The 288,358-nt window shown below is 42.1% G+C and overlaps 2 protein-coding genes and 3 long non-coding RNA genes across 8 annotated transcripts; 3 read left to right on the forward strand and 2 right to left on the reverse strand.

The window, feature by feature from the left end:
• Positions 1–21,274: 21,274 nt before the first annotated feature.
• LOC135981767 (uncharacterized) lies at positions 21,275–79,336 on the forward strand. Its single transcript, XR_010598926.1, has 5 exons — positions 21,275–21,524; positions 40,401–40,856; positions 59,784–59,912; positions 64,592–64,734; positions 79,176–79,336. It is a non-coding gene; the product is annotated as an uncharacterized LOC135981767 (long non-coding RNA).
• A 4,288-nt stretch (positions 79,337–83,624) lies between these two features.
• TRIQK (triple QxxK/R motif containing) lies at positions 83,625–164,985 on the reverse strand. 4 transcript variants are annotated; one of them, XM_065585903.1, is made up of 7 exons: positions 164,747–164,985; positions 163,872–163,924; positions 151,993–152,100; positions 142,368–142,448; positions 126,221–126,370; positions 110,393–110,478; positions 83,625–86,404 (listed from the first exon to the last, which is right to left on the reverse strand). In XM_065585903.1, the coding sequence occupies exons 1-7, from the start codon at positions 164,983–164,985 to the stop codon at positions 86,291–86,293; spliced, it is 831 nt and encodes a 276-aa protein (XP_065441975.1). In that variant the 3' UTR covers positions 83,625–86,290. The 4 variants fall into 4 exon arrangements, with proteins under 4 accessions (XP_065441975.1, XP_065441976.1, XP_065441977.1 ...); XM_065585904.1 differs by lacking the exon at positions 164,747–164,985 and adding an exon at positions 164,506–164,589; XM_065585905.1 differs by lacking the exon at positions 164,747–164,985 and adding an exon at positions 164,213–164,278.
• LOC135981766 (uncharacterized) lies at positions 89,683–110,385 on the reverse strand. Its single transcript, XR_010598925.1, has 2 exons — positions 95,859–110,385; positions 89,683–92,287 (listed from the first exon to the last, which is right to left on the reverse strand). It is a non-coding gene; the product is annotated as an uncharacterized LOC135981766 (long non-coding RNA).
• A 26-nt stretch (positions 164,986–165,011) lies between the features above and the next one.
• On the forward strand, positions 165,012–177,572 carry LOC112059517 (uncharacterized). Its single transcript, XR_002888837.2, has 2 exons — positions 165,012–165,147; positions 177,238–177,572. It is a non-coding gene; the product is annotated as an uncharacterized LOC112059517 (long non-coding RNA).
• An 80,668-nt stretch (positions 177,573–258,240) lies between these two features.
• On the forward strand, positions 258,241–260,824 carry LOC135981768 (uncharacterized). The gene is made up of 2 exons (XM_065585906.1): positions 258,241–259,260; positions 260,255–260,824. Exons 1-2 carry the CDS (start codon positions 258,684–258,686, stop codon positions 260,728–260,730), a joined length of 1,053 nt encoding a protein of 350 aa, XP_065441978.1. The 5' UTR covers positions 258,241–258,683; the 3' UTR covers positions 260,731–260,824.
• Positions 260,825–288,358: the final 27,534 nt, after the last annotated feature.

Genomic DNA, 288,358 nt, shown 5'->3' on the forward strand with positions numbered 1-288,358 from the left:
ATGGAAGGATCTATATACACATAGGCAGACAACACTGGGGGCAAGGTAGGGTTGGTTCAGAGGTGGGGTCATGAATCAATGTTTATAGGGCTTCAGGCACCTAAGTGCCCTGCACAACAAGCACAGAAGGGCTGTATCTTCAATAGCAGATCTATGGAGGCTATGCAGCAGCCCAATAGCCGGGCACCATGTAGGGGTGTATTTCACTTCCTCAACTGTCCTGCACTTTGCCAGTACACAGCCTGACTTACTCAGGCTTTATGGAGGTGAAGTCAATTCACCCTTAATATACAGCAATCAACTGGCTGCTTTTCCATACATATGCAACAGATATCACCTACCTATCATCAGCTCATTAAAACACTGACAGCTAAACTAAGCACCAATTTTGTGAAAGGATTATATTCACATATTCTTATCCTGTTACCTTACATGATGCACATGGTGCTCTGTACGCTATAACTTCATGGCAGAACTGCACAGCAGAAAATCTTTGCAAAATATATCTCTCAATTATGAATCTTATTTAAAAACTCATCAGCAATGACCATGTTGGAAAGATGGATTAAGTGACTCAGTTCTGACTATACCAACTGACTCATTAAATTAAAGGTGAGTTGTTAATAGAGTTCAGTACTTTGATACCCTAGGACGAGTAGGAAGATGTGTAGCAGAATGTTGGGAATGCTTCCAGCTCTTCAGTATTTGACTTTTTTTAAAAGCCAATATGTATATCATTGGATCCCCTATTGTCAATGTACAAGAGCTCTTTTAGAAGCAGATTCTGAGGTGATGAGTCACCCCTTAACTAGAGCCTAATTAAGCCACATGCGCTGATGAGTCATTCCTGTGCTAGGCTCCAGCCAATCCCCAAGCCAGGGGCTGATCTTGTTACTCTCAGGGTAGATATATGAGACTCATGGCTTGAAAATCTCCCCTGCTTGTTAGTAGTGGCAGACTCCCCAGGCCTCTGCCTGCTCCATCCTTGCTCTGACTCCAACCTTGTTCCCAGTCCGGCTCTAGCCTTGCTCCTCATCCAGCCCTGCCCTGCCCTTGATCCAGTCTAGCTCCCAGTCCTAGTATTGCTTTATTCCCAATCTGCTCTTGATTTCTGTCACCTTTAGCTCCAGTTCCTGGCCTGGCTGCCACTGCACTGACCACTATGCCTAACTTCCCCTTCTCTGACGACTAGGCCTGACCCTCCACCTCAGTTTCTGACAAAGGTAGAAAATGTGGAAGATGTGGACAACAGCATGCTAAATCACCTTTCTGCTTTCCCTTCTGTATAAAATATTCCACTGTTTTGATGACCAATATATATTTCTCTTTCGAAAGCTAGGCATTAGGGCTGGGTGCAAATTATCCATGAAGACTGTTTGGAGTTTTTTTGTTGGAACATTGGTCTAACCAAAATTTTTCCCAAACAGTGTCTGATTTCCAGGTAGAACTTCAATTTTTCATTGCAAAACTGAATACCCAAAACCAAAAATCTTTCATATTTTAATCAAAAACATTTTGATTCAGAAATGCTTCATGGGAATTACAGTTTTCTCCTCAGTTGGCTGGATTCCCCAGCCCTATATCAGCATCTCTGATCATGTTTCATGGTGAGGGACTCCCATGATGCACTGCTCCCATTACACCCAGGGAACCCAACCTAAAGAGGCGAATGGGTGCATGAGGCACCATGGCAGCATTTCAAAATCAAACATTTTCAGTATTCAGCCAAAATATTTCCAATTTTAGTTTTTTTGCTGACAGTTAAAATTGTCCTCAGGGGGGAAAAAAAAACTTTCTGATTAGTATTATGTTTATTAGAGCTTCCCAATAAGTAAAATGATCATTCATTATCACAAATTGGCACACAGTATTCTCAGGACAGGAAAATAAGAGTCCTCTCCATTCTAACTGGTAAAATAAATAACCAAACACAGCATTGATGGAAAAGCTGACATTATGTCAAAGACATAGGGAAAGTATAAAATATTTGGTGTCATGTAAAACTATTGCAATAATATTTTGTACATTCAGAGCTTTATCCAAAGGCCATTGGGAAGACCCCAATGAGGTTTGATCAGATCCTTTGATCTGAAAGACTTTATCGTAAGTTGCAGAATATTACAATATAAATATTGCAGAATAAATATCATATTTGTCAAAGACAAAGGCTTTATAATTATATTTCTTAAGATACTAAATTCCAGTCTTAAAATAGATCTTCTGTCTTGGTAGATAAATATTTTTTCATAAAAAATAACAAAATATCAGTATATTTATGCCTTTATTTAATAACTGGTCACTGGTTCTTAGGCAGGTGCTGTTGCAAAGAACATTAAAATTTTAAGTTAACCTACTCTATTGCTCACAAAACTAGTAAAACGGAGAAATTTTCAAACAATTAGAAGTGACAATGTTTAGTTATATTGAACTCTTTAAAAATGTGGACTACAGCAAAGCTAGAAAGTTCAATAAAATAAAACATCACAGTCACCTACCCTAATTAAAAGAAGTGAACCAAATGATTTACTGGTTAGCTGTATAAAACCCCCTGGATGAGGATATATCTGATCTGTAGCCAACACTACTATAACATTAGTACCTCTTTGGAGCATGAAATAAATGTGTGTGTTGATCTTTTGGGGCTAAATTCTCCTGTAGGCCAGTGGGTCACTGCCCTATTCAGTGTGATGCTAAACAGAGAGGGTGAAATCCTCTCCCTATTGAAAGCAATGGGAGTTTTGCCATTGATTTCAATTGCCAGGATGTCATCCAATGCATTTTACCCACTCTTAAATTTTAGTAACACCATCCTATCTTATCTTTCTTAAGCAATCGCAATAGCAAAAAGCATTGACAGGCATGAACTGTAAATCTTAAAAGTTGGAATTCTGGGTGGTGGGAGAGGGACTCTGGAAAATTGTTTCCATATTTTCTAGCTGTTCAGAAAGAAATTTTCAGCATACTTTTATACATTAGGGCCTGATCCAGATTCCAATGAAGTCAACTGGAAGGTTGGTGCTGATTCCAGCAGCAGCAGGATTAAAACCTAGTAACATACCCACTAAAATGAGTGAACCACAACTTTCCACATAATTTCATTGTAAATAATTTTTGTTTGTATAGTGCCTGATCCAACGCTCACTGAAATCAACAGAAGTGTCTCCACTGAAGCCAGTAGGCTTTGGATCTGGCCCACCATGTTAGTTCTTCCTTTTTTCCCCCCCACCCCTTTTCTTTTTTTCCTTTAAATAGTTAAAAAGTCACATCTCACTTAGGCATTGCAGGGGTGGTCAACTCAAGTAAAGGATAGAGCCAGCAAAAAAAAAGTGTTTTGAAAATATATGAATGATATTGATATTCATTATAAAAGATCCTTTTTTAAAAACAGAAAAAAGGAGGTTATAGGTGATGCTAGCTGCAAGGCACCAGTTGCTCTAACACGCTGATAATTTATACATTTTACACATTATTACTTTGCTGTTCTTCAGCAAATGTATAGTTACTATAGCAACTTCCATGTCATATGATCTGAATGCTATTTTTAAGATATAAATATCTCAGAGAAACATACTATATGCACAATAGGGCTGAGAATATATATGTTGTTAGAAAGTGACATTTTTATGTCTACAAGGGTTCATTGTTCCTAATTTCTTTTACTCTATGCATCCTACTTTTTTAAAGGATTTTGCTTTTAGTTTTTTTAAAAGGCAGCACCTCGCTAAACACTGACAAACAGTGAAGGATTAAAATCTGTGTTTACAGCTACCAGAGGACTGGCAGATTACCTCTTTTTATGGTTCCACCTCAGTGGTGAATGGAACCCAGTAGATTTCAGAACTCTTTAAAGGAGAATACTGTTCAGCTGATGGATTGTACTGTTCAAGGTCTTGCTGGACATTGATTATCTTTTATTCTCGACTGTCAGAGTGGTGGCTTTTAAATGTCTCCTTCTCTTCGAACTGGCATTTAGATGACTTGTGGAGGATGAATCAGGTGGGTAGAGAGCTGAAAACATGAATTTAATTCCAGTCTGACAGATATAAAGTGTTTCTGAAAACAAATATTCTAGCTGCAATGGAGACAAATGTGTTCTTACCCACCATCACAGGACCTGCAAATTCCCAACCAGTCGAGACCTGGTCTTGGTGCTTAAAGAGCCAGGTGCCTAAACTCAGATACAGAGCATGTTTTTCTGGGTCTGGTGAGTTTTCCCACTTACTTCGCAGATAACATTAATCTGATTCAGACCAGACTGGCCATCTCTGAGAAATATTTGTATTGGGCAGGTGGGGGAAGGGAGGATGAAGGTGGACAAGTGGGAGGTCATAGCTACTCAGATTTCAACACTTTCTGTGTGTTTTTGATCTACTGTAAATGGGACTATGAGAGGTGCACTGTATAATTTAAAAACAAAATTGAGGAAAGATCTGACATTACCATCCTTCTGTTGATGACTGCTATAACTGTGTCCTCACCTTCAGTGAGAATATGGCTAAATTATGTCATGAAATTCACCTTAAATTTCATGTTGACTGTGTGACCTATTCAGTCTGAACTCATGATCAGCTTTCTATGAATGAAAACAGGATACAACTAATTCAATATCCATAGCTAATATGTCCTATGTGAAATTGGCACTACTGATCTCCAATTTTATTTTATGTAGTTTGTTTAGAAACCATACAGTGCAATCATTGGAGCTATGTGCTCTCCAAGGATTAAGAGTATAAGAAAACCAAAGCTTACAAGAGGGGTATCCAGCACTCACCAAAATCAGCTTTCTTAGTATCTAGCCAAGTTAGAGGTTTGAATGAGAGTTTGACCAGATGTGATTTAGTCCAGAGAGACTCAAGTTATGTTGGTATCACAGCTTAGGAAAACAACTGGAAGAAGTGATGACGATAGCATCAGCTCCCTCAGTTGATGGAGTTACCCCCTATTTTGCATCTGTTCTGGATGGGAACATCTTTGTGGGGGATGCTGACTTCACGTCAGTTATCCAAGCCTGTGTTATCTCCAGACTAGTTTGCATAGGACTATATCTGAAGACTTCATGAAATTATGAGTTAGGACTGATCCAAAACCCATTGAACTCAATGAGAACCTTACACTGACATCAGTGTTTGCCGGATCAGGCTTTTAGAGCAGAATACAACTGCCTGTTGACTTAGTGTAGCAGTGATCATTGCAGGGAACATATTACAACTAAATTACATGATCTTCACTGGCTTCCAACCTGTTACCGAGAGCAACACAAGTGCCTCCTCCTGCTCTGGACCACCCTCCACCTGCCTCCACTCCACTTCCCACTGCAGTTCTGCTTCTCCCAACCCCGCACTCCTCCCCAATCCACCCTGCCTGCAACCCACATTCCCCTGCTCCCCTAAATCTGCATCCTGTTCCCCTTCAGTCTCCCCATCCACCTCTCACAGTCTGTGTCCTGTCTTGCCCCTGGGCCCATAGAATGGCAGCAATGTTACCCATGTGCATGGCTTCACCCTGACTGAAAAAAAGCCGATAGTGGCAGCCAACTTTATTAAGGGCTGCCCTCCTAGTGCAGATAATGGCCATTTCTCTACACAGTCTATCTTGTTGGCTACAATAATAATAATAATAAGAGACAGTGGCCATTTTGAAAAAAGGAAAATTTGCAAGTTGGCAGCCTTTCATCATGTTTTCATGACACTGGTTAAAAACAAAACCCAACCCCCAAATTACTAGAGTTGCAATAAAATCATGAGATTTGGCCATAGTATAAAGAAAGTTCTCTTTTAGAAGTAGAGCCTTATGACTTAAGGGTGTAGCAATACTCTCTATCAGGATTAGGACTGCCAACTTTAGTTGGATGAATTCCTGGAGATTTTGTCACATGATATCATCTTTAATTAAAGATTAATCATTACTTCCTGGAGACTCCAGGGCAACCCGGGAGGGCTAGCAACCCTAATTAGGATACAGTACACAGCAGGGTAGTTTGTTGTACAATTCATACTCAATGTTGATATGATCTTTTATGCTAAACCAGTATGGCTATGTTAGAAGTGGATCAGAGGACAACCATGTTGTAATCTGACCCGTTGACTTAACTGTTAATGTAGTGAAGCTAGGCTATTAGTCTGAGTATCCACCCAGGTTAAAACATGGCTTTCTACGGTGACTATAACATAGGCCTTTCTTGTCTATAGACAGGGAAAAAACATGTGGCTGAGCCACAACATTGTTTCACAACCATGTTTCAAAATGGTTGTTTTTATAGTATAGCTGAAGCCAGAGTTAATTAACAGTTATCACCTGGGACAGCCACAAGTAACCCACTAGAGTTCTGTCTGTGCTAAATGAATTCCAATTATTCCCCCAGTAATATTATGATAACACTTAATACATAGCAAAGTATTAATAGGATCAACAGTGCATCACTTGCTAGCTATTTCATGAGCAAAATTAATGCATTGCTGGATACATTATTAGGAAAAATCTTTGTTCTAACCAGAGAAATGTATTTTTGGCATTTTTTTTAATACCATAAAGACTGGAAGGTTTCAAACCCAGAAATCTTAAATAAGCCTTAAATACTTCTATAATTACATACATCTGCACTGTTTTATACAGATGTTTGTGATTATTAATGTATTCTTAGAACAAGGGGAGAAGGACTTTCCACCATGTAACCAGGCAGTGCTGCAGTTCAGAAGGAACCACGTCACCTATTGGCCGGCCCTGTGTTTTTACACTGCTGCTTTGTCTTAACACAATCTTCCACCAGGACTCAAAAATAACCCAGTTTCATCTGCTCAAGTTTTAATAATATTGTTAAGGAATTAGTTATAGAAGATTGCTGAGAACACTCATGGGAATTGCTAAATCATTCCACAACAGCACAGTATGGACACCTTAAGTGCAAAGCTGTACAGAGCCGAGGATTTTCATTATTGTCCCCAGGAAACTGTGCATAATGCCACTACTGTCCTCCAGATCAAGCTGGAAAATGAAACTAGATTCTCAATGCTTTCATCTTGGTAAATTAAATTTTAATATGTTACAAATAGATAGCGGTAGGTTGCACTATTCAATTCAATGTGCAGTATGAGTCACTTAAAAATTCCACCGGAGGTAAAAACGAAAGTCTACAGGCTACAAAATGCTTTATATTTGAAACTATTATATATTGCTATAATATGGCATTTTGTTTTCTAGAAGGCAATATTATGAGAGGCATGCTGTAAAATTCCAGAGTTGCTGCCAGAAATTAGGCAGCTGGGTGGCCTAGAAATCTTCTCCATTACACTTTTGTTTCCTTGCCAGTTCTCCATGTTCTCTCTTGAAAGAATGCTTTGTTTTTGTTTACACATCCTTCGCAAGCAGAGCGAATAAACCCTTTCCCCCTACATTTGCCAGGCCTTCACTGATAGGATGTTAACTTCCACATTTATAGACTTTGGGCATATCAGGATGTTTGGTTTGACTAGAAATTAATTTTCACATAATTGTAAGAAAACATCTTTGTAGCACTCAGAATAATTGGAATTATCAGATAATGCTGAAGGAGATTACACATGTTGTGTAAAGATGAAGATCTAGAGTTAGAGCTTAGTGATGCTGATACTGCCACCCAGGCACCTGCTAAGCGGAGATTCCCCAGGGAGAACCACTGCCCCCCCCCCCCAATTCCTCTTGTTCCTGATTTTAAAAGTTGTTTTGCTGTTGATTCTGCTGTGCATGTTTTGGTATGATATTTATAATCTCCCCCCATTCAAATTGTCTCTTTGGGCCTATCAGGCTGAGCAAGGAGAGTGGGTAATGTGAGGTCACAAAGCAGGAGCGATTTACATTAGGCTGTACTAAAATATCTGAGAAAGTACCCACTGAGTATCCTTGAAAATGATTATACAGTTGCTTAAAACTTTATTATTGTTAATTTCCCCCCAAAGGATCAAAGCACATGCTGTTCTGCAGTGAGGACTATGATCATTCCAGCTTCAAAATTCAGCAATTTTTCTTGCTATTTGCAAAGTAGGGGGGTAGAATTTCAGGTGATAACAAAGGTGTATTTTTTTCCACTCCCCCCTAATCCAAAAATAAAAAATGGTTTAAAGGATTGTGCTCTAATTTCAAAATAATTATTCTCTGTCCGGCAGAACCCAATCTCAAAAAGTTTCAGCCCAAAAGGTGCACGTTCCACAAAATTGTGAATTATGAAAAGAGGTGGGTTGCAAATTTAGCTATTGTTTTCACAACCCGTTGCTATAAAACCTGTATAGGAAAATAAAATGATAAGGAAATGAAATGCAAACCTTTTTTTTTAAATGCAATACTAGGATTGCAAATTTTAACCCACACACCAAAATATTTCAAAAAATGAAAAGCTTAAGTTTTCAATCACAACTTTAACTTTCTTATATTGAACATAGGTAGCACTTTTAATTACTATTTAAAGTTGATAAATATGCAGGCTAGTATATACAGTATTTGCAATAAGAGTTATTGTTGCTAAAGAAAAACGAACTTGATTACTTCCTGACCTTTTCGGTGCAATATGTTTTGCATTTAATTATAGTGGTTACAATAGCTGCCAGTATAGTTTACATTACACCACTGCCTCCATTACAAATCCCTGTTTCTATGCACTTATCATAGTCACAGACTTTCACCTCTTGGCCTGAAATTTTCCAGGCTTGGTCTCTTCCCTGGGGGGAATCTAGAATTTTTAGAGTGGAATTACTAATATCCTGCAAGGGGTAAAAAGAATCAAATACTTTGTAAATATTCCTGGTTCTTCCACAGGCTTCCAAAACAACCTTGGGCAAGTCATTTAGTCCACCTGTGCTTCACTTTCCTCATTCATTACCAAAAAAAAGAGAGCGAGAGATAAAACACCTATTAATTGCAATATCTGAATATTTAAGTGCTGTGAGCAAAGTGTTTTGAAATCCGCAGAGGGAAACTGATATGGAAATGCAAACTATTAAAATAACATTAGTGGCAGTTCTTAAAATATCTCTACTCCCTATTCTCTCCCCACACCACCCCCCTCCCAAAAATTAGCTTTATCTAAGTGATGCACTATGCTTTAACATTTTAGAGGCCAACTTACATTTTGGACAAAGAAAGGTACAGTATACACTAAAGAGAAGTCTAAAGGTATCTGTACTTATGTAGTTTAATAAGGTCAAAATGCTTTTTTCATTTCCAAACATAATCATTCATGTGGGTTTGTTTATCTAGAGAAGACACATTCTATATAGCAGCCATTGTATTTGGCAAACTGAATGCTTTTAGCACACCACACCATACAGACTGTGACACCTACTGGTAGTGGGTAAATTACACCTGGAGCCTTCCTATAAGTAGTGCCATGCAGTGGATGTACTTCAGTTCAAAGCACAGACATGCTGGGCTTACAGACAATGCTGCTGTTTGTTTCCACAGCTTAAAAAAAATAATCTACATATCACTGACATACCATTGAATGTGTCAGGAGGAAGACCATTTCACTCCACTGAAGTGCTTTTCCTTTTATTGCCAGTCCTATAACAAGATTATTGAAATGATTCAACTATAGTCAAGCTGCAACTAAAGATACTTGTTGAAAGTAAATAATGAAAGCATTTTATCAGAATTGCTGTCATTTTCCTGTTGAGGGATACATCTGTTTCATAAGTACATTTTTATGTGTGTCTGCCTTATGTGAACCTGCTCTAATTTAGTTACACTGATAGGTGCAGTTGTAGCTTTCTTTCTAACAATATTAACAGATGAATAGGGCAGTCATTTTCAGACAGCAATTTGCCATAGCTACAGTCAAAGTGGATTGGTTTGAGATTGCAACCTAGTAAGAATGGATTTTTAAGGAGACCACTGGAAAACATGTTAGTTATGCAGTAATTTGAGATATAAATGCACCTTAAGCAAAACTAATTTGGAGCAGAAAACAAATCTGCTATATTCATATAAGAAAGCTATGTTAAAGCATAACCTACAGATATAGTTAGAGGATTAGTCACCTCTGCAATCAACTGACAATACACCATGCCTGAAAATGACTAACTGTATGAAAACTGAAATGTTTAGAAGTTTATGAACATGCATGTGCTAATGTTTTATAGCTTTATTTAATATTTTATGCATTATTAAACAGATGGTTCAGATCTCATAAATAGTCCAGCTATCTACTTCTGCCTCTTTTGAATTTGTAATAATCTCACTATGAAAGGGTGAACTTTTACTATGCAGACCAAAGTTTAAATTCTTTAGATTGTCAAGGGTATGGACTCATTGAAGAAGCATCGCAAAATATCATATACAAAAAACCATTTATTGTTTTGGTGGGCTAACCGCAGTTCTAACCCATGGTATTGGCATTCAAGGCATGCATCTGTAATATTGCAAATAGAGATGGGTGGAAGGACATGCTATTCACTAGCTGGAGACCTATTTAAAATTTGTGCTCCATTTAGAGATGCAGTCACATTGCATAGCTTTCATCTATAAGGAAATGAAAGTTGGGACACAGCGGCAGGCTCTGGGAGAGCATGGGCTCTTTGGGAAAGCCTAGGATCAGCGATCTTCTTTGATATCACGTCCTAAACCTAAATTAGCACATTAGATGATTTTTCAAGTCATATTGTGATACGTGCTCACATATCTAGCAGGGTCATCAAGCCTCAAATGAGAGCTTTGAACAGTGTATAAGGAATGTTCTGGCTCTCTTGACTATCTCCAGCTCTGCATGGATCCAAAAGGTCAGGTGTAATCAGACCCTGAATTTGAGAGGCAACTGGGGAGAATGCAGTTTTCCTTGTTAAAGCATGAGCCAAGAAAGATGAATGTGTGCACTAAATGCAGAGAGAGGACAGAAAGTAAGTTATTAGATATTAATTATTCAAGCACTGGTTATAAGGAAGAACTAAAAACTAAGAGTCAAAACCCACCTTGAATGTGCATTTGTGGTTCTTATTGACTTCACCAGAGGCCGTGCATGCATCTGTGACAGAACTCATACCCATCCCTTTTAGAATGTATCCACACCTTTCCTTTTCCAACAAGAACTGAAGTCAGGGCGGTTGCAAAGATGTACCCCACACAGCCTATGTGTACAAGGTTTTTAAAGTCATAATTAAGGAGAAATCTTTTACAAAATAAACTGGTGCAGTCTCATGTTCCAGAGCTGAACAGAGGAAGAAGATATCTATGGCATAGGACTGTAGAATGCAAAAGGAAATGGGACAGTGGGTAAAATTTTGAAAAGCACCTAAGTGGTTTAGGACCCTAAGTCCTATTTTCAAGAGTGGCTTACACACTTAGGAGCCAAAGGGCTTAAGTGACTTTTGAAAAAATAGCATTTAGGCTAATAAATCACACAGGCACTTTTGAAATTTACCCACTGACTGTGTGTCAGGCTCTTCTCCCCATCCTGGTAGGCTACAGAATTCTGCAAGGATGCAGCTCCATGGGTTTGAAATTTGTGCTGGGCAACTCAAGGCAGAGACAAAGTTTAGTCATTCTCTGCTGTATGAAGAGATCCTCAGAACCGGATGGATTACCAACCTGAAATCCTTGTGGGAATTAGTCATTGTTATGTAAAGCCTCCGCTCAAATGCAATTGTAAGATCTGTAACTTGTATCATTAAGTTCTGCAACCTTTTTGCAGACTTTGTAACTTCAGTTATTGGTAGCAGAGCCTTTTAAGTTTTAAGCAACAGAGGGTCCTGTGGCACCTTTGAGACTAACAGAAGTACTGGGAGCATAAGCTTTCGTGGGTAAGAACCTCACTTCTTCAGATGCAAAAGTCTTGCATCTGAAGAAGTGAGGTTCTTACCCACGAAAGCTTATGCTCCCAATACTTCTGTTAGTCTCAAAGGTGCCACAGGACCCTCTGTTGCTTTTTACAGATTCAGACTAACACGGCTACCCCTCTGATACTTTTAAGTTTTGTAACCTTTGCAAGCTCTGTAACCTTTTCAAGTTACCACTTGTATGAACTTCCAAGCTTTGTAATATCCCATCCCTCAGAGAGAGTGTGAACGAGGGAGTGTGAACAAGGGAGTGTATGTGGGACTGGGCGGAGAGAAGCTGCAAGGAGAAAGGAGCCCAGAGACAGGAGCCAGGTGTGTCTGATATAATCTGCCCTGAGAAGACCATCACGAAGTGCTGTAAAGAGAAGAAGAACCTAGTGTGCATGAAAGGAACTGGTCTGGCAATGCTGCTCGGTGACGGACACAGAAGGAAAACTCAGTGAACGTGACAGGAGCTGCCAGTTCCAGAAAAAGGAAGCAGCCATGCACACAAGCAGCTGCTGCTCCTTGACCTGCTCAGCAGCCTGGATTCGTGACACACCAGATCTCCCTCGCTTCGGCCTCTCGGTCTCCATGCTGTCTCCGGTAACTCTCCGCCTGGGTAAGTGTGTGGGTGCATGAGGGTATGAATGCGTGTCTGAATAAGCGCCATCTCTTTTCTATCTGACCTAACAGCGGCATTGTAATAAAACTAATACAAGTGAGACCCTGGGTTGGTTTTTAGGGGAACAGAGGTAACATTAGTGGTGGAGATGCCGGGGAACCACCGATAGGGTACACTAGTGGAAAGGGGTGACGCGGAGTAGAGAGCATGTGCGGCGCCTGCTCCCCCTTCCTGATTTTGGGCACGATGCCGTTGTTTAGAAAGGGAAAGAGCCCCCCCAAATCCACAATGGAGGGGAAGGTGGCAAAATTTCTCCTCCTCCTCCTCTGGGCACACTCCAAGGGTTTTGACCCATGGCTCCCAGGGGCGGTTTCATCAGGAGACACCATGGTAGATGTAGAAGATACGTTCCAGAAATATTGTGAGCTTTATCATCCAGATTCTAAGACTAAGGATCGGGCAGCAGCATGGTGGTTGTGACAAACTTGTTGTGCTTGGCAAACTGCTAAAGCTGACTATAATTCTGAGACTATGCAAGTGAAGCAGGAGTTGGAGCGAGTAAGGGCGGAAAGGGATATGTGAAAGGGACAAGCACAAGTGGCAGGGGCAAGTTGTCAGCAGCTAGCAATCTCCGCCGTCAAGGCTACAGAGAGAGCTGAACAGGCCAAGGAAGAGAGGGAACAATCTAAGGAGCTGGAGGTCCAGGTGGAGTGTTTGCGGGGATTGGTGTTAGAGCAGGGGACCCGTCCGGGCGGGAGCGCAGCAGGACTCCTGGGATTGGGGACAAAGGCGCCACTCTGATATGACCCTGGAGACTGGGACGGGGACATATGATATGATCCCAACCTGGGATGGCCGCCAGATGGGCCGGGAGCCTGGCCCGCCCCGGTGACAGCTGTGCAATGGTTAACTTTCCAGCTCGGCCCCCCGGCCCCGGGAGGGAGCCCTGGACCCGTAACTGAGGTAACCATGCAGGAAATAGCCTTGACCTCTGCAGAGATAACTTCTCTAGCTCAGGGGTTAGGCCCAGCCAAGGCAAGCACATTCTCGGAATGGGCATATCAGTTTCTGATGACAACAAAGGATCAGGGGTTAAACCCAGAGGAGGTTAGGAAGCTGTTGAAGGTGGCATCCACAGTACCAGAATGTGATATGGGAATTGCACTACGGACACAGGCAGCCGGACGGTGGCAGTCCCTGTTTGCACTGGTTTGTAATTTGGCTCAAGGAGTGGTACTGCAGGAGGTTAGCCGCCAGTATGCAGCGGGCTCTCCCACTCCAGGGGAGGCCCCTGACATTTTTGTGGAAAGAATGGTATTAGCGGGATTGTTAACTGGGAGGTATCCAGCTCGTGCCCAGGGGGAGTGATCCCCAGGACCCTGTCCGAGATTGTGATCCCAACGACCGAATTAAGGCTTATTGCAGCAATGTTGCCCAAAGATGTTCAGATGGCTATGGAAGTGTGGAGGCAGGGAGAGCACCTAGACATAATCACACCTTAAGGAAGCGGCACGCCAGGCCACCAGAGTGGTTGGTCAGCCCGGAACTGGGGCTCCCGCTCCTGTCGCTGTCGTCACAGCCCCAGCACCTAGATACAGGTGCCCCCAACCAGACACCAATCGGCTCCACATGCAGTTGTGGATGGCCTTGAAGGGCCAGGGGGAACCAATGGGCCGGGAAGCCTACCGAGTCCCTAACATTCCGCTATATTCAGCTGGGGTTGACGCTCCCGGAGCCAGGGGGCGATATCGGGAACAGAAAAGCAACCTCAGATTAGGGGGGGCCCCCGACACCCCGAGTCCACTGGGAGAGGGAAGAACCCAGGAATGGACCTGGGTGGGACCTCTCCAGATGGATTCGGGAGAAAGGTTGTGGATGCGCCTTCGGGGGGAGGGAGGGTACATGAGCACCCTGAGACATCTGAACTAGATTTTGTGGGCCTGGAGGACACCGGCACGGCTGTCTCACTGCTTCCCTGCCTCGTGCCGGGAGTACCAATCCAGGCAACCATTGAGATCCAGGGATTTGATGGTACTTTGGCACAGGGACAAGAGTTGGGACGACTGGTCACCTGGGTGGGGAATCTTACCCGAAGATGGCCCTGGATTTATAGTCCCATGACTACAGAACCAATTTTGGGCATAGATTGCTTGCGGGAGGGAGGAATTGTGGTTGATTGTGCTAACAAAGATTTATGGAGGACCCCAAGGAAAGACTGGACCCCTGAAGTAAGGCAGGGAGATACCGGATTGCTGACGCATAGTATGCTGGGGGTGGCTGTAGTGACTGGGGATAGCAGGGAGGAAGCGCTCCCTCTGCCACTTCTACTGCTCTCAGAAAAGTAGAGTACTGAAGGATCTTGTCATTACCAAACTGCAACACAGGGCTTCAAAGAGAAACAGCAGAACTAAAATTCATTTGCAAATTTAACACCATTAATCTGGGCTTGAATAGCGACTGGGAGTGGCTGGCTCATTACAGAAGCAGCTTTTCCTCTCCTGGACTTGACACCTCCTCATCTATTATTGGGAGTGAGCTATATCCACCCTGATTGAATTGGCCCTGGCAACACTGGTTCTCCACTTGTGAATAACTCCCTGCTCTCCATGTGTCAGTATATAATGCCTGCATCTGTAACTTTCACTCTATGCATCTGAAGAAGTCAGGTTTTTACCCACGAAAGTTTATGCCCAAATAAATCTGTTAGTCTTTAGGGTGCCACCAGACTCCTTGTTGTTGTTTTTGTTAACACAGGGCTCTTGGGAGTCATGTGACCATGTGAGTTTATGACCAGGAGGACAGAGCAGCTGGTAAGAAAGGTTACTTTGAGGATGGCTCAGTATCCATAGGATCAAGTGCTATTTCCCTTGTGATCCATGAAACTAAGTTTTGTAGGCATGATGCTTTCCCTTTTGTGAACCCACATGAAAGAAAGACCCCTCTTTCTTTATGGTTTGAACACCACAAGATAAGACTTTGGCCTAGTGTTTTCCCCGGGTTTTTATTCAGAAGGGAGCATCAGGCTGAATGGGAGGCAAAAATCATACATAAATCAACAGTTTACATGCACAGCACAAACAGTGTAAACTTCCATTCTCATGTAGTGATAAAAAACAACAAACAGAATGAGTATTATTCCACTAACACTGTTAGAAATACAAACATCCACCTTGCAACTACTTTCTGTAGAAAATGAGACAAGGTCACTAAATGAAACCATAACGGATACCTCTTAATGAAGAGAAAACGCCATCTGACCAGGAGGCTGTCCTGCACGTCCTTCTTAGTGGAGCAGTGGTTATAGTGACTCTCACATTAGGATTGTGTGATAAGAGTTACAGAGAAGGAATTGCTATACAAATAACCAGCTTTCTTTGTTAGGTAAAAAATGTCCGTCTCTTAATGGGTCAGAACTCAGGGGGCCAAATATATTTGAATGGACTGGAAATAAACTGATCAACATTAAGATAAGGCAATTAACAGCCATGCTTCCATGTTAATTCCTTGCTAACAGCTCATACAAATCAGCCTATTTACCCAACTTTACCAGCATTTTTATTTCTCTTTCAAATCCCCATGTTCAGCTCGCACCTTGCTATAGCTAATGAAGGTGTTCCGATGGCAGGTACTCCACAATCCTTTAGTCCCTCACTTTGATGATGTTGGAACCCAGGTTTTTCTTTGAAGAAATATTGGACTACCACCATCAATTAATAAATAACCTTCAGCCTATTTAGCATTTACTTAAGACAGTGGAATTCAGAAAGTTCCCACATCTGACATTCCTGACAACAGCAAACACTGTAATGTTGATTAGATAGAGAAAGGAAGAATGAGAATGCTCACTTCAAAAGAAACATAGGGGAAAATCCTGCTCTTCTTCCCCAGCTGAAGGGCTTTACTGGGTAGTGGAATTGGTGTGGTTTCCCTTTGCAAATGAGGTAGCAAGTAGCTCAGCTCTGCCAGATTCACCTACGCTGCAACTAGAACTTGTTGAAGTTTTTGCAATGCAAAATGACGTTTTTGACCAAACCAAAAAAAAAAAAAAAAAAAAAGTGGGGAAAGTTTGTTGAGTTCAAAATTTCTCATATTTCAAAACAATATTTTAAAAATATTTTATTTTGGTTTGGTGAGAAAAATCCCACATTTTTACTTCACTCCTCCGACACGTACTGAAGAAGGGAAGAAGATGGGGTGGGAGGAGGGGAAATAACACTAAAGTCAGAGGAAGTGGGGAGGGGGGTTTGAACTGCACCAAAACAAAATGTTTAAAGAAAATCATTTCAAATAATTGTCAAAGAACTAAGTTTCATTAAGAATTGTGCATTTAAAAAAAAAAAGGTATTCTCCCCTCCCCCACACAAAATATGATTACTAGTTTTTGACCAGCCTTCCCTCCCCAAAGAACAAAAAGGAAGGGAAGACACAAGGAGGATCTGCCAATGTGAGTGCTGGGTAGATGATTTCTCCTTACTTGATACAATAGCCTTTACACAGGGAAAAATGATAAAAATCACCCACTGACCTCTGTGGGAATTTTGCCTTTACTTGCGGTGAAATCCTGGTTCTATTGTAGCCAATGGGAGTTTTGTCATTAACTTCAATGGAGCCAGGATTTCCCCATAGAGCAGTAGGAGCCAACCAGGCGCATATTTTAACTACACAGGAGTGTACTAAACTTATTCTGAAAACAGACCACTTCTCATGAAGGCAGAGATAGCTTAAGATATTTTTCCCTCACCGGGGAGGAAAGCTCTTAGCGCTGTTTGTAATATATCCAAATAATTCTCTTCAAACAAATATTTTCCTCATGAAGCATCACAGCCGAAGACCTGGGGAGAATCTTGGTACAACTTTCCATCTGACGCTATTGGCCTTAGAGGAAAACAAGAATGTGCATGTTCACGGTTAGGATAGGACTGGGTATCAGTGGTGTGGGACTCTGGAGCAAGGAAAGGGAATATTTAATTGAATTTTGTTCTTGCTGGGATAATTCATGGTTTACTTATCAGTGTATTTTTGAATGACTGTCAAGAGCAATCAGGGATTTGGATATACATTCTTTTATAGGATAAAACTCCAAATAAATATAGAAGATATTCTATCCCCTCTAATTAGAAAGATTAGACTTTTGAACATAAGCTCTTAGGTGCTGGAACACAACAAATAATAAATAATGTATATTCCATTGCAGTTTTTCTTTCGTTCAGTGCTGCAAAGGCCATTCAGTCTGTTTCTTTCTGGATTGCTTGAAATCGATGGGCTGCCACTCTCTTATTTAACTCAAACATCTAATTAGAATCACGAAAACGATCCGACATTTTAGAACCCCAACTCCACTAGCCTTTCCAATTAACAGACATCTGTTTGCTGTCTTTTTTTAAAAGCGATGGTCAAACCAAAGAGGAAACAGACACAGACATCTGCAGCTTCTCATTCTTCAAAAAGCATATATATTTATTTAAACCTATCATAAAAAATAGCAATTTTAATACTTTATCAACTAAATTTTCCTTTATGCAATAACATTCAATACCTTAAGGAGCAAAAACTTGGAAAAAGACATTTTCAGACTACTTTTCTCAGTTCCAACCTCTATTTTTTTCATTTCCATATTAAACAAAAGAGCTAGTCATATGTAAGTTAATAAAGTGAACACAAGGGAGATGTACCTCCAAATTAGAGCCAGACGCTGAATAACGTAGTAGGAATGTACTTAAACCTTGGTACCAGCTCGTGACAAGGTCTGCACTCTGTCTTAGCCCTGAGTTTTTGGAAAAGCTTCAGCAGCTACGAGAAAAACTTTCAACCTGACAAACACTCCCCGGCTGGAAAAGGCTCCTGTTTTAATTCAGTCCAGATGTGATTTTTAATGAAAGCATTATGGCTCTGCAGCTGCAGGGATGGTACAAACACTTTAAAAGGAATAAATTATTCAAAATGCTTTATTTGCACTGTACAATTATGCTTGACCTTTCCTGGGTAAAATCTTAAGACTAGCTACAATGCCGTTTATGGTTACTTCTCTTGCCAGATCTAATCCTGGGTGGTGCAGGGCACACTCTGCTCCCATGGACTTCAATGGGAATCAAGACTGCTCCACCCCTCACAGAAGGGACTCAGCACTTTGCAGGATTAGCTGCATGGTGAATATGCAGTAGAAAGGTAAACAGAAAAGGAACATGATGTATAAATAAGACAAATACATCTTTAAAGAGGCAAACAAATACTTGGAACACATTAGCATAAAGTCACCAGCTAATTCTGAAAACAAGATATGTTGGTAATAATTTATATTGTATTAATTATAAAGTCACTCCCCACAAGTTACCTTGATCTAAATACTTTCTATTTAAATAATGTTTAGCGTAACAACACAGGTATCTTTGTAATTTTTGAATGTCACACCATGAAAGGCAGAAATAATGACCCAACAATACAGTCCGAAGTTTAGTCCTTGTGTAGTGCATATTTGCTAAACATATTCCCATATGGGAATGAGGACGTAAATAGTTGAAAGAAATGTTAGACTAACAAATAATCAAATGCAACTTTTTCTGTATATTAAGGCATTATTCTAAATATTACTCAAAATGAATAAAACTGTACCTTCCCAGGGGATACGAAAATTATAGGTCAATTTCTTTTGGTTAGACTACTTTTTGACATATGTAATTCTCTTGACTTCAGTGCATTACCTCGGATTTGCAACAGTTTAAGCAAGACAGGAATTGAACCTTTATGAATTCAGCACTTTCACCTAAATTGATCAGAAATAGAAAATCCCTTTACCATCATGTGCTATATGCACCTTTCACCCCATTGGCCTCCGTTCAGCAAAGCACATCAGCACATGATTAAGTGATTCACTGAATCAAGGGCATAGACATCACACCACTTATTGTATGTTCTGTTTTCATCCATGGATCATTAGGGCTTATATCACAGGTATTCTATATTGATGTCCCATACAAATCTATCCCTTTCAGTGGGGTTGTAAGGAGTCTAAGTTATTGAAAAGCTTGGGCTATAGAGGATAATTTAGCCCTGTGATTCCAGGCATGCCCCTGCTGGAGGTCTGGAATGCTATCTATTCTGAAGCATTCGGTGGGGTTAAGAGTCTTTAATATTTATTGAAACACTTAGAATTCATGTACAAGCCTGGCAAATAAAGTCTCCATTAAATGACCCATAAAATATAAAATTCAAAATAAATGCAGACCTAAGACATGCTGTTAGAGAAGAAGTTCATTTCCAAGAGTAACAGGGAAGGGGAAATAAGAGAACCATTGACAACTGATTGGAGAGTACTAAATGATCCTGTTTGAGGGGAGGAAATTTAAAGTTATTATTCTCCAGCAAATCGCTCTGAATGAATTTCATCATTCTTGTTATAAATGTGTTTTCTGACACTTTAATTATGAAGAAACTATTCCTGAAACACACAATGAGAGTAGAAGATGCCATAAGTTTAAGTAAAATGCTATTATATTCCCATTTTGCAAAATTCACAATCACATTCAAATTAAACAGCATTTCTCTCTGGTAGGATGAAATGAATATTGCAAAAATGAAATTGTACACACAGATTCAGGAGCATTTTAATCATTTTATTTTACACTTTAAAAAAAAGAAATAGTGGAAATGGAATACTGGAAGCATTACAATTTGATGAGTATATCTTTCTCCATAGAACATATACAAAATCTCTTATCTGTTTGCAAATGGGAAACATTCACTACAGCAGTATAATGAAACGATCTTCATTAAAAAGTGGAGGATAGGTAACTGATTTCTATTAGCTAAGTACACCACATGCTTAACTAAAACAAACTGTGCTCTCTGGCATTCAGCTCCTTTTATTGCTTGTTCCCTCCTGCTCCCCATTTAATACTGAGCTACCACATTTGTAATGTATCTGGACAAGTTTGCTCCAAAATAAAACCCGACGGATCTGCTCAGTACCTCGTTGGTTTTTGGTTTTTTTAATAATCCATAAATAATTTTTACAAGCTGTGGCAGATTAGTTGTCAGTTTGTTCCTCTTTATGAATTTAACACAAAAACTTTACAGCAATATGTTTTTGTTAAATAAATGCGTGTTTCTGAATAATGCAGGGTGAATGGTTACATCAGATATTGCACAGCACTAGTTCAACTGATAACTTTTTAGATTATACATCAAGGTTGAAATTTGCATGACAAGCACTAGATGTACTATTTAAACTAAAGGTTCACTGTACCTATTGATGGACCCATTACACTCCTATAATGCGAGAAAAACCCGGAAACTTCTGCATTGATAATATTTATAGTCCAAAACGTTGCAAATTTCACATTTTAAAGTTCACATTTAAAGAATCTCTACCTTCATATATTGAGCAGCATGTCCTCATGTAGTAAAAGGGTATTGCAGAGGGGTGGAGGTCACAAAAAAAGAGACAGACCAAAGCAAGCCCTTTTTTGCACTCACGACAGCTGAATTAAGGTACTTTGCCCCACTGTTTACAAACTAAAAACACTTCTGAAAGCTATTACTTATTGGCACTTGCAGCACTTCCTTTCCTATCTTATCTTCTACTTTATTTTGATCATGGGACAGAAACAGAACAATCTGACAGGGGCAGAACAAGAGTGAGAACAGAGTATCAAACCAGATTACCCATAATACTAGCACAATTTCTCTTTTATTATTTTTAACAGGAGGGGTGAATGTGGAAAAAAAAAATCAGACAATTTTTAGCTTTCTGTTACATTCCTTTTCTTTAAAAAAGTAACAGGCAGGTACTTTGACCTAGTGGCCTAAATGGAGGTAGATTATTCACAGAGTCAGTCAATTCTCTACTGGACCTGCTTACTCCAGCAGCATACAAAAATTATAACCTAACAATCATGTGAAAAATTATATAGTCACTCATGTTACAGGACTTAGGTAGATAGATATGGACTTGATTTTTTTTTAAATATTCTTCGGAAAGTGCTTAGCACTTCAAGTCCTATGCTCAACTACTCTCCAGAGACTCACACTGGACCCAGTTCTCACCTCAGCTTCTTAAAGGCAAAATTCCATATTGTTCAGCAGGCTGAACACTAACCAAATGCCAACCAATTGAAGAAAGATAAAAGGTAAGATACCAGACACACTTGAACCACCAGCCAGTACTATGGGAAACAAAAAGTTAAATAAAAGGCCCTTTTTATTATAATTTTAGAACTCTATTATAAATTCAGAATTAAAGTAGGAAGGCTGGGCTTGTGGATAAGGCAGTGGAGTGGGACTCAGATCTGGCTTCATTTCTTGGCTCTGCCACAGACTTCCAGTATGATCTCGGGCAAGCCGATTAATTTCTGTTTCAGTTTCCCATCTATGAAATACTTGCTTCCCCCCATCCTTTATCTTTCTTGTCTATTTAGATAAAGCACTGGTCAGGGCAGGGATTACCCACGACTACAACATGAGGACTCTGATCTTACTTGGGGCTCCCTGACTCTACTGTAATACAAATAAAAAACAGGAATAAAATGATTCTATATTGCAGGTTTTCCTGGTTTATTTTATGATACCACTAATAACATAAATGCTCTGAAAAAGGAGGGAATACTTTTCAGCTGCAATGCTTCTTCAGAATCCCTCCCTACCTCTAACTTCTTCTATTTTTTATTTATTTGTACGACAGACAGGTATGGTGAAGTGGTCTGAGCGTTGGCGTGGTAGCCAGGAACTGCCAAGTTCTAATCCTGGCTCTGATCTTCATGCTTTCTGTGGGCATGTAACTTAACTTCTTTGCCTGAAGAAAGAACAGGAGTACTTGTGGTGCCACAAGTACTCCTGTTCTTTTTGCGGATACAGACTAACACGGCTGCTACTCTGAAACCGTTCTTTGCCTGAGTTTCCGAGTCTGTACCCATAGGGGTGAATAAGATCCTCCTCACGGGGGTATTGCAGGCATAACTAGTCAGCCTTTTGTGACCACCCTGCCCAATATTAATATTATGCACTGCTTTTATATTTTGAATTAAGTTATAACCCAGAACTTTGCAATTCGACTACGCTGTGTATAAAGGACATCCCTTTAGGCACAATTCCTCTGCATTCCAATTAAGTTTCAGGAATGATGTGAAAGGCAAGTCTTTAGTCTGACAAAGAGAGGGTTAATTAGAAATATGCTAAGGATTTGTTTTACTGTCACTCAGGGTTGGAAGTGCTTAGCGTTCTATTTAAATAGGTGGACAAAGGATGAGCTCCTTTGCAAGTTAATGATGATGTAGAGTGGAAGAATCATGAACTCATCTAAGTGGATGCAAAGGTATCAATATAATTTTGGAAAGGGGATTAATCAAGTGGAGATGAGATGTTTAACAAAAGCTAATAAGTAATCGCTGTGTTTTGGTCAGGACTTTGACAAGACAGAATGACAAACAAAAGTTAATATGTATTTCTGACATCACATTAGGGAACAAACATCTACTGCTACTGCGCCTATTAGTCTATCTCCTGCTATTAGTTCTTTAATAAGGGTACAGGGTATTCCACACTGCAGCTGAGAGTGTGCCTCCCAGCCCGGGTAGACAAACACAGGTTAGCTCTGCTCCAGCTAGCTCACTAAAAGTAGCAGCAGCATGGGTGAGCTGCCTGAGTGCAAGCCCACTCGACCCCCTTTGAAAAGAGCTGAACCTGAGAGAGACTGAGGACAAAAGACTACAAGACATTGTCTACACTAGAATGTTTTTGCTGAAAATTCCCATCAGTGCTACCACCAATGCAGCTCTTGGTAGCAACGGAGGGAGCACGAGTATATAAGGCACTAGTAGCTGCCAACATTTTAACCACATATCATATCGACATAGTAGGTATAAACTATCTGGTCCCTAAAATATTGGCAGCTGCTTGGAATACTGTCTGCCCTAGAGCTCCCAACATTGTTACCAGTGGGAATGGGAAATTTTAACTTACAAACAAATCTTAGTGCAGACACCGCTCAGAAAACACTGTAGCTGAATAGGTGCGATCGGTTGGCTTGGGTTTTCCTACCTCTCTTTGATCCTATGAAAGGAAATTTAGGCCTAGTCTGAAGTGTCTTTCCTAGTATATTTCTGGAAAGACTCAGCAGCATATTCCAGTTCTTTTGGTTCACTTCTTCTTTCATTTGGAGTTTGGTCCTGGCAATTATAACTAGGGAAAAGGTATATGCATGTGATGAAGGAAATGAAGCTCTAACCTCAAAAAGAGAACAGGTGAAAACGACTGCCTTTATAAAAGGTACAGGACTCAGAGAAGGTTTGGCCTTCCATTCAGAGGCATAAATGGTGACGGTGGCATTAGGGAGGTAGGTGGGTCAAATGACCTCAGGGTCGGAGATTATCACAATTTCAAAAGTAATGTGCAGATTAAACGTGCTAAGAATTACAAGTATAAAAATGCTCAACTCTTTCAATCATTTCAGATTTAAATTCAACCAATCGAGATCACTAATACAGTATGGAGAGGCTATCACATCTCCATAGTTAAGGCTGGGCATAACCTCCATCATGAAGCTCCAATTTTGTTCTCCTATAGCTTTGGTTTGGAAAATCTGTTTGGCCTCAAAATTGCCAGATTTGGTTGGAAACCAAAGCAAAACATATCTGCAAAGCTTGAAGAAAGTTTGTCAAGTGGTTGTTAAATTACAGCACACTAAAAAGTTCACCCTGTTTTGAAATTGATTCTGTACAATATTTCTTTGTCTCCATCCAACTGAAAAATACTGTTTTCAAAAATTCCATACAGTTAAATCTTTGACATCACATACAGCGACTATAGCTAAAGAAAATGGGTTGTAATAAATCAAAGTTTACTAACAATTTTTGTTGTTGATAGGTTTTGGCTTATTGATTTCAATGGGATGTATGGACCCAACCCTGTCTCCATTAATGTCCATGGCAGTTTTTGCCACTGACCTCCTCCATGGGAGCAAAATCAGGCCACAGTAAGTGCTCTAGTGAAAAAGCTGCCACAAACCCAGTTTAAAGAGCCTCTGGAGGCTTTCCCTGGTTTAAGATAATCCTCTGGTTGCATACAGCCACTCTAGCAGCTTCTATACTACCTTCTATCAGCCCCCAACACAGGGAACACATGGCATACGCGGGGCAGGTCTGATCCTAATCTCTAGCTTTTGGAATGCCCCCACAAGACTGCTGGCAGTCAGCACAGATTACATTACAGAATCATAGAACTGGAAGGACCTTGAGAGATCTTTAGTTCAGTCCCCTGTGCTCAAGGCAGGATTAAGTATTAGCTAGACCATCCCTGACAGGTGATTGTCTAGGATAGTGGATAGGACAAGAAAATAGGATTGCCAGGCATCTGGTTTTTGACTGGAATGCCCGGTTGAAAGGGGACCCTGGTGGCTCCGGTTGGCACCACTGACTGGGCCATTAAAAGTCCGGTTGGCGGCACAACGGGGGTTCAGGGCTAAGGCAGGCTCCCTGCCTGCCCTAGCTCCACCTGGCTCCTGGAAGCAGCCGCCAGGCCCCTGCAGCCCCTAAGCGCTGGGGCAGCCAGGGACTGGGAGGCTCTACACGCTGCCCCACCCTGAATACCAGCTCTGCAGCTCCCATTGGCCAGGAACTGCAACCAATGGGAGATGTGGGGGGCAGTGCCTGCAGGCACAAAGGCAGCATGCACCACACAGAGCCACCTGGCTGCCCATGTGCCTAGAGGTTGCAGGGACCTGGCAGCCGCTTCCTCAGAGCTGTGGTAAGTGCCGCTGGGACCCTAAACTCCCTCCTTCACCCCAACCCGCTAGCCCATCCTGGAGCCCCCTTCTGTACCCCAAACCCCTCATCCCTGGCCCCAGCAGGAGCCCTGACTCCCCCCCCACACACACACACACCCCAACCCCCTGGCCAAGCCCAGAGTCCCCTCCTGCACCCCAACCTCCTCATCCCTGCCCACCCCCCACAGCCAGAGCCCTCACCCCCCACATCCCAATCCCCTGGCCCAGCCCAGAGCCTGCTCCTGCATCCCAAACCCCTCATCCCTGGCCCCAGCCCAGAGCCTGCACCCCCATCCCAGAGACCATACCCCCTCCTGCACTCCAACCCCCTGCCCCAGCCCAGTGAAAGTGGGTGAGGGTGGGGAAGAGTTAGGGGTGGAGGGGGGATGGAGTGAGTGGGGATGGGGCCTCAGAGAATGGGCAGGGGGAGGGGGAGGGCAGAGGTGTTCGGTTTTGTGTGATTAGGAAGTTGGCAATCCTACCAGCAACCCTGTTGCATCAACAATTGGGAAGAGCAAAATGACTTATGGTCACCTTTGCACTTCATACCCTCAATCTGCAATAGCTGAAAGGTTGGACTCCATGATTTGTCCCTTTATGTGTGTGTGAACATATTTCCTTCTATTGGTAGGCTAAGGCTTTGAAAGAACAAAAGGATATTTCTACAGGTATCATCTGACAGAAATCTTTCTTTACAACAAGTAGTAGAGAACTGTGTTTTTGCCTTTGGAGCTAGAGGATCAAGGGAATTGAGAGGGAATAGTATCTCTATAGTTAAGACTGAAACCATAGCAGGATTATTTCAATCCCTTTTATAATTCAAACAAAAACAAACAAAAAGAAATTCCCTGGGCTTTCAAATTTTTCAGGTTAAGACTCAATAGAATGTTTTCAGAACTTTCTATCTGAGTAAGTACTTTTAAAATGTTTGCAAAAAATCTAATGTCTCCCACTAGATACTCATGATAGTCACTTTCTGGCACTATTTTGTATGTGTCCACCAGTCTGCCCAATAAAATCATATTACATATTTGAAACAGGGATATACTTTGTGGCTTGTATAACAGGCAGATTTCAAGGTCAGGAATAGTAAAATGATGGAGGAAAAACCATGGTGACATAGAATAGGCCAGGGATATTTTTCAAAAGTAAAAGAAAACTTCAGGTTATGGCAGAGCTGCATCTTCTGCTATATTCTCCAGCAAAATGCCTCCTTGACTATGGGAAAATAAGTCCATTTTCTAGATGAGGTAACTGAAGAACAGGAAGTTTAAGTGATTTGCCAAAAGAAGTTTGTAGCAGAACCAAGGATCAATAATCAATATCTTATCCAGTAATCCACACCACTCCATACACATCGGTTCAAATCTCTTAGTCATGCCAACTCTAAAATGGGGATAACAATGAGATCTACAGATGAAAAAGCATAGCATAGCTGTGAAGTATTATTGCTAATCACATTTTTTTTAGATGGGATAAATCATTTCTTGACTTTAATAAGCTGAAGACCCACTGCACATATTTTTTTCACAACTGTCTTCATTAATCTCCATAAAGAAAAGTAAAAGTAAAAATCTGTAGTGGAAAATTCTATAAAACAACAAAAAATTGTTTAAAAAACCCTTTTAAAGTTGCTAAACAATATAGTTAGTGAAGAAGTTAATAGTTAATGACATAGATCTTACACTGTTCATGTGATAAGAATAATATGTTTGCTGAAGTATTAAAATGCATTTCATCACAACATAGCAACCTTAACTCTGACCCAAAATAAACTATTATTTCACCAATAATCTCAAAATATAAACACTTCAGAAAACCTTTTTGCGAAATAAATACAATACATTACTTACAGATATTGGTTAGCCTAAAAGGAAAATCTGTGGACATATTTTTACTATCAATTAATAATGTTTTATACTTTTGTATTAAGCTTCACAGTCAACCTCATTCTGTAAATGATACTGCACTTGGTGAAATTAGATGTCCCATGTCATGCATGAGGTCAGACTAGATGCTCTAGGTCCCTTCTAACCCTAAAAGCCATGAATCTATGAATAAATCACCATTGCCCCGACCTCCCAGCAAAACATTTGACTGTGAATTGAAACATGTGTTAACTGGTAACATTTCATATTTAATGCTATTATTGAAAAGAAAATATTGAAATGTAAGACATTAAACAATCCAGGAGTCAGTTTTTGAAATAGGTTTGGGATATACACAGCATATATTACCTCAGCACATAAAAATACATGTGTGTGTGTGTTGATAGGTTGATACAGAGTGCGTGAGAGCATAATGCATTATGGGCTGTTCTGGTCTGATTATTTACACACTGCTGTGAAATGTTAGAACGTTTACTGCTTTGATGGTACTTTGAGTTACTGTTTTGATTACTCTGAATAACTTTGAAGCACTTCAAGGTGAAGTTGCATTCTGCTCACAAGTGCTCCCTTGTTCTCATATGTGTATTTAGCATATCAATTGGAGGATTTCTTCTTGTGGATCAGGAATTAAAGGAATATTATTCTGTGTCAGGCAGTATGAAGAATTCACTAACTCATGTCTCTTGCTTTTTGTTTATATATTTACTAATTGATTCAGTGATTCAAAATCTAAGGGAAAGTTATTTTGACTTCAATATGTATGTTGCTCACATTTATATGCTTATAAATAATTCTCTCAAATTAGTTGTGGAAAAAGCTCCACAAAAATATCTATGTCTTGTTTTACTGTTCATGGCTCAGGAATGATTTGCTAAAATGTTAGTGAAACTATCATCCTTGCTAATTTTTTAAAATAAAACGTAATAGTCCAGAATCTGATTTTAAGTGTATGCATAGCATTAAAGGAAACTCCGGTGGGAAAATATTATACCATTAAATAATTGAAGCTCTGCTATTCATAAAACTAGGGAGTGATCCCTATGTTGGTCAACAATATTAACAGTTATGGTGATTTTACTATTAGGAGTCATCAGCCAAGCACAGACATGTTGCATAGTAAATTATGATCTCTATAATCTAACTTGATCAGTTTCTATCTCTTTCAGAAAGAGAGAACGGTATAAATTAAGAATCCTAGAGCCCTTGGGAAGTGGGGCAGGAGAACCTTTGTAGATTAAAATCTTGAGGACGACCTCTGTGAAAACTCTTCAAACTTGCTTTGTTCCTTTAAAGTCCATTTAATCCTTTGGAGAGGATTCTTCTGGTTTGACCCCCTTGAACCTCCATGACCAACTCAATAAACTACTGAAAGACCAAAAGTACCCAAAGGAGAGCCTTTAAACTAAAGAAACTTCCTCAAGGCTATAAGTTACATCAGAGTGAGAATGAGCCCAATGAGGAGGGAAGATCCTGTATCTTTAACACCATTAATTATCCACTTAGTAATCTACTTCCATTATAAGTGCAGTACTCTTCTAACAGGACTCTTCTTTCCCATGCCTGGAGCAATACACATTGTTCTTCAAATGACAACAAACCCCTTCTTTGTTGTTCAGGAATATCAGCCTAGGTGAACTATGTAACAAAGTTTGAAAAAATAATTAGATCTTTGTTGTGTTTATAGCACACAGTCTCCTTGGGGATATATATAATGTTTTGCCTGTAGCCACTGCATGGGAATTCGAGTAACATGGCAAACATGTAGAATAGTATTTCTTGAGTGGTGTTTTATGCAGTGGTCTTTATGCAGTTATATTTGATGCACATGATTTTATGTGTTATACCATGTTTGTTCTTCATCATTTAAAAAAGAAAAAATAATCTTAGATCCCAAAGAGCAAATTTTCACCCTTTTCGCTTTTTCTCCACAAAATGGGCACAGAGGAATTCTGGCTTGCCTAAGGGGTGCCCACGCAACAACTGCCCATACAGCTAACTTATACCAGAAGCACAATCATTTTACCACAGTAAGCTATGAAGGGGCCATTTTACCACAGTAAGCTATGAAGGGTAGATGAGATAGGTGTAGGGGAGAAATGTGTTCAAACCTGCAGACTGTAGCTTTAGCCTCTAACCCAACACTGGCATGCTCATCCTCAGCTCAGTACAGATTGTGAACTCTGCAGAAGCCCAGTTTGGGATGTAACAGTAACAACCTATGATTCATCTCCTGACCATAATTTGTGAGCATACAACTTGGGACCCCTACACAATACTCCTCCCATCAGCCCTGGGCATGCGCCTATCCATCTCCTGGAGACAGAAGTTGGGCTCACGTTGTAGTTCTATAATGCAGTTTGTACGTATGAAATCTTCTTTATTTGTTGAAGATCTTATTAAGTACCGAATCTAGGACATAATTCACCACTGAACTATTCCAGCTTTATACCAGTGTAGACTGGTTGATAAGAATTGAGTTACACCTGTGCAAAACCAGTGTCTGAGTCAAAGCCCTACTTCAAAACAAAACACGCCAAGATAGATTTTGTAGAGGGAAGTAGGCCAGAGGGGAAAAAAATACATTTCTGTAGCTTGGCAACATAATCCACCATTGTTTTCCACCCATCTGCCCTCATCCAACCTGATCTTCACCCCCTATTTCTCCCCTCAGCATACAGTAAATATATACAATGTTTGATTTTACACTTGTAATGGGGTCACACTCACCTCTCACGAGCACCCCTTGATCAAGTGCATGTGCCTGCACACTCTCTCTCTGTGTTTGTGGTGGGTCTTCAGTGATGCAGCCCCCCAGCCAAGTAACACACACAGTCTGTCTGAGTGATAAAAGCAAGGCAAACCCCTTCTGTGGTACAAGTCCAACAGGGGCCTCATTCAGTGCCCTCTATAATGTCTCTTTCAAGTTGTCTCTGCTCCAGTATCCTATCCTAGCTCCTAGAACTGGAAGGGACCTTGAAAGGTCATCAAGTCCAACCCCCTACCTTCAGTAGCAGGACCAAGTACTGATTTTGCTCCAGATTTTTAAGTGGCCCCCTCAAACATTGAACTCACAACCATGGGTTTAGTAGGCCAATGCTCAAACCACTGAGCTATCCCTAGAGCAATGCCCTAGGACTTCCTCCCTGGAGGCAATGTCTTTGCCCTCTCGGGGCCTTTCTAGCCCCAGCTCTCCAGCTGGACCACTACAGTTCAGTTCCCCTTCTGGGGTGACTCAAAGTCTAGGCCACTTTCCCAGTGGCAGATGGGGGTGGGACCCAACCCCACCCACTCCTACAGGTCGCAGCCCAGGGACCCTGTAGATAAAGACCATCCAGTGTGTCCCTGTATCTAAGCTGCACCACTGCTCTAATTCCCTGGATCACTTCCCCATGGCCCCGCATCATCTTCACCTTTACCTCAGGACCTTGTCCTGATGGAGTCCCAGCAACTAGCCCAGACCTTCTTCTCGTTCTCCCCAGCTTCTAGCAGCACTGCCCTGTCCAAGGTCCTGCAGCTCCCTCAGCCAGCCACACACCATCCACATTTCTCCAGCACCAACAAGGAACTGAACTTACTTTAGCCCTGCAGCACTTCTTATACTGGCCTTCTGGGCCTTGATTGGCTGCTCCCTGCAGCCCCTTCCTGATTGGAGGATTCTCTCCTCTACCCTTTTTTTGTGGCAGGATGTGAGGCAGGGCTGTATGGCCTCCAGCAGGGAGTGTCTGGACCTAGTTCACCCCTTCACAACACTACTCTGATTTAATAATAACTCCACTGAAATCACTGGAGTTACTCTAGTGTAAAAGAGTTGTAAAAGGAGAATCAGGCTTCTGTTTTGCAGAAAATCTGTGGGAAATGGGGAACAACTGCATTAAGAACATAAGAACAGCCATACTGGGTCAGACCAAAGGTCCATCCAGCCCAGTATCCTGTCTACCGACAGTGGCCAATGCCAGGTGCCCCAGATGGAGTGACCCTAACTGGTAATGATCAAGTGGGCTCTCTCCTGCCATCCATCTCCACCCTCTGACAAACAGAGGCTAGGGACACCATTCCATACCCATCCTGGCTAATAGCTATTAATGGACTTAACCTCCATGAATTTATGTAGTTCTCTTTTAAACCCTGTTATAATCCTAGCCTTCACAACCTCCTCAGGCAAGGAGTTCCACAGGTTGACTTTGCGCTGTGTGAAGAAGAACTTCCTTTTATTTGTTTTAAACCTGCTGCCCATTAATTTCATTTGGTGGCCCCTGGTTCTTATATTATGGGAACAAGTAAATAACTTTTTCTTATTCACTTTCTCCACCCCACTCATGATTTTATATTATTGCCATCAGTCCTTCACTTTCCCTACTCTACCTGTCACAACTATGCATATTCCACCATCTTTATAAGTGTACCCCTCTCTTCCTTCCCGGATCCCGTAGGAACTGGTAAGTGCTCACCTTATATCTGGACACCTGATGTCTTGAGGATAATAGAAATCTAGGGAGGTCCCAGCAGTGGTGTTGGGTAGGTGGGAAACTTCTGTCCACCCATCTGCAGCAGCTGTCTACTCATCAGAAGAATGATAGATGGCAGTGCCTCCATATGGATATGCACAATATACCTCCATTAGGGTACCTTGATAGCTTCCAGGAACAACTGCACCCTAAACCATGCAATAGGCCCAGCAGATAAGGGCAACTTATACTTATTGCTCTATGGAAAGCATTAAATACACAAACATGAGCCAGGAACAGCTTTACTTAGAAGTCATGTAGCAAAATACAATGACGATGCAATAGAATAAATTAGAATACCTATTGTAATGTGACAAGTCAATAGGTGGCATAGCAACAGTCCAGCTAATGGTGAAGACTTACAAACATTAAAGTAAATTTAACCACTACTCATTATAGCCAAGGCTTAGCTTTAAAAACAACATACACAAGCACATTCGTCATTAACATTGTACAAACTCAAGCCCTCCCAGAGTGTGCATTCCCCTATGTTTTTAAAATACCAGACTCTTTCTTGAGGCCTCGCCTCCCTTCCCATGAAACTCCTCACACTCCTTTTGAGGTGCTTGATTTTTTTTCTCAGCCTCCTCTCTCCTCCAGCTTCCCTTAGCCAGTGCCCCATCCTTCAGTCTCCCAGCCTGTCACTGCAGTCCCTGTAGTGTTAACCAGGAACTCAGATCTTGCCTATGGTTAACTGGATGTGCTCTAGATTCCACACCTCAGAGTCCCTACCCAGCAGACTCGTTCCCCCAAACCACATCTATCAACGGAGAGAAAACTAAGGACAGGATTAACTATAAAGCAAACTGGTTTATTAAACAGTGACTCAAACAGGAAACAGTAACTTATAGGACCCCCAGCAAAACAATACACAAAGGACATACAGGTACAGATTGACACAACAAACTGACATTAAGTCAAGGTCCCAAACCCATAAGGATAAAGGGGAATTTACTACAGGTAAGGTACAGAGGTACACAGCATACTACACCAGGTTCAGAGGGATGGACCCACAACAGAGGACATCACAAATGGAATACATCAGGACAGCAAGGTGAGGACACAGGAGTTCAGGATACAGGTAAGATAGGAATCAATCAGGAACTGACAACTGGAACTATGGAGTTTAGATCTTCTTCTGTGGTCTTCTGTAGATCCCTCGAAGTCTTGGCTAGGACATGTACTGCACCGTCACCAGGAAGTACAGCCTCTCCTCTTGGGTGCAGTAGTCTTTTATGCTCTCCTGTTAGTAGGCAGAACACAGGCCATGTGACCCTTGCTCTTTCCTGCCTTACCGAGAAAAAGGTGCCAATTGTCTCAAGAAGAAAGTTACCAACATGGTGGACAAACAACAACTCCTTACAAACAAAATGGTATAATGCCTAAACAAAATGGAACTTGTAGTTTTCCCCTACAGTAGGATCCCTGACTTTCCACTTCTGCCCTGAGACAGGATCACAAAGCCAAGACCAAAGTGTCCCAGAGGGTGCCAAACACTACATCATGGGATCTGTAGTCCTTACAGTCTCTAGTCCCTAGAATTCAACTGAAAGTTGTGGTCCTTTGGAGTCAATACATAGTACTAGAGGCCTAATCAAAGCACCAGTGTCAAAAGTTTGGAGGCCCCCATAGTGGGAAAGCCCTACATAAGTCTCACTTGTAACGCACCGCTGGAGATTTAATATAATGCCAGTATACTTGGTCTCTTCACTACAAAACTATAGTAATCAATAGCCAGCCATTTACTATCATGAATTTTTTATTCACGTGGCTTTACATCAAGAATGGTGCTACATTAAAAAGTTTCAATATATCTTTTGTCTACTTCGCTTTGAAAGACATTTTCTTCACAGTGAAAAGATTTGGAGCAGATTTCTAGTCTTTAAGGTCTGCTGCTTAATCGTATAATACATTATAAACTACAGAAAAGTAGTAATAGTTGAATCATTTTTGTTAAGTGACAGCTGAAGAGTAATAAGGTGGAATAACAATGTTCAAGCCCAGCATTTATAAAGCAAACTTTCATCCAAAACACCTTTGTGTTCCCCAGACTGAGGAAGCATTTTAACTTAAAACTAGGGCTGTCAAGAGATTTAAAAAAATCAATCGTGATTAATTGCAAGATTAAAAAACTTAATCATAATTAATTGCACTGTTAATAATAGAATACCATTTCTTTAAATATTTTTGGATGTTTTCTACATTTTCAAATATATTGATTTCAATTACAACACTGAGTACAAAGTGTACAGTGCTCACTTTATATTTATTTTTGATAAAAAGTATTTGCACTGCAAAAAAACAAAAGAAATAATATTTTTCAGTTAGCCTAATACAAGTACTGTAGTGCAATCTCTTTATCATGAAAGTTGAACCTACAAATGTAGAATCAGGTTAAAAAAGAACTGCATTCAAAAATAAAACAATGTAAAATTGAAGTGCCTGCAAGTCCACTCAGTCCTACTTTTTGTTCAACCAAGTGCTCAGACAAACAAGTTTGTTTACATTTGCAGGAGATAATGCTGCCCACTTCTTGTTTACAATGTGAACTGAAAGTGAGAACAGGTGTTCTCATGGCACTGTTGTAGCCGGCGTCGCAAGATATTTATGTGCCAGATGCACTGAAGATGCATATGTTCCTTCATGCTTCAACCATCATTCCAGGGGACATGCGTCCATGCTGATAATGGGTTCTGCTCGTTAACAACCCAAAGCAGTGTGGACCGATGCATGTTGCTTTTCATTATCTGAGTCAGATGCCACCAGTAGAAGGTTGATTTTCTTTTTTGGTGGTTCGGGGTCTGTAGTTTCCGCATTGGAGTGTTGCTCTTTTAAGACATCTGAAAGCATGCTCCACACCTCATCCCTCTCAGATTTTGAAAGGCACTTCAGAGTCTTAAAATCTTGGGTCAAGTGCTGTAGCTATCTTTAGAAATCTCACATTGGTAGCTTCTTTGCGTTTTGTCAAATCTGCAGTGAAAGTGTTCTTAAAATGAACAACATGTGCTGGGTCATCATCCGAGACTGCTATAACATGAAATATATGGCAGAATGTGGGTAAAACAGAGCAGGGGACATACAATCCTCCCCCAAGGAGTTCAGTCACAAATTTAATTAACACATATTTTTTTTAACGAGTGTCATCATCATGGAAGTATGTCCTCTGGAATGGTGGCCGAAGCATGAAGGGGCATACGAATGTTTAGCATATCTGGCATGTAAATATCTTGCAATGCCAGCTACAAAAGTGCCATGCAAATTCCTGTTCTCACTTTCTGGTAACATTGTAAATAAGAAGAGGGCAGCATTATCTCCTGTAAATGTAAACAAACTTGTTTGTCTTAGCGATTGGCTGAACAAGTAGGACTGCGTGGACTTGTAGGCTCTGAAGTTTTACATTGTTTTGTTTTTTAGTGCAGTTATGTAATAAAAAAAATCTACATTTGTACGTTGCACTTTCATAATAAAGAGATTTCACTACAGTACTGGTACGAGGTGAATTGAAAAATACTATTTCTTTTGTTTATCATTTTTACAGTTCAAATATTTGTAATAAAAATAATATACAAATAATAATAATATAAAAACATAGAAAAATATCCAAAATATTTAATACATTTCAATTGGTATTTATTGTTCAAAAGTGCGATTAAAACTGTGATTAATCGCGATTAATTTTTTTGAGTTCATTGCATGAGTTAACTGCGATTAATCGACAACCCTACTTAAAACAGAATTTTAGCAGTCCAAACACATTAGAGTTAACTGTATTCTGAGTAGCAATTAATGTTATTCCCGCCTAACCAAATGTTATTTAATGCAGGATGTAAGCTATGTCCTTAGCTTTGTATATGGTATGTGGTTTGTATAGAAGAAGGGAAGTATTCTGCAGAAGACAATTCACATAAGCACAGGATCTTGGATTAGTTAGAAAAACAAACATAAAACTATGGAAACTGCATACAAGTCTGGAGCAGGGAAGAGGACAGTATGCGACATTAGAACAGAAAAAGAAAACGTGGATTTATTGTAATATTATTTCTTTGGATTTTATTATAATCAGAGTTGGTGGTACCACCTATAGTTAAGGTTTCATAGATTTTAATGCCAGAAGGCACCATTCAATCATCTTGTCTGACCTCCTATATAACACAGGCCATAGAATTTCACCCAGTTATCCCTGAATTGAAACGAGTAGCTTGTATTGGACTAAAGTGTATCTTCCATAGAGGCATCCAGTCTTGATCTGAAAACATCAAGTGATGGAGAATCTATCACTTCCTTGGTAGTTTGTTCCAATGATTAATCACCCTCACTGTTACAAATGTATGCCCTATTTCTAATGTGCCTGTCAGTTTCCATTATAAGACCTTGTTTTCAGTTGCTTAAAACTTTACCAAATTAAGAGTTTGGGCTAAAACTTTCCATGCTGGGTGTCTGCCTCATGCTGAATTTTTTTGGGGAAGTTTCAGCTAAGCAGGTTCATTGCTCCTTAGAATGAGGTTCGGAAAAATGCGTTGTTTGCCCATGTTAAAAAAATTCTTACAACTGTTTTGTTGAGAAGCTCTAGCACCTCCATGATTTGGGACAGAGACTTGAAATTTGGCAGGAAGGTCACCCTGCTGTCAGGGATGTGCCTTTTACCATGCCTGTGAAAATCTGCCTAAATTTAACCAAGTTATAAGCCACCCAAAAAACTCAGTTTGTGCATGCTTAGTAGACTCTTGTTAGAGTTTGGCAGCTAAATTCTCTGAGGCTTCCATCTCCACTGAACATGCTTCATCCCATAGCAGCTCCTCCATGATGCCTAGACTGCGCATGAGCCATCCCTGCAGAATGACTGAGCATGTTCCATTCTGGGGCTGCAGGGTGTGAGCAGGACTTTCCTTGCACGTGCTGCTACCAGCAGGGTTGCCACCTCGGAGATTAAAAAATAAAGGGGACTTCTGGGATGATCCTGAGCCTACAAAACTGGACAATTGGCAGAGTGTACTGAGCACCCTTGCAGCTTTCCAGGGACAGCTACCTCAAAAAGAGGATGATCCTGGGGAAACTTGCCAGCTGGCAACCTTAGCTCCCAACTGCTGGGGGTCACTGCGCCACCAGATCTGAGAGCAGGGAGACCATCTATCCTGTGCTCCCCCTGCTGACACCCAAGCAACAGGGGGGGGGGAAATTCAGAAGCATGAGAAAAGCAGATGAGGGTTGCAGGAGCCAGGGGATGTTGAATTGGATAAGAGCAGAGGGAGGGGGGAACAGGAGGCAAGATAGGAGCAGAGGAGGAGGGAGGGCAGAGCAAAAACAGGAGTAGAGGGGAAGGAGCTGGGGTGTGGGGATAGAGGGAGCAGAGTGAGAAAGAGAGGATGCAGGCACAGAGGCAGCAGCACCTCTAACCACTAGAGAATACTGAACATGGAGTCCTCAGTCTCTACATTCTTCTTCTGTCACCAAATAAACTGTGAAACCCACTGGCAAAATGTGTGTCCCATCCCATATAACAGCCTACTACTGCTATCCATTACTCTATTAGCTCAATTGGTAGAAATCTGTGTTGTGGTTCTAATGGTCCAAACCTTGGTGATGACCCAAACTGGGGATCAATATGATTCAGGATTAAATTTCTGTTACATCCAAAAACGATGTTAAAAGAATGTTAAGACTGCAAAGTCAAGCACTCAAAAGATAGGAATGTCTCAATATAGGTTGCTTGTGCAACCTGAATTGCCTTTCCACCCATACATATGTATTATGCTACAGTCTTGAATTGTATGATCACATGCTATTTTTTCTATAGGACCTTAAAATTGTGGATTTTTTTCCGTCTCCTCATCTTTCTAACTGCTTCTGCTCAGACACACGCACCTCCACCAAGCAGTTCCCAAGACCCTGTGAAACCCCCCCGCCTGTGTTATGGGCGGCAGCCCCCTACTGTTTCAGCTATCTTACTCCTAAAAGGAGCTTACCTGCTTCTGACATTGATCCTGAATGAAGGATGTGTATCACTCCCATCAGCTTCACCCAGGTTTCACTCAACCCCCATTATAACATTATGGACCTCCAAGTTATCATGGATATTGGTTACTTCTAAAATGGAATGGATTGTGCCCTAATAGTTGAACGCGTATCATTTCTTCCAACAGACACTCTGTGCTTCTCTTGCTTTACTGTAAATTTCAATGGTCTGCAGTACTAGGCCCATATAATTTATAATGTATTGGGCTAGTTATAATCCTGATACACAAGATTCGATCTTTATCTAATATATTATTTGAAATCTTGCCAGAATGCACTTGATCAATAAGTTATTTTACAGCTGATTTCCGAAGAATTTCTTTTCTGTTGTAATTAAAAAAACATTTTACATACAGTAGGTATCTTATTTCCTTCCTTATTTTCAATAAGTTACTGAACGGTTTATGCATTTATCCCCATACACTGCTATTCCCTGCTGGAATGCAACATATGCTGAAAGTGAAATATTTGAATATCTAAATGACAAATATTCATTTCTACTGTCTATTTACTGCCCAACTAAGTTTCACCTCTGAATTAATTTAACGAGTCATTGTTGAGGATATTGTTGGGTATAGGAAAAATAAATCAACTAGACAACATCACATGTTGTACCATAGGCAAAGACTATTACAGGGTATGCCATAGTCAGAAGGATTCATCAGATTGCCATACCCATGATACACGTGTTTCCTCCTAACTTTGGGTGTACAAGCCCTGTAGCACCTGTAAGTCTATACTTACACCCCACTTTCACTTGAGACATAACTCTGCAGCTGAAAAGACAGTATCTGTAATATGAGTCTCAAAGATGCGTAGGTTAAGGGGATTTCTCTTTCTCCACGAGGGTCCCAGACCCCAAAAGATCCTATTTTAAGGATAGTTTGGGAGACCCTATTGTGGTACTGGGGCCTGTGCTGTAAGGGCTGAGCTTCCCAGACAAAGAGTTGATGTTGTTATGCATAGCATGCAGAGCTCTTGCAAGCACTTTTAGCACTGTGTGATCAGTGAACACTGCACCTATCATCCTTGGTTCCGTATAGCTATAACCCTCATGGTCACCAAGCTTTCTCTGTGCCCCTTGCCAACCTCATTTAGGCATCATAACATCATCTATTGGGGAAGGGCAGCATTGTTTCTGATGCTTACTGCCTCTATTCCTTCACTTAGGATCCCCTGCCCAACAGATTTCTCTATCAAATACTTTTCTTTGGATGCTCACAGAGCCTGAGCATCAAATCCCTTCCCACTTGTTCAGGTGAATTTGAATCCACCACTCATACTGAGAAGTCTTCCCTCCTCTACCAACCCAACTTATGTATGTGTTTACTTCTGACTCCTTGGAGAATCACTCCACTCATTCCTTTCCATTCTCAGGCTATTCAGATGACTGTTTTATCACAGGCAGATCAATTTAAATACAAAGAAGTACATTCAAATAGCACCGTGACTATTCTCTTGTGGATTAATGCCAAAAGATTAAGAATTAATAACGTTGCTCAGTGCCTGAATAACACCTTTGTGAAAAATCGGAGGGTGGAAAGGGAGCAATGGCTTGAGCCATCAGCTCGAAGTATTTGGCTTTTGTTGGTGCACGTGTGTTGTAAGTGATCCAGCCTTAATGAAATTGCAAAGTAGCTTTCTAGTAGCCAATATCTTTTTTGTTTAACAAACAAATCAAATATTACAAATGAACAAATGAGAGTAGCTTAAGTATTACAGAAAAACTGGAATTTTAACTTTGATAACCAGAAATGAGATATGAAACCCAAGGAGACATTACTTTGTGCTCCCAAATGCTTCTAGTACCAAGTTAAGGTCTTGAATCTAACATTCAAAGACATCCACAGGTCAGGTCCCACTACATCAGTGACTGCAGCTCGACCCATAACCCATCAACATAGCTGAATTCCCCTGGGATAATGCAGCTCGAACCCTTTATGGACGTGTATGATAGCTACAGAGCAAGTGTTCTGTGTTAAGGGGATGAGGGCCATGGAGCAAATTTCCAGAAGAGGTCAGACTAATCTAGAGTCCTGCAGGTCATGTTGCAAGACCTGCTTTGATTTGAAAAAGTTTTCCACCATAGCCTATTCTAAGGACATAAGTGGTGTAAAAGCCTCATGCTGGGCCCTCTATGTAAGGCTGAGTTTCACCCGGGAGACTGAATGAGCAAAAAAGGTGAAAAGCAGGTCTCTTATATAACAAATATTTTAAACCAGGACAAAGTTCTATGCCAAAATTCAAGTACCCCAAAGACTGGTGTATTTCCGAGACAGGGGTTTGGTTTGGTCCACTATAGAGATATGGACCTGCTGAAATTCCATGTGAAATTCTAATAGTTACGCAAATTAGAAATGCAACAAGAGTTTATAAAAAGTGATATAAAAGAGGGTTAAATAATAGGCTTTCATTCATTCTGATACAATTGAATAGGTTTCTAGGGTGCAAAGCTCTTAAAATAGTGCTCACAAGCAAATAAAATCTCTCTGAAGTTTTTAATGAGCTTCAGTAAACTTATGACATATCTAGCTTACCTTAGTGACCACAAATTGATATCCAAGCTGTGTAATGCCCAACCATTCGTGAATAAAACAGGATATAGAGAGGAAACAGAAGAGACAAAAGCAAAAGGAAAGGATTAATGTCAGAGTGCACCTAGTGAACGCCTGCACTTCGCAGACCTGTGTAAAAATTTACCACCTTCTTCCCTCCAGATAAATATCTACTAACAAATTACTCCTATCTCCTGTCTCTGCACCACTGACAAATTAAATGAAACTGATGCAGAGTGCCAGGACGCAAACAATACACAAGCTAATTTTGATTTTTGTCTGCCAGGAAAATAATATTCATGGGAAGACCTAATTAAAAAGGATTCAACTTTTGGAGAGCGATCATGCTGCCTGCTTCATAACAGAATAAGTTTTGATCTGGATACAGACACATTGAGACATGGACACAGAAGAATGGGCTGCACACAGAGACTGCGACTTTATTCAGTTTAGCCATTAATTTGAGGTAACAGCATCCCAACAGCAACCTGGCAGAAAAGCTCCAGTGAATTTCAAATTGGCCACAGTGACTAAAGATATATTAGCAACCAGAAAGAAGAAGGGTCTTCCCCACCACCTCCTCCTTTGACTTCCACTTGGCCTGCATAGCTAGAGTCCTCCTTCCTTTCTTCACCTGAGGTAAGGCGTTAGATACGGAGAGCCTGAAGCTGTGCAAGACATTGAAAGTTCACTGTGTCAAACCAACTCACAGGACCAATGACTGAATAGCATCCAAATGGGGGTAAGTGCCCATGACTGATACTTGCAATCCACATTTGAATCCAGTGACAAGGTCCAAGAATCAACAAAATACTCCCAAATCCTTCAATGCCAAGAGGAAATAACACAAAGTGTTTGTCATTTCTGCCAGCCTTTCTTTAAAACATCTTGGGAAAGTCAGATTTTTTTTTCACTTAGTCTTCTCTGCTAGTATTGCTTCCTCATCTATTCCATCTACTCTTGCTTCTGCCTTCTTTTCACTAAACTGAAGCTGCTCTTCTACCTTTTCCTCATGATCTTCTCTCTATCCTGGTTTGATTGTATCTAATGACTCCTTTTATAAGTGGCCACAGACACTCCTCTGCTGCTAGAGCTCTTCCTTCTGGGGTCTGAAGTAAAATGACCATGGATTCCTTAAACAGGACAGCTAAAAAGCTAAATTGACAGAAAATGATCCGATTCAGGTGAAAGATGAAAAATATTGTAGTGCTAGATTTCTCAGTTACTATGATGGGAGAGCCTGTATTCTAACCTACTGCACACATATTACTTGTGCTTGCCAAGAGTGGCTGCAAATGGCTGTGAATTCATGTGCAATACTTATGAATAAGCTTGGTAGAATTCAGTATCTATTTTTTTATAATATCAGACAATGGGTGGGTCAGACAATAATTATTTAATGCGAGTCGATGTTGAGATTCAAAAAGTTAAATCTTTATAACTGTTCAAACTCAAATTGTCAACATCGTATGTCAAAATATACAAAATAAACAGCCTTCCAAACACTAATAAGTTCTCAGGTAACATTTTTCTTACTTTCCTATTTGTAAATTTCGATGATCATTGATGGACATATTTTTTCAGGGGGTTGTGTGTCTTCAAAGAAACAGATTTTTATTGACATTTGCCGATAAAAATCTAATTTTTCTAAGCTTACTTATAAGATGCAAACAATACTAATTGTATTAATTAATGTCAAAACAGAATTGTTCTGTGTCTAATTGGAAGACAGTCAGTCTATCACTAAGGATTAATCAATTTTGCAAAAGCTGCTTTAATTAACATATTAATATATTATTGTGTTGAAGTCTCTAACACAAGGTATGTATTTCTCAATGTCTGTCAAGTACCTAGCAAGATGTGTATCTCACTATATATTGATACAGATAGCTACACATCATGCTATGTTCTTCATAAATAAACAATATATTGCCTTGAATTGAAAATAAGGCAGTAATTCAACAGAGAAATTTATAGACAACATGAAATCCTTAAATTGAATTCATTTTAAATACAGCACTTACAGTACCCTTGGGTGAAAGCTTTTTTAAAGCATTAGAGGAATCAAACAAACAAAGTCTATATTTTTGCATAGAGTGTTTTATGTTCAATGCCTCAATATTTATGTGCAGCATTATTTACTCTATGTGAAAATATAGGCTTTGTGTCTTTCATTCACTCAGCATTTCAGAAGTGTGGATACCCATGGGTGTATTACACCCACAGGTTTTATGCTGACAGTACTTATATAATGAAAATGAATTTTTTACAATTTAAATTAAAGCTAACTTTAATTTGCAATTGTAATATACTGTAAGAGATCATTATACAGTATGGGTGCCAAAGGAGATTTATTATGCCAGTGAGATACATTACATGAAGGTTTGCTATGAATGAATGTGACACAGGAGAAGGAAAATAAAAAAATCAAATGAATCAAGTTACTAGTATATAATCATTTTATACAACTAAAATCCTTCCAACTGTAGGCTCAATAGCCTCTCTATTAGTAGCTGAATTGCACTCACCTACCACAGACTCTCATAACTAGCAAACCAACTTCGCCAGCAGGCTGTTCAACTACAATATAAACAGTTCTCTGGTAATTATTCAAAAAATGATGGCTCAAAGATTTTCCTGGATAAACTGTCAACAACTGCACTCTAGTTGTGTGTGTGTGTGTGTGTGTGTGTGTGTGTGTGTGTGTGTGTGTGTGTGTGTGTGTGTGTGTGTGTGTGTAAAATGCACAAGTCTTATTTTTGCATAATACAAGTAAAAAACACACTTTTACTACTATACCAGGATCCACTCCAGGCAAGCTTTCACCCTTTCCATTCCCTAGGGGCCATTCTCAAGCAAAGCTGCTAATGACATCTTCCTGGTTAAATCTGAAGGTTTATCCTGCTCCTTTGCTATCTTCCTTTAATATCACTGATCATTTTCTCCTCCTTGTCATCTCTTCCATGTGCTTCCATGACTCTGTCCTCCTCTTGGTCTCCTGGCATGATTATGTAGCCCTCTTCCCTGTCTGTATAGTGCACTCCCAATGTGTTTCCCCACAGATTTCCTGTAATTTTCACTCTTAAACCTCACACAGGGGAGGGAGCCATAAATCCCTATGGGCCAAACTGGCATTGGCTGGAGCAGGCGGTAGCATGGAGAATCTTAGGGATGGATTGTTCCTCAGGAAAGCATAGAGTGGCCTGTTGTGCAGGGAGACTGTGCAAGCTGCACCATCAATTAGGAGAGTGCAGCCCCTTCCCCTCAGTGCAGAGAGAGCAAGTGAGCTATTGCCACTCCTTTTGCTCTCTTGAGTGCATGGTGTGTAATTGTGATAACCTTTGCACAGACCATGCAAAGGGACATGGGGATGCATTTTGGCCCTTGTTCACTCACATAAGAACCTATCACAATTTGGCCCAAAACAAAGAGAGGGTGTCACAAAGGCGCAATATGTAAAGATGGAACTGGAAGAGTCAAATCTCTGCTAACAAACTATTTCGCAGATAGTGACTACAGACTGAGAGTTACTATCCCTGATGTGTAGTGACCAAGTATTTCCTGAATAAGGTCTGGTCTACACTACAGACTTTTATCTGTCTAACTATTGACATAGTTATACCAACTGAACCCCCTGGAGAGAGCACTATGTCAGCAGGAGAGCTTCTTCCATTGACATAGCTACTGCCTCTCGGGGAGGTGGATTAACTACGCCGATGGGAGAGCTCCCTCCTTTGGTGTAGAGCGTCTTCATTAAAGATGATGCCAGCTCTGCCGATACCGCCTTTTAAGTGTAGATATGCCCTCAAACTGATCAGCTACCAGAGTGTTTTTTGTTATTTTCCTTTTTTAATTTTCACTGCAAACACTGTTTATTTACACTCTGTCTGTTTTAAAATTCAGGTGTCAACCAAGTGCTAATCTGCTGCTATTTGCTGGTGCTTCAATTAACACATTATTAGCTACCAACAGCTGAAGGTGACTGGACCGTCACCTCTGTTTATTTCTTCAAAGTAACAGCTATCTGAAGCATCTGTATAGATGCATTCACATAAATATAACTTTGAACATAAACATATGCAGCATACATAACCATACACAGTTTCAACCAGATCTGTTAACAGAACCACGTCATGTTAATTTTAGCCACAGTCACAGCCTGTGCAGTTCTGAGTATGGAGTCAATTTAATGATGCTAGAACTGACCTGTGCTAATTCTCTCTCTTGTATGCTTCAGAGACCAGTATATGGAAATTATTTAGGAAATATGAGCTGGGGAAAAAGGGTATGTTCATACTAATCCTTCTCGAATGGGAATCTTTTAAATGCACAGGCTCAACTTCTTGGCTGCACAAATCGGCATAGCTCCACTTCTTAACGTCTGAGCAACGTGCCCCAGGTGGCATGAGACCAGGATGCATCACTGAATTTGATCCGCTGGTGGGATCATTAGCTTCCCCAGCCATGGCCGGGAACTGACAGGGAGTGCGACATGAATGCTGATCCATTCCCCCCATAGCTCCACTGACTTGCACCAGCTGAAGATCTGGCTCCTTGTAGATATCTTTCTATACCTACTGCCGGTCTGTCTAGATGTGACAATAAACAGAAACAATCAGTAGCAGTTTTCTAACAAAGTTTGGACTCGAAAGGTCCTACCCTCCCTAGAGCAGGGAGACCTCAAATGCCCTACTTCCCAGAGAACTTTAGGGAGTAAAGTCTTGTGACGGGTTGGATCACAGAAACCCTCTTGGGAGCTGCCACCTGATGTGCCAAGACTACTTCTTCCCCCGCTTTCCCTGCCAGCTCAGGACTCCAGCACCCTGTCTTGCTGAGCCAGACACTCCCGTCTGCTCTAACACAGACCCAGGGTCTGAATTATTTCCCCAAAGCTGCAGGTTTACCTGAAAGCAGCTAACAGAAGTGTGCTTGTCTTTAACACTCAGATGCCCAACTCCCATGGGGTTTAAACCCAAATAAATCCGTTTTACCCTGTATAAAGCTTATACTGGGTAAACGCATATATTGTTTGCCCTCTATAACACTGATAGAGAGGTATGCACAGTTGTTTGCTCCCCCAGGTATTAATACATACTCTGAGTTAACTAATACGGAAAAAGTGATTTTATTAAATACAGAAAGTAGGATTTAAGTGGTTCCAAGTAGTAAAGACAGAACAAAGTAAGTCACCAAGCAAAATAAAATAAAATGCGCAAATCTATGTCTAATCAAACTGAATACAGATAAGATCCTCACCAGTTCCAGAATGCTCCCTTTTACAGGCTAATCTCCTTTTAGCCTGGGTCCAGCAATCACTCACACCCCTTGCAGTCACTGTTCTTTGTTCCAATTTCTTTCAGGTATCCTGGGTGGGTGGAAAGGCTCTTTCTTTAGCCAGCTGAAGACAAAATGGAGGGGTCTCCCAGGGGTTTAAATAGACTTTCTCTTGTGGGTGGAGACCCCCTCCTCACGGGCTCCACCTAACGAAGGAGGGAAGAACATCTTCGCAAGCAGGCTGGCTAACCTAGTGAGGAGGGCTTTAAACTAGGTTCACCAGGGGAAGGAGACCAAAGCCCTGAGGTAAGTGGGGAAATGAGATACCGGGAGGAAGCACGAGCAGGAGAGTGCAAGACGGGAGGACTCCTGTCTCAGACTGAGAAAGCGGGACAATCAGCGAGTTATCTTAAGTGCCTATACACAAATGCAAGAAGCCTGGGAAACAAGCAGGGAGAACTGGCACAGTCAAGGAACTATGATGTCATTGGAATAACAGATACTTGGTGGGATGACTCACATGACTGGAGTACTGTCATGGATGGATATAAACTGTTCAGAAAGGACAGGCAGGGCAGAAAAGGTGGGGGAGTTGCATTGTATGTAAGAGAGGAGTATGACTGCTCAGAGCTCCGGTATGAAACTGCAGAAAAACCTGAGAGTCTCTGGATTAAGTTGAGAAGTGTGAGCAACAAGGGTGATGTCGTGGTGGGAGTCTGCTATAGACCACCAGACCAGGGGGATGAGGTGGATGAGGCTTTCTTCCGGCAACTAGCACAAGTTACTAGATCGCAGACCCTGGTTCTCATGGGAGACTTTAATCACCCTGATATCTGCTGGGAGAGCAATACAGCGGTGCACAGACAATCCAGGAAGTTTTTGGGAAGTGTAGGGGACAATTTCCTGGTGCAAGTGCTGGAGGAACCAACTAGGGGCAGAGCTCTTCTAGACCTGCTGCTCACAAACCGGGAAGAATTAGTAGGGGAAGCAAAAGTGGATGGAAACCTGGGAGGCAGTGACCATGAGATGGTCGAGTTCAGGATCCTGACACAAGGAAGAAAGGAGAGCAGCAGAATTATGGACCCTGGACTTCAGAAAAGCAGACTTGACTCCCTCAGGGAACTGATGGGCAGGATCCCCTAGGAGAATAACATGAGGGGGAAAGAGTCCAAGAGAGCTGGCTGTATTTTAAAGAATCCTTATTGAAGTTGCAGGAAAAAACCATCCCGATGTGTAGAAAGAATAGTAAATATGGCAGGCGACCAGCTTGGCTAAACAGTGAAATCCTTGCTGATCTTAAACGCAAAAAAGAAGCTTACAAGAAGTGGAAGATTGGACAAATGACCAGGGAGGAATATAAAAATATTGCTCAGGCATGCAGGAGTGAAATCAGGAAGGCCAAATCACACTTGGAGTTGCAGCTAGCAAGAGATGTTAAGAGTAACAAGAAGGGTTTCTTCAGGTATGTTAGCAACAAGAAGAAAGTCAAGGAAAGAGTGGGCCCCTTACTGAATGAGGGAGGCAACCTAGTGACCGAGGATGTGGAAAAACCTAATGTACTCAATGCTTTTTTTGCCTCTGTCTTCACGAACAAGGTCAGCTCCCAGACTGCTGCACTGGGCAGCACAGTATGGGGAGAAGGTGACCAGCCCTCTGTGGAGAAAGAAGTGGTTCAGGACTATTTAGAAAAACTGGACGAGCACAAGTCCATGGGGCCGGATGCGCTGCATCCGAGGGTGCTAAAGGAGTTGGCGGATGTGATTGCAGAGCCATTGGCCATTATCTTTGAAAACTCATGGCGATTGGGGGAGGTCCAGAATGACTGGAAAAAGGCTAATGTAGTGCCCATCTTTAAAAAAGGGAAGAAGGAGGATCCGGGGAACTACAGGCCAGTCAGCCTCACCTCAGTCCCTGGAAAAATCATGGAGCAGGTCCTCAAGGAATCAATTCTGAAGCACTTAGAGGAGAAGAAAGTGATCAGGAACAGTCAGCATGGATTCACCAAGGGCAAGTCATGCCTGACTAACCTAATTGCCTTCTATGAGGAGATAACTGGGTCTGTGGATGAGGGGAAAGCAGTGGATGTGTTATTCCTTGACTTTAGCAAAGCTTTTGATATGATCTCCCACAGTATTCTTGCCAGCAAGTTAAAGAAGTATAGGCTGGATGAATGGACTATAAGGTGGATAGAAAGCTGGCTAGATCGTCGGGCTCAACGGGTAGTGATCAACGGCTCCATGTCTAGTTGGCAGCCGGTTTCAAGTGGAGTGCCCCAAGGGTCGGTCCTGGGGCCGGTTTTGTTCAATATCTTCATTAATGATCTGGAGGATGGCATGGACTGCACTCTCAGCAAGTTTGCAGATGACACTAAACTGGGAGGAGTGGGAGACACGCTGGAGGGTAGGGATAGGGACGAGAAGCTGGATATGAGTCAACAGTGTGCCCTTGTTGCCAAGAAGGCTAACGGCATTTTGGGCTGTATAAGTAGGGGCATTGCCAGCAGATCGAGGGACGTGCTCGTTCCCCTGTATTCGACATTGGTGAGGCCTCACCTGGAGTACTGTGTCCAGTTTTGGGCCCCACACTACAAGAAGGATGTGGAAAAATTGGAAAGAGTCCAGCGGAGGGCAACAAAAATGATTGTTTTTGTTGGGGCATTGCCAGCAGATCGAGGGACGTGATCGTTCCCCTGTATTCGACATTGGTGAGGCCTCACCTGGAGTACTGTGTCCAGTTTTGGGCCCCACACTACAAGAAGGATGTGGAAAAATTGGAAAGAGTCCAGCGGAGGGCAACAAAAATGATTGTTTTTGTTGGGGCATTGCCAGCAGATCGAGGGACGTGCTCGTTCCCCTGTATTCGACATTGGTGAGGCCTCACCTGGAGTACTGTGTCCAGTTTTGGGCCCCACACTACAAGAAGGATGTGGAAAAATTGGAAAGAGTACAGCGGAGGGCAACAAAAATGATTGTTTTTGTTGGGGCATTGCCAGCAGATCGAGGGACGTGATCGTTCCCCTGTATTCGACATTGGTGAGGCCTCACCTGGAGTACTGTGTCCAGTTTTGGGCCCCACACTACAAGAAGGATGTGGAAAAATTGGAAAGAGTCCAGCGGAGGGCAACAAAAATGATTAGGGGGCTAGAGCACATGAGTTATGAGGAGGGGCTGAGGGAACTGGGATTATTTAGTCTGCAGAAGAGAAGACTGAGGGGGGATTTGATAGCTGCTTTCAACTACCTGAAACGGGTTCCAAAGAGGATGGATCTAGACTGTTCTCAGTGGTACCAGATGGCAGAACAAGGAGTAATGGTCTCAAGTTGCAGTGGGGGAGGTTTAGATTGGATATTAGGAAAAACTTTTTCACTAGGAAGGTGGTGAAACACTGGAATGAGTTACCTAGGGAGGTGGTGGAATCTCCTTCCTTAGAGGTTTTTAAGGTCAGGCTTGACAAAGCCCTAGCTGGGATGATTTAGTTGGGATTAGGTCCTGCTTTGAGCAGGGGGCTGGACTAGATGACCTCCTGAGGTCCCTTCCAACCCTGATATTCTATGATTCAAATTAATGGAGATATCCTATCTCCTAGAACTGAAAGGGATCTTGCAAGGTCATTGAGTCCAGCCCCCTGCCTTCACTAGCAGGACCAAGTACTGATTTTGCCCCAGATCCCTAAATGGCCCCCTCAAGCATTGAACTCACAACCCTGGGTCTAGCAGACCAATGCTCAAACCACTGAGCTATCCCTCCCCCCCATATGATGCCTATGCAAAGTCCAGCTCTAAGATGGAGTTCTGGAGTCACCTGGGCAAGTCACATGTCCATGCATGACTCACAGTCTTTACAGGCAGAAGCCCTTGTCCACATGGTATCTTGTATGTCTCCAGGAAGACTTCTTATGTGGATTGGAGCATTCCAAGATGCATTGTTCCCCAAGTGCTTCCTGATTGGGTACTTAACCTTGCAAATTCCTTCCTAAAGAAGCTGACCAAATGCCTTACAAAGCTTACTTAGAAATCAAGCAAGTATACAGCCAATATTCTTAACCTCAAGTACAAAATGTTATATGTGTACAAATAGGATGAATAGATATAGTAGACCATAACCTTTACAAAGATATGTTACATGGCACAAGCAGCACAAAACATATTCCAGTTATGTCATATTCCCATAAAGCATTATGGGGTACAGCGTCACAAGGCTATTTTACTTTGTCCCAGTTCCTTCCCCTACTTGCCTTTCTAATTTGAGAGAGAAAAGAAAAGACAGAGGGTGTATGCACTATACTAGCATTTCCCATCTCTCTCGCCCTCCTTTATTTTGCTCAAAATCTTACCTGCTTCTAACTGTTTTCTCTTCATTACGGGCTGTTTTTGTTTGAAGAGGGCATCCAAGATGGAGGAAAGGCAATTTATAGAATTATATATATACCCCACCCTTGGAAAGGACCTATTGGCCTTGGACCCCATATATACAGTTCTGGCTCAGAATGCAGTCATTTTTGGAGAAGCTAGAGAAACTCTGTTTCCTTGATCAAAGCCATTTTTCTTTTTGTATATATAAAGTCTGGCTTATTATCCCATTTGTTATTTTCATTCTTTCTCACTTGTTCTCTATAGCCACTTTAGTAATAAAAATCGCACATGTACTGTGCATTGTACCCAAAGCTTGGTTATAGCTAACAGCTACCACTCTTCATCACCCAAGGCAGTCTGACAGGTTTTAAGTACCAAGAAAAAGTGAGGTCCTTCCATTGAACTGACAGGGCTATTCTATAGCACTTTACTACCGTCACTACCTTCACAGGACCACATTTAATAGGAAATCTGGGATACCTGGCACTGGAACTAGCTTTTTCTCATCGCTGTGATGCCATGTACAAAAATGATCTTCATGTTTCTATGCCCTATTTATGGAGAATAGCAAACCAAAATGTAAGGAAAATCTTCCTTGCCTTCCCAGACATTTGCTGATAAAAGCAGCAAACCAAAGAAATGAGGATGGATACAGTACAGATGGTTAAAGGAACTACTATGCATATGAGAGTGGGAGCAGAGAGAGTAATAGGAGTGATGAACACAATGTGAATAAAGTAGTTTTTGAGGAGAGATTGACCAACAGGACTACTAATATGCATAACATTGAACATGTTCATTAGTCTTTGCAAGACTAGGGCTGTAATTATCTTTCTCATCCAAAAATATTCTGTAACAGACTATGTTTGTTGAATCAGGTCATAATATATGGTATTCACTTTGCTTATCACAAATTGTTGCATATAGATTTTGTGCATATGGATGTCTGATGGCCCACTCCTGCAGATGAAGAAACAACAGATCTGGATGAAGAATCCTGCCTTGTTGTGATAAATATCTGGAGACAGAGGAAGATGCATGTACCATCAGTATGACAGCTGAAGCTGGTGTGTGTACCACTGCTGTCTCAGCGAAGCAGGAGCAATCAATATGATTGTTGCCCTTTCCAGATGAATCTTCTTGACCACTTTCTGAGTCAATGGACAGTTGCGGAAAGCATACAGAAGGCCCTTTCCCCAATGTAGAAGAAAGGCATTCAAAAGGGATTGAAGGTGCTTCCTGCTCTTGAACTGAGGAGGGGACACTTTTTGTTAATTTCTGTCACAGACAGTTCTACCTCAGGCTAACCCCAGTTAGAAAAGATGTTATGAACTACTCAATCCTTCAGAGACCCCTCATGAATCTGAGAACAGTCCCTGCTAACAATCGGCTAGCCCATTTCTTTCCCGTGCTAGATGCTGGGCCACCAAATAGATATCATGAAGAATGCACCAGTCCCATAACCTGACCTTTTCAGTACACAATTGGAATAAGTGAACTCCTCCTTGTTTGTTCTCATAATACATAGCAGTTGTATGGTCTGTGGCCACCTAAACCACCTTCCCTTGAATACTAAGGAGGAATGAGCTGAGAGCAGGGCTGGCTCTAGGCACCAGCTAAGGAAGCAGGTGCCTGGGGCAGCAAATCTGAAGGGGCGGCACTCCGTCTGTTCTTGGGGGCAGCACTCCTCCTTCCCCCTCCCCTTCTTCAGTGGCACTTTGGCAGTAGCTTTTTTTTTTTGTTCTTCTTCGGCGGCAGTTTGGTGGCAGCTTTTTCATTTTTTCTTCTTCAGCGGCACTGCTGCGGCCGCTTTTTTTTTTTTCCCTTTGCTTTGCCGCTTGGGGTGGCAAAAAAGGTAGAGCTGGTCCTGGCTGAGAGACAAATGAATGGCCCTTAATTCCAACACACTGATGTGCAAGCTCTTTTCTTGAAAAGCCCAGTGACATTGGATATTTCACTAAGCTAAATGGGCTTCCCATTCAAGTTTGGAAACATCTGACATTGTCATCACCAACGGTGAAGGGGGACTGATGAAAACACCCCTGAGAACACTGGTCCTGTTCATCTACCATGTCAATAAATGGAGACCGTCCTGAGGCATGGTGCCAAACATATGAAAATTGTCTCAACTTGGTGTGTAAATGTGAGACATCCATGTTACATTGGCCATGTTCTGAGCTGAGCAAAAGGGGAATGTAAGTGGTAGCTGCTATCAATCCCATGAGATCCAGGAAGAAGATCACTTCAGAGTATTGATAGGCTCAGATCTGTGAAATTACTTGTGTTTGTGTTCTAGAAGAAAAGCTTTCCCTGCTAGTGAGTCCAGGATTGAACTGATTAAGGGAACTCTCTGAGTTTGGGCAGAGATTTGATTTCCTGGCATTGAGAGCAGATTCAGATCCAAAAAGATGATGATTGTAACCTAAGTGTGGAATACCAGAACCTCGCATGTAGCAGCTTACAGCAGCCAATTGTCCAAATATGGGTAAACACAAATACTCTGCTTTCTTCTATGTGCCACTGGCAGAGGAAAGTACTTTGAAAAATCCCATGATGTTGTGGACAGGCCAAACTAGAGCACCTTGTATTGGAAATGGCGCCCCACCACCACCATGAACCACAGTGTCGGATAGCAATATGAAAATGTGTGTCTTTTAAATAAAGAGTGACAAACCAATCCATAAATGTAAGTGTGGAAATTATAGAGGCCAGGGTTAACATCCAAAACTAGAAGTTTTGAATGTATTGGTTCAAATTTCTAAAGTTTAAAATCAAACATAACCCCCTATCTTTTTTCTGTATCTGAAAATGTCTCAAATAGAACTCCTGACCCTAAAGATATGTGGATACCTCTTCAACAGCTCCCATTTGGAGCAGCTTGTGAATATCCATAAGCAAAATCACCTTGTGAGTTGGTCCCTGAGAAGGGAATGGTAGGAGGAATTGAAAGAAGACAGTTTTTCTAATTGAATGGCATAGTCCTTTTCTATACCTTTTAGTATCTAGTCTATAATATCTAGTCCAGTGGTTCTCAACCTGCGGCCCAATAAGCACATAGCTGTGGCTCATGTGACATCCTCAGGGCCATAACCAGGGCGGGGTGGTAGGGGAACCTCCCCTGGGCACAGAGCCATCAGGGGGTGCAAAATGGGGTGGCACAGGATCAGGGCCAGCATAAACCCCCCAACAGTCCCTGGATGTAGGGCTAGATAGTGGGGCATAGTCCCTAGATGGGGGGCATTGAGTTCTGGGGGGCAGTCCTTAGGGTGGCTGGGTGCCGAGGTTAGTTGTTGGGGCTTGCAGGGGGATAGTCCCTGGGTGGGGCGTTCTGCCCTGGCCAGGACACCGTGTCTCTGCAGGGCAGGCAAATGTGCCAGCCCAGTGTTGGGGGTGGGTCTGGATGCTTGGGGGACAGTCCCAGGGTGGGGCTGGGTGATGAGAAGCAGTCCCTGGCTGGGGGAACAGTCTGGGGAGGGGCTAGGGCAGTCCCGGAATGGGGGGGCTGGGTACATGGGAGACAGTCCCTGCATGAAGGGCTTAGCATATGTGGTGCAGTCCCTGGCTGGGGCCACACCCCGCACCAGGCAGGGCTCCCCATCTTTGCAGGCAGGGTCCTCAACCGTGCTCTCTGGGCACTCAGCCCAGCCATTCTGCCAGCAGCAGTACACAAGTGAGGGTGGCAATACACCATGCCACCCTTACGGTAAATTTATTTTAACAATTAATGTTTTGATGTATTTTGCTAATTTATAATGCTCTTGGTAGACATTTGCCAGTGTTGAAATGAAAGGTACTATACCGATCTGAATCATATTGCTGTCATACAACAAATACGAAACCTTATTTTTTTTGTAGATGTACAGGTAGTATATAGTGTGTGGATGCGACCCACATAACACACAGAGAGCTGCATATGCAGCCCACAATGATAAATAGGTTGAGAATAGGGTGACCAGAGGTCCCGATTTTATAGGGACAGTTCTGATATCCGGGACTTTGTCTTATATAGGTACCTATTACCCCCACTCCCTGTCCCGATTTTTCACACTTGCTATCTGGTCACCCTAGTTGAGAACCACTGATCTAGCCTAATGTAATCAGACTCCATTCATTGATAAATTAGGATAGTCTGTCTCTGACTAACAGAGGTGATTGGTCCACAACTCTTGAACCTCACATCAGATCGGAGGTCTGGTGTTCACTGAAGATAATATCGTTTCTGGTATCTAAAGGATGGAGTAGAAGGTCTCTTCCTGATCCTGGCCCAAGAGAGCAAGCACTAAATCTAGTCTCCTTCAATTTTTCTGAGTGTTTGTCAGTACTGGTCTTGGTACTGAAAATATCAGCCCCTTCAAAGGGGTGGCGCTCTACCTTAAATTTAGTGTCTACAGCCAAGGAAGATGATTCTAGCCAAGCATGATTCCTCAAGGAGTCTGCAAACAAGATCATAAGAATGGCCACACTGGATCAAACCAATGGCCCATTTAGCCTGTGTCCTGTCTTCTGACAGTGGCCAATGCCAGATGCTTCAGAGGGAATTAACACAGAACAGGTCACTTATCAAGTGATCCATCCTCAGTTGTCCAGACCCGGCTTTTGGCAGTGACAGGCTTAGGACACCCAGAGCATGTGCCTGCAGCTCTGACATCTTGGCTAATAGCCATTGATGAACCTATCCTCCAGGAATTTATCTAATTATTTTTAACCTATTTATACTTTTAACCTTCACAACATCCCCTGTCACTGAGTTCCAGAGGTTGACTACTCATTGTGTGAAGAAGTACTTCCTTTTGTTGCCTATTAATTGGGTGACTCCTGGTACTTGTGTTAGGAGAAAGGGTAAATAACACTTCCTTATTCACTTTCTCCACACCATTCATAACTTTATAGACCCTATCATCTTCCCCCTTTAGTTGTCTATTTTTCAAGCTGAAAAGTCCCAGTCTTTTTATCTCTTGGAAGCCGTCTTTATCTTTTTATCATATGGAAGCCGTTCCGTACCCCTAATCATTTTTGTTGCTCTTCTCTGCAGTTTTTCCAATTCTAATATTTCTTTTTTGAGATGGGGCAACCAGGACTGCAAGCAGTATTCTAGGTGAATACCATGGATTCATACAGAGGCATTATAATATTTTCTGTCTTATTATTTATCCTCTTCCTAATGGTTCCTAACATTCTGTTAGATTTTTTTGACTGCTGCTGCACACTGAGCAGATGTTTTCAAAGAACTATCCATGGTGACTCCAAGATCTTTTCCTTGAGCAGTAAAAGCAATTTTGTATCATTTTGTATGTATACTTGAGATTATGTTTTCCAATGTGCAATACTTTGGATTTATCAACACTGAATTTCATCTGCCATTTTGTTGCCAACTCACCCAGTTTTGTGAGATTCCTTTGTAACTCTTTGCAGTCTGCTTTGGACTTAAACATCTTGAGTAGTTTTGTATCATGTGCAAATTTTGCCACCTCACTGTTTACCCCTTTCCCCAGATCATTTATGAATATGTTGACTAATACTGGTCCCAGTACGGCCCCTGGGGGATACCACTATTCACCTCTCTCCATTCTGAAAACTGAGCATTTATTCCTACTCTTTGTTTCCTATCTTTTAACCAGTTACTGATCCACAAAATGACCTTCCCTCTTATGCTGTGATTGCTTACTTTGCTTAACAGTCTTTGCTGAGGGACTTTGTCAAAGGCTTTCTAAAAGTCCAAGTACATGATAACCCACTTGTCCACATTTTTATTGACCCGCCCTGAAGGAATTCTAATAGATTGGCGAGACATGATTTTGCTTTTCACAAGCTGTGTTGATTCTTCCCCAACAAATCATGCTCATCTACATATCTGAGAATTCTGTTCTTTCCTATAGGTTCAACCAATTTGCTTGATACTGAAGTTAGGCTTACTGGCCTGTAGTTGCCAGGATTTCCCTAGCCGTCTTTTTTAAATGCTAGAGCTCTGGCTGAAGAGTTTGAAGCACTGAATGATGCTTGGAGGGCATGCTTTGCCACATTCTGTCCTTCTGTGAGGAGATCATTAGCCAGTCTCCATTTGTCCTCTGGCATCTCTTGCACAAATAAAACAATATAATGCGCATAGGTGGAAGAAGCATGCCATTACTGCCTGCCACTCTAATTCCCAGAGAAGAGGAACAAAACACCTGTCTCACAAGTGCATCAATCTTCTTCCTCTCTCTAGTCACTGGCATAGAGTGACCTTGGCCAGATGTAAACCTATTACTGGCAGCAGCCACCACTAGTGAATTTGGTACACGAAATGATGGGTGTGGAAATAAGAGAAACCTTCTTGCAGCTCCTTATACAGTCTGTCTACTTTCTTAGAAGGAGGATGACAGGAAGCAGGAGTTGACCAGATAGCTTTAGAAGCCTGCAAAAGGTCATCCACAAAAGGAAGCCACCTCCTATTCATGGAGTTAATGCCCCAAACATTAACTACAGGATGGGAAGTCTCCTCCACAGCCACAGGAGGTAAGTTCAATGTGGCTACCAACCCATAAGGTCATGGAACTGTAAAGCATCCTTAGAAGGGGAGGATGCTGAAGCCACACCCATGTGCTCATCATGTGACAAATCCAGACTAAGGTCTGAATCCAGATGCTCTTGTTTAAAAAGAGGAGCCATTTCCTCCTCCTCTTTTTCTGAAAGCATATCCAGCACCACTCTTTGCACTGATTGATCCAAAGGAACCAGATCTGAGGACTGATTGGCCACCAGATGCTTACAAGAGGCAATTTCATCTCTCCATCCATGAGAAGGATAATACAAAAACTATTCTGGGGGAACCCAATAGGGCCACAAAAAAACATGTCTCTCCAGAAGCGGGATCTGGGAACATACCCATGGGAGGAGGAGCAAAAGGATAAGATGGCATAATGGAGAATGAAGCAGGGCTCCTGACTCTTCCTCTATCCTCCTCTAGGGATTGATCAGACCTCAGATACCATATGGACCTCACTGGAAAGCTCAGAGGAACCAGAGGATGAAGATAAGTGAAGGGTGAGAAATATCTGCCCGGAGATCCTATAGGAGTCTTGGGAGGAGGCACAGACGGCACCAGAGAAAGACTAACAATCTTCTCATCTCCTATTTTCAGGTGATGAAGCAGATCGTGGAACTGATGAAGATTGTCTCTTCTCCATTGCCAAGTTCCTGTCAGTCGACTCCAAGGGATGCTCAGGCAGAGGAAGATGAACATCAGCCACTGCTGTTTTCTTCTTCAGATCTGATTATTTGAAATTGTTTTTACTCAAGGAAGCTACCAGAATAGAATCCAGGCTCTTAGCTTTTTGTTCCAATGAACTCCCAGAATGGCACGGTTTAACAACCAGAGCGTCTTTCCCCAACAGTACCTGAAGACTGGTATGCCTATCCCTATGTGCTATAGGACTGAATGTTCAACAAATGGAGCACCCACAGGGAGAATGTCCTTCGCCCTGACACTTGTAATTATCCAATGCTGGGAAAACAGTGGGGCATGAAGCATACCTTTTAAAACTCAGATTCTTTTCCTTCTGCAGTTCTGCCACAGCACATCTAATGTTATGAACCAGCCTTAACAATTATATGTTCTATCTGTACTAAACATTAGCCTATACTGACTACTCTAAGAAGAAACAACTATAAGCTGTAATTTAACAAGGAACTTATAATGGAGAAAACCCCAGATCTGAAGGACACAAGTGGTTCATTTCCTTCTGCCACGGCAGTTGGGAGGAACAGAGGTGATAGAGGGCATAGCGCCCCCTTATACAGCCTCACCCTTGGAATGTTTGGAGACGCTGAGGGGAGGAGTCAGAGGGGGCATGTGAACTCTAGAAGGCTCTGCTTGGAGAAGGGTTTACCGGTGGGTGCCACCAGGTTGCGAAGTGCCCATAAATGGGAACATGCAGAGCCATTTGAAGAACTAAATATCTTTAATTATGACTGTAGAACTGCTGGCCCAAACAGTGAGGCAATTTTTCATATGGGCCCAAAATATACTTATTACCACGGACTTCTGAGAATCATTCTGAGGCCCGGGAGCAGCCAGAGTTCTTAACGGCGATACGAAGATGTAGAAACCTGTTCCACAAGTAAGGATGTACTGTTTTTGTTCTGTTTCCCCAATCAGGTGTTTACTCATTGCCATGTCTCATTCAAATGAGTCTGAACTGTGTTGTTTCTAATCCTTTTCCTCGTGGATAAATTTTCTTGTTCTGAAAGCATCCGTTAGTTTTCCAGCAACAATCAAATATTGCTGTGTTTCATGAACAAAGAAGAATGGTAAAAAGCAACAGAGGGTCCTGTGGCACCTTTGAGACTAACAGAAGTACTGGGAGCATAAGCTTTCGTGGGTAAGAACCTCACTTCTTCAGATGCAAGTGAAAGAAGAATGGGTTCCTTCGTAACCAGTGGAAAAGCTTCACTGCTTATGTTCATTTACACTGCTTGTTTCACACAATGTCAGTAAATTACATAAACAGTTTTTAATAGCTGCTGTCAATTAAAAATTGTAATATACAAATGTGCACAGCCCTTCCCTGTCGTATTCAGGCTTCTCTTAGAAGGTACATGTGAATAGATGCAGTTTCATTTTAGCTACCCGCCTTACTCCATGTCATAGGGTGTACAGTACTGTGTCAAGCAGTTCAATGTGTGCATTAAAAAGCATCTGGACTGTTCACAACAGTTACTCTTAATCCCTTTCTCCAGCCACTTTATTTGTTCACCTCATGCTAGGAGGAAAAACAGGGGGCAGCTGCACTGGATAAACATGCACAATCGTGGGAGATCCCCTCAGGAGAAGTTCTGTCACCAAGGACTTTTACCTCATTGACAGTACTGTGCAGCCTGTCTTCTTGGCTGCTGCTCTCTGGAAAAGAAATGGCAGCATTTCAGGTTGTTAAAGGTGTGATTGATGGGTGCTGTCGTTCTCTACCTGTCAGCTCATTACATTGACAGGAATGAGTTCCCCTCTTGGGAGACAGACTTATACAACACAGCCCACCCATCCCTTTCAATGAGAATATAATATCCCATTGCAGCTCTCCCAGCAAGTGGTAATCTACTTCACAGGCTGGGGAAGAGCTATTTGAAGAGCTGGAAATTCTATTTTTCCTGGCAAGGCCAATGACGGCTTTTACACATTTTAGCAGAGAGGAGATTACAGCCCACAGAGACTTGCTTATGTGAATGGCTAGTTCAGCCCAGGTTTAAGGTGGCTTCTGCTGTCATAACCCCAGCTGCAGGGCTTCCAGTTGTGGAAAATCCATTTGGGGGATGTTGGGCTGACTGCAAGCACCCCCAGCCTCCCCTCTTTGGAGGAGGATGATGTAGTCAGCAGAGCCCAAAACGTGCGTACACTGGTCAGTGAGGGAGTGGGGCTAGAAAACGGGTGCTGGGCTGGGCTGGCTGATTCACAGCTGCTACCAGCAGGGCTGTTGTGTAGCTTTGTGGAAGCTAAGGCCCCAATCCTGCAAACACGTATGCACCTGTTTACATATCACATGCTTAGCTTTACATACATGTGTAAAGTTAAGCATGTGGAGAAGGCTGTGCGGGATCAGCTCCCAACCCCAAGGGAGGACGTGAGGTGATACAATCACTTACCCTCACTTGCGTGAATCTCCTGTAAATGCAGCGGGTCCTGTTGGTGCAGGTGGGTGTCAGTTACAGTTCATGGAGAGTCAATCTACCACTTAGCCCAATTCTTTTTCTGGTTTTGCATAAGCACAAATAAAGTAACTGGTCAGAATAACAAAGTCCCCTAGGATCCATATTTGCTCATTTTGTGTTTGCTGGTGTGTGAGTTAAGCCCACTTTTCAACAGCATAATGTAAAGACGATCTTTTAACCCATGAAAGCACTCAAATTAGCTCTCTGACTCTTCAACCAGTGTTGACACAAGAGAGTAGCCGTAACAAAATTCAGTTCCCATGATTCCAGTGGCCTCCTTTCCTGCTGTATTTATTCTTTTTCTGGCTGGACAATGGTTAACCTTTGTGCTGCTTGACCTCTCTTTCATCTGGTTTATCACAGGACTGGAGCAGTCAGACAAGGAGATCCAAAACTCACTGGCATCAATGGAAAGACTCCCAGAATCAGACCCAGTTTGAATCAGCACCATGTCCCCTTCAACAATCCTACTTGCCAGACTGTTATTCACAGGTAGGCATGGGCCTTGCATTAGGATATTGGGGGTACACTATGAGCCCCGGTATCATTCCTATACTGCCTGCAACGAGAAGGCTGACTCCACCACTGGGAGGAGGGCAGGTATAGACTTCTATGCAATGCCTAAGATGACACTCTGTGGTGGCTGGTGAAGGGATCCTTTCCCTTTCCTTCAAAATCAGAAGCAAGGACTGCTGCTGCATAGCCCAGAGCATCTGTGTAGATTCTGTGGGCCACCAGCTAAGGATGCTGCTGTGCTTTTCTGCTGGATGGGGGATTCCAAGGGATGATGGGTACAAACATGTCTCATATAAAAACTGCTCCATATCATCTTCAGTTAATTAAATGCTAATTTTCTAATGAGGTGACAATGGCAGTGACCTGTTATCAGTATTTTAGCTACTACCAGCAGCAAGCACAGAACCCTTATGCTATTGTTAAACCCCATTCCTATATTAATTAAATACTTTCACAGCGGTATTAGCCTGACACTGGACAGCAATGTGGATTGTAATTAAAAGGGGAAAATACCCATTTGGCGATTGCAGAGTGGCTTAGCGATGTTTATGATTTTGCAGAATTGTTATAGAAACCTCTTCCATTTCTGCACTGCTACGTTAGCAAAAACTGGAAAGGTAAAACTCAGGAACACAGCCCTCCCCTTGCTAACATGAAGGCTACAGTCATTTTAAAATGGTGCACATGACAGATGGAAATTAAGGACAAAGTACAACCCTGAGATTATGTATTGGGGAGGTGGGAGGTAGAGTAGATATTTGAAAAAGGCCCAGAGTAAGATGTACACGTAGGGCAAGATACTCAAAGATATTTAGGCACCTAACTTCCATGGCTTTCAATGGGAGTTAGGCACCTAAATACCTTTAAGGAGCTGGGACCTGGTATTCCCTTGAATGCTAAACTGAGGTGCTGGCTAAATATGTCCAAAGACATTTCATGTCCCAAAGGGAGTAAATCAGTGGATAAAGCAAACGGTTTCTCCATTCTGGAACAGCAGCAGAAGGGCAGCTCTGCACATTCCTCCCAGCCCCTTTTGCCCTTGATAGAGAGAGTGGCTGAGAAACTCTCCATTTGGCTTCACTCTCCTTAGCCCAGGTGCCTCAGAGGGGCAAAGGCAACATTTTCCCCTATTCCTGGAACTCCTATTAGTAAATGAAGAGCCGTCCTGCTTACATTAGGAATCTGTTGTTCACTGTCATGTTTAGTTAAACTAGTAGTGGATTTCCAGCTAGGGCATTTTACAACCATTATCTTCATGATAAGAATCTAATAATAAAGAGCACAAGGTGAGACATACCTGTAACTTTTCCTCTCAGTGTTTCATGTAGTCGATATTATGCTGTCCTACATATGAATGCTAAAACCTGCCAGGATAATAAAGCTGTAATGTGAAATTCATGCTCTAAACAGTTTTAAAATCACTTGTTTATTGAATTCACGTAAATATCTTCAAAACACTTTTATTATCTTTAGCACAATTTAAGCCAATGTAACAAACACAGCAGTGATGGTAAAGTGTAAATCCATTCACAAAAAGCAGCAGGTAGACAAACACCCCTCAGATACACCTTTGTGTGCTTGTTTCTGCTGCCACAATGGAATGATAAATCCTTATTTTCTAATGCTACTCTTAGATAATAATACAGTAATTTACATTTAAATAGCACCTGTCATCCCAAAAGGACAAACTTAGCAAAATAATATTGAGGGAATCAATTTACCCAGATACTGAAATGCAGCCACCTCTGTGATGCAACATGGCAGCTGATTAGCAGCACATCACAGAAGCACTGCATGACAGAGTAGGATCAGAAATAGAAAAAGGTATTGTAACTAAAAGACACTGAAGGGGAATTACTTGAGATGCACTTTGGTAGAACATCAGGGTTAAAACACTTCGCTTTGAAATAAGTGTCATAGGTTGTTTAATGACCACACTTAGGTCATTCCATTCCGTTTCATCCTAAATACAGAACACCCAGCTGCACCGTGTTCCCCATACCATTCGGGAGCACTGCTTCAGTGCAGATTCATATAGAAGAGCAGAGCTCAGTCCTACACACTCGCTGACATTAATGAGAGCTGAAGATTCCAGGCACCTGACAGGATTGGGCCACATGTGTTCTTTGCAGTTCTCCTATCCAAGGTCTGATCCAGTCCAGCCATGCTTAGCTTTTGAGAGCTAATGGCTGGTTGCTCAGGATCATATGGGGATAGGCAGATGGCCCTTTACACATAGTTACCATACAACAGCAAAATATTGGGTCTTTGACATTTTTTATTTTCAATATTTTTAGTTTTCCATTCAAACACTGCACTTCTCTTATATTCACATGATGCAAAATATAAGTTAATGGAAACCACCTTGCTTAGTGGAGAGAGAGAGAGAGAGAGAGAGAGAGAGAATGTGTGAGAGAGAAATAATTGTTCTGCTGAGATCTCCCTGGTGCTTGGAGGTAGAACTCCCCTTCCCCCAAAGTTATTTTACAAAACTTCCTTTGTTTCGTTTCCTTTAGTCCTGCCTCATTTATTCAGATTTCACATATAAGTCATGTCCTGGTTTCTCAGAAGTTTCTGCACCAACACAGACAGCTCTGCCATTCTTCCCCTGCGGATAAGGGTCTCTCCTCTCTCACTTCAGGTTCTGTACTCTTGCCTAGAGTTCTACCTGAAGTCCTTGTCGGCCTGGGAAGGCATTTTGTCAGCAGCAAGGTCTACCTGCTAGTGCCACTCTATTTGGAGCTTCCAGAGAATGATGTAAGAACTCTTGCTGAGCCTTCCATTCCCCTCAGAGCTCCCTGACTTCTCTCCCTCAGCCTTTCTGAGTACGTCCACACAGTTGCTGGGAGCAAGTCTCGCAGCCAGGGTTGATAGACTCACACTAGCAGGACTTGGGCTAGCACACTAAAAATAGCAGGTAGACACTGTTTTAATGTTCATATTTGGGCTGGTGCTTGGCTCTGAAGCCAGGCGGATGTGTAGGGAGGGGGACTTTCAAGCCTGAGCTCCAGCCAGAGCTTGAATGGCCACATTGTTATTTTTAGCACAGTAGCATGAGCCCTGCTAATCAGGCCACAAGACTCGTTCCCAGCAGCTGTGTAGACATAGCCTTATTCTCCTTTCTTTTGGGTAAAAGTCCCTGGCTTCTGATTGGTTCAGGAAGTCTCTGGTCACCTTTCCCAGCCTTCACTGGCTACTTTCTGATGAGCTGGGCTCTTGTTACTGTAGCCATTGAAGCCAAAAACAGTGCTCCAATCAGAAGGCTTGAATCCTAGAGTCTCTGTTAAAAAGGGGGCTGTAGTTACATCTGAACCTTGTCAGCTCTGCAGGGAAAGCCTGTCAGGACTCACAAACACAGGGTAAATCTCACAAGGGTTTCACTCTGGAGAAAAGTATTGTGACACCGGCTTGAGCACAAACAAATTGTCTTCCTTTGTAAATTACTAATGTGGTGTATGTTCTTATGTTGTCCTCAAAACAAACAGAAGAAAGTTAAAGTTGTTTCAAAACTACTCTCAAAACTTTTGAAATTCCATTTGAACCAAGAAGCTGAAGAACTAAGAACAAACCCGTCCTGCTCTATAATGGTTTATGATCTGGACAACTACGCACCACACAACAGTCCAGAATTATAATGAGGCTGCCAAATTGCCTTCACTGCTGACCTGAGCCAAATTTAAAAACCAGTTTAGCACATTGTAATACTTAGCCTTGCCTGAGTGCAGGGGATTGGACCAGATGACATTGACATCCTTCCAGTCCTACATTTCTATGATTAGCTCAGTATGTCACCTGCATCCTTGTCCTCCCACATGCATTCTTTTTTTGGTTCTGCCTCAAGTGTTGCTTACTCACTAATTCTTAAATAAATCCTGTGAATAGTAAATCTCTTGGAGGGCTGATGCAACATTAGCTCTTGTTCTGTCAGGGACACCCCCACCTAGTGTATCCCAAAAAGAAGGCAACGCTGCCTAGGAAGCGAGTTTCACAAGGGCACCTGGAGGGTGCTGTATATTAAAGAAACAGTACCTGCTTTCTCCCAGCATAAATGCCCCAGCTGGAGGTGCTACCTTTTCTGATGAAGACAGGTGCAAGTTGCACTATCCCTGTGCCAGCAGGAGTGATTCTAGCCCAAAATCTGTATGACTTTTTAAATTACAGCTCTCCCACATCCAAAAATGGTTATTGTAACATTATAGTATTAGTCATACCATCTTTTGTTGCTCAGAGAGATGGGCGCCCGAGCTATTCACAAAGGATTGCACAGCAGGCATCACCAGGCGGTGATGTTATGCACAGTCTTCCAAGTTCTCTTTCTTAGTATTACCCCAAATCTCTGTGTAGAATAATAAGGAGGTGACAGATATACAACAGGTTCGACTCCTACCAGCATCTATCAACTGGGAGAATTAGAAAGCTGTGTGTCTTCCACCCGTGTTGCATTGAAATAAAGGATAGAAAGAATATAACCTTAAACAGAAAGAAGATTTATTAAGGGATAGATACAACTGGGGGAAGATTCACTATGGGGAACACTACAAATACAACTACCCATGAATAGATCCCAGTAAGGGGGCATAAAGCCCAGGCCTTAAACTCTCCCTTGGCTGAACTAATAAATGCCCAAAAATAATTAGTCTCTCTTCTAATTGCAGATGGAGGACACCAGCAACGGATGGTCCGTCTTAGGATCTCTGGAACATCAGAAGATCTGGCTCTAACTGCCGAAGCAGGAGATCAACAGATCTGAGCTGATGGCAAGCCTTCACTGGATCCTTTGGTGGATTACAGGAATCAGGTAAGTATCAGAGTCCTTGACAGATGTTAGTAGCCAAAGTCTTGATCCGATGCCACGCAAAGAACCTGGACATGGCTGTCTCGATGGTGGACAGCCCCTGCGTCACTGCTGACAGTTCCTTATATGCTCTCTGTGGTGCGCCTTTCTAAGGCACACTCTGACAGGCATACTCTGACTGGCCCTGCCCCCAACCGGTTCCAGCCAGTTCTCAGTCCCTCAAGTTCTGCCTGGAAACAGAGTTTTGGAGGGAAAATGCCATGAAGAAGGGCACCAAGATGGAGTTCAAACCCTCCCTAACATATGCTCCATTTTGACTTTCTAATCTCCATTTTGAATTGCAGCAACATTCCTAACAGAATATAATCATGTACCAAAAACACCTTACATTAGCATGTGACCAAGTTCTGACTCTTAGAAAGACATGCTAGGTTACTGTTTGGTTTTGGTTATGCACGGCTTTGTACAGATGCAGCAACAGGAGAGAAAGTGTGGTGTGAGCAGCAAGAGAGTTTGCTCTCTGCCTCGGCCTCTGATTAGAGTAAATTCTTGAAGCAGAGTTACTCCCTGGTAACTAGGTATTGGCATTGGGCAGGGCTGAGAAAAGGGATTATCCAGCATGCCGTTTGACCAGCTCATTTCAGGGCTGGTGTTAATAAATCAAATTAATACCCAGACTTCACATTATTGATTTCTCCTCCACTGGGAAGCTGATGTTCAAGACCCCAACTTCTCTTACCACTTGACAGAGAAGCAATAATGGTGTCAGAACGGGACACAGGCCTGGGAAGAAGGCAGAAGAGTATCTTTTTCAAACAGCCTACATAGTAGCCTTGGATGTTTTACTCTGTATCCAAGGGAAGATGTGGTGTCTGCCATTGGTAGGTGGCAGATAAAAAATGGGAGTAAAAGTAGTAATATTTAAACCAATCAAACAATCAAACATGAAAGTTGTCAAATTCCTTGCTACAGAAGTGTGGAGTATTATGAAGTGCGACACATGCAATGAGTGTGTTAATCTTGAAAATTCTGCCTGGATGTGGCTCTTTAGGGCAATCTGGCTCCATCTGCCTCATCTGCTCCTGTTTAATTTGAATCAGGGGCGGCCCTAGACTACCTGCCAGCAACTAGGTGAACCATGCAATTGGTGCCCCCATCCCCAAACCCCAAGGGCAGATCTAGGCTGAGGTTTTTGGTAAACTGGGAAACATTTTGCCCCTTTTTTCCTTTTAATGTTTTTTTAAGCGTTTTTTTTTTTAAACAGAAGCTTAATTATTCGGTTTGTCCGTCCATCCGTCTGTCCAACCAATGTTTCTGTGATCAGATAAAATAGAGACACGACAGTTTCAGCTTTGTACATGACAGCTAGATGATATTTCAGTCTGCTTTCAAATAAAAATGAATTAAAAATGTTAATTATAATTTTTATTACAAATCCAAAATCATTCATTATGCTATCCTGCTTTAACTGCCATTACCAGGGCCGCCGAGAGTGGGTTCAGGCCCCGGTGAAATTTTTTTTTCGGGCCCCCCAGCAAGGGCGGACCGGCTAAACAGGGCCGATAAGAGGGGAGGGAAGCCGGGTCCCAAACCCTCTTCCGGAATTTTTTCGGGCCCCCCAGCAAGAGCAGACTGGTTAAACAGGGCCAACGAGGGGGGGGAAGCCGGGCCCCGGTAATTTGTACTGGCTTCCCCTGCCTCTCGTCGGCCCTGGCCTTTACCACCACATCCAATATAGAAAGAAATAAGAAAACTCTTCAATGAACTTTAACCTGTATTTACAAAACACTCTGTGCTCTTAAAACATGACTTTTCTTGCTTTAAGTTTTGAAAATTCAGTCACTAGTTCTTTTAGATCCAGTTTTCAAGCTATTTCATGCTCTATTGACATTGTGGCAAGTCCAACAAGTCTCTCTTGCACCATTATTGAATGCAGATATGTTTTTATCAATTTTAACTTTAAGAAGCTACGTTCCCCACTAGTTACGGAAACTGGCAAAGTTAAAAGAATGCGTAGAGCTATAAAAATTTTTGCAAAACTGTCTGAGTTTATTTTCACAAACAAACTTCAATACTTCTTCAGGAGTGGAATGTTTCTTAAGTCATCTTGAAAAAGCCTGAAGCTCACTACACAAATCTGTAGCATCAATGTCTTTTGAATTTTCATGAGTCAATGCCGACTCCAGTTTTATACAAAATTCTCTTATCTGTTTTGCTGTTTTCTTTTGCAAGCTGTGGATATCATATAGAAAGCCAAATACTGACTCTAGCTGCTGCATCTGTTGAAATCTTTCGTCAACCGAGTGAATAGCAGTACAGACGCTCCCCGGGTTACACAAACCTGACTTATGCAAACCCAACACCGGTTGTTTGGAAAGTACTCCCCTTCCTCATGGTTACCTGCTTGGAGTGTGACGTCATCACTTTTGTAGTCTATTAAGCATTAACGCTGTTACTTTTCTTTTATGGACCTTATTTATTACATGTGAACCAGTTATAACAAAGAAAAGTTCATAATTATACAGCCCGATAATAACACTAAGGTTTAATAATGCTTAAAGATACTCACATTTTGGATTTATAATACTGAAAGATGTTATTCTTTATTCTTTGCAACCAAGAAACACAATTTTACACAGTATTCGCTCGATTCTTAACCATCTACCTGCGACCTGTGTGTTAAAATGACCGTTTGACATGTATCAATTTGCGATATCTCCGCTCTACATCAATTTCCGGCTATGTGACCTTGATGTATATTCAAGTTAGGTGTCACTAGCATTGCAGCTCTTGCCACTGGCGGATGTGTTTCATTGTGGCTGAGTTATTGCTTATCAAAATTGCGGAGTGGGTCTTCTTGACCCTACGTCACAAATGGAAAAAAAAATTGCTAAAATATTATTTTTTTTGCAGCAAATAAAATATTTGACATATTAATAAATTCTCAGAAATGTAGAGAAATTAATTCTAATTCATATTCCCTCCATACATGCACAGTAATTGAAATAATGACATCTTTGTTATTTTATTTGTATTTTTTCATCTTTTTCTTTTTTTTTTTTTCATTTTTTTTTTTTTACATTTTATTTTTTTCCTCTAATTTGGCGCCCCATTTAACTTGGCAACCTAGGCGACCGCCTAGTTTGCCTATATGGACGGGCCGCTCCTGATTTGAATATCTCCATTCTCATTAGCCTTCTGACTTCGGTGTCAACCAACAGTAAGCTCAAATTTTACCTTGCAAGAGAAGAGATGTAAGACAAAAGGTCCCATGCATGTGAGATTCCTTGTATTCCTTGAGAGTTCTGATATGCAGGAGATCTTGGCAGGGCATGAAAGTGCTGCTTATAGATCTGGGTTTAATATTTGGCTGGGAGGGAACATAATAGTGGGGTACCTCTGCAAGCTATAATTTAATGAACATAACTCCTTGTTTCTACAGCCCTAAACACCGGGATAGTAGGGAATCCTAGAGTTTTGCAATACTGTTTTGTTTCATTAAAATGTTCATGTTAGCTGTGTGGAACAATGTGTTGTTCTACCACTGACAGACAATGAAAGGAAGAAGACATCATTAGTACACATTACAGTATCCCCAGCCCCCCATCAGAGTTGGTTCCTCCACTACTTCTTGAACAGAATTAAATTGTTTCTAGTTGAAATGTTGTTTTACTTCTCATGTTCTGATAGATAGGTGTAGCTAACTGGGGTTTCCTGTTATATGTTCTAAGCCTTTTGGCTATATACCATATGCATTATATTTTGCAAAGATGTAATAACATTAACAAACGAACTCTCAGTGTTATATCATGGTAGGTGTAGCTCAGCATACACAGTTCCCATACCAGAGACTGGTCACCTTTTCATGTAAAAACTGTGACAAAGTTTCTCCTCCATCTTGGTGGGTCCTGCGCTTATTGGCGGATTTTCTTGCCTCAGAGATTCACCATGTGGGTTGGGGAACAGCCCAGAGACCTTCCCCTCTGGGAGAACCCACAGTCCAGGTCAATTGGGAGGTTTGGGTGGAACTCGGGCCCGCCCTCTACTCCGGGTTCCAGCCCAGGGCCCTGTGGACTACAGCTGTCTATAGTGCCTCCTATAACAGCTGCATGACAGCTACAACTCCCTGGGCTACTTCCCCATGGCCTCCTCCAAATACCTTCCTTATTCTCACCACAGGACCTTCCTCCTGGTGTCTGATAATGCTTGTGCTCCTCAGTCCTCCAGCAGCACACCCTCTCACTCTCAGCTCCTTGCAACTCTTGCTCCCAGCTCCTCACACTCGCACCACAAACTGAAGTGAGCTCCTTTTAAAACCCAGGTGCCCTGATTAGCCTGCCTTAATTGATTCTAGCAGCTGCTTCTTAGTTGGCTCCAGGTGTCCTAATTAGCCTGCCTGCCTTAACTGGTTCTAGCAGGTTCCTGATTACTCTAGTGCAGCCCCTGTTCTGGTCACTCAGGGAATAGAAAACTACTCATCCAGTGACCAGTATATTTGCCCTCTACCAGACTCCTGTACCCCACTGGTCTGGGTCTGTCACAAAACATTTCTAAGGAGTAGCCATAGAGAGGAAAAATGTCATGAGGATTCCCTCACAGAATAGTCCTGGCATCACTCCATTGTAGGGAGGATGCATACAGGGTGGTATCCAGCAGTTATTGGAGTCTCCTGACATGGTCAATGTATGAAAATCAGTTTGTTTCAGTACATCTTTTTGTGCAAATGTAAACCAATGAGGGACCAGCAGATATGTCCTCATGTCAGGCAGATGTGGCCGCATGTTTTTGCCACTGCCTGCTTTCTTCACTCACACTTTTCTTTGGCTTTTTGTGCTCTTCTAGTCTCAATGTCTTTACGTGCAAACCAACAGATCTGCCATCATCATGATCTATCAGCAGCAGCTTCCCATGTGTTTGCGTTGATTTGACCTGTTTTTAGGTGAGCTTTGAGAGTTTCCTTTTATTGTTTGTATTGGCCTCCCAATCTATATGCTCCCATCTTCAACTGTCCATGAAATACGGCTTTGGGGAGTCATGCATTATCCATATGTACAAGGTGACCAGCATGGTGAAGATGCGTTTGTATGATCATTGATTCAACACTAGTCATGCAACACCAGTCTAGGAATTCAATGTTTGGTATCCTGTCCGACCACTTGATGTTACAGAGGAGATGCAGACAGCACAGGTAAAAATACTCTAGCTGCTTAAAGTGCCTACAGAGTGTCTATGTTTCACAGCCATAGAGAAGAATGCTTAACATGATTGCAAGACAGAGACTAATCTTGGTGTGAAGCCAAATACGTCTCATACTCCACAGGCAGTGACAAAGTTGACCATAGAAAGAATTGGCTTTAGAAATGGGCTATGTGATTTCATCATCAATCATGGCATTATTAGACAGAGTGCTACAAAGACTGCAATTTTTTTCTACTGCATTAAGCAGTGTATCATCAATTGCAATTTTGGAGGGAGAATACATTTTTCCTGGAGCAGGCTGGTAAAGCACTTCGGTTTTCTAGAGACTGAGAGTCCAAATTGCTTTGGCTGATCTAGAAAAGCTGTCAATTAGATGCTGCACGTCTTTGATGCTTATATGCTACAAGTGCATTATAGCTTGCTGAGATACCCCCAATGAAGAGGAACTGACTGACAAACAAGTTGATCACTGTAGTGCGAGCATGAAGATGCTGCCATCTGTGTGGAATTGCATGTAAACACCCCAGTCAGTCTTTTGAAATAATCTAGCAGCATAGCACCAAAGAGAATGGTAAACAGTGTAGGTGCGAGCACATAGCCCTGCTTAATGCCATTCATGACAAAGAAAAGCTCTGATGAAGCTCCATTTTCCAGCATGGAATGAGCATACAACGGTGATGAATTTGTGCAGGCACCCAACTTTGTGCAAGATCTAGCCTCGCGACTACCAGTGTCAAAGGTCTTTGTCAAGTCTACTAACACCAAACAGAGGTCGTGGTTATGTTCCCAGCACTTTTTCTGTATTTCGTGAGCAGCAAAAATTATATTCACTGTTCCACATCCAACATGAAAGCCACACTAAGGCCTGGTCTACACTAGCAGGTTATGTCGAATTTAGCAGCGCTAAATCGAATTAACTCTGCACCCGTCCACACAACAAAGCTATTTAGTTCGACATAGAGGTCTCCTAAATTCGACTTCTGTACTCCTCCCCAATGAGGGGAGTAGCGCTAAATTCGACATGGCCATGTCGAATTAGGGTAGGTGTGGATGGAAATCGACGCTAATAGCTCCTGGAGCTATCCCACAGTGCACCACTCTGTTGACGCTCTGGACAGCAGTCCGAGCTCGGATGCTCTGACCAGACACACAGGAAAAGCCCCGGGAAAATTTGAATTCCTTTTCCTGTCTGGGCAGTTTGAATCTCATTTCCTGTTTGGACTTCGTGGCGAGCTCAGCAGCACTGGCAACGACGCAGAGCTCTCCAGCAGAGATGGCCATGCAATCTCAGAATAGAAAGAGGGCCCCGGCATGGACTGATCGGGAAGTCTTGGATCTGATCGCTGTGTGGGGCGATGAGTCCGTGCTTTCGGAGCTGCGATTGAAAAGACAGAATGCAAAGATCTACGAGAAGATCTCCAAAGCCATGACAGAGAGAGGATACAGCCGGGATGCAACGCAGTGCCGCATGAAAATCAAGGAGCTGAGACAAGGCTACCAGAAGACCAAAGAGGCAAACGGGTGCTCCGGATCCCAGCCGCAGACATGCCGTTTCTACGAGGCACTGCATTCCATCCTAGGTGCGGCCGCCACCACTACCCCACCACTGACCGTGGACTCTGAGGATGGGATATTGTCCACGCCCGCTTACTCTGAGATGGTAGTGGACGGGGAAGATGAGGAAGGAGATGAGGAGGACGAGGCAGTCGACAGAGCTTACAACGCTGATTTCCCAGACAGCCAGGATCTCTTCATCACCCTCACAGAGATCCCGTACCAACCGTCCCCAGGCGTTAACCCGGACCCAGAATCAGGGGAAGGATCAGCCGGTAAGTGGATTAAACATGTAAACATTTATTTTGAAAAGAATATTAATATTAACTGTGGCTTTTTCATGATTAGATTGTCCTAGGCATTTAAAGTTCTAGTCTTTGGTAGTGCAACTGCTGCAAAAAAATCTAACAATGTACGGTATATCTTGATTGGTTTGCCCTAGGCACTCTACTGTTTAGCCCTTGCCAGTGCAGCTACAGTAAAATTTGGTCAATATGTCCGGGGATAGAGCAGAAATCCTCAGGGGACATCTCCATGAAGCTCTCCTGGGGGTAATTGGAAAGCCTTTGCATGAGGTTCCTTGGCAGAGCGGCCATGTTGTGTCCTCCGTAGTATGAAATGTTTCCGCGCCAGGCTACCATCAAGTACTCCGGTATCATTGCCTTGCACAGCATGGCGGCATACGGCCCTGGTCTTTGCAGGCTTTCCCGAAGCATGCGTTCTTTGTCGCTGTCTGAAATACGCATCAGAGTGATATCGCTCATGGTGACCTGCTTTGAATTAGGGGAATGTTAGTATTGGGACTGCTTCCCTGTTCCTTTACAGAACTGTAACCGCCGGTTTACAGCCATGCGGTGGAGGCGGGAGAGGGGCAGCATAGAGGGATCTTTCCCGGGGACAGCCGCGAGGGGGTGGGACAGGGATAGAGTTCATGCTTGCCGGATTGCTGGCAGCAGGAACTGGCCAACGCTAGGAGCATTGCTTTGAACGTGAAAGTAGGGCAGTGCTATTATTAAAGTTTTAAGCTGCCACAAGTCTACGGCTTACCATGTCAGCCCGCTACCCAAATTCCGCTGTGCTGTTCCGATTCTGTGATCTGCACTGCAAGACCCCAGGGTCTGAATGCGAAGGTCGAAAATTCGACCTTGTCCTGAGTGTGCATGTGATAGGTGCTGTGAATAGTCTTTTTTACAGAGAAAGACTATTTTCTTTGTTCACCCAAAAATTTATCTTTCTGAGGAATTCACTCCCTTTTCCCCATCCCACAGCTGTGGCTGTCTCCTGACCTACCCTGTCATCAGACTCCCAGAGGCTGTCGCAGATTAGGCGTAGAAAGAAAAGGACACGGGACGACATGTTCTCAGAACTTATGGGCTGCTCCCGAGCCGAGGCAACCCTGCAGAGTCAGTGGAGGGAGAACATATCCCAATACCAGCGAGCACACAGCGAACGGGAGGAGAGGTGGTGGCAGGAAGACCAGCAGGCGACTCAAACACATGTTCAACTTTGTAATATCGATTCCACATATTCGATTTAAGTGACATCGAAGTACTCTCGTAGTGTAGACATACCCTAACTCTCTGAGATGATGTTATCAGTGATGGTGGAGAATCTATTGAGCAAGACATGCAGCAGGGAATCTGTAACCGTCCTCCCCCTGCCACAAAGTCACATAGCCCCCACACACAGAGTCCCGAACAGGAGGGGTGGCAGGCTCCGTTCAAACAATCAGTCCGCCAAGGGGGACCCTACCAGGAGTATGAAAGCTCCGCACAATGTAGCTCTGAGGGTCTTTAGCCCATGCAAGTCTCTTCATCATAACAAGATTGCAGAGACCAAGCCAGCTGCGAGACATTCCACCAGCCAGCACTTGTCTGATAAACTCTCTAACTTGCCTGATAACATCATTGACATTCATGAGTACTGGGATCAACTTAAAAATACCATTCACAGTATATGTGCTGAAACCGTAGGATATTCCACTCATTGGTACCAAGACTGGTTTGACGAAAACAACGAGGAAATCCTAGCATTAATTCAACAGAAAAAATGCATTCTGTAAGTGGCAAAATGATTCCCCTAACCAACAAAAACATGAGGCTTATCACCGGCTCAAAGCCGAAGTCCAAAGGAGGCTATGTGCCATCAAAAACAAGTGGTGGCAAGAGAAGGCCTCTGAGAGCCAGGGTTTCATAGACCAGGATGACATGAGAAGCTTCTTTCAAGAAATAAATCTACATATGGACCAAGCTCCAAAGGCTGAACCCCTTTATGTTTCCAGGATGGCTCCACCCTCCTCAAGAACAATGCAGCCATTAAACAATGATCGAAGGAGCTGAGAGCCTACTAAACAGCGAATCCACCGTCTCTGAAGACACCATTGAGTCTATTCCACAACGCTCAGCAATGGAACACCTTGCTGATCCCCCATCTTCTGAGGAAGTCCGGCATGCCATAACCCAGACAAAAAAATCAAAAGGCACGAGGCCCAGATGGCATCCTAGCTGAGGTTTTTAAAGCTGGTGGAACAATGCTCCAGCACAAACTTTGCCAACTCCTCAACACTATCTGAACCTGCGAAGAAATTCCACCTAACTTCAAGAACACCAACATGGTTACAATATTAAAGAAAGGGGACAAATCTTTGTGCGGGAACTACAGAGGTATTGCCCTCCTCTCCATCGCAGGGAAGATCCTTGCCTGGATCCTACTAACCCACCTCCTCCCCCTTGCTGAGGAACGCCTCCCCGAATCCCAGTGTGGTTTCAGGCCATCCCGAGGCACAACTGACATGATCTCCATGGCATGACGGATTCAGGAGAAATGCAGAGAGCAACACCTGGGACTGTTCATGGCATTCATCGACCTAACCAAGTCCTTTGACTCTATCAGTCATGCTGCCCTATGGAAGGTGCTGTATAGGTTTGGCTGTCCACAGAAATTCATTTCTATCATCAGACTACTCGATGATGGGCTGACTGCCACCATACTGTGCAACAGCTCAGAGACCGAACCATTTATCATTCACACTGGTGTCAAGCAGGGCTGTGTCATTGCTCCAACACTCTTCTCCATTTACCTTGCCGTGATCCTGCTTCTCATCTGTGACTACGTGATCCTGCTTCTCATCTGTGACTACCTTCCTGATGGAATCTGGATTGAGTATCGTATGGATGGCCAATTCCTCAATCTCCATAGTCTCAAAACAAAATCTAAGATCAAGAGAACTGGCATCACTGACTTTCAGTATGCAGATGATTGCATCATTCTTGCACACACAGAAGCCGACCTGCAAAACACCCTAAATCTTTTTGCAGATGCCTATCACAGCCTGGATCTCTCTCTCAACATTGGGAAAACCAAGGTACTCTACCAGCCCTCACCTGCACAAACTACTCTTCATACTCCACAAATAACTATCAGTGGAGAACCCCTTGAAAATGTGGACCATTTTCCATACTTTGGCAGCCACCTCTCCCAAACAGCCAGCATTAACACAGAAATTGAATACAGGATCCGCTGTGCCAGCACATCCTTAGGAAGACTACTCAAACGAGTCTTTACCAAGATCTTGGTTTACAAGGCAGTTGTCATCCCCATTCTTCTCTATGGGTGAGAGACCTGGATAACCCATAGACGACAACTCAAGCAGCTGGAATAGTTCCAGCAGTGCTGCCTCAGGAGGATTCTCAGGATCAGCTGGGAAAAATGATGCACTAACATCAGTGTTCTCTCTGCAGCCAACATCAGCAGTATTGAAGCGCAGGTCATGAAACACCAATTCTACTGGGCTGGCCACTGTGTACGTGTATCTGAAACTCACCTCCCGAAGCAAGTACTCTTCTCTCAGTTAAGTCAGGGAAGAAGGGCTCGCGGAAGAGCAGCAGAAGTGCTTCAAATATATACTGAAAGTACACCTTAAAAAAGGGAGGCATCAACCCAACAAACTGGGAGAAATGGCACGGAACAGAACACAGTCAGCCACAGATCACTTTGAGAAGAACAGACGTGCTTATGAGACAGAGAAGCGACAAAGGAGGAAAGAAAGGGCACAACAGTCCAGCCAAAAACTATGTTTCCTCCAAGATTACACCTGTCACTTCTGTGGGAAAATCCGCAGGGCACGAATTGGGCTCCTCCAACACTTAAAAACCCACCAATGAACTCCCTTGGCAGACATCATCCTCGCATCGAGGGATAGCTGAAGAAGAGATATGCCACATGCAGCGAGTCAAGTACGTGCATTATTTCTGAGGCCTTTTCATCAAACCAATCTTGATGTTTCCTTGTGCTAAACCCTAGCATGTAACTGGCAGAACTGAGGGTTATATCATGAAGCTGGCTCCATTCAGTCTCAACATCCATTACAGGATTGTCTGAGGATGGAAAAGCCTCTGAAATCATTTGCGCAGTTCTTTATGTTTATCTAAGAGCTGGAGCTTCTGGATGTTAAGTTTATTTATGGTTTTGGCTCCCTACTGATGCATCTTGGAACAGATAGCTAGCTACATTTTGCTCCGCACCAGTCTTTGGTCAGACCAACAGTCAGTACCTCTCATCAGCATGGTCAGGTTCACATCCCGCAGATCACAATCGGATATTATGACAAAATCTATCAAATGCTGGTGGCGGGAATGAGGCTGTATCTATGTTGTTTTAAATCTGTTTTCTTGCTGGAATACAGTATTAGTAATGACCAATCCATTGGCAGCACAGGTAGAAAGAAAAAGAGTACCATTGGAATTTTCACTGCCAGCGCCATGGTGGCCAATGACATTCTTCCAGACTGTATAATTACAGCTGACTCTGGCATTAAAATCTCCCAGGATTATGTTTGTCATTGAGTGGAATTGATCTAATGATGCTTTTTAGGTCATCATAGAATCTTTCCTTTGTTTCTATGGGGTTTGGCACAGTGAGAGCATATGCACTAATGAGCATAACACATCTTCCACTGGACAGACTAATATGCAGAACCATAAGTCAGTGATGCCTTTTGGTAGAGAATCCAGCTCCTGTGAAATGGATGTTCAAATGGCAAAAGTAACACCTGACTGGTGCCTTTTGGCAGCAGTCAAACCATCCAACAGCAGATATATCCGGCACCAACCTCTTCAAGCTGAGACTCATCGGCGAAGTGAGTTTCACTGAGAGCAGTGATGTCAATCTCATATTTGTTCAGTTCTCAGCCAATAATGGCAATCATCCTCCATGCTCAGGTATCAGTGTCCAGAAGCGTCTGGACATTCCACGAGGCAGTATTGATGGTGTGTTTTATATACTTCACATTCGTTGTATTTTGACTGCAGAGTTGGATGATCAACTAGCCACGGTAAGCTGTCAGGTCAGGAAATGGAGCAGGCATTGGTTAGGGATCCTTTTCTCCCCTTTCCTCAGATTGGGGAGAGCAGGGCTGTCCCTAAAAAGGGCTGCTGTGATGCATGGGCAGGATACAAATGATGCAGCTTCTCTAGTGTCTATGATAAGCGACCATCATGTCCACACCACCATGCGTGCAGGTTTGCGACCAGGCATTCCCAACAGTATCCTCTGGCTGCCCCCATTGCCACTCCCCCATTACTTCAGGACTTGAGACTTGCTATACAAACTGAATACTTGCATATTAAGTGGAATTAAGTATGAGGGGTTGTGCATCAGCCAATCCCACTCTCTCATCCTGGCCAGACAAATGCCCAATTGGTACAGAAAACTGCAAAAAGCAACCAGTTAGGATGCAGCTATTTAACCCTTAGGTAGGGGCTAATATGCCACTTTAAGAAGTTGTACATCTTCGCACTGAAGGATAGCCACCTTCACCATTTAACCCATGGTTGGGACTATTTACCCTTATCTGGGGCATAGTAGGTGAGTGCCAGGGCATATTCACAGGCCCGTGAGCCTGCACACTCTACCTCTGGGGCCCATGGTGCTCTGAGATCTCTTGCACATTTAGCCTGAAGCTGCAGTCAATTTCCAGCTGGTGCCATGGGAAGCAAGAGTTTTGACCATTGAGAGGCTATGTACTAGCAAGAAGGATTCACATAATCTGCCTTCCTTTTGCCAAAGCTACCTGGTGGCCTGGAACAAAGCAACAAGCAGAAGGCAATCACACAACACGACACACTGTACGAGATACGTCACACAGTCCTGTATCAAAGCACCACCATCCATCTAGCAGTACATCTGTCTCCAACCCCTGTGGATCCATCAAGATCTGTCAACACAAAAGCCTTGGGCTTCTGCTCGGACACTGGAAACCCCTTGCCACAGAATCTGAGCCAGTTCTTCTGTCTCTTGTTAAACAGGGCTCACGTACAGCAATCTTACTTTAAACGGTTTGTTTTCCATCTTGGAAGCGTTTATCACTCTCCACACTACTCCTCGTTTTAAGTGTATGAGATCTCTCTCCAACTGGTAGAAACTGTCAGAAAATAGAAGAAACTTTTAAAGTGCCACTTTCTAGGAAAACTGTGAAGCCCAGATTATATGCAGAGTAAAATGAAGCCTTGGAGACCATTCTCCCCTAGGCAGATGTTACTGTACTTGTAATCCTTGTACATCACCTAATGCTATGGTGATATATGCTATATAAATGCTGATAGATAGTCTAGATAGAACTGTTCTTTCAGGCTTTTTAGAGTGGTGAGAGGGAAGGGCACAACGGGACCTACAGGTTTGGTCTATAGTTCAGCGGAGTGTTGATAGCTTCATTGGGTGGAGTGACTGAGCAATTGAAGGGCAGCCTAATTTTTTCTATTAGTCTGAATTGATTTGTACCATTTGTATTTACATTATTGCACGTGTGCTTTGAGTTTTGACAGGCAAACTTTAAATATCTAAATAAATAAGAACGCAATAGTGATTTTTTATTTTTTTTCAATTTCTGGGAAATACTGAATCATTTATTAGTATGATTTATGAATCTGCTGAGTGAGGGACAGAGCTTCTGCGCTGGTGCCAGGGCAGCCCAGGACATGAAGCATAGTTCTGAAGGTCACAATTAATATCCTGGTTCCTCCCTAACTCCAGAGGAAAGTAATCTTCTACTGGGCTATGCCAGTAGCAGATTAGTTCCCATTCCATGCTGGTTCAGGTGCACTGGTCTATTCACAAGGTTCCACACTCCATCCCAAACCCTGGTCACATACTCTCCACTGAGCTGTGCAGGAAGGGAATGGAAGCTACTCTCTCCCTCTTTGCAGTGTAAGCAGTAGCGCACATATACAATATAGGGGAAGGAGGGACATCTATGCCTCTTTACATCCCTTAGCAGGCATGTAACAACATGGAAGATCTTGCCCTTAATATTCATATTGTTTTCTTAATTGTACATGTTACACACTGTCCAAATCCCCTCTTCCTTGGAGAATTACTCTTTCATCCCAACACCCTTGGTCAGGACAATATCTTCTGCTTCAGATTTAGCACCTTTGGTTATTTATATAAAGTGACAGCTGTGTCTCATGGGTGTACATAAATACTAATATTAATGACATGGTATGGTAAAGAACGTTTTTATTAGCATGAGTCTTAGATGGCCACAGCCATGAATGACTAATACAAACTCTCTCAAATGTGTAGACATGGCCTTTATAATCACATACCATCCACCATGTATTCTGAATATGCCACCAATGTGGTAAAGTAGAGAGAGCATCTACATTCAAATTCTATTTTGTGTGGTATTTCAGACTTTCCAGTCTCGCATGCTATCTGGTTGAAAATCTCTGAAGGCAGAAGGTAAACTTTGCTCATGAGGAGTTTAGATACTTAACTCAAAGTATTAAAAAGGGTTCTAAAAAGAGAACAAAACTTCTCTTTTGGTAGTGCCATATCTCTTCTAAGACCAACCTTGAATTTGAGCATCATATTCCCCTCTGGCAGAGATCATAAATGCCAAATTTCCGATGCAATGGATTTTTTTTGAGGAATTTGAGGGAAGGGTTCCCTCAGTTTCCAGCTGGTGACCAAGTTATATCATCTAAGAACAAAGCAAATTTCCTACGAATTAAAAGCAGACAATGGTTATTTTGTGAAGTGTTCTCATGAAGAATACAACCAAATTTTGAAGTCAATGAGGTTACTCGTGTTTAAAGTTAAGATCGTACTCAAAGTCTTTAAGAATAAAGCAAGATTGTCAGATGTTCACAAGTGTAGATCAGGTTGTAAATTGCTGTGCCTTCTAAAATAAACATAAATCATTTTGAAAATTTAGTAATCTGCCCTAAGAAAGTTGCCTGTGTTTGAATTAATTCTTGAATTTAGTAAAGATTTGGAGGAACCCCCATGTTCTTTTGTTTGTATATCACAAACTGCTAGCATTTGAAGGACAGATACAGTGGCACAAAGGTAAAGAATTGCTGGAGCAGAGCAGCTTGAGAATACCAATGATTAATGAACAGATAAAGACACATATGATTGCCTGCCGTTTTAAAATGAGCTGCTACCAGCTCATTAAGCTGGTGAGAACTCTTGAGACAACTGTTACAAACAGCCTTGCTTCAAGTCGAAAACGGTACCATCTTAGTTCAAATTCGAGACCTTTAAGATTACAACCTGAGAGGAATCTTAATAAATTGCATTTCTCACAACAGTGGGCTGATGTGCAGACTCACCAGCCAGGGAAGGAAATATAAAGTCCCAGCTACAGAACTCTTCACCTTCCTTTCTTCAGGAATCTCTTTAGCTCCAAAACACAAACAAAAAATCTCAAACTAATGGGTATAGCCAGCTGAGGCCTTTCCAGCTTCAACTGGCAGGGCGGGGAGAAGACAGGATACTTTCCTCCCCAGGATAGCATCCATTGCTCCAGCTTTCCCTTCCTTTCCATAACCCTCACCAGAGGAGGCTGGTGATAGGCATGAACCTATCCTTACAAGATGGAGGGCTTTTACAACTTGTCACACATGGGTAGTAAAGAAGAAAAATACCTGTGTAGACACAAGCGCTGGTCATGATTGCTGAAATTTGAATAGGAAAAACCTTTTTCTAGCATCTTGCCCATCTGAACACACATCCCAAATATCAGAGCATCCAACTATTTGTGATAACAAATCACAAATGAAGGGTGGTAGAAGATTCTCCCCATGTAGGATGAACTGTGTTTTGCTCTTCTTTACCTTCCAGAAAACCTCAGATGAATCAGTGGAATTTGGCTCTAAAGCCAGCACAACAGGTGCAGGGAGGGTCAACTCTGTGCACAGGTGATCATCTGATGGTGTAAACCAGCATAGGGGCTCTTATGCCACTCCCCCTCTCTACGGTTAGTGTAACAGAGGGAAAGGGTGTATCCAGAGAAAAGGAACATGACTAGGATGCCCCCGTGCCATGTCAATGCTCAGCTGTCGTTTCAGGCCCTGTTTGCAGCTGGTATACACGAGAGAAACCCCGTGGCTGCTGTAATTCAGGACAGGGGGATAAGCTCTGTAGAGATGAGGCATCAAAGTCAGGAGAGTGACACACACGCGCGCGCGCACACACACACACACACACTCTCTCTTTCATCCAAACCCCCAAGATCCTCCCAAAAAGATTTCTGACATCAGACTTAAAGTGATAATCAGTTCTCCTTTCTTCTTCTCTCTGTCACAGTGGGATTGTGACACCAGGGTTACATCAGCCAATCATCACATTTTCTATTGTCCTCGCTCCTCATGCCTCTATGCTCTAAAATCCCTATATTCTATCAGAGATCATCAAACCTCGTCCAGATCCAAGCTCCCCTCTAAAATTATCCCAAACTTCAGCAGATCCAAAGTCCATGCTTGGCCGATCTCTATAATGGTTCTGAACAAACATTCCTTTGTGAGTGTTTGGAGTAAAATATGGATTTTGTCACTTGGGCCCATCTATGAACTGTAATTCATATTTTGGGTGATTTAATAAAAAGACATAGAAACAAATCTATTGCTCGAATGATTTTTTGCGGAGGGCTTATCATGCAAAACCGATATAACATGATTATATTTCCAGAAGTTAGAAAAAATACATCCATGAAACAAGTGTCCATTAAAAAGGAGCCTTTCACATGAACTATCGTTCACTATCACCAGTTATTTGATTGGTCCCAACATCTATAGTTCATTGTTACAACTGTCAAAATTGGCAACCACCAAGATTGTTGTCTCAATTAGGGACAGTAAACAGATTGTCCTTATTTTTAATGAAAAAATCTAAAATGTAATACTTCACAGTTTAACATGTTTATTCATCTAAACGAGCTAAAAAATAATGGCGTGACATCTGTTTGAGAGACACTGGTACCTAACATTTTGGCTGTCTCTTCACCAATTTGGTTGTCATTAAAAAAAAAAAAAAAAAAAGAAGAGGATGCTGTCAATTAAATGCATTGACATACTGTATAAAAATCCTTTTCTGTTCTTGGAAATATGTACTAAACATATAGCCTGGTGTGCTAAGGCAAAGTAAGCAGTAAGTAGGATGAAGGGAAGAAGCACAGTGCTGCAAAAAATGCAAGTCTGTTCCCCTCTCCCAGGGTGTCAACAAACTCCATGTTGTACACACAATCTTTGCCAGTTTATTCATTTTATGGATTCATTTCTACAAATGCAAGCATAATCTAGTATGCTCAGAAGCAGTCCAAACACCATATTTCTGCAGACTTATTGCAATCCCATATTGTTATTTGCTTAGTCATAGGAATCACTGGTTATTATGCTAGTTTATATAAAACTCTAAATGCCATAAAATCTTTATTATTCTGTTTGTTGGGATTCTAAATTGATTTTAAGCACATTCCACTTGACCTTGAAAAATAAGGACTCAATTGTGCCTTATAGGCACAAGCCCATGTTGGAACAGTATGGAGTACTTCCCCATTGGGAGTTGCTAGAGGCTTCTTGCTCATTTGCAAACGGACCGTACATAATCTAGCCCTAAATTAAGTGATGAACCCCTTCAGTAGTAGTAAATTTCACTGAACCAGTTTCTGCCCTATCCCATTAGAAAGGGTCATTTAAATTATTTATTTTTAAATATAATCTATGATCAAGTGGGCAAGTCAATTATTATCCAGAGTCAAGGACTACCCTGAAAACCTAAGCAAACAAAAGAACTATCTCATATGTTCTCAGTTAGATGTAAATGCATAACCTTATATATGTCATCATTGCTACAGCTAATTGGGTAAGTTGATAGGGCTATGATATACACAGGATCACATGGTGCCTAGTTAACAAGCTTCAGTGATCTTTAAATAAAGAACCCTTCAATGAAATTTTAAATACATCTCTGAGGCCCTTGTTAGAGAGATAATTACAGTGCATCCCTCATTTCCAATAAAAACACATTCATGGATTACTACAAATATAGGTAGTAACTAAGTGGCAATGCATACATCCTGTACTATTTGTACCATTGTAACCACCATTATGGAGTTCTTAGGCTTCTGTTGTACTCCTGACATTGTTCCAAATTCTGCTTTTACTTGCCAAAGAAAAAAGAGGTACTGAACCAAGCTGTATTACTCAGGATCATTGCTAGCAGCTACAATCCCTCCAAAGGCAAAACATCTACCTAAGTGGAGAGGTGAAACAGAGCAGCAACCCTCATTCTTCTGCAGGACCTAGAGCCATTCATCACTGCCCAAAAAGAGGGCATGGACAGACAAGCCTAAACCAGCTGGAGCTGCTCTGAGTCAGTGCATCTCCTAAGCAGCTTCTGCTGGCTAGGAGCCTGGGCCGGAGTTTAAAGATGCACTCCATAAGCAGCGAGCTGCAGCAATACTGGAGCCTGCTCTATCCCCAGAGTTGAACTTCCTCATTTTGTAGCTGCCCCATGGAGTTGAGTCAAGTTCAAGGTGGTAGCAAGCCATATAGAATTACTATTACAGTATTTTCTATCCGTTTAATATGATCAGGACCAAAACAGAGCATTTCCATTTGTAAAATGTACTGTATTTGAAGAGACTAGAACAGAAGTGAAGCTCTCTGTTACATTTTCAACATTTAAACCAGGGATAGGAATCAGTTGCTTTGCTCCAAAATTTATAAACTGTGCATTCTTTGGTAGTACTGCTCAAACTTGTATATTGTGTTATCTAAGCTAATTTAATGTTCTTTCAAATGTACGTTTCATAGCAGTGCAACAGATCCAACATTAATAAGCGCTTTCAAAAAGTACAAAGTTTAAAAATTCATTTTATTATTAAAATAGTCCATGAGCTACAGTTACAAAGACAAATGACCTAAAAAATTATGGGATTGGTTCTGATCTCAGATATATACATAGGTATCGTCATTAGAGAAAGAGAGAGAGAGAGAGAGAGAGAGACAGTGAGTGCACACCTAGCATGCATTTGAGGTGCTAAAAGCAACTTCACTTAAAGATATCAGGAATGGATACCTGCTGTGCTCCAAAAGGTATACTGGGAGACATAATCACAGGCCAGATTTTGCTCTCACAGTAGTGTGAGTAATTAGGAGTAAGCAGGAGTAATTTCACTGAAGTCAAAGGAGTTTGTGAAAAGAGGTGTAAGCAAGACCCAACTCAGGCCCTACGTTTAATGCATTTGTTTTTATAAATTAAAAAATAAAACATGCGGGTAGTTTGACTAAAGCTGGGACATCTGCTATTAACAACCCCCTGTCTGTAACTAATGGACTGAAAGCACAAGTGCAATATTTTCCATGTATTTGCTGCAATATTCTCCATATATTCCCATGTGCACTGGGCATGATTCTCCTCAGATGTTCTAAGCAATAGGCAACTCTCTAGTTACATGTGACTTAGTTATGTCTGTCACCTGAATGAAAAATAGCCAAATGCAAAATGCAGCACTTGAGAACATAATGGAGATTTGTGATACTTTCTAGTCTAGGGGTCTTGTGGTCCATAAACCAATATATAAATTTCATTCATCCACAGATGTAGTTTGGTTTTTACTTGTGACTCACACAATATGGGAAATGTTCTTGTTCTAATAACTTCAAGTTACTATTTTAAGTTAGAAATATTCTTCTTTTCATTTAACTGTTTCAGAACACAATATATATGGCAATATAAAATACTTAGCACTTCTATTGCATGTCTCATACAAAGCGTTGTACAAACATTAGCTACATAATCCTTACAGCATCCTGTGAGTTAGTGGAAAATGGAAATTGCTCGTGCAAAATGAAAGAGGACTGCAGCATTTTGAGACATGTGGTATGGCACTCAGTGAAGTGAAAGGCATGTCACATCCAAAATGCCAGCTTGTGATTGCCTTTCACTACACTGAAAGGAATGCCACATGTCATAAAAGGCTTCACTCCGAGTGCTATATGTTGCTACACATTGGTGGCATATATAATATTACTGGACTACAAGTACTAAGAATGTATGATTTGGGGGATTTGGTGACTTGAAAAGTCACAATTTAGAGAACGAGAAATAAGTATAATATTTGCTTTTCATACATATGTTGGAGATGCTGGTGTATTCTGCATTTCTAGATGAAATGTGTCCTGTATTACACAAACCGAATAAAAAGTGTATCCTTAGAGACTCATAGGGTATATAGGCATCAATACTGTATGGTCTAAAAATTAGCCATATTGATCTAAATTCCTGAACCAGGTTTTAAGTGGTGATAATGGGGCTGTGGGCCAATTTAAAATAAACATAGTCTTATATACTACACTATTAGTTATGTTTTGGTTTCTCTTTGCCTCCAAAATCCTCATGTCAAATCTAAGTCTAACTTGGACACTTCCAAAAATAGTTACTAAACAAAGGGAACTCAGTGGTTTATCCCTTAGTTATAAGACTGTTATATAAGAGAAATTAGGGTTAATTTGCCAACAGAGTTTCTAACAGTTCTCGGGGAGTCAAGACTCTTCCAGTTTTGGGGAGTATGCATGAAAAAGATTTGTTAGCTGGTACAACCCCTTACATTAGTTTGATGGGAAAAAGATAGTATAACTGGAACACAATTTTTTACCACATCCTCCTAATGAGAGAAGCAAGTTGCTATTGCAATTAGCAGGAACAGTATAATTAAAATAGAATTTCATCTTTATATCAATAATAGAGCAGTATACTAATTAAAATCAACATCAACTGAACTTTCTACATATATCAGTTCACTCAGCCCAAAAGGCAAGGAACTCTGTTTCAGAGGCATATGTTAATAATGTTCGAGCTTCTGTCATCCAGGTGCCATTTCTGACAGAGCACATGTGCACTGAGCAGTTGGCAAGGAATGAAAAAAGATTACTGTAGATACATGTGCATATAGAATCTAGGATATAAAATAGGCCCTACAGGAAGTGGGAGACTGTTTCTAAAAAGAGAAATTACCTATGACTTCCTCCATGTGTGAAGAGTGAGAGAGTGCAAGACTGAGGGTGGTGCAGATGTCCTGGAAATACAAATCAGTAAAGCAACGTTTATTTGGGGACTTGTTTTTTCTTTTGTATTTTAAAAAAGGAAACCTAATTTCACTATTGGGAAGTTTGGATTCATGGATTTACATTAGGACAGACTACCCAGAAGTCAGTATCTACCCTTTTCAATACCAGCACCAATATGCAAAAAACTGTCTTTTGGCATCAGAGTTCTCAGCCTGAGAAACAAATAATGTAAACAATTCATTTAATTCATAATAGTACAGCTTTTGTTTTAACTTAAGCAGCTTGCGTTGCATGAGTCTTCTTTGCCTGTTCTGCAGATATGAATTTTAAGAGCGATTGAGATATTGCATAGTATTATTATGCATTAGAACTGTGTGTTCCCAAGCAGTGTTGTTCAAGGTAGTTGCTTTTCCTGAAGAGAATCTGATGATAGGATAGATACATTGCATCTGCTAGTTTTCATTTGGATCCAGATCAAGGTCAACTTCACTTGATAGATTAAGATAAAAGAAAGCGTAGAAAGCCAACAGCAATACCAGTATAGCTGCAAGGACAAGGGCAACTTCCTGTACAAACGAGAGAAAAATTTTCAAAACGATAAAATGTTACACACGGTATCATCATTTCAGATAGATCAGGAACAAATGTTACCTTCCATCTGTATCAAGCCTGCAGAAGTTAAGTTTTCATCAGACTATATAGTTCACACAACCAAGTGTCTTTTTAGTTAACACTTCTTTCTGCCACCATTTCAGCATGTTATGGAAAAATTGTACTTAATGAGATGATCCATTTTTGGTGGCCAGACATATCCTTTTTGGCAATCAACACAGACAACGTTCATAAAAGAATTTGTAGGTTTCAATGCAAATTTGAGCAATGAATTTGGATTGTGTTTGGCTATTTTTGCATTTTCTAGAAATATGATCACTTTTTTCATAGAGATGTAGATTCCTAGGCCAGAAGGCACCATTGTGATTATCTAATCAGACATCCTGTATAACACACACTGCTAGGGTGACCAGATGAGGGGAAGAAAATATCGGGACACATGGTGGGGAGGGGCCCGCCGGCAGAGCAAAAAAAAAGGCTGAGTCCTGACGGCTGAGCAAAAAAACCCACAGTGACGGCGGATATCGGGACAGACACCGAAATATCGGGACGTCTGGTCACCCTACACACCACAGAACTTCCCCAAAATAATTCACAGAACATATCTTTTAGAAAAGCATCCAATTTTAAAAATTGTCAGTGGTGGAGAATCCACCATGACCCTGGTAAGTTGTCCCAAAGGTTAGTTACCCTCAATGTTAAAAAAAAGTTACACTTAATATTGCCAGTCTGAATTTCTCTAGCTTCAGTTTCCAGCCATTAGATTGTGTTATACCTTTCTCTGATAGACCGAAGAGCCCATTATTAAATATTTATTCCCCATGTAGATATCAACAGACCGTAATCAAGTCATCCCTTAACCTTCTCCTCCGTAAGCTAAACAGATTGAGCTCCTTAAGTCTATCACTAGAAGTATGTTTTCTAATCCTTTAATCGTTCTCCTGGCTCTTCTCTGAATCTTCTCCAATTTATCAACACCCTTCTTGAATTGTGTGCATCTAAACTGGACACAGTATTCCAGTAGGGGTCGCACCACTGCCAAATACAGAGGTAAAATAACCTCTCTGGTTCTAGTTGAGATTCCCGTTTATGCATTCAAGGGACCTCGTTAGCTCTTTTGTCCACAGCATCACACCACAGTTAATATCAATGAAAAATGCTACTCCTACCTCCCAACCTAGCAGAAAACAATCTGCCATGGTACCAATCTGCAAAATCCCTCAGTGCAGGACAAAACCGTTCCATGATCTTCACTTCAATAATGCACCAGAGTTTGCATTTGCATTTAACTCCCTCTCTCCTTCTGTAGCTGCCTTAATTATAATAAATGAATCCTCTACAGTGTACTTGATTTATAGTAGGCTTCAGAATTCAAGAAATGCTTTTGTAGTAAATGCCACAGGGCTGTCTGTTATCATATCCTCTTTTTCTTAGGGCTACTTAACTTAGGCTCCCAAATGTATTAAACTGTAGTATAACTATCCTCCTTATAACAATACTTCTTTACAACACAAAATGCTTGACTTCCAAAGACAATGTTCTATTAAAAAACAATATTTTCAGTTCACTGGAGAGGCATACTCTTCTATGTTATACAGTGTTTACTACCATTTTCATAGGCAGTGAAATATGGAGTATGACTTCGAATACTGCACTGTTATACGGCCACAATAAATGGAAATTGTCACTTCCACTGGTGACCAGGGTGATTACACGTTACCTCACTGCCTATTGTCGTGATTTATTTTTAAATCATGTACAGGGGGCCCTCAATAAAAACAGCTGAACTCTGTTAAAACAAATACTCACCACTCCCACCAAAAATAAACCAAAAACGTGGTCCAATGGTCCATCTATAAATCATTTGCATCAAACCACCCATCCAGATACATAAACAGATAGGAGGAGAAAAGAGGAGCTAAGTAGGTGTGTAGTAATATGAAAAGGAAAGACTGATGGCAGGGTTTGAAAACAGCCAGAGAGGGGGTCAGATAGACATTGTCAGCAAGAAAGATCCATAGATAGGGCCACAGTGGGAAGGAAACTATAGTAGGAGCTATCAAACCTGAGTACTGACCTCAGCCTTCTTATTAGGGCATGGTCTACTAAAAAATTAGGTTGGTATAACTATGTCACTCAGAAAAAACACACTCTCTGAGCAGTTTAGTTCATCTGACTTAAGTCCCCGAGTAGACACTACTTCTTCTGTTGACATAGCTACTACCTCTCAGGAAAATGGATTACCTCCCACGGGTGTAGTGTCTACACTGCACTGCTGTAGCATTTTAAGTGTAGAATAGCCATACCTCATTGTGTCCCCAAACCTGAAGGAGTTAAAATTTTTACTAGCTCCAACGTTTTAAAATCAGGCCCATGATCTGGCATTCTTCTCCATTTGCATTTGCACTTTCATTTGCATTTACATGAATGCATTTTATATTTGATCAGAATGTTGGATCAATAATTCAAACAAATGTCACCTAATAAACTTTGAAATATTACTGCTTATTTGGCTTATGCTCTGTATGAATCTTTGTTCTATGAGAACCCTTTGGTTTATGTTCTACAGGGATGGCGATTTAATTTTTAGGTTGTTTGCAGTATTGTTGTAGCGGTATTGGTCTCAGGATATTAAAGGGACAAGGTGGGTGAGGTAATATCTTTTATAGGACCAACTTCTGTTGGTGAAAGAGACAAGCCTTTGAACTTACACAGAGCTCTCCTTCACCAACAGAAGTTGGTCCAATAAAAGACATTACCTCACTTACCTTGTTGCTCTAATTTATAAGTGATTTTTATTCTTCTAAACAAATGTTTAAATTGTTTGTATAAATTTGCTTAGGGCATTTGTTATAGGCTGTAACTAGAATTTCCTATTAGAATTATACAATAATTTGAACCTTATCTCATTTTATATGATTTGATTAAAAAAAGAATTACATCTAATTTACTAACATATTAAACGAACGTGATTTTTGCTTTGTTGCAGTTGCAACACTTTCAGTATCTCAAAAGGGCATGGCAGCATCAGACAGGTTTCATTTATTTTCTTGTATCCACAGCTGTGCTCCCAGACCCATCTGGCCACACAGCTACTAATTTTAAGAGGATGTAATGAACAAGTGACACACAACTGCAAATTCCATCTGCTCAGAAGAGTGGACAACAATACCATACAATGCAGCCACCATTTACACTGACACAGAGAGCAGTATTAATTTTTTCCCTCTCATTTGGATGTTAGGCTTTCCACTTTATCACAAGCGAACCTTTCTTCTTCTCCACCTCCTCTCTCCACAATCGCCCTTAGAAAATTGTGTGCTGTACGTAAAAAACTTGTTGGCAATGTTTTATAATGAGGAAGCATTTCCTAGTGATTATAAGAAGAAACTGGGAGTTAGAAGATCTCAATTCTATTTCCAAATTATCTAATGATTTGTATTACTTTAGGAATTTATGTTTCTCTACACCTTAGTTTTGCCATCTGTAAATTGGGGATAATACTGATACTTTCCTCAATCACCGGAGTATTAGGAAGGAGGTGGGAGACCTAATGTTTGTTAAGCATTAAGAGATCTTAGTACTGAACAGACTTAGAGAAATGACACTAATGTATTAAAATTCTAGGCTTAAGAATTATACAAGAACCTCAACTTTGAGTTATTGAGAAACGCAGTGGAACAAAAAAAACTCATGCTATGGTTGCAAATATTTGAGTAACAAATTTTGTCAGGTAACAAACTGATCTAACAGAATGAATGATACAGTGTTCACAATTAGGCATGCAGTCTAGTATGTCTATGGTTGCAGGGATTCGATTTTTAAAAATAATTTTAACAGATAAAATTGATGTTTTTTTAGCATTTTTCCAATTTTTATTTACTTAAATTTTCACAGTTGTGCAAAAATTATAGGTTTAAACATTTTTTCCTATTTTTATCAATTTAAATTTTCTCAGTTGTGGCAATTAATGGGGGTGTCAGACAACTGCGGATCAGCCAATAATTATTTAATGAGATTCAAAAAGTTAAAGCTTTATAACCATTAAAACACAAAATTATCAACATCACACATCAAAATATACAAAGTAAATATCCTTAAATCAATCTCTAAGTTCTCAAGCAACATTTTTCTTTCTTTGCCTGTGTGTAAATTATGATTATCATCAAAGGTAATATTTTTGTTGGTTTGTGTGCACATGGTGAAATTGACATTTACCAATAAAAATTGAATCCTTCCAAGCCTAAATATGTTTTAGAACCGTGTCTAATTTATAAACTTTCAAATAGAAACCCTGCAATGAAAATCATACCAAAAACACTACAAAACTGCTATATTTTCTTTGCAACACGAGTAAATGTTGTCATTTTAATTTTTATATATATCATATCCGCCTTTACAATTTGTGAGCCATATATAAAGGCAACGCCTTAAAACAAATCTAGCTCCCTACTACTGGTAACTTTGGATCGCTCTTCTGTAAAAGTTATTTTACTCAGAGTATTTCACTCTGAATAATTAATTCTTATGGAAAAAGAGGTACAGATATTAACTAAAAATGATCAGCAGTTTTTTCTCACCATAGTACAGAATTTAAGAGACTAATATCCCTGCTATAGAATTCTGAAGTATGGTTAAACAAGTCTTTAGAAGGAATATAAATCTCTATAGAGTTTTGAGAATTGTTTCTGTAGAATCCTACTGATTTCATCTCTATTAAGTTCTGTAGGACTTTTCCATAAAGGAAACATACTTAGTTATGGTATATAATAAATCTGACTCTCCTCTCATTTATGCCAATTTTACATCATTGTAACTCACTACAACTGACTACAATGATTTACACCAGCCTAAGTCTCTGATCCTTCAAACTACTCGACAGGGATAGACCCCTACGCCAGCACAAAGCTCCACTGAAGTCAGTCGGGCTCTGAGGCCTACGCATACTGAGCAGTTTGCAGAGTTGGGGCCTAACCAAGGAAGAAAAATACCAATTTTGGACACGAGACAAACTCCCATACTGTACATAGAGAACTACAGTATTCACAGGAAAAAAGCATTCAGATGTATTTATTTTAAATCCTCACAGTCCATAAGTATAAATCTCTGAACTGATATCACTTTGAAACTCAATGTGACTGAATATAACAGGTGTGTGTCCCTCCAATTCTAAGCTACTTCTAGTTAGTTTAAACTCAAGCATGTTTGAAAAGGGGAGAAAATAAGGAAGTGACAGTGACACTGGGATTTCTTTTTTTGGGAACAAAACATGAAAACCTGTTGGTGACAAGATATCCCTAACATATCTTGGCAAACTGGATTAACTCAGAAGATTATGAACAGCATGAAATCAGAGGACACTCTTTGGTAAACTGCATCAAGAATGTCGTCATCTATTTGTATCCAACTAGCTCCAGATGAGACAGATTCTTGGTAGGGAGCTAGCTGTATAGGTAAATAATGAGGTAGCTATGTGGAAGAATGGATGGACAGTACATTTTCCCATATTCAGAAATTACTTTTTCCTTGGTTCCATCAATGTCCCCTTTATTTAATCAGCCATATTCTCTATTGACTTGTCCCTTGTGCCGTCATGTACATCTGAGCAAAGTGGGTATAAAATGCTACCATTCTGATTTGGTAGTATTTTTTACTTCCTTTGCACAGATGTAAATGGCTGCACAAGGGATTAGGTAGTGGAGAATCAGGCCCCTATTCCTATCCTCTCCAGTGTGTTTGTTATATTTATTAGTGACTATACTGAGGCACAGGCAGTGCAAAACATTACCCATATTTATTTTTTCATTTCTATTTTGGGCATCAAAGGCTAGAGTTGACTATAGAAAACATGTACATTGGCCAAACCGGACAGTCTCTACGCAAAAGAATTAATGGACACAAATCTGACATCAGGAATCAAAATACTCAAAAACCAGTGGGAGAACACTTTAACCTGTCTGGTCATTCAGTGACAGACCTGCGGGTGGCTATATTACAACAGAAAAACTTCAAAAACAGACTCCAAAGAGAGACTGGTGAGCTAGAATTGATATGCAAACTAGACACAATCAACTCCGGTTTGAATAAGGACTGGGAATGGCTGAGCCATTACAGACATTGACTATCTCCCCTTGTAAGTACTCTCACACTTATTATCAAACTGTCTGTACTCGGCTAGCTTGATTATCACTTCAAAAGTTTTTTTTCTCTTAATTAATTGGCCTCTCAGAGTTGGTAAGACAACTCCCACCTGTTTATGCTCTCTGTATGTGTGTATATATATCTCCTCAATATATGTTCCATTCTATATGCATCTGAAGAAGTGGGCTGTAGTCCACGAAAGCTTATGCTCTAATAAATTTGTTAGTCTCTAAGGTGCCACAAGTACTCCTGTTCTTCTTTTTGCGGATACAGACTAACACGGCTGTTACTCTGAAACCTGTCATTATGCAAGGCACTGCATTTAGCCGTATGGAATGGAAATCCATCAACCTCATGAAAAAACTCGTACAGATACAGACAGACATCATCTTCCTTTCCAAATGCAAGCAGATGGACATCATACCAAAAGGACTAAAGGTAAAAAATCCATTACAATCTACATATCACACAGACTATGCTGAGAGACTGTGTCACACACTCTCAAAGAAACTGCGAAACCACCTGATCAGCATCCTATACAGCAAACAGGGAAAGATTAAGAATGAGCTCTCAGAACTGGATACCCTCATAAGAAACCAACCTTCCACACAAACTTCCTCATGGATAGACTTTACAAAAACTAGACAAGCCATTTACAAGACAAACTTTGCCTCTCTACAAAGGAAAAAGGACACTAAACTATCTAAACTGCTACATGCCACAAGCAGCCACAACAGTAGTTCCCTTAACCCACCCAGCAATATTGTTAATCTTTCCAGCTATACTCTTAGCCCAGCAGAAGAGTCTGTCCTATCTCGGGGCCTCTCCTTTTGTCCCTCCAGACCCATGAATATGATACAGTTCTGCGGTGACCTAGAATCCTACTTTCGACGTCTCCGACTCAAAGAATATTTCCAACATACCTCTGAACAGCATACTAACCCACAGAATCCTCCCTACCAGCACTACAAAAAAAAGGATTCTGCATGGACTCCTCCGGACGGTCGAAACAACAGACTGGATTTCTACATAGATTGCTTCCGTCGACGTGCAAAGGCTGAAATTGTGGAAAAGCAACATCACTTGCCACATAACCTCAGCCATGCTGAACACAACGCCATCTACAGCCTCAGAAACAACCCTGACATCATAATCAAAAAGGCTGACAAAGGAGGTGCTGTCGTCATCATGAATAAATTGGAATATGACCAGGAGGCTGCTAGACAGCTCTCTAACACCACATTCTACAGGCCATTATCCTCTGATCCCACTGAGGATTACCTAAAGAAACTACACCATCTGCTAAAAAAACTCCCTGACAAAGCACAGGAACAAATCCGTACAGACACATGCCTAGAACCCCGACCAGGGGTATTCTATTTGCTACCCAAGATCCATAAACCTGGATATCCTGGACGCCCCATCATCTCAGGCATTGGCACCCTAACATCAGGCTTGTCTGGTTATGTAGACTCTGTCCTCAGACCCTACGCTACCAGCACTCCCAGCTATCTTCGAGATACCACTGACTTCCTGAGGAAACTACAATCCATCGGTGATCTTCCAGAAAACACCATCCTGGCCACTATGGACGTAGAAGCCCTCTACACCAATATTCCACACAAAGATGGACTACAAGCTATCAGGAACAGTATCCCTGATAATGTCACAGCTAACCTGGTGGCTGAACTTTGTGATTTTGTCCTCACCCACAACTATTTCACATTTGGGGACAATATATACCTTCAAGTCAGCGGCACTGCTATGGGTACCCGCATGGCCCCACAATATGCCAACATTTTTATGGCTGACTTAGAACAACACTTCCTTAGCTCTCGTCCCCTAACGCCCCTACTCTACTTGCGCTACATTGATGACATCTTCATCATCTGGACCCATGGAAAAGAAGCCCTTGAGGAATTTCACCATGATTTCAATAATTTCCATCCCACCATCAACCTCAGCCTAGATCAATCCACACAAGCAGTCCATTTCCTGGACACTACTGTGCTAATAAGCGATGGTCACATCAATACCACCCTATACCGGAAACCTACTGACCGCTACACTTACCTACATGCCTCCAGCTTCCATCCAGGACACACCACACGATCCATTGTCTACAGCCAAGCTCTAAGATATAACCGCATTTGCTCCAATCCCTCGGATAGAGACAAGCACCTACAAGATCTCTATCAAGCATTCTTAAAACTACAATACCCACCTGCTGAAGTGAAAAAACAGATTGACAGAGCCAGACGAGTACCCAGAAGTCACCTCCTACAAGACAGGCCCAACAAAGAAAATAACAGAACACCACTAGCTGTCACCTTCAGCCCCCAACTAAAACCTCTCCAGCGCATCATCAGAGATCTACAACCTATCCTGAAAGATGATCCTTTACTCTCACAGATCTTGGGAGACAGACCTGTCCTCGCTTACAGACAACCCCCCAACCTAAAGCAAATACTCACCAGCAACCACACATCACTGAACAAAACCACTAACCCAGGAACCTATCCTTGTAACAAACCCCGATGCCAACTCTGTCCACATATCTATTCAAGTGACATCATCATAGGACCTAATCACATCAGCCATACCATCAGGGGCTCGTTCACCTGCACATCTACCAATGTGATATATGCCATCATGTGCCAGCAATGCCCCTCTGCCATGTACATTGGCCAAACCGGACAGTCTCTACGCAAAAGAATTAATGGACACAAATCTGACATCAGGAATCAAAATACTCAAAAACCAGTGGAAGAACACTTTAACCTGTCTGGTCATTCAGTGACAGACCTGCGGGTGGCTATATTACAACAGAAAAACTTCAAAAACAGACTCCAAAGAGAGACTGGTGAGCTAGAATTGATATGCAAACTAGACACAATCAACTCCGGTTTGAATAAGGACTGGGAATGGCTGAGCCATTACAGACATTGACTATCTCCCCTTGTAAGTACTCTCACACTTATTATCAAACTGTCTGTACTCGGCTAGCTTGATTATCACTTCAAAAGTTTTTTTTCTCTTAATTAATTGGCCTCTCAGAGTTGGTAAGACAACTCCCACCTGTTTATGCTCTCTGTATGTGTGTATATATATCTCCTCAATATATGTTCCATTCTATATGCATCCGAAAAAGTGGGCTGTAGTCCACGAAAGCTTATGCTCTAATAAATTTGTTAGTCTCTAAGGTGCCACAAGTACTCCTGTTCTTCTTTTTGCGGATACAGACTAACACGGCTGTTACTCTGAAACCTATAGAAAACTTGCACATACTACAGAGGGTCATTTAAAGGAAATCTCAGGCATGTTATTATTTTTTTCCATGACCTTGCAGTCCCCTTACTGGTGGCTTAGCACAGCCATGCGGCGATACTGGATTAGTGACACATGGAAGAACTCAGTTTAACAACACAACATCTTTTTATTACTGGAAGAAGGTACAGAGGCATTTCTCCTGCTGTTGGTACAGCTTCTCTCTCTCTCCTTGATGCAGGAAACACTCACTGTTCAACTCCTCTGGGTTACCTCAGGAGACAGAGGTTCTTCTCATCTGGGAGGAGCAACATCCTTTGCCCCATGCACAGAACACTGACTCAGGAACGTACTATGAAAACACAATCTTCATGCCAAACTGCTGGCCTAATATATTAACAGCAATCCTTCACAAAAGAACCCTTTTTGTCATAAGGGGAGCTCAGGTGGTGGGTTCTACCAATTTCCTGGCAGCACAGTCAGTGTAGGTTTGGCACCATTGTTCCAAAGCTACTCCCTGTCCTGGCCAGTAGAGCCTGGCTGATACTTGCCTGTGAGATACTTGCCTAGGAGAGAAGGCCTTGAAAGCCAGAGGCTAAGCAATCAAGGGGAGCTAGCGAACAGGGGACCACAAACAGGGGACTTTGAGAGGGGGTTTGAGGGAGGGAGACATAATGTAATCGCTGTGGTTAGAAAGGGCCGCATCGTCAGTGCCAACACTGCTCCTGTCTCCTCCATCTGCGCCTGTATCCAGACTGACAACCTAACCATGGATACCTCTACCCAGATCCCGGTGTGGATTTGCAGAGACGGTGGCCTGCATTTCCCACTCACAGAAAGCCAGGCTGGGGGGGACCATCCAGTGTGAAAGGTGCCTGCTGGTGGACTCTCGCAGGAAGCAGGTGGGAGAGCTACAGGAGGAGGTGGCTAGGCTGAATTCCGTGCCCAGGAGGAATTCCTTGAGAGTATTCATATGGAGACATCCAAGGCTGAGGAAGCTATCCAGCTACAGAGAACTGCTGTCACACCACCAGGGGAGGAGGATATGGCTCTGTCACAGGGAGGACACTGGCTGCTGGTTACTTCAGGCAGCAGGCAGTGCTCCACTCCTACTCTCAATCCACCCACCATGGTGATGGAGAACCGTTATGCTGTCCTGGCAACGAGAAATGAGGAATCACCCCCGAAGGTGGAGGAGGAGAAGCCATGTACCCCCAAGGCTGGGAGGACTGCAGCCACCACTCCGAGGAGGAAACGTAGGGTAGTGGTGGTTGGTGACTCTCTTCTGAGGGGGACGCAAGCGCACCCATCTGTCGCCCTGACACAGCATCCTGGGAGGTATGCTGCCTGCCAGGGACCCATATCTAAGACGTTACGGAGGGATTGTCAAGGATCATCCGGCCCTCTGACTACTACCCCATGCTAGTCATCCATGTGGGCAGTAATGAAACTGCAAAGTATGACCATCTGCAGATCAGAAGGAGTTGGGAGCGCAGGTGGTGTTCTCTTCGATCCTTCTGGTCAAGGGTAGGGGCCCACGCAGACACAGATGCATCCTGGAGGTGAATGCCTGGCTGCAAGGATGGTGTCGCCAGGAGGGCTTCGGTTTTCTTGACCACGGAATGCTGTTCCAGGAAGAAGAACTTTTAAACAGAGAGGGGATCCACTTATAGAGAAACGGGAAGAGCATATTTGGATACAGACTGGCTAACATAGTAAGGAGGGCTTTACTAGGTTTGAAGGGGGCAGGTGATCAAAGCCCACAGGTAAGTCAAAAACATGGAGACCAGGGGAGAAAGGTTGGAATTTGGAGGGAGCATGGGCTGCTATAGTATGGATAAGGGAGAGACAAGACAGAACGGGGGCGGGGGGAATCAAATCAGTATCTTAGATGTCTGTATATCAATCCGAGAAGTATGGGGAATAAGCAGGAAGAACTTGAAATCCAGAAGACAAGGAGAGCTGGCTGTATTTTAAAGAAGCCTTATTGAGGTTGCAGGAACAAACCATCCTGATGTGCAGAAAGAATAGCAAATATGGCAGGCGACTAGCTTGGCTTAACAGAGAAATCTTCGGTGAGCTTAAACACAAAAAGGAAGCTTATAAAAAGTGGAAATTTGGACAGATGACTAGGGAGGAGTATAAAAATATTGCTTGAGCATGCAGGGGTGTAATCAGGAAGGCCAAAGCACAATTGTAGTTGCAGCTAGCAAGGGATGTGAAGAGCAACAAGAAGGGTTTCTACAGGTATGTTAGCAACAAGAAGAAGGTCAGAGAAAGTGTTGGACCCTTACTGAATGTGGGAGGCAACCTAGTGACAGATGATGTAGAAAAAGCTGAAGTACTCAATGCTGAAATACTCAGTGCTGAAGTACTCAATGCTTCCCAGACAAGGTCAGCTCCCAGACTGCTGCACTGGGCAGCACAGTATGGGGAGGAGATGAGCAGCTCTCAGTGGTGAAACAACAAGGTTAAGGACTATTTAGAAAAGCTGGACATGCACAAGTCCATGGGGCCGGATCTAATGCATCCAAGGGTGCTGAGGGAGTTGGCTGATGTGATTGCAGAGCCATTGGCCATTAACTTTGAAAATTCGTGGTGACTGGGAGAGGTCCTGGACGATTGGAATAAGACAAATATAGTGCCCATCTTTAAAAAAGGGAATCCAGGGAACTACAGATCAGTCAGCTTCACCTCAGTCCCTGGAAAAATCATGGAGCAGGTCCTCAAGGAATCCATTTTGAAGCACTTGGAGGAGAGGAAGGTGATCAGGAACAGTCAACATCACCTCAGTCCCTGGAAAAATCATGGAGCAGGTCCTCAAGGAATCCATTTTGAAGCACTTGGAGAAGAGGAAGGTGATCAGGAACAGTCAACATGGATTCACCAAGGGCAAGTCATGCTTGACGAACCTGATTGCCTTCTATAATGAGATAACTGGTTCTGTGGATATGGGGAAAGCGGTGGGCGGGATATACTTTGACTTTAGCAAAACTTTTGATACGGTCTCCCACAGTATTCTTGCCAGCAAGTTAAAAAAGTATGGATTGGATGAATAGGCTATAAGGTGAATAGAAAGCTGGCTAGATCATCGGGATCAACAGGTAGTGATCAACGACTTGATATCTAGTTGGCAGTCTATATCAAGTGGAGTGCTACAGGGGGCAGTCCTGGGGCCGGTTTTGTTCAACATCTTCATTAATGATCTGGATAATGGGATGGATTGCACCCTCAGCAAATTCGCAGATGACACTAAACTGGAGGGAGAAGTAGAACCCGTGGAGGGTAGAGATAGAGTGACTTAGACAAATTGGAGGATTGGGCCAAAAGAAATCTGATGAGGTTCAACAAGGACAAGTGCAGATTCCTGCACTTGGGATGGAAGAATCTCATGCACTTCTTCAGGCTGGGGACTGACTGGCTAAGAGGCAGTTTGGCAGAAAAGGACCTAGGGATTGCAGTGAACGAGAAGCTGGATATGAGTCAACAGTGTGCCCTTGTTGCCAAGAAGGTTAACGGCATATTGGGCTGCATTAGTAGGAGCACTGCCAGCAGATCGAGAGACGTGATCTCTCCCCTCTATTCGACATTGGTGAGGCCTCATCTGGAGTACTGTGTCCAGTTTTGGACCCCACGCTACAAGAAGGATGTGGAAAAATTGGAAAGAGTCCTGCGGAGGGCAACAAAAATGATTAGGGGGCTGGAGCACATGACTTATGAGGAGAGGCTGAGGGAACTGGGACTGTTTAGTCTCCAGAAGAGAAGAATGAGGGGGGATTTGATAGCTGCTTTCGACTACCTGAAAGGGGGTTCCAAAGAGGATGGATCTAGACTGTTCTCAGTGGTACCAGATGACAGAACAAGGAGCAATGGTCTCAAGTTGCAGTGGGGGAGGTCTAGGTTGGATATTAGGAAAAACTATTTCACTAGGAGGGTGATGAAGCACTGGAATGGGTTACCTAGGGAGGTGGTGGAATCTCCATCCTCAGAGGTTTTTAAGGCCCGGCTGGACAAAGCCCTGGCTGGGATGATTTAGTTGGGGTTGGCCCTGCTTTGAGCAGGGGGTTGAACTAGATGACCTCCTGAGGTCTCTTCCTACCCTAATCTTTTATAGTTCTATGAAATGCTAGTAAATAAACACAACTATGACATAGTTGGCATCACAGATCTGACTTGGTGGGATAATACTCATGACTAGAATATTGGTACAGAAGGGTACAACTTGCTCAGGAAGGACAGGCAGGGGAAAAAGGGAGGAGGTGTTGCCTTATATATTAGAAATTATACACTTGGACTGAGGTTGAGATGTAAATAGGAGACAGACTTGTTGAAATCTCTGACTAAGGTATAAAAGGGATAAAAAACATGGGTGATATCATGGTAGGGATCTACTACAGACCACCCAACCAGGAAGAAGAGGTTGATGCAGCTTTTTTTTAAACAACTAACAAAATCATCCAAACCACAGGACTTGGTGGTGAGGGGGGACTTCAACTACCCAGACATCTGTTGGGAAAATAACACAGCAATGCACACATTATCCAACAAGTTCTTGGAATGCATTGGAGACAATTTTTTTATTTCAGTTGGAGAAAGCTACTAGGAGAGAGGCTGTTCTAGATTTGATTTTGACAAATAGGGAGAAACTGGTTGAGAATTTGAAAGTGGAAGGCTGCTTGGGTGAAAGTGATCATGAAATGATAGAGTTCATGATTCTAAGGAATGATAAGAGGGAGAACAGCAAAATAAAGACAATGGATTTCAAGAAGGCAGACTTTAGCAAACTCAGGGAGTTTTGGGGTAAGATTCCATGGGAAGCAAGTCTAAGGAGAAAAACTATTGAAGACAGTTGGCAGATTTTCAAAGAGATATTATTAATGGCACAAGAGCAAACTATCCCACGGCATAGGAAAGACAGAAAGTATGGCAAGAAACCACCCTGATTTAACCAGGAGATTTTCAATGATCTAAAAATTAAAGAAGAGTCCTACAAAAAGTGGAAACTAGGTCAAATTACAAAGGATTAATACAAACAAATAACACAAGTATGTCAGGACAAAATTAGAAAGGCCACGGCACAAAATGGGATCAAACTAGGTAGACATAATGGGTAATAAGAAAACATTCTACAAATTCTTCCTCTAGAAGCAAGAGGAAGACCAAGGAGAGGGTAGGCCTGTTACTCAATGAGGGGAGGGAAACAATAACAGAAAATGTGGAAATGGCAGAGGTGGTTAATGGCTTCTTTGTTTCGGTTTTCACCAAGAAGGTTGGTGGTGATTGGATGCCTAACATACTGAATGCCAGTGAATATGAGGTAGGATTAGAGGCTAAAATAGGGAAAGAACATGTTAAAAATTACTTAGAGAAGTTAGATATCTTCAAGTCACCAGAGCCTTATGAAATGCATCCTATAATAGTCAAGGAGCTGACTGAGGAGATATCTGAGCCATTAGTGTCATAGAAGATGGGAGAGATTCCAGAAGACTGGAGAAGGGCAACTACAGGGCCCATCTATAAAAAGGGAAATAAGGACAACCTGGGGAATTACAGACCAGTCAGCTTAACTTCTGTACCCAGAAAGATAATGGAGCAAATAATTAAGCAATCAATTTGCAAACATCTAGAAGATAATAAGGTGATAAGAAACAGTCAGCATGGATTTGTCAAGAACAAATTGTGTCAAACCAACCTGAAAGCTTTCTTTGACAGGGTAACAAGCCTTGTGGATGGGGGGAAGCACTTGACATGGTATATCTTGACTTTAGTAAAGCTTTTGATACTCTCTCACATGACCTTCTCATAAACAAACTAGGAAAGTGTAACTTAGATGAAGCTACTATAAAGTGGGTGCATAACTGGTTGGAAAACCGTTCCTAGAGAGTAGCTATCAGTGGTTCACAGTCATGCTGGAAGGGCATAACAAGTAGGGTCCCACAGGGATCAGTTCTGGGTCTAATTCTGTTCAATATCTTCATCAATGATTTTGATAATGGCATATAGAGATAATGGCATAGAGAAACTTATAAACTTTGCAGATGATACCAAGAGGGGAGGGATTGCAAGTGCTTTGGAGGATATAATTATAATTCAAAATCATCTGGACAAACTGGAGAAATGGTCTGAAGTAAATAGGATGAAATTCAATAAGGATAAATGCAAAGTACTCCACTTAGGAAGGAAGAACTAGTTGCACACATACAAAATGGGAAATGACTGCCTAGGAAAGAGTACTGTGGAAAGGACATCCGGTGGTCATAGTGGACCACAAGCTAAATATGAGTCAACAGTGTAACACTGTTGCAAAAAAAGTGAACATAATTCAGGGATGTATTAGCAGGAGTGTTGCAAGCAAGACATAAGAAGTATTTCTTCCGCTCTACTCCATGCTGATTAGTCCTCAACTGGAATATTGTGTCCAGTTCTGGGCACCACATTTCAGGAAAGATGTGGACAAATTGGAGAAAGTCCAGAGAAGAGCAACAAAAATGATTAAAGGTCTAGAAAACATCACCTATGAGGGAAGGCTGAAAAAATTGGGTTTGTTTAATCTGGAGAAGAGAAGACTGAGGGGACATGATAACAGTTTTCAAGTACATAAAAGGTTGTAACAAGGAGAAGGGGAAAAAATTGTTCTTCTTAACCTCTGAGGATAGGACAAGAAGCAATGGGCTTAAATTGCAGCTAGGGAGGTTTATGTTGGACATTAGGAAAAAATTCCTAATTGTGAGGGTGGTTAAGCACTGGAAAAATTGCCTAGGGAGGTTGTGGAATCTCCATCACTGGAGATTTTTAAGAGCAGTTTAGACAAACACCTGTCAGGGATGGTCTAGATAATACTTAGTCCTGCCATGAGTGCAGGAGACTGGACTAGATGACCTCTCGAGGTCCCTTCCAGTCCTATAATTCTATAATGGTCTTCATTTGATACTGGCTGCTGTCGGAAGACATGATACTTGGCTAGCTAGACCATTGTTCTCACCCAGTATGGCCTCTCTTATGTTCACCAGTTTCAGGCGAGTTTGTACTCAGCAAGGCTCAGTTGTGGTTCTGCTGCTGCAGCTACTCTGCTATTTATACTTGTGCTAATTCAATGAGAGCTAGTGCAAGTATGTGCACATGAGCAGGGGAATCACACCCCTAGCTCATAATATAGATGTAGTCTCAGAGTTATGTTCTCAGACAGGGGTCCTTCCCATCTGGGAGGTGCCATATCCTTTAGGTACTGCCTGAGGATGTGCCACACACCCAGACCGAGCCAGAACAATGACTATATTACAATATTTGATCATATTTTTTAAAAGGACAAAATACTGCACACTCAAAACAAGTATGGTCACCCTGGTTCAACTAAATTTTGATATTTATAAGTCCTTAGTTGCCACTCTGACATTATCAACATGGATAAAATTGCTCATTGAGGAAATTATAAAGTACTAAATGGGAATGACTGAAAGAAACTTTGTTACTTTAAATCCTGCATTAAAATGAAAAACAATCAGAATTTGACAAGACAAGCTAATTAGTAAGCTAGCTCTGAAATGTACAGCACCTTCAGGGCAGTTGATTCAAAAAGGTTTCATGTAATTTCCAGGGGTTTTTTTCTTCATTTTTTTCAAACAAACCTTGTAATCTCTTTGGGTGAAATGCAGCCCTGCTGGAACTCCACTCACTTCCCTGGTTATGAGGAGACGATTGTTTCACTGTTGATTTGTCCTCTTCTCTCCCTTCTCCTCACATTCTATCTTCTTTCTTTGTTTATATCTACTTATTGTCTCACCTTACATGTTTAGACTGCAAGCTCTTTGGGGCGGGTACTGTCTATTATATGTCTGTACAGAGTATAGTGTAATGAGGTATTGTTGCTTGATAGGGGCCTCTAGGCACTACTGCAGTACATCTTAATACATTAATTAAATAATAATTACAACAACTGCAGTTATGCCTGGGATGGATTTGCCCTTATAATACTTCTGTTATCTACAAGTTAGCAATTTGCAAGTGTCAATAGATTTTTAGAAGGGAGGATTACTGCACCACATGTTGAAGTCACTATGGCTAAATAAAATCCTTGGAAAATACACCTAAGTATGTTTTTTTCACAGATTTGGCAACAAGACTGGATACTGCCAGGATTATTTATTATGTTGTCTCCAGACTATTTGCTACCATTGCAATTACCTCCGAATTTTGTACGTCAGCTACTTTTCAAACACATATTACGGGCTTGATCTGACCCTTACTGAAGTTAATCGCAAGTCCCATTGATTTTAATGGTACACTATCCAGGTCTGTATTCTTTAAAGAAAATAAAGCCATACCCTTAGCACATATGAACCCTGTTGCTTATTACAGTTCACCAACAAAAACTTTGTTAATGCAGAGTTAAATCTGTGTTGTGGTGTCTTGTGGCCTGCCAGCACCTCAAACTCAGCTACTCAATCCACTGCGGGAATGAAAACTTAAGCCTCTGAAAACCAAGAAATACACAGTTAAAGTACATGTCATCCCTGCAAGGTAACCTTAACTCTGACCGTGGGAGCTGGCAACAGTTAGTGGGAATAGTTGACTAAGGAAGGTGCCATAATAAGTAGACAGAGTTCAACTACTTCGTATCTCCAAAGTTATCCAGAAAAGAAGATGGAGCTATCTGGGACATGTTCAGAATGAAGCCAGAGCATTTGACATGGTAACCATGCTATCAGACAGCTGAAGAACACAGAGAAGATGCTGAGAGGGAAAACGTCTGTGCTTTAAAAATGCAGAGAACATACAAAGCAGCTCAGGATAGACAGGGACTCAGATTTATCTACATGCACTCCAATTTCATTCACTGTGCTAGATGTAGCTGTATTGAAAGGTTCAGAGATTAGGTGGAGCAGTTTAGAAGAGCTGTCACTGTGACATGACGACAGTAATTTGGTGAAGGGGCTGTGATATTTAGCAAGACTGGGTGGTTTGTATGGAATTGGCTCCATGTTTGTGTAGACATCGTTTCTTTGCTATGTCTGACCTAAGCCCAAGTTTTGCTTTAGCAAAGAGAAGATATTATACCTTGCCCTACAGTGTTTATTGTGCTGTTCCCTAACTGTTCTGCAGCATTTGCAAGGGATTCTAGAATGTGTGTTATGGGCATACTGGGGCATCACTCCACGAAGGCAGAGCTAAGGTTGCATTGCAGGGATGGCATATTGCAAGGATTGCAGGTACCTTAACTGTTTTCAAAAGCTTAAGTTTGCTTTCCTTAACTCTTCACTTCCTGCTTTTCAGAGGTTTGAGTGTAGCTGAATCTGATGGTCTGATTCAGCTACACTGAAGGGCACGAGGCACTACTGGGCAACCTTAACTCTGCATTAACCAAGTGTTTTCTCATTGTATTTCCTAATTTTTTGAACAGAAAAAGAGATGTTATTTGTAGGAGATAGTATTACATTAAGAAGGTATAGTTATCAACATGGTATGCAGGTGGAACTGAGGACAGATTAAAGATACCATATGGTATGTATGTGGGGTCTTTCGCCTTCCTGTGTGTTTCATTACAGTCAAAAGGTGATAATGCTTGTGCTATGACATTTTTTTGAGTGTGGAGGTGCTGACAGGATAGGGAGAGAAAACAGACGTTTTCACAATATTTATAATTATTATTCATGTAGTTTATAGTAACTTTAAGCACATGAGAGGAGACTTCTCACCCTCTCCTTATCCCACCATCCCCCATGGCATACACCCATTCCAGAGCATATAACTGCCCTGCCGGCATTTGCAAATCCCCCTCCCCTGCCCATCTCTGTATCTGCAGCTACAGCTGACTGTTAGCAAGCTCAGAGGAGGACATTCAGGGCATCTTCACTACCGTTTTACAGCAGTGCCGATGCGCTATGTAGACGAGAGAGCACTCTTCTGTCTACGTAATTACTCCACCAAAACGAGAGGCAGAAACTATGTCGGCAGGAGATCATCTCCAGCTAACATAGTGTGGTGTAGACACTGCTTTAAGTTAAGGTAATTTACGTCGCTTAGAGGGGTGGTTTTTTCACCCCCCCGAGTGACGTAAGTTACATCAACTTAAGCGGTAGTGTAGACAAGTCCTCAAAAAGGTGTGAAATGGTCCATTCATCTCAATGAGATGTCCCCAATGAATGAGAACACACCACGAAAATGAATGCAGCCTAAAAAGGGCTCAGAGAGGTAAGAGCTGCTCTGTTCATCTCAGTGGGTGTTCTCACTCCATCACATTTGTGGGTCTGTACCAAGCACTAAGCAATCCTGTTCTCTGCTCCTCATCCTGGTCTCAGGATTGTCTTTGGTGCATGCTCTGGTCATGCCGCTTCTCAGCTCCCAACTATGATCTCAGTGCTGTGTACTGTACCGTGCACCAAACATTCCTCTCCTCATCCCAATCTCTGTATTGTATGCCTGTTCCATGCACTGAGCATACTTGTTCTCAGTTCCCAACTATGATCTACTACAAAGAAGGGCAACAAAAACGATTAAGGTTATGGAACATGGAGAGAGATTAAAAAGACGAGGACTTTGCAGCTAGGAAAGGAGACGATAAGTGGGGGGTACAACAGAGGTCTATAAAATCATGAATGGCGTGGGGAAAGTGAATAAGAAAGTGTTATTTACTCCTTCGTATAACACAAGAACCAGGGGTCACCAATGAAATTAATTGGCAGTAGGTTTAAAATGAACAAAAGGAAGTACTTCTTCACAAAACACAGTCAACCTGTGAAACTCGTTGCCAGGGGATTTGTGAAGGCCAAAACTGGGTTCAAAAAAAGAATTACGTAAGTTCATGGAGGATAGGTCTATCAGTGGTTATTAGCCAAGATGGTCAGGAATGCAAACTCATGCTCTGGGTGTCCCTAGCCTCTGACTGCCAAAAGCTAGGAGTTTATTACAGGGGATGGATTACTTGATGATTACCTGTTCCGTTCATTCCCTCTGAAGAACCTGGCACTGGCCGCTGTCAGAAGACAGGATACTGGGCTAGATGGATTACTGGTCAGACCTAGTATGGCTGTTCTAATGTTCTTATGATCTCAATGCTGTGTACTGTGCCATACACTGAATATGCCCATTCCACTCCTCACTGAACGTTCTTGTTCCCCTCCTAGTCTCAGCACTATGGGGCCATATTTTGAAAGAGGGACAGAAATAGTGATGGGGGCAGGAGGGGATATTTGCAGGGGGAGAGCTGAAATGCTCCGCAAATCCCTCACTGCATGCTCTGATCGCCCTTCTCTCCTCCCCACACTCTCCTGCACTGCTCTGACCTCCCTCTTTCCCTAGTAGCAGCAACAACCAGTGAAGGGGGAGCTTTGAGCCCCTTCCCCACTGCTGGAGGCAGCATGGAGAAGGAGGGAAGTTCTGGGTTTCTTACCCTGATTAGGGGACAGTGGAGGGAAGGGAAGCCTCTGAGCAACCTCCATCTCCCTTCCCTGTTCAAGTCTAGCACTGTTGCCCAACTTACCCTCCCCCCATGATTCTACTCTGTCAGCACTTCTGAGCAGCCAGCGAGCAAAGGTCCCTTTGAGGATGAGCCTTTATTCACTGAGGGATCACAGAAAAACTACATTTTTTGGAAATCCAGTGCAGCATCAAAACTCTAGTCACTGAACTGGGCTTTAAAAAAAAACACAGTATTTGGATGATCCTTTACACTAATAAGAGTCATTGTCTAAAGGTGTGCTGCACAACTCTAAGCTGGCAAAGGGCCAGAGCACCACCCTGCATCCTTCCAGTCTCCATATCCCCTGCATTGCTCCCACGCCCCCACATTTGCCTTCACTGTTCTGACCCCCTATAGCCTCTGGCTCTGCACCAAAAAAAATATGAGAAGCTGTAAATGTTACGAGCAGTTGATGTTGGGGGGCGGGGAGGCTGTGTATCAGGAACCCTTGATCAAACAACTCAGCATCTTGCTTTTCTTTTGATCCCACTTAGTTCCATTCTGTGGAAGCAGATGAAGATTATGAATCATGAATACATTACCCTAACCACTTACATTCTTTCATCTTCTCTTTATTTAATACCTATTTCCTTGATAATATTTTTAAAGTACAATCAGAGTCTGAATGTGAATTTTAGAGCATATCTCATTCAAATATTACTCTTCAACTAGAAATTTTGGTTCCAGGGCAAAACTTTCCTGCAGAATGCAGTCAGAGATCAAGGACACACACATAACACATTCTCTAAAAGCCGCTAATGGTAGGGCTCAAATTCACATTGCCGGGTGCAGCTCAGGTTCAGTCACCACAGCATGCAACCCAGTTACTGTGACAACAGGCCGCCTACCACCTTCTGGCTTCAACCGAGCCCTAGCCTTGCTGCAGACATGCATTTCACTCTTGGGTACATCAGTTTGGCATGCACTGAACTGTAGTTACAAACTTTATTCTTAATAATTTTTTCAATGTGGCTTCCCCAGAGGGGCAGTGGGTCCCATACATTAGCTAAAATAAATCCTCAGTGACTGAGATCAGTTTGGGGAGAACCAGAGCCAGAGTTTGAACCCCAGGTGCAAAAATAGTTAGATAAACCAGATCATTTTTTGGGGTGGGGGAGCCTCTTACTCAAATGACCACAAACTTAGACCACTAACACTACCCCCAGCACCCTCCTAAGACACAGCAAATTTAAAGACAATCTAACTAAGCATGCAGATTTTGAGAACTTACAATAGTCATCCCTTAAACAGCAACACTCAACCTTAACTTTAGCAGAGGGAGAAACATGTTGTTACATAAAATTCTCTCTTATTTTCCTCAGTCACTAACATTTGTACTTAAGATTCTCTGTATCTTTATTCTTCTCAGTTTTGTGTACTTTTCAAGTAAGAATTATGCAATACAAGAAAAAAGTGAGTGATATAGTTTCTGAGAACACGGGTACACAATATTCTCGCTTGCAAAAGATATTTAGCAAAATCTCCAAAAACACTAACTGAGAGGGATTTAAAAAAAAAAATTAAATGGGAGCTGAATATACAATAAAAATGACCAGGTGGAACATCACTTTTAAAAGGTCACATCACAGAATTTAAAAAATAAGAATAAATTGTAATAAGGCTATGTCTACACTACAGCCTATGTTAGCAAAACTTATGTCGCTCAGGGGTGTGAATATTCCACCCCCTGAGCGACATAAATTACACCGACATAAGCGTTTGTGTGCACAGCACTACGTCGCTGGGAGAAACTCTCCCGATGACATAGCTTATACCGCTCGCGGAGGTGGATTTTTTTTTCATGCGAATGGGAGAGGTCTTTCCCATAGGCGTAGAGTGTCTCCACCAGATGTGCTGCAGTAACGCAGCTGTATCGGTACAGTTGCACTGCTGCAGCGCTGTATGTATAGATATACCCTAAGAAGAAAGGAAAAAACACAGAACTCCAAAGGTTAGTAATCTATCTTTTAAACAAAAAGGGCAATCTACTTTTTCTCATTAAAAACTGACACACAGCACTAACTGAGGAGATTATGTTGTGAAAACATACTGCATCGCATGGCAGTGCTTGATCGAGATCAGCAATCAGGAGCAAAAGGAAAGTACGGTTTCATGATTATAATAGCAAATTCTGGATGACAACCAAATACATCATCTGGCAGCTCAACAGCTGTTACAGCTTGGTAGTAATACCTTGGCATTTGCTATAAACTATAACTTGAAAAAATTGATTTCTCATCTGCCAGAAACAAGAACAAGTTCTCCTTTTAACATTTCTGAGTTTCTTTCAATAGAATAGTTAGATTTTCAAGCCATTTTTATTCTGCATGTTTCTCATCATGGCTGCCAAGTTAATTTCATATTATTTTATTTTGATTCAAAAATAAATTTGGGGGATAAATATTGGATGTGACTTAAATAAACGACATGCTTAGCCAAATTCCATCATAATATCATGGCGAATAGTACGGAATAGTTGTCCTTCATGTTAATATTTATTGCCTTGACCATTTAGTCATAATTATACTTCAGACTCACTTGAAAACAGGAAGTTTCCAAGCAGTTTGAAGTTCAGGAACCTTCTTGCTGTTTTGTTGGTAGTGAAGGAAATCATTTTTCATGTTGGAGTCAAAGTGGATGGATGTAGCCACATAATATATTATACTTATTAATGATGAGACTATCCCAGTATTTGTTTTTAAACAGCTCCTGGATATAACATACTAGAAGAAGGCAGGAATTCATGGCTATTTTGCATAACTATATAAAACCATTAAAGCATTTTTATTTATAGAGTACCTGTATAAAAAATCCTGTTTTTAAACATATAATATTTCACTGGCACTGTTAAATAAAAGTATGCTTCTTATCAAGAATGTGGAACATTTAAAGTCCATTAGAGTTTCAGTTATTCCAGTTATTTGAAGGTTCAAAACAATCCCTCATAAATATTTTAGATTCTGGCATTCCACTTAAGTCTTGAAGTGTCAAACAATATCTCTCAAAAATCAATATTCACACAGTACATCTATGGGGAAAAGAAACTCAACATGGTGTAAGCTATCAAATAGATATCTACCTTTATGCCCAGTGCAGTTTTCTTGGCCTCTGCTTTTAATCTTGTTGCTCTTAACACTGGCCTGCTTTTCTTGTAATCTTGTTTTCCTAAGGTAGAAAAAGAGTTAATGTAAATGATCCACTGAAGATAAGATACAACTACAATAATTTTAGCTTCAGTGGCAGATCTAAAATTTTTAAGAATTCAGTGATAGAAAGAAAGAGTTGTGCCACAAGAACGGGACCAACAGCAGGGTCAACAATGGCCTTTAAAACAAACAACAAGAACCAGAAAACCAAAACAGTAGTTAACAAATCAACCTAGAGCCTGATAGCCCAGTGAGCTACAAAATGCAAATTATGATATGCCTCCAATGATATGTTATTTACTAAAATGGCAACTGCAACGTTCAGTAGCCATCAGACAGCATGTATGTAGAAAACATCATCCTTCTGCAGGAGTCCCCCCCTTCCACAAGTGTATTCAGCATCTATTCATATCCAGTGGAGAGATCCCCTTTGTGGCATACAGAGGATGCTCCCCTTGTATAAGCTCTCCTCCCCTGAACAGCCCCACCTTAGGGATTAAATATTGTGAAGACCGTCTGTACTCGGGCAAAAGTCATGGATAAAGGATGTGAATAATTATGATGCATTTGATGCCAAAAGGAAAGGCATAGCACTAGAACGTATTGTCAGAGGAAAGCTAAGAGAGTCTCTTAGAGGAAGGAAGGGAAAGAGAATTAGGGAATGAAAATTTGTATCCTAAACTCCAACAAATTCATCCAGTCAATGCATCGTAAATATTTTCCACCATTAGAGTACAGGGCCACTGGAGCTTTATATTGCAGGAGCTGCTGACCTCCTAAGATAAGAGGGCACAACAGAGCAGAAGAACAGTCATTTTCTAAAGCAATCAGAGAAACAACCCAAAGGATACCTCATGAGAAGAGAGGAAACAGAACCAGCAGGGGTGTCTACCCTCAAAGTATTTATAATAGCACTGTTTGCTATGCAATGGTTAAGAAGCTGTCAGAATTTCCATTATAAATTGCAGGAATTTATAACTCATAAAAATTCACTCCAGGGTGAAATTTGGCACAGAACTATCCCAGCTTGGAATATTTTTGAGCCAATTTTCAATAAAGTGATGCAGCTGTTCCAAGTTACTTGTGAACAAACTATAGAAATTTATCCATTTGGGATTTTTTAAAAACTAAAAATATCTTCAGCTTAAAAAAAAAAGATAATTGAAAAGTGCTAGCTCCAGTTTCAGCTCTCATGACTCAAATTCTGTCTTGCCTTCCATGGTAAACAAAGCAGAACAACCAACAGAATGACTTACATCCAAATATCTGCTCTTCCAGTGATGCAACAGAATTAGATAATGAGAACTATGCAGCTTTGAAAGAGCATAGGGAACCAGAAGCTACTGACATCAACAACTGAAATCCCCCCACTTACTGATATTCCCTCTGAAGGGTAAACTGCAAAGATGACCGACATTGGAGTAAATATTTCATATGGGGTATGTATCCTCTTTGATTAAAGTTCATTTGTTAGGATCAAATCTACTACTACAAAGAGAAAGTCTATTATTGCTTGTAGAAAGGTGGCCATTTACTGCACGCCCCCTCGTGGCCAGAGGTTTCTTTTCAGACACGCTTCCCTTTTGCCCCCTCTTGCAGGCCACTTAAGAACTACACACAGGCTTTCACATGAATACCACCACCATCTGCTTGGGGATGGTTTAATAACAAAAACAATCCTCAGGGTCCCAAAATAAAGTCCATCACCACGTAACAGCCCATACTTATCTCTGGTATCTTCTCTCACAGCCAGAGCTCTTCTTCTATCCCAATCTGTTCTCACAGCTCAACTCTTCTTGGCTGGAGCTCAGTCTTCTGGCACTGGCCTCTAGGCCCCCAAACTTCTAAGGTCCAAACTCAACCCAGGTTTTCCCATAGGAGCCTCCTGCTCCGTTGGTCTCAGGACATTTCCTGCAAGAGCCCTTCTCATTCCCTCCCATCTCTCTATGCTTTCTTGTGCTTTCCCAAACCACTGCAGCCTATGGCTGTTCTTTATAGGAAAATCACCCTGATCTTTCCCAGGTTTGGCTCATTCTGTATTAGGAGCTTCAGCCCACCAGCCCTTAAGGTTTATGCCACCCTGTTACATTAAAACAACAACGAGTCCGGTGGCACCTTAAAGACTAACAGATTTATTTGGGCATAAGCTTTCGTGGGTAAAACCCACTTCTTCAGATGCATGGAGTGAAAATTACAGATGCAGGCATTATTATACTGACATATGAAGAGAAGCTATCAGGGCTACCCCCAATACCTGTTACATTATTCTTTCCATCAATTTCAAGCATTCTGGTACTACTTATTTCAGTAATGTGGTTACTGATGAGGCTGGATTGCAGTTACATAGAGAATGCTTCCAGATTTATATTAAAATTGATATGAACAACTAAAATCACCTATATAACAAATATTGTAATGACTCTACAGCAGTTAATTCTCCAAAACGACGTACCTGTCATTTAATTTACCACTCCTTGCTAAATATGACAGCCAAAAGACATACTGGTGAAGAGTCTTGAGTCCGCCAAGTGCAAAAGTTTTTAAAGGGCATCTCTTCAGTTTTTTGCAATGAAAACTAGATCATACAATTGTACTAAAAAAACTTTCTATAGTTTGTTCACAAGTAACTTGGAACAGCTGCATCACTTAAATATCTAAATATCTGAACTTTCTAAAGCCCTAGGAAGGTCATCTGCACTAAAGGACTGTAAAGAACTATGAAATGCAAAGTCCCTGGCACATAAAACTGATAATTATCACCTGTAACACATTGCACAGATAAATAACGTAGGTTCCTTAGGTTCTTTGGGCCTACAAATTCAACAGGTTGGAATATGCATTTGCACACTTCTAATTCCTTCCTGTTTCATCATGGTCATACTGCAAGCTTTGTCTGTACATGTATCAGTCATCATTAGTCTAAGCCAGTGGTTCCCAAACTGGGGTTCGCAGAACGTTACAGGGGGTTTGCAAGAAAAAATTAATGGCGGACAGAGGACCCCAGCATTGGAGGCAGTAGGTGGGACCTGGTTGCAGGGCAAACAACCAGAGCCCCAGGGAGAGCAGGGCCGTGCAGTTGGGGCTGGCAGCCCAAGCCCTGCCCCCGTCAGCGGGGGAGTCGGCAGCCCGAGCTCCAGGGAAAGCGAGGCCAGGCAGTTGGGGCCGGCAGCCCGAGCCCTGCCCCTGTCAGCGGGGCAGCCGGCAGCCCGAACCCCAGAGCTTCAGCGGAGCTGGCAGCCCTGAGCCCCAGGGAGAGCGAGGCCGGGCAGTTGGGGCCAGCAGCCCGAGCCCCAGCGGTCAGCGGGACCTGCAGCACAAACTCAGTGGAGCTCAGTTGACCGGGGCGGTCAATGGGGTCCAGCAGCAGGAGCCCCAGGGAGTGTGGATCCGGCAGCCCAGTTCCTGGCACGGGGCCAGTAGCCTGAGCCCTGTGGCGGGCAGGATGGCAGCTGAAACCCCCAGACCTGCAGGTGGCAGCTCGGACTCCTGTCCTTGTCAGACAGGGGAAGTTGGCATGGAGGGCAGAGTGAGCAGGAGCAGTGCTGTACGTGGGGGGTGGTCCAAGCTAATTTGTCCCTCGCAGGACACCCTCCTAGAGAGAAACCTTGTGGCGGAAGAAAAGCTGTTTGGGAGCCAAACCAGCTGGAAGCACGTTGTAGCCAGTGTAGCAGTGTTAAGGTGCCTCTGTAATTGTCATTCTCTCTGGAGTGCTGTTTTGCTTCAGTGAGACTTGAGTGAATCTTCTCATTTTCTAGTTTGTTGGTTGTTAGCAGTCTCTCTGTGTTGTTTTTATTAGAACTTTTGTACACAAGTTCAATGGATAAGTGGCTGAAAAAGGAAAGTGTAAAGACGCAAGAATCAGCTAGTGTTTCCTCAAGTCCACACTGTGGAACATCTACGTCTAATGATCATGATGGTCCTGGAAAGTCACTTACAAAGAAAAGAAAATAAGATGATGATTATATAAAATATGGCTTTACATACATATTGGTGATCAAGAATATCCAAAACCACCGTGTGTGATTTGTGGTGATGTTCTAGCAAACAGCAACCTCAAACCTCTACTTTGGCGCCTTAGAAACTAGGCATCCTGCACAACTCGACAAGCCTGTTGATTTTTTCAAGCGAAAATTAGTTGAGAGGAAAAGTGACATTACCAGTTTTATATCCAAAGCAAGTACTGATAATGAAAATGCACTTGAAGCATCATACCGCGTGAGCTACCGAGTAGCAAAAGCATCAGGAGCCCATACCATAGCAGAGAGCTTGATTGGTCCATGTATAAAAGACGTAGTTCATTGCATGCTCGGAGAAAAGTCTGCAAAAAGGATTGACATGGTACCTTTGTCCAATAATACGTTGTTACGAAGAATTAATGACATGTCAAATAACGTAGAGACCATAATTGTACAGAGAGTGAAAAATAGTCCATATTATGCTATACAGTTGGATGAATCAAGTGATGTAGCTAATCTAGCTATTTTGCTACTGTTTGTACGTTATGTGAATGAAGGTCTGGTTGAAGAAGACCATTGGAAGAACATACAACTGGAGAAGATATCTTCAATCTGATTAATGCAGATTTTCAAGAAAAGGAAATTGATTGGTCTCGTTGCCTAGGCATCTGCATTGATGGGGCCACATCAATGACGGGGAAGTCTCCTGGATTTGTAGCTTGATAGTTGCATCAAAAGTCTCTTGGACTCATTGCAGCATCCATAGACAAGCCCTCACAACAAAATGCATGCCTGAGGGACTGCAGGAAGTGCTGGACAATGCAGTGAAAATTGTGAATTTCATAAAATCACGGCCAACAAATTCCAGAATATTTCACGTCCTTTGTGAAGAAATGGGTAGTATACATGATTCTCTGTTGACCCATACTGAAGTTAGATGGCTCTCACAGGGCAAAATCCTGGTACGCTTCTTTGAGCTTAGAACGGAAATCCTAGTTTTTTTCAACAGCCACCCTTTCCACCTTGCCAGCTGTATGGAAAATAATGTCTGGCTCCAGAGCCTAGCTTATTTAGCAGATATTTTCTCAAGAATTAATGGCCTAAATTTATCTCTTCAGGGTCTCAATATAACAGTTTTCAATGTGCAAGACCGAGTTGAATCCATCATAAAGAAGTTGCAGTTCTGGGAAAGTTGTTTGGAAAACAATCAAACTGAGTGTTTCAGTAATCTTCATGACTTCCTGGCAGAACATAAACTTCAGTTGGATCAGTGCACTAAAACCAATATAACTGCACACCTAAAAGGACTTTGCACAACATTCAGGGATTACTTTCCAGCTATATCAGGTGATAATGACTGGATTCACAACCCTTTTGATGATACCACTTTCTCAACACAGATATTGAACACTGAGGAAAAAGAGAAATTGATTGAGATCGCCTGTGATTACGAACTGAGAAGGAGTTTCAGAAATCTGTCATAGATCAACTTTTGGCTGAGTTTAAGAAACGAGTACCCCCTTCTGGCAGAAAAAGCTGCTGCCGTTTTGTTACCATTTTCAACAACATACTTATGCAAGAAAGCATTTTCCTCGTATGCACATCTGAGAACGAAATATAGAAACAAATCTGATGCCGAACCAGACCTGAGACTTTATTTTTCTCCAAAGGTTCTGGACTTCAAAAAGCTATGCAGAGCAAAGCAAGCACATCCATCACACTGAGGAAATTTAAATTTAAAACCCTGGAAATATTCATTTTTAGAAGGAGGTTCATGAGATTTCACAATTTAGAGAAAGGGGTTCACGGGCTGTTAAAGTTTGGGAACCACTGGTCTAAGCTGTTTCTTCTTCCCAGCAAGTGACAGTCAAAGCCAGTTAAGATGGACTCATCAGACAAACCTCCATTTATCTCTTACCCAATGTCTATTTGACAGACACTAAGTTCCTGAGGGAGCATAGGCAGAGAAGCAGCAGAGGATGCAGCTGGAAAACTTCCAGACTAAATCTGACCTTGTGTATTGTTTAAGCAAAACCTCTTCTCTTCCATCCCTTATCCACTATCCTCTGTAGAGTGGGAGAGTCCCTGGTCCAACACAGTTACCTGAAGACCAGGATATGTTGCAGTAGTGAGCATAATAAACGGAGGAGCTTCCTGGTCAGGAAGTTCTCTAGTTTCTGCTTTTAAGGCATGGCTCTTTCTCTCTCTGTCTTCTAACTGCATGTTGTCAAAGCAAGTGCATCCCTCTCCTTAAAGAAGTGGTAATGGAAAGAAAAGAGGACCAACACAGTAAAGAAAAAGACACAAATGTGACAGGAGCAGTTGGAGCAAATTTACAATGTAAGAACAGTGCATAACTAGAGAGTAAGAAATCAAAGAACCATGTAAGAGGGAAGGTTGGAAAAGCTGTGGAAGATGTGGTAAGCATCAAGTCACAGCTGGCAACAACATCCAGCAAAAGAGGAAGAATGTAGGAGATGCCATAAAATTGGACATTTTGCAATAGCACACAGGTCACTAAGGTATGGTCTACACTACAAGGTTAGGTCGAATTTAGCCGTGTTAGGTCGATTTTATAAGCAATGCGGCTACACAACCAACCCCGTTCCGCTGACCCAAAGGGCTCTTAAAATCGACTGCTGTACTCCTTCCCAACGAGAGGAGTAATACTAAAATTGACCTTCCTGGGTCAAATTTGGGGTAGTGCAGATGCACTACTGTGCAATTAGACGGTATTGGCCTCCAGGAGCTATCCCAGAGTGCTCCAATGTGACCGCTCTGGACAGCACTTTCAACTCCAATGCACCAGCCAGGAACATAGGAAAAGCCCCGGGAACTTTTGAATTTCATTTCCTGTTTGGTCAGCGTGGCGAGCTCAGCAGGACAGGTGACCATGCAGTCCCAGAATCGCAAACGAGTTCCAGCATGGAGCGAACAGGAGACATTGGATCTGATTGCTGTATGGAGAGAAGAATCTGTGCAGGCAGAACTCCAAACCAGCAGGAGAAATGCTGATATATATGCCCAAATCACACAGGGCATGGTGGAGAAAGGCTACACCAGGGACACACAGCAATGCTGCGTGAAAGTTAAGGAGCTCAGGCAAGCCTACCACAAGACAAGGGAGGCAAACGGTCACTCTGGGTCAGAGCCCCATACATGCCACTTCTATGATCAGCTGCATGCCATTCTAGGGAGGAACCCTACCAGTACCCCACCACTGTCTGTGGACACCTGCAAGGGGGACTTTTCACGCAACACAGAGCAGGATTTTGTAGATGAGGAAGCGGAGGAGGAGGGGAATGCGCACCAGGCAAGCGGAGAATCCATTCTCCCCGGCAGCCAGGAACTTTTCATCACTCTGGAGCCAATAACCTCCCAGGGCGAATTGTTCCCGGACCCTGAAGGCAGGGAAGGTAGCTCTGGTGAGTGCACATTTGTAACTACGCTACAGGGGTTAAAAGCAATTGTGTTTAATTTTTGATTTGCCCGGAAGAATTGGGATGCATTCGTGGCCAGTACAGCTACTGGAAAAGTCTGTTAACGTGTCTGGGAATGGAGAAGGAATCCTCTAGGGACATCTCCATGATGCTCTCCTGGAGATACTCTGAAAGGCTTTGCAGAAGGTTTCTGGAAGGGCTGCCTTATTTCGTCCTCCAAGGTAGGACACTTTACCACGCCAAGCCAGTAGCAAGTGGTCTGGAATCATTGCAGCACAAAGCATGGCAGCGAATGGTCCTGGGTTTTGGTCGCATTCATGCAACATTCGGTCTTTATCTTTCTGGTCAGCCTCAGGAGAGTGGTGATATTCATGGTCACCTGGTTGAAATAGGGGAATTTTTGTAAGGGAACAGTAAAAGGACCCTGTTCATGCTGGGCTGTTTGCGCTTGGCTAAAAGGGATCATCCAGGAGAATAGCCACGCAGTGGGGGGAGGGGTGTGCTGCACATCCTCCCCAAAACCGCAGCCTCTCCTTTTAAATGGCAAACCCAACTGGAATTGCTTGCTATGGGAAAGGAGGGTGCTGCAGTTTGAAACCATTCCCACATGTTATGAAGGCTGAAGAAGCCAACCGTTCGTACCCTTTGGCTTACCATGGCTGCCTGGAAACTGAATTCTGTTGCCCAGCCGTGTGTGATGTGTCACCAAACCGGCGGGCGCTCAATATAAAAAGCAAAATGCGACCTTGTACCTAAAACACATATGCTGTCTGCTGTGAATTGCTTGATTCACTGTGAAAGAGTCTCCCTTTTGTTTTCAGAAATGTATCTTAAATTGTCCTCTCCCTTTTTATCCCCCCTGCAGGTGCAAATGTTTCTATGCTCCCCGTATCAACTCCGTCCCTGAGATTATCGCAGATAAGAAGGCGAGAAAACCGCACTCGCGATGACACGTTTTCAGAGCTCATGCAATCCTCCCGCACTGATAGGGCACAGCTGAATGCATGGAGTTCAGAGGCAGAGGTGGCAGAGGCCAGGAACACATACAGTGAGCATGATCAGAACATGCAGGAGGAGATGCTGAGGCTAATGGGGGAGCAAACGGACGTGATCAGGCATCTGGTGGAGCTGAAGGAAAGGCAACTAGAGCACAAACCCCCGCTGCATCCATTGTATAACCGCCTGCCCTCCTCGCCAAGTTCCATATCCTCCTCACCCAGATGCCCAAGAACGCGAGGGGGGGGGAGGCTCCGGGCACCCAGCCACTCCACTCCAGAGGATGGCCCAAGCAACAGAAGGCTGTCATTCAAACAGCTTTGATTTGTAGTGTGGCTACAATAAGCAATGTGGCTTTGTCATTCCCTCCTCCTGCACCCCACCCAGGCTACCTTGTCAGTGACCTCACTTTTTTTTTTATAGATAAAGAATGAATGGAGTCAAAACAATGGGGGCTTTATTTACTTTGCCAGCTGTGGTCAAAGGGGGAAGGGGGATTGGCTTACAGGGAAGTAAGGGGGCAGTTTTGCGTCAACAAAGGGGGCGGTTTTGCATCAAGGACAAACACACAACTGTCACACCATAGCTGGTCAGTCATGAAACTGTTTTTCAAAGCGTCTCTGATGCGCAGCGCGTCTAACTGTGCTCTTCTAATCGCCCTGGTGTCTGGCTGTTCAAAATTGGCTGCCAGGCGATTTGCCTCAACCTCCCACCCCGCCGTAAACGTCTCCCCCTTACTCTCACAGATATTATGGAGCACACAGCAAGCAGCAATAACAATGGGAATACTGGTTGTGCTGAGGCCTAACCTACTCAGCAAACAGCACCAGCAGGCTTTTACACATCCAAAGGCACATTCTATCACCATTTTGCACTTGCTCAGCCTGTAGTTGAACTGCTCCTTACTACTGTCTAGGCTGCCTGTGAATGGCTTCATGAGCCATGGGAGCAGGGGGTAGGCTGGGTCCCCAAGGATAACTATTGGAATTTCAACATCCCCAACGGTAATTTTCTGGTCTGGGAAGAAAGTCCCTTTTTGCAGCTTTTCGAACAGCCCAGAGTTCCTAAAGATGCGAGTGTCATGCACCTTTCCCAACCATCCCATGTTGATGTCAGTGAAACGTTCCTTGTGATCCACCAGTGCTTGCGGCACCATTGAGAAGTACCCCTTGTGGTTTATGTACTGTTTGACAAGGTGGTCCAGTGCCAAGATAGGGATGTGCGTTCCGTCTATCGCCCCACCACAGTTAGGGAACCCCATTGCAGCAAAGCCATCCACTATGACGTGCACATTTCCCAGAGTCACTTGTTAGCAGAAGGTTATTGATTGCCTTGTCTACTTGGATCACAGCAGCATCCACGGTAGATTTGCCCACTCTGAATTGATTCCCGACTGACCGGTAGCTGTCAGGCATTGCAAGCTTCCACAGGGCTATCGCCACTCGCTTCTCAACTGTCAGGGCAGCTCTCATCTTGGTATTCCTGCCCTTCAGGGTGGGGGAAAGCAACTCACAAAGTTCCATGAAAGTGGCCTTATGCATGCGAAAGTTTTGCATCCACTGGGAATCATTCCATACCTGCAACGCTTTGTGATCCCACCAGTCTGTGCTTGTTTGCCGGGCCCAGAATCAGCATTCCACTGTATGAACCTGCCCCAATGCTGCCATGATATCCCAATTGCCACATCCCGTGCTTTCAGGAATGTCTGTGTCCATGTCCTGCTCACAATTGTCCTCGTGCTGGCGGCTCCTAACCAGGCTCTGCACATACTGTAGGATAATGCACGAGGTGTTTACAATGCTCACAACAGCAGTGCGCAGCTGAGCAGGCTCCATGCTTGCCGTGCTATGGCGTCTGCACGGATAACCCAGGAAAAAAGGCGTGAAACGATTGTTTGCCGTTGCTTTCAAAGAAGGAGGGAGCGAAGGGAGACTGACAACATGTACCGCCAAACAACCGGAACAATGTTTTTGCCCCATCAGGCACTGGGAGCTTAATCCAGAATTCCAATGAGCAGCAGGGACTGTGGGATAGCTACCCACAGTGCACCACTCCGTGAGTCGATGCTAGCCACGGTATTGAAGACGCACTACTGTGCTTAGTGGAGACATACATGATCAACTGTATAAAATTGCTTTCTAAGATCGACTTCTATAAAATCGACCTAATTTCATAGTGTAGACATACCCTAAGAGTAATGGAAACAATCCAAGAGGGAGTGTTATTGTAGGATGACAATTAATCCATATTTCTAGGGACTATATTCTCAATAGAATTTACTACACCTTGGTATACAAGTATAAATGTGAAGCATTGAAACCTTAAATTTAACATTGATACTGTGGCAGCAGTTGCTGCCGAAAAGAGATCTAATCAGTCCTGGGATGGAGATCTGCAAAGACCAAATAAGATTCTACATGGAGCTAGTAACACTACCTTGGATGTTTGTGAATAGTTCTGTGGGAAACTGGAGAAAAGATGGAAAGTTCTTCAACAAATATACGTAATACAGGGACTAAAAATTAGCAATATAAGGACTACAACTAATAGAAAAACTGGACTGCAATAATAGAAAAAAGCAAACCATACAGGAGATGTATCCACACATCTTCACTGAGTCAGGGAGCTATCAGGGGAGTACAAAATAAAATTGGTGCCATCAGCAACTACCTTTTGCTCTCAAAGTCTCATGCCATATCCCTATACCCTTGCTGGGCAAAGTCAAAGAATAATTAAAGAGAATGTACGACTTGGGAGTTATTCCCAGAAAAGAGAACCCACTGACTGAAACCCAATGACAAAATCCACATTTGTGTGGACCTTACACAATTTAACAAAAGAGTGTGTGCAGAGAAAGATATATGCTTCCTGCAGCTGACCAGACATTAGCTCTAGCAGTTGCCTGGACCTGTGAATGGCTCACTGTCTATCCATTTGGCTTGGATTTTAACACAGAAACAGACCACAAGCTCTTAGTGGCATTATTGGGTGCAAAACCACTGGATGACTTACCTAGGATTCAAAGAGTTCAAATATGGCTAATGTAATTTTCCTTCGACACTAAACACATATGTGAGACAGCACTCATAGCAGCAGACACTCCACCTAGAGCCCCAATTACGCAGCCATCAACAGATGAAGTAAAGGTTTTTAGTGAAGATACCAGAGTCTACATTCTGGCAGCAATTTCAGCATCTGCCAGCCAACTTCAGCAATTAGAGATGAACAACTAAAGGACAAGACTTGCCAGAAACTTACTCAACTCTGCCAAAGAGGGAGAGTTGAAGGAGTCAACTTCCAACAGATTTATTGCCACACTGGCAGGACCAAAATGACCTTCACATGGCCTACTTCTGAAACGACAGCAAAATTTTATCACTATGATACCTCAGAAAGAGATGCTCTCCAAAATACATAAGGGACACTAAGATGTAAACAAGTATGGGGCATGAGCACAGCAATCTATACGGTGGCCCAGACTGAACAGGCAAATTCAGACCTTAATATAGGGCTGCGAAGTACACCTCTACCCCGATATAACGCTGTCCTCGGGAGCCAAAAAAATCTTACCACATTATAGGTGAAACCACGTTATATCGAACTTGCTTTGATCCACCAGAGTGCACCGTTCCGCCCCCCACTCCCCCGGGAGTGCTGCTTTGCCACATTATATCAGTATTCGCGTTATATCGGGGTAGAGATGTATGTATCAAGGGAAAAAAAACTATCACTAGAACCATTACCCACTATAAAGCTACCTGACAGACCTTGGCAGAGGGTAGCAACACATTTGTTTTTTCTGGTAAGGTGTGGTGGGGCGATTGCCCCACACCCAGAGAGGGTGGGCTGCAGCAGGCCTAGGTGCCTGCGCAGACGCATAGCCAATCAGGGAAGGGCTTACTGGGAGCCAATCAGAAGGCAGATTGTAGCCAGCCAATCAGGGCCCGGCTTAGCCATATAAAAGGCTGCCCAGAGCAGGAGCAGTCGGTCTGTCCCAGGCCTTCAGAGGGGAAGGTCTGTCTCCAGAGCTGGGAGGCCAGCACCACGGACAGCGCAGTGCAGGCCTGCCTGAGAGAGCGGGAGAAGGCCCTACTCCATAGCCTGCTAGGCGGCAGGCCTGGGAGGAGGAGGCCTAGCGTAGCGAAGGGCTGTTGGGGAAGCGGTCCAGAGGGATAGTCAGAGGAGGAAGGAGAAGGAAGACAGTGAGACTGTCACCCGAGGGCCTCTGGACCGGGACTCAGAGTAGTGGGCGGGCCTGAGTTCCCCCCCCCCTCCCCCCCTTTGTTTGCTGCGCTGCCCCACGCACAGCCACGGGCCGCAGGGAGCGGCCGGTCAGAACCACACCAGGTCCTGGACTGTGAGGATCGGACTCGAGGGTGTGGGGCTGTTGTGTAACCACCCCCCCCGAAAGGGGGTGTGATTGGACAAAGGGACACTGTCGGAGGGCAGTGCTCCGGAAGAGGACGCCGACGTCGGGAGCAACGCAAGTCCGTGCACCCCACAGAGGCGAGACGACAGGCGGAATGCCACCCAAAGAGGGCGCTCTACTGGTGCAAAACTAATTCCCCGAAGCGGCCAGGAGGAGGCGCCACAGCGGTGAGCTATCGACCCTGTCACATAAGGACATATATTATTGTAGTCAATTTCTTCTCCAGTTACACTGACTTGGCTATACTCACACAAAACTCACAAGTCACCCAGAAACTAAAATTAATATTTGCAAGACCTGTGGTTCCTGAAGTCTTCATATGTGGCAATAGGACTCAATTTACCACTGAAACATTCCTAGTATTAACACAGGATTTTGATTTTGATCATATTAGAAGTCCATGTTACCCTCAGAAGAGGGAGATGGAGAGAACAGTGCAAATTTTAAAAGATTTCTGCAAAAATCACTGAACACATATAAAGCACTGCTGGCATATCAGTGAACACCGCTTGTACCTGGACTATCTCCCGCAGCACTTCTGATGGGACACATTTACCTGTAGCACTAATACATCTTAAACCTAAGTGACCTTACCTAAAGGAATTTCAAAAAAACGGGATGTTGAAATAAAAATTTGGCAACCAACCCTCCCCCTCCCCCTCCCCCCCAAAAAAATGGTTACTCACCTTCTCGTAACTGTTGTATTTTGAGATGTATTGTTCATGTCCATTCCAATCAGATATGTGCATGCACGGCAGCTGGAAGATTTTTCCCCTAGCAATATCCGTCGTGTCAGTCCGGGCGCCCTCTGGAGTGGTGCCATCATGGCACTCAATATAGGACCTTACCGACCCGCCACTCCCTCAGTTCCTTCTTGCCGGCTACTCTGACAGAGGGGTAGGTGGGTGGGTATTGGAATGGATATGAACAACACATCTTGAAAACAACAGTTAAGAGAAGGTGAGTAACAATTTTTTCTTCTTCTTTCTTCTCCTTTGTTAGTTCAGCAGCTATAATAGCCACTTTTATTAAGTGTGCATCACCATAAATTCTGCTTTAAGAATTTTGATGGGCAGAAGCTGAGACCTGTGCTAGTATTTGCAAATTTAGACATGGGTAAAGCCAAGGGCAGTTTGCCATTTCTGCCATGAAACAGTTTCACAGTGAAAAATGCCAACGTTCCTCCCCCAGAAAAAAATGTTAGGATTTCACATAACACACAACAGGTGCTTGTTTCTCCTCTCACATAAACAGTATTAAAACTATATTGATTTCATGGGAATTAGTGTGATTTATATCACTATTAGTGAGTGGGAATAAGGCCCCGTACATCTTTTTATTTAATAACGTTAATAACAGATTAGAGATGATCTGACCCAGAATTTTTTTTTTTTTCAAATTTAGTGTTTCCATGCAACAACAACACGGTTAGTACAAAACCTAAATTAAACACTAAAGATGAACTGGACAAGTTCAGTGAGTTCTGGAGGCCACTTTTCTTTAGGCATCAGGAATATTTTGTCACTAAATCACTATTTTGCTGGCACGAATGCCACCATATTTTTGTAGTCATCCCAACCATTGTATTGTGTTGTGACTGAGAGTGTATTGCACTGAGAACAAGTTGACTACACACAAGAGTGTGGTTGTTTGAGGAGCCTGCTATTTAAAATATAACTTGGTCAAACTCTACAAATTAGCTTCATTTAAGGGAGAGGGAAGGGACACCAATATTTACTGTTTCAAATAAGCCAATGTTTTAACAATAGTTTATTAAATACCAGGATTGAATAACAGATTGAAGAGTATCTAACTGCTTTTCAATTCATCAGGCTTAAACAGAAACAGGGCTGCATCTTTGCCCTTTGTTGATACTACTGTCCAAGCTTATTATCATATGAATACCTGGTTATTGTTTTATACTGTTCGTGTTTCAGAAGCTCCCTGCTTTCTTTTTCCTCAGTAGACTTTACAATATCCACCCTCATTATCATCATGTGGCAGTGCTGCTCTTCGCCTGCATTTGCTTCTTTAAAAATTAATGCACTATTTTCTGAATGCTGTACTGCATAAGCTGCTTATGAGTACATTATGCTATCAAGCCAGCACATGCAGAAAAGCTTCCCAAACTGTAATTCTTTCAATGAAAATACAGCTGGTTCTGCTTCAAAGGCACTTCTTTTCACCTGCAAATGGACTTGCTCCTACACTTATTCCTCAATTCATTGTCTTTTATTTGTGTCTGCAAATCTTTAATTGCCTTTAATTAGAAAAAAGTAAATTCAGAGCTTTAATCTTGCAAATACATTCAATCATAATTCTGCCTGGGATGAATACCAAGTTCTATTCACTGACTGATCTTTATAACAAAAGGTATATAAATTCATTGTCCGTTTATATAGACCACACCAATTAAGCCACAATAGAAAACCAAACAGATAAGAGTCAAAATATTTGAAATGAGAAATGTGCAATCTAAATTTAATTACTCAGATGAATTATTTGAAGATGAGTTATTTACAGCATGCCAAAAAACTGACAGATAGTAAAAGTTGCTAATCAACATTACAGATTTAAATCCCTTTCAGTGCTTTCAGTCCAATTTGTAACCGCAAACAAACCGATGTCCTGAATCTTTTTGTGTTGGTATTACAATCATAATCAAAACTGTAATAACGTTTATTCCACGTTGTAGTGATCCATTTCAGATGTTAAAATTAGTTAAGTTACACTGTAACAAAAGTGCAAATATTAGTCATTTAAGTACCACAAGTAACAGCAATCTATGCTTTACCACATACATCAGGTTTAAAAAGTACAGGTGGCCAATTAAAAACACTAACAAAACTAGGGCAAACTGTGGTAACCCTTACACTGAAAACACTTACTCATATAACTAAGTCAGTTGAACTCAATGGAACCAATAGTGCAAAGTCTCACCAATGTAATTAGGGTTTCCACAGTCTGGTTCCAAATGGATATATTCCATCCCACCCTTACCCCTGCTCCATCTCAAGGGAGAGGTGAGGGGAGGCAACAGGGAGGAGAATGTTTGATTTGACTGGCAGGAGAAAGACAATCCCTGAGGTCCTGAAAAAGAAGGGCGAGAGCTCAGTTCCCCTACTATTCCCCTGGCCCAGAATGTTCATGAAGATTGAGCAAGGTGCAGTGGCAAGGGAGGAAGACAGTTTTCCCCCACCTTTGCTGACAGGCTGGTGGGGGAAGAGGGAAAAGCTGACTGACCAGCGTGTCCCCCTTCACTCTAATGGAAAGTCGGCCCACCCACGTGTGCAGCCATGCTACTTTATTTGCTGCCCTGCCCTCTCTATCCTATAAGTAAGGCACTGTTTGAACTATCAGAGGGGTAGCAAGTGCCACAGGACTCTCTGTTGCTGTTTGAACTATGTCTCCAAGATGCTGTGGGTCTGACCGGTCACCAGTTTTGTGGATCAGAAAAGTATTTTTCCCTTGAGGCTAGATCGGCAAGATGTCTAATTGGTTTTTTCATCTTCCAGGCAGCACCCTGGAGAATGCCCTGCTGGCAGCCCCTCCTGCTGTATAACAATGAGGATTCTCCTTGGGTGTGTCTGCTGATCTTAACTTCTAGTAATGTGTGGAGAAGAGGCATCTCTCAGGCAAGTAGGTACTAAGCCATTTACCATTTATTCAATAAGTAATAGAATTCCCAATCTAATGCCAATCTGGTATCATATCTACATTTTAAACAATGCACAGAGGAAATGCCAAGGTACAACACATATTATTACTAATCTAAACAGAAGATCTAACTAGGAATAACAATTTATTAGAATATTAATGGAATCTAAGAGAGACAAAATCCCAGGGAAAATTAAGGGCCCAATCCCAGCTGCCATGAACATTAAATGTACAAAACCCCTAATAACTTTGATAGGAGTAGGATTTGGCCTTAAAGCATTTAGCACTGCTTTTGGCCCTCTCAAACTACCCTACTAACATCTTCAGTGATCTCTCCCCTCCTCTCCCCGAAAAGCAGAAGAGAGATATGTTTTAATACAATTACAAAACAAGATTGCTGTGATTAGAGATGTTTTTGGAGTCTTAGGCTAACAGAAACATTTTGATACGTATTAAACACACTCATGAGAGACTGTATGTGCTCAAAAAAAGCATGAAAACCCCCCACAGCCTCTCTCTTTTTTATTCAGGTTTAATGGAAGCTCAAATCACTGACCATTTTTCAATCGCAAGAGACGGAACAGCTTGACACTAATAATACATTTGCAAAGGACACATCATCATTTAACACAACATTAAGTGCTCAGGGACAACTTTTTTACAGTAGACACAACGTGCTCGAAGCTCAGAGTTGACATATCATTACATTTAATGCTACAAAGATAATCCAACCAGTCGTTCATGAAAGGTAAATTAATTTTAGAGCTACTACATTTCAGCTTTAAGTCAACAAGAAAGATGCATTAAAGTGAATAAAAGTTTCTTTTGTACTATCTGCAAGATTTTTTTGGTCTAAATATAAGGCTTCCTCAAGTATACAGTACCAAAATCTTCCCATTCAACTATTTCAGCCCTCTCCTGATTCCAGCTCAGAACTCTTGTGACACATTTTAAATACAATTTTAAAGCTGGAAATAAAAACACCTGCAAACAGCCTACCCTTTGCAGAACTTGTAAGGAGCTTCAGTATTTCACAAAAAGGAACACATGTTTAAAATCTCTGCATTCGGACTCATACTATAATAGATAATAAAAAGATGTTTCCACTATTTAATTTCTTTCCTGCACTCATTTATTTTAAGCAACATTTTTAACAAGTCCATACAAGCAATTTACAAAGGAATTTTAGAAAATGGAATACAAATAATTTAAAAACAAATACTAAACAATGAGACTACTATATAAAATAAACTAAATCAAAAGTCATGTGATTTTCATTATATTTCCAACACCTATAGAATATGCAGGATGAATTGTATAAAGTTTAAATAAATTATACATAAAACAACGCTCACACAAATGTTGATCTTTATTAGGCACTGTGTTCAAAGAATATGATTTTCCATATAATCGTATATTTCAAAGTTTCTCTCTTAACACAAGTTTAATGGTTACAATAGTTTTTGGTTTGTCGATACTAGGAAGATAGCAGTTATGCATTAGTAGGAGTTTCCTGAACATGCACAACTGAAATTCTTCAGTTAACCTTTCCAGTGATCATTTTAACATTTTATATTAAAATGAACAATAATGACAATGTTAAGGCTTTTAAAAATAAATTAATATAATTAATTTGAACCAGGCCACATTGTGAGTGTATTGCCTCTCCCCCTGGCCCATTTATAAATTGCTAGGGAAAACTACAAGCATTTCTACAGCCATGTAAACAGGCAGGTTTCATAGTAAGTTCTAGAATTGTGGACAAAGCAAAACAAAATCACTACTGTTTAGGAGCCAGTGTAAAGTACTGACAATTATCATAATTTACAAGCCACAGTTATGCTAAATAATTGGTCAGACTGTTTGGGGGACAAAAGAAACTATAGTAACTAGTTTCTTCACATTAAGTATTGTGAGATCATTATGCTATACAGAGGCAGTGCATTACTGAGAAGGAGGGGTAGATGTACAGGCCAAAAGGGAGACCTGGAGCTTTTGCAAGACAGAACTGGTCTGATTCTAACTTTGCTTACACCAATTTTAGTAACTCTGATGACTTCAAACAGAGTGACATGATTTAGTCTAGAGTAAGTGAAAACAGAATCAAGCTCAAAGCCTCTGAGGCAAGATGGACACAGTATGCTAGGCAACTGTTTTACAACTGTACAAGTGTATGGAATGCTCTCCACAGCACAGAGGAGACAAACTTTTTTGACTGTGCTCTATTTGAGGATACATGTACAGTTTATTTCAAATTATAGCCGAAAGCCGAGCAAGAGGGGCTCTGGGAATGTTCTACATATAAGCTCTACAGTCAAGCAGACAGAGACAGAGTATTACTATTATGATCATCTAGTTGTATTACAGTAGCACCTTGAGGACACAACTGAGATTAGGGCGAGGCTTTGTGCAAACACATAACAACAGATAGGCCCTGTCCTGAGCTTACTATGAAGGAGCTGTCTGTAACATTTTATGAATAGTATGTGTTTAATCTGTCCATTTGTTATGCTGTTGGCTAAGGGTACGTCTATACCCAGCCGCTAGTTCGGCGGCTGGCAATCGAACTTCTGGGTTCGACTTATGGCGTCTTGTCTGGACGCGATAAGTCGAACCCGGAAGTGCTCGCCGTCGACTGCAGTACTCCAGCTCGGCGAGAGGAGTACCGCGGAGTCGTCGGGGGAGCCTGCCTGCCGCGTGTGGACCGAGGTAAGTTCGAACTAAGGTACTTCGAACTTCAGCTACGTTATTCACGTAGCTGAAGTTGCATACCTTAGTTCGATTTGGGGGTTTAGTGTAGACCAAGCCTAAGTGACTACCAAGGGTTAATTCCAGAAGCAGCTGATCTGAAAGTAGGCAGGAAGGCTAACACATCTGATACCCCCAGTTGCCACTACATAAAAGACAATGCAGAGAACCAGCTGCTTTGAAGTAGGTTGTAAATTTGGTCTAATTTTGATTGTTGGGTTTAACATGCAAGTGCCAGGGGTGCCGGAAAGGGGGGGCGGGAGGAGAGGTAGAGGGGAAGGGTGGTGTGAGGGCTTGGGGAAAAGGGGTGGTGCGAGGGCAGAGACTTGGAAGGACAAGGCAGTGTGTGTGGGGACCACGGTGCCCCCCCCCCCATTAGGAAGTTTCCACCATCCCTGGCAAGAGCTGGGTGGTGTTGGTGGCCTGTGATATACAGGAGGTCAGACTAGATGATCTGCTGGTCTATTCTGGCCTTAAACTGTGATAATATGAAGTCTATCCCTGTTCCCCCAATGGATCATATAAACTGGTTTCTCCAAATTTAAGAGACCCAGAGCAAAGAAAGAACTTTGGGACTGACAGAAGGCCCCCTGAAACACAAGGGGAAAGGAAAACAGAGATTGCAGAGAAGCAGATTGAAACCCAGTCCCATAAGTGGAGGTATCTGGAGAAGGTAGGCCTACATAAGCTTACATAAAATAGATGTTTATAAACTGTTCATTGTGTTAAAACCCTTCCTCTCGTTATGCTGTGTTCCTATCGTTGAGCCTGCTGAGGAACCACAGTAGGTACAGTGTGCTGTATCCTGCAACCCAGTCCAAGAGCAGGAGACTCATGGGAAAGAGAGGTGAAGGCCTGGGGCCTGTCACCTGAGGGAGGGGTGCACTCTGAGATACAAGAGCAGGGTCAAAAGTGCAGATAGCCCTAGTAGTAGCACAGTCTAAATAGACAAGACAGACAAAGAGTGGGAGAGGAAACAAAGACAGAAAAAGGAATTGCCCAAGGTCACACAACAGGCCAATGGCAGAGCTGGAAATAGCACCAGAATGTCTTAACTACTAATCCAGTGCCTCACCCAGCAGATCATGCTGCTTCTCAATTTAGGATGAGGCTCTACATTCTTAGATGCTGTCTGCCTACATGTTATGACTCCTCAGTAAAAGTAATCACGTTATTCTGGACCAGCTGCACATTATAGGACCATCCCAAGATCCTTTATATAGTGTCAGTGCAATTTGTTAATTCTGTCCAAGTAAGATGTTTCCAGTAATATTGTCAGCATTTGCAATTTTCACATCAATGAAGCATATTACAAAGGATGCTCTGTCAGATCTATATATCACTGTCACTTCAGGTGTCAATGCAGACACTCTAAGCAGAAGTATATGTTAGATGATACTGTGAAAGTGATTATGCAAGATGGAAAATTTACATCAAAACAAGTTCTTGGAGACCCATTCACCAACAGTGTAGAAATCAGATGGTTTTAATGGAATTAACAGGGACAGGAACATCTCTTTTACACGTCACCATTATCTCTTGGGATCCTAAAATTACTTGTGAGGAATAATCTTCCCAAGTCACTCATAATTTTAGCACTCCAAAAGAAATACAGTTCTTCAGTTCACTTGTAATTTAAACTCCTTTCCTTCAACATAAACACCACCTGACAGGTCTTAACTAAAAGTGAATGACAGCAATAGTAGCTTGCTTAAAAGAGTAAAGGAAATGCATATTTATGAGGACCTAGAGTTTTGGTTTATGGACCTCCTAAATTCAGGTGAAATAATGTTTTGAACACATATTGGGAGGCACAATTTTGCCTTCAAAGCAAAACTGGGCTAAAGCTAATGATGGGATCTGTGCTTGTGTTATTAACACCTGCTACTGCATAAAGAAAGAATAAAGGCGATTGGCTTTGTTAAACTTATCTATATTTTCATACATATATTCCCAGCCATACTATTCCATATTATTTTTCTTTTGGAGACTCACAGTAAGAAGGACCTCTGTGTCCATATTAAGACATGTTTGTTAAGATCAATGAAATGTCACCACTTATCCCAGGTCTAAATTAGGTGCTTTGGATAAAAACAGTGTTTCATGTGTCTGATGTGCAACTTGCAAAATATTGCCATTTAAGGACATGTAGGAAATTGTTTGGCTCCCCCTTCATACCTATAACAATGAATTAATTTGCATGCAAAATTTATTTAATCGCCTTGCTACCATACAATCACCTACCAGAATGCAGGCAATGTTGTACTTAAAGTACTGCACAGGATCTTTGCAGGGGGAATAAGGCAAAACGCCACATTTATTAGTAATACATGCATTCATTAACACTGTATCATATGCATATAATATATTACACTTACACTCACACACACACACAAACACACTCTGTCTTGTTGTTACCAATTAGTTGCTCCCCTTAACTTCACTGGCCAGGTGAGTTAGATGGGGGAGGGGGTGGAGCCGGGCTTCTGCCGATCCGGATCGATGCTCCCACGTTGACAAGACGAGACCCGGGGTCCTCTGCAAGACACCTCACTTTTATAGCAGCTTTCCTCTTATGCAAATCTATACCAGATTCAAACTCTGTGTCTGTGTTCATTGGTCCTTTGTGCTGCTTTCTTTTGAGTGTTGTCCCAATGCTGCAAAGAGGGTGTTTCCAAAAGAAGGTGCTTGCTTCTAACCCCCGAGGCCGTCGATATGTCTGCTTGTCTTTAATGAGCCCACTTGACACGTTTTATTGTCCTTGGGTCTGCCTCCCAGCCCCTCTCCAACAGTTGAGGCTGGCTGGAGGTGCTGCCTTCCATGCCTTGCTCATCCACACCTCATTCATTCAACAGGGCAATTGATTAGGGGGGGGGGGGGGGGAAGAGAGCTCTTGTTCTACTGATAGCAAAAAGAAATTTTTCTTCTATCTTATTCTATCCTTAGGGGCTATAATATTATACCAAGGGCAATGCAAAGTTTCTAAATGAGGCTTTGATACAAAGTCCCATGAAAACAGAGATCACACGTGGGTAGACCCACCACAAGGTTATATGAAGAGGCACAATGTAAAGTCGTATGAAAATTATCAGAGATTTATCTACAGCAATGGGTATATTTGAAACCTTTTTTGTTTTCATTATTTCTATATCCGTTTTGAGTTTGACCACTGCTGGCCCCGAAATTATCATTTTCCCTTTTTACCTCTTCTCCGTTTTTAGGATCCTGGTAACTGGTTTCAGAAAATAATCTTCTTTTAAGCTTAATGTATTTTAAATAACTTGTACAGTTCAAGGTGTGTGCCAAGGACATTTTCCAAATAAAACTAGCATTATTATTATCATTCCTTAAACTTCCTTCCAAAGCACTTTTAGTCAGCTAAGAATGTTGCCTCTGTGAAGCAATATAATGAATCAGGACTGGGTAGTGAGGAAGCTAATTTTCCTTCTGAAAGAGCATTGCAGTGAAGTGATTAGAGCAGAGGTCAGCAACGTGTCCGTACACAAGCATCCGAGGTAAAAATTTTGAGGTCCGTGGTAATTTTTAAAAAAATTTAATGACTGAATGACATAACACCCCCTTCTTCCCCATACACACACACACACACGTCTGTCACTAAATATGGTAATTTTGTCAAGTGTCCGTTGCGCAACATGGTGGTACCGACTCCTGGATAAGAGTATGGAACTGGTTTATATTCCTGGGTCTTTCACTGGCTCTGCTGCATTGAAGAGAGATTGTTACTTCCTTATGTTGCCTCGGTTTTTCCATCGGTAAAATACTACCTACCGAGATGCTGGGTCGCTCAATCAATGTTTATGAAGCACTTTGAGATCCTTGGATAGAAGGTGCTACAAAAGTGCAAATTATTGATCTTAATGATTTATTTATTATTGTATAAGAGATGTTTCTCTAATGGCATATGTTCATTTATTTTAAAGGTTCATATATTGAAAATTACTTCTTTCAAACTGACTCCCCCTATTACTAGACTTTAAAATCTATTACTCATTTATTAAAAACGTATATTAAATATTTATAAACACATGCTTAGAGATTTCAGTTTTTGGAATTAAACACAGTTTCCAGTGCAGCACACACAAAAAACCTAAAGGCATCCAAAAGCCAAACAGAAGGCCAGCATTTGGCAATGCCTGTTTGATCGCAAAATGCTCTACATCCTATGAAGTGCTTAATGCCTATTTCCTTGCAAGAAAAATCCCTTTACATGGTATTCTTAGATCATATATTTTAAAGGCCACAGGAAACCATCAGATCATCTAGTCTGACCTCCTGTATAACACAGACCATTATATTTCACTCAGTTGCACCTGTTTTGAACCCAATAACTTCTGTCTGACGGACACATATCTTCCAAAAAGGTATCAAGTCTTGATCTGAATATATAAAGAGATGGAGAATCCACTACTTCCCTTGGTAGGTGTTCCAATGGTTAATCATCCTCTCTGTTAAAAATGGATGGGAGATCGTGTTTATAAACTAGTGGACTAGTCTCCTTTTCAACATCCCCTGCTCTGACTCATTTTCTGCCTTAAAAAATACCGAAGAGAAGAAACTAATAGCAAATCAGATGGAAATATCTATTATACGCATCACATGCAGTCTAGATTGTCTTAGCATTCTGTTACAAGGGTCATTTTCAGCTGCTTATACATTTTTCAAATATATATATATAAATTTTGGGAGAATTGTTCTTCTCACGGTTTCACTTCAAGCATAGGACTGGGGGGGGAAAAAAACTCTTTTTCTCCAAGAAAAATGGTTGCACCTGTCTTTGAACAGTTCTAATACCTCAGCAGAAAGAGATGGAAAATTGGAATTTGGTAGGAATGCAGTCCCAAGGATGTAGATGTGCCTTCCAAGGATCCAATAAATATTGGCTCCGATTAGGCTAAGTTTTACAGATTTATAAAAAAGACTTTGCACATGTATGCTGGATTATGTTAAATTATTAAAATTACTTATCACCTGCCCTTCCATTGGCATTTTACATTTGTGCAACATATAAACTGAGTGGAAATTTACATTGAATAGACCATGTCTCAGGAATCGGTTGGATGTGCATGCGTAGTTAATAAAATATAGTCGAATTTCAAGTTTAAGAGAGCATGGGGCTCCAGAATACAAACCTAACTTTAGCTTCGCCCACTATGTCCTATAAAGGTGTGTATGAAAAGAGGCAGGGTTTTGAAGGAATCCTGCCATCTTACTTATGAGCTAACAAACTGCTTGTGGAATGAGGCAAGGGCTCATTGATTGCACATACTGTGCTATAGAGGGTATTTCACCATTATCTAGCAAACAGTAGCATAGTCGAATTTCTTTCTCTCTTTACTTTTCTTTATAAAAATCATAGGAAATTCCTTACCAATATCTACATATATTCAAGGGACATTAAAGTTGCAAATACAAGCACTCAAAAGTCAGGAAATGAGAGTTAAAAGTTGCACAGTCTTAACTCTGCCCCTCAAGTCTGTATTATAACGCAGATTTTCATTACATGATAATATTCAATTTATTGTGCCGAAGCCCCGGCCTCATTCAGTAAACACATTAGACAGTGGAGATAGCACAGTTGTGTAGTGACCTGAAAGCCTTGAGCACCCCTGCTCATACACTACAGAGCTGCATGGTGCATCATAAATAAGATTGATGTAATTCACTGCAGAAGTTGTATGGTGCATAGTGAACAAGGCAAGGAGCCAACAGAAAATGACGAATGCTCTTGTGCATTCCAAAAATCAGTGTTCAGAAATATCAGGTTTTGCACATGCTGGTTAAGAAAATATAGCATATACCAAAATGCAGAAATGCAGAAGCTTATCTTTCCCCCCCCTCCCTTTTTTTGCTCTCTCCTTTGACTAGAGAGGGGTATAACAGAACTATCCCATACAAAGGACATTTTTTCATTTCTTTTGAGAGCTCAGTTTGGAGTAACAGTGTTGGACTGAAATGGAAAATGTTCCAATAACCTTGCTCACAAAGTACTAACATAACCCAGTTGTGAAACCTTTGGTATACATTACAAATTACCATTCACAAACTGCATCATATTTGGTTATTAAAATAGGTGTCTACCTATGCTCCCTTGCAGCTTATGACTAGCAAAACTGTTCTCTCTGCTGTCCTAAGACTGCTGACCACTGCAAGTACTTAATATGCACCAAATTTCCGATGATCACCATTAAAACTATGATGTCAGGAATACCTGGGTCACATCCTATTGCTAGCAGCTGGACATGTTGTAACAACTGAGACCAAGTTAAATGGGAAATTCCAGTCTAAAATGTATAACTAGGGATATCCCAAGAGGACACATATTGTACCTGTCAACTGGTCTATGAATGTTACATTTCTATAAACATAGTAGCAACAATAAATAGAGATTTATCCAGCAGTTTAAAAAAAATAAAACGATGCTAAAAGTGATGCTTTGACAATAAGCACATTTTTGATTCTTTAACCTCTGTTACTTTAATAGTTTTACTATTTTGTGCTGAAACCATAAAGGTTGAGTGACAAAGGTTAATAGTTACCACGGGAATTTGTCTTTTTTCCCTCCCAGTCTCTCAGCATGAATTTCCTATTCATTTCAGCAAAAGGAAACAGCCTGTTGAATTCATGATTATGTTCTTCAATTCTTGCATGAGAGCAAAATCAGGCCTCTCTGATAAATTCTTTCCAGTAGTCAGCTCATGTTCTCCTAGTCCTATGAAGCATACCCACTCTTACTGAAAATTGCCTGAGCTTACCTGGGAAAAGCAGAGGTGCTTAATATGGCATGCCGTGAAATTCTCCTTAATTTTTCTCCATTCTTTTTCCCCCCACCTCAGTGGCAGAGTTAAGGCCAGGGAAGATAAATGTCTTCTCTCCTTTATTATTTTTGCTACAGCCAAGATCAGTCTCTCTCCATGAAGAGTACTAAAATAGTACTTCCAAGTTGTTCCTTTCATCCTGATTCCTCATAGGAATTCAACAGCTTTTCTCTATCCACTCAGCAGGTCATATTTGGTATTCCCATTAAGCCATTTGGACAGTAACCTTTCCATAAAGTATTTGCTATGGGGTCTGTATTTTCCCATCTTGCCTTTCAAGATAACTTTAACACATACATTACAGACACAAGTCTGATTTTCTAGTAACTCTACTCATCATTCCAATATGTTACTGTTTTTAATAATAGCTTGGTTTGCTGATAGAGTATGTTAAGGTTTGTACTTTCAGTTCTATTAGATTTGAAATTTATTCAACCTTGCTAGCTTTCCCCCGTGGAGTTCATTTCAGTATTCAGTTTTTCTATCAACTCCAGGGAGGGCAAAAATTATGGTAGTTTATTCTTTCTAGAAAAGGATTTTTACTGACATTATCTTGTTCGTCTGTTCGCTCTTCTTCTCAATGAGGAGGTACTCAGCACAGCTTTGGCACCATGCCTGCACATGATGAAAAAGGCTGTGGGCTAAAAGAACCCCATTCTGGTCTGGTAGTGCTTGTTAGACATATGGAACACAATACTGTTGCCTCGGGATAGCATAAAATACTTCTGCAAAGTGCTGATTTAAATGATTATACTTGCTGTTTTTACTTTAACCCCACAAGGGGAGCTGACCTTATCTACAAGTACTCTGGGCCCAAAGCACAGGTGAGTCTCAGTGTACATCTACACTGAGGAATAAAAGACCAAGGGGAGCTGACTTGGGCTTGTGGGGCTCAAGCTGTGGGGCTAAAAATGGGTTCCAGTCCAAGCCCAAATGTCTACACAGAGCCCTGTGAGCCCGAGTCAGGTGACCTGGGCCAGTTGGGGGTTTTTTATCCCGATGTAGACATACCCTAAGTGAGTATGAAAAAGTGGGAACCTACCTTGGTGTTGCTTACACTTTCTTCCTTCAATGTGTCTCTTATGCCAAATTAAGACTCCTTTTAAGGTTATTTAGATTCTCTTTGACTCATATTTCCAAATTCAGAGGTGTTGCCAAAATTAGATTCCTCCACACTAACAGACACCTATAGAGCTACTAACATGTGGTCTACCTATGCCCAAGGGAGTCTATGTAAGCATAATTTACCTGCTGAGAAGCTAGAAGAATGTGTAAATCAAATTAGCCCCCACACTACTTTAATTTACATCATCTTCAGCTCCTCCAGGTATAAATCACACCAACTCCCTTAGACATGGGTAGCGTGTGTGTGCAAAACTCTAAAGGAATCTGACTATGAGAGGTCTAATTTACACATCGCTTTCTTCAGCTTCAGTGAATCTGGCCCATTGTCTCACCAAGATACCAAAACCCTGATTGAAAGGCCCATGCCCACTGGTGAGACAGTTTGGCTCCACATGCCTGTTTATAAGCTGGCTTCTCTGATTCAACTGCCACCAAGTAATGGTGTTTTTCAACACCTCTCTGCTGGGAAATGAATGCACAAACCTCACTTCATAATGCTCAGGGTGGATTGATTTAAATCAATGCAATTTAAATTGCTGATTTTAATCATGATTTAAATCAAGAAGCAGGAAACCTTGATTTAAATAATCTACTTTGTGTTTTGAATTTTTGCTTTTTCGTTATTTTCCTAAAGAAAGGTTGATTTCTTGTTAGTTGGTAAACACTCAAACATGTTGATTTACCACTAAATATAGCCCTAACAATAACTTTCATATTTGTTTTTGTTGGCTAGGAGGATACATTATATCTATACACATTTGTTTAAAAATTATATAACTTACATTTATTTAGATTCTAATTTTTCCATTTTTTTATTGTTAAAAATGGTGTACAGTGCCTTACTTATTTACTAGATGATGATAAATCAAAAGTGAAAAATTAATGTCAAGCTGCATTTGGATATAAATTGGAATTCAATTAAATCTGTTTTTATTAAATAAAACCTTAACTGTGCTGGATCCATAAGAAAAAAGTTTATTAGACATGTTTGCATTTAAAACTGATTTATTAAACATAGGAAGTATTATCTGGAGTTGAACTGATTAATTATGGTCACCTTGTCCTTCCAGATTTTAGAACTACAAGATCTCATCCTTTCACACCTAGCTTTTATTCATAGATTGGAAGAGTAAAACAAGCTTCCCTGCTTTTTCAACTCCCAAGTGGTTTCTTAATTTTGAAATAACTGGTCATTGAACTAAACTAGCTGAAATGAAGAGAAAACACACACTGCACCTGCTGAACAGGCTACTGCTATTAAAAGCTGGTTTAGCACTTCAACAAACTCTGCTCTCAGGTGCTTAGTCAGTAACTTCCAGTAGTTCAGGGTTTACTCTTGTGGGAATTCTGCACCACCGCATAAGCGCATAATTTAATGTCCCCCACATATTTTACTCTTTCCCTACAGAGTAATTGATTCACGCGGCCCTCCCAGGCAGCAGTCTCGAGCGGGCACATCTGGTTCAGGTGTCGGGAGCAACCGGGGGAGACAAATCACCATCGGGGGATGGGATAGGCATGCATGTCAGACTCTGTCCCTCTGACTTGCTATTTGCAATGCACCCAGAGCCAGAGAAGGGCAGGCCTGGTGATGCCCCAGCCAGTGGCTCCTATCATGTGCCAGGCTCCAGCTGCTAGTTATGGGTGGGGTGGGCTGATACAGGACTTCCTCTTCCCCTGCACAGGCTGGGACTGGGTCAGATCCACCCCCAGGAACCTCCCCTGGCTGCAGGAAGTTCCACACCCCCCTTGCTTCCTGTCCCCATTGCTCCCCACCTGTGGGGGGATGAGTCACTGTATGGGGAGCTGCCCCCCAATCCACCCAACCCCCATGCATCCAGATCCCCCCCACCAACTAGACCTCCTACCCATGAGCCCCACCCCGAATCCAGATTCCTTGCACCCAGACTCCCCCACCTCTGCACCTAGACCATCCCCTGAGCCCTCTGCACCCACACCCCCTGTGACGCTCTGTACCTTGGGGGAAAACCCAGCATCCCCATGTTCATCCTCGTAAAATGATTGTATGGTATCTAATGCAAATTTTGTCATGTCAGCTGTCTTCGGAAGGCTCATGATGCACTGATCATTGTTGTTACAGTAATGTTATAAGTTATAATTTCATGTATGTAGTTATGAGGCTGAAAATGTGTCCTCATGGCTTAAAATAAGCCCAAGCAAAAACTCTCCAAGAGCAAAGAGGCAGTTCACACCTCATCAGGGCAGGTACGGGACAAACCCAGCCCAGCCTCACAGGAACAAAGGACGTTGGTCTAGACAGCAACAAAAGGATCTGTTGGACTCTCAAGTGAATCACCCCCCTTCCTTTGGCCAGTTTGGGATTGTGATGAGGTAATGCTCACCTGACTCAGGAGGGAGGGCGGGGGCAAAGCCAAGAAGGAAGAAAGAATATGATAAAAGGGAGAGACGTTTGACATGCTCTTCCTCTCTCTTCCACCTACATCTACAGACATCACACCAAGCGACTGAAGCACTGATCAAAGGATAGAGCATGGCTGAAGAGCAACCAGCCAGCCTGTGGTGAGAAGCATCTAAGTTTGTAAGGGTAGTGAATACATTTTGTGTTAAGTGTTAAGTGTTAAGATCAGCTTAGAATGTGTTTTGCTTTTATTTCATTTGACCAAATCTGACTTATGCTTTGACTTATAATCACTTAAAATCTACCTTTCATAGTTAATAAATGTTTGTTTATTCTACCTGAAGCAGTGCGTTTGGTTTGAAGTGTGTCAGAGGCTCCCCTTGGGATAACAAGCCTGGTACATATCAATTTCTTTGTTAAACTGACCAACTAATATAAGCTTGCAGCATCCAGCGGGCATAACTGGACACTGCAAGACGGAGATTCCTAGGGTTGTGTCTGGGACTGGAGATATTGGCTAGTGTCATTCAGTTGCACAATCCAAGGAGCAGCTTACATGCCAGGGGCTGTGCGTGGGGGTTCTCAGAGCAGAGCAGGGTAAGGCTGGCTCCCAGAGTCGAGGATTGGAGTGGCCTAGCAGCTCACCAGTCCAGAGGGGAACGTCACAGTGGCGCAGCGAGCAGGGTGTATGTGCAGCTTGTTACTCCAAGTGGAGTTCACACTTTAAGCACTGATATTTGTGATTTTAAGTGAGTCTTAAGTGCAGTGGCTAGAACTGTCAGGAGGAGGTCACAGTTTTGTTATTTTCTGTTTGCTTATTTGGGGAAAGAGAAGTAGGCACAGAAGAGCAGGAAAATGAGTGAAAGCAGTGAAGCAACTGCGAAGTTGGAGCTTTTCAGGCTGCAGTCTGCAGAAAAGGAGAGGGAGCACCAGAGATTATTGCAACAGAAAGAACTGGAGATAAAAGAAAAAGAGAGTGAGAAGAAAAAGAAAGAGTAAAAACACCAACTAGACCTGCTAGAGAAGCAGAACCAGAGGCCCCCTACCCCACACATCACTCCAAAAATCCAAAAATGGGAACACTTATGTCCTGCATAGAGTGAGGACGATGATATTGCGGAATAACTGACTACCTTCGAAAGGCTGTGTGTAATACATGAAATCCCTGATAAGAGAGTTCCTACCATGACTGCGAAATTAACTGGTAAAGCTCAAAATGTATTCAATGGAATGCCTATTGAAGATGCTTTAGACTATTGTAAATTTGAAGATACTGTTTTGCAAAGTTTTCAGATTACCCCTGAAACATATAAAGTAAAATTTAGGAATCTTAAGAGGGATACTGGTATGAGTAATGTGGAGGGAGATATGCACAACTTCTTGTCCCCCCTCCAGTTAGAAATTACATAAACTGGGTTATATTATAAACAAGAAATAAGTTTATTAACTATAAAAGGTGAATTTTAAGTGAATATAAGATATAACAGACAGAACAAAGCAGATTACTGACCAAATAAAGCAAAATATGCAAGCTAAGCTCAATATACTTAAAAAAACAGGTTACCAAATGTAAATTGGAGTTCCAGTTATATTCCTTTTCAGACTGGACCCTGCATCAGTCTGGACTCCCCCCCTTGCCTTCACTTCAGGTGGCTTTAGCAGTCTTTCTTCTTGGCAGACAGGCCATGGAGAGGAGCAGTCCCATCTACTTTCCTCCCCAACCTTAAATAGGATTTACATAAGGTGGGAATCCTTTGGTTCCCAAACTTGACACCCCCCCCAATCCCTTCCAGTGGAAAGTTACAAGAAGTCCCAGGTAATGTTTAGTATCAGGTGACAAGACCACCTGACTCTGTAGTATCACATCGTCCAGGAGTCAGTGGCAGTATGGAGCGTCTGCAAGAAGGCCAAGCCTTTTCACAGTTCATTGTCCTCGCTGATGGGTCATCAAGCCCTGTCTGGCTTTTCCACTGTTGTACCTGAAGTGCTAGCAGTGGGCATAACCCAAAATAGCATAGTTGAAATACAGATACATAGTCAATATTCCTAACTTCAGATACAGAAATGATACAGGGATACAAATTAGATAATCACATTCAGTAAATTATAACCTTTCCAATGATATCTTACAAAACCCATCTTGCATAAAGTACATCTCAGTTATGTCATATTCACATCATAAGCATATTTTCATAAAGAATATGGAGTGAAACGTCACAATGCTGTTTTCTTTTAAAATTATACATTTTTTCTTCTGTCAGAAAACTTTGCTGAATGGGCTGGCCCTTAACACTGTACACAAGATGCATCCCAAAAGGAGACATTAATCTGTATTCCTTACCTATTTGTTTCCTGTATTGCTCAACAGGAATTCTTGCAGCAGATGCATCCTTTCTACCCATCCTTTTTGAATCCAAAACCACTAAGGAAGGAAGGGGGGGGAAAGAATCACATTATTTTTAAATAATCAATTATCTAAACAAACCAATGAATTCTATGCATGTCATAGAAAGTCTTTACACAAGTAAAATAGTTATCTAAATTACATACAAAAGGAATAAACTATACATGGTAGAAATGGTTACTAACCTTTCTGTAACTGTTTTTCTTTGAGATGTGTTGCACACATCTACTCAGCTGTAGGTGTATGTGTACCCTACCCCAATGCACAGCTGTCAGAATTTTTCCCTTAGCTGCCCATTGGGGCAGCACGATCACCCTCTGCTGCCTCGTGCAGGCATAAAGTGCGGAACCGCCACTGACCTCCCACAGCTTCTTCCTACCGGAAAGACTCCTAGCTGATGGTTTTCTACTATTTAGCAGCACTTCCTGAACAACCCTAGAACAGGGCTTCTCTGCAGTCATTAGCCACAAAGCCTCCGAGTCATCAGGAGAAGGGTCTGCAAATTGGGATGGAGGAGATGATCCTGATTCTGTAAAATCAAGTCCATGTGTAGCAGGAATGACAATGAGGGACTAATAGCTCTAAAAAACAGTGTTGGACAGGGCCATCCCCCCCATTGTTGACAGGGCCATCCCTCAGCATAAGATGAGACTTGTTCTGCTTAACTTTGCACAGAACTTTGAGCAGGAGAGGAATGGAAAGAAAAGCATACAGGAGTTCATCTGACCACGACATTAGAAACACATCTGTCAATGAACCTGGACAGTGGCCCACTGGGGAGCAAAATTGGTGACATTTTTGATGTCTTTTGTTGCAAACAGATCCACTTGTGGAGTTCCCCAAAGCTGGAAAATGGACCTTGCAATATCTGCGTGAAGGGACCACTTGCAGTGGTTGATGAACAGCCTGCTTAAGCGATCTGCCAATGTACTGTGGATCTGTGGAAGGTAAGCTCCTTTCAGGATTATGGAATTGGCAATGCAGAAGGCCCAAAGTAGAATGGCTAAATGACAGCAGTGAAGATCAGGCTCCTCCTGGTTTTTTTACATAAAACATGGCCACTGTATCATTGGTCATAACCAACAAACCCAGTCCTTTGATTTGTGGAAGAAATACCATGCAAGCTAACCAGATAGCTTGCAACTCCCTTACATTTATATGCAGACTGAGATCTTGGGAAGACCAGAGATCTTGTGTCTGTAGCAGACCCAAATGAGTCCCACCCCTCCACAACTAGTATGCTGGTCCGAGGCATCCATGACTAAGATGAGAGATTGTTGAGGCCAGGCAAAGGGAACTCCCTTGAAAATGTTGGCAGGATCTATCCACCAATCTAGGGAGAATAAGATTCAATTTGGAATGTGAACTATCATGTCCATGATGCTTCCTCAATGAAATACACTTCGGCCAACCAGCCCCATAGCTCTCTCAAACGTAACTCCAATAAATTTGTTTTTTGAACCAGAGATAGGATGGACTTCTCCATGTTGATCAGCAGGCCAAGTTCATCTAACATGGGCCGAAAAATGTCTCGCACAACAATATGGCTTCATGAGAGAGGTCCCTGAAAAAGGACAGGGAAGGGATCACTGCACTTCCACCATGTTAAAAACCTACCAATCTATTGTGACATGAGCCCAAACGCATTTTGTGAGTGGTTTGCAAAAATTGGAGAAGGGAAAGAAGACGCTCTTAGAACTGGTATCTGCTCTTGGCAAACGCATCAAAGTAAGGTCTTGAAGAATGCAGCCAGAGGCACAAAGTGGTGGTGGACGTCTCTTCTAGTGAGGCCCAAGGATCCTTTCAGTAAGCGTCATGCTGGAATTGAGGCTGAATCCAGGTACTGGATGCAGGTTGGTGGATATGACTAGGCTAAGACACATAGGAACTCACTTCAGAATCCAAGGGAGAAGAAATGTCAACAAAGGAGGAGCCATCGATACTGGAGAGGTAAGCGCAGAATCTGGAGAAGGGAGTCCTGCCGAGATCATGGCGGCTTTCCCCTCAACGGTACCATTTTGAACAGAACACTAACTGCTGCATCCCATGTTCCCACATGGTGCAGAGGTGAAGGAATGAGTGTTGGTACCTTGGGCGCCAGGCGACACTCTTGCATTGCCAGCGAAAGTGGTACTGAGAGATTCAACAACCCTCTCGCAACTGCAAATGCTTTGGGAGTAAACAGTACCAGGAAAGTGTTCTGATCCTGTTGTACCGAAGCCTGAGGTGATAACGCTGATGGCACTTCAGGAGTTAATCTCAACAGGCCTGTAGTTGGCTCTGGAATCAATGAACTCCCTGTTTTGATGTATGCATCAAAGAGTGCCTCCTTTTAGAGCGCGCCCCCAAGTCCTTTGACTGCTTTGTCTCTGCTCTTGAGGTACCTGGTACCAAGTTTGACTTGCGGTAACTCTTCTTTGGCACCAACAAAACTGACTTACCTATTGGTACCAGCAAGGCCGGAGGAACACAGCTGACCGATGAGCTCAGCACCCAGAGTGGGGTGGATGGTTCAATGGAAGGCAGAGTGTTGATATCAACAACATGTACTTAAACCTGGCTGCCCTGTCCTTTTTGGATCAGGGCTTAAAACCCTTACAGAGTCTGCATCTGTCACTCACGGGGCCTCCCCCAAGCACTTAAAGCAGCTGGGTCACTAATTGGTCACTAATTGGCAGTGGTTTGCCACAAGAGTGGCAAGCTTTGAAGCCTGGAGAGCACAGTGTAGCTCTTGGATTAGGACCAAATTGGGAATCGGTGACAAACTTTTAAACTACTAAATAAAGCTACACTACCTAAACTACACTAACTAAATTACAGACCATTAACAAAAATGTAAATAGATAGTAGTATCTATCTATTTACAACAAAAAGAAGGGACTTGAAGAGACAAAATTGGGAGCTTCAACAACTGTCTTGGGGGTAGGAAGGAACTTGGGGTGGCTCTGCCCTTTATGCCTGCATGTAATACATGAGGCAGCGCAAGGCGCTCATGCCACCTGATGTGTATCATTAAGGGAAAAAATTATCCAACAACTGCATTGGAGCACACATACACCTACAGTAGAATGTTCATGTACAATCATTCAAAGAAGAACAACAAAATACTGGAACTAATCATCAATATTACAAACACTATAAGATGAATTCTAAAAGTACTCTTTTTCTATGTTTTGGTTTATTAATATTACAGAACTCATTAGTTTGAACAACAAAATAAACACAGTATAAGAAATTATAACAAAACAAGCTGCCATCCAATATGAACCTTGGTATAGTTGAAATCACTTTTAGTATAACTATTTTTCTTCGATAAATCACTGACTGAACTTAAAATCTGCTATTATTCAGATTTCTACTATGCCCATCCCCACAGAATCTGGGTGCCCAAGAATATAAGCTAGTAAAAGAGAAGACAATGTGCAGGCTCATACAGATATAGGGCCAGACTGTGCTTGTGAGATCCACATGAAGAGGCCTCCCGTGCACTTACCTCCCCCATCCAAAGTAGAAGGGGGAGTCTGCTTGCCTTCACAGAAGCTGTGCCCCATTCTCCTGCCACCCAGAGAAGCCTGTCCATAGTTCTAGAAATCGCCAAGTGAGGAAAGGTGGATAGTAGGTGGAGTCACTTTGATTGTCCTCCAACTTCACCTAGCAGCAAAACCAGAGGAGAATAAATACGGTCAGAGCCTGTATTAATTTTCCTGTATTTCTTATATTAATTCTCCTTGCTCTTAAAGGGGAGTCTCAAGAACAGTCATTGGGGAGCCTTGACAGTGCCATGCTGTCAGAGAGCCACACCAGGGGACGCAAGCTACTGCAGAAATGCCGGGACTCCACATGGATGGCCCTCTATCCTAGGATGATAGCCAAGATCCACGCACGTGTTTGGGGATTAGCAAGTAGTGTGGGTCTAACTCATTTCTTCCAGTGCAGGGAATAAACAGATGAATTCAGAGAAAATTCTGGAGAGGGAACTGCATGGATTTTCCTGGACTGCAGCTCAGTCCAGAACTGAGGTACCTTAGTCCTCACACTTGCTATTCCAATTCCAGGTTTCTCTTGACCAGAGATGACAAATCAGATCATATTATACATGTGTAGTAATTGGGATGTGCACAAATGGGGACTACAAATTTACAACCTAACTCTTATCTCCACAATCTAAATCCACTATCTCTCTATTAAAATTATTTTTTAAACCTTAAGAGTAATGCATCAAAACTTATAGATGTTCTAAAATTAAAACAGCAAGGATGAAGTTCACCCATCACCTTCCAAGTCTAATTAATCAACCTTTTGTATAGGGAACTCCAAATAGACTGGAGCAGATTGGAATCTATCTCCCAACTTGCATGCAGGCTGGGGAGCTGCACACAGTCCCTCTGAGGCTGCTATTCCCACTAATAATCACAGCTTCTTCACACGTTGGTATCACTTTTCTCTACTAGATCCACACAATCATGGTTCCAATAACCCTTCCAGATGATCCCAAACACACCAGCTGTGTGTTATAAAAGAGGTGCTAAGATGCTGTATACAGCTGCTCCCTCTGGTATGTTTCTCTCTCCACCAAGTAACAACACGTGGTTTACCTGGTGCAGCGGGATGCTGGAAATGGATTAATTTCACCCTCTATTCCAAAAACCAAAATCTGGCTTTAAATCCACGTGCAAAAAATATATATTAAACCACCAAGACAAGTTTGTCAATGGCATAATTGTTTGCAAGCCAGGTTCAAAGCACAGTCCCAGGAATTATCCCCAGGGCTTATTCATGCATCAAACAATACAGCAATTATTTTCACTGTTTGTCCATTTGGGGCCCAATTCTGCTTTTTTGCTGACAGTACTGGCCAGAAATCAGCACCCATTACATTAGTGCAAATACAAAGTAACTCCATTAACTTAAGTGGAGTTACTCCAGATTTAAACTCATGTAAATAACTGAAGAATTTGGCCAATGGCAAAATTTCTACTGACTTTAACAGTAGAAACAGGCCCTATATCTTAAGGTATGACCCATAAGATTTAGAATGAAACTGAGTCTTCAAAATCAGTGAATACTTTAAATGTGTTCAAGAGGAACAGAAATATACAAATTAACATTGCTGCACTTTTAGTGCAGGTCAAAATTAATATCACTGAAGATTTTCATATACTAAGTACATTTAACTCAGTAAATAACCCACATTTAGGTATCTATAGCATATACTAAGCTGAATGAAACTAAGGGGAAAGTATTACATTTGTTTTTTTTTCAGTCCCTTGCCCTTATTGCCTGTAAAATCATAACCCAGCTTATACCATGGCAACAGTAATGGAAAATAAAGTTCATATTTCAACTAACAAAGTAGATAATACAAAATTTTATGCAGCAAAAATCCAGTTTTTGGTTTACTTTATTCCACTGTCAGAAACAATGTTTGACTTGCCTTTTGCATTTTCAATAGCCTTGTAATGTTTTGTAACAAAATGTTAGCTGTGAAAGAAGCTTGCAGTTTTAGTACTGCCAATAAAACACAAGAGTGCAGAAAAATTATTTCCCAGTAGTTAAAACATATATTTGGCCTAGTTAATATGAGCCACAGAGACATTTCTGTTCATCTGTGTGGTTCAAACTGTCACTGACTCAGGCATCTAGAACCTCTAAAATGCTGTGACTTTTCTTTGTTCTTCAAAGCCATGCAGTAATCATCATTCATTTCTACTGCTTTGATGGTTAGATAGCAAACTCCCGAGAAACCCATAGAGACATTAGCACATACTGCCGCAATGTCTAATAAGACAGCTATTTGCATAAAAGATCAGCCACAATTTAAAATGTGTTGTGATAAATGTGGAAGGGGAATAACAGATCTATATTAGCATGTACGAAACCAAGATTGTTTTCACAATTTAATTCCTTGGGGGCTGTGGCTCATCACCTTCCCTTGTAAAGAATTCTCCATTCCCTGAGGAAGTAGCTTGCTATGAGCCAGAGTTAAGCTAAAATATGGATTAATAAGAGATAATATTTATTATTTATGAATCTTGCTGCAGGAATGGTTTCAAACGTAACCATCAGATCAGATTTCTAAAAGGAAAAAGTCTGGAACCTTTCTGACTCATGAAATACTTTGAAGCGAAAATTGTCACCCCTATTTAAAACAGAAATATTTCACTCATAAATATATCTATTATTTCCCAAAATAATTCACACTGTTTAACAAAGTATGGGCTCATTCCTGCTTCCATTGTACTCAATAGCAAAATTTCATTAATGTCAGTTGGTGCAGGATCGAGCCCCCTTTAATAACCTGAATTCTGCAGAATCATAAAGTGCTGTATATACTCTAAAGCCTGTGTAGGTTCCTGGAATTTTAATGACTATATACCATTTAAAAACTATCTAAAAGGAGTTTGTCACTGTTCTTTTAGATATTGCTAAAAAAGACTTAAAGAGTAGTTTCAGGTCATTAGAAATCAATGTGAGCTTTCTCCCAGCTCTCAGCTTCTACAAAAGATGCTTTTTAAGAAAAAATCATGTACAAGTGATTTGAATAATATTTTGTTTCTTAGTTTGTTTTCGGGTTTTTAAAGGGCAATTTTTTCCTTGGTCTTTTTCCCCCCCCTCTCTTTCCTCACACTTGGAGGGCTTGCACCACAAGAGGAGTGCTTTATCTTTTTTTCTCCAGTTCTATCACATCCTGATCACTATCTGAGATGAATAAGTTGCCTCTATTACCCTCCATTGTCAATAATATAGTTCTGATTTTGACAATTAATGACAGTTATAGACAAAGAACTTTTTGAATGTCCATTCAAGATCTGACCATGAGAGAATTTAACTCACTACTATTGAAATACATTTCTGTTTTACTGTTCATGGGAATTTCAAAAAATATTATTCTGGCCATCTAAGGGATCATACAGTCTCTTTCATTAATGGAAAAGAAACATATTGTGAATGACTAAAAAAATTAATAAAAAATAAATATAGGGACTATAAAGCACATGGCACTGTGCTTTGTACATTTATGGTGCTATATGAATGATTAATAACAATAATAACATCTTAAGTAGGTTCCACTGTACGTACCAAGAGCTGCATGCATGCAAAATTCCATGAAAATGAGACTTTGTATTGAATAATGTGTTTTGATTCTTTAACTATAAAAGTTGTTTAAATATTAGTATATAGTATTTTTGAACATTAAAGATAATTAAAGGTTGAAATGTAATTAATAATTTGACAGAAGAGAAATTAAGAATTTGTGATTGAAAAGACTCCCTGCAGAATGCTAATGTTATGGGCCAAATTTTCAGACACTAGCATCTAAGTCTAATTTACACATGCATCAATATGGATACACTCATAATGGGTAACTGAATATCTATACATGTAGCTATCCATCTGCATGTACTACAAATGGACGCCACAAACAGGCAAGCACACTTTTTTATGCAATGTAGGCCTATGTTTTCAAACTATAAAGGCAGCTGAAAGTCTTAACTCAGTCTATAATGCCGAGTCTGATTTAAAATCTATAGACGTCAATGGAAAGAGTTCCACTAACTTCAATGGACTTTAGGACTTTTGTCAATAAGTTGCATAGTCAGTGAATAACCACGGTTTTTTAATAGAGTTAAATTAGTCAAAAGAGGGAGGCCATAATGATCCATAAATACAGTGGGAAAACATTGCTAGTGACAAAAAATTTTATACATGAAATAAGGACAACAGAACGAAGTGCTAAAACAAACCTCATGGTCAACTAAAAGTCACAGCTGTTGTCATTAACAACTCAGAACTTCATGGCAGCAACAGAACTAGAACTCATATCCTATTGCTTTCAAACAGGCACCTACCACTTCAGACAAAGGAGAAACTCCATTATCTGTTAGTAATATTGTGCCTATCGCACACAGTAGAGCAATTCTGATTTTACCCAATAGGACTGGCACAAATACACAGCACCCCAACTCAATGTTCTATATTCCTTAGTTCATTTCAAAATCCACAACAAATGAAAAACAAATTAAGTATCAAATATTTTTATTTTGATTCTTCAAAGAGTTTAAAATATTTTATTAAACACCTAATACTAAAGACAAGGATTAAAAATATGATTTTGATCATGTGAGGAAAAAATATGATTTTAATTAAAATACAATCCTGGTAGGATTTAAATAAAGATGTTCAAATTTGATAAAAAAAGGGGACATCTGTACAAAAATAAATGGCAGGTTTCCACTCCCACTGAAGTCATTACTCCAGGGGGAATTCTGCGCCACTGTGCGTATTCGGAATTCATGTCCCACACAGAAAAATTACTTCTAATGGGAGAAGCAAAGGAAAGCTGCATGAGCGGTCACATGCCCCTCCCCAGCTGCGCAGACACATCGTTTTGTGCACCCGGAGCAGCCGGCAGAGAGATAAATCACCGTGGAAGGAGGGGCTGGGGATGCCCCAGCTGGTGGCTCCTACCCAGGCTCAGCTGCTAGTCCCGGCTGGGCTTGGGTTGGGGAAGGACAGAACTTTGTCGTCCCCTGCAAGGAGCGGCCAGGGCCAGGTCAGACCCACTCCCAGAAGCTCTGCGCACGCGCGCACACACACACATACACACACACCCTGCCGCTAATCGCTTCCTGCCCACATCACTCCTCAGCCACAGGGGGAGGGGTCACTGTACAGGGAGATGCTCCCCCCTCCACCCAACCCCTGTGCATCTGGATCCTCCCCATACCCAGACCCCGCTGGCCAAGCCCCAACACCCTAGACACTCCCCCCTGCATTCAGTCCCATGCCTCTTAACTCAGATCATCCCCCGCTGAGCCCCTGAAATTGAACTCCCAACTGGATGAGTTCCACCCCCCTGCACCCAGATCACCCTGATGAGGCTCCCGCACCTGGACCCTCTCCCCACCGAGTCCCAACCAGCTGCACCCAGACCCCACTCCATCCAGGCCCACCCCGCAACACCCAGACCCTCTCTGCCAAGTCCCATCCTCCCACAGCGCTGAGCCCGAACCACCTTCACCTGGATCCCCCTTCACAATCCTATTCCTCCTGAACCCAGAACCCCCCAAAGGGCCCCTGTGCATCCATTTAATAGCACCTGGGAGCTGCAACCCACATCAAGGCCTCATTGAGCTTTGGTTTTTCTGGAATTTACACAGATTTTGATGTAAAAATGGACTTTCATCTGAACAAAATTTTAAGATTCAAGATTGTGAAAATATTAATGCCTTCACTAGAAAAGATAACCATTTTTTGGTGTGGGGAAATAGCTACTCATGGAGGAAGTCCACGTAGAAAGGAAGTATCTGTTTCATGTGCAATAGTATATTATATAACATATCATATATCGATCTATACTTGTGTGTGTGTGTGTGTGTGTGTGTGTGTGTGTATATATATATATGAAAGAGGCATTTTAATATGCTACAATCAGTATATTAATAAAACATTATATATATATATATACATATATGTTTAATTAATGTACTGATTGTAGCATATTAAAATGCCTTTTTCATAGTACTTCATTTAATATACCCAATAAAAATATGCTACTTACATGGAATTTGCATATAAGTAGTCAAAGACTTTGGTTCCATGTGGAAGAGGGGAAGTCTACCTGGGTTTCTGTATCTCTTCTCACAAAGCCCCACAAAACATACGGACTCTGCAATCACACAAAGGAGGATTTTACCCCATCTCATTTATAGGGATAAAAATTTGAATTTGAGTTTATATGAATAAAGTTCCAGTGCTTGTTATTGTCAGACACATACCCCAGATCCAGCAAAGAACTTCAACATATGTTTAATTTAAGCATGTCAGTAGTCCCACTGGAGTTAGTAGAATTACCAAGTTATGTATGTATCTAAATGCTTTGCTGCATGGGGGCCTAAGTCTGATATGATAGAGAAAGCACACAGTAACATTCTTTTTCTTACTGGGCTCTCAGTATATGTTCTGATGGGGCTCTCAATACAAGCTATCCTATATCTTAAAAATTTAGACTTCTGTTCAATGTAATATACTATATTCACTTAAAAATACGAATGTCTGCAATCAAAAAAGAATCTCTACCCTTCTGACACTAAAAGAAGGAAACCCTCTCAGGCAAACATACTGCAGAGGGTTTTAATGCCTCCCATTGTGTGGTAGTTAGCCTTGTCGATGTACAAACTACAAACAAAACACTGTCTTTATACCTGCTCTAGAGGGGTGATTATCTACTTGAATAAAGATCAGAAGCATATCTCAGAACTGGAAGATGGAAAGAATGCCAACAAATGAAGACAACATGGCTAACATATTAATATTACTTATTTTCAAGATTGTTATTTTAAATTTACCTTAAATTCTATAATTTTCCATTAAGATATATAAAATCAGATAATATTATATATGGTTTTCATCATCACACAACACAAAAATGAAGAACTGGTGGGGGCTTCTCTCTGGAAGAAAAATTATATGATATATATATGACTACATGTGATATGTAATGCTAACTTTTTTTTAAATAATGTGACCTATTATGTACAGTATTTGGTATATAAAAGAAGCATTAAAAACAAACACAGCTGCTGTACTATGTTGATTGTGATTTGAGGGTAGATAAGGAGAGCAAAGGCATTTGTCACTCTTATACAACATGAAAATAAAGCATGCACCTTTTACTGTGCAAGTTAAAAGCTTATTGAGTCAAGAGGAATGACTAGAATCAATTATTTGTTCTGCCTCAGTGATTCAAGATATCAACAGCAAACGGTCTGCAGTATGGTTGAATATAGGCACTTTCATTCCCACTTTGATCCTTAACATCCACACCTTCACCTTTTATTTCCTTTGATGAGCTAGGGAATCATTTAAATTAAAATTACCATGCTATAGGTTGTACATCTCAAATTTCAAAATTAACTACATTCTTCTAAGCACTCTACTTATAATAACTTAAGATTTTACAATTCATGTATTAAATAGAGAATCATGTTATTTCATTGGTATCTTACTCCATGGTATCAAAAATGTTATTTTGCTCTGCTCCAGTATTAACTAAGGGGCAGCACAACTCTCTCTACTCTGCTAAAAGCCAAGGATAACCCGTCTTCTCCCTTTCCCTGGTTTAGGGAAGTGCTGCACATTTGCCCCCCATCCTAGGGTCCCAACATGTCAAAGTTTAGTTTGCTTGGGTGCAAACTTTAAAATATTTGGATTTAAGTGTAAGCTTCATTCTGAATTTCCTGCATTTAGAATGTTTGATTTGGGGATAGTTACAATTTCCCTTTAACAAACTGATCCTGAATTACTGATACTTATACTCAATCTTAACTTCATTTTAATGTAGCGATTGTCCGGGATAGTGGAAGGAGAAGTGAGAGTCTCAGTAACTGGACCTGTCCATCCTGGCAGCCCACCATAAATTGAAGGCTGGGAGATCTGGAGAAAATACCAAAATAAATAAAGCCTCCACCCAAAAGCTGGAAGTCAGACAAATTTGTTTCTTTGGTGAATCCTATCACCACAGTATGATGAAATGTCACATCACCACCACCATCTGTCATAATGATCAACAAAACTGGTGACCAACCTTTCCTATTTTGATTTTCTTTAACCTTTCCTATTTTGATATTTTTTTAACCTCTGTCTCACTTGGTACATAGAAAAAAACGGGCAAAGGCTGAAAGCAAGTTACAAATGACAGAAGCAAATAATATTTCAATACACCTGGAGATAATTGTAACACTTCAGCAAAAATGAATTATTAGCTCCATTCTGAAAACTAGTCTTTGAAAGGATTTAAAAGATAATCTTTCCATCCTATGTTCAGAATGAATGGATTTTTCCCCTCTCCTGAAACTACCATAACTCAATAAATATTAAATAAACTGATTTATGAATGAAAAAAGTGTCATGGTCCTTTGTTGCTCCTCATGTTGTATATGGTATTCAGGAGAGTGAATTAGCTTATACAAATATTTTACTCACAGTAAATGAAATAAGTGCATGAATAGTTTTAATTTGGATTTTTAAAAAAAATGATTAAAAACACCATAACCTGTTCGGGTATGTCAATACAGCAATTAGGCAGGGTCCCAAAGCTCAGGCTCCAGCCCAATCCCGGAAGTCTACTCAGCAATGAAACAACCCAAGCCCCAAGAGCTCGAGTAGGCTGGCACAGGCCAGCTGCAAGTGTCTAGCTGCTGTGTAGACATACCCTTAATGTTCTCAAATAGAGATCAGAAGACAAAATGAACTTACACAGGGGTGAAAGTAACTTAAAGGACTTACCGGTACGCCAGAGTCCTGAGCGGGGCATGGCCTCAACCAGAAAAGGCGTGACCTCAACCGGAAGAGGCAGGGCCTTTCAAGATTCAAAGGCCCTGGGGCGCCGGCTGTGGCTGGGAGCCCCAGGGCCTTTCAATCACCCCGGAGCTACCAGCTGCAGAGGCGGCTGGGAGCCCCGGGGCTCAGGGACGAATTAAAGGGCCCGGGGCTCCCCGCAGCAGTTCCTTGCGTTCCTGCCCTGTCCCCGGCCCCGCGCTGCTCCAGGAAGCGCTGCAGCCCCTGGACGGGGGTGCAGAGGGCTCCGCATGCGCTGCCCTTGCTGCACCTCCAGGTACCTCCCCCAAAGCTCCCATTGACCGCGGTTCCCCATTCCCGGCCAATGGGAGCTGCGGGGGGCGTGCCTGAAGGCAAGGGCAATGCACAGAGCTCTCTGCCCCCTCCCGGGGGTTGCAGGGACATGGTGCCGGCCGCTTCTGAGAGCGGCGCAGGGCCCACGGTGCCAAAGGGTGCAATCCCGCGGGCTGGATCCAAAGCCCTGAGGGGCCGGATCCGGACTGCGGGCCATAGTTTGCCCACCCCTGTCTACTGCAAAAGTGAAGGCCATCCTTATAGGCGACTAAGGGCACATCTACACTGTCCCACAGTTCAGACTATGGGGCAGGGTGGTAGTGGTGAATATCAGTGTGCTTCCAAGTGCGGCACTGTAACTCCCTTGTGTTGACACTGTGGGTGCAAACTAAAAGGTTCTTAGGTCGCATTTAGATCATTCTGTTTAAGGGGATTACATAAATGTGAAGTAGGAACCTTTTAGTTCACACCTGCAGCATCCACACACAGAGGAGTTACAGAGCAGCACTTTGGTGCACACCGCTAGTCACACTCTCAGTCCAAACTGCAGGGCAGTGTAGACATCCCCAAAGAGACTGGTCCAAGATTGTGGAGCTCATGATGGCAGAACTGCCTCAAGACTCACTATTTTCCAGTCCAACTGCAGGTCACACTTATTCTACTCTGCCTTCATAAACAGCACCAGATAATATTCCAACTTTATAGAAACAAAAGCAAAAATTCACTACTGGAAAATTTCTCTCTGTGGAGAAGATTGCAAATGGAACCTCATGACAGACGATATTCAGTTTGTTTAATTTATCCTTGGAAAGCACTCAAATACCACAATGAGGGGCATGGTATCAAAACCAGAACAGCACATAGAGAGAAAAGAGATGTAAGCAGAGATATGCACAAGTTAAATTGTACAGGGACTTAAAGGCAAGGACAAGGAGAGTAAATTTTATATAGAAGGAAATGGCGTTGGTGAAATTATCTGAAAGTGACCAATAAGAATGGAGCAGTGGGTAGAATTTTGGCAACAACATTTTGGATGGATTGAAAGGGGCAAGGCTAGTCAAGAAAACCAGTCAACTAGCTACCAACTATTTCATGGCAATGATGGTGTCTGAGCTCTTGACAACAGACCGATAGAGTTGCTGCAATCTGTGGATGCACTGAGCTCTTTCCTGTATGAGTACAGAAACATACTGTTCCTTAGCCTTGAAAATTACTTACGGAAATGGTGCAAATTCTATACAGTCCTTCTATGGTCAAGACATAGAATTTAACACAGTCTGTACAATACACGTTTTCTGTGTACAGTATGTGGCAGAATGCAAGTGCTCTGAATTCTTGACTCCATTATTTTGTTCTGCATATATGGTTATGTTTTAGTACTCTACCCACATTTAGATCATAATTTCCATGGATATATATAAACTCACAGAAAGACAAACAGGCTCTCTTTACATGTAGAACTGGAAGAATTCATCCAACAGCTTTGCTTTGTAAATCATTTCAGATCTATTCTATTAAAGCCATAAAGGATATTAGCAAGTGTACTGGGACCTTTTGTATGAAGTTATTATGCTTTGTTACTTTAAGAGGTTACTAATATTATTTAATCCCATGGAATACTTAAAAAAAGCTACTTCCAATTTAAATTACATTTTCATCTCTAACTAATGGCTATACACTGATTTTCCAGATATTCCTATACCTATCTGGCCTAGTGGTTTTCTGCATTGCTTTCCTAATTAAATATCAAATCATGTCCTATCTTTCTCAATAAATAGGTGACAAGTTAATTACAGTAGTCAGAGGATGCAGTGTTCACTTTTCCCTCTGCAAATTACAGAAAGATGTTTATAATGTTCATAATAGTTATATTTGAACAGTATATGCAAAAAAACCCATATGACTACAACATTAAAACTGAGGGCCAGATCCTCAGATGGTGAAAATCTGAGTAGCTCGGTTGAAGTCACACCAATTCACACCAGCCAAGGATCTGACCCTCAGATTTCAATCAAACAAAAGTTAGAGAGTGTACATACATATAATTGCAGCAACTTCCATTACACATTCACACACAATATAAGGAGACCTGCTATACATGTGCCTCTACAGCATTAGAAAAAAAATCACCAGCCTGGCAGCCTTCTCATCCTGCTCAATTGGGAACCACATCAACAGGCATAACAAGCTCATAGGGGTAGAATATGGACATCCCAAGATCCTCAGCCCCCCTCCCAAAAGCAGCAAGTGAAAGCAGAGACCTTCAGGGCCTTCCAGCCAACAAATTCTAAGCCTACCCTCCCAAAAGAGGCTTCACAGTTCACTGACTTTGTAATTCTCTCTACTCTGAATCTTGAGAGGTCTTTTTTCCCCCTTAGTTGCCATAGGCTCTTGACACCCTCTTCATTCCACCCCCTCTTAACTGTGCAAACCTCCATCTGCTCAACCTTACTCTCCCTGCCTATTATGCATCTTAACCTCCTTCTCCTACCCCTCACCCACTTCTTTTCCCATTCTATCTCCCTCTCTCTTTACCCACTCCCTTATTATGCCTCTCTCCCCTCTTCCCCACTTCAGTCCAAGCACAGCACCACAACCAAAACCCACTCTCTAGAAGGCAGGTCCTCATTTGGTGTAAGTCAGAATAGTTAAATATCTAGTCAAAATTCACAGAGCACTACTGATTTCAACTGAAATACACCACATTACATCAGGATTTGGCCCAGAGCTTCTAACAAATGTTTAAAAAAAACATATTTAAAAAAAAAAAAAGACATTGGACTAACATGATGTTTACCTGCCATCACCCTGTCCATTTTGCTTGCATGTTTTATCCTTTCTCTTACTTTGTCTTTTTGTCTCGTCAGATTGTCAGCTCTTTGAGGCAGGGATTGATCTTCCTACAGGTTATACATTGACTTGCTTCCTTATTGGGATCGTTGGGTGCTACCTCAACATATATATTCAAAATTGTTAAGTGCAGTTCCTTTGTATTATATGATAGGATGTAACATAAATCAATGTTGCGTGATCGTGTCTGCAGCCACACTACCTTGATGCTCCAAAGCTAAACAAGAACCCATTCTGGGTAACTAAATTCTATCAATGCAGTTTCAAGCGGAACGGTCTTTAAATTGACTTTAGTAGAAGTGAAGAAAGGTGTTCTTACTCATCATACTATTCTCACTCTAAGCTACTGAAGTCAATGGAACTACTCATAGTACATAAGTTAAGCATGTGCTTACAGTTTTGCAGGATCAGGGGCCTTCAACAAAGTTTTTAGGTAGTGTTGCGTCTTTTAAAACACTCCCTTGTCAATATGAAGAAACCACAGGGATCACAAATAAATGTTTTTACTTAATATAAAACAGGGCTTCGGAGCGGAGCAGCAGGTTTTTGCCTAGAGCTGGAGCAGAGCCGGAGCACAGCTCCAAAGCGGTAACAAATTTGCCAGGCCTAGCTATGTAAATACGGCCAACTCGGACTGGTTTCACATGGTTTTTACAACACAAAACACAGTGAGCACCACTAGAGGGGTCACAAATTAATTATAGGAATACTACCTTATACCCTACACTAGAGTCTTTAATTACATGATCACATACTATTTTTTCCACAGGACCCTTTCTTCACACAGTGCACAAAATGGTGTTTGCTGAATGAGCAGCAATTCAATATTTTGTTTGCTCTTCTGTGTGTGACCTAGGTTATTTACTGCACGCTATTCAAACCCTGCTCTGAAGGCAGCAATATTAATTTTGTGCTGGGGTTTTATCTGGTGCTCATTACTCAATATCTGAGTGCTTCACAAACATTAATTGATTTTCATGACACCCTTGTGATGTGAAGGTATTATTCCCATTTTACAGATGGAGATCTGAGGTATAAAGAGATTAAGGTCAGAAGTGTTAACTAATTTTGGTTGCCCAATTTGAGACATCTAGGGCCTGACTTTTGAGAACAGTTAGCATTTACATGTTCAAAGCACAGTTTCCAATTACTTCAGTTACAGTTGTAAGTGCTCAACAGTTCTGCAAATCAGATTCTCAAGCACCCAGAAAATGAACAACATAGTTAGCAGCCACCTGTGAAATGTTTGGTTTGAGATTTGCCTAACAAAACACTAGAACTCTGTGGCAGAGGCAGGGATAAATCCAATTCTCCAGGGCAACATTTAACCTTCAATTAAGCATGAGCTCATTCTTTCTCTTCCTGAAATCCCTGCCTCATTCACTACACAACTTCCACTTTTTGCCAGAGCATGGTACATCCTGTAACACTGAATAAGTTAGGGTCCTGTGGCAAAAATAGTATGTGATCATATAATTAAAACATGCATCATAATGCATACTCACAAGGGGACTAAATTAAGGTTGCACAAACAACCTTAAATCTGGCATTTACTAATTTTGTGAGTGCTTGACTTTGCAACCTTAACATTCTTTTAATGCAGCTTTTTGGATGTAATTTCCTAAGTTTTTAAAGAAGCAAACTTCAAAAACAGAAATTCCATCAGGTGGCATCATATTCATACACACACGGGTCATCAGCCGGGCTGGAACTTTTAGATCCAGTACACACTTCTAACTCTTGAGACAGCATAACAGACAGCAGTAAATTGTCAGTCTCTATGTAGACCAGCAACTAGGTGGGACGAGACACACACGTTGCCAGTGGGGTTCAAAGCATGGAGGCATTGGAGGTTCTCATCACAACAGATATAAGAATTTTTTTTAACATGGGCAAAGCAACATATTTTCCCCTGATCTTGTTCTTGGAAACGGCTCAACCTTATGTTGAAGTCTACACACACAAAAAAAACCATCCTGAAGCAGGAAATTTCAGTCCAAACAGGTAAGTTTAGCAAAGTTATAAGCAACTGAAAACAGGGTCTGCCAATGGGAAGAGTCAGGCAACCTTAACGACAGGTGGCAGTAACAATTCAACCTACAGTGAATTTAATGTTAACGTTGAGATTTCAAAAGTCAAAAAATTAAATCTGGCTGTTGGGCACATGATTTCCAATTTCTGTCATACATACCACATGAAAGGAACAGCTCTGTTTTCTAAGTAGGTACCATTGTTACATAGTCGCTCTTCAGAGTAGAGTTTTACTTTAAGGTGAGATTTTAACAGAGCTGTAGATATGTGGTATACTGAACACAGAAATGCAGCAGCAGTTTAAAAACAAACCGCATTTAAAACAGGAAGTGAAGAATAACAAAATCACTTGAAATTGTAGTGGAGATAAAATGAAGTCAATGGGACTAATCAACACAGGACATTAACTATCAGAAGCAATTATCATGGGCCCAGTTATCTTTTTTCCTTATTTATACCAAATAGCACAACCCGAAAGAAAATAATGATTGAAACTTGGAAATTTTTTTACACTTTCCATCTGATCAGTATTTCTACTATATTAAAAATTGAACTAAGAGAGCAATGTTTGGATAATTCAGAATGTGAAAGGATTTTTTTAAAATAGATTTCAATGGAATTACACCATGATTTTGCCCAATAGTTAGAAAAAAATAACTCACAGATAGCACTCCCTACAGCTGATAACAAATTGGCCTATATGAATAACAATGTCTTCCTTGTTTACGATATTGTCCTTTCCAGTCTACCTTCTGGACTTCCTCTTCTCACTGCCATTCTCCACGTTCATCTAGCATCCACCTTTGCTCTGTCCATTCTCTCAAACTTTTCACTTTTGGTGCAAGAACTTTGTCTGCTGTAGGTTCTGCCATCTGGAACAATCTTTCTGTATCTATTCAATTTGCCAGCTCTTCATCTATTTTCTAATCTAATTTTATCAATTCTTTTCTGACTATGCCTCCTTATTCCTCTTTACCTCTTTTATTGGACTTAGACTCTGCACAGTGATGAATTAAAAATACTATCACTGTTCTATGTTTGAGATTGCAAGCACCATACAGCAGAGATCACGTCTTCTTTGTTTTGTATAGCACCAAGCACACTGTTGACACTCAAATAAATAATAATTTATTCACATACTGTTCTGCATTTAGCTCTGCAAAGAGTCCTGGGATATATAAGCTACACAAAATAAAGTTGCATAGTACAACTGGAATAGATGGTTAGCTAGGTGAAATCAAGAAAAATAATACTAAACCTACTGCTTAAGGAAATCCAGAAGAAATGTAAAACAGAGAAATTAGCATCCTCCATTTTAAGAACGCCTGGGGTAAATGTTTAGTCAATCCTCTGAATTACAGTGGTAGGGCTACATACAGCTAGTGAAACAAAAGCACCTGGGGTGCCATGACATTTTCTCATGACCCGCAAACATAATTCAAACTGAAAGAGTAAAAATGTATCTCTAATCGTAGGCAGTTGCAGACAATTTTAGGATACTAAGGCTGCATTCATGTGGGTCCTTCCTAAGAAAACACATGCTAGGGCTTTTTCTTCTTCTTTCAACCTTTGCCACAGACCACCTAGGTTTGTCATTACATGAAACAAAGTTCCTTTATGAATGGCAAATGACATTTAATTTCATTCCTTGGATTGGGTTTCTGTCTCATCTTCAGCATTAGAAAAATAACTACTCACTCATTCACATGTCAAAGAATATTTCAACACCAAAATTGCATATTAAAGAGCAATAACATGAATTGTGTTTCTTCATCTTCTCTACCAACATTACCATGCTGTTTATACAGTTAGTGCATAATACTGCAATGATATACGAGATCATCAGTATGGTGATGTGAAAACAGTTTCAGTGTCTGTGATTGATAAAGTGTGGAGGTATTAAAACATTAAAAAAGTTAATCTTTGTAATAATCTCCTGCAAAGTTTTTATATTAATTTAAAGCATCGATCATTTTAATATTTAATCATTGTAGACTTCATTTGAAATGAAGGTATCCATAGCATTGAAAAGCATTTCATTTTTTATTTTAAAAAATGATTGGTTGTATATGCTTCATGTAATTCTCTTTTTTTTATTTAGTAAAAAAGGGAACCTGTTAGCAAATGAAACATTATTTACAAGAGAATACCCATAACATTTTCAGACAGGGATTGTGCCAGACAGAACATATACATTTCTGTAGTTTCACAACAGAAAACACAATCTTGTTTCTCAGAAGTACGTATGTACTGTGGTGTATGTATGTTGGTTACCGGTATTTTGTTGTGTTGGTTCCTGGGGGGTTTTGGAGGGCGAGGGAAGTAGAGATAGCCAGGGTGGGTGAGACCTACACTATTTGCATGCCACTTTCTTTATATGACTCATTCAAATAATACTTTATATATGTGATATAATAGGGAACCAGGACGGTCCACTATGGTACTCACCATTATAATCATCCTTTCCCTAGAAATACTCTTTGTAACATTCACCATCCTAACTTCAAGGATGGTTCATAAAGGCACTGCAAAATATCCTATTATAAAAAGCGTATTCTCTGTAATTAGGAACTTCTGTTGCATAGTAAAATATTTTTAAGCAGTTACTATGAAAAGATATCCCAGACAAACAACCAAAAAACTTCCCAATTCCTTTTCTGAGGAAAAGGGATGATTTTAACTACAATTCAGTGTAAATTGGGGGGAGGAGGGAGGTAAAAGAGAAAATACTATTTGTCTAGTTTATTTTTAAAGTTTTGCTTTTAAATAAATGTAAGTGACCAAGAATTGAGATTCAAAAGCAAAAAATACATAGCAGATCTGCAGCACAACGTTGTGAAAGAAAACAGACAAAGTGAGTGAAATAATATCTTTTATTGGACCGACTTCTGTTGGTGAGAGAGACAAGCTCAGTGTAAGTTTGAAAGCTTGTCTCTCTCACCAACAGAAATTGGTCCAATAAAAAAATATTACCTCACCCACCTTGTTTCTCCTATATCCTGGGACCAACCCAGCTACAACATTGCATGCTATTCGAAACAGTAAATCCTACAAGCCAATCCACAATTATGGTGTCAAAAGGCTTTGTGGTATTGCAGACTAGTACACAGGCCTTGTAGGGACATGTGTTCAAATCCTGCCTTGGATCAACAATTACTTTGATTCGCTCTTTCTCGTCCATATCACAAAGCTAGCAAACAATCTGGCATTTTGTGCTTGAGAAGCTCTAGAATGAAAGAGGAAGAGCTTCAGTTCAGAATATAAATAATTTGTCAGAGGAGTATGAGGGAATTTGCATGATGCATGCCCCAACCCTAGCTCAAGTTAATATTATTAGTCCCTTATTTTCAATAAGCACTAACCTCACTCAGGATGTTGTATAAAGGTATACATCTGGCTTCAAGTTACAATTTGCCACCATCAGTTTTGCAACCAGAGCTGTGAAGCAGCTAAAAAACAATACATGAAATGTGATAAATGAATTCATGATTTGACACCTGGGCTGCTCCCATCACAAGCAGTTCATGGATAGTAGTATTTAATATTGAACTCCATGAAAATAAACAAACTTACTTCCGCTGGGAGATATATTACCAGTTTCGGTAGTATTCTCCATTTAAATAAAAACAATATTTCTCAAAGCACTATATCCTTAAAGCACTTTAAATTTTTGAAGTTTTCGGTTTTCAGCAGCAAAATAGTTATTTAAGACGATTTAAAGTCTAATTTTGAGTGGCTTTGTTTCTACTGAGCAGGCTCTCGTTAATAAATCTAAACGCTAAGAGAATTCACTATTTGGTAAGGAACAAGGATATAGGGGAACAATGGCCATTTCCCAGAAATGCAGAATAACTCCCAGCAGAATGATCATTTGCAAAAGCGAGCCTTGTTCCTCATCTTCCCTGTGTTCATGTTTAAAATACTGACCTGGGGCGGTGTTATCTCTCTGAGGGCTCCACGTAGGCACAAACCACGTCCTCCTAGGAGGGTAAATTGTACTGATTCAAGATCAACGCAATCATGCCAACCCCAGCGTCTGCCAAGGAGCGTCTTTTGGGAACAACCCCCCCCCCACCCCGCAGGGCCTAGTATGTTTGGGGGAGGTGAAGTGACTCTGCCAACGATCCCCTTTGAGGAGCGGCAGCTAATGCTTTGTAAGCATCAGCCACTGCTGCAGCCCCTAAAGGCCCCAGTCGCTACAGCTCCAGAGCCCGACCGCGGAGAGCCGCGAGCAGCGGGGACGGCCCCGCGCAAGGCAGCGCCCACACCTGCTGCCTCCAGGGCTGAGCCGCCGGGGCCCCTGCCGGAGGGAGTTACGGTGAGGGCGGGGTGCGAGTGTACAGAGACTGGCCGGGTGAAGGCCGCGGGGTTAGGGTGACGCAAGTGGAGCGGATGGGCGCGCTGCACCGCCAGGCAGCCTGGACCCGATCCGTTCCGGGCACTCCACGCACCACCCCCTAACTGGCACCATTTCCCCCCAGGGGCTTTCCTGCCCGCAACCAAAATGGCCTCCCCGAGCAGGGAGCCGGGGAACGTCACTTCGCCTAGATTGGCAGCGCACCTGGACCAATCGAGGAGACGAGAGGTTCTGCTCGACCAATGAAGAGAAGGCAAAGGTGGAAGAGGGCGAGCCACCGATGGCCCTGGCCACGCTCGTGCGATGATCCGCTAACGGCGGCGGGACTCGCTGGGTCGAGTCCGCCAGGTGAGGCAACGGCCCTGGGGGAAGCGCAGTGACAACGGCTGCGGCTGGGCCGGAGCGCTCCCTCCCCCACCCCAACAACGTCAGCAGCGGCTCGTACCTCCTGGGCTGAGAGGGCGAGCTCCGCCTCCTCCTGCCGCCGCTGGGCGGGCTTCTCGGGGTAGGGCCTCCCACTGCAGCGACGGGCGAGCCTAGCCGCTCCGCGCACAGCTCGGGACAGCCCCACCGCCGCCTGCGAGGGCAGCCTGGCGGTGGCGGACTCCAGCGCCCACGGCCCAGCCGCAGAGCTAGGCGGGAGGTGCGGGCTCCTGTGTCCCCTTGGGGAACCCAGCCCCCCATCCGGCCTGTTGGGTGCTCAGCGAGGAGGCCTCTCAGGGCCCTCCCGCTGAACGTGCACCTGCAGGCCAGGTGCGGGCTCCCCACCAGCAGCTGCGCTCGCTCGCTTCGCAGGGGCCAGTTCCGAGCCCCGTGGAAAATGTGGCCTCTTCGTGAATTAGATGGGTCAGTGCTTTGTACTTTATTCTAGTTGTAAGGTACCTTGTAGCTAGCTGGCTATGCAGTGCTCGCCTACCTGCCAACTCTGCCTGCTTACGAGGGATCATCCCTATTTTTTAAACTGTTCTTGGTGTCCAGTGTAGTTAAAAGTCATCCATATTTTTCTTTGCTAACATCCTTATTTATAGCTTTCTGGTGGTGGCAGGTATGTATCTGTTATGTTTACTATATAAACTGGATAGAACTATAAATACAACCTTCTCCATTTCCCCCCCAAACAGGTCAACATGATCAAAAAGCCTATTTCACTGGCATGTTAGTTGAGATCCTGGCAACACAAATTAGGAATCTGTCACAGTTACGCCTGTTACTTTTTTTATTGGCATAGTGCCAATAGTGCTAGGTCTTTTTCAAACATATATTTGGCCTGGTCCACACTAACCCCCCATTTCGAACTAAGGTACGCAAATTCAGCTATGTTATTAACGTAGCTGAATTCGAAGTACCTTAGTTCGAACTTACCGCGGGTCCAGACGCGGCAGGCAGACTCCCCCGTCGATGCTGCGTACTCCTCTCGCCGAGCTGGAGTACCGGTGTCGACGGCGAGCACTTCCGGGATCGATTTATCGCGTCTAGACAAGACACGATAAATCGATCCTAGAAGATCGATTGCTTACCTCCGGACCCGGAGGTAAGTGTTGACCTACCCTTTGTTTTGCTTTGACATAAAACAATAAAGAGCACCCACACTCAGGCTCTGAGCACTCCACCAGTTATTTAAAAACAAATACACAGTTCAGTCAACTCATAATTCAGTGCTACCACTCCGTACATCAACCTATACTTCTGTGTGGAGACTGAAAATCAAGGTTTTAAAACTGAGATTCTAAGACCAGAAGGAACCATTGTGATTATCTGGTCTGCTCTCCTGTATTGCACAAACCATAGAATTTCCCCCCAGTAAATCCTGCAGCAAGTTCAGTAACTTGTGGTTGAATTAGAGTGCATCTTTTTTAGAAGGACATTCAATCTTGATTTTTAAGTGATGTTGATTTATTTACCTCTGTGGAGACCACTATATGCCTTTTCTGTTTACAATTCCCATGCCAACAATAACTGGCTTCTTTGAACATAGGTAGTTCACTTAATATGCTGTTAAGTTTCGTTTACACTTTACTGTATATGTTCAATGTATCTCAATTACATCTTTTATTCTGGGAAAGGTCTATGTACTGTACAGGAGGTCAGACTAGATGATCACAGTGGTTCCCTTCTGACCTTCGAATCTATGAATCTGCTGGTGGCGCTATGAATAAATTTCATAACTTATGTATATTTACAATATTTCATTAACTTGTTTTCCATTTAATATCCTTAATTGATAAAGAACCATGAGTGCACATGTAAACTAAAAATATTTGAATATTTGAGATTCAGTTAAACCAGAGAATGTTTGTGCAATTGCACATACAAATACAGTATGTATGTACAGTACATGGAATCATTCACATATACTGCATGTTTACTTGATTTTGTAAGCACTGAAACACATAGTAGAAAATAAGCACATATGGGTAGCTGAACCCAGGCACCTTGATGCATGGTTCTGAGTGATCTGAAATGGTGCTGAACACAATTTGTCCTTGTCTGAACATGCAGCTAAATTGAGTTAAGCACCTATAACCAGTGGGTCATTTTTTCCCCAGTGGAAACAAACTTTGTGTGTTCCCAGCAGCTTCAAAATAAAGATTTGCTTTTAACTTACCACATCTGCATCATATCTCCACTGGAAGGGACTTACATTACCCATTGACAATTTTTTCCACTATCTTCAACTTCTCTTTCCTTATACAGGCCCAAGTCCTTCTAAGGAAACATTATTTGTTTCTATTGTCCAGGTTCTCCTGTGAAACAGGCACCTATAATAGTAAAAGGTTCAGAAGTTTAAGATTTTCAGATGAGAAGAGTAGCATTGGGTGGCTTCCTGTATTTTGCAGAATGCCAAGCAGACTGGTGGGAATCTGTGTGTCCAGGGGAAACTGAAGTGGTCCAAATTCTGTCTCTTAACGCTTAACAGACACCATTTCTGAAAACGTATCCCACACTGATACCATATCAATACTGTATTAGTTTATAAAAGGGCAAGAAGTATTGTCATTGAGTTTCACACCATACATCAGTTTGAGGTCATGCCCATTAAGTATGTGACTATACCAGAAATAGCTTTTAAATTTTCAGATTTGTTACTGAAGAAATCCATAATTTGTACTTCATCTCAGTAAATTGTCAGAGGTCAAATCTGTTTTAAAACACACATCTACAGTCCTGATTAGGAATAAGATAAAGTACCTGTAGGTTGATACTCTTTAATTAAAAATACATGTTATCCTAACTCCCTAACAATATAATTATCATCACTATTTAAATCCTTGTGCTTTTTTACTTTTGTTTTTAAGGGTGGGTTGGCAGTGGGGGAATTTTTTAAGTGATGATGAAAAATTCTATATTGATAGGCCTAGAAACTGAAATCCTATGTGAATGGAACATGTACAGTATAGACAATTACAGAACAAGTTTCTCTACACCACCCCAATCCACCAATGTTTCTCACTCCTGATCTGGAGGGTAAAGATAATTCTGACTCCATGCCCTTTCATTTCCTATCCTTTGCTCAGAGTCCCAACAGGGTGTCAGTCGTGATAGATGATGGTTTTGTGATATGAACACCTGTCCATTGGGAGCCATACAGGGACCAACTCATTTCATGCAAGCCACTGAAGAGCCATCAGATGGTAATGACTTTCAGTCCCTATTGACCTGGGCCAATTTGAATCGGTGATCTAGGGGTGAAAGGCTCTATATTCCATTACCAGTTTTCTGAGCCATCAAGTCTACTCCATTCCACCCCCACTACTTCTGTACTGATGTACTTTATAGCATTTTTCTAAATGCTATCATCCATACAGATGTCTGCCGTCATTTGTTGATACAGTCAATCAATACTACATTAAATGTTACTTTTCAGTTTACCCTTAATTATCTAAAGTATATGTGGTATTTTCATTATTTATATTACTCTGCCATTAAATTATGCATTCCAGATTAAAAGAATAAAAGGCTTGTTTACATTATTATTATTATTATTATTATTGCTCTGGCATCAACTTTTGGATTTCTGTGTAAAGAAATTAATCTCCTTTCGGAGGGGGGAAATGGGGAATGACAAGCACCAGCTCCTGCTGCCTCTGGGACATAATTATGCTCGCAAACACAAAAATGGAAAAATCATAAGCTCAACACAGTTGAGACTCTTGAAAGTTTCATCTCAGCATGAAGCTATGTTTTAATTATTATTTTTGTCTGCATTGTTCAGCTTGTCAGTGCACCAACTAGAATAAGTGCTTATCCTAGTTAATTCTTCATGAGGCTTATGTCACTGGAAGATGCTTTTAATTTATTTTCTCCCCTTCCCCCCACATTTAATCCAACACTGACAAAAAGGCTATCTATAAACATTAAACAAAGGGACTTACTGCTTTAAACTCCCATTGACTTCAATTGATTTTGGCTAGGGGGAAGAAGTATGCTGTGGATATGTTTGGTAGAATTTACAAATTAAACTTTGTGTTCTAATGTATTAAGTTTTCTGTATGGTAGGGAAGTTTTGTTTTTACCCACTGAGTTTAGACTCTACCGCTAGTCAATTCTTAGAGTGCTGTATATATATTTCCCCCCTAAAATTTAATGAGGTCAAAATCTCTGGAGTATTATGTGATACTTTTCCTCCAATGCAATCTTTGGAATTCTAAGGCTCTTTCTACAAGAACTATTATAATTATTACACCTAAATGAGATGGTGTATGATGTATGACAGGGTTATATCTGCAGCATTTACAGTAAACGCTTTGTTATCCAGAATGTTGGGGAAATAGGAGGTGCCGGTTAGTCAGAAATTCCGGTTACCTCAGAGTTATACTAGTTTGGGTATGGGTGGGGGCCCAGGGCTAGGGTGCAGGTTCTGGGAGGAATATGGGGTTGGGGTGCGGGAGGGTTTCAGGGTGCCGGATACAGGCAGCACTCACCTCAGGTGGCTCTGCGTGCTGCCTTTGCCCGCAGGCGCCGTCCCTGCAGCTCCCATTGGCTGCAGTTCCCAGTCAATGGGAGCTGCGGAGGGGGGGCAGCACACAGAGGCCCCATGGCCATTCCTCCACCTAGGAGCAGCAGGGACATGTCACTGCTTCCGGGGAGCCACGCAGAGCCAGGTGGGGAGCCTACTTGTCTCACACCAACTGGACTTTTAATGGATATCAGAAACGCTGGTTTCTAGAGCTTTCCGGTTGGTAAAATGCCAGATAACACAGCTTTTACTGTATTTAGATAATGCCTTAATATATGACATATTTGGAAAAACTGAAATTATTTTCTATATGGTAACTTGTGTTAATATTTCAAAAGCAATCAAGTATAAGAAAAAAATAACTCATGTAGTTTTGTCACTTAATATGAGATCAGTTTTATTTATTGTTTCAAAAACCTGGTAAGGTTCCTAAGTGGCAACATAAGTTACCTATTACAACATTTAAAAAACCAAGGTTGAAATCCTAGTTCCACTGAAGTCAATGGAAGTTTTGCCACAGATTTCTTTGGGGCCAGGATTTCAACCCAGGTACTAAAAAGCAAGAAAATAAATAGGCCTGGATATCATACCCACCCTTATCTAACTTTGGGTTTCTGTAGAGCCCCTCAACATACTAACATATATTCATCAACTATAAATAAATATTTAATCACAACATAATCATAGCTCAGACCCATCGAGTATTATGTACTATTGTTAACTTTATTTCTGTATCAAAACATTTTCTTTTAATGGATGCTCTTAAAAGAAAAATATATATATATAAATAAATAAAACTGATATTTTTCTTTTAAGAGCATCCATTAAAAGAAAATGTTTTGATATATATATACACACACACACACACAGATAAAAATGTTAAAAGAATACTAGTAAGGTTGCAAAGTCAAGCACTGAAAAATTAGAAAATTCCAGATTTAACATTGCATGTGCAACCTTAAGTCAGCCCCCTTGTGTATATGCATTATGATAGTCATTAATCACATGATCACATGCTATTTTTTCCACAGGACGACCACCTCATTCAGTACACAGGATAGCTCATTAAATGAATATTCAATATTTTGTTTATTTTCATTTTTCAATGTGTTGGCCCCATGCCTTATTTACTGCATACTGTTCAAACCCAGCTCTGAAAACGGATTAATATACTCATCTTTTCCATGGCACTCATCATTAGTCTCTGAATACTCCACAAACATAAATGTATCTTAATAACTTGAGGCGAGGGATTGGGAGCTGAGGCATACAATAAAGTCAAAAGTTTCCACTAATTTTGCATGCCCAATTTGAGATGCCTCAGACCTGATTTTTCAGAGTATTGAGTGTTATACAGCCCTTTTTGTTTGAAGTACAGCTCTCATTGACTTCAGTTGCAGCTGTCAATACTCAGCACTTTTGCAAGTCAGATTCCAGGGAATCAAGCTGGACACCCAAAAAATGAGGAACACAAAATTAGTGACCTATGAAAAGTTTGTTTTAAACCACTTACCTAGTGTCACACAGGAACTCTGGCAGAGGCTGGGATAGAATTTAATTACCCAGGGCAACATTCAACTGCCTTAACCATGAGACTGTCTTTTCTCTTCCTGCAGTCTCCTGCTTCATTCAATACCCACCGTCCAACTTCTGCAACAAATAAGGCCAGGGTCCTACAGACAGCAACCCCCTTTACTACACAACCTGATTTATCCTGTACTCGTCCCTTCATTTCAGGCTCAGAGGCAGAGCTCTGCATAGATACAACATTTGTATCTGCATCCAATCTGCAAAAATGGTCAGCAAAGAGGTGGATTAAGATTTATTGGGGCCCTGGGCACAAAGAACTTTTGGGCCCCCCACATCTGCCTCACCATGAGGCCCTGCTCCTCCTCTCCCCCTCTGGCTAGACCAGAAGCCAGAGCTGGGCAGTGGTAAGAGCAGTGGCAGCCAGCCAGGGAGACAGATTGCTGGAGGGAGCCCAAGAGTTGTGGAGCTTTTTTAAAAGGGGGGCAGGCCCAGACCAAAGTGGCAGAGGAATACTTCCTCATCACCCTGGGCTCCACTGCCTCCCCCATCCCTATTGCCCAGAGCTCCCGTCCATGGTCTTGCACCCCAGGCCCACTCTGTTCCTTGCCTCGACCATAACACCCACCCGTAAGGCTGGCTCTGTGTTCACCTTATTTCCAAACTCCACTGCCTTCATGGATTGGCATCAGGATACACATGCCAAAATTAAAACTCTCATGCTCAGAGTGGAGTAACATCTAAACAGCAGGCTATTAGCATTAAGATTGACACTACTGGCCAAGATTCATGCTCTCAGTATATTAGGATGCACCCAACAGGGCCATAATGACAAATTTACATTAGAGAGAGAAGGTGGGTGATGTAATATCTTTTATTGGACCGGCTTCTGTTGGTGAGAGAGACAATCTTTTGAGTTTACAGACCTGAAGAACAACTCTGCATAAGCTTGTAAGCTTGTCTCTCTCACCAACAGAAATTGGTCCAGTAAAAGATATTAGCTCACCCACCTGGTCTCTCTAATGTCCTGGGACCAATAGGGTTACAACGCTACTGCATACAAAAAGGGAGGATTCAGAGTAACAGCCCAGAGTGATCATCACACTAGGGCTCTATTTTCAGAATTCATATTTCTACCATAATGTCATTACGCCAGGGCACGAGCAATACCAGCACAATGAAATACATATAGTAGGGGTGAGTGCCAAAAATTCACAGTACAAGCACACTGGGATCCACGCTGCAGGATAGCAGTGGCAGAATGCCTGCTCACAATATAGTGGGGATGCACTCAATCTGTAAGAGGGTTCAGCTAAACACAAGGGCACTTGCAAACAGCTGTACTAACAGCAGGAGCTACACTACTGGCCTTGTAGGAGTTGCATGTCAGGATGCTAACTCACAATCCCAGAGCAATGGGATCCAGGCACCAGGTCTTTAGTACCAGAATTTGTACTCCCAGAATAGTGGGATGGAATTATAGAAATTAGAGGACCAAAAAAACCCCTCTGTGATCATCCCATCTCGGTTTCTCTCCCAGCAAATGCAGGGCTGCTCCTTGCAGCGTGTTTTGTCTCCTTTTAAAAATTCCAAGCCTGGGGATTTCCAGCCCTTCCCCTGGGAGATTGTTCCACAACTTAAAACAGAAATTGCACTGCCAGGAAGATTTCCCCTGATAGCTTTGCATTTCCTCCTCTTAATTTTGTCCTGTTACTCAGAGTATTGGTTTGTGCAGAGCAAGGTAATAGTCTCAGGAGTCCCCTTCCCAGCAGTGTGAGAGCCACACGCCAGCCCCAGCCAAGGGGGAACCTCAGCACCACGATCTTGGGGAAAGGGGTCTGTTTCACCAGAGGGTGGAGGGAGAAGGATGTTTTACCCTGGGCTCTGGAGAGAGGATGTACATGGGGTGGTGTGCAGATATGCTTGGCTTCGTGCAGGCAGTTTAAACTGTGACAGGGAGGTGTCCCAGGAAGGGAGGAGGCCCAGGGGAGTGGGGGGCCCTAGATGTGTCCCCATGGGATGGGGGGATCCTGGATTGGGGACTGGCTATGTCCAGGAGATCCCAGTCTGTAGAGGATGTATCCTCTGGGGCAGGGGGATCCCAGACTGTAGAGAAGGTATTCCCCTGGGGTGGGGGGATACCAGGCTCTGGGGAAGGTGTTCTGGGGGATACCAGGCTCTGTGCAACAGTGCACCATGTTGGCGGGCACAGGGGGAGGCAGAGCAAAGGCAATTGGAGCCCCAGGATCGGGTTGCTGCGCTCTGGCCCCTGCGCTTAGCACCACAGCTTCTGCAATCTGCAGCCAAAAGTTGCGAAGTCCCGTCCCAGCTGCCACATGGAGAATAGCCCGAAGGAGCTGCAGCCCCAACAGTGCCCGGAGCAGAACAAGAAAGCAGGTGTCTGGGAGCAGCCCCCCCCCCCCTTCCAGCAGTGCTGAGGAGTGAGTTGCCAAGTGGCCCGGGCACTGTGGGCACCAGAGTCTGCTGGTAGAGGGCTCGGATAAGCCACAGATGTAAATGCTGGTGCAGCGAGAGCCAAGGTGGGCCCCTGGGGGCAGGTGTGTTCCCCCCCCCCCCCATAAGTATAGTTTGACTGATATGTTTGGGGGGGGACAGCATGTGTGTGCTGAAGACAGTTCCCCTGGCTCACTGGCTCTCTCCACCCACCTGGAGTGGTACCTGGGCTGCCAGTGCTGTGGGGGACAACATAATGGGGGAGAGGGGCTGCTGCTGGCTACTCAGGCAATTCAGATGCACAGTGCCTTCCCCTACCCTTTCCTCTCCCCATCCTTATCCCTTCCTCTCCCCACCCCATGCCCGTTCTCCTTCTCTTCTCCCTTCTCCATCCCATGCCTCTTCCCCCTTCCCCTAGTCTCTTCCCCATCCCATCCCCTTCCCCTCCCCTCTACCTTACACCTCATCTGCCCCACATTCCCTGATTCCCCTCACCCAACTCCCTACCCCTACCATATCCCTTCCCCACTGTCTCTTTCCCAATCCCCCACTCCCACCCCTTCCTCGTACCCCCTGCCCTATCCCATCCCCCTTTCCCACTGCCTCTTCCAGCCTACCCCACTTTCCTTCCCCCATTCTCTCTTCCCCCTCCCCGCAAAGGCTGAACAGAGCAGCTCAGGGCTTGCAGAAATCGGGGTGGGGGAGGGAAATGGCACATGACCCCAAACGTACAACCCACTACTCATCTCCAAACTACGTCCATCCCCTCCCCATCTCCTGACACTGCAACCCCCTTTTCCCCTGAGCAGGCTTCCTCTGCCCATAATGGGATTCATCTGCTGCCTGCAGAGCTGGGGCTGGGAGCTGCAGCCACACACGCAGCTGATGATGTGGCACCCCCTGCTCTCACCCGCCCCTAAGCCAGGTTTCTTTTGTTAAAAAGTAGGAGGGCACCTTCCACCCATTCTGCCACCCCAGAGCCCCCGGACTCTCTATCTACCCCAGGGGGCAGGGACACAGGCCGGGAGCTGCTCTCGGGCACCCTAGCCCCTGCCTAGGACAGGTGGAGGGGCTGGGTCTCTCCACAGAGCTCCTGGGAGCCCCCAAATGGGCCCATGATTAATCTGCCACTGGGTCAGAAGAAATAAAGCAGATATCTGAAGATTTGCAGGACTCTACTCAGAGGGAGGCCACTCTGATTCACTGTATCAGGCAATAAACAGAAACTAATTAGCAGTGTCTGGCCCAAGCCGCCTGGCGGGGGCAGACAATAATCACAGTCTGGGCTCAGACCTACTGGGCAGGTCAAAGCAATAAGGAGTCTTTGGGCTCAAGCCTTCTGGCTAAGGCAGGCAGTAAATATAGTCTAGGCTCTGACTCCCTGCGTGGGACAGCACAATAAGCAGTCTTTAGCCCGAGCCTTCTGGCTAAGGCAGACAGCAATCATTGTCAGTGGCTCTGGCCTTCTGAGCAGGGCAGAGCAACAAGCAATTAAGCCATCTTTTGGCTAGCCTCCTGACTAAGGCAGACAGCAAACACAGTCTATGGGCGTTGCAGCCTTGGGGCAAGCCACAAACAAGGCACAGGCCTTCCAGCCATCACCCAAGCGTTGGGGTTGGCAACAGTGGGGGGGTAGGAGGACCCGGGTCCACCCTACTTCACCAGGTTCCAGCCCAGGGCCCTAACAGTGGTGGGAGACCCCACCACTGGGTCAGCAGGGATCCTGCCAAAACATGCTGACTCAGAAGGCAACAGCACAACCTGACTAATGTCTGGTTCCCCTGGGCTACCCCAGTCCATTGGTGTGGCTCCATAGTCTGCAGGTACTCCATCTCCTCAAGGTAAAGTGGCAGACAGTAGTCCCAGCAGCTCCTCTCCACTTCCAGGGACAGGAGACGATATAGCTTGGGGTCTGGTCCAGAGTCCTGCAGCAGGGTAGAGACATCTGCCTCCTTTACTGGCTCTCGTCAAATTAAGCTGAAGGGTCAGCCTCTTATATTTCCTGTCCCTCAACTCTGCTTGGGGGCGGGGGCAGGGCTAGCTTGGTTTTACTCACCAGGGAGAGTGTAATGATCCCTCAGGCTCAGAGGGAGGCCACCCTCCCTCACTACAATCCCAAACCAGGTTATTCTGTGTACTTTGAGCAAAACAATATGATCATGTAATTACGTACTGAATCATAATTAGGCTCGGTAGAATTAATTTTTTTTCTAATAATTTTGATGGGTAATGTTGATGTTTATTTGTTAGCATTTTTTTATTTTTATCAATTTAAATTTACACAGTTGCAGGAAATTATGGGGCAGAGGTCAGACAACAATTATTTAATGATAGTAGATGCTGAGATTCAAAATGTTAAAGCTTTAGAACTGTTAACAAAAATTGTCAACACCACATATCAAAATATAGAAAGTAAATCAAACTCTAATCCTAATACATACCCACAAGGGGGACAAATTAAGATTGCACAGACAACTTTAATTCTGGCATTTCCTAACTTGGGTGTTCTTGACTTTGCAGCCTTAATAATGTTCCGTTAACATAGTTTGTTATATGCAGTTGCCTAGATTTTTAATATAGTAAACTACAAAGACAGAAATTCCATCATGTTGCAACATATTGACACCCACCTGGATCATCTGCAGGGTTGGAAGAAGAGGTTACTGTGACACTCTCAGAAGGTTATGAGGCATTTCACCACTACTTAGGGTGACCAGACAGCAAATGTGAAAAATTGGGACAGGGGGTGGGGGATAATAGGAGCCTATATAGAATCATAGAATATCAGGGTTAGAAGGGACCTCAGGAGGTCATCTAGTCAAACCCCCTGCGCAAAGCAGGACCAATCCCCAACTAAATCATCCCAGCCAGGGCTTTGTCAAGCCTGACCTTAAAAACCTCCAAGGAAGGAGATTCCACCACCTACCTAAGTAACCCATTCCAGTGCTTCACCACCCTCCTAGTGAAAAAGTTTTTCCTAATATCCAACCTAAACTCCCCCACTGCAACTTGAGACCATTACTCCTTGTTCTCTCATCTGGTACCACTGAGAACAGTCTAGATCCATCCTCTTTGAAATCCCCTTTCAGGTAGTTGAAAGCAGCTATCAAATCCCCCCTCATTCTTCTCTTCTGCAGACTAAACAATCCCAGTTCCCTCAGCCTCTCCTCATAAGTCATGTGGTCCAGCCCCCTAATCATTTTTGTTGCCCTCCGCTGGACTCTTCCCAATTTTTCACATCCCTCGATCTGCTGCAATTCTCCTACTTATACAGCCCAAAATGCTGTTAGCCTTCTTGCAACAAGGGCACACTGTTGACTCATATCCAGCTTCTCATCCACTGTAACCCCTTTTCTGCAAGTCCTTTTCTGCAGAACTGCTGCCTAGCCGCCCGGTCCCTAATCTGTAGCAGTGCATGGGATTCTTCCGTCCTAAGTGCAGGACTCTGCACTTGTCCTTGTTGAAGCTCATCAGATTTCTTTTGGCCCAATCCTCTAATTTGTCTAGGTCCCTCTGTATCCTATCCCTACCCTCCAGCGTATCTACCACTCCTCCCAGTTTAGTGTAATCTGCAAACTTGCTGAGGGTGCAATCCATGCCATTCTCCAGATCATTAATGAAGATATTGAACAAAACCAGCCCCAGGACCGACCCTTGGGGCACTCCACTTAATACCAGCTGCCAACTAGACATCGAGCCATTGATCAAACAGTATTTTCCCTCATGCAGGCTGAAATTGGGAGAGGCAGTATCCAAAGTGGGGAAGGAGGCTGGGATAGTGTAGCTGTAGATTCTTGTGCAATGGTTGGTCCAGATTCTTGACTAAGCCATCAAAACTGATGTTTGAATGAAATGGATGGCTGGGATGAGTTAGCTGTTTTAGCTGGTGGTTTCCTTTTTGAGTACCCTGGGCTCTTGGCAGGAGGCTCAGAGGATCTTCGTAAACTAGAGAAATGAATGGGGTGAGATCTCTGAGCTACATTGTTTTTTATTTGCAGGTACATAAAACCTGAGAGATCTAAATGTGGCCCTTGAATCTTTTAAAGTATGAAGTAAGTCATCAGTAGACTAACCAAACAACTTGAGACCATCAAAAGGGAGGTCTTCAACAGTACTCTGCAACTCCGTGGGGAAGCTGGACAACTGAAACCAAGATGGTCATCACATCACAATTGCAGTGGAAATGGATCAGGCTGCAGTACTGGCCAATCTAAGGAGGCCTGTAATTATGTTTTTGCTAAGAGTTGCTAAGAGTTGTCCTTCCTTTATGATGGCCTTAAATTGCTTGTGGTGCTCCTCTGGCAAATACTCAATAAAGATGTTGAATTCATTATATTTTGACATGAGCGCTTGATGGTTAGCTATTCTGAATTGCAATGCTGCATAAGAGTAATACTTATGACTGAAGAGGTTGAGTCACTTCTGGTCTTTGTTGTAAGGGGTAGCCATTGTATTGTGCTGTCTACTGCATTCATTAACTGCACAACCCAGGGAATTTGGTGTTGGATGTTCTTGGCTGGAACACAGTTTTGTTGAGTGGGTGTGATGGATAGTCTGCCCTTTTCAGGCAGTACTGCTTACTATTCAATCCTTCCCATTACCTGGCATGGCTCTTTTAAGAGTTTGGAGTGGTCTGATACACAAAGCCTGAGGAGATATGGGGAGAGAGGAAAGGGATGTATGACATGCCCAGGGTACAATCTGGACCGATTAACAGCTGTGTCACTCAGCTCTCTAAGATGGAGTAACAGCTGTGTCACTCAGCTCTCACTGCTTTGCTATGAGACCTACCTCTCTGGTCTGCTCACACACAGCCTCCAGCATGTAAGTTACTCCCAGCTATAATGTGGGAGCGTTGCAGCCAGCCACTTTTGGATTACACTGCTGCATAGTGACACCAGAACACTCCAGTCCCAGACTTTCCCCCAAAATACCTCTTGTACTGCCCAGCTCTCTCCTGGACAATACAAGGCCATATAAAGTCCATCATTTTATTAATATAAAATGATATGCACACATAGTTATCCCAAATGGAGTTTCTCAAACACTTCAGTTCAAACACACTAGTTTAGATAAAACAATAAAACAAGTTTATTAACTACAAAGAGATTGATTTTAAGTGAATGCCAATAATGAGACATATAAGTCAGAATTGGTTACAAGAAAAATAAAGTAAAATGCAACTAATGCCTAACTTAACCAACTAGCGTGAATTCAAAGGAAGGTCTCTCTCACCACTTTTCAGCAGTCTCTAGTGGCTGCACTTCTTTCAGGCAAAAAGAAGAACAGGAGTACTTGTGGCACCTTAGAGACTAACAAATTTATTAGAGCATAAGCTTTCGTGGACTACAGCCCACTTCTTCGGATGCATATAGAATGGTTCCATTCTATATGCATCCGAAGAAGTGGGCTGTAGTCCACGAAAGCTTATGCTCTAATAAATTTGTTAGTCTCTAAGGTGCCACAAGTACTCCTGTTCTTTTTTTTGCGGATACAGACTAACACGGCTGCTACTCTGAATTCTTTCAGGCAGAATCCCTCCCTCAGTCCAATGCTGCTTCCTTTGTTCTTCAGGTGTCATGAATGCCATGGGCAGACAGAAAGGGAGGAATGATTTGGAGTATCAGCCCTTCCTTCCTATAGTCCTTTGCCTTCTTCAAGATGCATCTCCAGCTGAGGTTCAGGAGACAAAAAGTCTGTGTGTCTGGGAACCCCATGCTGTTTCTTTTTAAGATGTAGATTTTTCACCTGTCTCTTTTCCTGCCAATTAACAGCCATTTAGCAAGTGAAGACCCATTTAACCTTATTTACACCTGGCTGAGGTGTCAGCTTGCCTTTTGTTTCTAAGGAACTGGTTTGGCCACTCCCCAGACTTGGAAAATGTCTTAGTAACACCATACAGTGGAGTCTCATAACTTTACATACAATGTTGCCACACATATTTTACTGGGAAAATAATGACCAGCAAATTATGAGTTTTCAAATGATACCTCAGAAGGCATACTTCATACAAAGATTATTACAATAATGTGCAAAGGGTGAATACAGGAGTACAGCCCAAGAAGAAGTAGCATTTAGAAGGGATCGTGATACTGTATCTTTAAGGGCCTGTGGGACCTGGAGCCTTGCAGAGAGAGTGGATCAAGGCTTTCTTCTCACTCAGTCAATAAGGAACGAGCTGAGAGAAGGGGGCCTCCTCCTTCATAGCAGGGCAGATATCTTCAGACACTGAAGGGAGTAAGAAGGCTTCTGCAGTGCCCTGAATTAACAGAGAGCAGACACCAGCATTAGAAAGCTGCCAAACCCTCTGACCCTGAGGATGAGGTGGGATCAGCTTTGGGAGATAAATTGCAACCAGGAGAAGAGCTGGGGCTCCTGCTATAAGGAAAAGATACAAACTGAGAGAGAACCCTGAGGAAACAGAGCCTAGAGGGAACACTTCAGGGGAACCCTGAAAGCCAGTTTATTTGGGACTTTTTGTTGCAGTTTTTGTAATGAACAAGCTCTAAGAAGGGTGTTATTGAATCAAAGTCAAGAGTGCCTGAAGTGGAATTAGTGACTTCCTGAGAAGGGAAACTGGTGGAGGGAGTACATGCAGCTCCATACTAACTCATCTGAGGGTGCAACAGGCCCGGCACACCCCACAACAGTGGATCATAAGATTATTAAATGAATACACTGAGTGGTGCTGGCCAAACTGATATTGAATGCTGCAGCTTGTTGCCTCTTTCAACAAGACAAATTATATTTATACCATAGATAATGAAGCTAGAGACACATACCTGTAGCACACAGCTTTTCTTTTATAGATACATGGTGTTTAAGGCCAGAAGGGACCATTACATCATCTCTGACTTTCTGCATATCACAAGCCATTACATTTCACTCAGTTACCCCGGTATTGAGCCCAATAACTTGTATTTGACTAAAGCATATTTCCCAGAAAGGCATCTCATGTTGATTGGAAGAGAGCAAGAGATGGAGAATGCCACTTCCCTTAGTAGTTTGTTCCAGTGGTTAATCATCCCCACTATTAAAATATTGTGCCTAATTTCTAACTTCAGTTTGTCTGGCCTCAGCTACCAGTCATTGGTTCATGTTATGCCTTTCTCTGCTAGAATAAAGAGGCCTTTATTTCCTGGTATTTGGGCCTGTGAAGGTACTAGTACACTGTACTCAAGTCAACTCTCCCTCTCCTTTTTTGTAAATTAAACAGATTGAGCTTTTGAAGTCTCTCACTGGAAATTTTCAGCCCTTGAATAATTGGTGTAGCTCTTTTCTGTACCTTCTCCAGCTTTTCAACAACCTTTTTAAATGTGGACAATAGAACTGCATGTGATATTCCAGTATTGAGCTCACCGATGCCATATACAGATGTAAAATCACATCCCACTCGTTACTCTCTTTATACTAGGGATGTAAATATCATTTTAAAAGTTAAACCTTTAAACGATGAAAGTTATATTGTTTAACCGGTTAACCAATTAAAGATAGAGAGGCTGGGGCTGCTCTGGCTGGCGCGGCTGGGAAGGGGGGCGCTCTGGCCGGCCCGGGGCTGGGGTGAGACGGCTAGCGTGGCTGGGGCTGCTCTGGCCAGCTCTTGGCTGGGAGTTAACAGTTAGGGTGTTTTAACAGTAATACTAATGCTTACCTGTTAACTGTTTAACAGTTTAATATTTTACATCCCTAGTTTATACATCCAAGGATCACATTAGCCGTTTTTGCCAAAGCATCCCACTGGGAGCTCAACTTGAGCTGCTTGTCCACTATGACCCCTAAGTCTTTTTCAGAGTCACTGCTTTCCAGGATACAGTGCCTCGGACTGTCGGTGTAGCTTGTATTCCTTGTACCTAGACGTACAAACTTTTGTATTTGGCTATATTAAAAACACATCTTGTTTGAATGGGCAGAGCTTATCATGTGATCCAGATTGCTCCTCTGATTGCCCTGTCTTCATTATTTACCTTTCTGCCAATCTTTGTATCTTCCACAAAGTCTGTCAGAAGTGATTCTATATTTACTTCAAAATCATTGATGGAAAATGGTGAATAGTGTTAGCCCTACTAGCGATCTCTGTAGAATCCCATTAGAACCACCCTCATTTGATGATGATTCCCCACTGATGATTACTTTTTGAGATCTATCAGTTAGCCAGTTCTGAATCTATTTAACATGTGCTCTCTTTGTATTGTATCGTGCTATTTTTTAAATCAGAATGTTGTACAGTATTACATCAAATGCTTTCAATCCAAGTGTTGGTAAAAATGCTAAAAAATCATATCAAATACTAAATTAGAAAGTAGGTCTTTTGGTTTGATAGCCATTGTCTAATTCACCAGGGCACAGTGTTTCCTAGCCATGTCACTGAGCCTCTGTGAGCTTTAGTTACCTCATCTGAAAAATATGCGTAAATGTTTTCAGGATCAGGACCCATGGCACTGGATGCCTAAGCCCAGATCTAACCAGTAGACAACACTCTCATTCTTGTTTTATAGTATCTAAATCAGTGGTTCTCAAACTTTTGTACTGGTGACCCCTTTCACATAGCAAGCCTCTGTGTGCGACTCCCCTTTTAAATTAAAAACACTTCTTTACATATTTAACACCATTATAAATGCTGGAGGCAAAGTGGGGTTTGGGGTGGAGGCTGACAGCCTGTGACCCCCCCACATAAGAACCTCGTGACCCCCAGTTTGAGAACCCCTGATCTAAATAAAAATTTAATTATAATAACCTGCAGCGTCTCATACCTCCAAATAACTTTCAAGCACTGGTTCATTTAACTGAAAAAAAAAAAACAACCCACAGTATTTTAATCATAGTTTCTCAGCATAATTCTTTTACCTAATTGCTGCATATAGAATCATAGAATATTAGGGTTGGAAGGGACCTTAGGAGGTCATCTAGTCCAACCCCCTAATCAAAGCAGGACCAACACCAACTAAATCATCCCAGCCAAGGCTTTGTCATGCCAGGCCTTAAAAACCTCTAAGGAGGGAGATTCCACTACCTCCCTAGGCAACCCATTCCAGTGCTTCACCACCCTCCTAGTGAAATACTGTTTCCTAGTATCCAGCCTAGACCTCCCCCATTGCTCCTTGTTCTGTCATCTGCCACCACTGAGAACAGCCGAGCTCCATCCTCTTGGTACCCCCCTTCAAGTAATTGAAGGCTGCTATCAAATCCATAATGCATCTTCATGATACTACACTTTAATGGCTACATGGATTTAATTTTTGAATAATATGAAAAAGAAACCTGTGTCAAAATGCTCTGAATGGCTGATAATTTTATCCTGAAGGGCTATTCTCAAGGTGAGTAGGCACAGACACTGACACATCTTCTCATTCTTGTCTTTTGCAAAGTCCAGTAATTCAATAAAGGCCAAATTGAGAAGATTTCATCTTTATTCAGGTAAAAGTTCCATTGAAATGAAGGACATCAAGCTTTGGCCACAAATGTTTTAATGCTCTATTTAAAAAGAGTATTATTTGTATTTCACTAGCCTCTAGAAGCCCCACTGTGCTAGGCACCATACAAAAACAGAACAGAAAAATGTTCCATGCTTGAAGGGCTCTAAAAGAGTGTCACACAACCCAACACCAGTGAACAACCCTACAACTACAAACCAGTGGATACATGCTATGGGGGAGGAGAGGAAGGTGTAATTAGCTCCCAATAAGATAGAAAAAATAATACCAATTATGTTAAGGATTAAAAGTAAAGAATGTCTTGGAATAATACACTAATGAAAATTTAGTTTGCAGCATCAAATGTAAAGACAGTAACCTTGCCAGAAAAATTATGGTTTCTGAAACATTTTCTGCTCAAATCCAGACTGCATTTATATATAAAAATTGGTTTCACAAAACATTAGGATTTAGGATTAACTTTCTACTGGGAAATCTATTTCAAGTTAATTGAATTCTGTTATGACAAAGAGGAAATGCATGCAAATAATTAATTAGAAACAAATTCAGGATAGAAAATTAATACTTGATACTCAGTAACAAAGCACAAAGTAATATATGTAAAGGAGCATTATTCTGAGTCATGAATTTTTGTTAAAGAATTCTTTTCATTCCAATGAAAAAAAATCACTGATACTAGAGCCACATACTAAGGCCCTGATCCTGCAAACATTTATGTATGTGCTTAATTTTACAACAGCAGATAGTTCTAAAGATAAGTATGCTCATATATGTTTGAAGGATTTGGGCCTTAACAGACAACTAATTTGTATATAGAAGAAATCCTACCTAAGTACTAATCATTTTTGCTCCTAAAAATTGAACTTTCATGAAAACAGAAGAAATAGATATAACAATCTGAAAATAGTCTAAATGTTCTGCTTGCACAATTGTAGCCTGTTTTGTGAATGACCTTATCAAAAGGCCTTTTATGAACAGAAATCTCTCCTTGTCCCTTTTTGTGCAGATTGCCTCTACTAACAAGTGAGGAGTGCTACTGGGAGCAGAGTGTGGCTTTTAAAAATCTATTTTCCTAGAATGAGTGTTTTACTTTTGCAGTTTTATAGCCCTTAGTCTTTTCCCAGCACTAATCATGCAAGTGATGTCATAAAAAGTAACTTTTATAAGTTTTAATCACATATATTTCAAATCTCAAATAGGCTGTTCAGACAATACACTGTTTAGAAGACCCTATTATGCTATGCAGTAGCGTGTGATGAGGAGATGCTACATTTATTTTAAGAGAGAAAGAAATCTGTATTTCATTTGTTACACTGCTAACTTCACTTTAGGTAATTGCATTCAGCTTTATTATTGCCCAGAGCAATAACTGATTGTTAGTTATTGAAGTCTGAAATGATTTTCTCATTTCCCAGGGGAATCCGGAGATTTACATGGTGCACAGCAGTAACTAATAGATATAATCTGGTCATAATGTAGCTATATAATGTGTTATTTACTTGTTGAGAACATGGATGTTGAACATTTTAACATTTCCTCAAGAAGTGTTGCAGATTTTACTCAGGATATGTGAGTATTAAGTGCACTACTCTTACATTCAGGGTTGTTAAAATACCAGCAGCCATCAAAAGGTATATAACATTGGAGATAACACACTTGTACATACAAAAATTCATGTAAAATTGGTTATATTTTTCATTTAATTTGTGAATTTGTGTACACATTAACAAAATAACCTGTGATAAATAAAAGCTAATTTAAATTATACAAACAAGGGGAAGTTCACACCAGGACAAAGCAAGTCTTAGGTAATGCAGAAGTTCTCGTTCAGGAGTGAATTTCACCCGCAGTGATTTAGACAGATTTTGATTGCCTGTTTGATTGGCGTCTGGGTTTCAAGCTTTCCCTAAAATAATCTGAGGAGGGGAAAATGAGTAATTGATCATATTTATTAACATGTTCAAATTATCTGCTGCTCAACTAATTCAGATCAAGTAGAATCCTCTTAATTGGGATATACCAGTGGACAGCCTATAAACCCAGTTAAGAAAAGAGGTCTTTTCTTACAAGGAATTATATAGCTAGATAAATATAGACTTAAACTAACATTAAGAACATAAGAAAAAATTTAAAACATTTACTTCATTTCTTTTTTATATTTACTTATAACTTCTCTTAAAAGGTTACAAGTTAGATTTTCACACCTAGGTCTTGATCCTGTAAACAGTTACACATGTACTTAATTTTACTTAGGGTGACCAGATGTCCCGATTTTATAGGGACAGTCCCGATTTTGGGGGCTTTTTCTTATATAGGCTCCTATTATTCCCCACCCCTTGTCCTGATTTTTTACACTTGCTATCTGGTCACACTAATTTTACTACCCAATGGAACGCCTCATGGTAGTGGAGTTAAGCACATGTGCAAGAATTTTCAGGACCAAGAGCCTATTTAGCACCTGGTTAAATAGCATTTAATAATAATGAATAAATCCCATCTAAGCAGGGTTTTTGCTAATTCTTTCCCCATTTGCTAATTCTGTCCCCATTAAGCAGCAATACTTGCAATCAACATAGGGCTAATTTATTTTTTTGACTTTTTTAAATACCCATTCTGTTCACTAGATATCTTCCAATAATTTCTCTTGGAGCTGTCCCAATAAAGTGTCTATCCCAATTAAATTTGTTCTGATTAAATGGAGTATAGAGTCTCAGCACATTTTCCATTTATTTTTCTTTCTGATGCATTCTTTCATCTCTCCATCTCTACCCATCACAAGCAAATTTTTTGAGGGTTTTTGCCCTACTGCTGAAAATCTTTCTCCTGATGCAACACCTTGATTCATGATGTCAAGCAAACAAATTCTTCCACCATAAATGCTTGTCTATTAGATGACAAATTTAAGAGGTGTTCAGTGCAATTTTTTGGGTGGCCATTAATTATACACAAGGTCAAGCCATTTCTGCAGAGAGGATTTCAAGATCACCCTTTAGCTGGTACCAGAAATTTATTGTATCAGCCTCAAGGAAGATGCAGTCTGTGAGGATGATGAAGCTAGAAAAAGATGATTATAAAAAGGACAGTGATATTTATCACATACCAATGGAACAGGATTTTAGCATTGTTTGATGATTCTGACTTAGCGATTGTATGACCACACAAATGCTAGCACTTTGGATTATCAAAATCAAATTATACATAATAATATCTTGTTGAGTCAGTTTTTGTGGACATCATCTTGTTTATACATGGATCAATAATAGTTGCTGTTTCTAGAGTATTAAATATTGGCTTATATTAAAGTATATAGAATCATAAGACTGGAAGGGACCTTGAGAGGTCATCTAGTCCAGTTCCCTGCACTCATGGCAGGACTAAGTATTATTTAGACCAGTGGTCACCAACCCGTAGATCGCGATTGACTGGTCGATCCTGGAGACTCTCCCATTCAATCGCAATCTCCAGCTGCTAAAAGTCCGGCGGTGTAGTGGGGCTGCCGCTAAGGCAGGCTCCCTGCCTGCCCTGGCCCCACGCCACTCCCGGAAGTGGCCAGCATGCCCCCCCGGCCCCCTGGGGATGGGGGGCCAGGGGTCTCCATGCGCTGCTCCTGCCTGCAAGCACCGCCCTCAAGGAACGGGGAACTGTGGCCAATGGGACTTGTGGGGGCGGTGCCTGCAGAGAGGGGCAGCGCACAGAGCCATGTGCCCCCCCACAGGGTCCACAGGGGTGCATTGGCCCCTTCCAGGAGTGGCGTGGGGCTGAGGCAGGCAAGGAGCCTGCCTTAGCCCCACTGTGCTGTCGACCAGAAGCCGCCTGGGGTAAGTGCTGCCCGGCAGAAGTCTGTACCCCAACCCTGAGCCCCCTACCGAAGCCAGCACCCCATTATCTGCTCCTGCACCCCAAACCCCCTCCTGCACCCCAGCCCTGACCCTCCTCCTGGAACCAGCACCCCATACCCACTCCTGCACCCCAACACTCTGCCCCAGCCTGGAGCCCGCTCCTGCACCCAAACTTCCTCCCAGTGCTTGCACCCTTCATTCCCTCAGGCCCCCCCCAATCCTCTGCCCAAGGCTCAGCCCGGAGCCCCCTTCCAGACGCTGAACCCCTCGGCCCCACCTCAGAGCCTGCACCCCCTCCAGAACCCCAGCCCTCCTGCCCCAGACTAGTGAAAGTGAGTGAGGGTGAACAAGAGTGAGCGATGGAGGGAGGGGGCGGGGCTTCAGGGAAGGGGCAGAACCTTGGGGAAGGGGCGGAGTAGATCTTGGGTTGCACTTAAATTCAAAAAGGTTGGAGACCACTGATCTAGACCATTCCTGACAGGTGTTTCTCTAACCTGCTCTTAAAAATCTCCAATGATGGAGATTCCACAACCTCCTTAGGCAATTTTATTCCAGTGCTTAACCACCCCGGCAATTAGAAAGTTTTTCCTAATGTACACCCTAAACCTGCTTTGCTACAATTTAAGCCCATTGCTGCTTTTCTTATTCTCAGAGGTTAAGAAAAACAATTCTTCTCCCTCTTCCTTGTAACAACCTTTTATGTACTTGAAAACTGTTATCATGTCCCCTCTCAGTCTTCTCTTTTCCAGACTAAACAAACCCAATTTTTTCAATCTTCCCTCAGACGTCATGTTTTCTAGGCCTCTAATAATTTTTGTTGCTCTTCTCTGGACTTTCTCCAATTTGTCCACATCTTTTCTGAAATGTGGCGCCCAGAACTGGACACAATACTCCAGTTGAGGCCTAATCAGCGCAGAGTAAAGCGGAAGAATTACTTCTTGTGTCTTGCTTACTATACTCCTGCTAATACATCCTAGAATGATGTTCGCTTTTTCTGCAGTAGTGTTACACTGTTGATTCATATTAAGCTTGTGGTCCACTATGATCCCCAGATTCCTTTCCGCAGTGCTTCTTCCTAGGCAGTCATTTCTCATTTTGTATGTGTGCAACTGATTGTTCTTTCATAAATGATGTATTTTGCATTTGTCCTTATTGAATATCATTCTATTTACTTCAGACCATTTCTCCAGTCTGTCCAGATCATTTTGAATTACAATCCTAGCCTTCAAAGCACTTGCAACCCCTCCCAGCATGGTATAAGTGTACTCTCTATACCATTATTTAAATCATTGATGAATATATTGAACAGAACCGGACTGAGAACTGATCCCTGCGGGACCCCACTCGTTATGCCCTTCCAACATGACTGTGAACTACTGATAACTACTGTCTGGGAACAGTTTTCCAACCAGTTTTGCACTCACCTTATCTAGCTCCATCTAGGTTGCATTTCCCCAGTTTGTTTATGAGACGGTCATGTGAGACAGTATCAAAAGCTTTACTAAAGTCAAGCTATATCACATCTACCTCTTCCCCCCATCCACAAGACTTGTTATATGGAAGTTCCTCTCAAGGTTTCTATTCCAATAAAATTAGGTAACATTATGGATGTGGCATTGGAAATTTATGAAAGAGAAATTTTATTTCAGTTACCCCGAATACTAACTTTACATTTTAAATAATAATTGTTTTACAAACAATTCTATGAAAGATGGATCTGACTGGTATTTTAACATGTACTACTAAAATGGTTATAATCATAGTTTTGAAGTAGAGCCCTGCATGGGACTTATTTTAAGCCCACTCCCGTCCCACCCCACAATACCCACTCCCATTCCCACCTGCTCCCACATTGTTATCCTGCTCCCATCCACAAAAACTTTAGATCCTGCAAATCCCACAAGAGAGACAGATTCCCCCGTGCTACTTAAAAAAAAAACCCCAACAATGGTCAGTTAATATATTAGATATATAAATGGAATTCAGACACCATTTTTATGTGGTAAACTGATGAGATATTTAGTGTTTTCCTGCAAATTATCTCTGTCTGGTTTTTTTGTCCACCCACTGCCATCCACCACAAAGTACATTTTACCCACTCCCACTATTATGGCAGTGTGTCCTGCAGGACCTGCAGGATCCCAGTCCCGCTGCAGAGCTCTGATTTGAAGCTCTCTCAGACTATTTCTTATATGTTTGTACAGTGCCTAGCACAATAGGGTCCAACTTACTTGTGATGTTTAAGTGCTACTGTGATATAAATGTTAAATAATAATCATTTTGAAGTCAGAAGCATTGGTACAAATATCTGAAGCCAGGTTTAGAAGAATAATCCTGAAATAAGAAAGTACAAATAGTTCTTTTAACATGAGTATCTGAATCCCCAGCTTTCTTAGATAAAATATTTCTCTTCAAGTATACTGAAAAAAGGGAGTTTTGTTGTTAGATAAACAAACTAGCTATCCTGTGTAAAGTGATCTCAGTCTTACAACATGCACCAGTAATGCAAATACGGTGTACATGATACTTGAACACATAAACTACCAACTGCTGCGTAGCGTAATAGTGGTAAACATGTTTTATTACAGCAGGTTTTCCTCTCCGTCTAATATGAATGTTTTATGAAGGTTTCAAAGTATTCCTCATGGAAATGTTAAAAAGTTCATTCTTCTCTCAATGCACGGGGGATTTGTGCACATTATTCACATTAAACCTAAGAAGAGCTACCCACATAAATACGTAGTGCATCAAGAGTTGACTAGACCATTAATCCTTAGGGTCTTCATTACCCTTTCAGTACAAATTCCACCTCCTTTCCAGCTTCAGCTCCTACCGTTTCTATTGTCTTCCTCCTTCCCCATTACAAGGAGGCCCTTCCCACCATGGCAACACATTAGATGCTGTGGAATACTCCTTCCCCACTACATCTTGACTGTCTGCCCTTTCTTTGTGCCCTGTTGCTCTTCTTCCCCAGCAGACACTGACCCAAGCCACAAAATTTGGAGCTAGATTCTATGTCAAAATTTGTCAACGTTCAAAATGATTTCATTCCGGGATTTTGGCTCACATCCATCTCTGCACACTGGATTCAGCTGCTGAGCATTTATTTTGGCCTATAAGGAAGAAAGACCCACCTATCCTGGTCTGTAGTCTCCTTTGTTAAAATGAAATATACAATTAAATCAAAAGTAAAAGCCAGTATCATCCAAACCAGAAAACGAGCAAACCAAAATACATGAAGTTCAAACAGTAACTTCCTCCCCTGGAAACACCTCCCTATATTGTTAACCTTCCTCCCCAAAAGCCAGGGTAAATAGTCAGGCCATGCCACGAATCCTGGAGTTCAACAGACTGGGGCTGTTTTGGACCAAATTATGGTGTAAATTCATACTGGAGATCCATGTAGGCAGTTCCCTCTCTATTTAACTGAGTGCACTTTCCCATAAGCGATGTGCTTTGTTCTGCTCATTGTATGCCAGCCTGATTTCATCACCTCATCTGCACCTGCACCAACTGTAAACAAAATCACCTGAAGCAAAATGACCAGGGCTCCAATGGATAATCTGACATATTATTCTGTAATGGATGACTGCAGATAACACACCCAAAAAATGTCACATATCACACTAAAACCATAGATCATGGAACTCCTATGCTGGATCCACAGTGAAGCCATGCTTATTGTCAGTAATTAATTAGGATTGAAAAGAAAATATTAAGGATTACTGCCAACATTAAAATGCCTCAGTCTCACCAAGGCTTGCACAGCTCTGCTCTTGCCTACACTTCTCTTATCCCCTCCTACTGTTCCGCTTGTGCTATACACTCTGCCAGTTCTTGTTTACCCCTAGTCTCTCCCCACACACCACTCCACATCTTCTCTCATGTTCCTTCAGTGACCTCGTGATTCTGTGTTCATGGCTACAGCCTTCAGATCCCCCCTCCAGACTCACTGTGTTTGGTTAGCTTCTGGGGATTGCCTTCATTCCACCTCTTCATCCTTTTGCTAATCCTGGCTCCCTCAATCAATCTATTTAATATTAATATGTTACCTTAAATATTACATTGAAAATACTGTAATATCTAAAACCCCCCACTAATACACAGTACTAAAAATTAAGATCATGATGACGACAGACAATATCTCATGATTGTAATTTCACCATTTCCCATATCTTCATCTCACCCGCCAACACACATCTACATTCATACACATACACTTGATTTGTCAACCCTGTGTCTGGTCTAGATTGTAAGCTCCTTAGGACAAGGACCTGTCTCATTATCTGTAAAGGACAACATCATGGACATTCTTCTAAATCTGGCACCACAGAAATAAAAATATATTTGCCTTTCACTTCCCTGAAAGACATGCCTCAAATTTCTGCACTCACATTTTATATAAGCAATTCCCATTTTGTTGTATAGCATCACATTGCTGCTTTCCAGTCATCCAGAACTGTGCTAAATTTCCCTTCTTGTCATCCTGAACACAACATTCTATTCCATTTAGTTTCTATACCTTAACTGAGGGCAAGATCAGGCCCTTTATTTTGTATTGTCACATAAATCAGAAGGTCAGATTTCCTTGTGTGTTCATCGTTAGTTATGTTACTGAACTAAGGGAAAATCAAAACACACGCAGTTCTTGCTAATGTATTAAACTATTTTTCTAACGTATTAAACTATTAGCTGTCTAACCTGGTTAACCTAATCTTATTGAAACTCCACAACCCATCTGATTAATATGTCCACAGTCTACTCACTCTCTCAGACTGGTTACCATTTTAATATTTTGGACACACAGACAAACTGTACAGATAAACTAAGTATGCATTAACCAATGCTGACAGTAGTGTGAATAATTTATAAATTGTATGTACATAATTTAAATTGCAATATCAATATAGAAACCAAAAGCTATTAAAATCAACTTTTAAAATGAACTCCTTCAATGCTGTTTGACAAACCCAAATCATGTGCTAGGTCCCATTAGTAACTACTGGTTGTCCACTCTCCTTAAGGATACATTATTAGGATAAATTGTTATCAATCTGAGGCACTGGAGGTTCCATCCACTGTTCTATCCATCAAAGTTCAGAGAATAAGCTGGTATCAGAAGAGTCTTGAGGTAACTGAGTTAATCTTTGCAGTTGGAGTAAAAAATCTTTTGGAAGCTTCCCTCCCCTAATGCACCTATTTTGGAGTGTTAATAAGATTCCAATGATTTTTGCTGGTGTTTTGATTTCCTAGAAGCCATTTTAATAACATCAATCATTCTCAGCCCACACCCTGTTCTCCGGAGTATGCGAACAGATGCTCAAGTGGCTGGATATTTGCTTTTCAGTGCAGAGGACCGTGTCTAATGTTTAACTTTTCTTCAAGCCATACTTAGCCTCTGCTCAAATTTGCACTGGAGTGCAACAACCTTGTGTTTCCTGCTACGGACCCTGAAAGGGCTTGTGGGACAGTAATCAGTGATTTCACTAGACCTTTGAGAGGGAGGTTGCCAAACCTGAATCTGCTCACTCTTCATAAGTAATATTATCATTTATCTAAGAGCAGGGTTTGTGTAGTCTTTAGCTTTAATTTAATGGAAGGTGATGTCATTAACAAAAACTTTACTAATTAAGAAAAACAAGCTATTTTTAAATGGATGTTATTGTACCCTTATTTCCAGTCATGATATTAAAAACCTCTGAAGTATACCAAAGTAAAGGCTTAAACAGCATAGTATTGTTGTTGTAAGCTAGAGTGCTTTGAGCCATCACTGTAGAAAACTGTTGTATTTTTAATGAGGGAACATCACAATCCCTGTATTCACAGTGATAAGGGTCCACACTCTTACACATGTCATTACAGTTTTCCTCTCATATTTTGAATCTCCTCACATAGCCCCATGTTTTTTTTATAGCAAAAGATTAAAATTCTTCTAACTTTACCATATTTAATTGCCCAATTTAAGAATAAAGCTGAACTAAATACAAATGTTGCTTTTCCAAGCTTTAGGGAATTCCAGATGACCTTGTCAACTCTCGGAGGATAACAAAAACAGCATTTTGCAGTTAAAGTGAGAATTTTTCCCTGTTGAAAATTGCCTGTTGTTTTTATTATTGTAAGAATTGGTCCACTGAACTTAGCACAGCCTCTTAGGTCTCAGTGAGAATCCTATGATTAATGAGGTAGCCATTAATGTCAGTAGATTGAACAACTGAAATCTGATTATATTAAAGTGCTTCCCAAACATTAGGGTCACATTAACAGTTTATTGAAACAAGCTGATAAAATTTAAAATGGTCATCTAATTCCCTGGGGTTCCTAATTGTTGCATGATAAATCACTCTGTAGAGAAATCTATTACAGTGTTCCAAATGAGAAAATGTAATTTACTGTACCATTAGTAGGGTGTTTGAAGCACTTTGGTTCTTTAGCAGGGGAGTTTTGCTAGAATAAGACAAAATTCCATACATGGGTGGAAAAAAGGGTTTTTTTAGGTCAAGCTAATGCTTGTGGCTGGAGCTGTCTAAATTGTCTGAAGAATGAACCATTTTATGAAAACAAATCACATGACGCTGACTTGTAAGCCTACTACTAACCATCCAGCATGAATGAGCATTCATCTATGTTTATTATGCTACTGTCATGCTCTTGTACCATATATGGACTGGCTACAGACCTTGCCTATACACAACAGATGTGTTCATCACAAGATCCAAATGTTCTGCCAGGTATGGCTGTGGTTTATTTAAATGAGGTATTTCACACACAGTGCCACCTAGTGGCTGAACAGTATAATACAGTTTAACATTCCATTACCTCTCCCCCTTTAAGTTCTGCATTCCTGCCATTTACAGTATCACTCACTCTATATGCATCCGAAGAAGTGGGCTGTAGTCCACGAAAGCTTATGCTCTAATAAATTGTTAGTCTCTAAGGTGCCACAAGTACTCCTGTTCTTTCTGTCTTTGAAGTTCAGTACGGATCAGTCTGAATCATACTGCTATTCTAATTACTCAACCCAAACACATAACAACTTGGCTGTCCATTAGTTGCAACCACTGGCTGTGGTCATTTGGGAATCTTTGAGTCATCATCTTCATGTTCTGCATCCACCATCAGTAGAGTTTGCTCTGTTGGTTGTTCTTTCTGAGGAATAAACTGTAGATGTAGATTGCTTTTGCTGAACTCTCCACTATTGATCTTGATCACATATGATCTGATGCTGAATTATTTTTCTTTATAACAGCTGGAGTTGTCCATCCCTTTTCTCCATCCAATTTTACATAAATACAAGTCACCAGGCTCTAGACCTGGCAGTTCTCAAACTGAGTGAGATCTGTTGTAAAAGTGTTCATAAGCTTTTTTAGCCTTTTTATGTGATTTGGCTACTCTCTTCATGACTGGCCACTTTGGAGGTAGATTCTTTTCCAAAATTGGAACAGTAGTTCTGAGTTGTCTTCCCATCAAGAATTGTGCTGGACTATATCCAGTAGCCACTATTGGTGTTAATCTGTAATGCAGAAGAGCAAGGAATTCCTGCTGCAGGATTTTTTTAGGTGTCTGTACATCTCTCTCAGCCTCTCCATTTGCTAGTGGGTAATGTGGGCTGCTAGTAATATGATCAAAATCATATTAATCAAATTCTGCTGCAGTGAATTGTGGTTCATTAGCCATTACTAGTTCTAGAAAACCAAAGTGAGCAAAAGTGCACTTTAGTTTAATGACATGTCTTTCAAGTGTATTATATTCTATATATCTGGAAAAATAGTCCACAACAACCAGGTACTGATGCCCTCTAAATTTGTGTAAATCTGCAGCTTGCTTCTTCCAGGGTCTCTCTGGTAGGGGTGTTTTGTACAATGTATGGTTCAGCATTAAGTTGATTTGTACTGGATCTTCTTTCAAAAGTCTAATATCATCAAATTCTCTGCTGAGTTCTACCTTTCTCACGAGGCCCATCATGGCTGCCAGCTGTGACTGAGAAGGTTGTTGGTCTTTGATCACATACAAAGGCAAAAGTTATGCATTCAGAGTGTAAGTTGTTTCTGGGGTGAATTGGCCCAGGCAGTTCAGAAAACCTCCAGAGCTAGTCAGAGCTGTGTCAAGTGACTTCAGCTCAGTGAGGTGTTGAAGGTGATTGTAAGCCCCTTCTGACATGACTGTGATGTGAGCTCCTGAGTCAATTTTAAAGTCAATAGTCTTGCCACGAATATGCAGTTTCACTCTCCAAGTAGGCTTTATGTCATAAGTGATAGATGCCAGAAACGACGACTCTTGATTGTCTGTAATATGAATTAACTACCTGACTTCTTTGGTGTGGCAAACAGCTACAAAATGTCCATATTTCATGCATGTATTAGACATGTATCTCTGGCTGGAGATGCATCATCTCTTGAGATATGAGTTTTTCCACACGTTGTGCATGTAGACTGGAATTTGCCCCTTTGAGCCAGAGAATTCTCTCTTTGCCTCAGGGATTTATGGTAATGGATTTTACAATTTCTAAGCTAGTTTCAGGTTTTCTCAAGTTTGTCAAGTTTCTCTAGATTTTGCTGTTTCACCACTTTAGACAGTTTTGCATTTGAATAGCTGTGGTGAGGGTTAACTCTCTGTTGTATAGCTGTTGTGGAAGGCTTTTATCTGTTAACTCAATAACCAGCCTGTCTCTGATATTTTCATGTTTTGCATTCCCCAAAATCACAATTTTCAGCCAATGTATGCAAGCCCTTATAAAATGTTCAACATCTCAAATGTTCGTGAATTCTCTGGTGAAAAATGCTCTCTCTGAGGTATAAAGTACGCATCAAACATAGTCAGAACCCTTTCAAAGTCATCTTTGCGACTGCTTTCAGTAAAGTCAAAGGATTTAAAGATATGTCTGCTTGCATCCCCATAGCATAAATTAAAGATGATACCTGTATATCTCCAGTTTCTTTGTGCAGCTTGGTAGCAATGCGAAATCTTGCAAAATATTGTTTCTAGTCCGCCCATTCTGAAGGTTTGTCAAAGCTGAAGTTCTCTGGGCATTGAAGAGTGGCATATGGATAAGATCCTACAACCTTTGTTGCTTTGTTCCTTCTGTTTGCAACTGTTGTTGCTGTTCCTTCTGTCTGCAACCTTTGTTGCTCTGTTCCACTTAATTTACTGCTGACACCATGTCATGTTCTTGTACCAGATATGAACTGACTACAGAGCTTGCTTATACACACCAGATGTGTTCATTATAAGATCCCTTAATGCTCTGCCAGGTATGTCTAAAATTAGTTTAAATAAGATATTTTACACACATTGCCGCCTAGTGGCTGAACAGTATAATACAGTTTAACATTCCATTACAGCTACTATCCTTAGAAGCCTATTTTCTCTGCCCTTCCCCTAGTGCCTAAAAAACCCAACTCCCATAGAAAAGCACCTGGAGACCCAACATTCAGTCACTAAGGATTTTCACCAAGGATTGCACAGGGTTAACCTACCCACATTGAAGTCCAAAAAGAACAATAGGAATGAACTTAATTCTTAAGTACTAACTGTATAAAGAAATATAATAGTAATAGTAAAAACAACTTAATTTCTACAATATAACATGGCTACTTTATAATCCACATACATTATCTTCACAGTTGTACAAAAACATAAAGAAAGAAAACAAATCATAGGAGCCCCGAACCCCTCCCCACATTCCATCCCTTTAACCAGCACCTCTTTTTTAGTCCTTTACCTGGCCAATTCTCTGGTCACTGGATGCCTTCCCTGTGGAGTACCTGCACTTGACATCTGCCCCAGTCTTACAAAATGAGTTGTGATATATAACCTAACCCCCTTTCCTCCTCACCATAACAGGTCCTCCCTGACACTCACTGTGGGGAAGATGAAAAAACCCCACTCCACCTAACCCAATATGGTGGTGAGGGGAGAAATTCCTTCTCAGCCCCCTTAAAAAGGAGTGACTAGCACCATGCTCATGGAAGGTCTAACCAAACCTGGTATTCACCAACTTGAAGAGGAGGGAAGGTGGATGCTGCCTTGCTTGCTCCCAGGAGAAAGGACTTCTAACACCAGGGCTTGGGCCTTTTTAAAACCTTCCGCCCTTACATTCCTAGGGGATGAGTCAGCATTTTGCAGCAGTTTCTGACCTCCTTCCCCCCCCCAACCCACACATAAAGCACTGCTACCTTTCTCTGGCAAACTCAGACAACATCGCCCCCGCTTCAGGTACGGTGTGGTTATTATCCAACTATACCGAAAGGACAGGAGAGACTTGTTATGGATTTAATCTGGTCACAACTTTATTATTAGATGTCTGGGACTACCAGCAGATAAAAGTGTACAGTGCAGGCAACTTCAGGTTCATTCACCCAGGGCTTCCACCAGCCCCGCTCCCATCTTCATTTTCCATCCAGGGCCCCCAGCCAACCCAGGGCTTGGACCTTGCCTTCCACCCCCATTTGTAGGAAGGTTAAGGTGGGCTAAAAGAAAAGGGGATTGGCTCCCTGTCATACTGATCATAGAAGCCCTGAGCTCCCCCCTCCCATTCTGTTCCTTTAACCAGCACCTCCTTTTTTTTAAGTCTTTTACCAGACCATTTGTTTGGTCACTGGATGCCTTCCCTATGGAGTACCTGCACCGGACATCCACCACAAGGAGGCGCCAGCAATTAGCTCCTCCCTCCCAAACATTTCCCAATGGACTCCTTTATGGTGGCCAAAAACATGTCAGCCTGCAAATCTGCCAGCTGCACCCCACATCCTCCTGAATGGGGGGGAGGGTCTCCCATGTTTAAAAAAGATGAACTCAAACTGGAACGGGTGCAGAGAAGGGCCACTAGGATGATCAGAGGAATGGAAAACCTGTCGTATGAAAGGAGACTAGAGGAGCTTGGGTTGTTTAGTCTGACAAAGCGAAGGCTGAGGGGGGATATGATTGCTATCTTTAAATATATTAGAGGGATTAATACAAGGGAGGGAGATGAATTATTCCAGCTTAGTACTAACGTGGATACGAGAACGAATGGATATAAACTGGCCGTGGGGAAGTTCAGGCTTGAAATTAGACGAAGGTTTCTGACCGTCAGAGGGGTGAAATATTGGAACGGCCTTCCGAGGGAAACGGTGGGGGCGAGGGACTTGTCTGGCTTTAAGATTAAGTTAGATAAGTTTATGGAGGGAATGGTTTAATGGTAAAACATAGTTGTCAAGGAAAACCAAGCAATGGTAGGTAAATAGCATAATGGCTAAAAGGGGTCAGGATGGAGACTCTTGCCTATATGCTCGGGGTCTTACTGATCGCCATATTTGGGGTCGGGAAGGAATTTTCCTCCAGGGCAGATTGGCTGAGCCTCTGGAGGTTTTTCGCCTTCCTCCGCAGCATGGGGCAGGGATCTCTAGCAGGAGGGTCTCCGCCGATTGAGGTCACTAATAACAGGATTGGGGACTTCAGCAGCAGAGTCCAGGGAAGGGGCGGGGACGGTTTTATGGCCTGCAGCGTGCAGGGGGTCAGACCAGATGATCATAATGGTCCCTTCTGACCTTAAAGTCTATGAGTCTATGAGTCTATGAGTAGTGGTTTGAGTATTGACCTGCTAAATCCAGGGCTGTGAGTTCAGCCCTTGAAGGGGCCACTTAGGGATCTGAGGCAAAAATCAGTACTTGGTCCTGCTAGTGAAGGCAGGGGGCTGAACTCAATGACCTTTCAGGGTCCCTTCCAGCTCTGTGAGATAGGTATATCTCCATATATTTTAACTCGGTCGCCCTTGCACTATGAGGATTGTTGAGGATGCCAGCAGCTGGGTTGCTCAAGACCATGTATCACAGCACCTGCCCCCCCTATGATGGGCCATATTGGTGACCAGCATTCCAGATCCTGAAATTAGAAGAACTCATTAAAACTTCCTTCATAGCTCAGCCATGTGCCCAGCACCAAAGATCTTCAGGCCACTGATGTAGGAGCTGGATTTTATAATGTACTATGAGAATTAATGTATGATTTGATTTCATCCTGTCAGCCACCCTTTTTGAATAGCAGAAAGGAATGACAGACCAGAACAATCCTTATGACTAATTATGGTCATCCTTTTGTTTTAGAATAAGTTATAAAACTACTATGGTTTCCTATATGCATTACAAATTAGGAAGTAAGAGACAGGATTCTCTATTGTGTCTATGTTACGTAGCTTAGAGGAACATTGAAGGCCTGGGTCTCAATGTAAATTGGCTTGGTTATTGATTGTAAAACTTAGCAAGGTTTAAGTTGCAATGCCCTTTTGCTCAATATAAAATACTACTGTTTGTATTCTCAATCTGTTTGTGTGAATGAGGAATGTATGCATTAGAAAAAGATAAGGTGTGAAGGCCATTGTTATAGCCAGAGTCAAGGAAGAAGGAGTGAAGAAACTTAAAGGACATCAAAGAATCATCAACACGAATCCATAAGGAAGGGCAGATTGACGACCCTGAGGTAAAGGCTGGCACCCCTAAAGACAATTGATTAAATCGAAACAAAGAACAGGATGACCCTCTCGGAGGTGTATTGGAATGTTTACACCAATTAAGAAGTAACCGGTCACAAAGTGACACAGCAGAATCCATAGGCTTCAACAGAGAAGAAATCCTATAAGAACAGGGTGCTTTGCCATAGGACTTTGGGTTCGTCTTGCCACACTCCAGGAGCATCGGATCGCGACCGATAGAACCCCGCTCCTCTCTGCGACCAATGTGGCTGGCCACTAGATTGATCCAGACTCTGGACTGGTAACTATAAACATCACTGCAGGACTCTGTGTGTGTGTGTGTGTGTGTGTGTGTAAAAAGCATATGCTAAACTGTGGTATTCTCAATAAACACTGTGTATTTACCTTCCTCTATAAAGATCCCGTGTGCTTTGTATGAGCATAACACTGACATCACACGCTGAGGTTCCATAGCGCCTGTGGCATCCGCTTGGGGTTGTCGCTAGCTCCTGGTGAAAACTCCTGAAATCTGACAAACTGAAAATGAGACAAGGCATCTGCTATGCCATTATCCATCCCGGGTACGTGCTTGGAAGAAAAACAGATGTTAAAGCTTAAACATTGTAGCACAAATGTCTCCACTAACCTCATGTGATCTGAAAGTTTGGGCGACTGATAGCACCACCATTCTGTTGCACCAGAAACACACCCTTTAATTAGCCAGCTCTGGTCCCCAAATAACCACTGAAATGAAAATGGAAAAAATATACAGGAAAGTCATGTCACGCATTACCACGTTTTGTGTCCAGATGGTGGGCCATTACTGGGCACATCACCTGCATTAGTAAAACACCCCAAAACCCTTACCCCCTGAAAGCATCCAAATGGATTTTCAAACCTGCCTCTAATAACCATTCCTCCCTTCATAATGACATCGCAAAAAACGTTCCCAAACCTTCAAGTCTTCCTTCATCTCTCTAGTAACTTATATATAATGGTGTGGCCTGGCTATGCCTACTGTTGCTGCTGCAAGCCGGACACAGAATGCCTGCTCCAGGACAACAACCCTTCAGGCAAAGTTCAGGTGCCCCATAATAGATTGCAAGTCTCGTAGCATGAGTTTCTTGGCTCCTGAGCAATCCCAATAGCTCCTGAGGGATCCGCGATATACCCTTGGGTCCAGCTTGATCCCCAGGCAGGTCAATTTAGTGGAAGGGCCCTCTGTTTTCTCTTCCACTAGGATCACCCCCAACTGTTTAGCCAGGGCCTGAAATGTGTCCAACCAGTGAACACACTCATCTGACCCTATTCGTCCCACAAACAAAAAGTCAGCCAAATAATGCACTACTTGGCATAGTCCAGCTGCCCTCACCACTGCCCAATGCAACATTGTATTACATTTTTCAAATGCTGAACAGGATACTGCACAGCCCATGGGCATAGCCTTGTCAAAATAAAATTGTCCCTCAGAAGAGGAACCCAAAAGGTCAAAATCCAATGGATGCACTGGCAGCACCAGGTCTATTCCATCATTAACAGAGCCACCTCGATCTTCCCCTGGAGTCTTCTTGGGGACCAAACCCAGGGGGAAACCTGTAAGTTCTGTATAGATAATTGATTATATTGCCTGCCACCCTACCCTCATTTAATTCCTATATATTCTTTTTTTGAACAATATGGCCCAGCTACTGACTTCACATTTTTGACATCACATGAGTCATAAAATCAATCATAGAAGATTAGGGTTGGAAGAGACCCTAGGAGGTCATCTAGTCCAACCCCCTGCTCAAAGCAGGACCAACCCCAACTAAATCATCCCAGTCAGGGCTTTGAGCTACTCCCCAAAAAGGGGATCCCTCCCACAAATATGCCTCATCTGCTTTGTTAGGGTAATCCCATAGAAGAACCCTTAACACTTCTGGCCTAACTGGCAATGGTTCCTGTGCCCATTGCACCGCCCCCAGGGGTGAGTTTGTGTTCTGAACCCCATAACCTGCTCCATAACTACAATTCTGTAGTTGGCACTTGACCCACCCCCACTCCTGTTTCCCCCCTGCTACTGTCCCCTACCACTCTGGCAAGAAGGGGCTGAATGGGTCCCCAAGCATATCTTGCAAGCGTGTCTGTATTTACAAGAGCTGCAAAAACAACTGCTGTCATTAAATGCCCAGTAAATATAATTAAGTGACTCAGGCCCCTCTTGAGCTTGCTGTGGAATGAACAAGCCACTGTCCATGTGAACTCCTGATCCCCACAGAGTCATCCACTCCAACCACAGCGTGTAATGTGGTATGTCCCACCAGATCCCAGTTTGTGTTGCTGCCCTCAGTCAAAACTGCTCATCATAATTAAATCAAGACATGCCCCTGAACGTTTTGTATGCCTGCCTGATTATATCCATATACCTAAACAAGGCTGGGCTTCTCCCTGGGTAAGCCTGCACTATATCACTTGCATAGATAAGGAAGGCAGCCTCCCAATTTTCCCATGTTCTAGGCACCCTTGTCCACTTGGGCAGCTCCCTGTTCGGTTTACTCTGCCCTATCTGTCAACACCTCCCTGTGCAACAGTGATAATATGTCCATGTACTCACCTCTCAGGATTTCATCCTTAGTTGTACTGAGAAGGTGAACTCCCATCGGGTCAGCCACTGCGGCATAACCAGACTCGAACTGACTGATGATGAGGCATCCTCAGTGCCCTGCTGCCCCACAGCCACCCCTGAAACCTCAACTCTGTCCCAGGACGCTACATTTCTTAATGACCGGTGAGTCAAAACATGTCCAGGGGTCTCATCCCCACTGTGGGCTCCCATACCTGTGCAGCGGGTCTGCCCCACCTGCCCATCTCCTGTCTCCCAAACCTGTGTCTATACCAAGCCTCCCTGTCGCCCTGTCCAGACCCCTCACCCACGGATGCCTGAAGTTGTTGCAAGAACTGCAAATTAGTTTGCAGGAGCTGTGAGTTCATTTCCACACCAGCGGCACGGGGCACCCCCAGATGGGTCTGATATGGCTTCTGGGACTCCCACTCCTAGTCCCAGCTTATTTATTATCCCACCAGCCCCACTCCTATCTCACTCCGACTAAACTCTCAGAGGAACAATTTGAGCCCAGACCCTGCTCCTCACTAAGGCCCCTGCAACTGTCATCAGTTGCCACACTGTGCGGCAGGATATCACCTGTGCCACTTGTCCCCACAACCTCTGTCTGTTGCAGATCACACTCACCCCTGGAATCACTCTTATCTCCTCCATTCAGTGAAGAAGAACGTTCCGGTTCTGGGCGACCCAGTCTTCCTCGTTAGCTCAGTTGGTAGAGTGGAGGACTGTAGGCTTAATTCTCCTGGGAATCCTTAGGTTGCTGGTTCAAAACCAGCTTGAAAGACCTGGCTTGGGGAGGGATAGCTCAAAGGTTTGAGCATTGGCCTGCTAAACCCAGGGTTGTGAGCTCAATCCTTGAGGGGGCCATTTGGGGATTTAGTTGGGGATTGGCCCTGCTTTGAGCAGGGGGTTGGACTAGATGACCTCCTGAGGGCCCTTCCAACCCTGATATTCTATGATTTCAGAAGCCCTGTTCTGTGTTGACATGGAGCCATGCTGCTTAGTGTGCCTAGATCCCCTGCTGTTGCTGCCTTGCTAGCTACCTGAAAAAAGGGCTCGTACCTTTAAAACCTTCTGCTCTTACATTCCTAGGGGATAAGTCGGTGTGGCCAAGCTGATCCCACTTACCTTTTTGTAGCAGTTTCTGATCTCCCGCCCTTCCCTCCCACCCATAAAACACTGCTACCTTCCTTCAGCAAGCCCGGACAATGTCCCCCACCCACATCAGGTGCGGTCACTAGCTAGTCAACTAACTAATTAACCAATCAACCAACCACTCAGTTAAGTAAATAGATTTTTAAAAAATGCTTCAGAGTTAGGGAACCCAGCCTGCTTTCTGCTCCTGGGGCTCAGCTTCTTCCAACCTGCACAGGCCAACTGGTCTTTTGTAAAGCAGCTGCCCTGACTACTTGCCCCCATGGCGTCTGACCCCAGCAACAGGGAACCTATTGGAGCAGACCCAAAAATACCACACCCAACTCCAGAAACTTCTGGATGCGGAATGCTAATTGTGCACCTGTCTAGCAACAATGATCCTGACACAACTCATTCCCAATTCCTCCTATAGATCTCTTAAAGAGATATCTCCCTATTAGGCACATGGATTACACCTGCAGATACTTTAACATTGCTAACTTTGCACAGGTGAGTTAAGTTATTCACATGCATGTTTGCAGGATCAGGGTCTTTGTATTTTTCTCCTCCTTCCCGTTGTTATAAGTTACGCCCCATATTATTACAGTACTTCTCTCTCCTTTTTCAGTTTCTTTACTTTATGTATAGTGAGTTAGCCTATAAGTGCTCAACCTTATATATATGATTTGCTTCAGTGGGTCTGTTCATATGTTAAGTTAAGCATGTATGCAGTAAGAAAATGTGATTAAAAAAACCACAGAAATTGGCAAAGGGACTCAAGCAGGATCCCTCTAATACAGACAGGGCCCTGTTGAATCAAGGCAACCTGAGGCAGGTTCTAGAGGCCATGCAGTTTGTCCAGAAAACAGAGTTTATTTAGTATTCTCACCTGTTGTGAATAGAAATAAGTCCAAGTCACAAAGTGTGACTCTGGACTTTTCTAAAGTTCAGAGGGACCCAGTATTGTATCTAGATATATAGATACTACAGTGATGGGCACCTTGTAAATGCTTACAGAGTAACACACCTTTCAAGATCCACAGGTCCTACACATGCCTATAACAACATGTAGTGTGCCTCATTCAGTGCACTGAATGCCCCAATGACAAATATGTGGGTGAAACCAGACAATCGCTATGCTCTCGAATGAACTCAAACAGAAAAATACGAGACAAAAACACCATATCACCTGTGGATGAACACTTTTCACAAAGTACTCACTCCTTATCTGACCTCTCAGTCCTTGTCCTCAAAGGAAACCTGCACAACACCTTCAAAAGACAAGCCTGGGCAGTTTAAATTCATAACTTCACTAGACACTAAAAATCATAATTTTAATAAGGACACTGGATTTATGATTTATTACAATAATCTGTAACCCACTAATTCTTCCTTTTTTGTCCTATGACTGCAGAGGTGTCAACGGGTCACTTCACCTTGAATGGTCTCTCTTACAATATGTGTTAACTACTTATACTAAACAATCTGTTCCACCTTGTATTTAGCTGTGACACTCTGGGACCTTTCCCAGACCTGAAGGAAAGATCTGTGTAGCTGGAAGGCTTGTCTCTTTCAGCAACAGAAGTGGTCCAATAAAAGATATCACCTCACCCAACTTCTCTCTGCGGAGTGACAGTCAGTTAGTTTGATTCAGGAGGGGTTGTTTTGGACCCATTACCAGTCATTATAATCATGTTAATACAGTTTTTGCCTTCCATACAAACATATCTTTCTCTTTGTGACGGGGCAGCTCAGCCCCACACTAGCCCTGGAAGTGACAGACAGGTAGCTCTGTCAGCGGAAGTCCAGCCCCGCCCGTACTGGGCATGCTCCAAATGCTCCGTGAGTATAAAAGGAGGGAACTCAGCTCAGTCTGGGCGGGTGGTTGAAGGAGAAGGACCTAACTGGGCAGCTCCTGCAGAGGACTAGCTGATGCTCTCAGAGCCACTCGGAGCGGAGGCTTCTTCCGACCAGCACGAACCCCTACTGGGGGAGGAACCAGAGGAGGCGATGGCCCTGGAGACCCACGGAGGACCCTGGGATTTGTGGACGACTCTGACTCCCAAACCGTTAGGAACCGACCTGGGGTGACAGACTGGTACTTTGCACCCGGTAAGTCTCGGCGTGTTTTGGTAGGACCACCCCTGCTGAGCCAGCAGTAAGGTCTTGCTGCTCTGTAACCAAGGGCTTGTTCTGTGGACTTTGGCCACTAGGCCATGTTGCCCTGTAGCCAAGGGCTAATTCCCTAGACTCTGGCCATTAGGCTGGGCTGCCCTGCAACCGGGGTGGTTATATGGACTCTGGCCACTAGGCCGTGCTACCCTGCGACAAGGGTTTATCCTATGGACTCTGGCCACTAGGCGGTGCTGCCCTGCAACCAGGGGCAGTTATATGGACTCTGGCCACTAGGCTGTGCTGCCCTGCCACCAGGGGTGGTTATATGGACTCTGGCCACTAGGTTGTGCTACCCTGCGACAAGGGTTTATCCTATGGACTCTGGCCACTAGGCCGTGGTGCCCTGTAAAGAGGGGCGTAAACCCTCACACTCTTCATTAATTTTGCAATGTGTAGCAGTGTGGATTTAGTTCCCACCAAAATTATTTGAGGAGAGAGAGTGGGGAAAAAAGCTCAATTTCCTCTAATTTATAATCATAAAAATCTACTGGAAGTGATGACATATAATGCTGATATCAGATACTGTCCTACTGCAAATATATGTCTGGTTTAAAAATGTATTGTTATAACAACCACATAATATTTAACTCACATTGTACATGCAAGGGCAGCCTATTCATTCCATATATTCTTAGGGCCTGATGAAGGGAGAGTTTATTATTAGTAGAAGTAGTATTACTGTAGCGCCTAGGAGTCCTAGTTATGGATCAAGACCTCATGCTAGGTACTGTACATACATAGAACAAAAAAACTGTTTCTGCCCCAAAGAGCTTAAAATCTAGGTACAAAACAAGAGAACAGATGGATACAGACAGATGGGGAAATATAAGGATACAATGAGACAACAACTTCCTGGTGGAAGTGCTGGAGGAACCAACTAGGGGCTGTGCTCCTCTTGACCTGCTGCTAACAAACAGGGAAGAATTGGTAGGGGAAGAAGTGGGTGGCAACCTGGGCAGCAGTGATCATGAGAAGTCAAGTTCAGGATCCTGACAAAAGGAAGAAAGGAGAGCAGCAGAATACGAACCCTGGACTTCAGAAAAGCAGACTTTGACTCCCTCAGGAAAGCGATGGGCAGGATCCCCTGGGAGGCCAGTATGAGGTGGAAAGGAGTCAAGGAGAATTGGCTGTATTTTAAAGAAGCCTTATTGAGGGTGCAGGAACAAACCATCCTGATGTGCAGAAAGAATAGCAAATATGGCAGGCGACCAGCTTGGCTTAACAGAAATCTTCGGTGAGCTTAAACACAAAAATGAAGCTTAGAAGAAGTGGAAACTTGGACAGATGACTGAGGAGTATAAAAATATTGCTAGAGCATGCAGGGGTGTAATCAGGAAGGCCAAAGCACAATTGGAGTTGCAGCTAGCAAGGGGTGCAAAGGGTAACAAGAAGGGTTTCTACAGATATATTAGCAACAAGAAGAAGGTCAGGGAAAACGTGGAACCATTACTGAATGGGGGAGGCAACCTAGTGACAGATGATGTGTAAAAAGCTGAAGTACTCAATGCTTTTTTTGCCTTGGTCTTCATAGACAAGGTCAGCTCCCAGACTGCTGCACTGGGCAACACAGTATAGGGAGGAGGTAAGCAGCCCTCAGTAGTGAAAGAACAGGTTAAGGACTATTTAGAAAAGCTGGAAATGCACAAGTCCATGGGTCCGGATCTAATGCATCCCAGGGTGCTGAGGGAGTTGGCTGATGTGATTGCAGAGCCATTGGCCATTATCTTTGAAAACTTGTGGCAATTGCAGGAGGTCCCAGATGATTGTAAATAGGCAAATATAATGCCAATCTTTAAAAAAGGGAAGAAGGAGCATCACCGGCCAGGCTAACCTCAGTCCCTGGAAAAATCATGGAGCAGGTCCTCAAGGAATCCATTTTGAACCTCTTGGAGGAGAGGAAGGTGATCAGGACCAGTCAACATGGATTCACCAAGGGCAAGTCATGCCTGACCAACCTGATTGCCTCTATGATGAAATAACTGGCTCTGGAAAGCGGTGGATGTGATATATCTTGAAAGCGGTGGATGTGATATATCTTGACTTTAGCAAAGCTTTTGATATGGTTTCCCACAGTATTCTTGCCAGCAAGTTAAAGAAGTATGGATGAATGGATTATAAGGTGGATAGAAAGCTGGATAGATTTTCGGGCTCAACGAGTAGTGATCAATGGCTCCATGTCTAGTTGGCAGCCGGTATCAAGCAGAATGCCTCAGAGATGTCCTGGGGCTGGTTTTGTTCAGTATCTTCATTAATGATCTGGATGATGGGATGGATTGCACTCTCAACAAGTTTGTGGATGACACTAAGCTGGGGGGAGAGGTAGATACGCTGGAGGGTAGGGATGGGGTCCAGAGTGACCTAGACAAATTGGAAGATTGGGCTAAAAGGAATCTGATGAGGTGAAACAAGGACAAGTGCAGAGTCCTGCACTTAGGATGGAAGAATCCCATGCACTGCTACAGGCTGGGGACTGAGTGGCTAAACGGCAGTTCTGCGGAAAAGGACCTGGGGATTACAGTGGATGAGAACCTGGATATGAGTCAACAGTGTGCCCTGGTTGCCAACAAGGCTAACGGCATATTGGGCTGCATTATTAAGAGCATTGGCAGCAGATCGAGGGAAGTGATTATCCCCTCTATTTGGCACTAGTGAGGCCACATCTGGAGTATTGCATCCAGGTTTGGACCCCCCACCACAGAAAGGATGTGGACAAATTGGAAAGAGTCCAGCGGAGGGCAACAAAAATGATTAGGGGGCTGCGGCACATGATTATGAGGAGAGGCTGAGGGAACTGGGGTTATATAGTCTGCAGAAGAGAAGAGTGAAGGGGGATTTGATAGCAACCTTCAACTACCTAAAGGGGGGTTCCAAAGGGGATGGAGCTAGGCTGTTTTCAGTGGTACCAGATGACAGAACAAGGAGCAATGGTCTCAAGTTGCAGTGGGGGAGGTCTAGGTTGGATATTAGGAAAATTATTTCACTAGGAGGGTGGTGAAACACTGGAATGCATTACTTATAGAGGTGGTGGAATCTCCATCCTTAGAGGTTTTTAAGGCGTGGCTTGACAAAGCCCTGGCTGGGATGATTTAGTTGGCTTTGGTCCTGCTTTGAGCAGGGGGTTGGAGTAGAATACCTCTTCCAACTCTAATCGTCTATAATTCTAAGAATACAGTCAGAGATACGGTCCAGAAGAAGGGGTATAAATGTCTACACACAGAGATAAGAGGTAGAGGGAGACGAGAACGGGGACTGAGGACAAAGCCCTGTAGAGCCCTCAGAGAAAGATGGAGGGCAGATGAGGAGGATATGCTAAAGTGATTGGAGTAATCAGTGTGATTAGAGAAGGAGAAGAACCAAGAGGACAGAGCCAATGAAGCCAAGGGAGGGAATGACTTAAAGATAAGCATAGTTGATTGTGTCAAAGGCATGTGACAGGTCAAGTAGGATGAGTATGGAGTACTAGTTCTGAGCTTTGGCTAGGAAGTGGTCATCAAAGACTTTGGGAAGAGTGGTTTCAGTGGAGTACAAGAGACAGAAACCGGATTGGAGAGGTCTAGGATGGAATTGGAGGAGAAGAACTCGACAGTGATTGTAGACAGCACCTTCGATAAGCTTAGGGCAGATCGGCGGGCAGCGATCAATCCAGCGGCCATCGATTTATCGCATCTAGTATAGACGCAATAAATCAACTGCTGAGCGCTCTCTCATCAACTCCGGTACTCCACCAGAACAAGGAGTGCAAGCAGAGTCGACGGGAGAGTGTCAGCTGTCGACTTACCGAGGTAAGTAGATCTAAGTATGTCAACTTCAGCTAGGCTATTCAGGTAGCTGAAGTTGCATATCTTAGATCAACCCTGCGTGGTAGTGTAGACAAGCCCTTAGAGATGAAAGGGAGAGGGAAGTGAGATCAAGGGTGGTTTTTTTTTTCAAGAGGGGAAAGACCAATGCATGCTTATATTACCAGGGGAACAAGCCAGGGGAGAGTGAGAAGTTAAGAAGTGTAAGAGTGGGGATGAGAATGAGAGAAACTATGAAAGAGATCAGGAGATGGGATGGGACACAATCACTGAAGAAAGTGGAAGGGTTAGAAGAGGAGAGGAGAAACTTCTGCCTCTGTGACAGGGAAGAAAGAGGAGAGAGTTGTAAGAGGAGGAGAAGGGAAGGCAAGCCAAGGGGAGAGGCAAAGTTGCGCTGCATTTTGACAATTTTCTCTTGGAAGAAATTGGCAAGATCCTGTGTAGAGAGAGAAGTGGAGCAGAAGGAAGGGAGGGTTGGAAGAGTGAATCAAAGGTGGTGAAAAGGCACCTGGAATCGTAGGCATGGGAGCTGGAGAAGTAGAGTTGTTTATCTAAATGTGCTTGCACCTCTCATTGATGGGATCCCATCGAAGACAGGACCCTTAAATTATAAGTACCACTTAACTGGATATTTTAGGTATAGACAAAAAATATGTAACTATCGAAAACACTCAATTAGCCAAGCATGTGACATATTTCCATGTCAGAGACTGATTTCACAGGCTTACTTAGATATTTTGAATTCAGTACACAGCAATGAACTTGGAAGGTGCAGCTTAGTGGATTACACTGGTCTACAATTTTTGAGAAGTCGTCTGCTTCAGAGATAAAATGTGCTATTTATTATGTATTTTGATGTGCTGAATTCAAATATGACAATTAAAACAACTGATTGGCTACTGTTTCTAAGATATTTAAGTTTTTACATTTTATGTCTATGTATATTGTGTAGATAGTACAGTTTTAATCATAAATTGTAAACCTAGGTCTTTTCATGTGTTTATGGTTGCTTTACATGATAATATTTCACCTGTCCTGTTTATGTAACACTTTAAAAATCAGCAAAAGGGTTATATAAATAAAATTGATTATGAAACAAAAGGCAAAAAACTATTATGTACATAGTTTAGTCCTATTCAGTGTCTACTCGGCGCTTCTTGGCTTGTCTCTTGTATTCATTAAATGGAGCATCTCTTGTCACTGTCCAGCAATAGTCTGCAAGCATTGATGGGCTCCATTTGCCCTGATAGTGTTTCTCCATTGTTGCAATGTCCTGGTGAAATCGCTCGCCGTGCTCGTCGTTCACTGCTCTGCAGTTCGGTGGAAAAAATCTAGTTGAGAGTGCAAAAAATGTATCTTTAGTGACATGTTGCAACCCAAGCTTTTGTATGCCTTGAGGAGGTTTTCCACCAACAACCTGTAGTTGTCTGCCTTGTTGTTTCCGAGAAAATTTATTGCCACTAACTGGAAGGCTTTCCATGCCGTCTTTTCCTTGCCACGCAGTGCATGGTCAAATGCATCATCTCGAAGAAGTTCACGAATCTGAGGACCAACAAAGACACCTTCCTTTATCTTAGCTTCACTTAACCTTGGAAATTTTCCACGGAGGTACTTGAAAGCTGCTTGTGTTTTGTCAATGGCCTTGACAAAGTTTTTCATCAGACCCAGCTTGATGTGTAAGGGTGATAACAAAATCTTCCTTGATTCAACAAGTGGTGGATGCTGAACACTTTTCCTCCCAGGCTCCAATGACTGTCAGAGTGGCCAGTCTTTCTTGATGTAGTGGGAATCTCTTGCACGACTATCCCATTCGCAGAGAAAACAGCAGTACTTTGTGTATCCAGTCTGCAGACCAAGCAAGAGAGCAACAACCTTCAAATCGCCACAAAGCTGCCACTGATGTTGGTCATAGTTTATGCACCTCAAAAGTTGTTTCATTTTGTCATAGGTTTCCTTCATATGGACTGCATGGCCAATTGGAATTGATGGCAAAATATTGCCATTATGCAGTAAAACAGCTTTAAGACTCGACTTCGATGAATCAATGAACAGTCTCCACTCATCTGGATCGTGAACGATGTTGAGGGCTGCCATCACACCATCGATGTTGTTGCAGGCTACAAGATCACCGTCCATGAAGAAGAATGGGACAAGACCCTTTTGACGGTCACGGAACATGGAAACCCTAACATCACCTGCCAGGAGATTCCACTGCTGTAGTCTGGAGCCCAACAGCTCTGCCTTACTCTTGGGTAGTTCCAAATCCCTGACAAGGTCATTCAGTTCACCTTGTGTTATGAGGTGTGGTTCAGAGGAGGAGGATGGGAGAAAATGTGGGTCCTGTGACATTGATGGTTCAGGACCAGAAGTTTCATCCTCTTCCTCAAGTGAGAATGATTCTGGTGCATCAGGAACCGGCAGTCCTTCTCCATGGGGTACTGGGCGTATAGCTGATGGAATGTTTGGATAATGCACAGTCCACTTTTTCTTCTTTGACACACCTTTCCCAACTGGAGGCACCATACAGAAGTAACAATTGCTGGTATGATCTGTTGGCTCTCTCCAAATCATTGGCACTGCAAAAGGCATAGATTTTCTTTTCCTGTTCAACCACTGGCGAAGATTTGTTGCACAAGTGTTGCAGCATATGTGTGGGGCCCACCTCTTGTCATGATCTCTAATTTTGCAGCCAAAATAAAGGTGATAGGCTTTCTTAACCTTAGTAGTTATACTGTGCTTTTGTGATGCAAAAGTCACTTCACCACAAACATAGCAAAAGTTATCTGCACTGTTCACACAAGTACGAGGCATCTCTGCTCACTTTGGCTAAACAGAAATGTGTCCCTTTGCAAAATCAAACACTGACAAATAAGAGAGCACGACACTGTATGATTTCTAGAGCTGATATAGGGCAATTTGTTCAGCAGCGTGATGTAAGCTTCATTATGATTGCATCATCGATGACTTCTAGGAATAACATGATGCAATTCATATCACGTATGATGCAATACCAGCTTCAGATTGCATCATTCATTGTTTTGCCTAAAAAGCAGGTACTGTCCAAACCCAGTCATAGATTTATTCATAGATCCAGTCAAAGATGTATTTTAGTCATTTCTGATTTAAATTGAGATCCATTCCCTTTATAACTCACTTATCCTCCGCCATTCCCGAGTCAAGGGTCGTATATACTGACCCAATAGCATATCTTGAAAACTAGAGCCAATCAACAATTATAAGCATCATTTTCGTTCTCAGTGACCCAGAATTAGTAAAGTTTGACTACATTTATTTCAGAAGCATTTTGGCTGTAGAGCAGTGTTATTTGCATCTGAATCATAAAGGTTCAGATGATTTTTAAATTGAAGTCAATGTAGTTAGGCCAAGTGAGGGACTGGCCCACAAGCTCTGAATGACTTTTGTTGAATACATTATTGTATCGAGGGAAGGCTGCTCATGCACAGATTGACTGACAATGTCTTATTTAAAGCTGAAATAAAAACTGTTTGACTGCATCTTCATAACATCTTATAAAACGTCACTGCTAACATATATACAACAATGTCATTTATTAAATGTTGGGTTGACACAAAGCCAGGAAAAACTCCATGAATGCTGATATAGTCCAATACTGTTAGTACTGGGAGTAAAACAGTAACTTAGGTTAAGGAAAGATCTGCATCTTATGGTATCTGTGAATTTCATGTCTTTGGCTGTGTGATCCCGCATGAAACAATACACACACTGGGGCTCCGTGTGTGTGTGTGTGAGCTTGTCTGCCTGCACAGAACAATTTCCAGGATTGCAGCTTTGAAATGATTTGCAACAGAGATTTTGTGGCACTATTTGTATAAAATTACCTTCCAGGTTCTGGTGAAACCCCACTGAAGACAATAATATTACTGCAGGGCTGAATTTGGACCTTGATGTTTTGTTTATTCTTAAAAAAGAAAAAAAAGAAATTGCTTTCATGGAATAAGGAAACACACACGGTATTTACCTGAAGGCCCTGAAAGGCTCTTTCAGAAATATGTGCAGAATTTGTGTTCTTCTGAATGCGTATGTGTGTCTTTACAAAAAACCTACTTATTAGTAACACAGTTAAATAAGTATTTTGGTATGTGTAGTAGGAATTTCTTGGTAGAAGTATTATTTACCTTATCGGCTATAATGACTCTAGAAGGATAAATGCATATTTGGCTGTAGCTACACCATTTTAAAAATGCATATTAATATTTTTATAATAGTTTACATTTATATGGCACTTTTCATCCGAAATAACATAGGGTATTATTCATGGAAGTAATCCCATTGAACTCACGTGAATAGTCCATTGAGTACTCATGTTAGTAAAGACTATTCACATGAATTAGAATTGTGGGGTCTGGCCCTTATTCTATACAGTAAATTTGTTTTCTACAAATCTGACACTCAGCATCCACGTTAGTTTTAAATAAATTAATTGGAGAGGAGATGAAGTTGCAAATGCTGCTCCTTTCACTATATTTCCAGAATTCTGAATTTATGAATATGAGCAGGAGGCCAAATAATTTAATCTTTCTCTCTCTAAGGAGCCTATTACTGTGGTATCTCACTGCTGATTTAAAGATGAGGAGATGCTTCCTCTTAATGATGCATCCTAAAACTACTTACTACAAATAGGGGATTTGATCCTGGGAACTCTTACTCAGGCAAGGAGTCCTTAATCACAGGAGGCATGTCACTGAACTCAGTGGAACTACACACCACAGTTAAAGTTTGCAGGCTCAGGATCTCAGATAAACCAATTGCTTGTTGTCCTATGTAAGACAGACATTTTATACTAAACATTTCACTTGCTGAATCAGAGTTTGTTGATAAAATCATTCTGTATTGTAAACACAGGCGTCAATGAAACTTTTCATTTTCTAAGGGGTGGAGATAATCAGGAGGCACCCCTAGAAACTATTTATGTGCTGGCAATACCTAACCTATGGTGTTTCCCTCTGTGAAGATTTCAGTCCTCTCTTCTCTAAATATGTGGGTGTTTAGATGTAGAATTTGATTTAGCCTATTATATAGATGGGGCCATCTATGAAATTCAAGTCCAGACCCAGATCCAAGTTTCTGTAAGATTCAGGGGTGTTCACATCCTGGGTTTGATCTTTACCCAGGCCCATATCTACAAGAAAAAGTGACTTTTCCCACCGTTTGAATGTCTCAAGCTTAATTTCTCATTGACTTAGTTTCAAAATGGAGGTGGTCCCACAGCAGGAATGGATGGTGTTTTAAAACAGAGTTCAGCTGTACAGATGCTGTTCCCATTGAACTTAGCAGGAGTTGTACCTGAGTGAGCAAAGGCTGAATTGATCTCAAAAGGGCTAAAAGTGCCTGATTCTGGTGAATCTCAAACAATTTAAAGCAATCTCTTTGACCAGGGCTGACCACCATAAATTGATCTATCAAGTGATCCAAAGCCCATTGAGGTGGGCATTGTTGGATCAAGCCTGAAGTAAGTCATCGCATTAATGTGTTGTGCCCTTGTCCTTCCTCAACCTGCCCCCTTCCTATCAGCTGTTACCTACACTCATCACATCACACTTAAATTAGTTTGCAAGCTCTCTGTGGAAGTGATATTTGATCTGTAATGTGCCTCACACACTGTTACAGTGCTGTGAAAACATCAATCAGTAATAATTATTGTTATCTGCAAAACGGGCTGTCAAGATGTAAGAAGTGCAAAGGGCTAAAATGCATTTCCATGCTTTGAGAAGGGGTCACAGCTTTATAAGAGGCATGAGCACAAAAACTCCATGTTTTATCACCACATTCACTGTGTAGTCTTCTATTAGCTGTCTGAATCATCACAATGCCACAATGACCTCTGTTCTTCTCTCAGAAGGAAAGTATCCCCTGAAGGGCATTTAAGAATCTTTGATTTAAGGTATCAAATAAAATCGGGCAAATAATTCTTCAGGGAAAAAAAGCATATTTAATACTTTGTTTGCCTAAATATTTATTTCAAACACTGCAGATTCACAATGCTTTTAATACTAATGTCATACTTAAAATAAATCACTGTGTACTTCCTGTGATCTTTTCAGAATGCAATAAAACAGATTGTTTTTAATGGCTGTTCCAGCAATGAAAAATATCTTTGTTAGGTGAAAACAACAAATTGATGCTTTTTCAATTCCTTTTAATGGCATGAGGATCTTTGCAACATGCTGTGAAAAATATTCTCTTAATGATAGGCCTGTGGCACAACTTAAGGAGTCATCAAGAAATAAATGCTCTGCTGTCTGGCTGGCAGCTTGGTGTCCCTTAATTGAAGTATTATAAGATTCTGTGCAGAGTAAAGCCTCCAGGGTTTTGTAGCTAAATGGCACGGACACCTCTGATGAGACATGCAGATGAAGATGTGTCAATACAATCTTCACCAATTTGCTGTAATAGCAGGGACTGATTAATTTTATAACCACGGGTGCTTCTATTAGCTAACCTAAGGAATGATTTAGACTTTATTAAGCGACTTATTTCTATCTTTTTCGAGAGACTTCTGCAACATAGTTTATCTCCAAGAGCTAGACAGCAACACATTTTTCTAATAAGGATTCTAAATTTATTATTAAAGGAAGGATCATGAGCTTGACTCAGTTTATATGCAGCTCAGCAGCAGCAACTCTTTGTGACTCTTGACAACTCGACTGTTCTTCAGTTAACTTGATATTTCTCAGAAAATAAAGTAGCTTCATATCCTATGCAATTGAGATAGCCGCTCTTATATACATTTTTAATGTACAAAAAAGGAAATTGAAGCAACTAAATCAAAAGTATAAGCCTGTATATTTTAATCTTTTTTTTTCTAGGCTATAAAACTGCTTTAATATTTTATTATAATTGCCCATGGATATCTAACATAATTTGGTTACACATAATCAACTAACACTGTATATTTTAGGGCTTTGTTCAATAAAACATGAATTACCGTATGTGAGTAGGCAATGTGTTCCGAGATTTCTCTGCACAGTTTTGCTTTCTCAATCACGCTGCATTTTATATACTGACCACAAACCCAGAAATGACCATTGTAAATTCCCTTTGTGGGAAGCTCGGAGAAGAGCTATTTTCTTCTCTGGAAAGAATGAACGTAGATTGATTCAATTTCCAATACATTCTACATTCCTTTCACCAGAAAGATTGGTGACCACCACCTGTCCCTGTAGTTGGTCAGCACAGAGAACTCCCATTGAAGTCTGGGGGGGAATTTTACGTACTAAAGGGCTGAGACTGTTTTTTGAGTGATTTGCTGCTGTTTCCACATGTGGGACTCATGTTGTCACTGCCAATCTAGAGCCTCTTCCAGCAAACTAGAACCAGGACTTCACCATCATGACTATTAAGAGAATTTTGACTCAGATTATTGGACACTGACAGAGCTTGTAATGCTCCCTGGATATTCAAGCTCTCGGACAAACCAATAAATCATGAACTGCTCCCTGTCACCATACAGATACACCATAAAACATGGCCTGGATTAGACAGGCATGGAATGGAATGCAGACTACCCCCCAGACCTTAGTTCCATTCCCACACAAATGCTTACTTGAACTAGAGCTTACCAACAAGACAAGGTCTGGACCACCTGAAACTCTGAGGAAATTTTGATCTGGATCTGAACTTCAGAACATGGGCTCACCTATTATGTACTAGATGGGCTGCACACACAAGTTGAGGCTCATGATCAAAGCTCGAATCAGCAAAATGAAGATGAATGTTGTTTCTGTCTTTTGAATTTAACTCTTTATTTCCCTTCCTGAATTACCATTTTTACAAATTTTATATATTTATTTTGTATTTGTGACTGGCTAACAGACAGATTTTTGTGAAAAAAATTCAGCCTTTTGTTTGCAAGCTGTTAACTTTGGCTGTTCTATATTGTTTCTGATTGGCTAACACAACTTTTTAAACAGGACACTAATAAGTGATGAATAGTGAATAATACATATTCTTGTTCGTACATGAATACTTAATCATTTTTATAACACAACTAACCAGAGTTATAATAATTAATACTAATAAATATTTTGGCAGGGATATGAAAGTGCATATTTCAGGACTTGAGTCAATCAGTGCTCAGGTCTAGTAGGATAATCTGGCCCTCATGAAGGTATCATCCCACTGTCTATGTCAGGGTTCCTTGCACCTGCCTCTGTAGCACCTTCTTCTGTCCTCTGTCAGAGACTAGATAACAGACCAAATGGACATAGGTCTGATCCAGTCCAGTGATTCCCATGTTCCTACTTGGACATTTGTACAAAGAAACCATTTTTCAAGCGTTCATACAAACAGTTCACAGGAATGTTTGTGAATAAGAGAAAGAAGCCCTGTCATGTTCTAAACAAACAGCTGTTTGGAACTCAAATTAATGTTTGTGAACCCTGTTTTTGCCACATTTGATCTGCTTGCGCACGCTCTCTCTCTCTCTCTCTCTAATCTATCTAATTTTCATTTTTTCTTTCTTTCCTAACCACACCCCCAATCCCCACAGTTTTAGACCTGTAATCATGCTGAATGATCATGTCAGCACTGTGCCAGAATGCAAACCAGGAAGACTGCTTTTTTCTCGATTGCTTTTCTCTCTGTATTTCAAGTGTATTCACACTGAATATTTCTGCTGATTCAGATCACATTCCTGTTAAAGTGCATAGGAACCTGACTTGATGTTTAGGTATTCCATTAAATGCAGTTGTGGTATCTCTCTGTTATCCAGCCCATCAACTAGTTTTGCTTTCTCAGATCTTCACAAGGAAACTAGTCTGATGATGCTAACAGGGTTACAGTATGAAATACTCTGTTAGTGGGAAATGGTTCTCTTGTACATGATCTAAACAGATGTGCAGTGCGCCCTGATACTTGAATGATGGATGCATTATGCATTTTTATAATAGTATATTAATTGCTACAAATATTCAGAAAAGTGAGTCACAAGCGGCCAGATCATATTTGAGTTGAAATATGGTGAACAAGCTAACAAAGTACTTGTAATTCATGGATCTCAGCTTTCAGTGGACCTATCGCCCCTTATTGTGAATCTTCACAAAAAGAAAAGAGAGAAAACTGAGCTCAGACGGACTCATCAGCATTGTTATCATTACAACCAGGAGCCTTAACCTTTGGAACAGTTTTGCACCTTACACTGATTGAACCACTAAGCGCTATTGATTTCAGCTTTTTAGAGGAAGACACTTACAGAACCTACAGAATATAAGGGCTTCTGTTCTCCTTGAACATGATTCACATCTGTAACCAGCATAAATGTCAATGGGAGATATGTGAGCATATTAAGAAGAGATGTGCATTGCATATATATTGCATGTATATGCATAGAGCTACATAATAATATACATATTTGGGACCAAATTCTGGAACTACAGCAAAATGGTGCAGATATACACACTGCACAACATACACCTGTATTCTGGTAGACAGCTCCATACATAGCCCCAGTCCACAGACACACCAGGCAGGTAAATCCTATGTATGAGATCACTTCAAGTTTAGGGAATATGTATCCATAACCACAGATCACATTCCCTGATCACTGGGTGCCTCCCAGGAAAACCCCTCTGCAGGACCTACGGAGGGATCTTTCCAGGGGTTTTTAGGATGACTACAACAGGTGATCAGAATGTAGGCACAGAGCCTGCCAGCTTTTGCCCTGTGAATGTGTGTTTCTGTAATGAGATGTTCAGTTTTTTCACTGCCTGGAATTATAAATTGAATAAACTCTAAATGAAATACTAGAGTAAAATCCCTTCTGATTTGCCGATGCCCAGGCTAGAGCTACATACCCCTCAGTGGGCCAAATCCTGCCTTCAGTTGTTGCAATGTAAATGAGCACAGAACTTGACCCATTCAATTGAATTTTTGCACTCCAGTTTAGCTAATAATTAGTTCATGAAAATAAACAACATACATTTTCCTAAAGAGATTCCCTTTCATTTTCAGTGGGTTGTGTTGGCTAGATCTTATTTGTACACCCCGTCAGGCACTCAAAGTAGTGGCATTTCTTTAAAAATAAAAGCCAGACATTTTACTAATTCTTCTTTCTTTTATGAAGAAAGACTGAAAAATCCACATGGACTGGAATGTAACTTTTAATAATATAATAACAGATGGCTAAATAAGAACATAAAATCGGCCATACTGGGTCAAACCAACTGTCCATCTATCCCTGTACCCTGTCCTCCAACAGCAGCCAGTGCCAGATGCTTCAGAGGGAATGAACAGAACAGGGCAATTATCAAGAGATCCATCCCCTGTCATCCAGTCCCAGCTTCTGGTAGTCAGAGGCTTAGGGACACCCAGAGCATGAGATTGCATCCCTGATCATCTGGGCTAATAACTATTGATGGACCTATCCTCCATGAACTAATCTAATTCTTTTTTTAATCCAGTTATGCTTTTGGCCTTCACAATTGCCTGTGATAGCCATCTACCTCATAGCAAGGGGCAGCCTGTTATTGTGCCATTCCTGGCATGTTGTTGCGCTGTTTCTGGGCTCCTCATGTTACAGTGTACGCTCCCTGACGCATGGGCATAGCTATGTCACCAGATCTGTTGAGGGGGCAGAGTTAAGGCTCTACCCACTCCATACATCCTCCCCTTCCTCATAGTGGAGGAGTGGGGCAGCCCTGAAGAGCTTGCTTCCTCCCACATGCTGGAGGTGGTGGTATGGCACACTAGCACAAGGGATAAGGGGGCACGCCCTTGTGCTTCTGCATTGTACAGACTATGATTTGCCCCAGCATTTCCTGATCTTTTAATTCACTTGTTAGTTTATGCCCAGTTTGCAGATGAAGCAGAGAACAGGGTGCTGGAACAATTTATATAGAGCCATTGAACCAAACGGTAAACCCTGGATATAATGGAATCCACTTCAAGCCAGGGGTGTGAAAGCACCCCCAGCACCCCTAGTTCCAGCACCTATGGCAGAGAATGCATGCTACCCTGCCAGATCAAAACATCTGATGTTACTGGTTTGGAGTCTGATCCAAAATCCACTGAAGCCACTGGCAGTTTTTCCATTGACTTCAGTGGGCTTTGGATCAGACCCATGCTGAGGTATAAATAAAATAAAAAGCTCCGGTGGTTATTATATACTATTTGCATGGCAAATAGATTTTATATCCCCTGCTTTAAACCCTTATACAAAACACAACATGAAGTAGGAAGCAGGCCATTGCTCAGTTCGCATTGTGAAAAAGGAGAATAAAAATATCTACCCTAAAAATGAACATGATTTTTTTATATTATGTGTTTTAAGGCATGACAGCCAACCAAAGAGCTATTTAGTATGTTACATGGTTTAATAAAAATAACTTGCCTGGCAGTGTCTGAAAGCTTTTGCAGCTGCAGGGGTACTTCTTGGAAATAAATTTGTGTTTACACAGGTGCAGCCATATTTAACAATTTTTTTATATGCAATGCAAACAGCTGCCTGTCTGTTTTCTTTGGCAGAGCTCTTTCCAGTTGAAACAATTTGTATCAAACATATCTCTCCATGATACCTATATAAATACAAAAAATTCCTGTACAAGGAAGAGGTTTCTCATAATGTATCTTTTAGATAAACTATCAAGCAGAAGCAGCTTGGTGAGAGTCTCCTTAGTAAAGCCTGGCCCATCATGAAACATTTTACATTTGAAATGATCTGGGGAGGCTTCTGAGGAAGTATTAAGCACTCAGTGTGATAACTCCCAGGATTTTATCCTGTTATAATCGAGGTGAAGGCTATTACAGCTGGCAAAGGAAGTTTGGCAAATTAGGTATTTTCCTTAACATGACAGTATATGCTGTAGGGCAGTATGTTATTCTACTTTTGGCATATTTTTACACAGGCTGAAATATTTGCCAAAATATTTAGCCTCAAGTCAACTATCCACTTTTTATTACATCATAAATGTCGTGTTATATTTTTCATGTATCCATTGGTATGAAATACTAACATATTCAAAATCCCTATGATTTACATGAAGCTAGTACTCCAGTGCTTTTCAAATACTTTGCAAATATTTACATTTTGAAGAGCTCTCCTATCATCAGATTTTTTACACTCATGAGGTACAGTAGAAAGCTAACATATTTTAAATTAATGTATGATGTCTGGGTTTTTAAAATAGCTGTCCTAACCCTTCCCCCAAATAAAAACTATTAATAGGGAAGAAAGAAAAATTTGGTGGAGAAATCTACCTTTTTATTCCTTCACCTATTTTTCATATACGAAGATTGCCTGACTCTCATTTGCAGAGAACAATGTTGAAGTTAATATGTGAATGGATTAATTCAAGTCTTATAAAAGGATGGTTGTCCATATATAAAATACAGCTGTAAAAATTAAACACTCCTCATAAATACAAAAGTAAGTTAAAATGGTAATGATTGTGCCCACAGAAGAAGAGTTTACACTGTCCTAGTGTTATCATCTCGCTCATCTTGTTCTATGTTTTAATGGCAAAGGGCCCCATGTATTCAATACATTGGACCAACTTCACATCCAGTTTAACTTCACTGACATTAAAATAGACAGGACTCTAGCATGCTGAAGGTGGGGTGGGGAGGGGAGGGGGGAAGAAATGAGACTTCTCCTTCCACCCTTGCTGCAAATTCATGTGTCTAGCTGAATAATTTAATGGACTAAACTTTTTCCCAATGTAACACCACTGACTTCAGTGGAGGATTCAGTAGCCTCCTCTTGGGCTGTACCTCCCCTCACTTGGAGTCATGCAGTTATTGGTTTTGCATAATAATAAATAACCTGCCTATTCACTGGCCTGGCCCGTAACTCATCTCTATAGCTCTGTGCAAAGACACTGCATGAAATTAAACTCTGTGCCCAGTACAGTGTGTGGGTTCCTCAAATCCTGTTCCAGCTCAGCTAGTGGAAACACATCATTTGAGTTGTCGCCAGGTTTTCCGTGGATTTGGCCCTGAGTATTCATACAGTCAAATAAATGCCCTTTCATTAGTCCTGTTTAACAGATGACATGGTCAGCTCTCTCCACAATGTATATACACAAATAACTCATTACAATGAATTGGATTTATGCAAATAAAGTACTAGACCATAAGGCTGTACATTTTGTAGGCACTCTGAAACATGTTGGCCCTTGATCCAGATCCTTGTTTAGAAGAGCTAAGTACATAAAAGGTATACCTATATGTTAAATAAAGTTGTGCTGTGTGTAGAACTGCATGAAGCAGTTAGAAGATAAAAGTCTTTGTGGGTATTTGTCAACTTTTTCTAATCTAAATTGTATTTAAAGTTTGTAAATGTATTTTGATTATTTGTTGCTAGATTTAAGAGATATGCTCCTATCATCATGCATGTCAGCATTCTCTGTTATATTCAATTGTATAAGCTTTGTGGTTTCAACAGGGATGGATTTACTGAGTGAACTGGAAATCCACATACACTTGAACCTCTTACATTTTTGAAGTGGAAAATCTCACTCAATCACCTTCAGTCCAACTGAACCCAGGTCTAAATTAGCACACTGCTAATTGAGAAACAGGGAGAAACTAGCATATTTGGTATACAAGTGTTTGTGATAGCAGCTCTTTTCCTAATAAAAGGTCAATTATGCAACCAGTTTAGATAAGACAGAAAAGACAGTGAATGAAAGAGGAAAAGAAACATCACCAGGGAGGACTCATTTCTGTATTCGCTTGGAACCCTATTATCCAGGGCTGTAATCTCATCAGATTTCACAAGTTGAACAGGGTTGATCCTCAGAGAACTGACCACATAGGAAAAGCAAGGCACTGTAGAAAAAACTTAACCAATACTTGTTAGAACTGCTGGAGGTGCCCTTTTTCAAGCAAGATGCTAAATTGAGGTATTGATGTCGGCCCTTTGGTAGGGTACCTATCCCCAGTAATTTGGCCAAATTCCAGTTTGGTTAATGACTTTGGGCTAGATCCACAAAGAGACTTGAGCATTATTTATGTTGGACTTAGGCACCTGGCCCAAGCCCTGTCTGCCTACCTAAATCCCCGCTGCAGTCTCAACTGGATACACTCTTTCTTTCTGGTTCTAATCAACAATAGAGTGTTGTTGTGCCCTGTCATCATTTCCATGTTCCATCATTGAGGAGGAGGCACCTACACAGTGAGTGAAGTGATTCCAGAACTATATCTATATCTATATGAGAGAGAGAGAGAGAGTTTGCAAAGCACAATGGCATTCTTTCAGATAAAAGGTGCTTTATGAAGGTAATTTATTACTGTTAGATAAACACATTAATATTTTCATATTTTCTCATGGAGTCTTTCCCAGATATCTCATTATCATCTCCTTTATGGACTCCCTCATATGCCACAACCGAAGACTGAATTGCAGTGACATGGGGGCCAGATCTTCAGCTCCTGTTCCAGCCATAGAGGGAGAACGAAGCAATAAGAAATGTGGCCCTGAAGTGGTGGCTGGGGACTAGCCTGAAGTAGGAGAATCCTCTAGTGACACAAAGATTTTGGAAAGTTGCTTTGTTAAATACGCAAAAAGAAGAACAGGAGTACTTGTGGCACCTTAGAGACTAACAAATTTATTAGAGCATAAGCTTTCGTGGACTACAGCCCACTTCTTCGGATGCATCCGAAGAAGTGGGCTGTAGTCCACGAAAGCTTATGATCTAATAAATTTGTTAGTCTCTAAGGTGCCACAAGTACTCCTGTTCTTCTTTTTGCGGATACAGACTAACACGGCTGTTACTCTGAAACTTGTTAAATACGGTGCACTCAATGAGATTTATACTGATGATATTCGTGTGGGCTCTACATGTGGGCTCCTAGGTGCTATCGCTATACAAATCAAATAATAAATAATAACAAGAACAACACTATTTACAAGGCCAAAATTATACCTGACAGGAATCATGACAACATGCAGAAAAAGGCAATATTCAGAACAATCTAGTAGATCAATTCATGCTATCTGAAAGTTGTGTTACAGATAAATATGATGATCTAATAAAACTTCATAGCATTCTTTGGTAGAAAGTGTAGCCTGAGTTGTGTCCCAAGAGCTGAGAGTCTAACCACTCATTGTGGTTGGTTGTCTGACAGGGCACTCATTCCTTTCTTTGTTCCTGGCTTATAAATCAAGCTTCTTTCTGTTTACACACACTCACCTCACCTCACAGTAGATCTGACATTAAGTTAGGTTGTGCTCCTGTCTCACCACCTTGGTAGACTTACTATAACTCAGCCATTTAACACATATATTGGACATTTCTACCAAAGAATCCAGCAGCTCAGTCTCAAGATGACTTCCAGCACTTTTTATCTGTAAATTTCAAGCCCTTTATAAATGTAAGTAAGTATTATTAAGCCCATTTTATAGATAGGGAGACCGAGCCACAGAGGCAAAGTGACTTGCTCAAGGTAACATAGCCAGTCAATGGCAGAGATGTATTCATTACTTCTTTTTGTTCGATCTTTTTGGGCCAGTACATATGCAGTTATACTAAGCTGCTTATGATAAAGCTAGGTAGGGTATAGTTCCTCCCACAGTTTCGCTTGGTCAAAGACATCAAGGAGGTGTTATTGAAATCTATTATCCTCACTGAGTTTAGAGTTTAAATATCTCCTAAGCATCAGGCTGGGTCCTTTAATGGTGGGGACAGCTAATGAAATGTCCACTTCTTTGTTAACAGCCTCCCAGTACTCCCAGTATTTTTGGGGAACAGTTCTATCATGTCACATAATTAGTCTAGAAGTTAAAATAAATCAGTAGTGACCGGCATCATCTTGTGTTCAATGTTTTACCCTAGGAAATGGTTGTCTTCTCAAAAAAAAAGAGGCAATGGAATCTGCCACCCTTTCAGAGCTCTGAGTGTTTCTGGATATTTTACTAGTCACAGAAAAAAGAATGCTATTTGGTGCATGGCACTGTCACTAGATCCAATTGATGGTGAAAAGGGGGTGTTTATACTAGAACTCAAAACTGAAGAAGTGCACAACAGCCTTTTATAGTGGGGATAAGGTTCATTGGTTAGACTATACAATTTCTTTTCTCAAGTGATTATTTGTTTTTAGAAAGCTTTTGAGGAATTTACTGTCTTTGATCTTTAGAAGATGTGTGGGACAGAGTTAGTGGAGTTTGTGATCAACTCTGTAGCAGGTGCCAGAGTAAAAGCAACCCTTTTAGGGTGCATTTGAAACTGGTCATATTTTGTCTTTACTCTGGATGGAATTACACAGCTACCCTACAAACAGAATTCTCTGACCACTCTATTGATTTTAGAAAACAGACTTGTAAAGTTAGTTATGAGTGTCTCTTGACATCAGTTCTTTACAATTTTTATTATGCAACGTGAGTTCTGATATTATTGTGTCTTCAATCTGACTGTGATCACAGGGACACTGCATTGTTCTGGTCTCTGTTTTTTAAAAAAAATGTACATTTTAAAAAACAGAGTTGACAAGTTAAAAAAATGTGTTTTAAAACATTTGAATAAGATACTTTAGTTTGTAGACATCTTGTCACCATCCTGAGAATTTACAACAGTCAGCAATGTAAACATATACTTGACAAACTCCAGCAGCTTGTAGACTGCAGAGTTCATCCACTCATTTCAGTGAGGCAGATGTTTCATTTTAATACTCTTCATACTATAGATTAGGATTATGTTTTTTCTGTCTTTTTTTTTTTTTTTTTTTTGAAAAGGGAATAAACCTGACATGCTACTAATGTCATTTCACACTGCAGGCCAGATGGTGAAAAATGCAAGGGCTGCAACTCTGTTTATGTACGGGAAAAAAAGGAATTTTGTTTCTGAAAGACTTCCAGCTCGATCATTTGTTACTTTTATCTAAACACTAGATGATGAATAAAGTAGGACTATCTGAACTTCAAAAAGGTCCTTGAGATTAAGTGCTTAACAATGTAATGCATCTGGCGGAAGAATATTACATTATTCCTGCTTGCCACATCACAAAGATGTTGAGACCATATTCACTAGTGTGGCTGCCTTAATGCAGGGTGCTTTGAGCAGACATTTGGCAACTACTTGGAAACTGCTTGTAAGATAAATCATGTTTCCATCACTTTTTATTATTATTACCAAAAGATGGTAATTAAGCACTGCACTAACAGACAGTCCATCTTAAAATAGAGTTCAATGTAACTGTCTATTTCAGACTACAGAACAGTAAATCTAGAAGGAGCAATGTAAAATGTTTGCAAGGAAACCATACATTACACCAAGGATGAGTGGATTCATTACAGATCTAAAACTTGGGAGGGCAACAAAAAGTTTTTCTAAGGTTCAAAATTAAGCCTAGACTGATTTATCACATAGCTCATGTAAAATTTTGTAATGTACAGTGTCCAAGGACACCTAGGGGGCAGTCCCGAGCAGTAGCCAAGTAGGTGCAGGTGGTTGGGTAGCCAGCAGGTCAGTCTGTATCAGAGGCAGTCAAGGACAAATGTCAAGTTCTCACAGGGATCAGTAGCAGAAGATACAATCCAAGGGGCTGGATCAGTGGGTTGGGCATGTGAGGTTGGACAAGGCAGCAAGGCAGGGTCAGGTAAAGCGGCAAGGCAGTCTGGTGAGCAACCAGAAGGCACTGGTCTATTGCTCAGACAACTTCTTCCTGGTGGGGCCTTTATACAGTTCAGGTACCCAATGAGAGTGCTGCCTGTCCATCCAATCAGGGCCCTGGGGCATGGCTGCTCAGGGCTTGTAGGCCTTTAGTACTAAGGGTGTTGGTCAGGGGTGCCCATTCAGTGCATTGCTGTGGTACAGAAGCTAAGGATGCTGCCTAAGAACCTAGCAGGTTTGGGTGCAATACCATGATCCTGGTATCACTCCGTTCCCTGGGGATGACCTCAAGGCATCAAAGGACTGGATTTGTACAGATGTGCTCTGTGAAAGGCTCTGAATTTTTCAGGAGTGTGCACAGAATGGGCTGGTATCCAGGGCCACCCTTCCAGCCTGGATCCTTCCCAATCAACAAGGTACCATATCTTTCCTCTTTGTATCTGGGAGTCTAGGATCTCATGGACCAGGTACTCTTCTGGGCTTTAGACTTGGACTGATGAAGGGGAAGATTGCTTTCATTTAGGAAAGGGATTGTTGGAGAAAGGTTTAAGGAGGGAGACATGATATATAGGGTGCACCTTGAGGTAACTGGGAAGTCAAAATTCAAAGGTTACTGGATTGATTTGCCTGCAGATCTGTTAGGGTCCCAGGTACTGGTGGTCTAGTTTCTGTATGGGTCTGCCTGTCTTGAGGTGTTTTGCAGACAGCCTTATCTTTTGTCCTGCTGCAAATGTAGGACCCCTCTGCTGATGATGGGTAGCATGACGTTTGTATGCTGTCTTGGCTGCATCTAGGTTTTGTTTCAATTCTTCCTGTGTCTGATGGATTTAGTGAACCAGGTCTGAGGCTGTGGGTACTATGGGTACTGCATGGGGAAAACAGATAGAAGCTATAATTTGCGCGCGCACACACACACACACACACAGAGGTGTCATCTTGATTGAGGCATCATCTGTGTTACTGTATATAGATTCTGGAGATAGAAGCAGTAAGGTCCAGTCATTTTGGTGGTAGTTGGTGATGCATTGCATATATTGTTGTAATACCTGGCTCACTATTTCTGATTGGCCATAGATTTGTGGATGGTAGTTTGTTGATGCATGGAGATGCATCTCTTGGAGGCAGAACACCAAAACTGAGACATGAATTGAGAATCCTGGTCTGAGATGATTTGGACTGGGAGACCATGGAGGCAGAACACATGTGTGATAAGGATACAAGCAATATCCTTGATGGTGGGAAGATGTGCACAGGGAATGAAGTATGCTATAGTTGTCAGCTGATCCACTATGTCAGTATAGTATGGCATCCCTCAGATTCAACTATGAAGTCCATTATAATGTTAGCCCAAGGCCTCGAGGAGGTCTCAGCAGGTATTACCATTCCAAAAAGTTTAGTTTGGGGATCTTTGATATGGCCATAGGTGTTGCAAGATCTGAATGTCAGACTGCAGTTTTGGCCACCAGAACAACCAATGTGCCATGTAAGTGGTCTTTGACTAGCTCAAGTGTCCATCCCAAAGGTCTCCAACTGGGAGTGTACCACAGGGACACAGATGCATGAGTAGGAATCCATCCTTTTGTGTGAACTTTCGGGGGGCTCAGGGTTGGAGCTTGGAGTGTCTGGGCAAAGGGGGCATGAAACACATGGCTGTGAACAGATCAAATAGTGATGATCCTCCAAAGAAGTGATGTGGTTTCAGGATGCAGGGAGGCTCTTCTTTGGGTCCCTTAGTATCACTGGCATAGTCCCCTTTGCAGGACAGAGCATCTGCCTTACCATTGAAGGAGCCAGAGTGGAAGGTGATAGTAAAATCAACACAAGAGAAAAAAAAGAGCCCAGCATAGCTGTTGTTAGGCTAGGGCTTTAATGGAAGATAGGTGTTCTAGATTTTTGACAGTTCTAATAAATAGGATAGTGGCTGCAATGCAAATCAATCAATAAAAATAGTCAAATAATTTAAGTAAATACAAGCAATAAAGGTGGAACATCATCTCATGGGGGAGGGGGAACAAGTTTAGATTTAGAGTGGATATTTTCTAGTAATATGAATCATTGCAAGGTATTTTGTGGATGTTGTCCTGAAGGAGAAGAGTGTAATCAAACTACCATAAGGTACTGACATCCATCTGTATACAAATAGCATAGAGATGTTCATACTAAAAACTAACCAAGATGTTGTCCATGCTCTCCTTTTATTGAAAACACAAAACTAAGATTCCCAAGGGTCTAAATTATAACACAGACTGTGTATGGACCAAACCTGATAACTTGATTATGAACGTCTTCAAGTTTCTGAAGAGCCTGGATTCATATCTTTGGATCTAAAGCCTTCCCATGATTTTGATTCCTAGTAAAATCCTAAAGCAGGAGGGGCCTATTTCCCATTTCTCATGCAGCTGTAATCTCATGATATCAAATAATCTCATGAGCTATCCAACATTCACGCTGGTGGAAATCTCACAAGAACAGAAGATTACACTTGATTTCCACCACTTTGGGTCATCAAATCCAAACTCAAAGGCTAACCTTAATTCAGCCTCCCGTCCAAGCACCAAACCCTACTCTACACCTAATCCAGACCCAAACACAGTTAACTGAATTTAATATCTTTCAAAAATATGAGAAGTGGCTACTGGGGTGTATATTTACTCTCAATTTCCCTCTGTCTCTTATGGTGAGTTTAACAGAAATGAAATGGAAGCATTTTATATTGTATAGTGTTTTATATTGTATTTATAGTACAAGCATACGACTGTGCAGTGTGACTATAAAAAAATTCTTCTAAATCCCTCAGTATTACTTAATTAAAAGATAATGGACAAAGGGGATAATAGGTTGTTTTTCAAATTTAAATGAATTTTTTTTCATAATAGTGATTATCAAATGTCTATATTTGTAAAAGAACAGCAATTCATACATATCAAATCTGTGCTATTATTAACATACAGTATGTGCCAGCTTTTTATCAATATGGAAATCTGGTAATTATCACTAGAACTATTAATTAAAATTAAGAAATAGCTAAATTAGGAATAGGAATGCCACTTATTTCTTAACATTCTAAAAGCAAAAATATCTACCTATTTTCCTTTACAAGAATCTGACACTATGACAATGGAATAGAAGGTTGTCACAGTATAATAGTCCCCAGCTGCTAGATAAATGCTGAGCTGAAGCTGAGGCATTTATCAAAAATAAACATTGAAGAAAAGCGGGGAGACATTGATCCTGTGATAATGTTCAGTTAAAATGACTTTATTTCTGTTATACCAAGTGACTGATGTAGATGCAATCATTTTGTCTGATGGATGTCAATGTAATAAAATGAAAGTTGCTCACTGTACCATTCCTGAGTAGTTGTATTGTGATTGGCTTTAGAGAACAGGCTATTGTATGAGTCAGCCAACCATGGAAGAGCTAATCCACAGACCCCATAGGGTTTTCAAAAGCATGCTTTATTTTACGAATAACTTGCTTTCTGATTGGCTACATTTTTATTTAATTGTTATCTGCTCAGTCAGTAAGCAAAGTGGCATAATTGGTATAATGGTAACATGAGTATTACACCTAATCCCAGAGATGGCCCTGAGGAGCCACAAAGGCCGGCTCCAGACCTGAACTTGCCTAGTGTTTACATCTGGGAGTTCATTTTAGTCTGTTATCAGGATAGACTCAACCATGAAGACAGAGTTAAGATTCAGGTTTCTGGTTCAGGCCCATCCCTATGTAAATCATGTGATTATTTTCCAGTTAAAGTAAGAGAAGTGCAGAGGAGGGGATATATTATCCAACTCCATCCTGTGACACACCTGGTTGGGTGGGTCTTGGATCCAACTGGACAGCCCCAGCACAACTTTATGTTTCTCCGTAGACTATACAGGGATGTAGATGCAGGGCACTGCTTCCCTCAGCAGCGTTTATCCCCACGTTTTTAAAAAGAGGCTCAAGAAGGCTTATCTCCATCCATCTCTCCTGGTCTCTTCTCTACCAACCACCACTCTTTATTTCCTTCTTTTATATCCAGCAGCTGGAAGTACCATGGACTGTTATTATATTGTGGCAAAGGGCAGGATTTTTTCATTAGACTGTTTATTATACAAAGGGTCTATAAACCCCTATAGAGCTGTCCATCTGGCAAGTCCCCTGCTCTACGCCACTCACTCCTCTTTGTGGCCCTGGTGAAGAGGGTTTGACCGGAGAAAAGGGGATGTGACTCAAACGTCTACAATCAGTATATTTCCAATTGCCAGACTGCCTTTGGTGAAGTTATCAAACACGTATAGGTTAGAGGCGCCCCATTGAAGTCAATGGGACTTACACACATTAGCATGCATTTAAGTGCTTTTCTAAATGAGGATGGACTTAAGCAAGTACTTAGCACTTTCCTGAGTCAGAGCCCTATCGTGTTATTAGAGTGTTATTAGGTTTTGAGTGTCACTGTAAAATACTGTAATAATTTTCATAGGAATATTCCTAATAGTCAGCAAGACTAGATTACTTTGAGTTCTACAGATTGTGTGACATACCTACCATCTAAAATATATGTTGCCTTCCACCTGAGGGTGGAATAGGTAGAGAGGGGCCATGGGTAATTCTGCAGAGCAAACACCAATTCTCTCTGCCTTGTAAAAGGGCCTTCTGCTTTTGTGACATGGTGTTATACATCTTGAGCCTCATTCACTGCCCCCTCCTGTGTAAAATTTACACAAGCATTGAAAGATCATGGAATACCCAAGGAAATCATTTTTCAGTCGATTGAGCTCTTAATGGAAAAAGCTCTCTCAATGCTATCTTACAAATTAGAAGATCCCCTGCTTCTAAATAGTTCAATTGAAATCAGCTTTTGTATTTATCCTTCAGGTCATTCAAGCTCAAATGTTGTTAGCTCTGAGTCAAAAAGTCAGATTTTTAAAGGGAAAATGTCAAGTCCTTTTAGGCTTCAACTGACCTTTTAAACTACATTAGGGATTTGAAGCATTACACATGGATTTCTACATTTTATATCACAGTATTTAACAAATGATCAAACACAACTCCCAAGAATACTATTTTTACAAGCTTGACATTTTAGGCCTTAAAGGATGTTGTTGGTCTTTCTTTTACATAAAATTACCCTTGAGAAATTCAGTGTGTTTTCTGCACTTTCATTTCTCTTTCACAAGAGGGAAATTTTATGCATTTTATTTCATGCTGTAGTTTTGCAAGCTGGTATTGCGAGTAGAACAGTATAATTGCAAAGAGGCAAATACTAGAGATGTACATGAAGTAATTACTAGACTGTAAATTCACTCACCAGGCTCAGTTGGGGTCATGCACTGGTAGAGTACAGCTCAAGTAGTTTATGGATGGCAACAGAGCCCTAGAAATAAATGCGGACCTGCATTCACTCCTGGATTATCTGATACTGCTGTCAATAATATCGTATATATTTTTAAGCTGGTGTGATAGAATCATTCTTATGGCTCTAAGTACCTCTCACATTCATATGATGAACAAACTATGACACTGAATGAGATTGTGAATGTCTGAAGAGACACTTATCAACTGAAAACAGCAACACACAGGCACTGGAATTCCTCAACCCTGTGGATGCAATAATAATAAGTTTCACTATTACCTACAGTGACCTACAATACAAAGAACTGTAACAAAGATATATTTATAAGTAATAGGCTGGGGGGAGAATGGTTGCTTGGTATTTCTGAGTAAAGTTAATGCTTATGAAATGTGTCTGGTTGACAGATTTAGGAATCAATGTCTGACGTTTATCCACAGAATAGTGGCTAAGGCAGTGTGAGCTTTCCATCTGTGCACCCGCACCAAGCCTGACCTACAGGGATCACATCAAGGAAGGAGAGTGTAGTCCAATCTGTGTCCATTCCATCATTAGGCCTCTCTGCTAAGATTAACAGTAAGGGTACCAAATAGTGCTAACCGTGACAGTATGCGAAGCAGACTGTGAAGTGTTACAAAGGGATCTCACAAACTGGGTGACTGGGCAACAAAATGGCAGATGAAATTCAATGTTGATAAACACAAAGTAATGCAGATTATAAAACATAATCCAAACTATACATATAAAATGATGGGATCTAAATTAGCTGTTACCACTCAAGAAAGAGCTCTTGGAGTGGCTAGATCTCTGAAAACATCCACTCAATGTGTAGCGGCAGTCAAAAAAGCTAACAATGTTTGGAATTATTAAGAAAGAGATAGATCAGGGATCGGCAACCTTTGGCACGTGGCCCGTCAGGAAAATCCGCTGGTGGGCCAGGACAGTTTGTTTCATAGAATATCAGGATTGGAAAGGACCTCAGGAGATCATCTAGTCCAACTCCCTGCTCAAAGCAGGACCAATCCCCAACTAAATCATCCAGCCAGGGCTTCGTCAAGCCTGACCTTAAAAATCTCTAAGGAAGGAGATTCCACCACCTCCCTAGGTAACTCATTCCAGTGCTTTACCATCCTCCTAGAGAAAACGTTTTTCCTAGTATCCAACCTAAACCTCCCCCAATGCAACTTGAGACCATTATTCCTTGTTCTCTCATCTGGTACCACTGAGAACAGTCTAGATCCATCCTCTTTGGAACCCCCTTTCAGGTAGTTGAAAGCAGCTATCAAATCCCCCTTCAGTCTTCTCTTCTGTAGACTAAACAATCCCAGTTCCCTCAGCCTCTCCTCATAAGTCATGTGCTCCAGCCCCCTAATCATTTTTGTTGCCCTCCACAGGACTCTTTCCAATTTTTCCACATCCTTCTTGTAGCGTGGGGCCCAAAACTGGACACAGTACTCCAGATGAGGCCTTACCAATGTCGAATAGAGGGGAGAGATCACGTCCCTCGATCTGCTGGCAATGCCCCTACTTATATAGCCCCAAATGCCGTTAGCCTTCTTGGCAACAAGGTCACACTGTTGACTCATATCCACCTTGTCTTCCACTGTAACCCCTGGGTCCTTTTCTGCAGAACTGCTGCCCAGCCACTGAGTCCCTAGTCGATGGATGGCGGGAGAGAGATCACTTGATCATTACCTGTTAGGTTCACTCCCTCTGGGGCACCCGGCATTGGCCACTGTCGGAAGACAGGATACTGGGCTGGATGGACCTTTGGTCTGTCCCAATACGGCCATTCTTATGTTCTTAGTCTGTAGCAGTGTATGGGATCCTTCCGTCCTAAGTGCAGGACTCTGCACTTGTCCTTATTGAACCTGATTGCAGCTCCCACTGGCCGCCGTTTGCTGTTCCAGGCCAATGGGGACTGCGGGAAGCGGCGGCCAGCACATCCCTCAGCCCACGCCGCTTCCCACATCCTCCATTGACCTGGAACGGCGAACCACAGCCAGTGGGAGTTGCAATCGGCCGAACCTGTGGACGCTGCAGGTAAACAAACCTTCCTGGCCCACCAGCGGATTTCCCTGACGGGTCATGTGCCAAAGGTTGCCGATCCCTGGGATAGATAATAAGACAGTAAATATCAAATTGCCGCTATGTAAACCCTTGGTATGCCCACATCTTCAATACCGTGTGCAGATGTGGTGGTCCCATCTCAAAAAAGATATATTGGAATTGGAAAAGGTACAGAAAAGGGAAACAAGAATGATTAGGGGTATGGAAATGCTTCCATATCAGGAGAGATTAATTAGACTGGAACTTTTCAGCTTGGAAAAGAGACGACTACGGGGGAATATGATAGACGTCTACAAAATCATGAGTGATGTAGAGAAAGTAAATAAGTGTTATATATTTCTTCTCATAACACAAGAACTAGAGGTCACCAAATGAAATTAATAGGCAGCAGATTTAAAACAAACAAAAGGAAGTATTTCTTCACACAACACACAGTCAACCTGTGGAACTCTTTGCCAGAGGATGTTGTAAAGGCCAAAACTATAACAGGGTTTAAAAAAGAACTAGATACATTCATGGAGGATAGGTCCATCAATGGCTATTAGCCAGGATGGGCAGGGATGGTGTCCTTAGCCTCTGTTTGCCAGAAGCTGGGAATGGGCGACAGGATGGATCACTTGATGATTACCTGTTCTGTTCATTCCTTCTGAAGTACCTGGCATTGGCCACTGTCAGAAGACAGGATACAGGGCTAGATGGACCTTTGGTCTGACCCAGTATGGCCATTCTTATGTTCTTATGTGGTTTGCACTGTGGCCACTTGTCAACTACTAATTGGAGAGAGACCAGCAAATGATTTTTTCATTCTTAGACAACAAAACAGATGCCAATGATTTTTGGTCACTGTAACCTAGAAGTGGACAGGCGACCTAGACATAAAAGGCTCGGTATCACATCACTAGTCCTCTGAACCATCCAGCCCACTCTAAAATTACAGTTTAATTTCATTTATATTTTACAGTAGGGCTGTCAAGTGATTAAAAAAAATTAATCGCAATTAATTGCACTGTTAAACAATAATAGAATACCATTTATTTAAATATTTTTGATGTTTTCTACATTTTCAAATATATTGATTTCAATTACAACACAGAATACAAAGTGTACAGAGCAAATTTTATATTTATTTTTTATTATAAATTTGCTCTGTAAAAAGAACAATTCACCTCATACAAGTACTGTAGTGCAATCCCTTTATCATGAAAGATGAACTTACAAATATAGAATTATGTACAAAAAATAACTACATTCAAAAACATAGCCATGTACATTTTAGAGCCTACAAGTCCGCTCAGTCCTATGGCACTTTTGTAGCCAGAATTGCAAGGTATTTATGTGCCAAATATGCTAAACATTTGTATGCCCCTTCATGCTTTGGCCACCAATCCAGAGGATATGTTTCCATGCTGATGACACTTGTTAAAAAAATGCATTAATTAAGTTTGTGACTGAACTCCTTGGGGTAGATTGTATGTCTCCTGCTCTGTTTTACCCACATTCTGACATATATTTCATTTTATAGCAGTCTTGGATGATGACCCAGCACATGCTGTTCATTTTAAGAACACTTTCACTGCAGATTTGACAAAACACAAAGAGGGTACCAACATGAGATTTCTAAAAATAGCTACAGCACTCAACCCAAGGTTTAAGATTCTGAAGTGCCTTCCAAAATCTGAGGGACAAGGTGTGGAGCATGCTTTTAGAAGTCTTAAAAGAGTAACACTCGGTTGTGGAAACTACAGAACCCAAACCACCAAAAAAGAAAAAGAAAATGAACCTTCTGCTGGTGGTATCTGAATCAGATGATGAAAATGAACATGCATTGGTCCGTACTGCTTTGGATCATTATCGAGCAGAACCCGTCATCAGCATGGACACATGTCCTCTTGGATGTTAGTTGAAGCATGAAGGGGCGTACAAAGGTTTAGCACATCTGGCATGTAAATAGCTTTCGACATTGTAAACAAGAAGTGGGCAGCATTATCTTCTGCAAATGTAAACAAACTTGTTTGTCTGAGTGATTGGCTGAACAAGAAGTAGGACTGAGTGGATTTGTGGGCTCTCAAGTTTTACATTGTTTTGTGTTTGAGTGGAGTTATGTAATAAAAAAATCTACGTTTGTAAGTTGCACTTTCATGATAAAGAGATTGCAGTACAGTACTTGTATGAGGTGAATTGCAAAATACTTTCTTTTTTTTTTAATCATTTTTACAATGCAAATATTTATAATAAAAAATAATATAAAGTGAGCACTGTACACTTTGTGTTCTATATTGTGATTGAAATCAACATACTTGAAAATGTAGAAAAACCTCCAAAATATGTAATAAATTTCAATTGGTATTCTATTGTTAAACAGTGCAATTAAAATTGCGATTAATCATGATTAATTTTTTAATCATGATTTTTGTGTGTGTTAATTGTGTGAGTTAACTGCGATTAATTGACAGCCCTATTTTACATTTTAAACAAATGGAATTATAGAAATATCCTTGAATAGTTCTATGCACGTGAATTTTTTTTCTTAACAAACTAAGATCTTCCCATAAACAGAAAATCTGTCCCTGTGATTGTATGGCCATTCTGATGATTATATATAGAGTGTATTATGGAGACAAAACACTCAGGTTTCTGGTGGGACAGCTCTCATCAAACTCCTGCAGACCCTTCTAGTCTACAGAAAGCACAGTTATGGTGGGCTGCTTGAAGGAAAGGTCATTGCACAACAAGGGGTTAATGACAGTTGTTCATTCCACTCCCTTTGATAAATAATGGAAGTCTGAGGGGTATATTTTTATAAAAAGAAAGCGGAGATCCATTTGCAATTACACATCTACATTTGTGCACCCATTTGACACAAATTCTCATGCGTTTTATTTGTCTAAATAGGTATTTGTGCATTCACAAATGCAGTAACGGTGTGAGTTTAAATCCAGGTCTGCAATTGCACATACATTTTTGAGTATGCAACTTGAAGCTCCTTTTCTGAAACATACCCCTACAAGATTAAATTTAAATAGGCCACCATTGTGCTGAAAGGGACTTTATGAGTTAATGCTGGAGGTCTCATTATACCTGGCAATAAAGCTGATTCTGAGTCACATCTGGTCATTCCTAATAATAAAGCATACAATGTGCATCTGATACTACATGTACCCTGGTGTCTACTTTGCTCCTGTCTACAGCACGATACTAAAGCCCTCCCCATCTCTAGTAACTCCCCATCTCTTCAAAGAAAAATACAAAAAGGGAATTGGCAGCTCTGAGACTAGAACACAGTATAGTGCACCAGGCCACTGTGTGTCACACACTGTGAGTGGTACCAACCGGAAACTAGTGTGTCAGAATTGTTGAGAGCATCCTGTTCACAATTCTGAATATTAAGTAGCTTTGCTGGATATTTCATTGTTCTGTGATCTTGTAATATATGGTTTTAAAAATCAATTCCAAGTTATTCAAGATAATCTTCATAACTAGAAGGGAAAAAATCCGCTTCCTAAAACCAGATAGAGAAAGTCATGACAACATCTAATAGTAAAATTATCCAAGAAACCATTTTCTGATGCCTTTGTTTGCTCCAAAATAAGCTTCTGCACAGCCGTTTTAAAGTCTTTGTCAAACCTTATCAAAATCCTTTACCTTTCACCATATATCTGTTACTCGTAATGGAAAATACCTGTGGTATGACAAGAAGATTAGGTAAACTGAAGCAAGTCATCATGATAGTTTCCATTCCTGGAACTCAAAACAGGATGGTCACCAAGCCGTGACCCAGAATAATGATCCTACTGCCATAATACGAACAGGCATGTGTAAGAACATATAATATTTTGATGTATATAGTTCTTATTTGGATAAGTTATAACACCTAAATTAGCCAGCTCTATTAAATTTAATGAAGGCAAGCCAGCTAAGGCTTTCTGGATGAATTAACTCCTCTGAAATGACACACTTTTCTCAAAGTTTGAGCTTTGTTTGAGAGTTTTTCATCTCCTGCCACACAAGAGAGGCCCAGATTGCTTTAATAATTATGGGGAAGAGAGAATTACAAAGAACTCAAGATAAAGCCCTTGTGTTCTTCAGGTGTTCTAGTATTAGTGGGGTAGTAGTGATCTCTGATACATGAAGATATGACTACTTAATTTGTAAATCATATGAAGTAGATCTCATGATCATTTTATATCTCTTTGGAAGCAATTAGATAAGAGGGCTTGTTGGACTCTCCACTGGGACTATCGTCACTGTCTTTTATCTCAGCCAGCTCTGTGCATTAACAATTAGACTCTTGTTTGAGTTATGCTGAAGTGCTCACAGGATAAAGCTTAGGAAAAAATGATATTGCCCCCTTAGCTCCCATTGTCAACAATCCTGACTTCCTTCTTCCATTAACAAGACCTGGCAAGGAAAGGACATCACAAAATTGAAACAGCTAATAACGAACAATAATTTAATGGATACAGCAAATCTCTTCCGATGGTGGCTGGGCTCAATTTAGGGAGGGGGGGTTACTTCCTGTCACAAAGAAGGAATTCTGTACCAGGTGACAAGGGTCTAAGAACTTTCTGAACCAAATGGGAGTAGATTTTTCAAAGGTGTCGATCAGGAACAGTGGTGATGGAAACAACATGTCTGGGGTGGAAAGAATGTTTAGTAACACTGAAAAAGCACTTACACAATTTGGGGAAATTTGGATTTCTTTGTACTTTTGAAAAGGCAGGAACACACCTCGATCTGAGGAAAGTGAGTTTTTTCCCTAATCACACTGTAATAATTTCCAAAGCATTAGTCAGGGAACAGCCCTGATCAGCAGGGAATTCAGTTTGACTTTTAAAATTCCTTAGTCTGTTAGTTTCCTACATCTTTACGTCTACAGTTCAGTGATAAATGCTCGGTACTTGCTTTTTTAGGTTGCCTCCTTGTTTTAGCAAGTATCCCATCCTACACTTTACCTAACCATCGAAGGGGGGTTTTGAGTCCAAGGACAGCAGTACCATCTAGTGGTGATACTCCAGACTGTGTTGCCCAGTGGCAAGAATCAGTGGCTGCTTTGCCTAGCAGCTGGAGTCAGTGGACCAGAGTAGGGCAAGGTGGGCCCTTCCTGCTCCACAGGGTTCCAACCCAGAGCCCAAAGAAACAATAATTCAAAATGTACAACCAACTGAACCTACCTACCCCATCTTCCATTCCTCCACTGGTGCCACCAGTCTGTTTTGGGGTTCCCCTTGAAGTTTGCTTGAGTCACTCTGTCGAGGGCCAACCTCTATCTGCTGCGGCTCATCAACCTGGGCCTCTGTGGTTGAAGGCTCTGTGGCAGTTTGACCGTAAGGCCTGGTCTCATTGCTTGGAGCCTGGGCAGCTTCTCTGGAAGAGGCTGCAACACCCAACTGCTTTCCTGCTCTGTCCACCCAAACGGAGCTGAGCTGCTCCCTTTTGAACTTTGCCTCCACTGGTAACATGCCCAGCAGGGCAGTGGGGTGGGGCCTTCTACGTCCAGAGCAATTCCTTAACCCTCGCTTCACCAGTGTGAGCTTTGCACATCCCATCACACTGACTATGTGACAGTGTAGGGCGCCCTTCTGGGGAGACTACAACTGTTTGAAGGAGCCATTCCTATTGAGTACAAGCTTATTAGACAACAAAACAAATATAAAGCTGACCAAAATACAAAAGCCCACGTAATCTGGAAGCATTTATCAGGACAAGCTTAAGACAAAATCAGCAAAAGCATGGTTCTTGGTGTAGCCTCCTCTTACTCCTTACTGATTTCCTCACTCCTTGCTCAGATTATAACAACTGCAACTTCCCCTTCTCCTGCATCAGATAGAAAGAAGAAGATAAACTTTGGGTATGTCTACACTGCAATTAGACACCCGCGGTTGGCCTGTGCCAACTGAGTCAGGCTTGCGGGGCTCAGTCTAAGGGGATGTTTAATTGTGGTGTAGATGTTCATACTCAGGCTGGAGGCCGGGCTTTAGGACCCTGCAAGGCCAGAGTCTATACATACTCTGAGAGACCTGATGCATCTGAGATAGTACTGCAGTGCAGTACTTTCTGCATACATCTTTCTCCTTGTGTACAAGCACTCCCTTGGAATAATATTCCAGGCCAGAACAGCTAGGTAGCTAGGATTTTATAAATGCCTAGAGAAGAGTCAGATAACATAAAATTAAAATTAGATTTGTTTCTTTTTAAACTAGGGAAGGTTTTAAGGGCTTGAGTTTTTAAAGGAATGTAGGTGCCTAAAGGTGCAAATAAGTACAAGGTGGGATTTTCAAAAGCACCTAGAAACCTGACATGTAAAATCCTTTAAAATTCTGGTCCTTAGCTGTTTTATACATATTCAAAATGGATAAGTATGGCAACCTTTCCTCTCCCTTTATAGTGATGCTCCACTCTGACTGACAACTCAGCTGTATTGCACAGCTCCTCACCTCCTCTTTACATAAGAACATACAAATGGCCATCGTGAGTCAGACCAATGGTCCATCTAGCCCAGTATCCAGTCTTCTGACAGTGGCTGGTACCAGATGCTTCAGAGGGAATGAACAGAAAAGAGGAATTTATTGAGTGATCCATCCCCTGTCATCCAGTCCCAGCTTCTGGCAGTCACAGGTCTAGGGACACCCAGAGCATGGGGTTGCATCCCTGACCATCTTGGCTAATAGCCATTGATGGGCCTTTCCTCCATGACCTTATCTAGTTCTTTTTTGAACCCAGTTATACTTTTGGCCTTCACAACATCCCCTGGCAATGAGTTCTACAGGTTGACTGTTCATTTGTGAAGTATTTTCATTTGTTTGTTTGTTTTAAACCTGCTGCCTATTAATTTCATTGGATGACCCTGGGTTCTTGTGTTATGTGAAGCGGTAAATAACACTTCCCTGTTCACTTTCTCCACACCATTCATGATTTTATAGACCTCTGTCATATACCCCCCTTATTTGTCTGGTTTTTAGGCTGAAAAATCCCAGTCTTTTTAATCTCTCCTTGTATGGAAGGTTTTTCATCCCCCAATAATTTTTGTTGCCCTTTTCTGTACTTTTTCCAATTCTAATACATCTTTTTTACGATGGGGTACCCAGAACTGCATGCAATATCTAAGGTGTGGACGTACCATGGATTTATATATTAGTCCCTTCCCTCTGAGTGGCTCCTCAATCCCGGGACTCTGCTCTGCCTCTTGTCCTCCCCATACCCCTAAGGCAGCTCACTTCATTCTGCGCCACTCCCATTCAATCCACACCCTCTGACAGTGCTGTTGTGCCTTATGTCACCCAGCCTCTCCCTTGTCTAGTGGGAAGGAAGCCTGACACTTTTACTAGCCCAGATAGCCCTTCTACTTACCCTTGACTTTTGTAGGCCATAAGGTTTTTCCTTGCCTGCTAATACCTTACATTTACATAGGGCTACTCTTCCCAATATACCCCACAACACTTTACATATTTGTGATGGGGTGTGCACCCCACGCTAGTCTGGATAGGGTTAACAAGGGCCTGAGAGGCCAGTTAGGTTACCTGGTGTCACCTGAGAGAGGGAAGGCCAGGTTAATCAAGAGTGAAGGCCAGCTGAGCAAGGCTGGGACATCACCATAAAGCCACTAAGCTGAGAGTAGAAGGGGGCTGCAGGGAAAGGAGTCTGCAGTCACTCCCTAAGAGGAGAGAGGTCATCCAGGACAAGGAGGAAGTCCAGGAGAAAAGTGAGCCCTGAGATCCTGTCCTGAAGTAAGGAGTCTGGCAAGAGGCTAGGAGGGGGTGAAGTGGCACAGGGAGTAGAGTAAGTTCCTGTGGTAAATGCAGAACCAGGCAAGAGAACATAGAGAGGCTTGGTAGGAAGGTGACCAGGGAAACAGCAACAGGGACAGGAACTGAGGACTTGGCTTTCTAGTTATAGGATCCCGGGGCTGGAATTCAATGTAGTGTTTGGGCCTGATATAGTGGCATAGAGCCCTCAGGTGGGACTCAACACAATCTGGAGATGACATTTGTACCTATCTATCTCATAGAGCTGGAAGGGACCCTGAAAGGTCATTGAGTCCAGCCCCCTGCTTTCACTAGCAGGACCAAGTACTGATTTTGCGCCAGATCCCTAAGTGGCCCCCTCAAGGATTGAACTCCCAACCCTCGGTTTAGCAGGCCAATGCTCAAACCACTGAGCTATCCCTCCCCCCCGGTTGGCCTTTGTAACCTGGGAAGGGCCAAGTTACTAAAAGAAAGGCTATTGCAGAGGATGAGCACCAAGGAACCACGCAATGCAGCAAGAGCTACATTACCAGACCTAGATGCAAGGAGGTGCACTAGCGGTGAATGGGAACCCTGGTACAATACCGTATTCAGGACTCAACTGAGGGGTGTCTGCCTTGGGGCTGTCTTGTTATCTCTATATTCTAAGATACTGTTCTCAGTGTCATGGAAACTGACTCAGTGACTGGCAAGGTAAAGTCTGCATTGCCTAATAGTTTTCAATATAAAGTATTATAAAAATGAACAGTTTTACTACTTACCATTTTGGAGGGAATATCGAGCACCCATTTAGCACAGTTATAATTCTCATATAGGGAACTCTGTGAGATTCATAGTTTACAGAGGAGGTCATTTATAATAGATTTCTCTAAGGTGTTTGATTTGGTACCTCTGAAAATTTTGATTAAAAAAGCTAGAACGATATAAAATTAGCATAGCACACATTAAGTGGATTATATACCAGCTAATGGATAAATCTCAAAATGTAATTGTAAATGGGGAATCATCACCAAGTGAGTGTGTTTCTAGTGGGTTCCTGCAGGGATAGGTTCTTGACCCTTCTCTATTTAACATTTTGATCAATGACCCGAAAAACCCCCATAAAATCATCACTGATGAAGTTTGCAGATGACAAAAATGTGGGCAGTAGTAAATAACAGAGGGGATTATCTCACTGATTCAGTGATCTGGATTGCTTGGTAAAGTGGGTACAAGCAAACAACAGGCATTTTAATACTGTTAAATGTAAATATATACATCTGGGAACAAAGATTGTAGGCCATACTTACAGAATGGGGGACTCTATTCTTGGAAGCAGTGACTCTGAAAAAGATTTGAGGTTGTGGTGGATAGTCAACTGAACAGGAGCTCCCAGTGTGATGCTGTGATCAAAAGAGCTAATGTGATCCTGGGATGCCCAAACAGCAAAATCTTAAGCAGGAGTAGAAAGGGTATTTTACCTTTGTATTTGGCACTGGTGCAACCACTGCTGGAATACTGTGTCCAGTTCTGGTGTCCACAGTTCAACAAGAATGTTGATAAATTAGAGAGAGTTCAGAGAAGAGCCACAAGAATGATTAAAGGATTAGAAAAATGCGTTCTAGTGATAGACTCAAGGAGATCAATCCGTTTATCTTAACAAAGAGAGGGTGAAGGGGTGACTTGCTTACAGTCTATAAGTACCTAATGAGATACAAATATTGAATAATGATCTTTTCAATCTAGCAAAGAAAGGTATAACATGATCCAATGGCTGAAAGTTGAAGCTTAGGTTAGAGTCTGCTTGTTCCTTCTCCTTCGACATAGTTATACTGACATAAGTCTGTAGTGTAAACCTGGCCCAAGTTACAGCAAACTAAGGGTGTGTCTACATTGCCCTGCAGTTTGGACTACAGGGGCATGAATAGCAGTGCTCATCAAATTGTTGTCCTGTAAGTCCCCCATGTGGATGCTGCAGGCATGAACTAAAAGGTTCCAACTTTCTATTAACATAGTTCTCTTCAAATAGGACTACATTAATGTGAACCAGAAATCTTTTAGCCAACACATGCACTTCCACATGGGGGAGTTACAGTGCAGCACTTTGGTGTGCACAGCTATTCACACCCCTGTAGTCTGAACTACGGGGCAGAGTAGACAAGCCTTAAGACCACTTTACTCCTGAATGAGAATATCCAAACAGGGGGTTAAATGTGCTTTAATTTATCTGCATTGACTTCATTCGTTTAGTTGATTCACACATTAGACAAGCCCTAAGAAAGGGAGACCATTCCACTGCCAGAAGCAAGATGGTCAGGTCAAGAAGGCCAGAAGAGTTGCCTGACCCAAAGAGTCAGACCAAACCAAGCTTCACACGGGTGATGAGATCAGACTGAAGGGGTCTGCAGTCAGTAGTTTGTTGTTTTGCATAGATCTGTAAATTTCATGTACTTTTAAAGAGTAAAGTGTGTGTGGAAAGGAATTCCTTTGCTAAGCCTTGTTTTCCTGCTTTACTACCATGTCATTCCTGAAGAGATTATTTAAAAAACCGGAGTTCCCACAGCTAGGTGGACTCTGAGTGGAATCTGTATAAGCAGTAGGGCTATGACACTGATACCAGGGTCTGGGCAGACTGCCCATGAAGGATGTCAGATGTGGGGTCTGCACCTAGGAGTGCACCTTAGTGAGCTAGAGCTAGGACCAGTGATCAGTCAGAGTTCTTAGAGTCATGTGGGATTCAGGAGTTGGACCCAATCACAACAGAAGGTTGTTTGTCCAGAAAGGAGGATTGGGGCTGGCCAGGGCCGCCCAGAGGATTCAGGGGACCTGGGGCAAAGTGCGGGAGTGGACATAAAAAAAGGCGTTACCCGCTTCGGCGCTTGTACTCACCAGGCGGCGCTGCAAAACTGCGGCGGCAGCGGGTCCTTCACTCGCTCCGCGTCTTAGGCAGCACTGAAGGATCCGCTGCCGAAATGCCGCCAAAGACCCGGAGTGACTGAAGGGCCCTCCGCCGAAGTGCCACCGAAGACCCAGACCGCCGCCGGGTGAGTAGCCAGGGAAGGGATTCTCAGCCAGGGCTTGCAGGGCCCTTGCGGGGCCCGTGGCAAATTGCCCCACTTGCCCCCTCCCTGGGCGTCCCTGGGGCTGGCTTGCAACAAATGTATTCAGGAAACCAGATGTCTCATGCCTGATTCTGTTCAAACCCTGAGGATTTTTTGCCCCGGCCATTCCTGAAACAAGTAAAACACCTTTTTCAGCCAATGGTACTATAATTGAATTTAGTGGTGCTCTTAACATTGCAGAATCTCTAACATTTCCCAAATTGACGACACGGGAATTACTAACAGACTATATATCTAAGGTACTGATGTGGCCCCTATCACTGTAGTATCTGAGCACCTCACAAGCAAGATGCATTTATTCTCACAGCACCCTTGGGAGGTAGGGAAATACTGGCTTCCTCATTTTACAGCTAGGGAACTGAGGCACAGCGAGATTACATGACTTGCCCAAGGTCACACAAAGTCTAAACAATTAAATGAACCCAAATCTCCCAAGTCCCAAACGAACATCCTAATTACTGGGCCATCCTTCTTCCCATCAAATGCATATCTTTAGAGTTCATTTGGGCATACTAGGCAAAATCCTGCACTAGCTTAAACCTGCATAATCCCAATTAATTTAACCAGGTTTCGCATGTGTAATTGTGAGCAGAATCTGGCCTATGGTGTGCATCCACTGAAAGGGTAGCCCTTAGATTTGCTGATCTATATGAATTATCAGAAGTAATCTCTTCTAGACATAGACCTTGTCTACACTACCGGGATAAAGCAACCTAAATTACGCTATTCCAGCTATGTGAATAATGTAGCTGGAGTTGACGTAGCTTAGGTCGATTTATTGTGGTGTTTACATCATGCTGTGTTGATGGGAGATGCTCTCCCGTCAACTTACCTTACTCCTCTCATTCCAATGGAGTACTGGAGTTGACCAGAGAGTGCTCTGGCCGATTTAGTGGGCCTTTACTAGACCCGCTAAATTGACCCCTACTGCAGCGATTGCAGCAGTGTTGATGCCCGGTAAACGTAGACATGGCCATAGAAAAAGCGAGGCAATGGAGTAATCTTGAAGATGCATCCTGCATGAGACTGCAAGAGATTTTAAAAAAATATGTTTGCCACAAGCTATATGTGGAACATCTGTTACTTTAAACTGAGAGTTCATTCTTCAGTGTCTCTTTTGGTTTCTTATAGGATAGATTTTATCCACTCAATCATCCAAAGATATGTCATCATCTAATTAAAAAGAAATAGAAACCTGACAGATGAGATTCTACAGTGATAAATACTAATGTGCAGTGATGCCAACTGTCACAGTTGCAGGGCTAGCTGCACCTCTGTCCCCTTTTTGATCTCTGAGGGCACCCACTCAGGTGTTAAGCTTCATGCCTTTACCTATGCTGAGGTAGAATTCGCAATTCTTCCACTTCTTAACTGGGCCCTGGGCTACATCCCCCTGTGTATTGACCATTCTTACACAGCCTGTCCAGCTGGGTTCAGTACTTGTGGTTCTTTCCTTTGGGAGTCTGTGATGAGTGACCTGTGATCTTACCCAAAGTTTTATCCCCTGATGGCATCTCAAGGAGGTCTAACTTCTTCAGACACCCTAGCAGGTCCTGTGCATCTGGCTGTCCCCTTGACCAGCTTCCCAACAACTCTCCACAACTTGAGTGTGTTCCTTCTTAAACTGCCATGATCCTTTTGATCTCTTGGATCCCAATAACCAAGTCAATGTACAGTATTCATAAATTATTACAGAGCAGCTCCACTTCCATCACACTAATTCTCACAATTTTTTCCCGAGTCTTGTAATATTTGGTATTTTTTTCTTAAAGCCCCAGTCCCTGGAGGGTTGTGATTACAAAAGAATGTCAGTTTTCATTTGAAAAAAAGTAGATTTCATGGTTCTTGAGAAAAGCTTGAAAATATGAACCCTAAAGGCTCAAAAATCAGAAGGCAAATAAAAAGTTGATTTAAAAGCTCATGATTTTTAAGCCAGTCTCATGAGTTTTGAGCACTTGTAGTTGGCAGTGCTGAATTTGTGTGAGGTCTGGATGGGAGGAACTGTTAATCTAAAAAGACCTATTAATGCTATAGTATTTCTAACACTATACAGTTTTGTTTTGCTTGCATGGGCATCCTGTACACAACAACTCTGCATTTAAGATAATGATCCTGACCACCTTTGTAAAGCATCTTGAGATCTATTGATGAAAAGTGCTATAGAAGAGTAAGATATTATTTAATTATTAATAATAATTATTATGCAATATTTCAGTCAGACTTAAGCAATGAAACATTTTATGCAATTATATGCACAGTTGCTAAGTAGACCTGCATCACAACTAACAATGCATATCTTCCAAGAGTCAGTCAGTCAATTCTACAGAACTTGTAGACTAATCTGTAGTAGTACCATCTAGTTATTTCCAATAATATTACGAATATTAACTTTCTTAACATTGTTCAATGCTTTGATTCCTGGAGGCAAATTTTGATGATGCAAAACACTTATGGTTTTAACTACAGTTTAATAATCTATGTTCCTATAGGACAGTGATGGGCTTGCTAGAAATACCTTGATAGATAATGACTGGCATGTACATAGTATCTTTATTCAAAGATTCCAAAGCTTTTTAAAAAAGCTGTACACAGAGATTATTCCTCCCACCCTAGAAATACAGCCACTTTTGGGTCACAAATAGACAGCTGCTCTTCAAATGTGAGGACAGAAATCTAAGATTGAGTTATCTAGTTAAGTAAGGGAATTGTAAGTAGATAGGATGTAAGACCTCTTTGAATGAAAGTCCTCTCAAGACGGAGGCCTCAACCCATTCCTGAAATGTTTTAGAGCATTAGTTTTGACTATAATTGGGAAAATATACAGCTTTCAAGTATTCAAATCACTTCCCATCCTCCAACAGTCTTTAGGCCCTTTTCTTTTAAAAGTCTTCTTGGGAACTACCTAATATTCTGCACCCTCTCTCCAATGAATTTCATATTTTTAGTGCTGGATGACCCTTATAGTATCTTCAAAGATTCTGAGTAGCTACTTTCCCTTCATTTACTATCTACAGAGGGCTACTGCTGTCACATCCCAGCTTATACTGGTTTCCTGGAGGCTGAACACTGCCCATTCCACATCAGCAGGAAAAAGCCTTGCCCTTCTGCTGCTTTCAGCTAACTGGTTCTCTGAGGCCTGAGATTTTCCAGAACTCTTTGCAAAGACATGGGAGAGATGAAATCACCCAATGTGAAATTCTGACCTATTAGAGCAGGGGTTGGCAACCTTTCAGAAGTGGAGTGCCGAGTCTTCATTTATTCACTCTAATTTAAGGTTTCGCGTGCCAGTAATACATTTTAACGTTTTTAGAAGGTCTCTTTCTATAAGTCTATAATATATAACTAAACTATTGTTGTATGTAAAGTAAATAAGGTTTTTAAAATGTTTAAGAGGCTTAATTTAAAATTAAATTAAAATGCAGGGCTCCCCCAGACCAGTGGCCAGGACCCGAGCAGTATGAGTGCCATTGAAAATCAGCTTGCGTGCCGCCTTTGGCACGCGTGCCATAGGTTGCCTACCCCTGTATTAGAGCCAATGATAAAACTCCCATTGATTTCAATAGGGTCAGGATTTCACTTCCCAGTTTTAATTAGTTTGGATTGTTTGCAGTCATATTGTGTAGCTAATGGTGGAACATAAAGTATAGTATGTTCAGCAGTGATACACACATACATGTTTTAAGATAATAAAATATAGAGGAGTGCCTTTACATGAATGGGAGATATAGGATTAGACATGTTTAAACACTACTTATTTCATGCACCATAATGAAACAGAAATACATAATGAAGCCCCCTTAACTGAACAGAATAAACTTGCTTCAAAAATTGACTTCCTATAAGCCAGTGGGAAAAGATGCAACAAAAAACTGACCTGACAAAAGAATACATTTTTAAATGAACACATTATTTGTGTAGAAAAGTGCAATATTTCATAAACTGTGACTCTAAAATAAATGCCTGCCCTTACCTAAGAGATGTACGGGCTTTTCAGTAGAATGGCTTTACTGACAGTGGCGGTGGAAGAAGAGATCTCCAAACCTTCAAACAAGAAGCTTCCTGACACTGGTGAGCTTTTACTGCATCTGGTTGGTTGCACAGAGTGTTTAGAACACTGGAGTTCACATGGCGAAGGGAACGTGTGTTAAGGTGTTACAAGGGCTGAATGGTGGTCAGAGAGCTGAAGCCAGAGAGTGACTGATATTTTGACAGGAGACTGTGTATGAAGAATATTCTATGCAAATGTTGTGCCTGAGATAATGAATAGTATAATTTCTTTCCTCTTCTGAGAGCTTCAGTGGAGAGGACACCTGGATTTCACAAAAAAAACCCACAGGAATTAAAAAATGTTTTATTCATTGACGAAACAGACTATTTTCTTCTGGTATCTTAGATAGGGAGAACAAACACCTGGGTTCTCATTGGATGCTTCTGTGGAAGATTTTTCTTTAAATATATTTTGTAATTCTATTTGTGATAGGGAAACCCCTGGCTACTCTTCTTCTCCCTCTCTTATCTTTGCTATGCTAAGTGGAAAGGGTCACTCCAGTGCAGGAGATCAGAAGATTTTCAGTCACCCCATCTTTCCCGGCTGCCTTTGTCCTTCCCCATTTGAGCCTGCCAGTGTTCAAAGAACTTGCCAATATTTATGGGATGTGTACTACTGCTGCGCCCTACAGGCTGCACTGGGTATGCATATAGCCTTAATACTATTAACAGCTAAAGGAGTTTAATTTGTAACTCAAGTGGGAGAGACCTATGCTTTGCAGGTCAAAGGTCCAGGATTCAAATCGCATGTGTCATTTAGTAGATGACTGAGACATTATTTCCTGATCAGCCATGGATTCTGTCTTAGGCATGTGTTCATTTTGTTATACACAGTATACATTCCAGCCCTATAGTGCCTTGCAAGTGTATTAATGTGAGCCCATGGAAATCCATGTGTGCTTCTCGTTCTTCTTCCTTGAATTGCAAGAACTTTGGGGTTTATTTTTAAATGTGGTTTTGAGAGAGGCATTAGGTGCATCAAGGTTGAAAAAGTAGATTTTACATTTTGTATTGAAAGCCCTGAGGTTTGTGCTCATTCTGCTCTTACATTTCCAGTTATAGGCCAGGTCTCCTGCTCTCATGAATCTCAGGGTGAGGGATGATTTGTCCTTCAATGTGTCACATACTATAAACATAATTATTAACATTCTTACTAGCTAACACTTTGTTTTAAGCTCTTTAACATTGATAGCTTGTAAAAAATTAAATGTTACTGACCAGACTGTGCGGATTTCTCTTACGGAAGAATAAGTTTCACACCGTTGCTTCCTGCATTGTGACTACTGCAAGTAGGGTATATTCTTCTTCACTAATGCAATTTAAAAATGAAATTTAATTTCACAATACATTTCTTATTGTATTATGTTCTATTCTTACCTTTTCCCCCTTTTGGGGGAACATGAGGGAGACAACAGGTCCCTGTCAAGAGAATCCCTTAAAAAAGGATATTTAAAAAAAGTGTACTGAAATATGCTAGCATTGTATAAAATACATTGTGTGATGCTTTTGCCTGTGGCATTATGAGCACACATGAGTAGGAGCATTGTGTGAGCCTGAACATTGTGTGGTCAGTGCCAGGGTATACTGCTACAATTGTTTTGCATAAATATTGCCAGCCTTCTGGGATGTCTGGGATTTTTTTTTTTTTGTAATATTTCATCTGTGTCTAACTACACCAAGTTTTTTAGAGCTGCATACTCGTCTCACGGCTGTTACAGCGAGGAAATCTTCACGTCACCATAGTAAAGTTGATCAAATTATGGAGTGACAGTGTAATTTAAATGGAAAAGGCATATTATGTAATTTTTGTGCATAAATGGTGCAATAAAATCTCACAAAAACAATCTACTTTCTGAGGCTCAGGGCCTCTTGAACTATGATTGCCTTAAGTTTTCAAAGGATAGATGGCAGGTTTTAAATCAAGACTGGATGTTCTTCTAAAAGGTATACACTAGTCCAAAAAGGAATTAATTCAGGGAAGTCCTATGCCCTGTGCTATGCAGGAGGTGAGACTAGATGATCACAATGGTCCCTTCTGGCCTTAGAATCTGTCAGATAGCGACTCCCTAACACTTGTGAGCCAAGTCTGCAGCCAGTGTACAGTGGATGGCTCCATGGGAGTCAATATAGCTATGTGGATTTATGCCACCTGAGAATCTGATCCTTGCATGTATATTAATATAGGTGTCTCCATATTTCAAGCATTGTTGGACTGGCGCTATAAGCTTCCTTTCCCTACTTTAAGGCATAATCCTTCAAACCCTTAGTCTTGCAAGTAGTCCATTTGGGAATTGCAGTCAGGCAGGGAGGTCTGGATCACTTGGTAAGCTGGGCCCATTCAAACAAAATGTGTTTCAGTACAGCCAAATGCAAAGTGATACATCTAAGGAACAGGGAATGAAGGCCATAACTACAGACTGTGGGACTGTATTCTGGAAAGAAGTGACTCTGAAAAAGATTTAGGGGATGTAATGGATAAGCAATTAAATATAAATGCACGGTGTGATGTTCAGCAAAAAGAGCTAATGCAATCCCTGGATGTATAAAGTGAGAAATAGGGAGGTGATTACCTCCGTATACTGCATTGATGAGATCGATATTGGATTTCTCCATCCAGTTCTGGTGTCCACATTTTAAAACAGATGTTGAAACCTGGAGAGGGTACAGAAAAGAGCAACAAAAATGATTTGAGGGCTGCAGAAAAGGCCTTCCAGTATGAGCCGTTTAAGATTCTATTTAATTTGTCAAAAAAGCTTGAGAGGTGACTTGAATACAGTGTATAAGTACCATCATGGGGAGAAAATACCGATTAAAGGGCTCCTTACTATAGCAGAGAAAGGCATAACAAGTACCAGTGAGTAGAAGTTGAAAACAGAAAAATTCACATTAGAAATAAATGTTTTTAACTGTGAAGATGATTAATCATTGGAACAAACCACCAAGGGCAATGCTGGATTCTCCATTTATTGACTTCAAAAACAAAATTGGATGTTTTCTAGAAGATATGTTTTAGCCCACCACAAGTTATTGAGCTCAACACAGGGCAACTGGATGAATTTTAATGGCCTGGGATGTAGAGGAAGTGTTAATACACAATCTAATGGTCCCTTCTGGCTTTACCCAGCTTCAGTACGAACTGGAAAACTGCTTAGATCATGAGCAGTGCTAAGAACAGGGAGGGCTTCATTTTAGCTGTCCAGCTGTGCAGTGAGCACAGTGAGTCTCTCCCTCATTTGCACCAATACTCAGGGGGTAGGCAAAACCTGTGTCATGCTCAGAGAGATCAAGGATCTTGACTCTACAGAGACTGTGGGTACTGGATCCCCCAGCAGGCACAAGCCTGGCCTGTGCAGTAGCAGCATATGTAACAATCCTGCCAGAGCGTTTTGGAGAAGCCACTTTCCTGTGTTCCTGTAGGCATGGTGGACCTCCACACTGCCACCTACTGCAACTGATGGTCCAGTGGTTTAAATAGGGCAGTAGCAGGTTATACATTTCACCTTTGTTATATGGATGGTACATCTTGAGAAAGCAACTGTGCATCATAAACTATATGGAATGGTTGATACTGTGATCATTTGTATCCCAGCAATGCCTAGAAGTCCCAATGGAGATCACAGCTTCATTGCGTTAGACATTGTACACAGACATAGTAAGAGACCGTGTTTGCCCCATAGAATTTATAATCTAAATAAACGAGATAGACAAAGAGTGTGTGGGTGCGGGTGGTGGGTCAGCAGTGAAGTTACTTGTCTCACAGTAGGTTAGTGGTAAAATTGGGTATAGAACCCAGCTCTCCTGAGTTGCAGATTTGTTGCCCTCTCTGCTGAGTCATTCTGCCTCTCAAAACAGCTAAACTAACATTGTCTGAGTGTCAATATTTGTTACCACCAGAATTTTTTTTTTACTACAGTTTCATTCAATTTTCCTTGGCAGAGACATTTCATGTTACTAAATGTTAGCCACCTTTTCTAAGGAATGATTTAGTTGCTGTAGATTAATAGATGTCATTTTTACGCTTAGAGAAGAAAAGTCACTATTTTCATTCCTTTAAGAAACCTGTGTGCTGGTAAAGTAGGTGAAACAGCTGAAAAAACTTATCCAGATTACTGCATATGTCCAATGGAAAAATCGACAGAAGACAAAAGTTAAAATATAGTGCAATGAAGTGCAATCAACAGCATTTTATTCTAAGAAGGGAGTTGGGATTTTTTTTTAAATTCTATTGCTAAAAACATGGTCAACAACAGACCTTACTTCAGCCATCAGCTGGTTAACCCTCTCAGTACAGAATGAATATGAAAAAGATGTAGGACTGCTAAGCATTTAACAAAATGTTTTTCTTGGTTTCTACTTATAAAAACACTGTCAAGTTTTAAAGTTTCAAACCTATATCTAGTTGAAAAATGGTTGTAGATTAGCTGGAAATAGCCTATAGAATGTAATACCAATATATATATGTAAAGCTTTAAATTTTCAAAACACTGCATGTGCAAAAAAACCAGCTGAACCTGAAAGCAAATTCACTATTCAAGCAGGAAAAGACAAATTGGAAAGCCCTTTTAGTGTCCAGTTTGTATGAATTTCTAAACCATGGTAGGTGTAACACTCCAAAATACACCATACAGAAACTCTTATTATTCTGCAACATCATATAATCAACTAGAACTGCTTAGGAATTTCCTGTCAAAATTGACAGAAAATGCAGTTTCCAGAAAATCAACATTTTTCCATGGAAAATTTTTACTGAAATGTTTCAGTTTTCCATTGGAAAACTAAATCAACTATTTTGTACTGAAACTAATTTCAAACTATTTCCCACTGGATGGAAATTCCATTTTGGACCATTTCCATAAACAACATACATTATTCTCTCCTCTTGAAGGAGAGGAAGGTGATCAGGAACAGTCAACATGGATTCACCAAGGGCAAGTCATGCCTGATCAACCTGACTGTCTTCTATGATGAGATAACTGGCTCTGTGGATATGGGGAAAGTGGTGGATGTGATATACCTTGACTTTAGCAAAGCTTTTGATATGGTCTCCCACAGTATTCTTGCCAGCAAGAAGTATGGATTGAATGAATGGACAATAAGGTGGATAGAAAGCTGGATAGATCATTGGGCTCAACGGGTAGTGATCAACAGCTCAATGTCTAGTTGACAGCTGGTATCAAGCGGAGTGCCCCAGGGGTCGGTCCTGGAGCTGGTTTTGTTCAATATCTTCATTAATGATCTGGATGATGGGATGAATTGCACCTTCAGCAAGTTCATGGATGACACTAAGCTGGGGGAGAGGTAGATACGCTGGAGGATAGGGTTAGAGTTCAGAATGACCTAGACAAATTGGTAGATTGAAGCAAAAAAAATCTGATGAGGTTCAACAAGGACAAGTGCAGAGTCCTGCACTTAGGACAGAAGAACCCCATGCACTGCTACAGGCTGGAAACCAACTGGCTAAGTGGCGTTCTGCAGAAAAGGACCTGGGGATTACAGTGGACGAGATGCTGGATATGAGTCAACGGTGTGCCCTTGTTGCCAAGAAGGCTAACAGTATATTGGGCTGCATTAACAGGAGCATTGCCAGCAGATCAAGGGAAGTGATTATTCCCCTCTATTTGGCACAGGTGAGGCCAGATCTGGAGTATTGCATCCCGTTTTGGGTACCCCACTACAGAAAGAATGTGGACAATTGGAGAGAGTCCAGTGGAGGGTAACGAAAATGATTAGGGGGCAGGGGCACATGATTATGAGGAGAGGCTGAGGGAACTGGGCTTATTTAGTCTGCAGAAGAGGAGAGTGATGGTGGGACTTGATAGCAGCCTTCAACTACCTTCAAGGGGGGTTCCAAAGACTATGGAGCTCAGCTGTTCTCAGTGGTGGCAGATGACAGAACAAGGAGCAATGGTCTCAAGTTGCAGTGGGGGAGGTCTAGGTTGGATATTAGGAAATACTATTTCACTAGGAGGGTGGTGAAGCACTGGAATGGGTTACCTAGGGAGGTGGTGGAATCTCCATCCTTAGAGGTTTTTAAGGCCTGGCTTGAAAAAGCCCTGGCTGGGATGATTTAATTGGGGTTGGTCCTGCTTTGAGCAGGTGGTTGGACTAGATGACCTCCTGAGGTCTCTTCCAACTCTCATCTTCTATGATTTTATGATTCATACATGTCCAGTGCCACCAAGTGATACTGATGCACATAAGTGAGGCACACAGAATGGGACTCTCATCTTGGTTTATACTGCATTTGAAAAATTACAAAATATGTTTGGCAAATAGATGAGAGCTAGTTGGTAGGGAAAGACATATTTTCAGTCTTCTGAGAGGGTAGCAGTAACTCAATGGACTGGAGAATGACCAGGAATTTGAGTGCACTGTTATAATAATACAGTTTAGCTGGACTCAGCGCCACGTCACTTCAATATTGGTTGGGCTTTATTTTTAGATCACTTTATTTATTTATATTTCTAATTATTCCAGCATTCAACACAGCACAAAACCTTCTGCCGTTCATGGCTCCAGAGGGTAAACAGACAGGCCCAAATCTGTCCCCAGGATAATTCCAGGGCAGTGAATGTAGGAGGCTTTTTCATTGAAGCCAGTGGCAAGGAAGGATGTTGAGTCAAAGCCTTTGGACCTGGAAAGTAACTTGACTTATCTAAACTCTGCCAAGATAGCCAGAGGAAATGAATTAATGACTCAGTGTTTTGCCTCCCTGCAGGAGACAGTGTCAATAGTTGTTAAGAAATAATATGAGTAGCTGGAATCTCAACTAACTCTAATGGAAAAGAGAATGGTGAATATGGGGGTACTAGTGGAAGGGAAGCATTCAGTTGTCACTGAGTCATCTATAGAAAATAACCCCAACATTTTCAAATTAATTTTATAATTGAAAATAAATTAAGTGGCAATAACATTGTTACTACGGGTTTGTAAACCAATAATCTGTCAATAGAGCAGGGGAGTGTTGGCTGCTAGCAGCCCTGGGGGCCAATCAGCCACCCACCACACTTACAATTAGATTCTGTTCTATAAAAGAACTCAAAAGTCATATATCCTTGTGGAAATGATTCCACTGCTTCTCAAACCGACATTTCTGCATGCCATTTTTATTTATTTATTACTTACGTATTTATTTATTTTTTGAAATATAGGAATACAGGAATTGTGATAGTAGATCAGACACATGGTCCATATTTTCCAGAATCCTGTACCCAACAGTGGCCAGCAGATGCTTCAGAAGAAGGTGCAAGAAATTTTGCAAGAAAGGGTCTATCTTCTCTGTACCATTCATTAGTTTTTATATATTTTTATCATGTCCCCTCTTGTCTCCTTTCTCAGCTAAACAATCCTAATGTTTTAATCCCTCTTGCTATGAGTGTTTTCCATTCTCCTAATCATTCTGGTCATCATTCTCTGAACCCACATGAGTTCCGCAAGAGCATTTTGGAGATGGGGTGACCAGTACTCAATGCAATATTCCAGATGAGGGAAAACCATTGATTTGTACAATGCCATTTTATAATATTCAAGGCCATATTATTCTCTACCCTGTTGCTTACGTATTCTAATATCATATTTACTTTTTAACTGCAGCTGTACATGGAGCAGAGGACTTCATTGTGCTGTCCACAGTGTTTTGGGCAATTTTAACTATCACAAAGCACAATTAGTCTATAGAAGTCCTTGGCAAACACATCATGAGCCCAAGAAATTAACTGCGTTCAAGAAAAGGCATGGACATTTATAATGATAACAAGGATATCCAGAGTTACAATAGTATGGATTAAACCAAACCAAACGTTTTGAAAGAGATAATTCCTTATGTTTCAAGGCATAAGCCAACATCTAATTAATGGGAGTTAGGAAGAACTTTCTCTGTGGGTAGGTTATTCCATAATTGCCATCTGCAGGATTTCTTGTCCCTTGCTTTGCAGTGTCTGGAACTAGCCACTGTTAGAGACAGGATAATGGACTCCTGTCCTGTTGGTCTGATCCAGTATGGTCACTCCTCCATTCCTATTAGGAAGGTCCCACCAGTACATGAACAGACTTCATAAGTTTTTCAGTGGTGTCACCAATGAAGAACAGGTTTATAGACTAAGAAGCAAAACGAGGCTTTTCAAACATTTCGAATCTTTGACTAGATACAGTTATAGAAAACAGACTCTCTCTTTCCACTCTATTCCCAATGTTTGTAAAATCCAAATCCTGCTAGATATAAAAGGAATCGCTATGACATTTATTGTACAAACGCTTCCATAAGGAAACATTTTAAAGTAAGATGTTCCACTAAAATAAAAAACCATCGGCTCAAAAGTCATTTGTTGCAGGGGAAATCCTGTCCCACTTAATTGAGTGGATATAGCCCAGAACTTCTGTGTGGCAGGGGTGGAGGAAGAAGAGTCACAGAGACTGTACAGCAAAGCACATTCCAGAAAGAGAGAATGCTTCCCTGAGAGATGTCCTACACTGAGGTGTACACTTCTAGGGGATTGTTTCCCAACTCCCAGGTTAAAACATGGTGAAAACTTTGTTTCTAACATACAGAGCATAATGAAACCCAAATGCCAACTGTCTCTCTAAGCTTTCAGTTTGCTGCCAGCCATCCTGTCTGCAGGGATACATTCTATCAGCCACAAAATTCTAAGTCTCTTTCCTGCCAAAGTCTTCCTTATACCATTTTACAACAAGATATTCACTTTTTCGTGATTATATAGGTGATTATTGGTATGAGAATCAAAAACTAATTAGGAAAAGCTGGTCAGATTTTTAGATCAACAGACTGATCTTCATCCAGTTTGTCAAAGGTTCTGGACCCATGTTGCTTTTTGAAAGAAACGTGATTCGGTATCTTATATAAATATTACTTAAAAACTTAAACTAAAATAAAACCAAGAAAATAAACATCAAAGCTAAGCTATTATTAATAATAAACTAAATTAAAAAATAGAGCATTACAACAATTAACCACTTAGTCTCAATATTGGACTGGAAATCAATCAAATTAATACTACAAATGATAAATTCTAAGGAGTCTGAGTAGATGATCATTTAGTTATAAATCCAAACTAAAGAATTGTACCAAAGTCAATGAAATCTATTATTTGGATATGGTTACATATCTTGATACTGAAATCAAAATTATGGTGGCTAACCCTTTCCTCCTCCCCTCAACAGAGGTATTACAATACAGACTTTAAAAGAACACTCTTGCTAAATAGAAGTTTAACAACTTTTATTTACCAGAAATTAGAGATGACAGTTTCAAGTGTCTCAGGACTTTTAAACGGAGAACACAAACTAATGAGTAATTGTCTGAGACAGGATTTAGGTTTACTTAATCCCAGGGAAACTTTTCTTTCAGGAGCCTTTCCGAAATGGACTTTCATAGATTCATAGATTCTAGGACTGGAAGGGACCTCGAGAGGTCATCGAGTCCAGTCCCCTGCCCGCATGGCAGGACCAAATACCGTCTAGACCATCCCTGATAGACATTTATCTAACCTACTCTTAAATATCTCCAGAGATGGAGATTCCACAACCTCCCTAGGCAATTTATTCCAGTGTTTAACCACCCTGACAGTTAGGAACTTTTTCCTAATGTCCAACCTAGACCTCCCTTGCTGCAGTTTAAACCCATTGCTTCTGGTTCTATCCTTAGAGGCTAAGGTGAACAAGTTTCCTCCCTCCTCCTTATGACACCCTTTTAAATACTTGAAAACTGCTATCATGTCCCCTCTCAGGCCTGGTCTACACTAGGCGTTTATGTCGAAGTTAGCGCCGTTAAATCGAATTAACCCTGCACCCGTCCACACTGCGATGCTATTTAGTTCGACATAGAGGTCTCTTTAATTCGACTTCTGTACTCCTCCCCGACGAGGGGAGTAGCGCTAAATTCGACATGGCCATGTCGAATTAGGCTAGGTGTGGATGGAAATCGACGCTAATAGCTCCGGGAGCTATCCCACAGTGCACCACTCTGTTGACGCTCTGGACAGCAGTGCGAGCTCAGATGCTCTGACCAGCCACACAGGAAAAGCCCCGGGAAAATTTGAATTTGAATTCCTTTTCCTGTCTGGCCAGTTTGAATCTCATTTCCTGTCTGGACATCGTGGCGAGCACAGCAGCACTGGCAACGATGCAGAGCTCTCCAGCAGTGATGGCCATGCAGTCTGTGAATAGAAAGAGAGCCCCAGCATGGACTGATCGTGAAGTCTTGGATCTCATCGCTGTGTGGGGCGATGAGTCCGTGCTTTCCGAGCTGCGATCCAAAAGAAGGAATGCAAAGATCTACGAGAAGATCTCTAAAGACATGGCAGAGAGAGGATACAGCCGGGATGCAACGCAGTGCCGCGTGAAAATCAAGGAGCTGAGACAAGGCTACCAGAAGACCAAAGAGGCAAACGGACGCTCCGGATCCCATCCCCAGACATCCCGTTTCTACGAGGCACTGCATTCCATCCTCGGTGCTGCCGCCACCACTACCCCACCAGTGACCGTGGACTCTGAGGATGGGATACTGTCCACGGCCGGTTCCTCAGACATGTTAGGGGACGGGGAAGATGAGGAAGGAGATGAGGAGGGCGAGGCAGTTGGCAGCTCTCACAACGCTGATTTCCCCGACAGCCAGGATCTCTTCATCACCCTTACAGAGATCCCCTACGAAGCGTCCCCAGCCATTACCCCGGACACAGAATCTGGTGAAGGATCAGCCAGTAAGTGTTGTAAACATCTAAACATTTATTTTTAACAAAACAGGAATATTAACAATTAAAAGAATGGGTTGTTCATGATTAGTGTGCCCTAGGCGCTTAACGGTTTAGTAAGGGGCAGTGCAAGTTTTGAAAAGAAATCTAGCAATGTCCGGTTTTCAGTGATTGTCCTGCACAAGCCGCTCTACTGTGTATTCCCTGCTACTGCAGCTACAGTAAAATGCGGTCTATATGTGCGGGGATAGAGCAGTAATCCTCCTGGGACATCTCGATGAAGCTCTCCTGGAGGTAACTTGAAAGCCGTTGCATGAGGTTCTTGGGGAGAGCGGCCTTATTGGGTCCTCCGAAGTACGACACGTTGCCGCGCCACGAGATTATCAGGTACTCGGGGATCATTGCTCTGCACAGCAGGGCGGCATACGGCCCTGGTCTTTGGAGGCTTTCCCGGAGCATTCTCTCTTTGTCGCTCTCGGAGATCCTCATCAGGGTGATGTCGGCCATGGTGACCTGCTTTTAATTAGGTAGGGGAATGTTAGTGTTGGGACTGCTTTCCCGTTCCTTTACAGAACTGTCACCGCTGGTTTGCAGCCACGCGGTGGAGGCGGGAGAGGGGCAGCCGAAAGGGATCATTCCCGGGGACAGCCGCGAGGGGGTGGGACAGGGGCAGAGTTCCCGCTTGCCGGATTGCTGGCAGCAGGGACTGACATTGATTTAAATGTGAAATGAGGCCAGTGGTAATATAAAAGTTTTAAACTGCCACAAGTGTACGGCTTACCATGTCTGCCTGCAACAGAAATTCCGTTGTGCTGCCTCGCTTCTCAAATGTGCTGTTCAAGACCCCAGGCACAGAATGCGAAGGCCGAGAATTCGACCTTGTGCTGAGTGCGCATGTGAAAGGTGCTGTGCATGGTCTTGTTCACAGAGAAAGACTATGTTCTTTGTTCACAACTACATTTATCTTTCAGAGGAATTCACTCCCTTTTTCCCATTTCCACAGCCCCGTCTGCGACTGTCTCACAACCTAGCCTGGAATCACACTCCCAGAGGCTAGCGCGGATTAGGCGTAGGAAGAAGAGGACACGGGAGGACATGTTCTCTGAGCTTATGGCCTCTTCCCAAGCCCAGGCAGCACAGCAGACCCAGTGGCGGGAGAACTTGACCCGAATGCACCAAGCCAACATGGATCGGGAGGAGAGGTGGCGGCAGGAAGACCAGCAGGCGACTCTAACGCTGCTTGGACTACTGAGGGAGCAAACGGACACGCTCCGGCGCCTTGTGGATGTTCTGCAGGAACGGAGGCAGGAGGACAGAGCCCCGCTGCAGTCCATCTCTAACCGCCCTCCCCCGCCACCAAGTCCCATACCCACCTCACCCAAAGTGCAAAGAAGGAGAGGCGGCAGAGTCCCTGCTAACTCTCACTCCACCCCTGCAGAGAGCTCTAGTAGCAGAAGGCTCTCATTTCCCAAAATTTGAAAAGTTCTTTCCTTCCCGCCTGACACAAGCCCACGTCCAAGTTTCACCTCCCAATGCCATGTGTAGTTGATAATAAAAAATTCGTTTCTGTTAACTACTGTTTCAATCATGTTCTTTTGGAGGAGGAGGGGAAAGGGGGTTGGAAATTGGACAGGACAGTCTCCTTTGGCAGGGTACATAGTCGGGGGCAGGCACAGCAGCAGGGCACATACACAGTGCAGTGATGCAGTGACTAGTTGCCCCGGTTAGTCTGGGAGGTTGTTTTGATGTAATGTTGGGGGGGGGTGGGTTGCTCTGTGACTTTGTGGCGGGGGAGGGCAGTTACAGATCTTAAGCGCCGGTCCTTAGACAGGATCACAGAGCCACACAGCATGGGATCTGTAACCGTCCTCCCCCTGCCACAAAGTCAAATAGACCTCCCATACACACAGTCCCGATCAGGAGGGGTGACAGGCTCCGTTGAAACAAGCATCCCACCGCAGCGGAGCCTGTCAATCCTTGAGTTTAGAAGCTGCATTCGCATCACAACACTAGACCCGCCCCGCACCACAGTCTGCGTCCCAGTTTTAAAAAATTCCCGCTAAAACAGTATTAAAGAAAACGGTGTGCTTTAACAAAGTAGAACTATTTTTATTTCGACACGTGTGTTGGAGGGGGGGTGAAGGGGGTATGTAACTGGATAGGATAGTCAACATTACCTGGGTAAAGAAACGGGGGCAGGTTTAGCTTCTCAGTACACAAACTATAAAATCACAGGTTACCCTGCTCACTCAGGAACTTTGCTTTCAAAGCCTCCCGGATGCACAGCGCTTCCCGCTGGTCTCTTCTAATCGCCCGGCTGTCTGGCTGTGAGTAATCACCAGCCAGGCTATTTTCCTCAACCTCCCACCCCGCCATAAAGGTCTCCCCCTTGCTCTCACAGAGATTGTGGAGCACACAGCAAGCTGCTATAACAATGGGGATATTGGTTTCGCTGAGATCACAGCGAGTCAGTAAGCTTCTCCATCTCCCCTTGAGACGGCCAAAAGCACACTCCACCACCATTCTGCACTTGCTCAGCCGGTAGTTGAAGAGTTCTTTTTCAGTGTCCAGGGCGCCAGTATAGGGCTTCATGAGCCAGGGCATTAGCGGGTAGGCTGGGTCCCCGAGGATGACTATAGGCATCTCCACATCCCCAACAGTTATTTTGTGGTCCGGGAAGTAAATACCTTGTTGCAGCCGTCTTAACAGACCAGAGTTCCTGAAAACACGAGCGTCATGAACCTTGCCCGGCCATCCCACGTAGATGTTGGTAAAACGTCCCCTGTGGTCCACCAGTGCTTGCAGCACCATGGAAAAGTATCCCTTTCGGTTAATGTACTGGGTGGCCTGGTGGTCCGGTGCCAGGATAGGGATGTGAGTTCCATCTATGGCCCCACCGCAGTTTGGGAATCCCATCGCTGCGAAGCCATCTATGATCGCCTCCACGTTTCCCAGGGTCACTACCTTTGGCAGCAGTACATCAACGATTGCCTTCGCTACTTGCATCACAACAACCCCCACGGTAGATTTGCCCACCCCAAACTGGTTCGCGACTGACCGGTAGCTGTCTGGCGTTGCAAGCTTCCACAGGGCTATGGCCACTCGCTTCTGTACACTCAGTGCAGCTCGCAACCGGGTGTCACTGCGCTTCAGGGCAGGGGACAGCAACTCACAAAGTTCCAGGAAAGTTCCCTTCCGCATGCGAAAGTTTCGCAGCCACTGGGATTCATCCCAGACCTGCAGCACTATGCGGTCCCACCACTCAGTGCTTGTTTCCCGTGCCCAGAATCGCCGTTCCACGGCATCAACATGACCCATTGCCACTGTGATGTCCTCGGCGCTGGGTCGCCTGCTTTCTGACAGGTCTGTGCTACTCTCAGACTTCAGGACATCACCGCGGTGCCGTAGCCTCCTTGCCTGACTTTTCTGCATCTGCCTCAGGGAAACCTTTATGATAAGCTGCGAGACGTTGAGAGCGGCCACAACTGCAGCGATGGTCGCAGCGGGCTCCATGCTCGGAGTACAGTGGCGTCCGCGCTGTCAATGACTGGAAAAGCGCGCGAACTGTTTTCCCGCCGGCGCTTTCAGGGAGGGAGGGCGGGAGTGATGGACGGATGACGACAGTTTCCCAAAAGCACCCTCGACTCATTTTGTTACCCAGAAGGCATTGCCGGCTACACCCAGAATTCCAATGGGCAGAGGGGACTGCGGGAACTGTGGGATAGCTGACCACAGTGCACCGCTTCGAATGTCGACGCTATCACCGTTAGTGTGGACGCACAAAGTCGAATTACTGTCCTTAGTGTGGACACACACGTTCGACTTTGCAATATCGATTACAAAAATTCGATGCAAGTAAAATCGAACTACTCTCGTAGTGTAGACAAGGCCTCAGTCTTCTCTTTTCCAAACTAAACAAACCCAATTCTTTCAGCCTTCCTTCATAGGTCATGTTCTCAAGACCTTTAATCATTCTTGTTGCCGTTCTCTGGACCCTTTCCAATTTCTCCACATCTTTTTTAAAATGCGGTGCCCAGAACTGGACACAATACTCCAGCTGAGGCCTAACCAGAGCAGAGTAGAGCGGAAGAATGACTTCTCGTGTCTTGCTCACAACACACCTGTTAATACATCCCAGAATCATGTTTGCTTTTTTTGCAACAGCATCACACTGTTGACTCATATTTAGCTTGTGGTCCACTATAACCCCTAGATCCCTTTCTGCCGTACTCCTTCCTAGACAGTCTCTTCCCATTCTGTATGTGTGAAACTGATTGTTCCTTCCTAAGTGGAGCACTTTGCATTTGTCTTTGTTAAACTTCATCCTGTTTACCTCAGCCCATTTCTCCAATTTGTCCAGATCATTTTGAATTATGACCCTGTCCTCCAAAGCAGTTGCAATCCCTCCCAGTTTGGTATCGTCCGCAAACTTAATAAGCGTACTTTCTATGCCAATATCTAAGTCGTTGATGAAGATATTGAACAGTGCCGGTCCCAAAACAGACCCCTGCTTTATGGGTACTCCCACACATATGCATGCACACAGACACACTTTTACTTTCACACTAAAAAGATTGGGCCATCTCCCAGCTAATAAACACAGAAAAAGGCAAAACATGATACTTGAGATAAATGGTAGGGGGGTTGTGAATTCTTTGGCTCCCACAATTTTCTGGATTTTCATTGAGTAGGACTGGAACTGCTAGCAAGGAACTTCATGGTGATGTTCTCCTGACATAGCACTTCTCCCTAGTGGACCACCTTCAGGTGAAGGGAGAGATTGGTCAAAGGCTGGAGTGGGCTGGTTGTTGATGCTGTGATTTCCTCACCCCAAGATGGCTGGATGTTGGGGATTTTGGGAAGTCCGTCTTCCCTCAGTCGGCTCTTTGACCTGAAAGGTGAGGTTTCTCATCCTTAAGTTTGAGTCTTCTGTGAACTTTGATTATTCACTTCACTTCCTCTACCTAGCAGCAACTCCCTGCGCCAAGGTCTTCAAACAAGTCAGGTGTGAGGTCTACCTTGGACCCATGAGTACTTAATCTAATCAGATTTGAATTAGGTCATCTTTAACTAGCAGCAATTTTGGGAAAAGTCATGTTTAAATCATAAATTTAAAAAATATTCAGTGTTTTATATACCATACTATAGGCCCCAAATATATCACAAAGTGGGCACATAAAACCACTATGAGGAATCTGGCATGGTCTTATGGTCTTTTAAAAAGGTCTTGATGGCTTTGTATCACCAGTTTATGGAAAGCTCAAACACAAAAGTCCTGTAAAATAGCTGAATGCTAGGCTTCTTTTTCAACAACCAAAAATTCACTCAACGTTCATCCACCAGCAAAATTAAAAATAGGTTAAAACTTATGATCAGTTCCATCATTTTCAGTTTCTTCTCTGCTAATCTAAAACCAGACAAATGTTCTTTCTGAAACTAGGATATAAATCAGACAGCTTATCCTCTGGAATCTTCATCTTGGTAGAGAAAAGTTACTTTAAACGCCTCATGGTGAATATCCCACTAACTGACTCAACATATAGTATTGACAAGTTATTACAGAGCAGGCCTGCTTCTCCTACACAGACAAAATGCTTTGATAGGTCCATTTTATCCTTTGTGATTCTATGAGCTCATGATGCAAGACTAAGCTAGGGGAACATCAAGAAAATGGTGGTGGGTTGCTTTGAAAATATGCAAGAAAATTTTTTTCTTGCTTTAGGCTTTTAGCATGGAATGATAATAAGAGGCTGATGTTAAAAATCTTAAATTCAGCTTAGAGGATCTTGCACATGAGGAAAGGTTCATGATTTCAAGTGCAGCTTTTTGTGTGATTCAGGCTTATATGTTTAAGAATCAACCAGGATTAATTTCAAAGGCTCCAGGAACAAGAGCCTGCATTTCTTTCTAATACAGTAATAATTATAAAAATATGAATACATTATAATAATCTAATCTTAAATATATAATTGGAGGCCACATAGACTTGAAACATATGTGCCAATTTTGACTCTGTCTTTTTAAATGAATTTCTCTTAACTTGAAGGATACCAAAAAAAAAATATTCACATCTATTATTCTTGGACAAGGGATAATAATTTAAATGAATATCAAGATGCATTTTAAAAAATTGTCAATCTGCCATATTAACTACATTATTTTGTACCTTCAGGCCCTTGTTGTGGTTTTTATGAACATGATTCAAATAAATTGGCTCTTTTTCCTCAGTGGCTTCTTTAATTACTTTGTTATTATCCAAGGAACTGGTTTAATTTAAATGAACACAGTGTTCCTGCTACTACTATCCAGAGAAAACATAGGCTTGGAACATGCTGTTTTGTAGTTACAATATATGTCTGTGTGTGGATGCCAAAACTGGGCTAGTCTTATCCATCTACCTATCCTACCATGATCCAAGAGAATCCCATCAACCCAGCAAAATAACTGATCCTAAATAACATACAGTGATCTTTGTCAGATGAGGAAAACAGGTAATTAGACTAATGGTGGACAACCTGCAGCCCATCAGGGTAATCTACTGGTGTGCTGCCAGACAGTTTGTTTACATTTGCACAGCCGCCCACAGCTCCCAGTGGCCATGGTTCACCGTTCCTGGCCAATGGGAGCTGCAGGAAACAGCAGCCAGCCCGTCCCTGCAGCCCAAGCCACTTCCCCCAGCTCCCATTGGCCAGGAATGGCGAACCACAGCCACTGGGAGCTGTGGGTGGCCGTGCAAATGTAAACAAATGGTCTGGCAGCCCGCCAGCAGATTACCCTGATGGGCCGCATGCAGCAGGTTGCCCACAACTAAATTAGACAATCTGATTAAAAGACATTTTTATTGTACACTTATTTCATGCTCAAATCACACAGATACTTCATGTTAGCAGGGACATTTTCCTATGAGAGATCTACGTATTTTTAATAAAAGCAATGTGAATAATAAACAAACAGGAAATTAATGATATCCTCTCTGTTATGCCCTTATATTCTGATTATAATTCAGGTTGGTAATCCAGTTCTTTACTTAGGTGTAGGATTTTCCCCTTCCACTCCCCTTTGGTGTGTATCCAACTGAAGTACCTAATAAAACACATACCGGTACGTTAAAAAAATACAAGCAAACATTGGTACTTCATAAAATATTTAAAGACTTTATGAAAATGCAAAACTGTATTTCATTTCCTGAAATAGTTAGTTTCAAACTCCATCTATATCTTTTAAACCAAACCCATCTGTGTTTGAGGCAGTTTTAATCTGTGGAAACACTATTTTGGCTAGCCAGTAAGAGTCAACATAAAAGTATGAAGTGACTACTACAGCAAGTCAAGTTCCTGAGAAGAAATTGTATCTTGTAAAGACAAGCAGTAAATATGAACAATTTCAATATTTGTTCATTCCTGTGAATGAATATTATGCATCATGATAATACTTTGCATTGGTGGTGTATGTAGCTAATGTGTTATGAGTTTGTGCTACTTTCGTTTTCTGTATACTTTAATGGTAAGAACTCCTCCTTCTCTGCTACAGGACAGCTGCCATTTTGTGTTCCTTTCTGCTTCAAGAGAAACACACACACTGGATAGCACCTTCCATTTCCCCATCTCACAGCACTCACATTTGTGCATTCACTTGTACCTGGGCAGAGTGGATGTAAAATGCTACCATTTTGATTTAGTGGCATTCCACATCCTTTTTGTACAAGGATAAGTGACTGCATAAGGTGCAACTCAGTGGAAAGGCAGGCCATGAGGCTCATTGTACTTGACACAGACATCAGTCCTGGTTGGCCCTGACATATTGCCAGCATTTGCACTTCCTGCTGTCCTTTCTTCATTACTATTATCCCCATCTCTGTTTTTGTGATGACTGGTACGAGAAAAGACGTGATTTTTTTTAAGGTGATCTCTCAAGTGCGCAGGGTTTGTTTACCTAATTAGTACTTCACTATAACATTAATGTCTGAAAGGCCAGCCTGACTGGTTTGAGAAAGGTAATAATTTATCTGCCCAAATAGTTTGATCTCTGTATAAAAGTCCTATTCCAGCTGGAGTCTGACTACATCCACCAGCTTCCCATCACTTCATCTCACACTTCTTTTTAGTGCACCACAATTGCAGAAGCCTCAGACATGTCAGCTAGACAAAATATAAAAACCCTCCTCCCTTCCTTTCATGCTGAATCTCTGCCGTCCACCACAGTACTACATACTGAACAATCATCACTTCTTGCGACTACCAGTAACATGTCAAGGTCTTGAAAGAAATAATTAGATGCCAACTTTGGATAATAGAGTATTTAAAAATCAATTAGTCTTAAGAGGAATACATCTCAAGTTTTCTCATGATTCCACCGTTTGACACACTATGTTGAAGGGTGTCTCACAGACAAGAAATAGCCCAGTATCTCACGGGAAAGTGAAGCCTCCTCTGTGATGTACTAGCAGTGCTTTTTACTGTCTCTGGACTCCATTCATTTCTTGCCATACCAGCATCAATGAACTTCCTTGCTGCTGTCAGTGTGTTTAATGCACATGTCAAGCCAGTGCAGTGCTGGCCCTGACATCAAACAAACTGATGGCAATCAGGATATTACCTCAAGCTGGCAAGGAAGAGAAATCACAGGAGCCTATAAGTAGCAATAACAGAAGCACTTTCTTGTATCCAGCCCCCCAATTTTTCTGTGATCCTGTGCCTCCAGAATTGGTCATGGATTTGTCAATTTTCTACAGAATGTGACATAGAAAGTGTTAACAAAATAAAAATCAAACCTTTTACTCCACACCACATGGAGATGTCATTTTAAAACCCAAAACATTAAGGGCTAAGCTGTTTTCTCAGATTCAGTGGTATAACTGACATCCAAATCTGGCCCAACCTTATTCCATTTAGGGTCCTAGAATTAATGACTCTTGACATCACTCAGGCAGGCTATACACTGCAACATCACTGGCCAAGCTGGCAGCCTACATTCTTGTCTGGTTATTTGTATTTTTCTTGTTGTGATGTCTTTGTCTGACCCAGACAACAACCATGACATTGTGGTGTATGAGTGGCCTGCAACATCACCTGTAAAGTTTTAATCAGATGCCACATGAATGGGTGAAAGGAAATCTAGTGTGCTGGGTTTTGCTACTATTTCCTTTTTTATCTACTGCTTCTGTGATATATATGTATTTTAAAACACTTCAGAAATTAATGTAACAGTCATTCTATGTAAAGGTAAATATTTACCATAAATCAACTACATAGATAGGAGTACTATGCAGAATTTAAAAAAAAAAGTTTCAAAAGTTAAAAAAGCAAAAAACATTTGTATAAATAAAAAAAATATGTATAAATCAAACTTTGCCTGTAGGGTGTCCCTCCCGAGCATCAGAGCAAGGGAGGAAACTGCTGTCAAACATGAAAAAAAAAATTGATCTATCTGCATCATTTCAATGGCTCCAAACAAAATAACCATCATTGCACAAATGCTGTTTTCCAGGTCTGTTTGGCCTGGCACTTTCTGACATCAGCTCTAACTTTAAGCAGAACCCAGCCAATCATGCAGCATTATCACATCTCTGCAGCCATAAAATAAATAAATAAATAAAATTCACCCAGTTGCAACTGCAAATCTGCCAAAATGGATTGCCCAGAGATCTCTCCTTGAAGTTAGTTTCTCAAGCTTTTAAATGACTAGCCATGAGCTCATTTTTCTCTTTAAGTACTGCCACTACGAATCACCTTGAATAATTTCTTTTTTTACTTTACAGATGTGCTAAACATGAAAAACTGAGTTCCTTCTGGCTGCAAATGCCTGGGAACTGTCATCTGTTTTTTTCCCCCTTACAGTTTATACATTTAAGAAATATTTGCTAGTGTTTGGCTGACAAATATTTTTACAGTGAGACACCTGTGCAATTTAGTAGAACAACGTGCTTAGACCTTGCCCTTCACTCTGCTGAACGCTCAATTCCTTCGCTAATTTGCATAGTTAGTGCTGCAATAGCAAAGGGGCTGTGTGAGCACATGGATTATCAACCTCCATTTCCAAGGGCTTGTCTATACTTACGCGCTGGTTCGGCGGCAGGCAATCGAACTTCTGGGTTCGGGACGCGATAAATCAAACCCAGAAGTGCTCCCGTCGACTCCGGTAATCCTGCTCACCGCAAGGAGTACGCGGAGTCGACGGGGGAGCCTGCCTGCCACGTCTGGACCACGGTAAGTTTGAACTAAGGTACTTCGACTTCAGCTACGTTATTCACGTAGCTGAAGTTGCGTACCTTAGTTCGAATTGGGGGGTTAGTGTAGACCAGGCCCAAGGGTTTATTATTCAGGTATAAAAATTTTGCTCTGAGCTGTGCAACGGGTTAGTCAACTCTAGAACCCCACAAATGGATACAGAGCTCCACTATTGAACTATCCTGTTATCAGGAGTTTGAAGACTATATGAAGGAGCAATGTAATTATTTCTTAGTCATATCAATAGGTAGAATCATTTAGCTCAACTGGTATATAAAACGGATGGGAGCCTCCTTTAGATACATTCTAAGGGTCATGGCTACATAGAAAATTTACTCTGTTATTTAAGTTACCTGTAAAGCCCAATTGCAGTAAGACAGTATTGTTGACCTTTATGGTACTACTAGCAACTTCATGCATGTGTGACTAATCTCATCAAAGGAGGATGGGAACTCTACCATCTTAAAACTGAAATTTGGGAGATTTTATGCTGGGAGTAAAAACAAAGCCAAATTATGTTAAGTAAATATTAAGTGCTGTATTTATTATTTGTCTTGCAGTAGCAGATAGAGGCCCCGTCCATCTGTCAGGACCCATTGTACTAGGTGCTATCAAAGCATAAGACCAAGGTGGTGTTTTTTAAAAAAATACAATCTTAAATCAAGGACTTATTCAACAGTAAACTCCAAACTTTTTCTATATTTTAGAAAAACTGGAGGGAATAAAGACTAAAACTGCACACAGTAAAATAGCACCAGGGACCTTCTTTTAAACCAAGAGAAAGCAGGAGACATAGCAATCTGTCTGAAAGTGTCTGAGTGACAGAGGTCAGGGGCATTTCCTGGTCCCCAGCAAACTAAGGGTTAAACTCTAACTTCTCTTTGCCCTCTCCATGCAGAGGTATTAAGTGAAAGGAATATAAGTAGAGTTGCTGGAGAGACATATGAGGCGCATGTCCTTGGGAAGATAGAAATTGCTACCCAAACCCTGGGTTGATGCCTAGAATGGGTGGGTTTGTTTGTTACTGTTTTGCTTCCTGGTTCTGACTTGTATTTAGAGAGATTTTCTCCTTCAGAACAGAACTTACTGGCTGGTGCTGCGCTTTGCTTCTGCTTTGTCACCCTAGCAGTTTTTAGCATGTGTGGTCATTCTACTGTTCCTGAACTCTGTGGCATCTTTGTGAAAGCCCATATCTGACACCATGGGGTAGTAAGAGCCCTTAGTTCCCACTCAGTTACATTTTGACCACTTTGGAGGATCAGACCATGTGGGTGTATCTGGAAGATGGTGCTGTAGGTAGAAACGCAGGGACAGAGAGTTGTAGCTATAATTAGGGTTGCCAGGCATCCGGTTTTGGACTGGAATACCTGGTCAAAAAGAGACACGGGCGGTTCTGGTTGCTACCGCCGACCGGGCCATTAAAAGTCTGGTCAGCAGTGCAGCGGAGGCCTGGGGCTAAGGCAGGCTCCCTGCCTGTCCTAGCTCTGCGTGGCTCCCGGAAGGAGCCACCAGGTCCTTGGGGCCCCTAAGCACATGGGCGGCATGGAGGCTCCGTGCGTTGCTCCCGCCCCAAGTGTCAGCTCCGCAGCTTCCATTGGCCGAGAACCGCGACCAATGGGAGCTGCGGGGGACACAGCTCCTGTGGGTGCAAGGGCAGTGCCTGGAGCCTCCGTGGCTGCCCACGCGCCCAGGGGCTGCAGGGATCTGGTGGCCGCTTCTTGGGAGCTGCAGTGAGCAGCACTGAGACCCCAGACCCCGAACCGTCTCCCGCACCCCAAACCCAACCCTGAGGCCCCTCCTGCATTGCAAACCCCTCATCCCCAGCCCCACCCTGGAGCCCGCACCCCCCCCCTGCACCCCAATCCCCTACCCCAGCTCAGAGCCCCCTCCTGCACCCAAACTCCCTTCGAGAATCTGCACCCTGCACTCCCCAACCCCCTGCCCCAGCCGTGCCCCCCAAACTCCTCATCCCCAGCCCCACCCCAAAGCCCACACCCTCAGCCAGAGCCCTCACTCCCCCATACCCTACCCCTCTGCCCCAGCCTGGAGCCCCCTCCTTCACCCTGAACCCCTCATTTCTGGTCCCACCCAGAGCCTGCACCCCCAGCCCAGAGCTCAGACCCCTCCACACTCCAACCCCCTGCTTCAGTCCAGAGCCCTCTCCCAAACCCCTCATCTCCAGCCCTACCTGAGAGCCTGCACATCCAGCCGGATCCGTCACCCCTCTCCCGCAACCCACACCTCTGCCCCAGCCTGGTGAAAGTGAGTGAGGGTGGAGGAAAGTGAGAGACAGAGGGAGAGGGGATGGAGCGAGTGGGGGCAGGGCCTCAGAGAAGGAGCAGGACAGGGGCGGGGCCTCGGGGAAGGGTCGGGGCAGGGGTGTTCAGTTTTGTACCGTTAGAAAGTTTGCAACCCTAGCTATAATACAATCATTCTTTTTTTGCTTTGATAGCCCAGTGAAGAGTCCTTACAGTGATTAAACCAGTTCAAAATCAGAGGGAGAGTTACAGGTCTCAGGATCAAGTGGTAATGTGGCATTGCATCAGTTTGTAGTGATGCAATGCAGAAACAGATAGGGAATGGGGTCAGAAGAGAGGCATCTGAAAGGAGTTCCTGTCCCCAAATAACAGACCCATAGTTATTTAAGATGAGGTGTTCATACATATGGAGTGTGTGGAGCTATTCAAGGCCACACCCTAAGGCTCCTACCCTGTGACATATCAGGGTACAATCCAGACTAATGAGTAGCTGTATCACCCCTGCCTGTAACCTGGGGCGCCCTTTACAATGCCTTGCCGCTGCAGCCAACAGCTTGGACTGCTCACAAACAGCCTTCCACATCACTCCCAGCTATGTGTGCGTGTGCTGCAGCCAGCTAGCCATACCTTGGCTCTTACCAGCCTTGAAGAGTACCACAGGGTGACCCGAACACACTCCTAGTGCCAGATTTCCCCACGCAAACATATGTCCTATACTGTCCAGCACAATTATACTGAGTCCTTTGTTCCTTTAAGAGAATAATATGCACACAACATGTTACCCCAAATGGAATTACCCAGACACTTCAACCTGAACAGTAAAACAAGTTAGATTTTAAGTGACTACAAGTAATGAGGCATAAAAGTAAAAAATGGTTACTAAAAAATTAAGATAAAACACTTACTCGTGCCTAACGTAATAAACTTTATGAGATTCAAAGCAAAGTTTTCTCACCACACGCTTTCAGCAGTCTTACTAACCAAACTCTAGGTCCCTCCCCCAGAGTCCAACACCTGCTTCCTTAGTGTGTTCAGGTATGGTAAGTGCAATAGGCAGGGGAGCAAGAGCAGGGTGCCTTGGGATGTTTGTCCCTCCTTTTTTATAGTTTCAGTCCACCTCTAGAAGAACACTTTCAGCTGAGAACCAGGAGCCAAACAGCCTAAGTGGAAAGATATTTCCTGCTGGTGTTTTCATCTGTTTGAACTTCCTTTGTCTTCCCTTCTGCTGGATGACTCTGTTTACTGCTTAAATGCAAATTAAGCAGAGCACACCTTCCTTTGTTTAGAACAGACTGTTTGCCAACTTCTGTTTGGGCAGGGCCGTGGGGTTTGGAACATGTGTTTATAACACCATACAAAGGGATCTTATTACTGCACATACAATGTTGCCACAGATAATTTACCAGGACAATACTGACCAGCAAATTATGAGTTTTCACATGATACCTTCCAAGGCATATGTTGTACAAATATTATTACAATACCATGTAGGGTGTGAACACTGGGGTATATTCTGTCACATACCCCCATTTTGTTCCACTCCCTCATTTAGGCTTCTACTGAGGTAAACAAACCAACAAACAATGATGGGAGGTCCAGGAATTCTTCCTCAGAAAAGATTGAAATACCCAAAGCAAGTTCCAGCATTTCAGAAGATACGGAGATTTGGACAGAACTTACCATGTATGTAAGCAAGGGGAGAGAGCTCCCTTTAGAGGAGGTTCCAGGATATCCCAGAGAGGACACTTCCTCTCCTGGCAAGTGATGCTGCTGCTCCATCTACTGATAGAAAGGCGGGGAGCCCCCAAAAACTTCTCAGCCGGACACAAGTTCCTCCTCTTTCCACCATTTCATCATCCCAGCTAATGAATCCTCACATTCCAGGTAGAAGGGGAAGTATTCCTTTTCCTTTAGCAGAGGAGGGAAAGCTGTGCTCCCCCATGCTCTCCCTTATTTGAAAATGCTGATAATAACAAATCGCCACAAATTCTCTCGGTAACAGCTGCGGCTTTGTTGAGGTTTGGGGCAGAGGTGAAAGTAAGCCGGTACGCCCTGGTATGGCATACTGACAAGAGCCAGTGCACCAGTCCGGCTTCCCCAGGCGGCAATTTAAAGGGCCTGGGACTCCAAGCAGTGGCTGGAGCCCCAGACCCTTTCAATTGCCGCCAGAGCCCCGAGGTAGCGGCAGCAGGGCTCCAGGGGTTATTTAAAGGGCCGGGGTTCCTGCTGCCTCTACTGCCCTGCGCTGCTACCCCAGGGCTCCAGGGGCTATTTAAAGGCCCTGGGCAGTAGAAGCAGGGGAGTCCTGGGCCCTTTAAATAGCCCCCAGAGCCCTGGAGTAGCGGCGGGGCTCCGGCGGCTATTTAAAGAGCCCGGGGCTCCCACTGCCTCTACAGTCCCAGCCCTTTAAATAGCCACCAGAGCCCCGCCGCCACTCCAGCAGGCTCCGGCAGCTATTTAAAGGGCCCAGGGCGGTAGAGGCAGGGGAGCCCTGGGCCCTTTAAATAGCCCCCGGAGCCCTGCTGCTGGAGCCGTGGGGTAGCAGCGGCAGCCAGGGGCTCCGGCAGTGGTTTAAAGGCCCTGGGACGGTAGCGGGGGCTGAGCCCTGGGCCCTTTAAACTGCTGCCGGAGTCCCCAGCTGCTGCTGCTAACCCGGCAGGGGAGAGGGAGGGCACTTACCAGTACAGGGTGGGCTGGGGCTGGTTCTGACCCCACCATCCCCGCCCCTTCTGCCTGAGTCCCCGCCCCTTCTGGGGGCCAGACCCGGTCCCAACCCAGCCCCGTACCGGTAAGTCCCTATTTCTACTTTCACCCCTGGTTTGGGGTTGTGTTTCCCCATTCAAGTCAAGAGAGATGTCTCCCTGTATGCTGTAACCCTGCAATCTCAAAGCCATCTCAACAGTGCCAGTAGCCAGCCAAGAGATTCTCTAACAACCCAAGGAAGCCACTATCTCCTTTTACTACACCTCTGATTTGTTCCTAGCACAGGAGAACCTCACTCATCTTCACCTTGGTTAACCAGAAGCCCATCCTCAAAATGGATTTGCAGGTTTTGAGTTTACAGGGTGCTGCAGGGCCAGTACCGGAGACATGACTCTTCCTATGAGCCTATTGGGTCCTACTCCCCACATTCTCCATACTCATGAGACAGGTCTAATCCATTTAAAATGTGGGTGTTCCTCTTCCTGGACTCTTAGTGCTTCTGCTGTAGGCTGTCACTGCTCTTATGCACTGGGTCTCTTTTGCATAGCTGTGGGAGTGTAGAAGGAGCAAAGAGCCCAATGGGGTAGGGAGGTCTCAGGTACAAATTAATTAAACACAGCCACTGCTGAATGTAGGCCAAGGAGAGAAAATGGCATCCAAGCTTTACCTCGCCCGTTTCCCTTCAAATATGGACTGGGACTCAGAGGGTGAAGCAGCTGCCATCTCTATTTAATCTCTCTCTGGCGTTCAGCGGTTTATAGTGGGGAACTCATTTATGCCAGGAGAGGATACCAGAGGTGAATAGAAATGGATAGTTAATAACAATTTGATACATATAATTCTTCCTAATACTCCTTGCTGGATAATAAATGAAACAGCAATGTTTTTTTCCCTGTCCCTCCATCCCAGCTGCATAGATGAGTGCAACATGGAGCAGGATGAGGAAAATTAGCAGCCTGGAATGAAAGACATGTAATATCCCCTATAATCTCACTTGGACAAGTCTAATATCATTTAATTACTGCCTCCGTTGATACACTGGGGGGGGACAGCACATATTCAAAAAAATGTGGATGACTCACATACAGTAAAGCAGATACTGGTAGATAATAATAATTGAATCTTTCACTGGAAAAGATCCCAAAAGAGCTCCACAAATTGTATATAAGAGAATCACTTCACCCAGCTTCAAGTGCAGCCACCTCCAGGGTGGAATGAGGAAAATATTTAACAATGCACAGCAACACGACACAGTAGTTTAGGATAGGAAGTAAAGATTCCAAATTAATGTACAGGGAGAATTTCACATAAATAGAATGCAAATATCCAAACTGAGCTAACATTCTTATTCTTAATAAAAGTTCCAGAGAAATTTTCAGAACCACAAATTGGTAGTACCTCAGTTTTTACATCACATAAAAAATAAAAGTAGGAGAGTATTTCTCTCATTTTATACTCTTTCCTCTTGCTGCTTATGTTTCTGAGGAAGATTAGTGAAATGAACCTTGGATAGTACATTCTGAAACTGCCATAATGCAATGCCTAAAGTGGCACATACACACCAGCGGGTTTTTTCCACCCCCAACCCCAATGGACCTGTCAGCGGTTTCTATCATTAGCAATATAATCCCTCCTCTCTCCTGCTTTTACTTTTTATGTTTTCCCAGGGCTGCATCAATAATGAATAATTTACCAGTGTAGAGAAAGAAAAGTGTCACTACTGGGGTCTCAAGGCTCATCACTCACAAACCTGTCACATGGTCAAGAGTCATCAGTACCATTATTTGTGTGAGGGGAAATTAACAATAAGCTACTATTGACGACTCTAGCTTCATCCACTGTAAATGGTGCCAGATTCTTAAAAGAGCAGGTTGTCTGTGCCACTACAAATTGCTTACCTCAGAAAAGCAAACTAGTCTCCTTGTGGATGATGTCCCATGTGTATTATGCAGCAGAGGAATTCTGGTGTAACTCAAAAGATGTCAAATATTTTATTATCTGTTTCTTATTGGAGAAAAGTGAAAGATCTTCCCCAGCTGTATTAAAGAGAAGTCATACTGAATCTGAGAGGAGGAATTCAGCAGGGCTTTGCAAGGCAGATGGTTCCTTGCAGAAAGCAATGTGTCTCTCTGTGGCATTACAGAAGCATGGGATTGTTAAAATTTAAGTTTCAGAAAGGAAATAAAATGCCCTATACAAAAGCATTAAAAATAAACAGCATGAAAAATAGTGCAAAATGGTGTCTGAATAAACACCGAGGGCAAAAATTAGAACAATTAGCTTGTGAATGGCTGGATTCTGTGAACTAAAGAAAATCACTAGTGATTTACTTTCTTTCAATAGTCAGACAACTGTCTATCTATTTTAGGGTTTTATACTGCAGCTCATCATGGTGTTATCTGAGCACCTTCCTCATAAAATCAGTGCAGAATCTCTAATGGCCCAGATTATCCCCTTCTGCTCAAAAAGTTGCAGGTGTCATCTCTGGAAGAGGAAAATTCAACAAGGATCGCCTCAGTGAGATCCCTCCAATACCATCCCCTCAGAGTATGAAGTTTGCACCCCTGAAGGACCAACTCCACACCAGGGGCATTCCAAGCAGACCCTGGTTGAAAAACAATTCTTGTAAAAGGCCCATGTTGTTTCAATTTCAGAGGGTTCAAAATGGGCCCAATTTCTCATTCTTTTTTTCAAAATGTTTTGCAAGTTTTTAAAAATGGACATCTCTGTCAAAATGGTTATTGAAATCTTTCAAACTGGGTTTTTTGGTAAATGAAAAATTTTGATAATTTTTTTTAATAAACATTGAAAATGCTTTTGAAAATGCTTGACAGAAATATGATTATTTTTACAGAAAACAAACAACTGATTTCCTTTTTCACAACTCTTTAAAGGCCATTTTTGATCAGAAAAACCTTTAGTTAAAAAAGCGTTCTTGACAGTTCCAATCCAGAGGGGATCTGCAGGAGGCCAATGTCACTGGGCTGGCTGTGAGCCCAGCAGCCAACCCGGGATTCCATCCCTGCCCTGCTCCCTGCACCACAACTCCACTGAAGCACGCTCTCAGAGGACCTCCTCGAGGTGTGGGGGGCTACATGGAAAACATAACACAGCCTTGGGCTGTGTTATGTTTTGCACCTATGGTTCCTGGAAAACAATATGTAGTCTCCAACCCCACGCCCATCCACTCTTCCCCCTGGTCTATCCAGCATCAGTTCATGCTGACCTCCCTGTATGCTGTGGAGAAGACAGAAGAGATCATTTAGATATCGTGGACAGGAACTGTATCTTAAATTGTATTTGTACGATGCCCAATACAATGGGATTCCATCTTGATTAGGGGCCTTGAGTATTATTATAATATGTACAATCAGGGGTGAAAGTAACTTAAAGGACTTACCGGTTTGCCGGAGTCCTGAGCAGGGGCATGGTCTCAACCAGAAGAGGCGAGGCCTTTAAATACCCGGAGCTCCGGCAGCGGCTGGGAGCCCCGGGGCCTTTAAATCACTCCCGAAGTTACCGGCTGCAAAGGTAGCCTGGAGCCCCGGGGCTCAGGGGCGATTTAAATGGCCAGGGGCTCCCTGCAGCGGCTGGACCCCTGGCCCTTTAAATCACCGCCAGAGCCCTGCTGCCGCTACCTCGGGGCACTGGCAGTGGGGCTCGGGTGATGATTTAAAGGGCCTGGGGATCTGGCCGCTGCAAGGAGCCCTGGGCCGTTTAAATCACCAGCCTGAGGAAGCCGGTCTGGCACAGTGTACTGGCTCTTGCTGGTACGCCGTACCAGACTGTACCGGCTTACTTTCACCTCTGTGTACAATCAATAATAATAAGTAATAGCAATTATTGTTATGTGAGAATTATAAAATCTGTGAATTAGGGAATTACAGTTTAGTGAAGTTCTATCGTATGAAATTAAATTTAAATTTCAGATTATTATTTGTATGGACAGCGGCTCCTAGATGCCCCCACCAAGATTGTCCCTTTGTAGTAGGTGCATTACAAACTCACCTGAAGAGTCTATAGTCTACATAGACAATGCAGTCCAAGGGTGGGAGATTGGGGACTGAGACACAGATGTAAGCGTCATGCCTAAATTCACACAGGGAGATCAGATCAGAGCTAGGGGCTGAACCCAAACTTCCTGAGTCCCATTCCAGTGGCTTACCACACTACCACCCTTCCTGTCTGAGACTGGAAGTTTTAGGATGGATTTTTGAATATGTTTTACACAACAGATTGTAAGAACATTACAAAAGCACAGCTGTATTTAAAGTTGAGCAGTGTATTCCATTCTAAACCTCTATTTTCACTCATTAACTTGATTCCATTGCACTTTGGGTACTCAATACACTTGTGAAATTCCCTGCAATAGCTGTATTCAAGGCTGCCTCCCTTTTCCAACCCCAAAAGATTATATTTTATTACTCAGCACTGCCTGGCTAAAACAACTAATTTACATTTCCAGCGGGTGTTAGTTGTTTTGAATGTATTATGGGACAGGAGAGTAATTGGAGAAGGATATGGATTTAGTAGCATTGCCCAGGAGTGAACAAAGGCAATCATTCCAGCATGAGAAAAGGGACAGTGATGAAAAACTAATTTGATCCAAATGATAAAGTTCTGTCTTAGGATGGTGCTGGGCAGTAGCTTTTCTTACTCAGCAACTCTTTCCAGCAGGGGTCCACAGATCTGATTCTTTCATTCCTCTTCATTGTGCATGTGAGGCCACTGGGGTAAATTACATGACAGGTTGGCTGCAAAGCCATCAAAAGATATATGACAAGCAGCTCTACATCTCCTTTTATCAAAGCTAGACTATGCTGTCTTTTTGCTTGCCCAATGCATGGTCAGGATTATGACTGGGATGTGAACCAGCCAGTTCAGGTTCAGCCCTACAAAGATGGAAGTAATACTGGTGGGCAGAGGAAGCATTTGGAGAGAGTGGTGAAGGTGTGTCTGCCAGGTAAATAAGGGTTACAGCCAGTCTTAGTCAAGGAAGTTCACAGTCTAGGGCTGCTTCTAGATTTCCAGTTGCTCCAGGAATTCTGGGTGGTCTGTTGGCCCCCTGAAAGGCCTGGTATAAGGCTCATCCATCAATGGTTGGGGTTTTTTTAACCACACCCAACACTATGGTAGCTAGTTCCTATCTATTCACTTGCCTGATGGGTAACTGTAGGGCTGAGAAACAATAGTACTTCTAACCAACAGAGAATAGCTGTGAATAAACAGGCTTTTAAACAAAGCAGTTATATACACATATATATCTGTTTGGGGTATTTAGTAGATCTCTGCTATCACACAAGGAGCACTGGTTTCCATCCTCTACATGTGGCCATCTGAGTTGGACAATTGACATAAGAAAAGTGAACTTACTGGTATACCTAGACAAAAGGCTGATTCTTTTAACTACTGTTGGCTGCTGCATCACAAATAGCTTCTGCTGTTCCAATTCACCAGAACAAGCAGCTCAAAACTTTGATTAAAATGCTTGAAGGGACTCCTAGGAATAAAAATGTACATTGCTTTGGGCACTGGTGAGGCTTTACTTGGACGGTCAGATAGCCTAAGCCTCATTCAAAAACCTTGGATTTTAATTGCCATCTTGCTCAGGAGACACTGAGGTTTTCTAGCTCACTGAGCATATCTACTGTAAAAAGCAAAACTATATTTAACATTTTTAAAGGAACTTTGTCACAAAGCAGTGAAGAAAATGAAGCTGAGCGGCTACACTAGCGAATAAAGATTTTCACTGTGCCCAGCCCTGTGCAGCTTACAAGGTGAGAAAAAGGGGGCCAGTAGCCTACCTTCCCCATGCATGGGTCAGCTACACTTGCAGTCCTTGACAGTCATGAACATGAAATAAACCATCAGCACCATCACTGATACCAATGGAAGGATTGCTTTAATCCTTCCCAGAGGAAAAGGAAAAGTGTTAGGTTCATTTCTGAGTGTTCCCTACCTCAATCCATTAGAGAAGCAGGGGTCCACCCCACACCCTGAACAGATCGCAAGTCAGCCCCCAAAGTCTGCAAATCAGAGAAAATCTGCTAGACAGATACACATGGATGCCATGTGTCTCTATAGCTACTCTGAGACTCATAATTCCCTTTCTGGTTCCACTGGAGAGACACTGCCATGTCGTCATCTCCTGGCGAAAGGGAACCTCTCAGGAAAAGAAGGCCTTCCTACAGGATAGCACACATGACCTCTGTGGTGAAGTATATCCCATACAAGATTACTACCCTCTCAATTAATACACACTCCTCTTTTCCTCAAATAAAGAACTCAGATTGTAACTTTTGATCAGTTCAAGTGGAGACAGACTTCAAATAAAAACTCCAACATGTTTCCTTTTGATGATGACAGCTCATACCTCTGAGTAACCACCAGTCCCCCCACTCCTCCGGGACTGAGTGACAGCAGAAGAGCTCAAAGTGAATTTTAAATGGCATAAGCCTAAAGATATTGCAATGGGCTAATTTAGCAGTTATTCTGAATGAGATGCATTTTCTCAGCTTTTTGTGCTCTGTCCTATCTGTCCTCTAATGGCAACGAAGTTGGGTGTATTTTTTTTCTCTCTCTTTCATATCTACCCTGACAAGTTCTTATTCTAGAGATCTCTGCTGTCATTGTTTTCTTTTTAAACAAGCGCCTCACCCTGTTGCACAGTACGAAGCATGGTGTCTTTGAACTGGGGATCTAAAAATACAACAAGGATATAGCCCTCCTTAATGTACTTTATGGGAGGTCCCCTTTCATCATAGTTAACATGCCCCTAGTAAGTGAAGTGCAACATTTTGGATGCTCCAAAAATGATCCTGTTTGTGCTATGTAAACTGTTTCCTCCCTCCCTTCTCCCCAGCAGGCAAATCAGAATGTTAATCTGGCTCAAACCAGCAAAAATTTAGGTCACTCACCACTTATGTGACCTCCTCCGAAGGTCTTAGGCTGGTACGCAGTCCATTAGATTTTACTGAGCAGATGTCACATACACATTGTAACCTCTCATCATTGCCCTTCTGCATCAGTGCAAGTCATTAATGGCCATGTATTGCATTTATTGATCTGCCAGAGATTACACCCCACCACCCTGAACTTTTCATACTGATTTTCCTCACATGCAGAAAATATATTCTAAGCAGGCACTGTATACAGGTATCTGTGCAGCCATGGTAATGCCCAGCCCTTTGTGATAAATTTCATCCACTTGCATGAATCTGAGCACAGCAATTTGATGTCTGTAAAAGTGGCTAATGCTGTAGGTCCACAGTGTTCTTTTATCTGATCAAATTAATTGTACCATTTACAAATGGCCAGTATCTCTAAATGACTTAATGAGCTACTCTGAAAAAATTCCACTTCACACCGAAGAACACTCTGATTAATGCAACCATCAACATTCATCTTTTGTCAAGTTTTACTTGCCTCAATGATGCTGCAATAAATCACAAAGCCTATCGTGAACTAGTTGGAGTCACTGCAGATTGAACCCATTGCAGTACAAATCTAAACAGCTGCTTTGAAAGTTAACTCCTTTCCTCCAATCCTTGGGAAAGAATCTGAAAGGCATGTTTTACGGCATGTGTCTGCTTTCTCTCACACTTTACTATTTATCAATTAAGGTCAAAGAGCTCCTCTCAGCAAACAACACTTTGCTCTTCTGATTTCCATGTGCTACAGTGGTTTCTGGGCCATCTCCAGCATAGCAGTATACTTCCCTTTTGCTGTTGTAATCCCTGAATATATATGCACTTATTCATGGTCAGGGCATGCAGGGGCAGCCAGGTCACACTACCTCCAGCAGGGATTTTTATAGCAGCACAACAGTATCCATTAGAAGAAATTAAATCTCTTGCCTAAGGAAAAAATACAGCATCCTAGCCTAACAGTTTACAACCAACCAAGAGCTTTTTGAACCTCGAGCCAAAATATTAGTACATTTTATGGAGGGTTCAGTGATTCATCGATTCCCAGAGACCACTGTGATCATCTAGTCTGACCTACTGTATAAGACAGGGCATAGAACTTCCCCATAATAATTCCTAGAGCATCTTCTTTAGAAAAACATCCAATCTTTGATTTAAAAATTGCCAGTGATAGAGAATCCACCTGACCTTTGGTAAATTGTTCCAATGGTTAATTACCCTCACTATGATAAATTTATAGTCTGAATTTGTCTAGCTTCAACTTCCAAACATTGGATTGCATTATACCTTTCACTGATGGATTGCAGAGCTGGATTGTCAAATATTTGTTCCCCATGTAGGTATTTAAAAATTGTAATTAAGTCACTCCTTAACCTTCTCTTTGTTAAGGTAAATAGATTGGTTCCTTGAGTCTATCACTATGGGGCATTTTTTTATGTTTTGTAGGTCATAGAGTATGTACTGTAACTAACGCCTATAACTACTACATGGTATATAAAATAAGTCTCAAAGGTACTGTTAGAAAGAAGATCATGATTCTTTTAATATAGGAAATTTATTTTGAGAGTGCCCTTTTAAATTCAATGGAAAACTTATTTTAAAAAAACCAAAACATCTCCTTATTGCCCTTAGTCTTTCCAATTACATATTTTTAATTTGATGTCTTAAGCTTCCCTTATCAATTTTATACACTTCATAATTCTAATGTATTGATGTATCTATAAATGTATTGATTACTATCTATTTCACCTTTTTCCATTGGTTATATATTACTTTTTTATTTCTAATTGCTGCCTTCACTTCACTACTGAACCAGGATTGGCTTTTAACTGAAGTTATCTTCTTTCTTGATTGTGGAATCATGTGTTTTTGGCCATTAAATAAACTCTTCTGAAAGAACATCTAATTTTCATTCATATTTTTTTGTGTTAATGTTTCCTCCCAGTCAGTTTCTCTCATCATTTTCCTCAGCTTTGGGAAATTATTCCTTTTGAAGCACCTAATAGTTGGGGTTGTCCTCTGTTTTCCCATATTGAATGTAACCAGGTCATGATCACTGGTCCCTAAGCAATTACCAACTTCTAGTTCAGTGATTAATTCATTTTTATCCATCATAACAAGGTCCAAAATAGTTACTTCATACTGAGTGCGATAGTTTTCTGCTGGAATATTTCAACTTTGTCAAAAAATCCAACATTTTTCAGTTTTCATTTTTTTCAATGAAAAGCCAATGTTTTCCATGAAAAACTGAAAAAAACAGATTTTTTGTTTTAATTAAAATTTTGCAAGGAGTGGGGGAAAGGGAATACTAACTTTCTGACCAGCTCTAATTAAATTATCCCCTGTAGAAATATAATCCAACATAACCAAGGTTCTCAAAAGGATGTTAATTTTTGAAATGTGACACCTCCTCAATATTTTATTTCTGCTTCAGAAATGGAGTTTATAATCAATTATCCTGGGAAGGAGGAAGTTTATCCAAGTTCACCCACACTATTCGCCTGCCTGAGTGATTTATATAGTATTTAGACATATGAATCAATGACCTCTGTGCAATTTTGTCCCCGTTTTTGACACAATATACCATGCCTGATTCCTTGTGCGACCAATTTGATCTTCTCACTCTCATTCTCTAATACACATGTGCTTGAGGCATAAGAGTAAGATCCCTTTTCAGCTTCACCACAAAGGCAATAAATAAATAAAAACTGTGTTTATTTTCCCCCACACACCTGGCAAGTACTGTTGTAAACATATCCATTTTACATTGTTGTCCTGCCAGACTATTGGGAGTTTCCTGCCTTCTTATGTCTTGCTACTTAGGGAACCCTGTCCCTGCATGTTTGTCACTTGGCATGTGAGTTGGAGGCCCAACTTTTAGTGGCTGCTAACTAGACCAGCCTTCCTAACTATGAACAGTGGGTCAAATTCATTCCTGCTATAACTCCACTGGCTTCAGTGGTGTTAAAGCAGGGATGAATTTAGCCCAATGTAGTCAGATGTCTGCCTATTAGAAACAGAGTCATTTGCTACAAGGGAAACAGTCAACATCTTATTTGCATCCATGCATATCAACAATGCAATTAGGGCAAACTTCTTTGAGAATTAGATTCAGATGGTAATTAAAGAATTGTGTTATGAATTTTAATTTGGCATTAGCAAAGTAAATTATTCTGTATTGCTCTGTTCTCACAGTTTGGGCAGAATACATTATGCTTTGCTTACTGAGACCTTTGAATTATAAAAAAAAAAAAAAAGCCCAGTCCCTATGTCCTTAGAATCTAATTGTGTGGAAGAAAATGAGCTACATAAAACATTTACCAGTGATTCAAAGTCAAACAGCAGTGATCACTCCTTTGATTCCCTTCCACATTTCTTGGGCTAAGTTGGTGGGGACTGTGAAGGAACTCTTCTAAGCAACAGCAATTTAAAAGATCTAAATCACAAAAGCACATTAAAAAGGGGCATTTTGAAAAGGCAGGTGAGAGAAAGAAGTTTTGCATAATAATCAAAGTCAACATTATTCATATGATTGCCAATGGCCTATTGACCAGGATCTCAGTCCAGTGCCTTAACGCAAGACTTCCCTCTTTTATTGTTTCCTTGCCCCTAATCTAGGGCAAGCATACATCCCGTTTTGGCTGGGACAGTCCCTTTTTAAAGACCTGACCTGGACGTCCTGACTTTTCTTGGCAAAAGTGGGCATTGGTCCTGTTTGCTCTTGCTAACTGGTCATCCGTTGTCAAGAACAAACAGGACCAATGCCCAGTTTTGCCAAAAAAGTGGGGCATGCACCCTTAGCGGAGTGCAGAGGAAAGTGCAGGAGGGTGAGTGGCAATGCCAGCCCTGAGGGGTTGTTGTGGAGACAGCAATACCAGCCGCAAGGCAGGGAGGCAAGGTTTGGGCAAGCAGTGAAAACTGTGACGGGGGAAAGCAGGGTTTGGGCGAGCCATGAAAGCCGCACGGGGGGCAAGAAAGGTTTGGGCGAGCAGCAACGCCAGCTGCACAGGGGGGCAGGTAGGGTGAGTGGAGAGCAGCAATGCCACCCACACACATGGGGCGGAGGGGAAGCAGCAGGGCTCGAGTGAGGAGCGATGCCATCCCCATGCAGGGAACAGGCGGGGCTTGGCAAGAGCCTGAGCTTGGGGGGAGGCAGGGCAAGGGCCAGCCCCACATGACGGGGACTGGAGGGAGGGAGAGGCAGGGCTCGGGTGAGCAGCCCAAGCCAGCCCCGCACAGTGTCCTGTTTTCCCTTTGGGAAATATGGTCACCCTACCCTAACCTCCTGCTCCAGAGTGATGCCTAGATGTTAGTGCTAGGGTTTAACTGGGCCAGAACTTGTCTTTGTGTTTAAAAACAAATGTCTGGGAATTAGGAGATCTGGGTACTATTCCCAACTCTGTCACTTACTAGCTGTGTGACCTTGGGCAACTCAGTTGAGGCCAGATGTTCAAAGCGAACTTAGATATGTGCATTCTTTTGCATGCATCTAATTTATATGCACAAATATCTCATGTGTGAGTAAAAATCAAGTATGTACATAAGTAAACAGACAGTTAGATACTTAATTGGCTTGTGCACATGCAAATGGATGATCACAACCGTTCAGAACAAACTTTGAAAATCTGGCCCTTAACCTCTCTGTACTTCAGTTCTCTCATGGCTTGTCTACACTTAAAATATTGTAGCTGTGCTGCTGTAGCACATCAGAGAAGATGCTACTTATGGCAAGGGGAGGGCTTCTCCCATTGCCGTAGCTACTCCACCTTCCAGAGAGGCAGGGGCAATGTCATAGACTTTAATCATAGACTTTAAGGTCAGAAAGGACCATTATGATAATCTAGTCTGACCTCCTGCACAACGCAGGCCACAGAATCTCACCCATCCACTCCGTATCAAACCCCTAGCCTATGTCTGAGCTATTGAAGTCCTCAAATTGTGGTTTAAAGACTTCAAGGTGCAGAGAATCCTCTAGCAAGTGACCCATTCCCCACGTTGCAGAGGAAGGTGAAAAACCCTCAGGGTCAATCTGCCCTGGCGGAAAATTCCTTCCTGACCCCAAATATGGTGATCAGCTAAACCCTGAGCATGTGGGCAAGACTCACCAGCCAGACACCCAGGAAAGAATTCTCTGTAGTAACTCAGATCCCACCCATCTAACATCCCATCACAGGCCATTGGACATATTTACCGCTAATAGTCAATGGAAGAAGCCCTCCTGTTGACATAGCAATGTCTACACCAAGAGTTAGGTCAGTATCATTGTGTTGCTCAGGGTGTGGCTTTTCCATAAGAGACCACACTGATCATCCAGTCTGACCTCCTGTATAACACAAGCCATAGAATTTCCCAAAAATAATTCCTAGAGCAGATCTTTTATAAGGTAGGTGAATAACTGGTTGGAAAACCATTCCCAGAGAATAGTTATCAGTGGTCCATAGTCATGCTGGAAGGGCATATCGAGTGGGTTCCTGCAGGGATCAGTTTGGGGTCCGGTTATGTTCAATATCCTCATCAATGATTTAGATAATGGTATAGAGCATATACTGATAAAGTTTGCGGATGATACCAAGCTGGGAGGGGTTGCAAGTGCTTTGGAGGGTAGGATTATATTTCAAAATGATTTGGACAAACTGGAGAAATGGTCTGAGGTAAATAGGATGAAATTCAATAAGGACAAGTGCAAAGTACTCCACTTAGGAAGGAACAATTGTTTGCACGCATACAAAATGGGAAATGACTGCCTAGGAAGGAGTACTGCAAAAAGGGATCTGGGGGTCATAGTGGATTACAAGCTAAATATGAGTCAATAGTGCAACACTATTGCAGAAAAACCAAACATCATTCTGGGATGTATCAGCAGGAATGTTATAAGCAAGACATGAGAAGTAATTCTTCTGTTCTACTCTGAGCTGATTAGGGCTCAACTGGAGTATAGTGTCCAGTTCTGGGCACCACATTTCAGGAAAGATTTGGACAAATTTGAGAAAGTCCAGAAAAGAGCAACAAAAATGATTAAAGGTCTAGAAATATGACCTATGAGGCAAGATTGAAAAAATGGGTTTATTTTGTCTGGAGAAGAGAAGACTGAGAGGGGACATAATAACAGTTTTCAAATACATAAAAGTTTGTTACGAGGAGGAGGGAGAAAAAATTATTTCTTTAACCTCTTAAATTGGACAAGACACAATGGGATTAAATTGCAGCAAGGGAGGTGTAGATTAGACATTGGGAAAAACTTCCTAACTGTCAGGGCGGTTAAGCACTGGAATAAATTGCCAAGGGAGGTTGTGGAATCTCCATCATTGGAAATTTGTAAGAGCAGGTTAGATAAACACCTGTCAGGGATGGCCTAGATAATACCTAGTCCTACCAGAAGCACCGGGGACTGGACTAAACCTCTCAAGATCCTTTCCAGTCCTACAATTCTATGATTTATAGACTGTAACCAAGTCACCCCTTAACCTTCTCTTTATTAAGCTAAATAGATTGAGCTCCTTGAGTCTATCACTAGAAGGTATGTTTTCTAATCCTTTCATCATTCTTCTGGATCTTCTCTGAACCCTCTTCAATTTATCAACATACTTGTAGAATTCTGGGCACCAGAACAGGACATAATATTCCAGCAGTCACACCTGTACCAAATATAAAGAGAAAATAAACTTATTTACTGCTACTCGAGATTCTCCCATTTAAACATTAAAAGATCTCATTAACTCTTTTGGCCATAGCTCTTTTGGTTACACTGGGAGCTCATGTTTAGCTGATTATCCACCACACATTCAAAATCTTTTTCAGAGTTACTGCTTTCCAGTATAGAATCCCTCATCCTGTAAGTATGGCCTACAGTCTTTGTTCCTAGATGTATACATTTAGCCATATTAAAATGTGGATAATAAAATGTACCTAGTTCACAATGGTGTTGAGGCTTGCTACACAAAGCCCATTGAAAACTTCCATTGACTTCAATGGGCTTGAATCAGGCCCCCATTCA

This window comes from Chrysemys picta, chromosome 2 (assembly GCF_011386835.1).
Source record: "Chrysemys picta bellii isolate R12L10 chromosome 2, ASM1138683v2, whole genome shotgun sequence".
Lineage (NCBI taxonomy): Eukaryota > Metazoa > Chordata > Testudines > Emydidae > Chrysemys > Chrysemys picta.

Excerpts from the sequence above, each read along its gene's own strand:
- LOC135981768 (XM_065585906.1), top strand. The coding sequence starts at position 258,684 with ATGCAGAGCTCTCCAGCAGTGATGGCCATGCAGTCTGTGAATAGAAAG. Across the intron at positions 259,261-260,254 it reads ATCTGGTGAAGGATCAGCCA|CCCCGTCTGCGACTGTCTCA; the intron begins GTAAGTGTTGTA and ends CCATTTCCACAG.
- TRIQK (XM_065585903.1), bottom strand. The coding sequence starts at position 164,985 with ATGGGGGGCTGGGTTCCCCAAGGGGACACAGGAGCCCGCACCTCCCGC. Across the intron at positions 142,449-151,992 it reads TACTTATATGCAAATTCCAT|TGGTTTTGGATTCAAAAAGG; the intron begins GTAAGTAGCATA and ends TTCCTTCCTTAG. Across the intron at positions 86,405-110,392 it reads AAACTGCACTGGGCATAAAG|GAAGTTGCCCTTGTCCTTGC; the intron begins GTAGATATCTAT and ends TCGTTTGTACAG.